We start from the raw sequence: 288,358 nt of genomic DNA on the forward strand, positions 1-288,358 counted from the left end.
CTGGTCACTTAGATATGCTAAATAGCTATGGCCATGCTCTAGGCCAGGGGGATGGAAAGGGACTTTCCCCCAAGATGTGACTGGGGACAGGTCCCCCGAGTTACAGCACCTGCGTGGGAGCTCGGAGAAAATTTGCTCCATGACATGGGGTCACACCTGCCCAGACCCACGATGGCGACCAGAAAAGCTGGAAAAGACAGCAGATTGAGGGCAAGTGTGCTTGAGTGTAGGAGGAGTCAGAAATAGGGCTGAAGAGGAAGATTGGCACGGGGATTTAAACCCAGACACGGCAGCCATTGAAGGGAGAACCACGCGGCTTTGGCAGGGTGGGGACTCTCCCTTCCCACAGCTTTGTAGGGAGGGGAGAAGCATGCAGTTTTGGCTGAATGGGGACTCCCATGGCCCTGGGAGAAAGGACCACGTGCCTTTGCCAGAGTGGGGACCCCCGCAGCTTTAGAAGGGGGAACCACCACCTGGTTTTAGCAGAGATACCAGCAACACAGCTGAGGGTGCCAGGAACCCAGGGAGGTCTCCCAGTCGAGATGGAGTACTAACTGGGAATAACCAGAGGACTGCCTGAGCCATGGACTTCTATTTCCTTTCCTGATATACGGTACTCTGGACTGGGCAAAGGGGGAAGGAAGGAAAGACTGTGTCTGTTTGTGGGTGCTTTAAGGGACTTTAGGATTTTTGATAAAGACATTAGGTCACTACTTTAAGTTTGTATAGCATTAAATAAACATTTCCTTTCCTTTTCACAAATCTCTGGCATTGAGAGACGTCTTTCCTCTGGTGGTGGACATAATGGACCTGGGGGCTTCTTTTAATAATAGTATATCATCTCAGGCCCCCCTTATTTGTTCTGTAACAAAAACTAAATTAAAAAAATAATCCATGAGGGAATTGGGGTGGGAGACTAAAGAGATGACCATAAATAGATAATACTTGAACCAATGTGATGAATACATAGGGGTCAATGCTATTATTTTCACATATACCAAATTTCTCCATAGTAAAAGTTTTTTTAATTGTTAAAGCTTAGATTATTAATATAAACACTGCATAACACATTGAATTTACATTAAGGGCAAGAAATGGCCCATTTTTAAAAAAAACTGCAGATCTAATTCTCTCCAACCTTCCTCTAGTTAAAATGTTGAAAAATTCAAGCTTCTGTGAGTTTGTACCAGAATCATTGGAGCTTGATGTCAACTGAAAACAGAAGATAGATCTCAAGTCTTCAGCCTTTGAGACAGACATTTCACTCACTGGTCAACTTGTGGACTCCATCGCCTGAGGACCTGTGGCTCAGCCTCCTACGATCTCAGCTTTTCATGCTTTCCATGACACTTCAGCTCTACAGAGGTTGTGTCACCTGGTGGGACCTAATTAAGTATAGACTTGCAGAATCTGCTTCTAAATCTTTCTGCTTCCTCAGCTTCAGGACTCAGTTTCTCACCTTGGCTGCACCCTTTATTAGTTTACTTGGGCTGCCATAACAAAAAGCCACAGACTGAGTGACTTAAACAACAGAAATTTTATCACAGGTCAGGGCACATTTTGGAGGCTGGAAGTCTATGATCAAGGTGTCAGCACATTTGGTTTCTCCTGAGGCCTCTCCCTTTAGCCTGCAAACAGACATCTTCTCCTTGTGTCTTCCCTCACATAGCCTTTTTTCCATGTGTGGGCACTCCTGGTGTCTCTTTGTAGAAGGAGTCCTATTGGATTAGGGCCTCTCCCTTATGACCTCATTTAACTTAATTACCTCCATCTTCAAATGCAGCCAGAGAAAGACAAATACTATATGATTTCATGTATATGTGGAATCTAATGAACAAACTGAACAAACAAAATAAGAGAGAGACCCATAGATAGAGAATAGGATGACAGCTATGGTGGGGGAGGATAGGGGGTGGAAGGATTGAACAAAAAGGAAAAAAGACTCATGAACAGGGGTAACAGTGTGGGGGAAAAGGGGGGTGTAAGGGGACTAAATGGTAATAGAAAACCTTACAATACAAAAAGAAACAATCTTTATAAAACAGTAAGCTCTCAAAGTGTGGTCCCAGACTAGCAGCGTCAGCACCACCTGGACATTTGTGAGAAATACAAATACTCTGGTCCTACCTCAGACCACTTGAGTCAAAAACTCAGAGGTTTAAGACTCAGAAATCTGTTGCAACAATACCTCTTGATAATCTGATGCTTGCTCGAGGCGTGGAACCACTACTCTAGATGATTTAAGTGTCCACAGCTGGAAGGGGTCTCTCTCTCCCCCAAGCCCATGCTGCACTGTCCTCTGTGCCTCAGGGTTCTCCACACTCTGTGGGGAGGCTGCCATGTCCTTTCAATCCCGTATAATAAATTTCCTCTTGGAATCTGACATACAATTATATCCTCTTCCTTTACTCTTTACAATAATCTCAGCATGCAATACAGTGGCTCATGCAAAGTATAACACTTTACAAATATTTATTGAATGAATGAATTATTTAGTGTGTAAACCTATAACACATTTATTTTGATGCAGATGTTTCATGTTCACTTTTATGTAGGTAAAAATCAGCTCTCAGATAGCTGAACTTGAGTATCTGATGTTGGGGGAATATTTTCTAAGAGTTTGGTCCAATGTGGTAAGCCCAGGACAATCACTCTCTTTGTTATACCCAATTCACAAAAATGATGGCTTCAACATAAACAATGTGGTAGAAACACCTGTGCCCAGTTCTCTAGAAGGATCTCAGAGCATTACATGGATAAATTAAAACAAGGGAGCTGTAGCTCTACACAAGGGAAATTATGACCTAGTTATCCTCAATTTCCATGACAGTACAGAGGAATTCAAGAATATAAACTCTCAAAGTCCATGATGAGGTTACTGTATTTCACCATGTACAATATGCACCCACATTTTTGTGTGCATTATACATGGATTACTATACCCATGGTATGTATCTTTATACCCATGTATAATGCACATCCTTATTTTTCCCTCAAACACTTGGGCAAAAAAAGTGTACATTGTACACAGCAAAATATGGTATATATGAATATGCTATAGGTGCAGAGAATTACAACTACCATTACATTTCTGTTTCTACCTCATGGGCCCAACTCTTTCATTTATTACACAATGGCAGGACCCATGACTGGACATAAAGGTAGATACGAGTTTTCTTCACAACTGTGAGAAATCTCTGACAACTTCCATTTCTCAGAATGAAGCCCTCATTGCTCCTGTCATATGACTCATACGTTCCTGACTGAACCTTACTCCTTGGCAGTGGACAGGCATTTGTCTAAAACACTGACCTTCCTCAGGGAAAGCAACTATCTGGCTGCACAGATTTTACCTACAGCTTATTACTTCTTGTGGAGTATGTGAAAAATCTAAGTAGGATCCCTCTTCCCTGTGCTCTTTAGGAAATGAAGGGAACACAAAGGCAGGGAGACTTGCAATGCTGGAGCATGTCATGTCATTCTCCCAGGGCAGAATGAGGTCTTACTATGCATCAGGCACTGCCAAATTGGTCCCTCAATATTTGCAAATTGTGTGTGATGCTTATATTTGACTGTCCCATAATTGTTTTAATAAAACCAGGAAATGAAAGCTTTGTAAATGAAAAAAAATCAATTTTCTAAAATCCAAGTTTTATGATGAAAATATGACTGAATGGAATGGATCAGATCTTCTCATTCATCCCTGTAGCTCCCCTCATCTCAGGTAACATTCCAGTGGAAATCTGTCTTTAAAAAATTAAAATGTTTTTCACTCATTTCACAGGATATATGCAGCTGTGTTCATAGCAGTATTATTTACAATTGCCAAGATATTGAAGCAGCCCAAGTGTCCATCAGTTGATGAGTGGATAAAAAAGTGGTGGTACATGCAGGGGTGGGAAAAAGTAGGTTTACAGTTGTTCATATGAAAAATAATATAACTAATAAATAATAATAATACAAAAATAAAACTTTTACATACTCACAACTGTAAACCTACTTTTGCCCACCCCATATATACCATGGTCATAAAAAGACTCAACTCAGCATTTTCAACAGCATGGATGGACCTAGAGGGTATTATGCTAAGTGAAATAAGTCAGACAGAGAAAGACAAACACATTTCACTTATATGTGGAATTTAAAAAGCAAAATAAATAAATAAAACAGACTCATAGATACAAAGAACAGACTGATGGCTGCCAGAGTGCAGGGGTATGGGGTACAGGGTGAAAATGAACTACAAATTTGTAGTCACAAAATAGTCCTGGGGTGTGAAGCACAACAACAGGAATATAGTCAACAGTATAATAATTATATATGGTGCCAGGTAGGTACTTGAAATATTGGGGGAACTGAAAGGTTTTCTTAGACTCCTCTGAGGAGTAAATGCTAATCAGCCACAAAGTTAGGCAGTATAGAGCTTTATTGGAGTTTGCTCCAATCAGGCGAGGTTTCCCAGTCTGATCCGTGGGGCTGAGAAAGTTGCGCAGAGCAGGGAAAATGGTGGGGTTTTATTTTGGGTTGGCTCTCCATGGGAGCTGGGGATTGGTCCCTTGTGAACAAAGCAGCAACATGTCATTGGTGGTTCTCTTTACATCCTGGTTTGACCTCACCATCTCTTCCAGGTTATAGTTCAGCCGCCATGATTAATTGTAGTCCAGCCACCATTTTGATTGTAGTCCAGCCACCATTTTGTCCTACCCTGCCCATCCTGACATTTCGCCCTCTTTGATAGGATAAAAGGTGCCTTGTTCAATCTGGCTACTTCCTACTGTCAGGGGATGTAGAGGGGAGGGGCTAGAGGTTGGCTGTTTCTGGTTCGTCAGGGAGGGGCAAGTAGGTTTGGGCCTCAATCCAACCTGAAAACGTGTCAACAAAAGTTAAAAGGTAGTGGAATTTTTGTGGTGAGGTATGTGGATGAAGTCAATTTGCCAGTCCTGGCCAGGGAGATGTCCTTTTATGTGGTGAGTTGGAAACTGGGGTTTAAGGTTTCCCTGGGTTGATGTTTTAGAGCAGACCGAGCATTTAGCATGTACCTGCTTGATGGACTGGAGAAGATTTGTGAAGGAGAAGAGGGGATCTAGGAACTTGAACAGAGCTTTGGGGCCAATGTGCAATGACTGGTGGATTTCTGAGAGGAGGGGAACAGCCTGTTGTTGGGAATGGCAATTTTTCCACTGAGGAAGATTTAAGCTCTGCTGTCAATGTGGCCACCCCAGGCATACAGGGAAGACTTTTCCTGAGGAGTACAGGAAGGAGGTACAGGGGTGGACAGGAAGAATATGAGGGAGGGAGAAGCTCCAGTGGTCAGTTTTCGTGCTGTGGCATTAGCCCAGGCATTGCCATAGGAGATGGGGTTTTGTGAGGTTTGATACTCCTTGCAGTGGACAACAGTTACTTCTGCAGGTAATTTTAAAGTTTGGAGGAGTTCAGAGATTAGAGATGCATTAATGATGGGAGAGCCTTTAGATGTGAGAAACCCACATTCCTTTCAGAGAGTACAGAGAGTAGAGTGGCTGTGAACAATGAGAAAGGCATATTTGGAGTCTGTGTAGATGGTTATTTGGTTGTTTTTTTGTCAGGTGAGAGCGATGAGTTTGGTTTTTTGTGAGGTGGTGCCTTCAGGCAGCAGTTGTGCTTCTAGGGTGGAAGCAAGGGTGGCCACCGCATAGGCCGCCCTCCACCTTCCGTCAGCCCCTACCACAGAACTGCCATCGACGAACAGAGTGAGGTCAGCATTCGGGAGTGGAATGTCAGACACCCTGTCTAGGGGCTGCTCAAGAAAGTCAAGAGCTTCGGGACAAGAGTGAATGGGTTCAGGATCGATGGTAGGCGCTGGTAAGAGGGTGACCGGGTTGAGCTGAGGGGAGAGGCGAAGGGATAAAGTAGTATTCTCTATTAACAGAAGGTGCAGCTCTTGGAGGTGTGAAGGGCTCAGTAGTGAGAGGGCCCAGTGTGAGAGCAGATCAGTAAGGTGGTGGGGCGAGAAAATGATTACCAGCTGGCAGAGATTCAGCTTGAGGGCTTCCTTGCCTAACTCTACAGCACTACCCAGGGCACGGAGACATGGCTGCCACCCCCGGAAGGTTGGATCCAGCTGCTTAGAGAGATAAGCAACCAGATGGTAGGAGGGGTCAACAGGAATAACTTAACTTTAATGATTGGGCTATATGATTAGCTAATTCATAGGCGGTATTAGGTGGAGAGTTAGCATAAGCAAAAAGGATTAAGGGGTAAAATAGAAAGCTACTTATCAGACTTAGGAGTAGTCCTGTGGAAGAGGAGCTTGGGGTCCTCTGACCATGCACCAGAGCAGGTGGTGTCATGCTGCTGTCTGAGTCGTCTTCTTTCTGAACAGGAACTTGAGGTCTTTTACTGGCTCACAGGTGTATGTGGAGTCTGGATTTCTCTGTTGGTCTGAGGAATGATCTGGATCAACAGGAGCAGGCTTTATCCTAGAAATATGAACCCAACTATTGATCTTTAATAGCTTCACAGCCATGGGGGTACTCAGGACAACCTGGTAGGGTCGCTTCCATTTGGGGTCAAGTTGATCTGCAGGGGATCCTTCTTTCCAGGTTTTAAGAAGTACCCAATCTCCTGGAGAGATAGTGGCCAGGGCTTCCCCTTTAGGAGAAGGCAAGACTTTATTCCCATATTCCTGCAATGCTTTCTGTACTTGTCCCAAGTTTATTATATGCTTCATAGCTTGATGGGTTGTGCTATCAAATATTAAATCCAGTGTTAAGAATGGCCTGCCATATAGCATTTCAAAAGGGCTGAGCCTAGTATTAGTCTTAGGGGAGCCCCTTATTCTCATGAGGGCTATAGGCAGTAATTTAACCCAGTTCTCAGAAGTTTCAGACTTTTGCTAATGTTCTTTTTAAGGTTTGGTTAACTCGTTCTACTTTCCCCAAGGACTGAGGTCTCCAAGAATGGAGGTAATATTTTATGCCTAGGGCCTCAGAGACTGATTGAGTGATCTTGGAGGTGAAGGAAGGCCCGTTATCACTCTTCGGGGAGCATGGGAGACCAAATCGGGGTATTATTTCCCTAAGGAGAGTTTTGGGTCCCTAAGGTCCCTAAGGCTACCTCTGTGGCCTTCTCCATCCTGGTAGGAGGCTTCTATCCATCCAGTGAAGGTGTCTATTAAAATTAGTAGATACTTGTATCCTTTACAGGGGGGCATCTTGGTAAAATCAATCTGCCAGTCCTCTCCTGGATATGTTCCCCTCCGCTGAACAGGTTCTAGCAGTGGGGGGAGGGATGGCCTTTTCTCAGGGTTATTGTAGGTGCATAGTGAACAGGATTGACAGATATTCTTTATGGTAGTCATTAGCCCTTCCCCTGTAAATAATTTATTAACTAATGCTGTAGTAGCATCTTTTCCTATGTGGAGTCATACAAGGCCTTTAAAACTTTCCATTGAGAGGCCTGGGGAAGGAGAAGTTTGTGGTCAATGTAAATGCAGGGTCCTTCCTAAATGCCCCCTTGCTCTATAGTCCATGATTTCTCCTCTGACATGTAATCAGGCTCTAGGTCAGCACTGTCTATGGAAGGGAACAATGCCAATTCTGTGATTGGCCTCTGAGCTGCTCTTCTAGCTTCTTGATATGCTCTTCTGTTTCCCGTGGTAATAGGGGACATTTCCTGGTGACCCCTGCAGTGTATTACTGCTACCTGTTTAGGGAGCCTAACTGTTTCCAGCAGATTTAGGATTTCTTGCTGGTGCTTAATGGGGGAATTTCTTGCAGTAAGGAGTCCCCTTTCTTTCCAGATGGCAGTATAAGTGTGTAGAACAAGGAAGGCATATTTGGTATAGATATTAATCTTTTTCCCTTGTTCTAGAACGAGAGCTCAGGTAAGAGCTATAATCTCTGCCTTTTGGGCTGAGGTTGAGGGTGGAAGAGGTTGTGCCTTAACAATGTCATGTAAACTAACCATTGCATATCCTTTTTGCTTCCCACTCTGTACAAAACTGCTCTCATCAGTGAACTACTCTTCATCAGGGTTATCTAAGGGCCTGTCTAATAAATCAGCCCTGCTGGAATAGGTGAGGTTAATAATGTCTGAGCAGTAATGAACTAAATCTGGAGATGATCCTATAGGCATTAAGGAAGCCGGATTTAAGGTATTACAAGTTTTTATAGTTATTTCAGGATTGTCTAGAAGGGCCTGATATCTGGTCAATCTATTTCCTGTTAACCAGAGATGCCCTTTCATTTCTAATGCAACTTGGACTTGATGTGGAGTTAGAACTTCTAACTTTTGTCCAAGGGTCAGCTTTGCAGCCTCCTCAGTTAATGTGGTTGTGGCTGCTACTGCTCTAAGACATGAAGGCCACCCCATTTCACCACTGTCCAGCTTTTTAGAGAAATATGCAACGGGTCGTGATTTATTTCCTAGTCGCTGGACTAGGACTGCCAATGCTATTCCCTGTTTCTCCGTTATGTATTAAGGAAAAAGGTTTGTTTAAGTCAGGGATGCCTACAGCTGGGGCCTCGACTAGAGCCTGCTTGAGTTTATTAAAAGCTCAATCTTGTTGCTTCTCCCATATAATGGGTTCAATGTCTGGACCCTTAGTAGACTCGTACAGAGGTTTTGCAATTAGCCCAAAATTTGGAATCCAAATCCTGCAGAACCCAGCCATTCCCAGGAAAGAGCGGAGCTGCCATTTGGTAGCAGGTGGTGTCAGCTTGGCAACTGCCTTTATTCTTTCTAGTGAGAGCTGCCTAGATCCTGGAGTTAAGATGTATCCTAAATAGTTTACTCTCTGCTTGGAAATTTGGGCCTTTTTCTTAGAGACTCGATATCCCCGGCCCCCAAGGAAGTTCAGAGTTAGGATAGTGTTGCGATCTGAGGCTTCCTTCAAGGGGCTACAGATTAAGATATCATCCACATATTGTAAGACTGCTGCTTCTTGCAGCTGTAAATCTCTTAGATCCTTCTCCAACACTCTGGCGAATAGATGGGGGCTGTCCTCTAAAACCTTGCGGTAGCACTGTCCAGGTATATACTGTTGATGGGCCATTGTTTTGGGGTCTGCCCACTCAAATGCAAACAGGTACTGGGAATCTGGGTGGACAGGGATACAAAAGAATGCATCTTTTAAGTCTAAGACTGTATACCATTGAGTATAGCCTGGTACCTGGGTGAGGATAGTATATGCATTGGCCACAAGGGGATGTAAAGGGATGACAGCCTCATTAATTAACCTTAAGTCTTGGACTAACCGGTACTCCCCTGTGGGCTTAAGAATGAGGAGGATGGGAGTACTGTAGAGGGATTGACAGGGTACCAGCTGCCTGTGTGTAATAAACTTCTCTATGATGAACTGCAGACCCTCTCAAGCTCTCGCTTGATGGGATATTGTTTCTTGTGGGGATAAACTACCCCAAGGCTTTAGGTGAATTTGGACTGATTGGGCAGTGCTGGCCCGGACAGGAATGCCAGAGTCCCAAACTAGGGGATCTACTTCTTATAAAATCTGCTCTGGGATATTATTTCCCTTCTTGTCTTCACAAGCTAGCATAATTATAAGGACCTTATCTGGGACCTCCTGAAACCTCAGAATAGTTCCTAGTCTGGCCAAGAGGTCTCGTCCTAGCAATGGCATAGGGCATTGTGGAATAATCAGAAAAGAATGCTTAAAAATTTGGCTTTCAAACTGACAAGTGATAGGGGGCATGTAAAAACAAGTCTTAGATTTTTCTTCAATCCCCATAATGCTTCTTGAGTTAGAAGAGAAAGGACCAGCGTATGAATTAAGGACATAGTAAGTGGCCCCAGCATCAACAAGAAAATTAATTTTCTTACCTGCCATGTCAAGAGTCACCCAGGGTTCTTGGTTGGAGATCGAGATGCTGGTGTAGGCTGGGGCCAACCGGCTCCCTGAGCACCCTCAGTCCTCAAGTGCTGTCATAGCCACAGATGACCCCTTTCTCACCCTGGGAATGGGGGCAGTCACCTTCCAGTGCCAGGGATCAAGGTTTGTTCCTTTGCACTTGGGACATCGCCCTGGGGATGGCTTAGCGCATTCTTTTGCCCAGTGTCCAGGGCATTTGCACTTAAAACACATTTGTTCCTTGTGCCCTCCACACCTTTGTGGCTTTCCCAGGTTACCTTGAGGTGGCTATAACCAATGTTGCCGCTAAGAGCTAATGCAATTAGCTTGGCCTGTCTCTCCTCTAAGTCTCAATTGATTAAGACTGAGAAGGCAACATCCATCAGTTGTGCCAAAGGGGTTTGGGGTCCCATTTGTAATTTCTGAAGTTTTTTACGAATATCAGGGGCTGACTGGGTTATAAAGTGCTGTCCTATTAATACCTGTCTCTCTGGAGACAATGGGTCTATATTATTGTATTTCTGAAAGGCCTCTACCAACCAGTCTGTTGTGGAAGAGTGCAGGGTTGTATTCCCTTCCTTGTGTTATTTCCTTAACCTTGTAATTCTGGCTTTTTGAAACAGGCCCTCATTCCAGCCAATAAGCACTGTATCCTGACAGATTTACTTCTGTTTCCTCCTGGTGTATTATAGTCCCAGTTGGGCTCATGATCTGGGACAGCCTCGGGTGCAGGCCTTGCATTACCGGGGTTCAGTATGCAATTGATCTGCATGTTTGCAGGCCCCTTACCAAATTAGTCACTTTTCTTTTGGAGAGCAACACTCCAAAAGAAACTAGGTAGTTAGAACTATGTAAAGGTCTCTCCAGGCCATATCAAAGGCAAGGGTTAAAATATGGAAGTTACTGATGAATTGCGAGGGATCCTCAGAAAAGTTCCCTAGCCTTTCCTTATACTGCTGCTGGTCAGTTATTGAGAAAGGCACGTGTACCCGAATGACACCTTCTGCTCCCACTACTTTTTGGAGGGGGCAAATACGGGAGTCTAGTAGGGGCTCTAGATTGAGGCGGGAGCGTGTGTATGAGCTGACCGGGGAAGAAAGGTTTTCAGAGGGAGGGGGAGAATCCGATTGAGAGGGGAGGGCCGGGGCTGGAGTGGCTGTTGGCAGGAGCAGATAAGGAGGGGGAGAAGGAGGGGAAGCAAGATCTTCAGGGGAATCAGAAGAGGAGGGAAGGTCTGGGGCAGTAGGCTTAGTAGGCCAGACAGGTTCAGGGTTTCCTTGGGCAAAGAGAACTTGGGCTGTGGAGCATTGAGTGCACAGATCTGGGTGGGAGTGCAAGGTCCAAAAGCCCTGAATGTAGGGGACCTCAGACCATTTGCCGGTCCGTCTGCAAAACATATTTAGGTCAGTAAGGGTAACAAAATCGAAAGTGCCTTCAGGAGGCCAGGTTTTGCAATTATTGAGCTGATGTAACAGCCAGGCCATAGTGGACAGAAAAATCAGCTGTTTTTGTTTGAGGCCAGGCACCCTAGAGGTGACTTAGGGTCTGGTTTGGACCCCTGGCCCCAAGGACGGAAGATCGGGTGACTGAGAATTGGCGTCCCGCAACTCAAGTCGCCAATCAAGTTGGACAGAAATGGAGTTTCCAATGAAACTCCAGTTCCATCAAGAACTGATGGAGTCTCCACCAGTTCTTGAATCCCGGAGGGAGAACGGTTTCTCCTGGAAGGGCTACCCCTGACGTAGTGCTACGATTTTCGGCAGGAGAGCAGACTCTCTGATGGACGGGAACCCAGAGTCAGAGTCCAGGGACCAGGAAGTTGAGGGATGGTGGCACTTACCCTGGTTCAGTGCTTGGACTGGTGGGGTAGCTGTGAGGCCTCCTTGGGGAGTAGGGAGAGGAGCGGTCTTCAGCAGACAGCAACTCCTCCCAGGTTTCGGCACCAAATGAAAGGTTTTCTTAGACTCCTCCGAGGAATAAATGCCAATCAGCCACAAAGTTAGGCAGTATAAAGCTTTTTATTGGAGTTTGCGTACCCGGGTGGTTTCCCGGTCCACATGGCGAGCAGGGAAAGTGGCAGGGTTTTATTTTGGGTTGGCTCTCCGTGGGATGTGGGTATTGGTCCCTTGTGAATGAAGAGGCAACATGTCATTGGTGGTTCTCTTCACACCTTGGTTTGACGTCAGCCAGCTCTTCTGGGTTATAGTTCAGCCACCATGATTAACTGTAGTCCAGATGCCATTTTGTTCTACCCCACCCGTCCTGCCCGGAACCACACTGCAAAATATCATTGTCTGACCACTATGCTGTACACCTGAAACTAGTACAAAATAATTTTGGAAAAATTAAAGTGCTTTGATTGCATGTTGAAATGATATTTTGTCATATATTGAGGTAGGTAAAATACATTTAAAATTAAAATATGTTGAGAGAGAGGAGAAGGAAGGGGGAAAGAGAGGGAGAGAAATATCAATGTCAGACAGGAACATCATTCAGCTGCCTCTTGCATGCGCCCCAGCCAGGGACCAGGCCCACAACCTAGGCATATGCCCTGACCAGGGATCGAGCTGGTGACCTCTCAATTTGGGGGAAAATGCCCAACCAACTGAGCCACAGCAAACAAGGCTATTTAAAAATTTCAAATGTGCACAATTAATTATGTTATATTTTATACTAGAGACCAACATAACAGGCTAACTTATTTTTCTGCACACTTTAAAAGTTTCTGCAGCTATCTCTGAATCACGCACATAAAAAATCCCAAAAATGTTTGACTTTATACACATTTTAGGTTCTCTTCTTGCAACTTTAACAGTTTAAAAATAGCAATCATACACCCATCAGCATCAAAATTATCTCCACATTAGAGGACTTAAAAGAATAATAAATTTGATACAGACACTGACTGCTATTATCCATTAACCCCAACAGTAAAGCAGTATCGGTATTGTTTGGTCTTCAAAGAACATTATAAATTTGGATGTAAAAGATACACCAATACCTTTTTTCTCTGCTTTCTATATTGACATTCCACTTCTTCAACAAGGCTGAAAACCTGGGACAGACTTGGGCCTGGGAACGTGCAATCATTTCTCTTTTGCTCTCTAGAGGACTAAATGTGGAAAGCCCTCCAGGACCAAATGGAACCACTTGGCCTGCTCTCAGATCCAGCAGAACCTGCCCATTTCCTATGGGGGGAGAGTCTGCAGGGTTCCGAACTTGGTGGCTGTGGAGTTCACTGGGGAGCCAGACACATTACTGGGAAAGGGGAATCAAATGTGTCCTGGAGAAAGTTCCCATCTCTGCCATTGCCTATCTCATTTCTGTTGCAGGTGGAGAAACTCTTAAGATTGTCACCTAAATACCTGTCTATTCACGTGAATATCCATTCACGTGTTCAAGGAATTCCAGAACCATTTGTACGTGCGCTCCAAAATATTCTAATGGCTCTTGAGCTGTTTACCAGCTTTGTATTTATCTAGTCCAAACACACCTCAAGGGACCTTCTCCACATCTGAACAAAGACAGCATCAAGGGCATAGATAGGGCCAGCCAAGTTGCCCATTTCAACCTCTTGCACAATTATGACTGTGCCTTTCCTAATGGAGACAGATTGTGTCTCCCTGTGGATTCAATCCACTGTTCCTGGCTCTACCACTTGGCATCTTGCCGAGCAACCCCTCCTTCATTTGCTATCTCTCCAAATACATTCAAGTGAACAAGTGAGTATTCTGAATCTTCTGTCCTGCAGACTGAGAGGACATGTATAAAAGCCCTTACTGTGTGCCTTGAGCACAGCAAACATGCAAAGTATTTGTCATCTTCACTGTTAAGAACCCCAAACTAGAATGAGTGATCCTTAACTTACATAATTCTGATTTTGTTACCTTTTTTAAAAACCAGTCTTTATGGGAACTAGTTCGGAGCCTTTCCCTGGAGGGTCTCTGTATCATGCCGAAATTGCAGTTGGTCTAGATCCCATGAGTAAATCCAGCCAAGTGCAACCTAATGAAGCAGGGGCATCATCTCTCTCACTTGAGTTTTATCCATACAGTCCAAACTTACATGAGCCTTTCTGGCTACCACATTGCTCTTTAGTTAGCTAAAGAGTATCAATCTTTTCTGTATGACCATAAATGAAGTTTCTGTTTTAACATCTAGAATACACTAATCACTGTTGTCAGTATAAATCAGGTTCTTCCACAGGACTGCAAAGAAAACATTCCAAGGACCCACACATGGGAGACTGTGGTGTGACAAGATTTATTCAGGTGGAAACAAGCTGCTCCTGTGGGTTTCTGATGTCCCATTTCCCTCTACCCCACCATGGAAAAAGTCCAGCCATGTTCTCAGCAAGATCAAAACAAAATCCAGCATCCAGAGTTTCTGCTTCATATTAAACTCAGTCCTTTGAGCCCATGCAGTCTTCTGCAGGCCCCCATAAGCTGCTAGACTCACATCGTTTCATGCTCTGAGGTGAGAGAATGCAAATACAGAAAGTGAGTGCATTACCAGGTACAGGAGGGAAAGACAGAGGGAAGGACAGAGGGAGGGAGGGAGGAGGGTGGGCGGGCTGCAGGGGAGAGAGATCACAAGCATGCTTCTTTGTTCTCCTGGGGTTGTATTAGTTTGGGTTTGGAACAAACCAGGTGCTTTTTCAAAAGAACCAATCAACTTCCCAAGCATTTGTGGCCTTTTGAAGGGCCCATCTCCCAACCAAGTTGGATTGATGGGCCTCTTTGGTCAAGCACCTCCCCCTGCACCATTTTCACTTCTACTGTGCATGTGGCTGCCTTCCCCCACCCTCACAATCTGATATCTGACAGGGGAAGGAAAGTGGGTTAATCTCCTTGATAGAGCAATGCTATAATCCCCTCGAGTGTGAAGCTGTAGCTTCCTGGTGAAGCAAACAGGCTTATGCTCCCCAGTTTATTAAGCTCAATGTTTAATTCCCTTTACTTACCTTTCTCATTAAGAATTAGCCAACTACCAACAGTAAAAGCACCATATTCAAAGGTGCCCCTTTAGATGACTCCCCTGCATTTCCTCTCAGGAACACCATACCTCAAGACTGTTGAGCACCTAGTGGTTGCTCAACTTGTTAGAGTGACCAAAATGAAACCAAGTTCCCAGAAATTTACTAGTGCCCACACTTAATGTGTGCTACAAAAGGTGGCCTTATAGGAGGCAGCACAAAGAAATGCCCTTGATGCCAGTAAAATACAGAGGTGCTGATATGGCCCTTTTGAAACCTCACAGCTGTAATTATTTACTTGCCCAGGATAAAAAAGAGATCTGGCTCAGCAGGACCAGCTTTCATGAGGATGAAGCACACTTAACTTAGAGGGACAACTTGAGTACCATGATCCAGGCCTTGAACACCAGGAAGAATGTCCACCATTCCCCAGCTTACCTTGGAAGCTTGTTCTCTGTGGGCCAGTGTCTTACAAACAAAAGCAGGTAAGCTTCCAGGACAGTCACCATTTCAGAACCTGACAACCCTGTATCTGACCTGTTATAAGCATTGTGTTTAGCACCTACATCTCTTGTGAGGAGGAGAATCATTGAGTCTCTAAGTCTAGAGCTCAAACTGAAAACAAATCTCAGTAGGAATCCATGTGTGGGGTTGCTTGTTCTGGTAAAAGGTTAACTCCACAGCTTTCACCTGAGGCTGGAACCCAGCTGTCAGTGAGGTGGTTAGTCCTAAAGCTGAAGGAAGGCCTCCAATACTAAGGGTAAGAACCAAGGGTGCCAACAGAAAGAAATGAAGTATGAATTCATGCTATCGCATGGATGAACCTCAAAAACACTATGTGAAACCAACACAGCCAGTCAAAAAGGATACATATTGTATGACTCCATTTATATGAAACTTCCAAAGAGGCAAATCTGTATTGAGAGAAGGCACATTAGTGGTTGCTTAAAGTTTCAATAGGTTAGGGAGGTGCAAAGGATGAGGATAACAGCAAAGGGGTGTGGGGTGTCTTCTTGGGGTAATAAAAAATGTTTACAAATTGATGTGACAAACTGAGGTGGCATCATATGCACAAGTCTGAATAGACTAAAGGCCACTAAAACTACTTTAAATAGATGGATTTTATAGTATGTGAACTATATCTCAATAAAACTGATAAAAGAAATTAAGTTAATGTTTAGTGTCATTTATTGTAAAAAAAAAAGTTGTCCAATACTGGTCTCTACGGTTTGTAGTTATGTCCAGCTTCCAAACTAATATAAGGAGCAGGATCGCCCTCCACACCCCTCAGCAAAAATTCTGTTGTGCATGCTGCCGAAGTTTTATGACTTAGACCCAAAGAGAAGAATTTTATATCATTTTGAGCTGGACCATGAAACTCAGATTTCCTACAACTAAGCAGATGAGGACACAGGACTTGAGGATCTAGAGGCTGTCAGTTAAAGACAGCAAGCCAAGTTGCAGCAGTGGCAGGGACCTATTGAGGACTAAGGCCTGTATGAGAGACAGTGGCTTCATGCCCAACAGAGAAAACAATTTCGCTGCATCCGAGAATATGGCACCAAAATATAGAGCTGGTGTCAGTTATGGTGGCTAACTCTGTCCTGGTTGCTTCCTTTAAGTGACCTCTCAGCCAATGCAGGGGAAAGTCCGAACAGTAGGAATGAACAGTGATCCCAAAGCAAGCACTCCACCAGCTACGACAAACATCAAGTAGCAAAGGAGAAACCTCACTCAGTTGATGGCCTAGATATTTACAATTTTATTTTCATCTCAGAGAAGTAACATGTTTCTAGGGTGAAGCACGAAGGAGCTAGTTTATGAATGTATTTTAGTGGATGATAACATACTACAGCTACCTCTTGGTAACCCTGGGCTTGGACAAAGTGCTGATCCTAAGGACGTGGCCCCAGATCTGCCCATGGGGATCATTCCTGCCAGACCAATGGGGGGATCGATGGGGTACAACCAAAGGGTTCAGCCAGTGACCTTGCACAGAAAGGAGCTCTGACTATGAGACCTGAGGTACTATGTATGTACCATTTTGAGAAAGGACTACTTTGTCCTATTAGTTACAGACAAAAATGCTAGTTTACTTTTCAATCCAATTCAGACTTACAAAAATAAAACCATATTTCTTCCTTAAGGACCCACTTTACTCCCTTTTGGCTTTAAAAACATGGCGATTGAGAACTCACTAACAATTTTATTCTAAGATCTATGAACAATTGTTTGCTACTTTCATTGCCCATGTCTGGTAATTCCTAGGGCAATTCCTGCTATGGGAGATGGCAGGACATGGGAGTCACCCACTGGAGCTGGGGTGGCTCTGGGGCAGGAGGTATGCATAAAATATGGATCCTTACAGGAAGGAAACATTCTGAAGGGTCAGAATATATTTGAAACTCATGCCACAGATAACATGTCATTTTTACTTTATTTAAGGAAAAGAAGGGGGAGGAACACAGTAATTTTCATAACACACAGAAGACAAATTAGCAATGAGAATAAAAGAAGGCTGTGCACTTGCCTCCAGTCTGCTTTGCAGTCTGGGATCAGTAATTCTAACGCAGTCTGTCGTTTGTATTACTGTTTAACAAATTTATAGTTGGCAGAATTAGGGATATGAATCACCGTAAGTGAACTACAACTAAGAGGAAAACCTAAATAACTCTTTAAAAAAGTCAATTAAAAATAAACCATAAATATGTGATGCACATTAGTGTAACAAAACCATTTTTGTAAACATTTTCCCCACCACAACATGGGCATGAGGAAAAAAGTAAAAACACTGCACTAAACACAGAGTTACTCTGATTTAAATACAGAAAGACATTAGTTATTAAAGCTTTGACTAAACCTAGAGACATATTTGTGTTTTGTTTTGAAGAGCACTGCAATAATGGTTTTTAATGTTCCATGTTTAATGCTATCGCCATAATACTGTTTCCTTTTGTAATTTTGCCATCCTAGCACTTGTGTGAAGTCATTATCTTTTTAAAGGAACAAAATCTTCCCTTCTCCAGAAGAATGAAATTTTAATAGCTCACAATCTTTCATGGAGAAACTTAATTGGGCACCTGCTTGAAGCTGTAGCAATGCAGTCTGGCTGACTAAGTGGTGAAGCCAAGAAGGTGACACCACAGCCAAGGAGGGCACACCCCAGGAACCTACCCCACAAGGATAAAGAGCCGGGCCGGCTGAGGACATGAGACCCACCAGTGAGGTCAACTCTCTTCCCCTCAAACACCAAGAGAGTGACAGGTGAGTGACTTGGGCAAGTAGAACAGGAACTATTCTGCCTTGAGCTAAGGCCCTATCACATCTCAGGGGGAACCTAGTTTTTGACAAGTTCTAAACACTTGGTAATTCCAATGAAACACCATCTCCATTACCTGCATGGCACCCCTTGTGTTATCAATACTGAGGTTCAAGTCTGTGGAAAATTAAGACTGTGATGCCTTTCTTTTTTTTTATCACTTCCATTTTGATATCAGAAGTTATTTTTTTAGTTATTTTTTCAAAGACACCTGCCCAACTTTCACCTCTCTCTAAAGCCATGGAAGGGGCCACAATGGACCCAGTCATCCAGTTCATCCTCCTCTTGGTACACACCTGCATTCATGGTGGCACACTGTATCTTACTTGAAAAGCCAAAATGGGCAGAAAATCACCAGCAATGATTTGCTTTTGAGTAAAGTCCTGTGATGATAGAATCTAGTCTATCTCAAAAGTCCCTTCCAAAAGTGAGATTAACTCTTCAATCTTCTTCTCTATGTTAACAACAAATTAGTTGAAAAGAACTAATTTTTTCTACTTTGGACATTAGCATTACTCCAAAGTCATACAAATGGACAAACCATTTCCATCACCTTGTCCTTCCAAAAGAAAGGAAGATTTTCTCAGGGTATCTTGCCTTTGTAGGTATGTACAACCAGCTGTTGTTGCTGCACTTGTGAGTGCATTTATCTTTTTCACTAGATTTTTGTAATTCAAAGAATAGCCTTTGGCAAGAATGCTGAGCCAGAAGAGAGAGTAACAGTGGTCAAAATGGGTGCCAAATAAGATGAGAATGTTGGGCAGAGCCTTGGCAAATAGGTGCAAATGATTTATATTTTGGGAAGGTAAATTCCCCATCTTCATGTTATAAAAGAAAATTAATCATAAAGAAAGATTATGCCTATGAAACACTAACCTTCTGTTTGTTGCACAGAGTTCAAAGCAGCCCTCATAAAGTCCTCCCACTCAGAACCCAACAGGAAAAAGGAAGATGGCAGAACCGTGATGCTGAGCTTTGTTCCTTTCCCAAGAGACTGCTACCCTCAGAGGAATTGAGTGATCATGGAGCCAAGAAACAAATTATCACCCGAGACATTTATTACAATGTCATGAACATATTCATGAAGTAAAGTTAGTTTAAAAAACAGAGAGAGAACAAGAGAACAAGTCAGAGAACAAGAAAACCCAGGGCTTCTGATATTACACCTACAGCAAAGGAAGATGACGTCTTACAAATAGGCAGTATTAACTACATTCTTAAAATAGTTTGAGTGCATTGCATTTTTAGAAAAGAGAAATACCCTCACCCCCCCTGGAAAGGTTCCTGCAAAATGAACAGTTTGTGTGACTATTCTGATATGACCACCTGGCTGCTACCAAACCCTGAACTGAGAACAATGTGGCCTCTTATATTGTAGGCTACAGTGGTCCACCAACCACTAAGATAAACATGTGAAAACGAAGCTTTCTGCTCTCTATACTTAGAAAGAAGATTGCATCAGTCAGCATGATGAAGCCTATGGCCATTTCCCATCTTCAGAGACAATTTTTTGTGTGCCTACTGAGACCTGTGACAAATAACAGTCAAACTTCAACCTGATAGTTTTGGTATTAAGATTAAATTAAACATTAATGTTTTCCTCCAAAACAAGTATAAACTAAACCACCTCTTAATGCATTAAAAACAATGAGGTAGGCAAAAAAAAATAAACATGTGATTGAAAAAAAATTTTTCCTTTGCAAGTGCAGACTGTGGTAAAACTGTTGTCGCACTTCTAGGTTTAAACAAAAATTAAACCTTAACTGAGTCAGTGCTAATACTGTCACACAACAAAGTTCTAGTCATTAGACAAATGCACATATCTTCTTTTTCCTTTTTTTTTTTTTGAAGAACCATCTGCACATGATTTAGGCAAAACCTGGTATACAGAAAAATGACTGAGTTTTTTTGATGAAGGCAAAAAGAAAATCTAAATAAAATGGGACACCCTTAACCCACCCCATCCCACCTCCCAAGCCCCATCCACAAAAATTATCCTAGTAACTGTCTTTCACATTTTATAAATATTAACTTCTTAAACGTGCCCCTTCTTCTTTGTCCACATATTGTCACATTACAAAAAAGAAATGTCAATTAAATACATTGTTAATGTTACTATATTAAATCTGCTCTTGTTTTAGCAAACTGCTCATCAAGAACACCACTCTATACCTCCTCGTGCCCACTTTCAACAAACCAATAGCATTTTCATGGTCTCCACCTTCAGACACCCAAATGACAGAGTCACTCAGAGACAAGGAATTCTGGAGCTGAAGGAAACGTGTTTGCTTTCTGGCCTGATGCTTGATCCAAAACACTGATAGCACCTGATGGTAGAATCTGAACAGCACCAGCTGCACTGCAGCCTTGATTTATTTTTGAGTAAAAAAAAATATTGGGGATAAACTGGTAGGAAGAATGGGAAGGAAAGGAGGAAACCCCATGTGCTGTGTCTGTGCACACAGCTGTCCTGGACTGCCCCGGTGCAGCTCTGAGCTCCAGTTGCAGGAATTCCAAGTTCTCAGGATCTGGAAGACTCTGGGGCCAGCAATCCTCACTGCCATGCTTCTACCAGCTCAGAAGAGAAGTCCTGCCCAATGTCATAAAATAAACCTGACTGCTGCCACCAGACCGAACAGAAGCAAAGAACACCTGCAAGAGCAAGAGAAAAAGTGGGGTTTACCATGAAAACACAACACTGCCTGAAGAAGCAATGCTTCCTGTGGTTCCCAGGCAGGTAACCCCAAGCCACCAACAACCTCTACATCTCCATATGCAGAAGCTGAAATCCAAAATGCTCTTTTCAAAAGAAAATCCGGGATGATGTCAATTTTTCATTCATAAGGAATGATTATCTGTAGCCAATTTTTATTACAACTAAAAAGGCTAACTGGTCAAGTAACTCCTTGTACATTGTCATATAGTGAGAACTTCAAAATAAAAAAATGTTCCTGTAATTGGGTTATTTCTTTTACTTCCATTGCAAATGCCTTCTAAAAGCTAAATGTGTTTAGAAAACTCAATGAGCAATAGAGAGAAATCCTTAGCAACCTAATTTTTCTCTTTTAAAAAATTAAGCTAAAATGTATTAGTTATTTTATTACTCTATAAAGTAGTTTTGAATCTTTTATTAACATATTGCTTCTTGGCCTTTTGGCTAAGATCAAGTGTAATATACTTTGAGGAATATGACATCATGAGTGATGAAATCATTTAAATACCAGAAGTTAAAAAAAAATATTATACTTATGGCCACATTAAATACACTTGGAAAATACAAGCCAAAAAAGCTGGTAAAATCTTGGATAAGGTCTGAAGTTGTATGGATTTTCAAAGTAAAAGATCTGGGAGTTATTATGTAGGGAAAAGAAATGTTACTCCATTAGTAAATGGCCTTCTGGATCACAGGAGAAAGTGGGTTAGTTGTCACTTGGCTTTTGTGTGAAGTATGCAAATGGGTGGACAGGAGGACCAGCTGCAAAGTGGAGATCTACTGCTTTCCTCTGTCATGTCAAAATTTTATGTTTAATATGAGAATTCAACTAACAGGCTAGTTGCTAAGACATTCACTATATTTTCACATGAAGCAAGAGGTGGAAATGCTCTTAAGAGGTAAGTTTCTAAGGTTGCAATTGGCTGCCTCAGGGAGTAAAGCATGCTTTTATCAGAAAGAACAGGAGAGAAATTGAGGCTTGGCAAAGACCAGCTTCCCTTCTAAAGTCCTTCCCAAAGCAGGCAGGGATGAGTCAACACCCTTGGCCATCTATGCTCCATTCCAAAGCTGGTTTTGGGAGGAAATCCCTACAGAGTGAGTAGGACAATGATTAAATAAGGATGTGGTCAGTTTTGAAGAACAAAGGTTTTTATACTGGGGCCTGGATGCCGTGGGATCTCAGCTACAAGACGTACTTGTGTTTCTGAATAAAATGATTTATACTCTAAGCATTTCGGACATGTAACTGAAATTATTGCACTACTTAAAAGACAGACTAACAAGTGTTATCTTTATGATATACATCAGGGGAGGGGCACCTTCTATCCTACCCAAATCTACATGGGTGGTTTCTTCTAATCACAAAAGAACCCCATCCACCTAAACCTGGCAGCTTTAACCTTCCGTACACCTAAGCCAAACATAGTCTAGACAGGTCACCTAATGGGGTTTTTAAAAGACACTATATGATAATTTCTACAAAGAGAATGTTTCTATTTCCTCATAGCAAATATATATATATATATATATATATATACACACACACACACATATATACCAGGTATAGAAAATACTCCCAAACCCCATAAATAGGTCTAAAAATCCACTACTAAAAAGTTCCTTGATGAAATTATTTCACAATCTATCAAAACCCTAAGGAGAAGCTTTACCCAACTCCATGAAAATACACCATTGCTAAAAGACAGTAGCAACTAAAAAAGAATCTGTAAGGACACCATTACCTTGTCATTGCGTTCACATAAGAATTTCAGTCTTTGAGCCCTTTTGTGCATAAACACACCATCCAGGTGACCAGTTTCCACCGACCGGATCTCTATGGCCTTTTCTCCCCAGCCCATTGTCTGATTGGATCGAATATATGCTTTTTGAGAGGCAAAAACACATATTGTGAAAGATAAGAAAAAGGCCATGAAAAGATGCTGCTTATATAATACACCCTCCCCACTAAATGTCTAGCATTTAAGAATATTTGTTTTAAGGAAATCTGCCTTTGTAAACTTTTGGTTTATCCTAGGAAACTGTAATTTGAATCAATGGTTGAATCTATTAATTTCTCTGAGGCATTTCTCACTTGTCTTGAGCACTGACCCAATGAGTTTACAGTTTACTGCTCGTATTTTCATCAAAGCAGTAATGAGGGAAGGCAGGAAGAAGAAATGATAACTAGACAGAGACTGACTTAACTGCAACAAAATCAAAATAGTTTGAGGATATAAACTTAAAGCCATGAAAATGTCAGCTATCCACTATCATTCCTGCACTTTTCTTCATGAATGCACCTCAGGATACAAGAGGTTGTGCTTCTGGTTGTGGCTCTGCCACTTGCAAAGTGCAAATCACATACCTTTCTCTGTCTTCCTTTACTTGCCACAATCAGGCAACAACATCTGTCCTACTTTCCCTGAATGCCGTAAGAATTAAATAAAGGATTATGAATGACAAGAGTTTTAAAAAGTGTTAAATAATTACTTGCATTTTGTTCTAAGATAGTTCCATGGTCTACAACCTAACTTTCCACCACCTATTATCAACTACTCTGTTGATAAATACATGCAATTTTAGAGAAAGCTCTCCTTTTACAAATGCTGCCTTCACCTCTGAGAAATACATACCTACAGATGTTGGCATCTCTCCCCACTGCAGAACCACATCCTTGGTGATTCTTCCATAGGTATTCACATAAACTCCTTCATCTTCATAGCATACGAGAAGCTCCATCCCATCTGTGTTAGGGAGGATGATGATTGCATGGGGTTTGATGTTACACTGGATCTAAAGAACAGGAACAAAGTACAGAGAAGCAGGTTTGTGGCTATTTCTATCCTGTAAAAGTGCTCAGCAAGATTGTCTTGGAGAATGTACTAGTTCGTATTCCTAGTGATAAACACAGCAGTTGGGTAAAATTTTGGAAAATCCATGCAATCTATATCACAAAGTCTACCTTTTACAGGTCATATACTCTGAGTTCACACTTTCTGAAGTTCTTGGAACATATTAAGATTGTGAGTTCCATTTAAGAAATTATGTTCCTCAAATCACTCCCAGCTCAGGGGTTTTCTGACCTACTAGCAAGTGCCCCAATCCATCCCATGTTAGTCAAAGCTAGAGCTAAGAGTTTTTCATGAAGGCTTCACAGAGCCAGAAGAGATGATTTCCACTTGTCTCAGAGCATGGAGCTATGAAAATGGCACGCCACTTAAATACTCACCCCTACACCAGGGGAAGTAAGGAATCCCTGCTTGAGTTAGTTCACTGAGCAGAGTACAGAAAAAGTCAAAACAAAATGAAGCCAGTCAACCAACCATAGAGTGTGGGTTCTTTCTTACGTGTGTTGGTAGATAAATGTCATAGACTGATCCTGAATCCACATCAACAGCATGAAACCCAGCACAGGATCCATAGATCACCTTCAACCTCTGGCCTTCCTCCACAGTGAGATCCACCAGTAATGGCTTATGTACCAATTCTCCAAATGACTATAAACAAGTACAAACAAATAACCAAGAGGGAGGCAGTAAGATAAAGTAGACCTGATTTGTAACAAGTCAAACTAGAGAAGCCAGGTCCAAGTTACAACCAAAGGTAAAAATACATCTTTAATTTATCATGCTTTTGTCTGTTAGCGAGAATTTAGAAAACATTTCTTCCAGAAGCTATGTTCCAAATTCTCCCAACCTAGCCCAAGAATTCTACCCTGTCACTTACTATTCTGTTGTACATCTTGGTGAGAAAAGCATGAAGTGAAATAATCAGGGTAGCTTTCTATAGCATACTACTCAAATGCAGAAAATGCACAGAAAGGAACTGTAGGAGTTGCATACCGAGACTTTTTTATCAGTATAGTTATCACAGAAACTATTTGACTTCTACTTGACATTATTAGTCTTCTACTTTCATTCTGACTAGAGTGTTATAGTGACAAAAGGCTATAACATACAAGGCCTGTATGGCCTTAGTTCTTCATTAATATCAGTACCTACAGCTCATAAGGCAGATTGGAATAAGGCGTTAAAAGCAACTAGTACAGTACCTGTAAAATATAGGATATACTAACAGATTTCAGAAGATAATTGTAATTTACTACCAATTATTTTCACTCAATATTATGTAGATTTATTTTTTAAGCAAATGTGACAATCCCATTTAGCCTGCTGAACTGGGAATCAGGCAATAAGCAATCTAAATATGTCAATTTTCCAAATAATTCAAGCTTATCCTGAATAAAATATATCAGAATTATTTTTAAAAGTAAGTAAATAGAACCATTTGGGATAAAAACATCTTTATTTCTTACCCTCCACTAAACAGTCCCAGAGACGATGCTCAAGGGTTTGTGCCTACTATTGGAAATGATGTTATTAAGTTACTTATAGTATCTAATGTCACATTAATGTCATTTTAACTAAAAATTTCATAATTTATATTTAGCACAAACTCTAAACTTATAAAAATATATTAAAAATACCCATGTAAAATAACTTAATATTTTCTACAATTTTTTCTTCAAACAAAAGTGGTATATTATACATATTTTAATTTCCTTTTCTACTGAAGTTGTAATACTATTCATTCCTTTTGTCATTCAGAATTTCTATACTTTAATTTTTAACTAGAACTCTTGAATGTATACCTTAAATTAATCAATTGAATTAATTTAAAGTTAATTTAATTAAATTTGATTAGTACTCTTGAATATATATATATACCTTAAAGCTCTCTATTGTTGGATACTTTTTTGTTATCTCAAGGTTTATACGTTCATACACATGACTTTATGGGGAAGGTCAAGGTCAGCTTTTTAAATGGAGATGGTGTTAGTTTGTCTTTTCCTCTGTTTACATATTGGCACATTGGTTAATGTCTGCACAACATTCAGCTCTCTCCATCTCACATTCTGAGGACTTGAAAGCTGATAGCTAGGCTATGACATTAGAAATGGCCTTTCTTATGAAAAGTTAAATATTCTATTAGTTGACAACTTTTAAATGATCAGTTTTTTTTTGTTTTTTTTTTGTTTTTTTTAAAGGTTTTATTTATTTTTAGAGAGGGAAGGGAGGGAGATAGAGAGAAACATCAATGTGCGGTTGCTGGGGGTTCTGGCCTGCAACCCAGGAATGTACCCTGGCTGGGAATAGAACCTGGGACACTTTGGTTCCCAGTCCGCGCTCAATCCACTGAGCTACGCCAGCCAGGTTAAATGATCAGTTTTAACTGTTCAGAGCTTTTAAAATTATTCCCTGGTCACAGTGTACATGGCCTATGCTACTTTTAAGTGCACTTGATGTTGTTACCTTAAAAGCCATAAATTTGTGATATGGCTTGGGTGCCCAGGCATACACTTCCACAGAATTCTTCAAAGCAATTACGAGAAATTTGATTCTTTCGTATTTTACTGAAAACAAACAAACAAACAAAGAAGCACAAGTCAGTATCAACATGGAACTCTAAATTCTTTTGGTTGTCTTTCATAACTTTTATAAAAATGACTTCTACTGATTCATCCAAACCAACAAGAGAAAAGTGTTGATCAAGATCAAGCTTCACAATTTCCCTTTCAAGTTCTTTAATGTGTAATACAGGCTATTCCCATGGTTCCTGATGTTGTCAGACTCAATTCCAATACTGAGTACTTTCCACTGAGTACTACCACTGAGTACTTTCACTAGTGTTCCTAATCTTACATTGTAAGTATTTAATTATCAAGGCAATGCCAGGCACACCATCCCAAAGTCTCAAGGGATCAGCATTACTTGAAAAGGATAATTATGAGACTCATCAGTCACGAAGTTCCTGAATCACACAAAGAGGTCAAATCACCCCCATGGCTTCTTCTGAGTCCTGCATGAGGCTTACAGACTGAGGAACATAGCAGTCTAAACCAAAATATTCATCAACTGAGTGTGAATTCTATCTATTTCTATGTATAAGAACAAGTATCACTTCAAGTCACTTCTTGAGCTATGGTAGTAATAATTACTAGGATCCTACCTAAAGTTCTATACCAAGAGAACAGTAGTAAAGAAAATCTTCTGCCCTGGCTGATATGGCTCAGTGGATTGAGTGCTGACCTGCAAACCAAAGGTTCATTGATTCAATTCCCAGTCAGGGCATATTCTTGGGTTGCAGGCCAGGTCCCCAGTAGGGGGTGCATAAGAGGCAACCACACAGTGATGTTTCTCTCCCTCTTTTTCTCCCTCCCTTCCCCTCTTTCTAAAACTAAATAAATACAATCTTTAAAAAATTAAAAAAGAAAATCTTCAACTTATACACATACACACATGTGCATATACACCCACACATACACATCACACAATGACTCAATGAGCACAAACATGCATGTTCACACCCCCACATACTGCAGTGCACCAACGCACACATGCACACTCCACAGTGTATGTACACTGACACATATGCGTGCGCAAACACACAAATTCCTCCTTTACCCAGCTGCTTTAGTTCTCTCACAGCTATGCAACTCTGCTTAAAAACAGACATGCTGAGGGGCCCTGAGCACACATGACTTACTGGTCTGATCAGACTCTCTAGTTTCTTTATAAATTATCTAATTTCACACTATGACTTGATTCTTCCTTTGTGTATGAGATGGCTTGTTAACTTGAAACCTCTCCTTGTTAAAGTCCATATATTATCACTTCCAAATAAATCATTGACATTAATATTAACACAGAAAAGATTATGAAAGGTTGTCCAAACTAGTGCTTTTATTAAATTAGAGATTTTATTTATTTACTTTCAGGCAGCAGTGAAGGGAGGGGGAAAGAGAGGGAGAGAAACATCAATGTGTGAGAGATACATCTATTGGCTGCTTCTCACAAGCCCCCAACTGAGGACCTGGGGACTCAGGCATGTGCCCTGACTGGGAATCAAACCAGGAACCTTTCAGTTTGAAGCTTGACACTCAATCCACTGAGCCACACCAGCCAGGGCAAAACTAATGCTATTATTTTAATAGAATTCTCTGTGACTTTAGAAAGGCTTTATACTTGTACCGTTAACATGGTAGTGACTAGTTACATGTGGGTATCAGGCCCTTGAAATGCACTTGTGCTAATGAGAAAATAAATTTTAAAGTTTATTTCATGTTAATTAATTTAGATATAAAAATAACAAATGAATGGTTATCTGCACTCATTATCTCCAGAAAATGCTTGGGATTCATTCTACAAGAATGAGAGGCCCGAGGGTTGCTGGGTTGTTGTTGTTTTTTTTAATTAAAAAAATAATTTTCCTGCCTCTAGCTCCCTCTGTAGGATAATCTATTCATAACATTTCAGCTGTTTATGAGCTTTTTCATTCAATTTAACCTTATTGGATTAGTTCTCTCTCAAAAATAAAAATGTTTCATACAAACACAACAAAGAAAATCCTAATCCTCAAATCTATACCAAGGAGACAGTATTACTTTTTGATATCACTCAGCATCATTCTAACAGTGGGGTAGCTCCTATAATCATTATTAACCAATGAACTGAGGGTTGTGGACAGATAACATAAACAATAAGATAATGTCAAGAGCTATAACATCCCTGGGAGCAGAGAACTACAGTATACACTTTCATAAACATAGAAAAAATTCATATAAGCAGAAATCAATGTCCAATAGTCTCCTTATGTTAATAAGTCTTAGGTACATATAGACCATTGGTTGATCATCTCAACTTCCCCTTTTCCTATTTAAAATGATACATTAGAATACATAACCTCTCCCATAAAACTTTAAGTTGACTAAGCTCCATTATTTCCTCTTTATTTCCAACATCTGTACTAATATTTTGATATTTTTTATACACACGCATCTTTTTGTTTTGTTCTTGTGAGATACGATTTCATGAGAACCACGGCATGCATGCTACAAAGAAGAAAACACAGTTTCCATGAGACACTGACTGGCCAGCTAGATTCACTTACTGGCTAAGAGTACAGTAGCTCTGCACAGTGCTCTTAATCCAAAACGACAGCGATAGCTCCTGGGACAAACTCTCATATGTCTATCAGACTGCCAAGGACTCAGGTCCTTAGTCCTCAGTCTTCTAAATGGAGTAAGCCTGAAGCACAAAGGAGAACTCCAAATAGAATTGCTTTCCTTTGGCAAGGCTTTCTTAAGGAGTTTATTTTGAACCACATCTTACACAGAAGAATGTGAACTGTCAAAGAAAAAAGGTGAAAAGAGCCTCTCAACAAGATAAGCTGCGTGGATGAGACAGACAGAGGACAAAGTGAGCAGCAGGAATAAACTGTGTTATATTTAAAGGTGCACCTAAGTCTAGATGAGTCTTTAGGATTATAAGGTGCCTCAGAAATATAATAGTAAATAATAGTAATGAGCTATATGTATCAGAAACAAGTTTATTATTAAAAGCTTCAAAGAACAGGTGAATTTTAAATGAAATAATAAAACCCTGGAAAAACAAAACCCTTATGACCCTCTTGGAACTCACCAACTTTATAGTGTACACATCCTTCCAAATCCCCAACGGTTGTCCACCCCTGCTTCTTCTCAACTTCTGGATCATTGTGAAGGATTTTATTTCTTAACCAGGACAAATAGTAGACCCGTAACTTATCCTTTTTGCCTAGCAAAACAAATAGAAATATTTTACCCATATATTCAAAAGTAATTATCATTGTCAACAACAATAGTAACCAAAAGAAACTTCAATAAATACCAACCCCCAAGGGAATCATTTTGTATCAATTTTATTAGAAACCCAATTCAAGCTATTCAGATGGACTTTTGAAACCCAAGAATTATTACAAGGTATATAGCCTGAGTTAAAAAAAAAGAGATTTTTAAAGAATTTTATTTATTTACGCATTTATGCATTTATGTATGTATGTATTTATTTATAGGCCGAGGGGGAGAGAGGGAGAGAAATATTTATTTACTTATTTATGTTTGTATATATTTATGTATTTATTTATTTATAGGCCGAGGGGAAGAGAGGGAGAGAAATATCAATGTGTAAGAGATACATGGATCAAGCCCTGGCTTGTGTGGCTCAGTGGATTGAGTGTGGACTACAAACCAAAGGGTCGCAGGCCAGGTCCCCAGTGGGGGGCATGTGAGAGGCAACCACACATTGATATTTCTCTCTCTCTCTCTCTGCCCCTCCGTTTCTCCCTCCCTTCCCCTCTCTAAAAATAAATAAATAAAATCTTAAAAAAAAAAAAAAAGAGATACATGGATCAGTTGGTTGCCTCTCCCATGCCCCCAACTGGGGACCTGGCCTGCAACCCAGGCATGTGCCCTGATTGGAAATTGAACTGGTGACCTTTTGGTTCGTAGGCCAGCACTCAATCCACTGAGCCACACCAGCCAGGGATAAAAGGAGAGATTTTAAAAGAACAAAGAACTCACACTTACATACACAAATAGTATCAATAAACCAAAGTAATAAATACCTTCACAACAATACAATCAATAGAGCCTGTAAGACGATTTCACATGTGTTATGTAATCTGATTCTCAAAACCTTCCAGGATAGCTGTTATTTACCATTTGACATCACAAGGGTTAAATAAATTACCCAAGAGAGACCTGCATCCAGCAAAAGGTGAACCGTAATTTGGAGGTGTGTGCAACTTACAGAGCTGACAAAGGACTCACAAACAGAATTTGTAAAGATCTCTTATAAATCAATAAGAAAATGACCCACAAGAAAAATTGGGCGAGCAACTAGGATAGGCAAAAGAAGTTATCTCATAGATACATAAAGAGGTACTTGCTCTCAATAGTCTTTCATGAATGCATGTTAAAACCATAATGAAATACAATTTCATATACCTCTCAGTGTCTAGAATTTAAAAAAAGCATTAATACAGAAAGCAGGAGACATGTGGAATATCTAGAAATTTCAGAAATTAGTGTCATAAACTGTTAGAATCACTTTGAAAAGGCTGGTATTATCCATTAAAGTAGGATATACAATATGTATATCCTGCTATGATGCTGTAATTTCTCTAATATACACATGTGTATATGATTCCCCCAAATACTTGGACAGGAATGCTCATAGCAGCATTGTTTGTAACAGCTCAAAACAGGAAACAACGTGAATGTCTATCAACAGCAGAATGAGTAAACAAATTGTGACGCAGTCATACATAAGAATAAAGAGGAACAAAATACAGCTATAAACAGCAACAAAAAAATGATGCTAAATAAAGAAGCCAGGCACATCAACAAGCTAAAGAAAAAAATCCTACTAATCATATGAATAGATGCAAAAAAAAAGCACCTGACAAAAACCCAACACTCATCTCATATCTCATGATAAAAAAAAAACCTCTCTAGGCAAACAGAAATAGAAGGAAACTGCCTCACTTTGATAAAGAACATCTACCAAAAACTTACAGCTAACATCATACCTAATGCTGAGAAACCAGATATTTTCCCCCTAAGATCAGGAAGCAAGGGAAGGATGTCCCCTCTCACCACTCCTATTAACATCACACTGAATGTCCTCTGTGACAAGAAAAGGAAAGAAAATAAAAGGTTTACAGACTGGGAAGAAAGAAATAAAACTACCTTTGTTTGCAGAAGGCATGACTGTCTAGGTAGAAAATGCTGAACAATTAGCAAAAAATTTCTGGAACTAACAGTGATTATGGCAAAGTTGCAAGGTCTACATTAATACACAAATCAACTGCTTTCAATAATTGGAAATTTGAAATGAAACAGTCTGAAAAGGCTATATGCTGTATAATTCCAACTATAACATTGTGGAAAAGGCAATATAGAGACAGTAAAAAATATCAGATGTTTCTAGGGGCTTTGAGGTCTGTTTGATACTGTAATGGTGGATAATTATACACTTGTCAGAACCCACAGAATGTACAACAGCAAGAGTGAACCCTAGTATACACTATGAACTTTAGTTAATAATTGATTCATCAATTTTAACATATGTACTAAAACCAATGCGAGATACAGGAGAAACTGGGGGTGGGTGGGGGCTAATATGCGAATTGTCTGTACTTTTTGCTTAATTTTTCTGTAAACCTAAAACTACTTTTAAAAAAGTAGCCAGACAGAAAAGAATACCTACCATTTTACCATTTATATGACTTGAGTTCAGTGGAAGTAAAACCAATCTAAGGTGTTGAAGTCAAGAGGACCATGCTTCCCCTCTGGGGAAAGGGGGAGCTATATGTGATTAGCAGGTAGCATGAGGGAGCTTCTGGGGTGCTTGGATTGTTTCTTCACCAAGTTGGGGTCACATGGGTGAATTCTAATTGTGACAATTCATTGAACTACAATGTGTGGACTTTCTCTACTACATCTTATAGTTCTTTTTAAGTTTTAAGAATTTGGGAAAATATTGAATGTAGAAAATATTTAATATGTTAAGTGAACAAAGACCACATAGTTTATACATAGGGTTTTATTCCCATATTGTGCGATACATTTATAGGAAAGAGAAAAAGATACAAGAAAATGTTAACAAGAGTTATCCCCAAGATAGGATAACATTTATTCTTCCTAGGTTTTTCTATTTTTGAAGCTTCCTACACATGACATATATTACTTTTATGACTGTGAAGCCATTAAAAGCTACTAAAGAATATAAAAAATTAGACCAAAAAATTATCAATGGTATCAGCAGACTGTTGATCCCCATGAATCATCTTGTTCACTGGATCACAAAATAAAGTTTAGGCCATTTTTAGTTGCAGAGTTATTTTTCTCCTATTTCAGAACCTACTCGCATTTTCAATGGTTGTTTCTCATGTCAGTTTGATGAATTTTTGTATTTCGACAAACACCTTTATTTACAACCAAAAACCCATTTGAAAACTAAGATAACAGCAAGAAATTTGTTATAAACAAATATAACAAGGTTGAGTTAATGGGTAACTAAATCAAAATCACTGCTGATTATTATAAGACCCATTTAAAGTCTGCTAATTTTGCATATTCTTGAATCACAGTACTAATACAAATTATTAGGAAATTATGATCTATGAAACATGGATATGTCTGGCTAAAGTTAAGTAAGTGACAAAGATATTTGGGGAGAATGTTTACAAAAAAGGGGGGAAGATAAACTAAAAGACAGCAGAAGATGAGTAAGTAAATATTAATACATCTACGCAAAGAAATACTAGGTAGCCATGTAAAATGGGTATAATGGAAGACTGTTTAATGACATTGGAAACTCTTCCAATGTCATTAAATGGTTTGACAATGTAAGTCATTAGGCTTACATGGTTTGGATCAATAATACCAGCTAATTTCAGGACAGTGGTTACCATGGGCAGGTGGAAGGGACAAGGTATGATAACTGTACAACAGTGTGTTTTAACATCTGCTAAAATCAGCTAGTTAGTACATGGGCTTTATATTTTCTTGCTATTATTCTCTAGATGTTTGAAACACTGCATAACCATTTTTATACAGAATTTTTTCCCTTTAAGTGGGTACTTTGAGTGTGCATGTGCTTAAAAGATTGAAACCCAAAAAATGAAAAGTTAATATATGTTCTTTTATTTTTTATTTCTCCTACTTGCTTTTCTACAGTAGTTCCTTTTTAAATAATGAATATTAATTATATAATTTATTCAAAAAGTGCTTTCTGAAAAGAAACTTAAATTAAGCATTAATTGATGTAAGAACATACATTACTTTACTGCCATGGCAAGGAATAGATTCTTTTGCATGAAAGAATACCAGGGGAGGAAGTGAACCCAAACCTACACATTAGATGAGCCAAATTAAACACAGCAACCAACAGAGGGTAGTGAATGGACCGCATGGGAGATGTCAATTACAAAGTGCGTGCTCCTGTGCCTTTCAAGACAGCTCTTAAGAGGAGCACCAGGTTAAGTTGCACACATGGGTCCATCTGAGTACATTTTCCTATCATATTACTGTGAAATCACCCTACAGTCGTATCTTATTTAGATATTACTTCAGAAAATTAGTTAACTGAATCTTAGTGCTCAGAAGTACTATGTTTTAAACAGTGCTATAATCATGTTTTACCTACCAGATATTGTCACCAAGACATTTAAGCCTTCAAGGACATCCATTGCTGAAATCGTCTTCTGTTGATCAGAGGATATACCTTTCCTTGGCCACTTCTGTCCAGCAGCATCAGGCCACTTTCGTACCCACTAACAAATTCACTCCTGTTTCAAGGACATAGAAAGGTGTAAACTTTACACTGTACTTGGCAGATAGGCTGGCTGTATGGAAAGGATAATACCACATACTTGGCAGAGTGGTTTCCTTAACTCACCCACAAAAGCAAAAGCTTTAGAACAGCAACAGGTTAAAGTAATAAAACTGCAACAAATCACCATAGAGAAGTAATGGTGAAATAATTTACTTAAACATAAAAGGATATAAAGATGAAAGTGAGCAAGCCTCATGCCCCTTACTTCCTTCACATTCCACCAGTTCCTGTGCTTCCTCAGTTGAGCTTACCATCTTGGTATGATAGATTCTGCATCCCAGTCACTACAGTAGACACCTGAACAAACCTTCACCTCATACTATGATCTCTGATGCTTCCTTTATCTGTCACTATTTTCACTGGAATGGCTATATATAGCCATTAAATGCTTAACAGTTCATGATTGATATGGCTTTAATCTTTCAGTTTAAGGTTTTCTTAAAGACCATTCTCCAACATCAAGAAACAAACAAATGCACTGTCCTCTGTCACTCAGTTTCTAAGGTATATTAACATACTGCAACCTCACCATGGGACCCACGCTGGCTTTCTGACTACGTGCTGAGTGTCTCTATACTCTCCCAAGCTGCATTTCTCTCCTTCCTCCTCACTTCCCCACAACTTCTCTCCTTAAATACTGACATTTCCTTTGCTATCTGTTGGAGGAGCACCTCAAAACTATGAACTCCTAACTAATTTATACTCCACCTTTCCTGCTTCCCAACTGCTATAAATTTCTACTGACACCAACATGTCAACCTTTACCATCTCTATCAACAGCACCATCCTCTCCCACAACCGCTTCCTCAAGCTGACCACCAAAATAAGAGAGATCTGATTCTTTTCTTTCCTCTGCTTATACCCTACTTCAGGCTTTGGTCCACCTTATAACAGAAACCTGATAGACAGAGATCTTAACTGAGGTTGCTGCAACACCCTCCCTTCCCCTTTTCTCATGATGTGCATTAAAAATCCTCTCTTCCTTGTACTACAAAAACTACATGCTCTCTATTAGAAGAGCGTACAAAAGCCTTGATCATTGGTACTAATTCCATAAACTAAGCACTGAGAAAAGAAATAAGGTATCTATGTTTGTACAAAGTAACTGCTCAATCAATATCAAGTAGATGGAAATGATACGGAACTATGTATTTCTTGAATCCCATGATCCATGTTTATTACATAGATGTACACATGTATGCAAGGGGACACCTCCCCCCAAAACAGGATTTATCTTTTGGAGGGCAGGCCCCTTGAAGCACAGGCACCCCCACCTAGGTGAGTGTTCTGGGAACCCATCTGTACCAGTGTACCATATGGAGTTGCTGTGAGAGGCTGCATTTGGCTTCAGTGAATTTTTTTTGAAGAGTCTTTTAACGCATTTGCTCATTTCATGATGGGTGAACTTATGAGTGCACCTGCCCACATTGTGCTGTGTTCAGCAGTTTTTGACTAAAAACAGCATGATCCCCCCTTACCCCACTCTCCCTATTCACCCAGTCTTGCCCTGAATGACTTTTTGTTTCCCCAGAAGAAAAAAGTTTTCAAAGGGAAATGTTTTGCTGATGTGGAAGAGGGGAAATAAAAACAGATGAAGCACTAAAAGGCATCAAAATCAATGAGTTCAGAAACTATTTTGAGCAATGGATAAAAGTCTCAATAGGTGTAACTGCATCAAATGGAGAGAGAGTACTTTGACAGTGACTGAAGTTTAAACATATGAGAATAAATACAAAATTTTTTACAAATAAATTCAGTTTTGGGGGTTCCCCATATATACCCTACTTCAAAAAACTTCAAATGAACAATTTTAAAGACAACATGAAAATACCCTTCAAAGCACTCTCCCAGCTGTATGCCTTTTCCTAAATGAGCAGGTGAAACCCCACCAAGCAATCCTAGTGAGGAAACTGGAAGAACCTTTTTAGTCCTGGGGAAAAGCAGGAACCTGAAATTTACATATGTCCATACTATCATTGCTATTTGAACTCAGATAGAACTTCAGCAACTAACAGAGTGCTAGGTATACATGGACGACAGCTAGAGATAGGAAGAGCCACTGCAGGCTCAAAACTAACACAAACCCCATCCCTGGAGCTCTCAAAAAAATGTAAAACATGTACAAAATCCTCATGATTTCTAGAGACAAACATCTACAATTTCTGGTAACAGTTGTGATCCATAAGAGCCCCATTAAAAATCTACTAGACATATACGCAGATTTTACCTAGCCCTTGTAGAAACAGTGTTACATTTTAAAAGAGCATCCTGCCCAACATATACCTTTGCCAAATCATAGGTGCCTTCTGTGTAGTACTATTTAATGAGACAGTTTGTTAGAGCGTGATGTACTACCAAATTTGAGGTACTAGGAAATTTGAGGGAAGCCTTTGGAATTTTTGGGAAAGGGAAAAACCTGACTATTCACTACCTATCTTGAGTGATCCTTAAAATTAAACAAAGCCCACAAAATACAACCATTGGTACACATAAGAAGAAAGGCTTGTATATGCATATGGCTTCTTCTATCAGTTATAATTAAGATTTAGAACGTACTATCTAAACCAATCCTGCCCAACAGAACTTTCTGCTGTGACGTCCAGTATGTTAGTCAATGACCACACATGTGGCTATTAGCACTTGAAAATGGGGTTAGTAGAATTGGGGAAAATAACTTCCTATTTTAATTTATTTAAATAGCTACATGAGGCTAGTGGCTACCTAACAGCCAGTGCAGCTATGGATGCTACTGTATTTTATTAATCAGATCACAACAATGGCTTTGAATTAGAGCTCATGGCTTAATACTTTTTCAGGCTTACAGCAAGCCATCATGTTTTTACAAAAAAAATTCTTTAACAGAAACACCATACATGGGAAGTCATGACTTAATGCTAAGAAAAATAAACTACTGTCTAACATAAAAAATGATTGTTATCAGGATAAGAAAAATAAATGCTATGTAATGCGCCACTCATTTTCATATAATTTTACTTCGAGGTTGGCCATTTTACCATATCAATGTAGAATTTATTTGGATCTTATTCTTAGTGTTTTCCCTTCACATACCTAGATGAGGTAATTATAAATTGCTTTAAAAATTACTTGCAATAGATAAAACAAAACATTAACTGACAGAGATGCCACCAGACAGAGAGTCTATTCAAAGGTTTTATTTCAAGCAGTATTTCAGAATTTTCCTGGTCAATCTTCAGTATCAAGTAGCCAAAAAGACCTACATCAAGAATCATGGTACTACCTATCCAAAACATGAGGTTTGTGAAATCTTTCTATTATTTGTGGTTTTTAAAAATAAACAGCATTCAAATGTCAATCACAATTTAACAATAAGGAAAAGTAAAGGAATAAAAAAGATAAAGCTAAAAAATCTTTTCATATATACAAAAATTACAGATATTTTGGCACACTCTACTTTCTAATTCTCCATTATGTATTTCTAAGAGCTGGACTGAGTGCTAGCAGTCAAAGGGATATAGGCAGTCACTGGAAAATGGAACCATGGAAATTATGGGCCTTTGGAAAAAATTAGGTTGCATGCTGCAGTAATTTTTTATAAACACAGTTTTTAAACCTTTTGACTGTTAGATATAATTAAACTTTTGCAACCTGTTCAAACATAAGCTGTACTAGGAACTGCGATTGTACAGTTCAGAGGAATCTGGTGCAGGTTGATGGAAAAAATGACTAAGAGCTATATAACATGTGATTTAAAATTTCCTTTAAATTTGATAAATTATGCTATTATAGGCAAAGCACTATAATTAACTGTGGACAATTCATTATAAATGTAAGAATGGAAACAATCACGTTCAAAATAATCCTGGCTGTGAATAGGAAAATTGCCTTATTAAAGAAATATAATGAACATGCAGCAAATTTACAAAACAAAAGTCAATTAGATAAGGTGATTTAAAAAGAATGCTTGCTATAAGCATTTTCCAGGAAGGTACAGAAAAAAACTGATAGACGTAACAATAGGCAGCAGAATGTAAAGGCACAGATTTTACCATTTCAAAATAACACAACAGAGTCCTCTGAATTTTCTCCTCTTGATGGCTATAGCTCTCACAGCACAAGCTTTAACTTTTCCAGATCTAAGTCTTTAAGAGGCTTATTTTTAATTTAATAGGTAACCAATAACAGCTATCACAAGCCATTTAGGGAAAGCCACTGCTGCTGTGCCCCAGCCAAGGAGCAACTTAAACACAATGACATAGAAATACATTTCAACTTTCAGTTACTTCCCAATCTCTTCTTTTAAGACAGTGATAAAATGAAAAGTTTCACTTCATTTTTAAAAGCATAGGCTCAAGCTACTCAGAGCCATTGAACAAGTTAATTAGGAAAAGAAGAATTTTAGTTTAAAACAAATCAGTTAATGGCACAAAAAATAGGGCCCAGCAATTTACAGGACACTCAAGGAATATACAAGTGTTAAGACTACTACCAGTACAAACATTCTGTACAAAAATTACATCAATTTCTGAAGAATTAACATATTTAATAGTATTTCTACACTGAATATAACCATTTTTTAATTTTTTAACATTTTATTGATTATGCTATTACAGCTGTCTCATTACCCTCCCTCCATCCCCCTACACCCTGCACACCCTCTCCCACCCACATTCCCCCCTCTAGTTCATGTCCATGTGTTATAAGTTCTTTAGCTTCTACATTTCCCATACTATTCTTGTCCTCCCCGTCTATTTTCTGCCTACCATCTATGCTACGCATTCTCTGTACCCTTTCCCCCTCTCTCCTCCTCCCACTCCCCTGTTGCTAACCCTCCATGTGTTCTCCATTTCTGTAATTCTGTTCCTGTTCTAGTTGTTTGCTCAGTTTGTTTTTGTTTTAGGTGTGGTTGTTAATAATTGTGAGTTTGCTGTCATTTTACTAGACATGTTTTTTATCTTTTTTCTTAGATAAATCCCTTTAACATTTCATAAAATCAGGGCTTGGTGATGATGAGCTCCTTTAACTTGACCTTATCTGAGAAGCACTTTATCTGCCCTTCCATTCTAAATGAAAGTTTTGGTGGATAGAGCAATCTGGATGTAGGGTCCTTGCCTTTCATGACTTGGAGTACTTCTTTCCAGCCCCTTCTTGCCTGAAAGGTCTCTCTTGAGAAATCAACTGACAGTCTGATGGGAACTCCTTTGTAGGTTACTGTTTCCTCATCTCTTGCTGCTTCTAGGATTCTGTCCTTCATTTTTACCTTGGCTAATGTAATGATGATGTGCCTTGGTGTGTTCCTCCTGGGGTCCAACTTCTTTGGGACTCTCTGAGCTTCTTGGACTTCCTGGAAGTCTATTTCTTTTGCCAGATTGGGGAAGTTCTCCTTTATTATTTGTTCAAATAACTTTCCCACTTGTTGTTCTTCCTCTTCTCCTTCTGGTACCCCTATAATTCAGATGTTGGATTGTTTCAGGATGTCCTGGAGGTTCCTAAAGCTGTTCTCATTTTTTTGAATTCTTATTTCTTCATTCTTTTCTGTTCGGTTGTTTCTTTCTTCCTTCTAGTCCACTCCATTCATGTGAGACCCAGCTTTCTTTCCATCACTATTGGTTCCCTGTGTATTTTTCTTCATTTCACTTATTGTAGCCTTTATTTGTTCATCTAATTTTCGACCAAAATCAACCAATTCTGTGAGTTTCTTGATAACCAGTGTTTTGAATTGTGCATCTGAGAGGTTGGCTATCTCTCAGTGGCTTAAAAAGATGGGTTCTGGGGCTTTCATTTGTTCTTCTGTTCAAGCCATCTCTCTCTCTCTCTTTTTTTTTTTTTTTTTTGGTCTGGTCACACCTGTTACGTATGAGGGGCAGAGCCTTAAGTATTCACCAGGGCGGGGCAACCCAGTTGCTAGGTTGTGACGCCACATGTGGGGATGGGGTCTGAGAAGGAACAACGGCGCTTGCTCTGCTCTCTGCTGATTTCAGTCCCTTGTGCTGCTTCTCCCAAGCAAACTGGACCTTTCTGGTGCTGATTCCCATGTGGGTGGGCTTGTGCACACTGTGGGTCTTTCCAACGATCTCTCCTGTGAGCTAGGTGTCTCTCCCTGCACCTCAACCCCCACAAGTGTTTTCATTCAGTGCCCCAAGGCTCTATTTCCCAGCGTTGGGATCCTGGGTTGCTCAAAGTGCCTTGCTTCACAACTGCCGCCTCACTGGGTCTGCCAGTTGCCACCCCTCGGCCAGGATCTGCCCACTGCAGATGCACAATTCACTGTGGTCTTACACACCCAGTCCCAAAGCTCTTTGTGCCGTGCGACCCCTCTGTGTCCAGCTTCCCGCTCCGCCCCTCCTACCGGTCTGGATGAACGTGTCTATTTTGTCCAGAAGTCAGGTTGTCTGACTTCCATACAGTTCAATTTTCTGTCAGTTCTGGTTGTTACTCTGTTACTAAATTGTTGCTGTTCCTATCTTGGTTGTGTGAGGAGGAACAGTGTGACTACCTATGCCTTCATCTTGGCTGGAAGTCCCCAATATAACCATTTTTGATGATATAAACACCCCCATGACAGGCTTTTGTATGAATAGAATGGCACTCAGCCCCCAGAAGGATCACAGCTCACACTCCCCGAGCAGCAGCAGCATGCCATGATGTGCTGTGCCGCTGTTTTCACATGATCCCAACTGTCCCCCAAATAGCTATTACTTCCTTTACCCAGAAGGTTAGTAAAGAAAAGTCCTTATTATCATTAGGGGATTTAAAATACTCAGTAGTACCAAGGACAAAAATCCAGAACTCAAGGAATAAAAGAGATCATAGGTATGTCTGCAACAGGTGGAGACAACTTTCCCAGACCCTTAGGAGCAAGGCCGAGCAGAGCTCACAGGTGGACAAGAGGGGCCAGTGGACAGATACAGTCCAGAAGCTGGACTAGGAGGAAAGTTTATCAAGTGTGTGGCCCTTCTTCAGCAACAGGACAAGGAACACCTTGAGGGTGAGGAGGTGGATGCTGGGACCCTGGGCCTTGATTGTTCTGGGTACAGTGAGAGGCTGCATGAGGAGGAGAGTTGGCTCAGTCCCTGTGGGGAATGTAGAGGCCACTGATGTTCCAGAAAATACATGTTGGGGAAAATGTGCTGGGGACTCAAAACAATGAACAAACTGTGTGTCTTCTATCCATTGTGTTTGCAATGCCAAGGGAATAAGAAACTTTTCCAAGGAGGACCTGGGTCCCTAACAAAAATAACAGATAAACAAAGTGCAGGACTGGAAGAAAAAGTCAGTCCAAAGCAGGATATCTGTGGAAGTGAAAGAGGGGACAGACCAGGGGGTTAGAGAAAAGTTAAGTTTTAGAAAATGAGATGTCAGAGTTCTGTGCATGGCCAGCTCTCCTGGTGTCTTAGGTTATGAAGATGCTTCACAAACACAAGTATTCAACAGGTAAAGTAGGTTCCACAGCCCTCTTTTGCAAAATGTGCCAGTGGCAGCCTGCTTTTAAAAAGCTTCGTTAAATGTCAGGCCCAAGGAACAAAGACCAAGAAAAAATATTAAATGGAAACATTTAAAGAAAAGCAATTCAACAAATTTATTTCATTCACCTTATAAATATGGATGAAATCAAATGTCTATTCTCATCTTTTTACTTTCCACCTTTACAAGAAATGGAGATGAGTCATTCTTTTTAACACCTGATGGCTGGAACGCATGCCAGCATGCACACATACCTTGCCTGACTGAACAGGAGGACCAGTGGTGGGAACCCAGAGTTCTGCCATTGTGCCTTTCAACAGCTCTTCAAAAATCTCCAAACTACCCAAAACAGTACTTCTCTAAAAGACCAGCCTACCATTCAGAACAAAAATAATAGGGCCAGAGTAGCGGTAAGATACCTACCCCATAAGGCAGCACACAGAATCTCAGAATTAAATCTCTTCTTGTATTTACGGATCTCTGGAGTGTCACTTTGCGGCCTAGTGTTGGTGGATTCACATTGACTACTGAGCCCTTCCGGGTGGGATCTTGCCTTATGGCTTCCGGTCTCATTCCATCACAGGAAAATCCCACTAAAACACAAGTACACTTGAAATTATTTTCTGTCCACACCAAGAATGTGCCTACCTCTCTCCTCACTACACTGAGGAAATATTCATGTGTCATAACTGAGTCTTTGTCCACAAAAAAAAACTTGTAGGCAATGAATATGGAAAAATGAAATCAACTATGCAGCTCATTGCAAATAAGGCAATGCAAGCGGGGTGGGTGCTTGTGTATCTGAGGTCTACACCTGCAACGGCCACCATGCCATGCCTAAGCCCAGGAGGGAGCAACACAAAGTAACTGAGTCCTGTTGTCAAGCTGCTTTCTTGTTGCTGCTTTACTTACCCACAGAAGTCACTGTTGTCCCACTAGATGGAGAGATCTGTAGTAATCTGGGGTCTATAAAAAGGTGTAAAGGAGGAGGAAGATTTGTGTTTCTGGAGTGTGCTACTAGCGGACTGAGTCTGCAATGTAAATTTCAATTTTATTAATACAATGACATTAAAAAGATAAACATTAAAACAGTTCAACCCACCCCTGTACTGTACTGTTTCCCAATACAAAGCCCTTCCCCTCCTGCATCACTCTCCATAACACTTTCGAGGGTGCTTCTGCACGTGTCCAACACTATCAACAATACACTGCTTACATCTCTTTTCAGGAATATTGCTCATCCAAGGTAGGAATGCTGTATCCTACCAATAAAACCTACAATCTTGCTCCTAGTTTTTTTAAACAAATAATGACAGCTCCTAAAGGAGGTTTGAAATGTCTTGATCTCAATTCATTAATTTCTGAATTTACTCTCCTATCCAAAAAAGTCCAATTAATCAATGCTGGAAACTTGGCAGTCCTTAATTTTTATATGGCTTATTATAAAGTTAGCCTCTTGCCAGAAAGCTACAGAAGCTTGGCTACCATCATTTTAGATGCATCATCATAAACTCGTATCAAACAGAGCTCAGTAGTGAATGGTGCAAGTGACAAATAAAGCCATGTCCCTTTGCTCTTTTAGGAGCACCAGAGTTTTGGTTAATAATGTAACTTAAGACAAAAAACCCACAAAGAAGTGAAACAAATTGTTAAGTGAAATGTAATGACAATTAAAAACAAACAAAACAGAAAAATTAACTTGCCAGTTTAGTGAGTTAAGGGTTATAGTAAATACTGTACATTAGAGCAAAATGGAACACAGTTGAAATATAATATAAGGAGGAGTGTGAGTACAGGTGGGATACATCACCTAGAGAAAACAGAATTTGTCTGCTCATATGCTTCCGTCCTATACCATTTCCCCTATGTGGGCAGCTCAAGTCACCATGACCCAGAGCCCATGCCTTCCTAGGCTCCCAGGGTCTCTGCCCCCCAGCTGACAAGAGCTGCCAGTTTACAGCTTCCTCCCTTTATCCCATGATCTGCAGCCAATCCAGCCCATGGCCACTCTGATGCTGGGCCTGCACTGGAAGCAGTGAACTTGTCCCTGATCCTTCAGGGGGAGAGGATTATTCTGGTTCTTTCTAACAAGGGGGACCAAAATAGAAGCAGGCAGACCAGCAGTTAAATGTTTACACTGACAAAACTAGCTGAAGCTACATGCCACTTTAACCTCCTTCAACTATTAGAACAAATGCATTTAAATCAAAGCTCCCATGAAATCAAATCACTTGTTTATTCAGTAACAGGTGTGCTCAAGGTGCACTCTGTCACTGCACTGGTAAGAAGGGGGTTGGGGGTGCATGACCCCATTACAAAGAGCAAAAATATCACCCAACTACCACTCAGACTAGCACCACAGCTGAGCCTTTGTATGAGCACACAGGGTTTCCCATTTACAATTTAACATTAAAAGCACATTTCAGACCTTCCTGTTTAACATCCTAAATGTCTAGGTTTCCTTGACAAACATTTGGCCTCTTCTTCACTCTGAGTGATTGTGTATTTCAAGGAAAAAAAATCCTTAAACAGGGTTGGTGAAAACAAACGAAGAGTAATTAATCCATAATACCCCCAAAACAAAAAAGAATACAGCCCTGTTTGAAGGAACTGTCTGCTCAGGATGACAAGTTTGCCCAAGTCTGCTTAACCAACTTTTGCTATATTTATTTATTAGATAAAAAAATATAAAAGGCAGATTCCCCAAATGACTCTAAGAGTTTCATGTAAATACAGAATGGATCTGAGAACACAGCAATCACTTTATTTAGACTTTTAAACAATAAACTGAGTACAGAAAGCCATGCAAGTACACTGATCTAGAGAGGAAACAGTGACCTGGCGCATTTGGAGGGAGACTGATCTAGGTTAAGGGATTTGTATGCAGATCTGAAACATGTTACTTGGGGGTGGGAGAAGGGTAGGTGATAGAAGAAAGTAGGTGGGGAAGGAAGGGGTAAGGGGTGTTGGAAAGGTCTCCTTTGCAACTAGCTACTAGCAGTGCTGGTCTAACCCTAGGAAAGCAGCCAGCTGTGGTGCAAGACATACCTCATTAGTAGTGAGCTTGTCCTGGGGTGTCTGTGGGGACATGGTGGGTGTCGGCTGGCTGGAAGATGGGGAGGAGGAGGTGGAGGAAGTGGAGGAGGAATGGCTTTGCTGTAAGAGATCTGGCAAGAGGTGAATGCGACCGGCAAAGCCATTGCTCTCATGATGGCTGGCACGCTTTGGTCAACTGTACTCTGTAGAAAAAACAGGCACACTTGTCTCGCTCAAGCACTGCTGAAATTGCCTATGACCCTACAGATAACTGACTTTGTTCAGGTGCTGTGTGACTTTGCAAACTGTTACATTATCAAGGAAAGACTGAAGGGAAATTAGCCTGAATTGCTCACATTTCCTTGCTGAATGCCTAAGTTGAGCCAACAGAAACTCAAAGTACCTCATCTGGTGGCAACAGGTTTCGAGCAGTAAGTGTTCAGTCTGGTTATCTGCCACACTAGCTGCTGTTCCCAAAATCACGAGTAGTGTTTTTTCTTTATAAATATTGCTGTCTGAAGCTCTAGAAGTGCCCTGTCGCTTCTTGGAATCCTGGTCTTTTCCATGTTCTTCCCACTTTCCATCCAAAGCATGAGACATTGCCATAGCATGAGACACATTCAGGGAAAAGTCCAAAATGCTGGGTAGGTGCCCTGTTCTATTTAAATGAGAAGCAGATCACTTTCCTTCAGCTAAGTTAAGAAATGAAGAGACAGTTGAAAAAATTAATAATCCAAATCGAGGGCATCAGGCGGTACACATTTAACAATCAACAGTAAGGAAACTAACATTTTGGAACACACAGAGTGACCTCCTTCTGACGGCTGAGGCTCGTCCACTCTGGTGGAGCCAGCCTGACTCTGCTCCATTGCAGCACTGCAGACGCGCAGAGCTGAAAGCTCTCTGTAGAACCACCGAGGCACTCTGCTACAGACTGGGCTCTGCCCCTGGCTCCACAAGCCTCCTGAAGAACACACCTGTGGCTTTTCTACTACCAGACACAGATGGTGAGACTCAGCATGGTGCTTGAATGAGGGCTGCCACAGAACATGCAGAGGAGCAGCAATGTGAAGTGGAAGACTGCTAGCACCTTCTTGGCATGCAGCACATACCTGCCTCCCTAGCCCAGACACTTTACCCTCTGGGTCTTGTTAACATGAAAACAGATGATGATGTAGAAACAGCATGAGTGAGTGAATGAGCAAGTGGGTTAATGACTACAAAAGCAGCTCAGACTCTAACAATGGTACAGAGACATGGGTACCTGGCGGACAATTAGTGTGCCCTCCTTGGATGGAGTCATGGCTGGTTCACTTCCACATCGTCATGGACAATCATGGTTTTCACAGATTCTGTTTCACCATTGCTCAAATTCACAGATGACCTATTGAGAAAAAAAATCCAGAGATGAAGGACCATAAATACCACTAGTTGAGTATATTCTGTTTATATACTTTTCACCTTCAAAAAGTCATTAAAAGAGATCACGCCACAGATAGAACATTTTTATAAGTAAAACAAATGCTTTAGGGCTTTCCCTTCAACAAGTAAGTTCCTGCCAGTACAGTTTGTTCTTTGAGGAAAAATTTTTTTTGAATGAATGCTTATGGTTAACTAAAGTAGTTAAACCAAACTGAAATTTCCCTTTTAACATATCCTTAAATTAAAAAGAAAAAATAAATATACATTGGGAAACTGGGGAGAAGCACTGAAACACACACACACACACACACACACACACACACACACACACAGAAGGGAGGAAACAGAAAGGCTGCCTGCTACTGAATCCATAACTACATGTTACATGTTCACAGAATCTTATGACAGATTTGGAAAAACTGGTTCCCACTGGAAACAAGACTCAGTGGGTATGTTCTCATCCTCTCTAAAATACACCAAGGACTGACGCTGCTCTGGTGTCCTCTGATCCAGACATGGGTTCCTTGGTCCCCTCCTGCTCTGCATCCTCCTCCTCCTCATCCGTTGTCCCTGACTCCTCACTGGATGAAGAGTAGTCTGTCACTTTGTGGGGTGTTCGCACATCTTCAACTGCTCGAAGCTCTTTAGCTAGTGCAGTCAAATCCTAATGCAGAGGACAGAAAAGAGAGTAAGGCCAGTGGGAGGGGTGGGGTGGTGGTGATGGTGGGTGGGGAGAACGAAAAAGAAAAAACAGCAAAGAATTAGAAGTTCTTCATTTTAACCACTAATAAAATGGCCACAACATCAATTTTGTAACACTGTTTTATAGAGCATTTACCAGTATCACGTGAAATGAGCACTTAAGCCTTTGATAGGAAAGACCAAAAATAGACAAAAACATAAAAAACAAAGTCAAAGATGCTATACAAAGTTCAAATCTCACACCAAAAAACCCCATAAGAACCTGCTTATGATAAGCTGATAGCATTTTTTTTCAATTATGAAATAAAATTCTAGATCAACAAATGTGTTCAGGCAGATCCTTGCAGCTTGTTATAGATACCTGCCTACATAACAATCTTCTTTTAGGGAGATTATCCATAAAGCAAGATTCTAGTTAAATGGCACTCATTTAAAGTATATATTTGGTGTTTTCAATTTTAGTTTTAAAAATTTCAAACCAACAGAAAAGTGCTGGAGTAAAGTGAGCAGCAGTATACCACTCATATCTTGCTTCACCAATTGTTAACAATTTGCCACATTGTTATCAACATTCATGACACTGAAGTGAGGAAATGGTAGGTGGGTGGGAGGTAGGTCAGGCACCCCTGTCCCTGCCTTAACCTAGGATCTTCAAATTACCAACCTGTAACAGTGCCAATGAATATGATGAGCACCAGAAAGGAAATCCATAGCAAAAGTTATTATTTAAAAAATGCTTCATTTCCCTTTATTATTCTATACTGAGATATTTTAAGACTCAGTCAATTATCCAAATATAATTTCCAAATGTGATTATTATTCATATTCTACATTTTCACATAGAAGTCTAAAGTGTATCTTTCTACTTGGGAATTTTATTTAAAAATAATGACTTTTGCCCTGGCTGTTGTGGCTCAGTTGGTTGGAGCATCATCCTATAAACTGAAAGGTCATGGGTTCGATTCCTGGTCAGGGCACATGCCTAGGTTGCAATGTTTGGTCCCTAATCAGGGCACATATGGGAGGCAACCAACTGATGTTTCTCTCACATTGATAATTCTTTCTCTCTGTCTCCCTTCCTTGCTCTCTAGAATCAATAAGTATATATCCTCAGGTGAGGATTAAAAAACATAATAACAATAATGATGTTTTACAAAGCAGGCTATGTAGCTATCTCCCCTCCTGCCTGTTTTTAGCAGTTCCAACAAAGTTTTCTTCTTCTCCCAATGAAGAACATGTTTTTTTTTTTTTCTTTGAGCTTGTCCCTCTGAAGTCGCAGTGATCAAATATTGGACCTTGAGCCTCGAGAATCATTTGATGACTACAGTTGTGGCTTTTTAAGTTTTTTTTTAAAGCTATACTTAACAAAAAATACATGTAGCAAAATTTGTGTGTTAAAAAATGAAGCAAAAATTTTGGGTTTTTTCATTCTAGAGAACAAGAAAAAGATAAGTCGAGGAAAGAAAAGCAATGTAGATGGAATACAAGCTAAGTTAGAGTGGTTCTCTGATGCTGAATTTCCAGAGAGGGGCTTACCACTTCGCCCTGTGGTGCAGCCACAGTCCATTGAGTCAGTGATGAGGAGCACACACACAGCCCACGGAAGCACAGGAGAAAGAAGGGAATACAGGGAGTACAGAAGTCAATTCAAGCAGGAAATCATAATTCCAACAGGCTTAAAACTCCACAGCGTGTGCAGAGACAGGTCAGTTCACACGCCAAGGATTAAAAGAGAAGTATGAGAAAGTCACAACTGCCATTCTAGGTACCAAAAAGCAGAGCTTAAGTAACAGGTGATTTTAAAAAGGTGATGGAAATTTTTTTTTTCTAAAAGCCAGTATTATAAATCCCTAAGAATGCATACACGTTAATGCAAAGAGATAAAAAGGCTTTTCTTTCTCTTGTATTTTTTTAATAACTAAGTTGGAAAGGGGGCAGAAATGTGAGTGAGATTTATGGCATTCATTATAATCCCTCAAATCTGTAAGGGAGCCCCACAGAATGGATTGTACCTCTCAATTACATAGTTTTAATAGAAAGATCTCACTCAAGCTTGAAAAAAGTAAAACTGATTTTGTGCAATTCTTACGGCAGGTTTGAGAGGTCTAAATACTTCTTTTCTGTCTTCAGGTTTTTTCACTGCATTTTCAAGGCGCTGAGATGGAGAGCCTTCAGATTTGGATGATGCTGTGAAGTTCAAAAGAAACAAGCAAGGTGGATATATACAAACATCCAGATGTGTACTACAAGGCAGACCCAGCCCATCTAGCCTTTGCTTCTCACTGCCTTGTCCCTCTGCCTACTTCTGCTAGCCCGACTCATGGCAGGGTTCTCACATGCAGACCTGGACTCCAAGGCTTCTGACTCCTTACTTAGACTCTATTAACACACTGGAGTTCATAAGACCTGGTTATGTGATTAATACTGTAGAGGGAAGTTTTCACTGATCTATTATTATGAGTGGGTTTAAATAACCAATATTGATGATAATACTGATGGAGACTACATTGAAAGAAGTAGTTTCAAATCTCAGCTCAGACTGTTAGCTATAATCACCTTGGATAGTTACTAATCTCATGAAGTTGCAGTTATTGTAATCTGTAAAATGGAGACACTATATATATTTCATGGGGTTATTATACGGATTAAATCATATAATACATGTAAAGTGCTCATAGTGCTAGTCATGTGTAAGGTCTCAAAAGTTAACTCTATTATTAAAACTGTGATGACTACTATTGTCATCAGCAATTTAGTACTCTAACATTGTCTTGTGATATACAGCTATTAAAAAACCAAAGGTCTGTTACATGATTAAAAGGAGTTATAATATACTAATCGTAGCTCAGTATTGTTCACAGGGAAGAGAAACAGAAAGTCACCCTACATCTCACTCGGAAGCGCTCTCCAGAGCCACTCTGAGACCCAGGCTGGGAGCCTGAGTTGCTGGACCCAGAGGAGCTACACTGCAGGCCTGGCACCAGCTTTTCCACTCTCTCCCCCAGCAACCTGGACTCAACACCACTGCTGAAAAAAAAAAAAAAAAGAGGAGACAGTAAGTAGAGCATCATCCTGAGATGCAGCAAGCACCAAATTAAAAATACAAACAGCATTCAACTCACCAAAAGTCATTACAACTATTCATGGGTTTTATCTCAGATATCCTAACAAACCAAAAATGCTAAATGATATTCTACCCATTAAGTAAACCCCAAATCTTCATCAGACATGAGAGGAAATACTATTGTTTGGTCTATAAGTGTTATTATATCTGACATAGTTATAAACTTAGTTTCTTATTATAAAAAAATCCACTTAACAAATTACAGTATAATAAAATTATATGTTTCCAGGCTTGGTTTTCTTTCTTGTCCAACTGACACTTATGCAGTCTCTTTACATAAGCTGTGTTAGAAATGTGACAGAGAGCAGGGGCTATGATCTGTCCCTGCCAGGGCTGGCCCCACAGGACAAGTTCACCAGGACAGAACTGATGCACAAACTCAGTCAAAGGAGAATCCCACAGTCTCCCCAGATCATTTAAGGACTAGGAAGTCTCTGCAGCTTCTGGACTACCATGCATCTAACTGCATCAAGTTATACTAAGGTGCCACAAAAAGAAAGCAAACTACAGAGGTTCAGTAATAATCAGGTACAAAACATTCACCAAGTGACCTTTTCTCCTTCTTCTAGCATGGTATGGATCAGTGGAACTTACTGAGATGATGAAAATGCTCTATAGCTGAGATGTATAATAAGGTAGCCACAAGCTACATGTGGCTACTGACCATTTGATATATGGCTGATGTCACCAAGAAAATAAAGTTTTGATCCTATTTAATTTTAACTAAATTAACTGCAAATGTAGCTGTATAATATAGTAGCCACTAGTCTCACGTGGCTAATAGCCACTGTACTGAACGCTCTAGCACTTAACACTAGTACTCAGCTAATTCACTAATTTACTGCAAAACTGTAAGTCAACCACTGACCTTTAGTAGCCTGTGTGTCATTTCTGTACTCCCAAGGCCTTAGGATTTCCTTCAGATAACAAGTTCCATAAGTTATCATTCTCTTAGAAACCCTGCCCCCTTTGCTGCTGCTTCTTCCACTTACTCTAACAGAGACAGATTTCATTTTAAAAGCTGCCTACACAATTGGATTCAGACTTTCTCTTCAAAAGAAATCAATTTGATGCTATTCAAGTTAATACATCTTATGGGAGTTTTCTTTTATTAACTGATAATCTCCTCTTTGCCCCAGAACTTCCCTGTTTATGGGCATTTTTATGAGGGAAAAAGATGACAAAAGACTGTAACTACTGTGCAGTAAACCTATTCCTTAAGCTTCCCTGTTTTTTTTTTTTTTTTTTTTACCTGGTGGAATTTCTTTGAGCTGCTTGGCTACTCTGCTGCCCACTGCCCTGCAGAGGGGAATCCCGCCGAGACAGAAACAGGGGAGCGAGACGTTGTTCTCACAGGGACCTTTGGGTAAAAAATACAGCAAGTAAGGTCTTGAAAATATGAGGAGAAAAAAGACTTCCGTACCAAAACATATTTTTACAGCAATCCTAATTATGTTAGCCTTACTATATCATGGTCCTACCCCCCATTCCTGATCATTCTTCACCCTCCACTTATATAACAGAAAGAGAAAACTTAGTCAAAGGATCAAAGTAGCCAGGACAAATAGCCCTTCAATGCTTCTGTAATATTAAATGATGTTTGGACTAAAGTCTGGCAGCAGGGGACACACAAGCATTTTGCTAAGATAATATGAGAATCAGGAAAATAAGCTCAAAGAAATTAAACAATGTGTACAAATGGATCAGTAGGAATCAAAGACTGGGAGGAAGCAAGAAAATATTCAGAGGAAGCAAATACCAAGTACAGGGAAAATAAACTAAATTGTGCTCTTGTGTTTAATTTCACCATTAAGTAATTACTAAAAAAATTAAAAGTAAAAATATTTTAAAAAGCAAAACAAAATAAAAACTTTCCCAATTTAAAAAGAAAAAATCTTTTTTGAAATTTTTGTTAATGTTTTTCCTTATGACATCTTTTCTGAAACAGTTAGATAATGGTTTATGCTGTAAAACAACTTTATAGCTTCTAATATAAACATATAAGACAACTGCTAAAAATGTATTTTGATTCTACTTATTCTAAAAGCATATTCTTTATAGACTTACTCTTAAATTATTTTGTTACCTAGTGTTTAAACATAGACTTAACAACAAACAATAGATAGCTAATTGTCACTGGGTGAATATAAAACTCTTAAGTGTAGAACATTCTCCCCACTGTAGAAGTTCCTTTGAAATTTCATTGCCCCTGAATTAGGTGAAGTCATTATACCCTTCATTGAAATAAATACTTTAAAAAATAACAAAAAGGAAAAAGAAGCACATATCTGTCTTTCTGCTCTTACCCTTGGAGGCACCTCGTCACTGTCTGATCTAGACCAAGCCTTTTGAGTGGGGTCAGGTACCTTCCGACTTAGAGTCAGAATTCCTGACTTAGCACCTCACTGCGGGAAGGTGGACATGGGTCCTGAGAGCGAAGATGGTGGTGTGCAAATTTGGGAGGAGAAGGGTCACTGAAAGGAATGGATCTCGAGACAGGGGAAACATTGTTCTTGAGAGATGCCAGGTGGGACCACTGTACCTTACAGAAAACAAAACATAAAACATTCAATGCGTTCTGCATAAAACGCTTTTTTTGGTCAATACCAAATCCAAAGCAAGGAACTGGAAATGCAAACTGGGTGCTACAGTAGCAGGTAAGCCAGGCAGCAAAACACTTTAAAGTGAAGAAGTGACCTGGGGAACACAATAGGTAGAAAAAGAACAAATGTACACTTAAAAGGAAAACTCTTTAATATCCAGACAAACATTAAGATAGCAGTAAACATGAAGATTTAAAAAAAAGGCTTATAGAAGCCATGCTACATGCATATCCATATCAAAGCAGAGAATGGATAGGGAAGAGGGAGAGAGATCAAAGGTGAACACTGCCATACATGCAGACCTATCTATCCACCTTCACAGTAAGATTTCAGACCACGTAACAGTAAAACAACACATTTAATGAGCAAAGACAGACCCATCATGTTTTAACAGACTATAAATACAGGGTCCGGCAGTAGTAACACCTGTTTGAGTGTGATTGGTAGGGTAATAATATGGTTGTAGTAAATTATAGCTTTAATTTAAACATTTCATGAAAAATGTCATATGGTATGCTTGAATGTGATATTGTTATGTTATAGAATTATATGCTTCTGACTTTGTAATAAAAGATTTTGTAATGAAAAGTAGTGTTGCTTGTGCCGGGCCCTGCAGAATAATTTAAAAACAGCCAACTTTTAAACACACTAACAATTTCCTTCCTTCCTTCCTTCCTTCCTTCCTTCCTCCTTCCTTCCTTCCTTCCTTCCTTCCTTCCTTTCCTTCCCTCCCTCCCTCCCTCCCCCCCCCCCTTCCCTCCCTCCCTCCCTCCCTCCTTCCTTCCTTCCTTCAGGCTTAAAACACTCAAACCCTAGATCTGCATACACCCTCATACTAGTTATGAAAAAAAAAAAAAAACAACTTTAATTTCTTGAGAAATATTCATTAGTATGATTCCCTAAATTGACCTCCTACTTGTTAACTGATTTTTTCTGGTTGCTTTCAAATTGAGAAAACAATCTCTGAAATAATCTGCATTTTCTTTAAATTATATTTTACTATTTTAAAATATGTTTAATATTGCAATTTACATTATTTTACCTTTACATCTATTATATCAATGCATTTAATGAAAACTGGAAATGCCAAATCACAATTGATTCAACCTTCCCAAAAGCAAGATTCAAAATTAGTTCCAGATTTATGAGTTCTAGGTGACAGTCACATAACTCTAGTTATCGGTATAATCCCAGATGCACGAAATGTTTTAAATTTGGGGGGGGTGGGGAGCATAAAACTGAAAGTATTATCTGTAACTAAAATTTTTAAAAACATCAGTTTTAGAATAGAGTCCTACCTAAAAACAGTTTCCCAAAAGAGAATGTTTTCAATAGGTGTATGTTTCAGCCAAAAGCAACTTTACATAAGAGGAAAAAGGAGACTATTTCCAGGCACTATATTAATTAAACATTAATATAAAAAGTAGTCTACATAATTCAGGAAATGCTAGTGGCCAAATAGATCAAGATTTTTTAATTATGGTAGGTTTTAACTTTCAGAATAAAAAATTTAATACTGGATTCTTCACAGGAATGTCATCAAGCCTATTCTACTAGTCCCTCCTCCCATCCCTCCTCCCTTCCCCTCCCCTTCCCTTCCTTTCCCTTTCTTCCCTATGCCCTTTTCTACTCTCCTTTGTTCCCTTTCTTTCTATCCCTTGCTCTTTGGAGTTACCACTGGCTTGTGGGACAGCTCTTCTGTGAATCAAGGAACTGCTGATCCCATGTAAATACCTCCTACCATCCAATATACCCCTTCCCCCACCCAACACACACCCACAATATCTCATGGTAAGGTCCTGGTTCTTTACTGTTTGAACTCCTCCATACTGGGTTTATTTACTGTAAAGCACATTCAAATCCTCATTTGAATTTGTTTTTCCAAATACCAAAGCTAATTCTATCACAAGGAAGTGAACTTTTGCCTCCCAACACATATAAACATCAGTAACAAGTAATCGTAGGCCTAAGAATTTGTTTCCAATATTCTGGGTTACATAGCTACACGGAGTAAAATGTCTAAAACTCAGTTGTTTTCAGTGAGAAAGTGGGAATCAGCGGAATCTAAGATCTCTGCCATGGGTACCCTTAGCTGCCTATTTTCCTCTCCAAACAAGAGAGGGTTCTCTTAACCTTAGCATTCTGCCCAGAGGTCCTCCCTCGCCTAGACAGGGCAGCAGCCTGTGGTGGATTTATGAGAGCTTGTGACCCTGACCCACTTCAGGGAAAGCCACACCTAACCCATTCCATTGTATTGTAACTTTTTTTAGGCCTCTGAACCTTTTGAGAATCCGATAAAAAACCTTTTTCCTAGGAAAAAAAATGCACATTTGGACAAACCAAAAACGTGTACTTGGAATTTCAGAGTCCTCATTGGCTCTCTGAAGCCCATGCATGGAACGTGCCAGACACCAAAGGTCACAGGTTAAGAAAAGGTCTGGTTCTTCCCTGGTGTACTTGTAACACAAGCTTTCTAAAAACTAAACTGAAAAAAAAAAAATCTTTATATTAGAATAAGAAGACACTTAGTCGTGAACATCTGATTTAGGGAAGGAAAGACATGAGACTAAGAGATCACTAAATCTAAATATTCTTAACAAATACAACAAAAATCTTAAAAAAAAAAATCCTTATTTTCCCTAGCAACTGAGGGCGTGTCCTCTTTAAGTTGGTCTAAACTTACTCCAGCTTATCTCTTCACTTTTTAAATGTGTTAACACACCAAAATGTGAATACTATGAGCAGGCCGGTAACTCAGTGAGTTATCACGTGCATCTCCTTGACCCACAGCTACTGGCTGTTGCTACCTGTGGCTCAGCTGGTCTCTGCAGGGCAGGATGCACAGACTCGGAGTTGCCATTGGAAAAAGACTCTGATCTGGAAGGCACTGGTGGCTCCAATACTCTGCCTGTCTGCTTAGACTGGGCTTCAGGGGAGCTGTGGTTAGTTTTCCTATATCTATCTTCCACCTGTGTCAGAGAATTAGAAGACATAACTCAATGTCAGTGGGGAAAAGCAGATAGCAAAGAAAGCCTGGATGTGGATGGACTGTAAAGAGAAGTTTTGTTTACTTCAACTACAGGAAAGAAAGGAGTAATTTAAAAATGGAGGAGGCAAATAAAGCAGAGCCAGGGTTTGATTCAGGATAAAGGAATACTTATGAGAATAAAAGTTAAAAGAGGCAGCCTTTAAATTCTCCTCCTGGCAAGAATTCTAGGGTTGTACATGAGGGTAATAAACTAGAAAAAAATAAAATTGTCATAACCAACTAAAAGAATGTTATCAGGAATCCAAAACACATTTCATTCCATCCAAAAAGGGCATTCCAGAACACTTGTTCCCAGAATCTAACTCTCTGTGAGGGCCAGAAAGAGTGGAAGGGTGCCACCTACAGGCTAGGATTCAATGTACCCTAGAGGCTGACCAAGCTAGCTCCCTAGCTTCCTAGGATTCCAGAATAGTGACTGCTTTGCCACATCCTTACTGGGAGGTTCTCCCAAATATGCCAATTTGGTAACAAATTGGGATCATTGAAAAGTCAGTAAATTGGACTATAAGCACACTTCGCTGTCATTGCAAGTATGGAAAAATAGTTAACCAGCCCACCATTCCCCTCATTTACATTTTAAAGAATAATTCTGCCATACAGTTTTCCCCCCTTTTATTTAGTTTAGTGCTCAATTCATCTGAGGATTGTTAATAAAGGCATTCTGGTCCTTCGTGGATAAAACACTTAACTAGATAAGAGAGTCCCCTCACTTCCCAGAACCTCAATTTCTCAGCTACAAAACCAAGTGGGTGGATCACCAGCTCAAGTCTATGCCCTCTTCTAGCATTATTATTATTACCCTGTTATTGAGAGGCAGGGAATCAACACAGGATCAATGTCTAAGCAACACAGGAAAGCAGGTACCTCTTGAGTTCTGTCAGCAGGCTCAAAGTGGGGCTTGGGCTCTGGAGCATGGTAGATTGGCTTGCTCCTTTCCTGCTGTGGTGGCAGCTGCTGTTGTGGGTGTGGCCTCCGGTGGTCATGCTGTAGAGACAGGAGATATGCTTGTTCTTGTTGCAACTGTCTCTGGAGCCTCTCTGCCTGCCGGTGCTCCTCCATCTCCCTCCATCGGCACTCCTTGGAGAGGGAGAGAACACTAAATCTATGGAAAATAGAAAGCTTGCCTCTTCTCTGATTCATTCTCAACCTTATTTTTAAAAGATCATGCTATTTTTTCCCCATGTTTTGTTAACAAAGCAAAATGGGTGGGATTTTAAGTAGCATATTACCTGTGGAAAAATCTGACAGCTTGTTGCTAACAATAATATCACTGGACAGAGTAAGAGAGAATTCAATTAAAAGTCAGTAGCAGTGGTTTCAAAAGGTATCTAGAGTAAACTAGGTAAAAACCCTATGGCAAGTGCTTTGAACCTTCAGCCCTTAGCATTCTTGTTTGTTCACTGAATGCCAACTTCTTTTCAAAACCTGTCTATCTACCAAATGAGAACAGTTAAGTTATTAGTGGAAAATAAATAAATAAATAAATAAATAAATAAATAAATGCCACCTGGAAATGTGACCCAAACATTAGGACCACAGAGGACGACTCCACTTGAGCCTGTCAGCCCACAGCACTAACCACAATGGTCTGGTGATGAACACAGCTCTGCCCAGCTCAGGGGAGGGGTGGACACATGAGCCCTGGCACTACAGAACAAGACAGATACGGGCGTTACCAGTAACATGGCCTGCTCCTGGAGCAGCTGCTGCTGAAGGAGTTCCAAGTGCCGCTGCTCCTCTTCTAGCTGTCGCCTGATATACTCCTGTCACACAGAAATTACCCAGCAATCAATTTATCCAAAAGGAAAGCATCAGGACTACTTGAAGGGAGCACCAAGAACCATCTGCCCCGTCGTCTTTACTAAGTGGGAATTCACTTAGTAATGAATCTCTAACAAAATCTATTGCTAAGGATTTTCCCAAGAACTTCAAACTGGCCACTAAGACCTGAAGAGTCTAATAAATAATGATATGCCCTCCAGTGGGATACACAAAGGTATCTGGAAGGTTTTCTTTTAGAACACAGCTGTTATACACAAATGCTGCATTTTAAAGGACTGTGATGTTTTCCTTAAGATGGCAGACCGCAGAAATCAGGAGTTTAATTTTAGGAAAGCAGAAGGTTCTCAATAAATGTCTGCATATTACTCATTATTTATAACAATCACAGGTTGCCAATTTTTCACACCAAATTTGTTTAATATTAAAATACAACAAACACAATTTGCATTTTCTCTGATGATACGGAAAGTACCTAGGATGACTACATTCTAGAAGCCACAGTCTGGGAACACGAGACTCAGGCAACTTTTCACAAATAAACAGGCCCAGGTCCTTCATGATGAGGGGGTGTGTGGGGGTATGGGGGTGTGGATGCATGTGTGTGTCTGTGGGAGAGAAAGGAAAGGGTAGAGGTGAATGGTTTCCAATGAGAAAAGAAAGATAAACAATGAAAACAGGTAAACACATCCAAAATATGCATATAAAGAGGAAAAATCCAAACTTGAAGCTGCATGTGTACTTAATGGACTTGGAAATCAAGACACCTTAGCCTGTGATGTCTGGCCAGCTCTCAACCTCCCATTTCCTCAGTTTTCTCATCTGAGAAACTAGTACCAAGAATATCCTCTCCCAATGCTCAATGTTTTTTGTGAGACTCAAATATGAGATAGATATAAAATAACTTCAAAAAGAACAAACATTTTACAGACAAAAGAAGTTTCCTTCCTTTTCAACAGGGAAGAAAGCTATGTACTGTAGAAGAAAAGTAGGCTAAGGGGTCTATGAGTGCAAATTTTATTCTTAAAGTCAGATTATTTCTTTATAGAGCTACTGCTAACAATGCACTGATGTCAAGCTACATCCTTTAAGATAAAAATAACCACACATTTGGGCTGAACACAAATTTTAGTTAACCAATTATTCTAATTGAGAGAATGATGGATAACAGAAATTGAGAATATAAATTTCCTTAGGTTTATCTTACAAAACAAATTCAGCTCCCCCCAGAAAAGAAAAAGCCAGTCCAGGGGAAACATATCCATAAGACCAGTGGCAAATGCACTGATTCCAATCTGGGCTCCATTTAAGCCTAACCCTCCATGATACATGCTATGCCAAGGACTGCCCAAGCATGGAATATGACCTTCCCCAGCAATGACTCCCAACTCATTTCTGCTTTGAACTCAACAGAATTAAACCATAAATTAAAGGATCAAATAGTACACTCATTTGTTTTCTACCTTCAAAACACAGGGAAAACTGAAAAATCTACATCTATCCAAATCACAAAGGTCCTAACCTATAGTCAATGAATACACAGAACACAATTACACATGTACACAAACAAGCATCTTATGCAGAAATGTTTCCCACAGCACTGTTAACATGGGAATAATTACTTTGCAACAAAATAAGAAAAGTAGAATAAAATCGATTTTTGATGCTTCTTTTTAAAGAAGAGGTGAAGAATACTTGCTATACACAAAAGCTAATGACTGCCATTAGAACAGCAAAGACTAAGTATTACTTTCATACCATCCTGTCACAATCAAATTGTGAGAATTAAATTGTGATTTAATGTTTAAAACGTGTAGTGCATGTTTTGTCTTCTTTGCAGTTCCCAAGTATAAATCAGAATGTGAAATAAAACAACCTAAAATACACCAGTTACCTGGTCCATGATGTCACTAAGGTAACAGATAAAGGATATCACTTAAATCCTAGGAGACACCAGTAATGCAGCAGGCAGACCCAAGTCTCAGAGAACCTGAGGCATATCATTAGTGTCAAGGATAATAACTGGATAACCAAATTTGGAAGTCAATATACCATTGTATTCAAGTACTTTAAGCATGAATCTCAAGTGTTATTTAAATTTGTCCCCATTTATATCTTTTTTCTTTATTCAAAACTCATAAAAAAGAGTGATTCATTCAAAGACATGAAAGGCAAGGATGGGATGCACACTGATAACGTGGAAAACAGACTACTCAGTCCATTTCTGTTTGCACAGGTGTTTCAGAAAACAAAGAAATTTCTAAAGACAACTATATCTGGCATTAATAAAATGCCATAAATATTACCAAAATCTGATCTTTCTTTGGTTAAACAAAACAATAATGTCATTACATTTGTTACATGCTACATATGTATATGCTGAATTATATGCAAATATATATTAATAATATCCAGTGGCTATTTCAAATATTGCTCATAAGAAATTTCTTACAGTCAGTTTTTAATTTCACTTTAAAAAGGTTAATTATCTCCAGATATATTAGGCTTGAAGCATTTTAGCTGAACAAGAGAAGGAATATTAAGAAATCTTTGAACCATCATACTATTCGTAGACCACTTTTCTGGTTTCAAGGTTTCTAAAGTGTAATAATTTATATATATATTTAAAAACAAGAGACTCAATTTACTGGTGCACTTCCAATTGTGTCCTGAATATGTGCATGTACATGTGTGTATACTTTTGCCCCAAATACCCCAATTCTACAAAGTAAGAAACCTCACAAACTCACTGTTGGAACATTCTTTGTGAACTAACCTGTTCTCTTTCAACTCTTCTCTTCTCTTCTTCTGCCCGTCTCCTATCATCTTCCTCTTTACGCCTTCTCTCCAGTTCCTCCAGACGTTTCTTCTCTTCTTGCTCTCTTCTTCGCTGCTCACGTTCCTGCTGCCTTCTAGCTTCACGCTCTCTCCTTTGTTGCTACATAAAGAAAGATGTAATAATCAGCAGGGACTTTCTGGCTATGGCTCTGAGGACAGTTTGCTGACCAGTTACAGCAAATTAGGGGGCATTCATGGACCCTGTCTCTACTGGCCAATTATCCCGCATTGCCTCTTGACCTATATATACCAGCTTCCACATAAGTACTGGTTAAAGGTGCTGTGTTTCTGTGAATCCTTATAAGGTTTGGTTTCATTTATATCAATTATTTCCCATTTTTCACTGTACTCCAGCAATTAGGTGACAGGGAATTCTTAATCCTTGAGCATCACTAACAGTTACCCAAGTCCCCAAGTCAAGGGAAAAACACAAAAGAGAATGAAGTAAAGGAAAATAGAAATAGGGCAAGTAAGTAAAGGAGAGAAATAATTAAAAAGGGGTATGGGGAAAGGCACACATCAGGAAAAGAGAAATTAATGTCAACCAGAATAAGAAATGTCATTATTACCACTAAGAATATATTATTAAATAACTGCTTTTGAGCAAATGTTTACTACATGTCTCACACTGTGGTAAGTATTCAATACTTGATATTCTTTATTCCATGTACTTTACCTAATATAATTCTCATAACAAATCTAAGAAGTAGGTATTTCATTCTTATTCTACAGATGAGAATAGGTTCAGAAAAGCTAAGGGACTTGCCCAGTGTCACAGGCTAGTAAGCACCCAGCTGGAAGGGTCACTCTGTCTCTAAAGTCTATCCTGTTAACCAGACATTCCATTACCAGGTGCAAAAGGCATCACTGACTTACCACACTGGCTCTGATAGCCTTTCCTACTCTAGGCTGTTCAAGTTACCCCACAGTATAGAGCAATGTGACACACTGGGCACTTAGCTGGCTGCTTGTCTCATCCGGGCCCAGATGTCTGTGAGTAAAGTCCTTCCTCAGTGCAAAGTATAAAATTAACAAGATCTTCCTGTGAATATGAAAAAAAATGCCAGCCTCCAGACAGGCACTGTCCATCAGAACTCTCTGGGATGATGAAAATCTTCTGTCTCAACATCATTCAATACAGTGGCCACTAACCACACGTTGTTACTAAGCACCTGAAATGTGACTAGTATGATTGAGGAAGTGAGTTTCTAATTTTATTTCATTAAAGTTAATTTAAATAATCATGTGGTCAGTGGCTACTATATTAGCCATTACATTTCTCAAGACACAAGAAACCAATTATTATTAACACAAACTTTAATGTGACACTGAGATTAAATATTTTTTAAAAAAAACAAGAAACTTTGGAGTAAAGCATTGGGAATACTAGACACAAATATTTAAAATGGGTATATAAAATAAAGCGTTTATCGTTGTCTTAAGTTTTCCTTCTGGGTTTTCCCCGATCCTGGACTATCATTCAATCTGAAGGTATACACACACACTCAAAAAGAATTTCCTGAAAAATGTACAGCATCTTACTTGTGAAATAACTGAATAGAAAAGATTACTTGACATCTGTTCTCTCTCAGTTGAGTAATACATCAGGATTATTCTCAATGAAGCTTGGAGAGACTTTTCAGCCCCACCTCCATCCTCATTTCATACATTCCATGTTTTGTGGTTTCCCCTAGCCTCTATTGTCTGCTCTTAGAATCCAAGGCACAAAACTCACCTGTTTCCCCTGGGTGGGGGTAACATCATGAGAAGAACCATGTTTCTAACATCAATAATGCCCTCATACAGTGCACTTGCTGCCTGCTGCTTGCTAGCTTAATACCTTTATGCTTTTTTCAATCTTAGAGAAAAGAGAAAAACGAGCTACTGGAGTATGTTCAAAACCCCATCCAGGAAGATAACTGTGAGCAACTGTCCATATGACATAAGACTCAAAAGCTGAGCTTTTTACACTGAGGTCACTTGTTCTGTGTTGTTTGCATGAGGCCAAAAGGGGACATGGCCTTAGCCCTGCATACTGCCCCATGCCCCTTAGGGAAAGAGGCTTTTCTTTTCTAAAACTAGCTACCAGAACATACAACAAACAAAAACACTTCCCCACCTCAGGGCTCCATGAAAAATGTAACAGAAACTTGAGGTCAGAAATCTGAGACTCACCCCCAAGCACTGGTACTGGAGCCTTTGTTCTTCAAAGCAAATTAAGCAAAGACCTTTAATTTTATACCTGTTGCTTTTTCTATACAGGAGCAAAAAAAAAGTTCTACCAGTACATCATATACAATAAATATACTGTAGCTGAGAACACAACCATTTTTCTAACACTGGCAATAAAAACCATTATAATTTGCCAATTGAGAAACATAGGTTTCTTTGCTTTAAATAGAAATTATTGAATTCTTTCAGATATTCCTGGCTAGCCAAATTTTTCAAAGGAAAACATCTTTTGGACTTTTTTTCTTTTAGTAAAAAGACATTAAAGATAACACAAAAAGCCTTTTGATAACCTGAAGCTGAAATGCAAAGAAGAATGTCTCTCACTCAATCAGTTTTAAAGCTCCCATCACATGAGTTCTTGAAGAGGTAAAAGTGGAAGCGTCTGGAAGCTTTAAGTCCTGAGGAGCAATGAGGGTAGCTTCATGCACACTACTATTTTTACTTGCTGCTTAAATTCTGAGGAACAATTATGGGGATGCTGGTGACAACCAGGACACTCTGAGGTTTATAAAAAAGAAATAAGTTGTTACCATACACTGGGGTTATCAAACACCTGAAGGTCGGGGAAGAAGGGTCCCATTTCTGGATGAAAGAAAAAGCCCACTGTCACAGGCAGAGAGCTTCCTTTATGGACATGGAAACAACTTCCTTCAGTCAGACAAAAGGAAAAACAGCAGAAAATGAAAACAAAAGAAAGGCAACTTGTGTCTATGCCCATAAACATTCTCCCTCAGCTTCACAGAATTCAAGTCCCAAACCAGTCAGAATAATGTGAACAGGTCAGAAGAGGCAAAGGATCTTAGATACTGAATGTTAAAGCTTTCAGATAACAAAGTAGTCAAGTTGGGCTAACAGGGTTCTCTGAGAAGTTTTAGTATGTATGCATCAGGGAGTTTTTTTGTTTTTTTTTTTTTAAGATTTTATTTACTTTTAGAGAGTGGGGGTAAGGGAAGGAGAAAGGAGAGAAACATCGATATGCAAGGGGATACATCTATCAGTTGCCTCATGTATGCCTCCAAATGGGGGTCCAGCCTGCAACCCAGGCACGTGCCCTGACCAGGAATTGAACCAGCAACCTTTCAGTTTGCAGGCCAGTACTCAATACACTGAGCCACACCAGCCAGGGCCACCATGTAGTTCTAAAGAGAGAGGTGATAGTACTCAAGGACTGGGGATTTTGATCCTGACTCAGCTGCCCTGGTAGAAGCCACTTACCCCCCATGAGCCTCAGTTTCCTGACTTGTCAAAAGGTGCAGTGGGAGTGGAAAAGAGGCAGTTTGTACTAGATATCATCATGGCATAGAGTCTGCAATAAAAATTTTTGGAAGACATCATCAATAGTTTGTGTCTAAACTGAGAAAAAATTTTTAAAAGATTTCATAAGCAATGAACTATAAGAGAATCATTCCTCTTGGAAATATCTGGACTCTATCCTCCTCTGCCTACACCCTGGGATATGTGCCCAGGTGTGGTGAGATCAAAAGTCAATAGGAGGAAAGTAAAAAACTGAGATGTTACATCTCTACATCAGCTGTCTCTAAAAGTGAGCAAAACTATCAATTGGAGGATAGGGGAAAAAAACAACAACCAACTTAGAACTTCTACTTATTTACGTTTGTAGCTCACCCTTTCAAGACAGTGATTTTTGCAGTGTTTTATAAGGTACATAGTGCAACAGTACGTAAATGCATATATCTCTGTCAGATATACATGCTCAATTTTTTTTACTGATCGGAGGCATGATGAAATCCTGAAGCCACTGTACTACCTTAGTCAATGTCACATGACCATAGACACACGTGAATAGCCCTAGAGATGTTTTGCTGCCATTTCCTTAGATGCTGTGCAGGCTACTAAAATTCTTTAATTTTTAGGAATGATATAGATATAAAGGTGCCACTAGGGTTCATGGTATCACACTTCCAGAAAGAAATGCCATGGGTTACATTTGCTTTTCCCTCTGTTATTTAAAAAACAAAAACCAATTTCTTTAATTTTAAAAGCAAACCCTGTCCCCATCTCTGTTGATGCCGGGGCTGTTATCAGAAGGAACCAGACAAGAGTCAAGGACATTACTGTGCTGAACTCTGGAAGAAATGACTGCTGCACAGCTGCCAGTCCAGCCCAGCACCCAGTTCAAACCAGCCTCGGCGGCATTCCAATCTCCTTGAGTCTCCATAGAAGAAAGGGAGAGGTTGTACAGGAAAGCAGAGAGCAGGAGTGAACAGGTATCAGGGCTGGCTTTCCGCATACCAGCTTTCTCAACTATAATTACTGCCACCCCTCGTCCACTGAGGGCAGGCATGATCCAGGCCAGCCCATTCCTAAGACCTACTTCTCACTTGCATCTTCTGCTTTCTATCCCTGAGCTGTCATCACCCAGAGTCTCAGGAAAAGACAGGACCTTGGTGTACATCCTCTGGCTTAGGCTCAAAGTGAAAGCACTCATTCTCAAACAAGATAGTAAGCTCCAAAATGGTAAAATGTGTAGAATCCATTTCCTTGGTTCTTTGGCTCTCTGCCTGGTGGGAAATCTTGACTTAGGAGGCAAATTTTATATGCTCTTACAAGTACCTTTTTTCATTTTATTCATGTTTTAAATTTTTAAATCAAAGTAAAAAGTACTTTAATAAGTCAAAAAGAATATAAAGCTTATGCAAAAAATAAGCAATCCCACTTCTCCTCACTCCCAATTGTTACTACCAAGGTATAACCACTTTCAATGCTTTTTGTTTTTCTCAGTATTTATATTCTTATATTTCAATAATAGGCTTATAGTTTTATCTTAAATTTTTTTCCCACTGTAGACACACCATCTATCAACTTCTCCCAAAGAATATCCATTGTACCATACCATCCCATGCTCCCAATCTAGTCATGTGACAATTTCTGATTAAATGAAAAACCATACTCAAGGCAGAGTCCATACACAAGTAACTTTCTTTTTAGTTTTTTTGAGGAGTTAACTGCCCTGTTTGTTTCTTTGCTTGTTTGACAGATTTTCTATGGGCCTATTATGAAATCATCTGTCAAGTCTCTTGCACTACCATAAACTCCTTTCAATATGGTCAAATAAATCAAGTATTTTTTTCTTTATTCTTAGAGATTAACCCTCTCACAGCCCTCCCCTATGCCCATGTGGACTGAATGCTCTCTAGGCACCCCACATTTGTCGAACTTCCTAGACATCCTTCTGGACTCTCTTGTATAGGATCCCATTTCTTACCTTCTCACCTTCTTTCTTACAGTATTTTTTGGACTAAAAGACACATTTCCCCCCCAAATCTGGGAGGAAAGGGGGGTGCATCTTAATCTGAATGTAGCTTACCTGGCTCACTGTGGCGGAGGAGTGGCAGCAGTGGAGCGGGATCACAGGTTATTAAGTATTTTACCACATTTTTTGCTTCAAAATTTTTTTCTATTTTCCTCCTCCAAACCTAGATGTGTCTTATGGTCTGGTGTGTCTTATAGACCTAAAAATGCGGTATTTGCTGGAACACATTCTCCAATATATTCTTGAGGAAAAATAGTGAGAAGGTAAAAAAAGACTTAAGGACTAGGCATGTTGCAAAATCTCCACTCTCACACTATACAGATAATTTTGGCTGAGGGAAATAATTTCCTCTCAAAAGTTTCAAAAGCACTGCTCAAGAGTTTCAAAAGCATTGCTCTGCCATTTTCTAGTTTCTGATATTGCACCTGGATAATATGAGACCATTCAGATTCTTGATACCTAGTCCAAGACCCATCCATATCCCTTGACCTGTTTGCCCTACTGCAGCTTTTAGACCTTCTTTTTAACTCTGATAGTCTAAACTTTCAAGCTAATTTATGTGCCTTTCTCTGGGCCTTTTTTCCTTCATCATGCTGAGTATTATTTAAGTTTTTTGATCCACAAATTCATATTTCTTAGTTCTGGAAACTTTTCTTGAATTATTTCAGTATGTTCTTCCTATAATAATATTCATTCTCTTTACTATCTAATAAGTGGTAAACCACCTGCATTGACTTGGTTTCACTTCTGTTTTCCATAAAATTACCTTTCTGCTGACTAATTTCTGAGAATTTTTAATTTATAACAAAAATTTCAAAAGTTATTATCTGGATATTCTTGTTTCATGAATATCACATCTTCCCTCTTCCCTTTCTAAGGATATTAAGATTCTATGTATGCATGCCTACGTGTGTGAGATAGGTTCTCTGATCCCTACGTTGTCTCTGCTTCCTCAAAGTTTCTTTTTCTATTTGTCCTGTGATCTTTCATGTTACAGGTTTTTTCCTTCTTTTTTTTTGTTTTTCAATTACAGTTGACTGCACTTCCTCCCCATTACTATCCCCTGCCCTACCCATCCACACCCCCACATTCAATCCTCACCGCATATAGTTGTATTTGTCCATTACACGTGTCCTTTACATGTTCCTTGACAAACCTTTTCCTTCTCTTTCCCGTTAACTCCCATTCCCCGCCTCTCTGGTTACTGTTAGTTTGTCTTTATTTCCATATCTGTGGTTCTATGTTGTTTGCTTGTTTGTTTGGTTTATTAGGTTCCACTTATAGGTGACATCATTTGGTATTTATCTTTCACTGCCAGGCTTATTTCACTTAGAATAATGCTTTCCAGTTTCATCCATGCTGACACCAAGGGTAGATATTTTTTTCTTTCTTTCTGCTGTGTCGAAAGAAATTGTATAAATATACTATGGTTTTCTGATCCACTTTGTTACTGGTGGATATTTAGGCTGCTTCCAGCACTGGGCTATTGCAAATTGTGCTGCTACGAACACTGGAGCGCACAGGTTTTTTTGAACTGGTATTTCAGGATTCTAAGGGTATAATCTGAGCAGTGCAACTGCCAGATCAAAAGGGGATTCTATTTTTAGTTCTTTTTCCAGGAAATTCCATACTGTTTTCCACAGTAGCTAAATCAGTCTTCATTCCCACTGTACTAGGGTTCCCTTTTCTCCACAACTTCACCAGCACTTCTAGTTTGTTTTGTTTATGATGGCCATTCAGACTGGTGATAAGTGGTATCTTGTTGTGGTTTTAATTTGCATCTCTCTGATGGTTAGTGATGCTGAGCATCCTTTGATATGTCTCTGGGCCCTCTGTATATCCTCTTTGGAGAAGTGCCTGTGCATGTTCTCTGCCCATTCTCTCTCTCTCTTTTTTTTGATCATGCTATTACAGTTGTCCCATTCCCCCCCTTATTCCCCTACAACCTGCATACCCCCTCTCCCCGTATTACCCCCCACATTAGTTCATGTCCATGGGTTGTACATGTAAGTTGTTTGGCTTCTACATTTCCCATACTACTCTTAATCATGCGCCCCGCCCCATTATCTAACTACAATTTATGCTACTTATTCCCTGTAACTTTTCCTCCATAATCCCCTTCCCTGCTGATTAACCTCCATGTGATCTCCATTTCTGTGATTCTGTTCCTGTTCTAATTGTTTGCTTTGTTTTTGTTTTTAGGTTCAGTTGTTGATATTTGTGAGTTTGTTGTCATTTTACTGTTCCTAGTTGTGAACTTTTTTCTTAAATAAGTCCCTTTAACATTTCATAGAATAAGGGCTTGCCGATGATGAACTCCTTTAACTTGACTTTATACAGGAAGCACTTTATATGCCCCTCCATTCTAAATGATAGCTTTGCTGGATAGAGTAATCTTGGATGTAGGTCCTTTGCCTCTCAAGACTTGGAATACTTCTTTCCAACCACTTCTTGCCTATAAGGTCTCTTTTGAGAAATCAGCTAATAGTCTTATGGGAACTCCTTTGTAGGTAACTGTCACCTTATCTCTTGCTGCTTCTAGGATTCTCTCTTTATGTTTCATCTTATGAAAAGTAATTATGGAGTGCCTTGGTGTGTGCTTCCTTGGATTCAAATTCTTTGGGACTCTCTGAGCTTCCTGGGTTTCCTGGAAGTTTACTTTCTTTGCCAGTTTGGGGAAGTTCTCCTTCGTAATCTTTTCCAATAAGCTTTCAATTTCTTGCTCTTCCTCTTCTCTTTCTGGCACCCCTATGAATCAGATGTTGGAATGTTTAAAGTTATCCTGGAGGTTCCCAAGTCTCTTCTCATTTTTTTGAATTCTTGTTTCTTCATTCTGTTCTGGTTGATTATTTCTTTCTTCCTTCTGGTCCAAACCACTGATTTGAGTCCCAGTTTCCGTCCCATCACTGTTGAGTCGCTGTACATTTCTCTTCATTTCATTTGTCATGGCCTTCACTTTTTCCTCTATTTTGTGACCATACTCAACTATTTCCGTAAGCACCACGATTACCAGTATATGGAACTGTGCATCTGATAGGTTGGCTATCTCTACATCACTTAATTGTATTTTTACTGGAGCTTTGATCTGTTCTTTCATTAAGGCCATTTTTTTTTTTTGTCTCGAAACATCTGTTCCTTTGCCCTTTTTTTAATTGGATTACTTGTCTTTCTAGAATGGAGTCCTGTGAGTTCTTTATATTTTGGAGATCAAACCCTTGTCCAAAGTACCACTGGCAAATATAGTTTCCCATATGCTTGGTTTTTTTTTTCATTTGTTAATGTTTTCTTTAGCCATGAAGCTTTTTATTTTGATGAAGTTCCATTTGCTTATTCTTCCCTTTATGTCCCTAGCTCTAGGGGACATATCAGTGAAGATATTGCTGTGTGGAATATCTAAAATTTTCTCACCTATGTTCTCCTCCAGGACTTTATGGTATCACAACTGATATTTAAGTCTCTTATCCACCTTGAATTTACTTTTGTGTATGGTGTACATTGGTGGTCGAGTTTCACTTTATTACATGTGGCTGTCCATCTCTCCCAAGACCATTTGTTGAAGAGGCTATTTTTGCTGCAGTTTATGCTTCTTCACCCTTTGTTGAATATTAATTAACCACAGAGTCTTGGGTTTATTTCTCAGCTCTCTATTCTATTCCATTGGTCCATGTGTCTGCCCTTATGCCACTACCAGGCTGTTTTAATTACAGTGGCCTTGCAATATAGTTTCATGTTAGGTACGATGATCCCTATGACTTTGTTCTTCTTTCTCAAAATTGCTGCACCTATCCGGGGTCATTTATGGTTCTATATAAATTTTTGAAATGTTTGTTCTGTATCTGTGAAATATGTCATTGGTACTTTAATAGGGATTGTGTTGAATCCATAAATTGCTTTAGGCAGAATGGACATTTTGATAATATATTACAATTCTTACAATCCATGAATATGGCATATGCTTCCATTTACTTGTGTCTTCCTTAATTTCTTTCTTCAGTGTTTGTAGTTTTCTGAGTACAGGTCTTTTACCTCCTTGGTTAGGTTTCTTCCTAGATACTTTATTTTTCTTGTAGCTATAGCAAATGGGATTTTCCCCCTGACTTCTGTTTCTGATATTTCATTGTTGGTGTACAAAAATGCCTTTGATTTCTGAATATTGACTTTGCATCCTGTTATTTTGACAAAATCACTTATTAGGTCGAGTAGTTTTTTGGTAGAGTCTATAGGGTTTTCTGTGTACACTATCCATCATCTGCAAACAATGACAGTTTTGCTCCCTCTTTTCAATTTGGATGCCTTTTATTTCTTTTTCTTGTCTCATCATCGTGGCTATAATTTCCAATGCTATGTTAAATAGAAGTGGTGAAAGCATACACCCTTATTTTGTTCCTGGTCTTAGTGGGAAAGCATTTAGTTCTGGCCCATTGAGTATGATGTTGGCTGTAGGTTTCTTGTATATAGCCTTTATCATGTTGAGGCATGCTCCCTGTACGCCCACCTTACTGTTTTTTATCATAAATAGGTGCTGTAATGTTATGAAATATTTTTTATGCACCTATTGATATGCTCATGTGACTTTTGTTTTTCCTTTTATGTGATGTATTATGTTTACTGATTTGCAAATATTGTACCATCCTAGCATCCCTGGGATGAATCCCACTTCATTGTGGTGTATGATCTTTTTAATGCATTGTTGGATGAGATCTGCCACTATATTGTTAAAGATTTTAGAGTCTATGTCCATCAGTAATACTGGCCTGTAGCTTTCTTTCTTTGTTATGTCTTTGTCTGTTACTTATTTATTTATTAATTAATTAAAAATTAGGATGATGCTGGTCTCATGTAAAGATTTTGGGAGTCTTCCCTCTCCTTGGATTTTTTTTGAATAGTCGGAGCAGTTTAGGGGTTAACTTTCCTTAAATGTTTCATAAAATTCTCCTGTAAAACTGTCTGGTCCAAGGCTTTGTGTGTTGGGAGTTTTTTGATTACTGCTTCAATTCTGCTGTTATTGATCTGATCATGCTTTCTGTTTCTTCTTCACTCAGTTTTGGAAGATTATATTTTTCTAGAAACTTGTCCATTTCACCTAGGTTTTCAAATTTCTTGGCAGATAGCTCTTCGCAGTAATTTCTGACAATCCTTCTTATTTCTGTATTATCATTTGTAATCTCTCCTCTTTCATTTCTAATTGTGTTTATTTGGGTCCTCTCTCTTTTTTTCTTGATGAGCCTGCTTAAAGGCTTGTTAATTTTATCTTTTCAAAGAAGCAGCTACTGGACTTATTGATAATTCAAATGTTCCTTTAGTCTCTATGTCATTTAGTTTTGCTCTGATTTGGATTATTTCCTTCCTTCTAATCCCTCTGGGCTTTGCTGGTTGTTCCTCCAGTTCCTGTACATGTAGGATTAGGTTGTTTATTTGAGTGTTTCTTTCTTTTTTTTTTTTCCAGGTAGGTCTGTATTGCTATGAACTTCTCTCTTAGAACTGCCCTGCTATGTCCCATAGGTTTTGGACTGTTGTATATTCATTTTCATTTGTTTCTGGAAACCTTTTGGTTTCCTCCTTGACCTTATTATCATTCCATTCATTGTTTAATAGCATGCTATTCAGTCTGCATGAGCTTGAATGTTTTTGAGTTTTTTCCTTGAGATTGGTTTTTATATTGAAGCCATTGTGGTCCAAGAAAATGTTTGATATGATTTCAATTTTCTTGAATTTGTTGAGGCTAGTGTTGTATCCTATCATGTGGTCTATGTTTGAAAATGTTCCATGTGCATTAAAAAGAATGTGTATTTTGCTTCATTGGGATGTAAGGTTCTATATACATATCAGTTAAGTCCTATTGATCTATGGCATTATTCAATGCTGCAATAATGCAGCATTGTTAATCCTTGTTAATATTTTGTTTGAAGGAGCTATCCATTTTTGACAGTGGGGTGTTAAAACTATACTATACTTGTGTTGCCACTATAATTGTGTTGCTGTCCATATCTTTCCTGAAGTCCCCCAAGGATTTCCTTATATGTTTGGGTGCTCCTATGTTGGGTGCATATATGTTTACAACATTTATGTGTTCTTGATGGACTCTGCCCAAGTATTATTAAGTGTCCTTCTGTCTCTTTTTTTTACCTTTATTTTGAAGTCTATTTTGTCTGATAAAAGTATTGCTACATTGGCTTTGTTTTCCTGTCCGTTTGTTTGGAATAATTTTTTCCAACCCTTCACTTTCAGCCTGTGTAGGTCTTTTGTTCTGAGGTGGGTCTCCTGTAAACAGCATATGTTTGCCTCATGTTTTCTTATCCATTCAGTTACCCTATGTCTTTTAATTGGATAATTTAATCCATTTACATTTAAGGTTACTATTGATAGGTAGCTGCTCATTTTCCCCCTTTTACCTGTGTGTCTCTCTCTCACTGTTTTTCTTCATCTTCTTAAAGCATTCTTTAGCATATTTTGCAATGCTGGCTTGGTGGAGGTGTATGCTTTCATCCTTCTTTTGTCTGGGAAATTCTTCATTTTGCTTTCCATTTTAAATGACAGCCTTACTGGGTAGAGTAGTCTTGGTTGCAGGCCTTTGTTTTTCATTACTTGGAATATTTCTTTGCTTTCCCTTCTGGCTCGTAGTGTTTCTTTGATAAATCAGCTGCTAGCCTTATCAGGGCTCCCTTGTATGGTAGTTACTGTTTCTCCCTTGATACCTTTAAGATTCTTTCTTTGTCTTTGAATTTTGCCATTTTAATTATGTGTCTTGAAGTGGGTCTCTGTGGCTTCATTTTGATTGCGGCCCTTTGTGCTTCCTGGACTTACATGACTTTTTCTCTCATCTAATTAGGAAAGTTTTCCATCATTACTTCTTCAAACAGGTTTTCTATCCCTTGCTCCTCTTCTTGTCTTTCTGGTACCCCTATTATATGGATATTATTACATTTCATGTTGTTCCCCAGGACCCTTAACTCTTCTTCTTTCAAGATTTCTTTCCTTTTCTTGCTCTCTCTCAGAGTTTTTTTCTACCTTGTCTTCTAGCTTTCTGATTCAATCCTCTGCTTCCTCTAGTCTGCTTTTGATTCCTTCTACTGTGTTCTTCAATTCTGAAATTGTATTCTTCATTTGTTTGGCACTTGATAGTTTCTATGTCCTTTTTCATGCTGACATAGTTTGCACTAAGTTTCTTGTAGCTTCCCAGTAGCTTTTGGTAATTCTCACCGAGCTCATTGAATTTTCTTATAACCACTGTTTTGAACTCAATATCTGACAGTTTATTTCCTTCTATTTCATTTAGCACTTTATCAGGGGATTCCTCCTTTTCTTTAGACTGGGGGTTGCTTCTTTGTCTTCCCATTTTTTGGGAAACTCTTCTTGTTTGCTTCTGCTTTGTAAATTGATCTGTTTTGACTCCCTGTCTTTGTAATGTGAACTTCTATGGTAGACCTGTGTGATTCAGTGGTGCAGTCTCCTGAACTTGATGCTTTTGGGATACACTTTATGCCATTTATGTTGGTTCTCTGGATATAATTGGGTTTTGATTATTGTAGGGTCATTCTTTCATGGGTCCTTCCCTCCAGCTGGTTGACTAATGGGTTACTCCACCCACCCTGTCTTGTATGCTGTCGGGCAGGTTACTGCTTTTTCTTTCTAGATCTGCCTCTGGTGATGTCAGATAGCGGTCCTGTCTGACCTTAGGCAGTTCAAAATTTCTACTGTCTGTGTCTGTCTCCTTCAGTTGTTATTGTAGTCACTCTGTACTCAGCAGTCAGACTTAGCCACCGTAGGTGGGGTAGAATCCTTTCTGGGCTTGGGGCTACTGTTTCCGCTCAGTATGCTGCTACTCAGAGGGGGGTGGTCTGCCTGAGCAAGATGGCTGTTGATGTATAGTGGATGACTTATCACCAAGATCCTGGCTGCTAGTCTCTCAGTTCTCCTGCCAAAGCTTCTGTCCCCATTATCTCAAGAGTCTCTAGTCCACTCTGCCTCCACCCCTTTGTTGGAGGCCAGGGTAAGTGGCTGCAAATAAAAATCTGTGCATTGGCCCTTCAAACAGCTCCTTGCGTCTCCAGCTGTCCACCTCTGGCAGAGAGCAACCCTGTTGCTTTTCACTCCTGGATGTTATCTGTGCCTTTTTGGGGGGCTCTGGTGCTCTATGCCGGGGGTCCCAGCTTAGGGATTAGACCCACACTTCTCAGGAGCATCCAACTGGCTGCTTAAGTTATCACTCTGGCGCTGCCACCTGTGGGTTAACAGCCAGCTCTCTCACATCACCCATGCACTCCCTACCAGATTGTGCTGAAGCTGATTTTTCTGCCTGTCTGAGGTTATAAAGGCTTCTCTCTCACTATTGTCTAGTTGTTTGTCCTGGGTGATTTCTCTATAACTTAGCTCTAATTCCAGATTGGTCCCAGGAGGAGGTTAGTGTGACCTGCATTTACTTCTCCACCACCTTCTGAAAATTTGATGGCAGGCTCATGTTAAAAGTTTTTCTCAATGTCCAGACATAAAAGACAGTAGAAAACAATGAAAGCTATAGATAACATTTGCTAACTATTAAGCTTTAGAGTAAGGTGGCTGTGAAGCAGCAGCACAATCATTTCAATGGAGCCTTATATCCCCCCTGCCTGGGATGAAGGGAGGGTGTAGGAAAAGATGTGTTTGTAATAAGCATGACTGCCAACACTATGGAAACTTGTTTGAGGAAGGGGAGCATGTTTGCAGCCACACACTTACTGCTCTTATTTTTAGCATTTCTCTGCATATGGTCAGCTGTGCCAGATTCTTCCATTTTCTGAACCTCTGTGTCACTTTTCCTAGGTATATATATCTGCTCCTGCTGAGTGGGGAGCACAGCAGCCTGGCTGTATGGGGTGGAGGTGTTTAACTGCCCCATAAATACATGCTGTGGGCCCCACTCGTCATGTCCCATTTTTTACTCTTCCAGGATTTGCAGTACTAGTGTTCTAGTTTTTCTCTTCCTAGTACTAACACAATTCAGTTTCCTTTCTTGTTCTCACTGTCCTTGTTATTTATACCATTTTTTTTACAGTCATTTCACTGTGATTTCTTTTTTTAAATATTTTTCCTCTGAATTTTTTTCCACTGGGATTTCCCAAAGTCAGTAGCTTCAAGTTGTTTGCGTTCAACTGTTGTCCAAAGCCAATAATTAAATTATGTAATTATTTAATTAAAATAATTAGAAGTTATTCTAATACATGCATATCATAAAATAACAGTAAGCATCTTACAAACAGGGATAGGCTATGTTGATGATCTCAACTGTTAAATAAAAGTCACTGAAAGGAAACTTAGTTTCCTGTGAAAATACCATCCTCTTGGAGAGAGAAATAGACAAAAAAACCAATAAACTCCTTGGGGTGAGATGAACATGTTTCACTCATCCTTTCCACCATGCAGTAAACATCACAATACTTTTTTGAATTATAAATCTATCCCTCACACTTAGCACCTGACATCCAAAATGAAAGCTGTGATTTTGTCTCCAACATGTAGCACTGGAGTAAAGTCTCTACATCTTACAAACACAACCAAATCATAAAGTCCTCTTTTCAAGATCACCTACATTTGCATAGGGCCCCGAAGTTTACATAACATACCCTTTATGCTTGGGAATATTCTATAGGGTCCTCTAAAGTACTTTAAGGTGGCTCTGGAACTCAAATTTGAGATCTCAAGACCAAAGGTCCATTTAAGAATGATCATCAATTTAAGAACAACCCTTTTCTTTTCAGAGATACATCTAGGACTACAAATGACTGGTTCATCTATTTAAGAAATAGTTACTAAGTACCACAGGTCCACATAGATGAATTAGACATAGCTGCTTCTCCAACAAGTCTTGTAAGTAGGAGAAATAACACACTTTTTAAAAATCCACAAGACAATATGGAAAGTGGTAAGTTTCTCAGGATGAGCCCACTAAACAAGTCCTGGTTGGGAGACCAATGGCGAAGGTGAAGAACAATGTAGTCTCTGACTCCTCCTCTACATGATGCTCTGGTATCTCAAACTGTAAACTGGACCAAGAACAAGAATTTAATCTACCAACCATAAAAACTGCTATAGCCAGAACAGGTCCTCAACTGCAGGGGCTGGGGGCATAATTAAAAGTTTAAAAAGGCCTTAGTAAGTATATCTTAGTAGATGATTATGGTAAAAGCAAGAAAACGGCCAAAAATAAAATATCAACTAAGTGACATCCTTATACTGGATTAACCTTATGCCTGTGATTTTATAAAACAAAACCCAGGAGAATCTAATGAACATATCTTTTTGGGTTTACCCTACTGAGAATGATAAATATGACATAAACATAATTCTGTGAAGCATCTGCAAAACGGTGTCATTATCTCCTTAAGCCATTCTTTCTTTGGAAACAAAATCAGACAAATTGAGAAACTGCATGATGCTGTGATTTTCAAATCTCTCACATTTATAAAAAGATCTCCTTATTACTTAAATCTTTCCAAGCATAACTGAGTAAATATGTACTTTTCCAACTATACTTTAACAATCTTTAAGTTCCCTTTCTAGTTTGGTATTTAAAAGCAATGTTTTTGCCTCATAAAGTTCTAAAAACTTTTCTAAATATGTCTACTGATAACAGGGAAACTATTTGCTTCTCCTCAAAGGCTCCCTTCTCCATCTTTAGGCAACAAATAACGTTTGCTGAATTAAACTAACTCTTATAAAATGTAACTGTAAATATAAACAAACACTAGACTTGGATATCAAAAGAACATTTATGAACTTACAGGGAGTTCTGAATGACAAAAGTGCTACACTCTGCACAATACCAAAGCTGCTGACTTGGCAGAACATGAGGCCTGGGCTAGAGGGGTACCTGTATGCCCACCACAGCAATTACTGCAGAGAGTATAGCTGGAAGTGGGCTAACATGTGCTCTTGATGTGACATACGAATGACTGGCCAAGCAAATGCCTTGTCGTAGACAAAGAGGGGTAAAGAAATGGTTCCTATTTCTTTAAAAGACATGGAAACAGTGCCAACATGAAAGAGTTTACCATACCTCTGAAGATCTCATATCCAAAAAATACACAACAAACACACGTCACAGTTTATTAATTCATTTCTTAGAAACTCCTGCTTCCCTAATGTTACAATTTAGCTTTAGTACTATACTCATTTCACACAATTTTTTTCTCTTGCTTTCATTTGTTTTTAATTTCTTCAATTTCCACCCACCTCTCTAAAATTTTTACCCCTTTGGAGTCTGCAGATAAGATAGAAATTAAATGTACTCTGGGTAGAAGAAAAAGCAAAGAAACTGCTAGGTCTTACACTAACATTTACCCCTCACTGGAGGAAAGCAAGTTCCCCCAAATCACAAATGGGCAATAGCAACTCTAGGGCAAAAAAATTTTTGAAAGGAAAAGATCAAAGAGACAAAATTATTCTTTTATAACTGCAGAAAAATACTGAGATAGGCAAGTCCTCAATGTCCCAGCAGCAGTGTTTATCAAAGAAAAGAAAGGAGCCCTGGCCGGGCAGCTTAGCTGGTTCAAGGGTTGTTCCAAACACCAAAAGGTTATACAGGTTCAGTTCCTGGTTGGGGCACATACAGGGGGCAACCAATTGATGTTTCTCTCTCTCTGTCTTTCTCTCTCTCTCCCCTCCTTCCTCCTCATCTGTCAAAAAACAATTAATAAACAGATCCTCAGGTGAGGATTAAAAAAGAAAAGAAAAAGAACAGAAAGGGAGAAACAGCAGCAGAATAAAAGAGATGACCTGCTTGGTGAGATTCTTGACTAGATTTAGCAGCAAAAATTCAAGTCCATAGAGTACATGCCAGGGTCATCTCCACAGAAGGGTAAGATGAGGAAAACATAGGGAATTGGGACCCCCTATTTTTTGGTTTATTTTTAAAGAAAACATAAGTTGTAATCTCAAAAAGAAAGCTTGATTTTTGACTCCCACCTATACTAAAAAGGTTGTTTATACACAGTTAAAAATAAATAAAAGGAATGCAATGCTGTTTTGATGGCACCATATCCTTTCTAAAAGCAGCACACCAAACCACAAACAAATGTATCTTGCTTTTACCAATAATTTGACAGTTTCCATGAGGTCAAAATGAAGAAGTATAGACTGGGAGACAGGAAACTTAAATATGTAACAGGTTCAAAACCATACTCAAAATGTGGAATGGATAAAAAGAGATGTGGTACATATATACCATGGAATACTACTCAGCCATAGGAAAAGATGAAGTAGTGCCATTTTTGACAACATGGATAGATCTTGAGAATGTTATGCTTAGCTAAATAGAAAAAGCTAAGAACCATATAATTTCACTCATATGTGGGATATAAAACTGAAACTCACAGAAACAGACAATAGCATGGTGGTTACCAGAGGGAATAGGGTGGGTGGTGGGGGTAGAAAAGGGTAAAGGGAACAAAATATGTAGTAACTGAAGATCATATGACTTTGGATGGTGGGCACATAATGGAATATACAGATCATGTATCCTAGAAATGTACACCTGAAACCTATATGATCCTATGAACCAATGTCATCCCAATAAATTTAATAAATAATAAGAAGAAAGCACTTTAACACAAAATAAAAGTACACTAATTAAGATAGTAATGTTGACTTAGATTACTGATTAAGTTTTCTCAAAGACAACATCTTGTCTAATATTTTTATTAAACTTAGACAAAGAATGAAAAAATATGCTAATCAAATAAGTGGATGTCATGGGAGTAGGGAGGAAAAGTTAACAGGTACCAGATCAAGATTTAATTTTAAAAAACAGCACAATACAATTAAATATTCTTGATTTTTTGCTCAAAAAAGAAAATAGGTGAGAATAGGAGGAAAAGCCAGCCTGTGAACCATTTTTATGGATAAAAAAATAGCTAGAGACAAAATTCTATATGATCCAAAGCTGTGAAGACGTATCTAAACATGAAAGGTAATATAGTAATATTAAAACTGGTGATGGAAGATGTTCATCACATGGGGTTCTGGATGTGGGTTCATATTCACTGAGAAACAGTGAGCATACTCAGAAGAGAGAGACTGGGGGCACAAACAGGTGAGGGAAAGGGAAGCGTCAGTATCAATTTGGCTGCATGAACTCAGCATCCCCCCATTTTCCTCCCTGAACCATCCAAAAGCAACAACAAAAAAATGGAAAACATAAACAAAAACTTCACTCAAAACTATCTGCAAGGACTTCCAAGATCTCCAGTTTACACAGCAGCCAAGGAGGAGGAAGTACAAAAAAACAAAGGGGAGAGATGCCAGCAGCAGCAAATGCCAAAAGAGCACTAAAGGAAAATGGGAGTATTTACTTACAGACAGATTTCTTAAAGAAGTCCTAACCCCCAGAGGGCCTCATTTTGTGGCAGTTTCAAAGAAACTGTATTGTGCTTCCTCACAACCTCAACTCAAAAAAGAACTCAACTGCTGGACCTTTTTTTTGTTTACCACTAACAGGTAGAAAGGTATCCCCTTTTAGTTTTAATTGTTATTTGTCTTATGAGTGAGGCTGACCATCCTCATCTATTTTGTTAATAACAAAAGAAATCCCTATTCCCCAAATAGCTCTGATTGAACCTTTAATGCCAACAAAGGGGCCACAAACCATTTATGGCTCAAATATTCCCAAATTACCCTCTAGGACCCACAGAGTACAGACAATGCTTAATTACCCAGGTTAATAAAAAGGAGCTAGATTATCAAGAATCCAAACCAGTGGATTACATTTATGCAAACATTCCATTTCAGAACCCAGGTCCCTTGTTCCTGATAGAGACATGCGGAAGGTGATTCTGAGTCTGAACTTTTACTGAGAAGCTGACATTAAAGGGCTAAATGACACAAATGGTAAGTACAAAATTTTCATTTCACACAAGCAATTTCACACTTAGCCTCTATTTAAATAGCTAATAAAAGAACACTGCTTTAAAACTTCGGCTCCTCTCCTTGAGCCTCTGAAATCCTCACTCCCTACTGTGTCCAGAGGCTACCTGATTGATACTCATCTCACCACCACTGGGCCTGAAAGCAGTTCCCATGGCCTGCCGTACAAATGAGCTCAAGCCAAGCTGCCTTGGCACTTCAAGTTATAAATCACTAAATAATCTATTTCATGTGGTGAAGGAAACTACATGTAGCCCAGGATTAGAAAGGGCAGTAAAAAATACTGCATGTTCTAGATAAACAACTAGTATAGAGCCTCAAAACTCAAGCACTTCTATAAGTCCAAATGGCCAACATCCAACTTGAATAAACCACTCCATTATCCTCACAGAACATTGAGAACAGTTTTAAAAGTAGTCCAAGAGTTTGCAAATAAACTGCAAAAATAATTATATAACTAGCAGTGTTGTTCCCCATTACAGAGGAAGGTTCTGTCCTCTGTTTTCTTCCATAGACTCTGGATGAAGATTCCGAGTCTCCTTGTTAAACAAGCCCTGGCTTTCTAGAGTAGAAGTGATCAAAAGTGTGGAATTCAGGTTATAAACACAGCAAACAAAATAAACTTTCCTCACAAGATGTACTCAAATAACTTGGGTAACAGCATGTGTTGTTATCATACTTATAGAATAAAGCCCTGTACTGATACTCTATCTATATATGTTTTGCATTTTTTTCTTGTGTGAAAGAGATGAAACAATTAGGTATGTAAATTAAATGGAAATAGAAACTATTATGAATGAGAAATTTAGAGCTGTGAAATGTATATAATAAAAGCAATTAGAAAAAGAAAATAAAAAACCTCTTTTGAGCCCTAAGTAAAACACAGGGAAATAATGTTCCTGTGAATTAAAAATGAAAAAGCTGTGGGTCACCACATCACCAATGTTAACAGCATTAATGAGTTAAATGAGCAGGCAGTATAAAACGTATTTCCCAAAGCAAGACATAACTAAGGCCACATTAACAACTAAAGTACAGAAATGCATTTGCATTATACCAAGTATAATTCTTTTCTTCACCCCTTATTCTTAAATGTACTTGAAGTCACAGCATTTGTAAAAATACCTAAAGTTAAGGCATTTGTACAGAAATGTTTTTCATGTGAAAAACTCAGGTTTTGGAACTTGAACCAAAAGGCCAAGAATGGAAAGCAATCAGGTCAAGCCTGAGCTAGCCAATTTAAACAATAATCAAAACAGCCTCCAGAACCAGTGTGATACTATCTTTGGGACCCTGTCACTCTCTGCCTCTATCACAGAATGATGCTGAGTAACTGTGGGGCAGGTCCCCGAAGTCTGTACAAGCAAGAAAACCTTTTCTACAACCTGAAGGAATGTGAAGGTCTGCCCCTCGGAAGCACAGGCTTTCCTTGAGAAGCTACTGAACAGCTTTGCCAGGAGTAAGGTAGTGCTTCCAGAGGTTACAGAGATACACCTGTGAATGTCTGGTTACCAATGTGACCAAAAGAAAAGAAAACCAACTCGGACATTTTCTATCTCTACCTCTTCTAGTCGCCGCCTCTGTTCTTTCTGCTGCTCAATCCGTTTCTGTCTCTCTGCCAGCAGCTGCCTTTTATATTCCTCCTGCTCACGGAGCTGCTGCTCCTGTAGGAGCTGTTGTCTCCGAAGAGCCTCAGTGCGTTCTTTATTCTCCTGCTGCAGTCTCAGGAAATCCCGCCGCAGAGTGGACTCACCAGGCACGTTGACAATGGAACTGTAGAAGGAAGCAGGGCTTTCAAGAGTGCAGACAACTTTCACCGCCTCAGTCACTGTCTCAATGACCTATTCCCACCCTGAGATTCAGCTAGTAAGTCCACAGCAATTACTACATGTGCAAGTCAATAATACACTTTATTACTTTTTATCCATTTCATAAACATCTGAAAACTCTGGCCTGGATGTTTGCTTGACAAGACATCTCTAGTTAGGATTCTCACATAACTCAAACACTAAAATTAAAAGTTGAAATCACCATCTTTCATATTCAGTCCCTCTCTGACGACCTTATTTCCCATCAGTAAAAGCAACATCATGTTCTGGGTCTGCCAAGAATGAAATATCAGAGTAACCTTCTGTACTTACCTTATCCTTCATTTTCTTCATCTTGGTACACCAAGTCATATCACATATTCTCTTCCACTTTCCCTATTTTCAGGGTCAGCAGCTAAGCCCAAGTGAGCCCCACAAATTAACCACTGATTAAACAGCATCATTCCTAGATGGTCCCCCTCCACTTCCAAAACACCCAGAGTAACATGGCAAATAAATCTCCTTACATGACCTCTTTCATTAGATCATGCTCCTATCCAAAAATAATTACATTGTTCATCAAATCAGTTCAAATTATTCTAAAAGTTTTACTTTCAAATGAATTCAAATCTTCTCTGTATAAAGAAAAAGATATTATGGATTTTTTTTCAATAAATTCTCTTATCTCTTGTTAGGGATGGCTTCAAGCTGCCATCTCTGCATTGGGTTCCCTCAGATCTTACATTCCTCCATCCTGTGTTCAGTTAGTTACATGTGGTAACAGCAATAACCAGGCAAGACCAATATTAAATTTTAAAATCCTCTATTTCCTGATTAGTTACAGTAAGGTTCATACTACCTTCACCCTTCTGCTTCTTTGTACATTGGGAAGCCAGACATAACAAAAACATGGCCTATAAAATAGCTCAGAAGAGAATACACCCTAATAAAGGGAATGCAATACTTGTCACCACACTTGTGGGAAGAACAAAACAAACAAATAAAAATGTTTTGGGAAAAACTGTAGTGTTTTCAGTGGTGTAGCCCTACTGGCCCATGAGTGGACAACAGTGTATGGAGGGTAGTTTCATGCACTATGAGACCTTTACCATCCATATCCCAGACTACTGAATACCAGCAGCAACTCCCCTCCCCTGGACCAAACACAGCCCACACATTTCCAAGTGACTGGGGGAAGGAAAGCAATGCAATCTTGGTAAAGAACCACTGGGTAAGGGGATCCAGAGTGAGAAAATGTTTACAGGAGGCTTTCAACAAATAGAGAAGAATGGAAGATATTAAGGTGCTTTCAAAGTACTTTAAGATTCGTCATACAACACAGAAATGAATCTTTTGAAATACTGGCATTCATAGTGTAGGAAGGTGAACAGTGGCTTTATCATTACCTTGGCTCTCCTTCCTGTTCAGGCACTTCCTCCTCCTCTTCTTCACTGCCACTGTACTCATATTCAGTTTCATCTATTAAAAAAAGATCAACGAGACAGTTCACAAATCATGACACATACACGTACAGGCAAGCATCTCTAAGAGGGTTAAGGCAGAAAATAAACAATATATTCTTTGTGAAAATAACAATGTGTATGGAGAACTTGGGGGGAAAAAGCAGCAAGACACAACTTTCCCACAGTAAGTGGTAGCAAGACCCTGGCTTATCCTTACTCACTTGCCAGTAAAGAACAGATTCTGCTGCATTCATAACAACCCCTCAGGGGATGTACTGCTGAGAGGGAGCAGGGCAGTCACAAGGGCTCCAGAGCCCTCCACACAGAAGAAAAATGGCCCAAAAGTGCTGGCAAGTTCAGAAATTCTAAATCCACTTTGATGCCAAAACTCGTAAGAAAGAGATTTAACTGCCCAAACTAAGGTAACTAAAAGATTTATTTTTACGATAGTATTTGAGGATCCACCTAAAGTACAGCAGAGAGAAAGTCTGCTGGGCTGATAAAAAGTAAAATATGAAGAAGATACCTGTAGCAGAAAAAAAAAACCAAAATCAGATAGTTCCATAAATTATAAAGGTGAAATCAGGGATAAACTGATGAAACAATACCACAAAAGGAGACAAAAGTGGTTCTCCTTAGACCAGGCTAAGCAAAAGTTTCAACATGAGTAACTTATTTTCACTTCAACAGGTTTTATGACATTTTCCCAAAAGCAATACTCTGTTTTATTGGACCCTCAGCTTAATATCAGTACCTGGCTTTCAGAGAGCCATTTTACTCCATGGAGCAATCAAAACTAGAAAGCTTGAAGAAATTTATAAAACAAAATCTCTTCACAAACAAGAAGTACATTTCTAACTTATTCCAGGGACCTAAGTTTAAAAGCAGTTCTTGGTAAGAAGCATGATCTGAGAAATTAAACTATGGTTCAGTTTATATTACATATAACTACTAGATGCATTACACACACACACACACACACACACACAAGTTCATCAGTCTATCTCTCCGATGCTAGACAGTCAAAAATATCTAATTTTAAGAACATAAAAACAGGCTAGCTTCCAAGGGAAATTCCCCTAAATAATCTTTGGAGTCTTTTCAATAGGTTCCCTGCTATGTTTAAAATTTTGTATAAGGAACCACTAATTATTGACAAGAAGTGAAGAATATTTGGAAGATGAATTAATGCAAAGAGAAAAAATAAGCCACTGTGACTTGAAGATAAGAAGTGAAGGTAAGGTACCCACTGTCCTATGTGCAAAATGTAGATGAGAAATATACAAGATACTCCAAGTACTTAAGTACTTGGATACACAAGATACTTAAGTACTCATTAGTGCCTGGAACAGCAAATGTTTTATGACTGTTGGCTATTATTAAGAAATTAATGGGAGCCCTGGCCAGTGTCACTCAGTCACTTAGACCGTCAGCTTGTGAACCAAAAAGTCATGGGTTCGATTCCCAGTCAGGACACATGCCTTAGTTGTGGTTAGGCTGGCGCGCATATGAAAGGCAACTTATCAGTGGTTTTCTCTCTCTTTTCCCCTGCCCCATTCCCCTTTCTCTAAAATAAAAAAAAACACGTCTTCAAGTGAGGATAAAGAGAAAATAATGGGAAAATGATCTAATATGCAAATAGCTCTTTCCATAAAAAGGTTATTTTGTTGCAAACTTCAGTTTACTTTGTTTCAACTGCATAGCTTAATTACAAGAGGTTAGTAACTTTTATGACTGAGTATATCGGTAAGCAAAAGAGTCATTGTGAACATCAAATGATGACTTAACTCTGAATACCCAAGTTGTGTAAGACTGAAATGGACATGTAAACAGGTCAGTAAAGGCCTCTGAAGAGTTGACAATTCAACTCTTTTATTGTGTTGAATTTGGCACTTTTTGGTTTCTTCTTTGGCTTTGAAATTTGAGTGTCAGAACAAATGAACAAGATGCCTGTTATCCTAATGTTATTCTGTAATGTTACTCTAAGAATTTGCAAAACAGAAAGGTCAAAGGTGAACTAGAGACCTCAGGGAAGGAACTTTTGTGAAGCAGGTGATAAAGCTTGATCAGTACCTTGTTGGACTGACAGAAACAGAGGGCACGCCAGGTAGGTGGACACGGAACATGGAAATATATCAAACAATGATATTGGGAATAGAAAGAAACCTCAATTAGCAAGCATAGGGGCATGTTCATGTTGTGCAGTAAAAGAAGAAAAGAAGTTAGGTCATCCATGTGGCCCAGGCCCAAGCACAGCACCAGCAGAAAAGGAAAGCAGTAAGGAACCCAGGAGTTCTGCAGCATGAAAGTAACAGGTGAACACAGTGTTGACAATGTTCACAAGCCAATGCTCAATAAACCGTGAGTGATGAATGCAGGTCACAACGTCCACAATGAACTAAAAAGTGCAGCAACAGAGATGTACTCCTGAGAGGGAACAACAAAAACAACCATTTCTGTTGACCAGACGCAGGGGCCTAAATGGTGTCTGCTTGGCAAAACACAGCACAGTACTGTGGATACTGCCTGGAGCCAGGCGGACACCAGGCCCACTGCTGATCTGCAAAGCAAAGACAAATTCCTCCAGCACTGGGTGAATGAACACAAACTCATGGTTGGAATAGGAGCAACCTATTCTAGTTGGCAAAAAATTAAAAATTTATACATATATACATATGCATTTTAAGATGAAATTATAAACAGGTTTAATACCTTTCTCTCCTCTCTTCTTTCTGGTCCGATCTATATGGTCCTTAAGCTGGATTCTAACTTGCCTTTCGTTTGGCTGATCCCTTATAAAAGGGTGTTTCAAAAGCTGTTCTGTGGAGGGCCGCTGCATGTAATTCTTCACCAGGCACCCTTCTATAAAACTAAAAAATTTCTTTGACCTATAAGAGGAAAGTAAAAAAGATCATCAAATTTCTATCCCAAAAGCAAAGCTTCAAAATATCAGTAACTTATAAGACTGAATCAAAGAAGAGCCTCAGGATCACTGTGAATGTACTGCAAATGCACACAGATGATGCAGAGGATATAAACAGGAAGGAGCTCAGGACATGGGGGACCAGGGGTATGACTTATACACAGTTTAAGAGTTATACTATATCAATGACAACAGGCCACAGAGTCATGAAGAAGTCTGATTTAAATTAATTAATGTTGTTTATTAATCATTTAATTGTAGGGGTAGAGGAGGCAAGAGGGTAAAGGTTAACTTTTTGCTAAAATGAAGGCAGACGGAGGAGAGATGTATGGAACCTGAAAGACAAGGACAACACAGAAAATAAGAGAAGGAGCCAAGTAAGTTACCAAGTGCTGGGGGTCTTCAACCTGTTAATAAGACATTTCAATCAGAGTCCCCAAATTGTTTTATTAGTTCTTTACGTTTAATGTACAGAGGTGGAAATAATAGTTTTGAAGGCAGTAATGTTGCTATCACCAAAGTTTATGGTTTATCAGACCAGCCACTGGACTTTTGCCCAGAGGTGCCTGGCTCATAAGGATCCCATCCCTAGTCTTGGCCCAGACAAGCTCACCCATCACATCTTCTGTGACCTGGCTCAGGCCTCATCTCTCCTGGTAAGCCTTTCCTGGCAACACTCCATCCCACATGCCCCAGATGAGAAGCCTTTCTTCTGGGACTATCTGCATTTAACACACTGTGAACTTAATGTTTCTGTCTCCCCGGCTGGTTTGAAACAGCACAGGTCAGAAACTGGTTCCTATTTTTCAATTTATCAGCTATGTCCAACACTGAGTATGGCACACCACAATAGGTATGTAATAAATTTTTGTTGAATGAATGAGTTATTCAGTCTTTAAAAATATGATTTCAAAGATTAGTTCAATTCTTTCCAATGACTTCACCGCTTTTAAGAATCACTTCTGTTGCCCTGTATTTCCATTCAAACTTACTATTTTTTTCAATTCAACAAATATTTATGGGTCAACAATTTACATTTGTTTATGCTGGTTCTTTAAGAAATACACACAGGAAATAAAGTGGAGGATATTTATGTACACACAATAGCAGATGTATCATCAAACTTACAGAAGAAGACAAAAAGGACTACTGCTACAGTGGGTTAAACATTAAGGAAAATAAGAATCTTTGGTATTCCAAAAATGGGAGAGAAAAGCTATCAATCCAGTTAAAGGAATGACATGAACAAAGGGAGAAAACTGTTAGGAATAATACATTGTATTATTCCATGCTAACATGGAAAGTAGACAAGAACAGAAAAATAGGTTGGGGTTAGTTCTAAGAAGAGCCCCCAAAGTCACTGAAGGAGGTTGTTACTTTATTCTGTGGTTAGTGAGGAACATGAGAGATGTAGTGTAATACTCTAACAGAGACTCCCAAACCCTACTGCCCACAAGGATCCTTTTGGGAGTTCATTAAAAACACAAATACCAGCCCTGGCTGGCACAGCTCAGTGGATTGAGCGCGGGCTACGAACCAAAGTGTCGCAGGTTCGATTCCCAGTCAGGGTACATGCCTGGGTTGCAGGCCATGACCCCCAGCAACCGTACATTGATGTTTCTCTCTCTCTCTATCTCCCTCCCTTCCCTCTCTAAAAATAAATAAAATCTTAAAAAAAAAAAAAAAACTATGTTACCTCATGACATTTAAAAACAAAACAAAACACAAATACCTTGGTCACTCCTCAGATTTAACAAAGCAGCAATTTTGAGGCTGGAGTCCTAAACTAAAAGATTCCAAAGGAATCCTCATGTACCATGTCTACAGATTAGCATTTGGAAATGGTTTATAATATATTCTTTAAAATCAACTATCACATTCTGCAGGAAGAGAGTACATTGATCATCTTGGAAGTCACTTCTCCAAAGACAGCAGAAGCTTACACATGGTAGACAGAAAGACAGCAATCATAAAGGAAGTAGGACTTTATGCTTCCAATCATCTTGCCCCTTTAGAAAACTTGGGTAAAATGAGAACAATGGATGAAAACACATCTAATCTAGTTTAGTTGGAGAAAGTTTGCATAAGGCCATAGGAAGAATGTGTTGCCATCTACATTTGTCTCTTAACATCACTGTATTATGCACATAGTGGATAATACCCAAACTGCAAGTAATGAGCAGAATCATCAGAGTGGGCCCACCTGACAAGACCTAGAAGCTGTGAGGCACCCTGAAGACAGAGCATCAACTTTCTTTAATTAAAGAGAAAAAAATGAAAAGTGAGTACTATTAGTTTTGCGAGAGCCAGATAAAGTGTTACCCCAGCCCCACAGCTTCCTCCTTGGTGATGTCCACTATATGCATTTGGTCTCCCTAGGGTTGGCCATCCATGGATTTCCAGTTATCAGGTTTTAATACAGGAGGCCATTGAGGCTAAAATCTTCACTATTGTACAGCCTTAAAAAAAAAAAAAAACCTCTCTAAAAACTGGCAACCTCAGTTTTGAGTTGAATGTGGTCAAAGAGAGTATAAAAAGAATGAGAAAAACAGTATCTACAAACAGGTAGGGAAAGGATGGTAGAACGTGTTCGGAGAAAGGACAGGGAGGGGTACAGAGCAGTAGGAAAGAAACAAGAATGAAAATATGTGTGGGGGGGAGTATATCCACAGATGGGAAAAGAAAGCTACAAAACATCAGAAGATCAGCAACCAAGAAGAAAAGGACAGTAACAGCTAAAAGACCACCTCCAGAATGAAAAGCTCAAACTCAAGATCTTCTGCTTATTTCAGGACTTCTGGCAAGATGGAGGAATAGGTGGACTCACCGTACCTCCTTGCACAACCAAGAATAGAACAACAATAATTTACAACAATGATTTGCAGTCATAATATCAGAACTGTCAGAGGATTTATCTAAATGGAAGTCGGACAGCCAAGAAGTTGAAGTAGACCCGTACATCCAGACTGGTAGGGGACAACAAGCCAAGCGGGCGCAGGGCGCAGGGCTGGCGCGGGTCGGTGGCGAGCGGAGGTCGGAAATTTGGCGCAAAATCGGCGCGACAGCCATTTGGGGAGCAAGAGCGCAGCGGTGATCCCTGAGTACAAACAGGTAGGGAACAAACAAGCAGCGGCTGGGGGAATCAGTGGAGCAGTGATTGTGGACCAGGGCAGAGCTTGCAGCCCAGAAGCCCAGGGAAGTGTCTGAGTCCAGGAGAATGGAACTGTCGCCATTGATCCCTCCTGTCCCCGCTCCCGCCCCTGCCCCCACATATAACGTCACAATCTAGCGACTGGGGTGCCCAGCCCCGGTGAACACCTAAGGCTCCGCCCCCCACCGTAACAAGAGCAACCAGACCGGAGAAAAAAAATAAATAAAATAATAGGAGGGACAGGGAAAGACATAAGACATGTTTCCAGCAGAACAGATCTCATGGACTCATCCAGGACTCATCCTTTTGAGTGACCAAGAAATAGCCAATCTATCAGATGCACAGTTCAAAACACTGGTGATCAGAAAGCTCATGGAATTGGTGGACTTTGGGCGCAATTTAGATGAAAGGATGCAGGTTACCATAAAAGAGATGCAGGAAGATATACGGAGGAGAGCCAATAGTGAAAGGAAGGAATCTGAGTTTCAAAACAATACAGTGGACCAGAAGGGGGATAGAATCAACCAAGCAGGAAAGCATGATGAAATAAGAATTCAAAAAATCAAAGAAAAGGTTAATAGCATACAGGACACCTTTAAACGTTCCAACATCCGAATTATAGGGGTACCAGAAGGGGAGGACCAACAAGTGGAAGAGTTATTTGAACAAAGAATAAAGGAGAACTTCCCCAAACTGGCAGAGGGAACAGTCTTCCAAGAAATCCAAGAAGCTCAGAGAGCCCCAAAGAAGTTGGACCCAAGAAGAAACACACCAAGGCACATCATAATTACAATAGCCAAGGCAAAAACGAAGGAGAAAATCCTAGAAGCAGCAAGAGATAAGGGGACAGTAACTTACAAAGGAGTTCCCATCAGACTGTCAGCTGATTTCTCCAAAGAGACCTTACAGGCATGAAGGGGCTGGAAAGAAATATTCCAAGTCATGAAAGACAAGGACCTCCATCCCAGATTGCTCTATCCAGCAAAGCTCTCATTTAGAATGGAAGGGCAGATAAAGTGCTTTTCAGATAAGGTCAAATTAAAGGAGTTCATCATCACCAAGCCCTTACTTTATGAAATGCTAAAGGGACTTATCTAAGAAAAGAAGATAAAGAAAAGACATGTATAGTAAAAGGACAGCAAACTCACAATTATTAACAACCACACCTAAAGCAAAACCAAAAGAAACTAAGTAAACAACTAGAACAGGAACAGAACCACAGAAATGGAAGGCACATGGAGGGCTAGCAGTAGGGGGTGGGGAGGAGGGGAGAGGGGGAAAAGGTATAGAGAATAAGTAGCATAGAATGGAGGTTGAAAATAGATAGGGGGAGGGCAAGAATAGTACAGGAAATGTAGAAGCTAAAGAACTCATAAGTATGACACATGGACATGAACTAAAGGCGGGGAACGTGGGTGGGAGAGGGGGTACAGGGTGGAGGGGAGTGAAAGGGGAAATGGGACAACTGTAATAGCATAATCAATAAAATATATTAAAAAAATAAAAAAAATAAAAAGTCAATAAACATATCCTTTGGTGAGGATAAAAAAAATAGTAAAAAAAAAAAAATTCTTCTGCTTATTTCAGAATCAGAGTTGAAAACCAAAAAGGAGACAACACTAATTGTAATAGTTTCAGAAAGAAAAAACACAAAATAAAACCCTCTACCAGTGGGTTTTGTAAGGTGTTTGTTAAGATATTGGTAGATTAATTAGCCCAGGAAAACAGGGAAAACAGAAAGGAGAGAGGGCCCACCAGCATGGGGAGCTTGAGTGCAAACAAGAACTGATAAAAAAGAGGTTGTAGTTCAAGAGGGAACAATCAGGCATAATTCTCAGACAAAAACAAAGCACTATCGTCCCACTTAATAATTTTAAAACTAAATCAAATCAGCGTTTTGTTTTGTTTTTTACACTGCTGTAAGTCTTAAAGCTTTCATCAGTGAAGGTCATTGTTGTCTCCCTCCACAAATATAAATTTTTGTTTGGCAGGTAAATGAGAACTTCAGGGAAAAGAAAGGTGGAAGCCCAAAGAGAGAGGACCATTCCTGTACTGTGTTCTTCTGGAATGAAAAAGAAACATCTAACTTCAATGTTTTGCAATAATAATAGTGAGTAACACCATTAAGTCCTATTTCACCTGAGGGACTGTAAGTCATAGCCTTGCTTTTTAATGTAAAAAAGTTTAGAAAAATTATTATATTTAAAATGTGTTGATATATTAAAATGGAACATTCTTCCTTAACCATATTATGGTGTTTCATTATGGCCACTTATCACTATTTTGTAATACGAAGAGGCTCTAGCAAGGAAAACAAAACAAAAAACCAATATACTTTCTAATTGGTGTTTTGGGGACACTGCCTTTATGTTCTTTGTAAATCAGAATGGCCAGAATTTTGTCTCAGAGTAAAACTAAAAATTACCACCACCCGCCCATCCCCCACACACAAAAAAAGAAAGAACAACAATACCAAAAAAACATTTGCCGCTTACCATTTTTTTGACTTCAGCCGGGGAGGAGGATTTCTGGGAATGAGAAACAGTGCTCTCATTGGATGCATGTCACAGAGAGCTGGGGAGAGGAGACGGTAGTGTCAGTATGGCACTTATTTACTCATTCTTGATATCTAGGGCTCACTCACATATCAAAGTCTCTGTCCTATCATGTTATTGATATGCTTTATGTTAAGCAAACCACACATCTAGTTATGAGCCTTAGGCAAACCCTGAATTCCTCATTCAAACAGCAAAATATAAGGAGGATCAGTACAATGACAAGAATGTACAATTTAAAACAGATACTGGAAAGTTTTGATGAATAAAAAGATGAATATTGACTCTAAGTGTTAGAAGAATCAACTGCTTAAGTTTCTAAACCATCTGGAAGATTACAATGAAAATGATTTTTCATTAACTGTGCTTATTGGAATACAGTAAGCACAGTTAAACCTTCCAGACACGCCAGGCCGACTATTCACTATTATAGCTATTATTACTATGAAACAGCAAAACTGTTAGAGTAAAATGGAATTGTTGAATTCCGTGCAATTACCGTTTATACTCCTATCACTTGACCAATAAAGGCATGTTAGGTACACAAGTACACAATACACAATGTGCATTTTCACATGTTTATTTACTTTCATGAAATCTTACAAAGCAGTTGAGAAATGGGAGTGTGTGTATACACACACACACACACACACACACACACACATAACACTATTCCCATTGTGAAAAACAAAACAAAACAAAATAAAACAAAGGATCAGGCAATACTACTTCTTTGTCTCAGTTCCTCAGAAGAAAGCATGAAAGAACATGTGGTATTCACAGCAGGTATCCATTTTTGTATTGTAAATTAATTCTTAACTGTTGGTAATTTTTTTCATTCATTCAACAAAAATTTATTCAGCAACAACTATGTACTAGAAAGTTACACATTCTTGATGTATACATTTTTATTAGGGGAACCAGCAGAAAATGCTATGTTTCTCTTACTCTCTGCAATTCTACCACATCCTTGATCAAAAATCAATTTTATGAAGTTGTTCTTGATTCAATCCAAAGCAGAAGCAAAACTGCATAGGAGTACAAAAAAAAGATCATTTTACTGATTAAAAGTTTTGCCTCTATTTGTAAAGTCAAAACAAAAGTAATCTTAAATTTGATGTGTTAAGACTGGTTTCATTGAATATTAAGTTCAAACTGTAAAAAGAAAAATTACTGTTTATTATGTGATGTCATCATAACTTCAGGTCACACATCTGAATACAACCTAAATAAAGGATAATGCAGCTTATCGACCTCAAGGAAATCTCCAAAAGGGTAATATATACCAGGAATTCCTTTTACATCCAAAGCTTCATTGTATTTGTGACTCCTTCATCTACATGTCCCACCAGGAATGGCTTTCTTTCATCCACGAATGAAGCCATTTTTTTAGAAGCCTTAAAGCCACACTTAAGTTACACATAACAATTGGCTATAAAGAACATTACTTACGGGGAGCACCTTCTGCCATCTCAATGGCTGTAATGCCACAAGACCAAAGGTCACTCTGCAAAAACAGAACAGTATGTTACGGTAGCATATTAGTTATGAGTCCACTAGCTTAACAATACTGGTTATTCACACAAATGATGAAAACACATACTTTGATGTATAAACTGAAAAGAGGTTTGCCAGGAAATTAAAAGCGCAAACACATTTGTAAGAATACCTTCCAAATGAATACTAAAATACAGATAACACTAACTTGTTAAATCACTCCTATCTATGAAAGAACTAGAGATGGTCCATGTGAAAGCTCTCTCTAGCTGCCCTCCATATGCTCTGCTGCTCAGTGTGTTTCTTCATTTCTTTACAAACATTCAATATTTAGACTCCTGGCCCTGATACACATTCATGCTTATGTGTTATGTCTAACATCTCAAACTTACTGAAGATGTTAAAAGTTTAAAAGGCTAGAAAGCACTCTTTATAACAGGTCCACAGCTGAATTAATAAAATCTACCACAGCTCACTACTGTAAGTTATGCTGCTACGTCTCTCTATACTCACTTCAAATTTAGTAAGGGGTAAGCAATAAGTAAAGTGCCTTTCTGTGCACAGAATCTTGTCTTATTTTTAAATTCTGAATTTTATCTGTATTATGACTCAAATATAAATTCCATGAGAACAAGAATTTTTGTCTGTTTTATTTACCTTTGCGTCCCTGAAATTGACTCACATGTGGTAAGCGATCAGTACATACTGGATGATGAATGAATAAATGATTATCAACCAATTTCTTAAAATCCAAACAAGTTTTTTTAAAAAGTAGATAATGGATGATTATTATCATTAGCATTCTTTTGTTTATATGCTACCCTAACACAAGAATCACTTAATGTAGTTCAGTTTAAGGGTTTTCTAAATAACCTATAGTTATTTAGAGTTCAAATGCATATGTTTGATTACAAGAATAAGGAGAGGCCAACAGATTTCTCTCTTGTTTTTACGGAGTTTTCTGTACTATAAGGGCACAAAGGAGTGGCTTACCACATCAACCCAGAGACCAATCTCAGCAGCAGCATCAGTGGCAGGACAAGCAGATGTTCTATGCTCCCTGGTGTTGTGCAACACGGACCACACATCTCCTCTGAGATAATGTTGCTAAATATAGTTCGGTATAACATCATTTTGTACTTTTAAAAATTATTTTAATTTACTTATGTATGAAATATTTTGAGTGTGTTAGAAAATGCAAATTTTAGAATGATAAACTAAAAAGTGATACAGAATGATAAACTAAAAAGTGAAAAGTCACAATGTCTTCTATTTTAAAATATTTCAGCTAATAAAAAATTAAAATTCCCCTGTACCACGGGCTTATATTGCATTTCATTAATTGGGTATTTATAATAAATACTGAGGTACACTGGAGAATGTTATAAACTCAATTTTGAATATTATTAACAGGTACATTAAGTACTCTGACTCATTAAATAAGGCCAGGGAACTTTAAAAAATATAGTTTGGGCTAACATATTCAACCTGAGTCTGATGATCAAACCTGGGCATTACATCAGGATCAAAAAAGTGCATTATTGATATATGTCCCTAGAGGTCACTCCAATAATTTAAATATACTTTTGTACCAAATCAAAGTTGTAAAGCTCTTTAACAATTTCAAGCCATTGCTATATATCTGACAATATTTTTAAAAACGTATCTGATTATAATATATTCTTCAAAATAAAAAGGACAGCAAACAGGGCAGAATCATTTAATATGCTCATGACAAAAAGTTCTATGAACAAAATGACTCAGACTGTCCTGAAAACAGTGTATTACTAAGTAAGGAGAAGACAGGTGATGATGCAGAACAGAAACAGAGGACAGCATCTAAATACTATGCTGACAAAGTTGCACCTGCAATAGGGTGGCCATGTCATCCTCACTGAGAAAGCAGGAAGGGATAAGGGGTGTAAAATTTGTAAGCACAGCCCCCATCCCCCAGGAATGGCAGGGATCCAGTGAAGGCCAAGCAAGCAGGTCCGTCTTACTCTGTAATCATAGGTGGCATCTGGATTCTCATCACAGGCGATGACCTCAGGAGCCATCCAGTAGGGGGTGCCTATGAATGTATTTCTCCTCCCAACGGTCCTGTCAAGCTGAGCACTCACACCAAAATCAACTAGAAGGAAGAGAAAGGAAAAGTGACACACAACTAACAAACAAGGAAAATATAAGAGCAAGAAAAGTGAGGAAGAGGTGTCTTCAGAGCAAAATGAAACAGCAATAATACTTCATGGACATGTAAATTCCTCAAGGTCCCAACAATGATAAGGAGCAACTTTCCAGAGTAAAGCCAAGATCCTCTACCAGTCTGGAAGCTGGGAGGCCTGGACCTGGTAACCTCCCTGAGCTTCCCCTACAGAGGTGTGACATCACTCGCAGGGGTAACTGATTCAACTTCTGTCTTTAGGTCATCATTAAAATACTACCTGGCCAACTCTCATGGTGAATGTTCCCTCTGAGGACAGAGACTTACAGGTCAGGTAGTCAGTGCAGTTACTACTACCTGGACAGCAATAGCAATCCACCACCCAGTGGTTACCGAGGGATTGTTACAGGCCTAGCACCAGGGGATGATGCAGGGCACACACACAGCTTGCTGGGTTGTTAGGAATATGAATCATTCAAATACCTCCTTTCTTAGCTTTGAGGAGATTTTCCAATTGGGCAGACTGTTCCTTCACAGATAACCAATCACTGCAGGCACTTTGCAAGAGAGCCATGATGAAGATCTTATTTTTAAAATACAACTATGGTGCCTACAATTTTTGAAAGGTGGACTAAATTCTTACAAGCATAAAGGTTTTTGTGATGCCTTAGTGGAAGAAAACAATGTTAATTCTGTTTGAAAATCTGACAGAACTATTTTATGAAAGTGGGATGAGAACAAGTTTAGATCCAGGTAAAGGAAAATGGAAATGTAAAAGAATCATTATAAAACTATCTCCAGGAAAACACTATGAGCTCCATCCATCCATTCATCCATCCACACATTCATTTCCTAAGCACCTACTACATTCAAGGCACTATGCTACGTGCTGGGTAAGAATACTCTGGCAAATAAATCAGTCCTGGTCACTGCATACCCAGAACCTATATTTTGGTAAAGGAGTCAGAAATATAAGTGAGCAAATAGCTTTATAATTATAAACTGTAATCATTATTATGAAGGAAACAAGAAGTGGGACCCAACATGAATGAGAGGATCAGGGAAGGCCTATGAAGATGAGGAAAAAAATTGGAGCTTCAAAACTGGGGAACAGTAAGAGAAAAGGCTTTGAGTCAGGTTCCAAGGAAGTTAAAAAGGTAGTGATTGAGGAAGAAGAGAGAAGTGAGGGTCATCACAAAATGAGGTCTGAAAATAGCTGGGGCCATGGCTTTTTAGGAGCCATGGTAAGAAATTTGGACTAGTCAAAGTAAAACAGAAAACCATTAATGATCTTTAAGCAGGAAAATGGTGTGATGTGATTTAGACACTAGTCTGTCTACTACATAGAGAACAGAGCACAGGTGAGAAGCATGAGAGATGGGAGATGGAGCCAGGCTAAGCAGTATGCCCAGTTCGCACTTGTTAAATAGAGCAGTAGAAAATGTGGGTGGTAGATTGAACTTTAAACTAAATGCAAACAGGGCAGGGACTACTGCTGGTCTGCATCAGGCACAAGTATGAGATCCTGTGGTACATCCATCACATACCAAGTTTCACCTCTGCATTCTCAGTCAGCAGTACATTCTGGCCCTTGATGTCCCGGTGAATCACATGATGGATGTGAAGATGTGCCAGTCCCTGAATAGGAAGACAGATCTGAACTTTAGTTCTTTACTGCTGTTAGGTAAATAACCAAGAATATACCCTTAATGACAAAGTGCATTGTGTAGACCAGAAAGTTTTGTGAACCACATTTAGAATATACGAATTCAATCTTAGTGCACTTCCAGGAAGACATCACCCATAACACTAAACAGAAAGAAAGAAGCACCCACCCTCCAACTCCAATGGGTCAGGTATCCCTGTGAGCAACATCACTACTTTCTAGCTACCCTTTGAAGACACACTATAGATTACCATCTGTACTTTTACTGCTATAACTTAATGCTATTTGTGTACATGGTGGTTCCTTTCCCATGCTACACCTCTTTCCATGGGTGACCCTGTGATATACTTGAACTAGCCACATCCCAGGCGAAAAGCAAAGGGTAATAATGAGGTTTAAAGTTTGGCCCTGAATACTGCCTGGTTATGCCAGCACACAGTGACAAACTGCTAACTGTCCATCAATCCCACCTCTATCCCAAGTATAAAATACTCTGGCAAAGGAGCTTTGTGTTCAAGAATGTATTTCCCAAAGAGAAAAACCCTACTGGGCCTATGGTGCTTTTTGATGACCTTGTATCTAGAAGGAAGTCCAAAAGTATGTCTCTTATGAAAGGTGGAGCAAGAAAACAACCACATTTTGCATCCTAGTAAGGTCTAAAAGATAAAAATGCACCATTCTCACAACTCATTTGTTTGTTCCATCTCTAGCTAGAAATCTAAAGCCCATGTTTGTTAAGATTACAAGCAACCTATTCACTCTAAAAAGATTCAATTAAAAAATGGCAGAGTAGACATGAGGTTTGATTTTCCTGTTTAATTCTTTGAGATTTATTGTTAGCAAGACTTTTTCTGGCTATGAGTTAAAGAACACATGTTTTTCTAGCACAGGGATTTCTAAATAACCCTTCACTAGTCCACTTGAGAAACAGAACAGAAGTATTTAATGGCTCTCTGTATTCTTCCACCACACAGGATATGCAGTGTTATACCACAACGTTCTGACTAGGGAAAAAGAGAACTAAAAATATATGGTATCTTAGTGCTATAGTTAGGAAGAGTCCCCCCTTTCAGCATGAAATAACTTTGAACAGTAAAAGAAGAGACTAAAAAGTATACAGCTTCCCTAATTCTTTTACATTTCCTACTTTTATTACTCCAGTTCATTTTTTGTTCTCCAGCTTTCACAAACCCCCTTCTTACACTTTTATAGGATTATTTTAGCAATGAACACAAGTACCCATGGGTTCCCAGACAAATGTGGCCTGGGTGCATTCCTGTTTCTTATAAGCAGTAAACATGAGAAATGCCTCTTTCCTTGTGCTGATGTGAAGGATGGGGGCTTCTGCACTGACACTGTACTCGGTGTGGCTAACGGGATCTCAACCAATATCAACCAGTCATGGCTGATCTAAAGAATGAAGATACTTTTGGTGGATGGAGTACCTAGGATGGATGGAACATGTGTGTTCAACTACTCTCACGTCAAAAGTCAAACAACGATCATTCTTTCTTAGGAGATGACAAGTCCAAACACACAGATATACCCATTCTAGACCAAAAGAATAAACTTTTCAAAACTAGGGAACAGTATTCCTGTATTTCACTCACAGACACAGAATAAGACGCAGTCAAAGGTTGTCCTTCAGTACTGGCTATGAAAGGCCATTAAGTGCCCATATTGTATAGAAAATACTGGTTTCTACCAAAATGCTGTTTGGACCATGAATGTGGAACTGAGTTGGAATAAATGTGCTGGCTCTGTCCGTAAACGTTTTGATCTCAAGAATTTCAGCAGGCCAGCCCAAAACAGCTTTTCTACATGCTCAAGACTCAGCCTTTTGAGGGATCTTAACACAGTAGCATCTGCATTTAACATCCACTAAGAAGTGAGAACATGTTTTACCACTAAAAACATTATCCCTGGCTACATCTTTGAGATGCCAGGTTACCTGCTGGGGATGGCTGCCCTCCTTTCCCATGCAAGCTCACCCCTTGCTCACAACATTGCCTTCTCTTTACCAAAACTGACTCTCAGTAATTCCTTCATGATAAATACATACCAGCTTTTGATACCCTGACTCTTTCAGAGGCTTTTTTTCAAGTTCATTTTAGATTTTTGTCATAGGAAAAACTCCTATTCTAGACGAAATGTAGACAAACATTTCACATGTTCAATGAGGTGGAAAACACTTGCTGCATATCAAAAAAGACATCCATTAAGCTACTATATTCATTGAATAGGGGTGTCAAACAACCTGGGCTGCTTTGTAATGTTGCCTGAGACTAATGGTGGTAAAACAGATAAATATACTTACTAAACAATGCTTGCCTATGCATATAAAAGCATGTAAACTGTCTATTTGAAATACATTTTCTGCCTCAGACATTTATACTAAAACCTAGTTCTCCACTTGAGAAATCCTACACTGGGATTACACATAGGAAAGGTACGTGTAAGTATGTGCATGTAACAGAGAATAATGACAACCAATATTAAGGATCAGGTGTGTAACCACGTCACATTAAATTACTCATATATACCAACTGACTTAATTTTCTCCCCTCATAGGCTTGGTACCTACACTGTACGGATGAAGAAAGTTAAGTCTGGAAAGTTGAGTGCCTTTGCCAGGTGTACAGCAGGTAAGCAGCACTGGCAAGACTCAGACCAAGGCCTGATGAACTCTAGGACCTACACTCTTAACCAGGGCTCCCTCCCTGCCTACCAGGCTAAGATATTTAGCTATTAATGTAACAAACACTGAACTCCACCACAGGAGTGTAGGGAAGGGTACTTACTTTCCCACTTTTAGAATCTGCTCCTGGTAAAAAGATAGAACCCTGATGTTTTAATAATGAAATCTGAATATGATTATAAATAGATGGTTCTCATACTTCATCCTCACAACCAGTTTTATTAAGGGAATTTCCTATTTTCAAGGGCTGTGTAAAATATCTAAGTAAAAAGAAATGAAAATATCTCCATGAGTTCTACATGGCATTGTTAAAACCTACAGTCCTCCATGAAACTTAAATTAAAAATTGGGGTAAATTTACCTACAAATAAAAAATAAAGTAACCTTTTTTGCTAGTGAGAGAAGCATAACAATTAGTTTCCAGTTTAACTCTACAGCCTTTATTTTTAAAATGTAGTGGTAAATGAAATCAAACCAAGTCATTTAAGTATGTAATATAGAGGTACATAAAGAGAAAATTGCTGGCTGACCAAAAAAGAGAGGCCGCTGGCAACTCACAGGCACTTTTCAAGTATGAAATACTAAGAACCTTCTGCCTATGCTGTCAGGATGGTTCTGCTATAAAAGGGATCATTCAGAAGCTGCAATAACCGTAGTTCAGAAACTTACTCTAAGACCATAAGCCAGCTTTCTAAGTGGCTGTAACTAGCATTAAACACTAAAATTTTTTCTCATAAATATTTCAAGAGATTTCTAACAGTTAATGCCAAAGTCCACAGGATGATTTTGAAAGCCAGCATTCAGCATCATTCATAGTGATTCATAAGCTTAGACACAGGATGCCCATAAAAGCAAGAGCAATCATTTCTCTTCTCCATTTTGATTTTCTTTTTAACACTTAAAGATGAATTCAGGGAAATACAGAAAAGAACTTTTTTTTTTGGTTAAGTCTACTTTCTTTAGATACTTGCCAGAATATTAGATTCTTTATGTCAAAATGACAATACAGTTTAAACTATCAAAGCCAGCCAGCAATACAGAGCCCTTGGTTCTCATAAAAAGAGCAACATGTACAGTTATAATTAATATACTAAAGAAAGTATTCTAAAGAAATACTTTGGACAAGGAAAATGAAAAAACACAAGAACCATGCCTTGTCCTTACCCTTAGGATCTCTCTGGAGATATAAGCTATCCAGTCTTCTTTGAGTGTGTTCCCTTTGGTGTTCTTCACAAGGTCTGTAATGGACCCAGCCCCACAGAACTCCATAACAAGCTATAAGGCAGAAAAGAGACACTTAACTTTCACATCCCAACAGTCAGGGAAGTATCAAGAAATTAGTACACACCCGAGACAAGTTAGAAAAGCACAGTTTAACTCCCTTTTGCCCTTCTTAAAGATCTGAGTGCATGATCACTTTGGAGGCATTCAGACTGTTCAGAGCATTTCAACATCAAAGTTATTAACTATGTAAATTCAGTCCAGGAGATTGAGAGCTTCTGAAGAGGATCTTAATGTTCCTTCTCTCTCTTTAGCATATGGGCATGGGAGGGCTATTTTGTTCTTAATCAATGCTCAGTTATCAAATATCTGAAACAACGACTCCCTAACATTGTTTCTCATTTGCCAAATTCAAACTATTATGATTCTCAAACTATTTTACACTGACTGGGTAGTACAAAAAAGAAGTAATACTTCTTACTTTTCAAGTAATACATAGTTTTTAAAACTACAGCATTTACTATATCTAAATGTTTGAACAGCATGGATACAAGTATATTTTTAGAATACCTAGAAAAAGCAATTGAATTGAACTAAAGTTTCTAAAGTTTTAACAATGGTGGGATTTGGACAATGGAAAAGAAAGTAACTGTTTCCCTTGTACTTTCTTAATTTTGCAAACTTTCTACAATGGTTTTTTTAAAAATTAGGGAAAGTATTAATCTATCTTCCTGCTTTCTAAGCCCAGGACCTTTAGCATAACTAATATGATAACCATATTTCTGACAGAATCTCAGTTTCATCATCTTAAATAAAAATGTGTTTTAATAACAGATAAGTCTGAATGTGTCCAGCCCAGAAATTTCCCTGAAATTTATTATTTTTAATTAACTATTATCACTAAACTTATTAAAAATTACTGACCTAAGTTTGTTTTCTTATAATTTATCTCTCACTTCCAAGTGATAAAAAAGATGTATTTGGTTGACTATCCACATTAATTAACTTCCATAAATAAAGTTTTAATTTTAGTTTGCATCTATTTTCAAGTTTTTAATCACTTGCTCTTTGGTTACATTCCTTTTAAAACATGCTGTTTTATTCGTGAAATATAAATTTAACTCTTTTCCAGACAAAGCAAAGTCAACATCAAATATTCAGTATAATGTCAATCAAAAAGGCAAAAAAGACACCAGCCCCTTTTTCTTTGCTTTTCTCTTTCTTCCTTCTGGAAGGTCCCTAATACCCATTTAATACAACCCAAGAGGAAACCCCTCAAAGGCTAAGGAAATGTGTGCCCACCCAGAGCTGGTCATCATGTCCTGGAGGGCTCTTCTTAATAAAAGCACCGTAATATGTTGCAATATTTCTATGATGAGAATATTTCTTCAGCATATTTATCTCCAGTTTGATTTCTTCCTCTTCATCCTTTAGAAAAAAATAAAAAATAAAATATGTGGCTTCTGAATGATGGGCATGATTTTACTGGAGTTTTCAGTCTCCCCAGCAAGGGAAAGACATCCATTCATTTTATCCTTGTGCCAAGAACTGGGTACTCTGAAATGTGATTACAAGCCATGCAAGAAACACATAAGGTGCAAAAGGTAAAGATGAGCACAGGAAGTGTGGAGCAGAGGGCATTTGGGGCCCCAGTTCTTGCACTATGTGAACCTTAGGCAATTTATTCCACTTCTTTGGACCTCAATTTGCTCATCTGTAAAAATGGGAGAAAAAAAGAGAACTGACTGCTACTATTTCAACTAATTACTAGACAGGCTATTTCTTTTCGAGAATGAACTTGTGAACATAAATCACCTGGCACACTTAAGGAGGAGAAGGTTCACCTCCTTAACAACCTCAAGCAACAGTTTCAATGTCTGGAAAAGCCGGGGCGGATTACTGAATATAGTCCAGCGCCGCAGAACCAGTGGACAGCAGGCTTAGTGAGGATCCACCACCCCAAAAAGAGAGCCAGGTGAGTCCATCAAGGTCTGGTAACAAAACACTAATCAGTGACAGTAGGCTGTTCTGGACTCAGCTCATCCCCAGCCTTTGCTTTATTAAAAAAGATAAGCAGGAGAAAATGCAGAGTTTGTGTGAGAAGATCAGAGGAAAAATGAAGAAAAGAGAGGATGACACAGCTTTGAAATATAAAAACAAGTCACCCTTATGACTGTCAGTCTTCACCTTTCTGTCATATACACTCCTGTGGGGAAGAAACCACACCAACAGGTTCATTCTGCCCTTTGTTGCAGACACATGACACAGAGAAAGGGTTCTGCTAAACCACCTGCAAAATCATGCTGAGAAAGACTTATAGGTAGCATAAGAATGAGGTGAAAGCAGAATTAAAGTGAGAACAAAGAAAGAAGTTGCAGAAAAAGAAAATCATCCTTGATTAGATAGGAAATAAAAAAATCTTTGTGAAAAACCTGATAACCAGATTCCCTTTATTGTTATGTATATTTTCAAAAGGAAATGATGACTGGTTCCCTAAAACTTCCTTATTTTTCTGCACTCACACACTCATTCACTTATTATTGATGTTCTTTGAAGACTCAGAAGTTTCTGAGCAGTCTAGATGCATGTGTGCGTTTGTATAAGGAAAGAAGATAATGCATGTGACAGTGCATGCTCACATATACACACACAGGGAAGAACACATTAACAGGAAGAAGGTGAAACACACACACACACACAGAAGAAACCTGTTACAGCCTAGCATCTCCTAGTGCTCTCTGACATTTGTGAGGCACTCACAAGCCTCACAGACCCAGTTTGGTTTATAAATACTGTTCTTAAGATAAAAGATGCAACATCATTAATCAGATATTAATAAAAAGACCAAATGAAAAAAATATCATTTAAAGTACAACTTCTAAATTGTACATTACTGAGTAGAAACCAAATATGTAACAAAACATGTAATCATCTTAAAACAGTGATCCATCTTCAAAATGGTGGCTTCCAGCTTGGTTCTAAACTAACACTTGGTTCCAAGTATAGAATATTACAGCATATTTTATGGGCATAGTTGTCATGTGGCTTTGGAGGTAATGAATGCAAATAAAAGAGTCATTTGGACAAGTATAGTCTATGTAACAGTCTGTGCAATAACTCTCAAACTCTGTATACCAAATGGATATTGTTTCACTTGTGATTTCAACATAGTCATGGTTTAAGTAAAAATGAAGAATGTGATACTGAAATAAGTAGGATAACTACCTTAATTCTAAACAAAACCAGTTTGTAGCCTGGCTAGTGTTACAGAATAACACAGTTCTATTGGGACATTTCTTCAATGGAACTTTATACTAAAACACAAAGTTTGACAATTTTTATTAACATAAGGAAAAAGGAAGCAGGCCCCAAATATTATTAGGAAGCCCAGTTCATCAAAAGCTTTATCCTATACTTTCCACACACTCATTCACATGCACAATGTATTTCATATACACAGTGTAGGTACACAGTGTAAACATACTCATTCACACAAATAGTGTCATTCAAACCATACTGTATGTGCATAATGTACACACACTCATTCACATGTATAGCTATATACATAGTATACAGTGACCACAACTTATTGGCACAGGCTACACGAAGTCTGTTCTCTTCAGAGTCAGCATAAGTAACTCCTGATGGTATCTCTTGGTTCCTGAGCAGCCCAAGACAACCGTTAAGAGGATTGTTAAGATTGATAGATTCCAGCCCTGGCTGGTGTAGCTCAGTGGATTGAGCGCAGGCTGCGAACCAAAGTGTTGCAGGTTTGATTCCCAGTCAGGGTACATGCCTGGGTTGCAGGCCATGACCCCTAGCAACCGGACATTGATGTTTCTCTCTCTCTTTCTCCCTCTCTTCCCTCTCTAAAAATAAATAAAATAAAATCTTAAGAAAAAACGACTGATAGATTCCTAGCAAAAACCAACACATGACTATGGCCATAAACATACTCATGTTGGGAAGGTGTGTGGTGTTATTCCTGAGAAAAAGTGCACAGTTAAACACATTGGGCCCTAAAAGGGCCCTTTCACTTCCTTCACAAAGGACTGCAAGTAGGTCATCAGAAAGTGAACTAATGATTCTTTTATTTTTATATAAATCAGTAAATGTAAAAGGACCTGGGGCAAAAGAACAATGTTGCATTAGAATAGGGATAAAAATAGTTTATACAGTTTTTGTGGTTAAGAGCAAACAATCACTTGTTGAGGTTATGAGCATTCTTTTTTAGCATTCTTTAATATATTTTATTGATTATGTTATTACAGTTGTCCCATTTTTCTCTCTCCATTATTCCCCTCCACCCTGTACCACCGCTCCTCCCAGCATTCCCCCACCTTAGTTCATGTCCATGGGTCACACATACAAGTTCTTTGGCTTCTACATTTCCTATACTATTCTTTTTTTTTTAAGATTTTATTTATTTATTATTTATTTTTTAGAGAGGGAGGGGAGGGAGAAAGACAGAGAGAGAGACATCAATGTGCGGTTGCTGGGGGTCATAGCCTGAAACCCAGGCATGTACCCTGACTGGGAATCAAACCTGAGACACTTTGGTTTGCAGCCCACGCTCAATCCACTGAGCTACGCCAGCCAGGTACATTTCCTATACTATTCTTAACTTACACATCTATTTTGTACCTACCATTTATACTTCTTATTCCCTGTACCTTCACCCTCATTCTCCCCCCGTCCCCCTCCCCACTGATAACCCTCCATAGGATCTCCATTTCTGTGATTCTGTTCCTGTTCTAGTGGTTTGCTTAGTTTTTCCTTTTGCTTTTGTGTTTTTTAGGTTCAGTTGTTGATAGTTGTGTTTTTGTCATTTTACTGTTCATAGTTTTGATTATGTCCTTTTCCTCAGATAAGTCCCCTTAACATTTCATAGAATAAAGGCTTGGTGATGATGAACTCCTTTAACTTGACCTTATCTGAGGAGCACTTTATCTGCCCTTCCATTCTAAATGAAAGCTTTGCTGGATGTAGGTCCTTGCCTTTCGTGACTTTCAATATTTCTTTCTAGCCCCTTCTTCCCTGCAAGGTTTCTTTTGAGAAATCAGCTGACAGTCTGATGGGCACTCCTTTGTAGGTAACTGTCTCCTTTTCTCTTGCTGCTTTTAAGATTCTCTCTTTATCTTTAATCTTGGGTAATGTAATTATGATGTGCCTTGGTGTGTGTTTATTGGGTCCAACTTCTTTGGGACTCTCTGAGCTTCTGGGATTTCCTGGAAGTCTATTTCTTTTGCCAGATTGGGGAATTTCTCTTTCATTATTTTTTCAAATAAGTTTTCAACTTGTTGCTCTTCCTCTTCTCCTTCTGGCACCCCTATGATTCAGATGTTGGAACATTTCAAGTTGTCCTGGAAGTTCCTAAGTTTCTCCTCATTTTTTCTGAATTCTTGTCTCTTCATTCTGTTCTGGTTGAACGTTTATCTCTTCCAAATTGTTAAATCATTTATTTCTGCTCCAAACTGTTAATTTGAGTACTGGTTTCCTTCCCGTCACTGTTGGTCCCCCTGTACATTTTCCTTTATTTCACTTTGCATGGCCTCCACTTTTTCCTCTATTTTGCAACCATTCTCAACCATATCTGTGAACATTCTGATTACCAGTGTTTTGAACTCTCAGTCTGATAGGCTGGCTGTCTCCACATCACTTAGTTCTATTTTTGGACTTTGATCTGTTCTTTCACATTTGGGCCATATTTTTTTGTCTTGACGTGCCTGTTACATAATAAGAGGCGGAGCCACAGGTGTTCTCCAGCATGGGGCAACTCACATTGCTGCACTGTAGGCGCTATATGTGGAGGAGGAGCCAGAGATGGAACAATGCATCTTGCTCAGCTCTCAGTAGCTTTCAGTCTTTTCCTCCACCGTGCAGAAGGAAACTGGGCCTTTCTGGTGCTGATTCCCAGGTGGGTGTGTTTGTGTACATTCTAGGACCCTGTGGATGAGCATTCTTATTGGACAGTACAGACTTTGCTCTATCGATCTATTGCTGACCCCACCTCTCTTCCTCCTCTTACTGGCTAAATTATTCCAAGGATCATTATTACCTATGACGCTCTGCCAGTAGGTTTCACTTCTCGACAGAAAGCAAATGCTACCTACATTTCTCCCATGAGACACTTCCTGAGTAACAATAAAGGATCGCAACATATTTTGATTAGTTTCGACAATTTTTTTTCCTTTTTTGTTTCAGAGTCCACAAAGTTAAAACTCTTACACATTTCATACAATTAAAAATTCTTATAGGCTTAAATTCAGCACTGTCCACTGGTGTGAAAAACACTTAATACACATACGGGCAAATACTGTCAGTATACTATCATTGTAACAGGGTGTAGCCAAGTTGGGGGGGGACCCCAAATAGGGAATTGGAATGGGGTCCAGAACTCAAAGGTGTTCAGGAAATATTAGGATGTCCTCACCACCCCCCCACCCCCTGCCACAGGTGTGGGTTGGGGGAAGGGAGAAATGGAGCAGGTCCATTGAGAGCTGTTTTGCATAGAAACAGCTTTGCAGCTAACCTCTGTTGTGGTCATTTAACATATCTATAACCTTTAACTGGTTGCACAGATATGTTAAATAACTGTAGACATGCTCTGAGCCAGGGGAATGGAAATAATTTCCCCACTAAGACATAACTGGGGGCAGGTCCCCCGAGTTACAGCACCTGTGTGGGAGCTTGGAGAAGATTGGCTCCATGACATGGGGCCAGGCCTGCCCAGACTCATGATGGCAGCCCAGTAAAGCTGGAAGGATATGGGAGTGCTGGCAAGTGTGGTCAATTGTGGGAGGAGTCGGAAATGGGGATGCAGAGGAAGACTGGCACAGGGATTTAAAACCAGATGTGGCAGCCATTGGAGAGAGAACCACACAGTTCTGACTGAGTGGAGACTCCCACAGCTATTGTGCACAGAGGACCACTCAACTGTGGCAATAGAAAGGAGAACCTCTCGGCTTTGCCAGAGTGGGAACCCCCACAGCTTTAGAAGGGGGAACCACCATCCGGCTTTAGCATAGATCCTGGCGACACAGCTGATGGTGCTGGGAAATGAGGGAGGCCTACCAGCCAAGACGAATTACTGGGAAGAACTGGAGGTTCCCTGAGCTACAGACTTCTATTTCTTTTCCTGAAATACGGCACCACAGACTGGGCAAAACGGGAGGAAGGAAGAACTGTGTGTGTTTGTGGGTGTTTTAAGGGGCTTTGGGATTTTGATGAAGACATTAGGTCACTATTTTAAGTGTGTATAGCATTAAATAAACATTTCCTTTCCTTTTCACAATCTCTGGCATTGAGAGACGTCTTTCCTCTGGCAGCAGACATAATGAACCTGGGGGTTTCCTTTCAGGTAATAGTATATTGCCTTTGGCCCCCCTTGGCCTCTTGTTGTTCTGTAACATCATAGCACAATAAATGTCCCTGAGTCTAATGGATAGACACAGTTACTTTGTGTAATTAAACCATGACCTATGAACATTACTTATCTTGCTTCTATGATGACTATTACACATCTTACAAAATAAGAAGGTATCTAGTTCCTCAGTGTCGTTTACTAATGAGTGCCCACCTTGGAGAGAAAGCATCAGAAATGCAGAATCTGCCAATGGCTTTAAGGCAACTACAACTGGAAACCTAATTATGACTAATGCTTATTAATAAACCAATCTCCTTCTGGGTTCAAACCTCCCTTTAACCATTAGTTAAAAACAAGTTTGGTGGTCTCAATCCAACACTTAAATACACACACCACCACCACCACAAACAAACTCCTCATGTAGCCTAAGAAGATACAACAGAAAACCAACTTGGAATAGGCTAGAACTGAAATTTTAAAACAATGAATTCCACATAAGAAAAGAAAGTGGAACTGGAAAAAAAGTGGAAAGTGGAAAAAAAGACATGACAGAAATTTATACATTCCACATATGCAGACCAAGTCCAAATGACTTTGCTCTTCATTCTCCTCCCTATGGAGGCAAAAATAAAAATAAAAGTAAAAATAAAAATAAAGAATTAAGGTAATTTGAAAGGCGAAGCAAGAAATTTTGGACAGACAGGTAAGGCTCCCTCCTGGTTTTATCCAGTGATGAGGCAGCTGCAAGGCCCAGTTAATGACCCCCTTAATGATGCAGCTGATGCCAATTAGCATTTTGGACTCCACCAGAGGAAGTAAACTCTCATAGAAAAAGTCTTTGTCTAAGGCTGGGAGATAACTAGCTGAGGAGTTTTCAGTTGCCCTCCTTGGCTGCCAGAGAATGGGGGAGGGAAGAACATCAGCAGAGTGGTAATTTTCAAAAGCAGCTATGTGTTTGTAAATGAGTCATACAACAAGGCCTGCCCACCCCACCATCTGAACATCCAGAAGGGCATATGTTTTTTTTTTTTAATGACTCTTTAAAATGTTGTTTCAACTTTTGTTACCTAAATCCTGTCTCCTTCCAGTGATGGCAGTAACTCTGTCAAGAAAGCCAGGCCAACTTCCGATAAGCTAAGTACAAGAATCTAAGAGGACTGGGCGATGTTCTGAGCTGATCTTTTTCCCCAGAACACCCCTCTACAGACCACTCATTAACAGCTGAACAAAAAAGAAAGGGTACTTCATTATGCTCTCTAGCTAGATGTACTGCTAATGTAATAGGCAAATATCTCTGGCAAATTTCACCACCAAAATATATAAATGAATACACATTTAGAATGAAAATACCAATTTTTAAAAAAGTTTACACGATGTTTTATTAGTTAACTACTGCCAAGCCCTTCTTTGTGTCACTATGAACTGGTAGAAAAATGAGAACAGACCACCTTTGAACTAGCATATCCCAGCTACATCTAAGATTATTATTCATTATCACAACACACTGAATTAATCAAAATTAAATTTTTTGACTCAAACAGACACATGAAAAGTTATACAACTTAGATTCAATGACAATTCAACCAAAGGTGAACAGAACTATGAAGGAAACATTTTAGAACAAAATTAAGGTTGCAGGACCTGGCCAAAGGAAGAATTAAAAACCCAAGAGAAAATTATAAAATTAACATAACTAAATTGAAAACCAGACATCCATGACATCCTGCTCAAGAAAAAAACACTATTTTGAACCTATTTCAGACAAAAAGACAAGGCACTCCAATTTTGCTGAATCAATAAACTTGGAATTTCAAAGCCCTCAACTTGGAAGTATATTTCCTAAGGTTATGCTACTATACATAGTGATTCCTCTTATGTATCTGGGCAAAATAAACTGAAAACCTTCTGAAAAAGATTCACCATTCTGGATGCCCTTAGGAACATTTGTGATTCATGGTGATTCATGGGAAGAGGTAAAAACATCAGCATTAACAGGAGTTTGGAAAAAGGTTCCTGCCTTCATGCCTGACTTTGAGGGGTTCAAGACTTCAGTGGAGGAAGTAACTTCAGATGTGGTGGAAAGAGCAAGAGAACTAGAATTAGAAGTAGACCCTGAAGATGTCACTGAATTGTTGCAATCTCACTATAAAACTTTAACAAATGAGGAATTGCTTTGTATGGATGAGCAAAAAATTGGTTTCTTGAGATGGAATCTACCCCTGGTGAAGATGCTGTGAATATTGTTGAAACAGCAACAAAGGACTTATATAAACTTATAAATTAACTTAAACATTATATAAACTTAGTTGATAAAGCAGCAGTAGGGTGTAAGAGAAGTGTTTCCAACTGTGACAGATGGTCTACCATGGGTAAAATGCTATCCAAATGTATCAAATGCTACAGAGAAATCATTCATTGAGTTCCATGTGGCAAACTTTATTGTTGTCTTCTTTTAAGAAATTGCCACAGCCACCTCACTCTTCAGCAACCACCACCATCAACATCAAGGCAAAACCTTCCACCAGCAAAAAGACGATGATGCACTAAAGGCTCATATGATGGTTAGCATTTTTTAGCAATAAAGTATTTTTAAATTAAGTATATACAGTGCCCTTTTAGACATAATGCTATTGCACATATAACAGACTACAGTATAGTGTAAGCATAACTTTTACCATATTTTGTCGTGTATAATGCATACCTTTTTTGCCAAAATTTATGAAGGAAAAATAATGATGTGCATTATACATGGGTAGTACTAATTCTGTATCTATAGAAATGTTTTTAATTCTTTTATTTATGCTTATATGTTAAAAGTATAATTCTACAAAGCAATAATGATATCTGTATGCAAAATAATACCCTAGAATATGATAATCAGTTTTTTTCTAAATATAAATAAATAAATAATTGGATTAAAAATTAAAACGAAAGATTTTCCCCCTGAAATTCTGGGCCAAAAACATAGGTATGCATTATACACGGCAAAATATGGTATATGCACTGGCAAAACAAAAAATAAATTAATAAAGCAAAATACATTTGCTTTATTGCAGTGGTTTGGAACAGAACCCACAGTGTCTCCAACAAGGTGTGTCTGTATCTGCTTTTGGGGACCCTAAAGTATGGCAACCATAGGCAGGACCTGAAACCTGAATCCTGATTGAAATGGAAAGCAAATCTACCAGGTAAGGTCCAATATGACCAAAATCAAATCCTCCACTGAAACACTTGATTATTGCTTGAAGGAAACCAGAATATGTCAATACAAAAATACAATCCTTTTTTGACATAAGGATTATTTTGAACTAAAAAACCCTGAAAAACAGCAAGTGAAAAAAAAAGGCACTCTGACCTCCCCTTGAAATACAACTTCCATTTGAAAAATGTCCCTCTACCAAATGGATACAAGTTATCCCCAGAGACAGTGAGTTGAGGTCAAGGGAATTCTGTACAAGCAAACCTTTGTAAAATAACTCTTATCTTCCTTTAGCCTCTCCATGTATTTCAGTTATTTTTCCACAATTTCCTCTCTCAGTTCACCAAGTATAAAAAAGCATTTGGGTTGGTTTTACCACTTCGATTTGTCATTATTCTTGTGAAGGTTTACATGCATGTATGAAATATACACGTTAATTAACCAACTTGTTTTTCTCTTGCTAGTATGTTTTTTGTTATAGGGACCCTGGTCAAAAACCAAAAGCATAGAAGCAAAAATATTTTCCTCCCCTATGTAATCAAACTTGTAATTATATAATGAGACCAAAAAGGGAGCAGTAATCCAAAAATGCTCAGAAATTGCACAACAGTATGTTCTTGACATCAACATTCCGCCATTCACAACACAAGTGTGCAAGTATATTTAGATACCTACACATTTTAATGAGTCTACCGAAAGAAAAAGGAATAAATGTTACCAAAGATTGTCTCGGGATTATAAATATTTTCTTCTTTAATATACCTAATAATATTCTTCAACTGACTTTTATTTTCCTAATTGGAGTTGTGGGAGGTAGAGTTAAGAGGCGGTAGCTCCATAAAGAATTCAATGGAGAGCCCTGATCTGTGTGGCTCTGTTGGTTAGGTGTTGTCCCACAAAGCGAAAGGTCATCCGCTGGGTTCCAAGTCAGGGCACATGCCTGGGTTGCAGGTTCAGCCCCCAGTCAGGATGCATACCAGATGCACCTGATTGATGTTTCTCTCTCAAATCAATCCCTCTTTCCCTCTCCTTCCATCCCTTTCTCTCTCTCTAAAAATAACATAACATAAAAAAATAAAGTAAAAAAAGTAAAAAAATAAAGCTAAATAAAAAATAAATAAAGCAAATTCTTAAAAAAATAAATCAATGGAGGGATTGAGCAAAGAAAAAAGAGAAAAAACTCATGCACACAGACAATAGTGCAGTGACTGCTGGGAAGAGTGGGGATGGTGGGAGGTGGAGGAGGGTATGGGGGAATAAGTGGTGATGGAAGGAAACCTGACTTGAGGTGGTAAACACACAATACAGTGTACAGATGATGTGTTGTGGAATTGTGCACCTGAAATCTGCATTAATTTTGCTAACTAGTGTTCCCTCCAATAAAAAGGGGAAAAAAGAGAACTGTAGATGAGTTTATTTCAGGCAACCTACATGGTCCACTGTCTCCCTGGACAAGGGTCCTCACACCACCACCTCCCTGCTATTCTAGAGTCACAGTCAATTTTCCTACTTGGGTCGGTTCCTCAAATGGTCAGTTAGTTATGCAGGTTGATGGCACCTTGAAGAACTAAAACCTTACTGGTTAATCTGCCTTCTGCTATGTCAATGACGTCAGGAAGCTCTGACCTTGGTGTTATAGTCATTTCTTGGTATTTACTACAATGGTATCAATCCAGACACATACATTCTTGAGATCAGAAATTTCCACACTTAAGTCTTTCCTGGAGCAAAGCAGAAGGTAAATGGGGCCCAGAATCACCCATCATACTGCCTTACCTTGCTGTCCTACCAGAGGATCTCTTAAAGAGACTCTTGCCTCAGTCCATTCACAACCTTCCCTAAGATGGGGGCAAACTCCATGAAGCTTCCCACAGTGCAAACAGGAAGAGAATATTGTGCCTGCTGAATAGTCTTGCTATAAAACCCTAAAAACAGGCCCAGGTAAGGAATGGCACAACAAGAGGCATAGCTCTGAAGAAGGTAGGGATGTCTTAGCAGTACATATTTCTGCATTTCTCTCTGGATACGTGTGTTCACATGTACAGAGCCCTGCTTACATATCATATATGGTGAATCAGATAAGGACTACACTCTGGAAAGGGTCTTTGATTAAAAAGAATGAAGGGAACTTCTATTCCTGGCCAAGAAGGAGTACAAAGGACGAGATTTACCCTCCTATTCAAGTAACTAAAGTTAGACAAAACGTATGAAATGAAAAAGTTTAAGGCACCGAACATTAGGCATTGAAGGTCAGTGACCTCTGAGACACAGGAAACATGAAGAAACCCTGTAACTGCCAGCTTACTGCCTAGAGAAAGATTCCAGATTGTAGCAAAGAGACAGGAAATCTAATCAGAGCCCAGAGGATTCTGAATTGAGGAGATGTAATTGAGAGGTTGCAAAGACCATGGCAGTTTGAGTTTGTAGGACAGAAGACCAAAGTGTGAGCGAGCTCTGTGATGCCCTGCACTATTCAGCAGAGCAATGGTCAACACATCTTCATTAGGAAACTACCTAAGGTCAAAGAAAGTACCCCCAAAGAATTGGGGGGTTGGGGCGCAGTACTTAGTGCTCACAAGGACAGGGAACAGTGCCTGCTACCACTACCCAAATGAAAAACTCATCATTCTTAGGAAGTTATATAGACCATTCAAGACACTGTTATTCAGCTGGTGGTCAAAATGAGTCCTACACTAAACACTCATTTAATACCAACAAACTAATCTTTAAAATGGATCAAACTGTTTCCAAATAACTAACTGCATCCCAGAGCAAAGCTGAAAAATATTATAAGAATATAAAATACCCAATAACCAATATGGTAAAAGTCACATGTCTAGCTTCCAATTAAAATTATCAGACATGCAAAAAGGCAGGAGCAAATATACATGGTGGAGAAGATCAACTTAAAAAAACACAAAACTAACACAGATGATACAAAATAAGCATCCAAAAACAATAAACCTATAACCATTATGCTTTCTGGGTACCTGCCCATGAAGAAATGGAAAGCTCAGTTTGTCTTATACGGTCCATTAAATCAGTGCATTTATAAAGCAACAACTTGGATTTACAGATATTTTAACTCCTCAATCTGGGTGGAAGAGTAAAACCCCCTCACATCATATAGATCATCTGTTCCCACTTTTCCACAACTAACAGCATTATCATCATAATTTTTTAAAAATGTATATTGTACACAGGAAAAACCCTGAACAAAATTAATGTTTGCAACCCAACTGCTTTTTGATAAGATCATTAAAACATTTTTATTAGTTTATGCCTGAATCAAACGTATAAAAATTATCAAAAAATGAAACAGTAATTGTTCCATGCACCATTCTTTTAGAAGTCCCAGGGGAGGAAGAGGGTGGTGATTGGGAGTGGAGGGTGTCTAAGAGCAGTATTTATATAGTTCACTGATTGTCCAATTCTTGAGGATAGCAGTGTCCAAGCAAAGATTTTTGGTACGTCTCCTAGTTTTAACTTAAACTTTCCCTCACTCTTCATGTCTTTTCCTCCCCCTTCATAAGCTAGCCTAATTCTTGCTGCTATTATCTGATATGTTTCATGATACAATGCAGTAGGTGAGTGAAAAAGAAGAAATCAAACAATGATCACTCAGAGAAAAGTAATTAAAATCCTCTCTGGGTTAACTATCTTTCAAGTGTGATGGTGTTAAACCAAAATCAATAGTAGCTCTGACCTGGCTCTTGCTGGATAACAGAAATTTGCTACAGCATGCCAATATGGGTAACAGAAAATAAGCCTTAACTTAAATGTGTGTACACTGCCATTTTGTTACAAATAATTATGTTCACTGTGGATAATTAGCACATTTGGAAAGGGATCCCCCCCTTTGTTCCGAAATAGCAGTTTCCACTCACTTATAATTGAGTTACTTCTAAGACATGCCTGAATAAGTCTCAGAAGATCCTCATGGAAACCACATGAAGAAACAACCATTCCCTTTGCTCTGAGTATTCAAAGATCATTTCCACAATAATGCTTCAAGAAGATATGGTCAAAAAGATGATGACTGAGTTCCATATATCTTCAAGTAAAAAACACAGAATCAAGACATTATAGTTCTTGACCTCCTCCACTGAGGAGATTTTAGGTAACCATATTCAGGTAAGAGCATTCATTTGACCGCACTGTACCACACTTCATCCATTCATCCTGTGGGGAAGGTAAGACTCAGTATCTATGTGAATACCATTCCAACACTTCTCATAGCTTCCTAAATCTCTGGGATCATTCCCCACTATGGGGGTGCAAAGGAAAGGTATAATTATTCTTTGCTTTATCAATAGCATTTGATACCATTCTGAACACAAAGCATTCCTGAAGCAACCTGTGAACTCAGACCACGTTAATGTCTAACATCACCTGCCTTGGGGCAGCAGATAGGTAGATGGACAATCCACAGTACATTTGCCAAGCTTTATAGACTCACTGCTGTGTGACGGACTAAGAAGGCCAAAAAAGGTTCCCAGCAGTCAAGTAAACCAACAGCCAGCCACCAAAACAGTCCACAACAGCATAACCTATTTTCTGCCTGCCTACTATACAGTGAGATTAGGTCTATTGCTAAAGATTGATTAGCAGTGTGAGTCCTTAACTATGTATGCTGTGACCTTCTCTTCATACAAGGACACAGTGATAAATTGTAGGTGCTCCTCTTGGGGAAAAAAATGTGAAAAGATGCCAAAAACCCAGATACCGAAAGACTGGAGAAAACAGACAATCAAATACCTTTAATATGTGATTCAACTACAAATGATAATTCACTGCTGAGAATGATATTAATAGCTATATTTTGAAAGTATAAGAAGTTACAACTACCTGGGGACACATTACTGATGCTGCCTCATTTTAGTATTTTCCTTCTTGAGACATATCCTGAACATAATACCATAATACCTATTTCTGCTGATTCTGAGAACTATTTCTAGTATATCAGGAAATAATTTTTCTTAATTATCAAAACTGGTTTTATTATCAATACAAGATAAATACCATGCTTGTTACTAGTGCAGTTTAAGGCCAACAATGGCCATACAGCCAACTGCTGAACAATCACCTAAGTGCTAAAGAAAGAAAAGACAGAAACATTAAACACAAAATTGCAATTATAAACATTTTAATAAAATGGAATGAGCTTTCTAAGAGAAGCAAATATGGAAGTCTAGTTCTCATGGACACCAAAAATATGTACTTTTGATCAAATATCACCTTACCTTTTGCACTGAAATCTTATTGTGTGAAGCCACCAGAGTCAATAGCTAAAATTTCAAGACCTTCTTTGGCCTTCTAGTAATTAGACAAATTATTTACAAACCGTGATTCAGTAACTCATGGATACTGGAATATGAGACAATCTTTTTCTCAAAAGCATTCCATTAAAAACTGTAAAACAACTTTGCAAGGCTGCACAAGGCTATAAACCACTGTGGTAATATACCACTGGATGCAGAGGAAGAAGGAATAATGGACCCTTTGTTAAGGCTTCAAGTCATCAATGTTATAGATGCATTCCTTAGAATACACTATGATTTACCCCAAAGGATCCTTTCCCATTAAATACCACCTGAGTACTTCAATTTTCAGAATAAAAAAAAAACATGAATTCACCACTGCATTTTAAAATAACTCACAAAATGCTGAGAAGTGTTATGCAGTAACAATGCAACAAGAAAAAATCCATTTTCAAAATGCAATTTTTTTTCTGAATGCTGGTTCTGTCCAAATACAAAATGACTGTAAAACATTTACACCCATACTCTCATATGGAATGGAAAATTCTCCATAGTATTTACTATCCACAGACTCCATTTCAAGATTTGGGTGACTTCAATTAAATTCTACTTAATATTTTAAAAGACTTCCAATATAATGTTAATATAGCAGGAAGTCTTTAAAACATTAAAATCTGTCTGCATCTAACCAAATGTTTATATGTCCCATATAAAAACGTTAGTAGCTGCATACTCAGTGTGAATGCCAACAACCTGAAATTTTAAAGAAACATTGGTTAAGACAAACCTAACTCCATCTGAGCAGGATACAATTGTCTGAATATTCTGAATATTCAGAAAAATTCATATTGCTTTTTTCTAATCCCAAGGGTATAAGAACTTCTTCTCAGAAGCCTAGACATTTTAGCATATTTTCTATTTCAACTTACAATGAAACTTTAATCCTGTATCTTCTAATTTCTCTAAATCAAAAATCTCACATTACTAATGCAAAGAATGCTATATGTAAGGCCACATCCTAATAAATTTATAATTTTTGGTTGAATAATTATTTAAAAATTAGTCTAAGGCTTCTTAGAGTCAAGTTGCTAAAAAAATATACCAGTGTTTAAACTGAAGATTAATGTAAAACAAAACAATACACACACACATACTTTAAAAACAGAAAAATAGAATGCTTTGCTACAAAAATCCCACTTAATGTATTTTAGCACAAAAATGTCCAATATGTACAATGGGGTAAGCATGCATTTAAGTACATACAACTGTGGGAAATATTTACAAACAGCTATGGGATACAAATAGACTTAATGGATTAAAATTTAAAAGGCAGATAGTATCTGTAAAACAACAAGAATTTCAATACTGTATTATTAGTAAAGAATCAAAACATTAGCCCTGGCTGGTGTAGCTCAGTGGATTGAGTGCGGGCTGGGAACCAAAGTGTCCCAGGTTCGATTCCCTGCCAGGGTACATCCCTGGGTTGCAGGCCATAACCCCCAGCAACCGCACATTGATGTCTGTCTCCCTCCCTCCCTCTCTCTCCCTCTCCCTCTCCCTCTCTCTCTCTCCCCCGCCCCCCTTCCCTCCCTGAAAATGGATGAATAAAATCTTAAAAAAAAAAAAAAGAATCAAAACATTAAACTTTCTCTTAACAAGCTAAACCTTAAAACACAAAACTGGAGCCATCTTATACGATACAGACAATGCAATGATTATTCAGGTAGTAAAACCCAAAATGTAGACAGCACTCCAACAGGATGTTTGTAGAAGAATCTCGTATAAAACAGTATGTGTTTAATTATTGATACATTTAAATACATAAGGGAAAATTTACCCTTCCAACAATTTTTCCCTTTCACTATAAAATGTTACACAACATTCATTAAAACCTCCATGTTTAGGAACTGACCTTAAAAAACTAGTAAAAAACAAAACAATGTTCTTCTCCACAGGAGAATTAAATAAAAATAGTATCTTAAGCTATAATATATAAGTTATTTGTGAACTGGAAACTGTAGTTAACTGCTTAAGAATAATATTCTAGGTAAAGGGGACATTAAATGGACTATGACCACTAGCCATTGCAACTTAGGCCAGATCTTGCTTATGAAAACTGACAAAATAAACACTTCCAAATTTACACTGGAATATCCTTCCCATAACATAAGTCCTTTAACTAAAGGTAGCACACTTCGATTCAAAGTGTTGCTTCAAGAAGCAATACCATTCAAGTGCTGTATCACTCACACGTAACTTTATTGGCTGAAAGGATTATGAATGTAATTTTAAAAGAGATACAGGATTATTGTTTAAAATGTGACTTTTATTGCATGCAGGAATAAGTGTTTTGTAGAAAATAAATATCTAATTTTAGAGTAGAAGGCAATAATGATATTGATGTAATTCAATTTAAACAGGCAAATGAGAACAAGTTTTCACAAATTTTGAAGACATGCATTCACACCCCACCTGATCCTTGCTTACTTCTTCTAGTAACCCTATCCAACTAGCAGCGAAGGAGCTCCACAGAAGATACTGAGAGCAAAGGAAAGGTATAGACTCTTTCTTATTATAATTATCAGAAAGATAGCTGATCAGCAAACTTTTTGTTAATAATCACTTTATATTGTGAGGGGCATCTACTACCTACACTTCACAAAACTGCAGTAAGTCATTTTGGCCTAAAAATAGCTCATTAAAGATCTTGTTCCTCCATCCATTTTTCCTCCCCCCATACACTCAGGCACGTGTGCACGCACTGTGAGAAGGGAAACTGCAGGCTGACTCACTGGAGGAGAGATCTGATACTGGTTTGGCAACAAGAGACACTCCCTGAAGAACAACACAGTCCTCCTTTCTGGAAACCACCATCTCCTTGCCTTCTGAAGGACTACAAAGCAAAATACATGGCCAGTTTGTGAGAAGCCTCCTAGGTCAGGTGGGCCACCTTGCAGTAGAGAGCAGAAAAAAGAACTACAAACCCTTGCATGCCTACCCTCAGGTCTGAGGGGCTAGATTTCTACAACAGAAGAAAAAAAGAACAAGGACAGTAAATCCCACCATCCTGAACACACATACATGCCAACATCCTCAAATGACACCTCCTCCTCCAAGAGGGAACTGATTACAGAGACCAAAAATGCAAACCATTTGGTTACATGTTCAGATAAATCATTTCTCCAGTGAAGACTCTGAAAGGTCATTCAACAAATCAAACTTATAAGCACAAAAAGATATTACTGTCTTGCAAACTGCCCAACTCATCCACGTCCACCTAGAAATACAAACCTCAACTTTACCACCTGCCATGATCCAAAAATGAAGGCGAGGAAGTTGCTATGTCACTTTTCTTGACAGCATTTTAACAAGAATCACGCCCTTGCATGTGCCTATCCATTGGCACAAACACATTCAATCAGCCGACTTCTTAACACACACTATCTATGTGGACACTGAGACAGGACGTGGATGTCAACAGCTAGTGAGAACTAGGAAAGCACAACCAGCTGCTCTGAGGCTGAGGAAAGACCTCCCAAGATGCACAGGGGTTAACCTTACAGACCAACTGCTAAGGGGGCTGGGAAAAGCCAGCACTGGAGAAATCCAGGCAGGAGGAATCACCATACATGCAGAATAAAGCAAAAACACCCACAGGCCAGCAAAATAATTTTGCATTCTCAGAGCCTAGGCTAAGTTATCAATAAAAACAAAATAAATCTGGAAGAGAAATCCAGAAAATCACCTCTTTTCTTGCCAGGCTCAGTATTAACTGGGAACCTCACAACTGAAACCATCAACAGTGCTCTCTCTCAGTGCATTAATGTTTGCACACATGTGTACATTCAATAGCTAGTCTTTCTATTGAATACTAAGGCTTGGGCTAAAAACTGCCACACAAGAGTACTGTAGTCTGTTTTCAGAATTAATTATCCTGACCAGTTTCTCTGACTAATCTAAGACACAGAGTGGGGGAAACAATGAGTTTAAAATGTAAGGTCCTCTAAGGCTTACAATCCTTACAAGGAAAACCTCAAAAGAAAGGAAAAGAAATTCATCTCAACTTAAGGGTCCAGAGTAAATAAAGGGTGAATTTGGTACTTGCTATTCAGAGCAAAGATCCCCTCAGTGGTTAATTTTAATTAAAGATAATGATGTCTTTACTGATTTGTGGGAAAGCCATAAAATCTTAGGTATAATATATAATAAATACTAGGAACCTTTGTGTTTTTAAATGGTATTTTGAACTTTTCAGATATTATAAAAACAAGCATCAATCCAGAATAGACTTCCACACAAGAGCCAATGCAAGAGCTAATGAGGTTAAATGACTGCATTTTATGTATATAAATTATAGTATGTATAAATTCACAATATGTAACATAAATATAATTAAGTTAATGCATACACATTAAATATCTATATAAAGAAAAAACACTCAAACCACCCCTCAAAAAATCTGCTGGAACTGCTAAGAGGTACATCTTAGATACAGCACTCCTTGTGAGATTTGAATCAAACCAATTTACTCTGTTTGGTCAAAGTCTTCACTTCTGCTATTGCTACCTATTATATCAAAATGGCCATTTCTTAAACTTAGAATGAAGAAAATTAGCACATATCCATAGGCACTGGACTAAATGATTTATAGTTACACAGTAAGATGATAATACTTTTAATGCACTGAAATCTTCAAGTCTGCACAAAAAACTATCTTGGGCTCTTGAATCATTTGTGTGCTTTATGTGCAGGAAGTATACTTGGTATTATTCCATTATGCACCAAATCACTTTCATACCATTACAGAAGAGAACTTCATTCTCATACCAGATGTTTTTGGTGTTTGTGCTGCCCGGCACACATGGAAACCCCATAGCTGTGGCCACCCATCACAGACATGATGTCACAGTCCAGCTTAGAGACAAGGTGGTAGCCACTTATCTTCTCTTCCACACAAATGAAGCAATAGATGCTAAAGATGATATATAAACAAATACTGGGACTAAATCACCTCAATTAAACAACTAATGGAAGACAGAAATCAAGTATCATTAGAAATACAGAAGCTATCAAACTGGTACCACATAATACATAAATTTGAAGCAGTCAGTCATCAGGCTTACAAAAAGTAAGTCATATACTGCTTCATTTCACTAATTTCAGTTTAATACTTAGATGAGTTAAGATAATAAAATAATGAAAAATACCTTGTCATTTAAGGAGCGCCTGTCAAGGAAAATACAATGATTAGGTAACTATTACATACAGATTAGTGCCCCCCTTTCAAGATCTTGTAGGTCAATTGGAAAACAAACATAAAAAAAGAGATAAATATAAAATGTGCTTCAAGTCACACAGTACTATGAAATTACTTACACTGGCTTGTTCTGCAGTAGTTTACAACCTAAGAGCCGCACTGTGCACAGAGTCTATGGACAGAAGAAGGGCCACTGTATGAAAAGTACATGGCACTCTTAACAAACTTAAAGGCAGAAGTGCATTGCAAGGTGGTGATTAAAAGAAAGCTAAATGAAGTATATGGCTGAGACTAGGCAAGGCTAAGGAATTCACCCTCCAAATTATTTAAGAGAACCTTCCTAGAATAAATACAAGGTTATTTTTAAACTAGTATAACCATGCAGATAAACACACATATTCACTGGTAGTGCTCTAAGTGATTAGGAGCAAAAGGAAATCACTTTTATCCACAAAAGACTTAAAGCACACCAAAAAGTCCACTACAATTACCCAGGGGTGGGGGCATTCTAAGGAAAATAAGTTTCCTAGATGAGTACATTCCTTTTAATACTAGAGCAAAGGCTACCTTATTACTTTAAAAGTAATTTTATATTCATATGCATATATACTCATAGATCTCTATATACAAAACTATACAAATATACATTAACATGTTAACAATAATTAAGTCAAGGTGACAAAATTATGAAATACTTTTTTCATCTTTTCTTTTCTCTATTTTTCTAAAATATCTCCCTTACCTAAATAAAAAATACTCTAGAAGTCATTTAAACTTTTTGTTCCAACTGCTTTATTAAGCTATAATTTTTACACCATAAAACTTAACACTGGAAGTTCACTAAAGTTTTCTTGGTGGAAGAAGAGAATAAATTTTAATTTTCTTACCATCCAGATAAACAGAACTAACCAGTGAAATTCCAAGGCCTGAAAGACCTTGAACTTTTAAACTAACGTGATTGGAGCAGTTAAGAAAACATTCACTATCTGTGATGACCTCTGCTTTACTTGAAGCAGCATCAGCTGTGACTGCATTAGAACCAATGGTGGGGTCCCTTGGGCAGGAGGAAGATGCAAAGCCCTAGCATCTGCAGGAAACCAGCAGTCCCTCCCTCTCCCCTAGTTCTCAGGCCACAATCCCACACGCTGACTCACACCACACAGCACTCATCCTCAGTTACTTCCAGCCCTACCCGGGAAGGAAGCAGAAACAGGCATCTGATCTCCATCCTTCTACTGGGGAAAAGAAAAACAGAGGTAAATAGCTGGGACTGGTGGTCACTGGCAAGGCAGTTGGCTTTTCCTAAAGAAAAGAATAACTCATTTTGTTGAACTTCAGTGTGAAGAAACATCTTGGATCACAAATGTTACCCATCCTCTTGTCTCTTTTGTCTCTGGACTATCCTAACACACACAGCCTGTGAACCATGGTATTATTTATTACAACACACTCACACAAACATAGCAAGGCATGGTATTGGTTCACTCAAACTATCATAAAGAAGTGCCATGTCAGGTTAGCTGAGAGGTAAGGGAAGGCAGTGAGAGGGCAGCTAGTACCGTGTGAGCTCTATCACTCTCTGTGTACCAGGTTACATGGAGAGTCAGGCAAACCAACGACCACAGATGCTGCTGCTTCACTCTGGAGTTCCAAATCTTAATACCTCCTGACTCAACAGTTTTCTCATCCCATCCCCTGTTGAACAAAAACATCTCTACAGTCATTTTCCGAAAAAAGTGTTTTCACCTTCTTTCTAAACAACTTAAGGAGAAACAAATAACCAGGGAGTCTTCAACCTCTAACACATACTAAACTACATATAATGTCCAAGATGCAAGGAGACAAGGGTAAATCTGTAAAGTGAATAATTAAAATAGAACCTTTGGGGCAGGATACAGTGACAGTATTATTTGGGCTTTGTCATGCCACGTTAGCATGCAGAGCTAAAATCTAAGGCAGCAATTTTCAACCTTTTTCATCTCATGGCACACATAAAGTAATTATTAAAATTTTGTGGACACCAAAATATGTATTTTTTGCTTATCTGAAAAAAATAGATATAATTTTGATTCATTCACACCAGACGGCTAACTATTATTGTGTTGGCTATTGTCATTTTTCTATTTCACTAAATGGTCAGGGAGTGCATGTTTTAAAAATTCTCATGACACACTGGTTGAGAATCACTGACCTGGGGGTAGGGTCTATCTGTGGTATAGCTAAGATACAAGGTACAACGGGGAGCAAAAGGAGGACTGTCTGCCTGTGCCTGCACATTCACCAATGGGCTGCCCTTCTACTTTGGGAGAAACTAGTTTCCCACACTGCTTCAGGGCCACCTGTGGCTTAATAGTGCACCCACAATAGTGCTAGAAACTCAACCAATCAACTAGCTGTCTCTCTAATCTTGTTTTACATCAAGCCCACTAAACTCAACCCTCTTTTCTATAGGATTAGTACAAAGTGACTAGAGATTTCTCACTTTCTTTCTCTTGGTATGATGCTGATGGTGGGGTGGGGGGTGAATTTTCTCCAATTAAACTATTAAAACTTTTATTCTAAAACCTCTTACACTATCATATACACTTAAGATTTTCACTGGACACTGACAAACTAATCAAAGAAGCAACTCCAGAAAGTTTATTATATGGTCAGTTTAGTTTAGGCTATGAATTTATACTCAGGTCTTATATAAAGATAATTTAAACTAGAAAGCAGTTATTGGAATGACATTTAGAAAAACATGGGTTTGGGGTGCTTTTCTTTCCAACTGTACTGATTCACCATTTATCATATTTCAAAGGGTATCGCATCATACAGAGTAAGGGTGAGAGGAGCAGGAGAGGTCTGAGACAGAACAGGTGAGAGGCCAGTCAAGTAGCACGGGAGACAACCATAAGAATCTGCACTTTTACTATGACCTAAGTTAGGAGCCGATAAAAGATCTGATGTTTGTTTCAAAAAATCACTAAGCTGCTATACAGAGAAAAAACTGGTGAACAAGCAGGAAGAAGATGTGGTAGGAGCTACTGAAGAAATCTGGGCAAGACATGATCGTAGTTGAAACCAGAGTGATAGAGGTTCTAATAGGAAGGGGTCAGATTCATGTGTGTGATATTTTCTTACACACTCGTAGGCTGTTATCATTTGTTATGCATTTCAAATATACAGAAGCAGACAAGATAGTGTATCAAACCTTCTTATACCTAAACCCAGATTTAACAGTTACTAATTTGTGACCTACTCCCTCCCACCGCCCACCACAGGCCAAGATTATTTTGACACAAACTGGATATTATTTGAAAGTAGCACCAATAGGATTTCCTAAAAGGCGAGATGAGTGATGTGACAGAAAGGAAGTAGTCACAGACGACTCCAAGGCTTTTTTTTGGCTGAGCAAAATGGAAGCTTGGAGTGGCCACCAAATGAGACAGGGCAAACCTAAATACAACACAGGTTTATGAGCAAAGAGTAGGAACTCACATGACACATGTTAGATTTGGGACACCAGACCTTCAGTCAGAGGTGATGACTGCAGAGCCAGAAGAGTCTGGTCTCAAGGCCTGAGACTGCTACCCCTAGAAAGGCCTGCTTGTAAGGCTGGCCCTTAGCTGAAACTGGGACCTAAATTTCAAGAGGGTTTCCACCACTCCCAGAACTGGTAAGTATGGCTTGCTGTTCCCTAGATTGTGTCAACAATGTGGTTTATGTTGAACACCTACTTTCTTCTTGGGAGTTTGAAATTCTTGGTATGTACTAGGCAAAGGGTGCTTATGTGACCAGCTCCAAATAAAAACTCTAGGCACTGAGTCTCCAACGGGCCTCTCTGATAGACATTTCATGTATGTCGTGACAACTCCTTGCTTGAGGAATAAAGCATGTCCTATGACTCCCACTGGGGCAGGACCTCTAGAAGTGCCCAGATTCCTTCAGTCTTCATCCCATCCGCCCTTTCCTTTGCTGCTCCTGTTTTGTGTTTTTCCATTGTACTATAAGTCACAGATGAAGTCCAGCTGTGCTGAGTCCAGTGAGTCCTCCTAGTGAATCCTCTGACCTGAGGATGATCCTGAACTTCTAATATGCATCCCATTTAATAAATTTGCTGGGAATGGAAGCAAGAAAGGAGGTGTCAAAATGAAAAACACAATTTTGCACTTTTACCTCAAATGATTTTTTAAATATTTTATTTATTTAGTTTTAGAGGGAAGGGAGGGGGGGAGAGAGAGAGAGAGAGAGAAACATCAATGTGCGGTTGCTGGGGGTTATGGCCTGCAACCCAGGCATGTACCCTGGCTGGGAATCGAACCTGGGACACTTTGGTTCCCAGCCCATGCTCAATCCACTGAGTTACACCAGCCAGGGCTTCAAATGATTTTTTATAAAATAAAGTTGGTGGGTAATGAGAATGGGAGTATTAAAAAAGTTGTCCATCTTTTTAAAACTACCAATTTATACAAAATACTGGGTGGTTTTTAAGTCAACTATTTACTTTACTCAGAAAAATGCCTTTCATTCATTAAATGGTGAAATTAAACTAAGAAAATGTGGAAGTTCTGTCTACCTGGAGAGTGCTCATTAACAATTACAAAGAACATCTTTTCACAGCCAGCTTTGTTTTTACTAAGAGATCAAGAACAGCTCCTTCTAGAGCATAATTAATCTTTCTATTCCACCCCAGATCTGAGAATATATGTATTAAAGAGAGTAAGTAGTCAGTAATTGTTTAAAGTGAATGAATTAGTGTAACTTCATGAACAGCATTTAAAAAAAAAAAAACCCTGCAAACTATGGTTCACATTTGCCCTTCCAGTCCCAATGAACCAAAGCTACATCTGATTACTCCTTTCTCATATTTTCAATACAAATAATACTTTTACTCTTTTTAATATTCAGAGCTACTGCACAAAGCAATAGAGGAAAATGTATGGTTATAAAGTAATAAAAATATACCACACACATTTTAAAAGAAGGTCTGTCTCTAATTTTATAAAAAAGATGTTATATATTTTTTGCCATGCTCAAAAACTTTTGGATATTCTCCTTTAAAACTGCCAGGACATTCTTTAGAAACAGCAACTATAAGCTCAGTACCACCCATGTGAAGGGGTCTATCATAGCCTGGAAGGGCTATGAGAACTCTAAAAGAACCACCTAAAGAATTTATAATCTAGTACAGAATAATGTAAGCATAAAATCAACCTGTAGAAGCTGTTTGCTAGGTAGTCATTCAACAGCACTAGAAGACAGCTCAGAGGGAAGGGGAAAAGCAGTTCTACCTGGAGGAGACAAAGAAGCCGATGTACCAGTCTGCGGGGATCCAGACACACGGAGGACGAGGGCCACTTGCACCTGGCAGAAACCATGAGAGCAGTGGCAAGGAAGACACGAGGGTATGTCAGAGTCTTTAGGAAAAGTAATGAGCTATTTTATTTTAATATCTTTAATGAGGAGAAGGGAACAAAGAAACCCTCACCATGTAAAAATTAATATGCTGTACACTGTGCATCCATCATATAACTTTAATTCTCACAAAAGTCTGCCAAGTAGAAATTATTATTCCATATTACAGATAAGGAAGCTGAAGCTTTATTAAATTTAAATCTAGGCTGTATTCTAATAAAGGATGTTAATTCTGTCTTGGGATAAAAGCCAGAACATTATTTAATGAGGCTGACATTCTATGAAGTTCAAAAACTATAAATTCACTTTGAAAAATACTTTTAGGTCTCAAGGAAAAAGGAATAAAAAGATGAATCTTTTTTTCAGTTCAGTGACAATTCTAAAAACAAAATCCAGAAATGTACTCATTCCTAACCACTAATCATTTTCTTAATTTTTCAATTTTTATTGTTGTTGAAGTACAGTTTTCTGCCTTTCCCTCCCACCCACTAATCATTTTTAAAGACTGTTTTAATTTCTTTCCGAGAGGGATGAAATTTAAGTGTAAAGAGCATGTGTTATTAATATTTATTTATGATTAGTGTATAACACCTGTAATTTGAAATTTTTTATTACAAAAAGTGAGAATGCTACAAAACATGATTATCTTCTAGAGTCCTCTATTACACCAATGTATTACTATCATTTGCCTGGACAATGAAATCAATAATGTATATATGTTATAAGTTCATCCACATGCCCACCAAGAATAGAACATCCTGTTCATCAAAGATCTGAAAATCTACAACTAACAGGGCACGTCAACATGTTAGTTGCCACTACGTTAAAATCTGATGACGGAACACCACTGCTATGCTCCTAAAATAAACTAAGAGATACCTTGGTCCAATGAAAAGAAGACTGAGGTGCTATTCTGGTGACAAGTTACAGAATTCTAGACAGGGCAATCACCATTCTGAACATCAACTATTGTTATTCATAAATAAAATGAAGACTTATCAACATGAAAAACAGAAAGCACCTGAGGTATACAGCTAACTTAGTCTAAACCTTCCTCTGCTTATTTACTTATTATATAAGAACGTAATAGGAGAATTTTCATATTTTGCAAATTCTCAGCTACATTCCTAAATTAGAATGAATCCAAAACAAAAATTCATTCTATCCAGCACATCATCACCAGCATATTTTATTTTTAAAACACTTCATCAGGTCCCTATTTGTTGAGCAGTTCAACCTTAATCCTAAGTTAACTTTATATTACTTTAGGGAAAGATGGGTAGGACTCAAAGGAAAGAGAAGCAACAGTATTAGGAAATCTTGTGTCTGAGTCCCAGCGTTTGTTCTTTCATCCAGATGGAGGAAAGGATGCTTTCTGCCTCAAAAGCTGATGTATGAATTAGAGCAAGTGCCTATGCCATGCTGGACCAAATCCTGAAAAAAATCACTAATTCACTTCATCCACTGTGTACTTTATAGTCAGATCTTCTTTACCACTTAATTCTAGTATCTAGTGATTTTTTTTAAAAGGAAAATATTAGAAATAATACAAAGCTTACTCCGGTTCATCTATAAAAGGTCGTGTATGTTCATCTTACTCTACTTATACAGGTGTTTTCAATGGAATTGCTATCTACTATCCAAGGGGGTGAAAGTGGTACTAGAAGATGAAGGAAAAAAACCTACCATTTTTATGTATAAAGCATAAAGATATATATACAGTACATGAATAGGTATATAGAGAGTTTAATGTTTTCATGGAGTGATTAGGAAAAGTATCTTAAAAGGTTTCTTATAGAAGTGATGATGAAAATAAGGTTAGGAAACACTGCTGTGTTCTATGAGGATGCACTGAAGCTATTAGTTCTTGACATAACTATCATACTTCCCAATTAAAATACACTAAAATTTAATCAATTTCTAACTCATTTTAAGAGCTTTTCTTCAAGGAATTGTACCAATATTAAAAATAAACAAAGATGTACCATGTGGGACATTGACTCCATCTACAGAAAGGCTAAGTAAGGAAGTAGAAATCAAAGATCAAGATCATTAAAATTTAGAAGTTATCTAAAGCAAGAAAATCTAGCATCCCACAAACTTGGCATATCAGTTTCTCTCAGTAGATAAGAAACAGCAGGTAGTTTGTTAAGGAATGTAGAAGGCAGAGGAAGATGTGGCAAGAAAGAATACTGGGGGAGGGACACACACTGGGTGCCACAGATGCACTGATGGCATCAACCATGCACAACCCTGTGCAAGTCTGTGGGACCCCCCCAAGAGCAAGAGAAAGCCTGCCACATTCAACAGGCCTCTGAGGAACAACAGAAGGTAACAATAGGTCGCAAGGTCCACCGAGATTCCTCCCTCCCTCCCTTCCTTTTGTTCTTATTTTAAGTCTAGACTAGAACGGCACATTCATTACATTGTGCTTCCCTCCAAATGAAAGGCAGTGAAATTGTTAAGCCTCAAAAGCCTTGCTTTGTCACTGGAGTAAGCTTATTTTGCTCCCTCTAGTGACAGCATGAACTACCCAAGAGCAAGAAATCTGTCTTCCTCCTCTGTGGATCCCACTCTGATGGTGCTCAAATAGGTGTCCACCAGAGGTGATACACACTGCTTAGCATTAGACCACTTCTGCTGTGGCCTTTACCACAGAATCTGGTGACAGTCTATATAAAGCAAGAGCATAGTGGGCATTTTGGATACCTTTGGCAACCCAATATGGAGTCACTGTCAACCATGGCAGTTATGTCAAGTGCTATGTCAAGAATGAAATAATGGCGTTTAACAGAAATGTCCTTAGAAGAGGCCCAGAATCCAAAACCACATGTCTGGATACTTGGATAAGGACTCCATCTGGACACAGATATGGGTGGGACCTCCACCCCTTGGGGGGCCATAAGAACTCAAGGGTGCCGACCAATCAATGTTCAAGCTTAGCTGCACCATGGGTCATGCCTGGGGCCCTGCTGGACTTCCACTCCACTGTACACATGTGGCCACTGCAGCCTCTTGGCTTGATACTGACTCGCACCTCTACACCTGCTTGATGCCATCAGTGACTGGTCCTTCATGCCAGAAGCTCACTTTGCTCACTCCTATCATGCAAGCTCCTCTCTCTGTGTTATCACCTGCATGTGATTCCACTGGATTATTGGGGTGGTCTCCCCTAATAAACCTGGCATTGTGGAAAGACACAAACATGTGATTGACTCCTTTTTGGCGGTGCTCCCTTGCTGACAACACAGGCAGAGGCTAGGTTTTTACTGGCTGTTCTAGGCAAGCCTGGATTTTTTATGTAGCTTTTATACTCCCACCTCTAGAAACACAGTGCAAGACAAAGGGTACCCAATAAAATCTGCTGGCTGGCTCCTGGTGTCCCAACAGAATTCAGGTGCCTGTCCTCCAAGGTGCACACCACAATTATCTATCACACACATTTTGGTCATAAGACTAAAAGAAAGTCAAGATCCATCCATCCTTTAAGGTCCAGATCAAACCAGCTTAGACACCGATGTTTGAAATTGTTGATAGTTTCAAAGACTCAATTAACTAAGAATCAAAGATCTGGGTTCGATCCCTGAACTCTAACTAGTAATGTACTCCTAAACATTAATATTCAGGAGCTGCCAGTGTGTCTGATCTAGAATTCCTGACTTGTAGATATGAGGGAGCAGTTTCTTACCATTAAAGTAAGGGTTTTCAAACTCAATGGAGGATTAGCACACCCTAGAGAGCCTGTTCCAACCCAGACTGCTGGGCTTCAACCCAGAATTTCCACTATAGGAGTCTGGGATGAAACCTGAGACTCTGCATTTCTAACAAGTTCTTGGGTGCTACCACTGGTCCATAGACAAGACTGTGAGAATCTGCTACTTTAACCCCATCCTATGCCCAAAGGCCTGCTGGAGAAAAGACTACTGCAGCAGCCAGAAGAGTAGCTTTGAGCAGCAGTTCCCCCACTCAGCAGTGATGAGCTACAACGAGACATCACCCCAGATAGCACCATCTCACCTCCGATTGACGTAAACACCAATATTAGGTTAGCTGCTGTTTTCTCTGCACCACCCCAGAAATGTCTCACCCTAATTTACCTGAAGAGATAACAAACACAAGTAAGAGCACTGCAACTACAGAGCAAGACATGGGTATAAGGTAAACTGTCACATAGATGATCTAGCCTAAGCTTATTTGTTTATCAAAATGCATGCTTTTTTTATAGTTTTGATTTGGGAACCATGTAAATGATTTATACATTCAAGAATTAAATCAGGAGAAAAAGCAAACCCTATAGTTGAATTAATACAGTAAATGAATTTAGCTACATACAAAACTAATAAACCTTACAGAGAAAAGAATTATTTCAAGTAACTTCTGAACACAGCACTCTGACTGTGCTTAATAGACATAACATAAAGACAATATGAACTTCAGAGAAATCTTAAACTTAAACTTCACTCCACTGTTAACTCTTACTGTTAAGTAGTAGTTATTAAAATTCTGAAATTGTTTATATTTATTTAAAGATAAAACAAATAAACGCATTTTACTTTATCATGAATCAAATTTTTTCAGTCTAGGAGGAAAAAGAAATATAAAATACATAAGATTTTAAAAATTGAGGAAAAACTCTTAATTTTTGAAATATATATTTCCATATTGTCTAATGAAAAGACCTAGATGTGGTAACACCTCAGCAGCAATGAGTACACTTAGCATTCAAACTTGGTTTCTAAATATATTTCCCATTAAAAGGAACTAAGGCACCTCAGAGGAAGTAATTCCACATTCTTGCAGATGAGCTTCAACTATATACTTGTGCCAGAAGACAAAAAGTAATGTCAAAACTAATGTCAAAGGGCTACAAGAAGCCAGTCTTAGGAGAGTGTCCATGGCCAAATTTGGCACCACTTGATTAAGTAATCATAATCATAGCAGCTTTAATTGATAGAAACATGTTGAATAAGTAAAACTGACCATGTCTTGAGCAGTATCTAGAAAAAGAGAAGATGAGAAGACAAGAAACGGTGGGAGTAAGAAAGGAAACTCTTCTTTATAGACTGATATGATATAGAAGACAGAATCTGAAAACCATCATTTCTCAATATTAACTCGGGTAAATGAATGTCAAAGGCATTAGTTCAAAAGTTGTGACTGAACAGAATACTCACTTGGTGTCATGGTATCAGCCTGGAGATTATTTACTAAGTACAAATCCAATATTCAACTTTACAGTGGAGATATCTAGCAGTCACCTCTCCAATTGAATTATCAAACTTGACTTCACCATTAGTGAGACAACCAGAATAAATATGCACCTAAAGTGATGTAATATGAAATATCTAATACCACCAATGAGATGTTCCTGCCCAAAAATATTTAATCTGAGTCTCTCAACCTAATTTCCAGGTTATAGGAAATACAGGCAGGAGGAACAAGCTGAAACACAACATAAGGGAACTATCAGACAAATCCAGAATATGGAATATTTTATGAAATAATTGGCTGGACTCTTCTAAAAGTCAATTTCTTAAAAAAAAAAAAGAAGGGGCAAAGAGGTGGGCACAGAAGATCTAAATTAAAATCAAGTTAATAGCTAAGATATGTAATGTATAAATCTTAATTGGACTGTGACTTTAAAAATGGTTACAAAAACAACCATAACATAACTGAGGATAGATGAATAAACATTAGATGAACTCTGGAATTATTCTCTTAGGCGGTGTTATGATTATATAGAAGACTGTCTTTATTTTAAGAGAAGCATGTTCAAGTATTTCTAAGTGAAGGCCTATGGTGGTGCCACAATATACATACAAAACATTAATGACTGTTGAATCTAAGCAAAGGGTAGAAAGTATTAATTATTTCAACAGTTCTGTAATTAAGAACATTTTCATAACAAAAAGTTTGGGGGAAATTATTAAAATGAAAACATAAAATTTAATTCTCAGAGACAAACCTTATTCAAAGAGTGTACGGACCTCAAGTTCAGAATTACTCATCTAGCTAATTCATCTTTTTCCCTTCCAGAGTGTTACCTCAAAAATAACAGGAGACCCTAAAACTTCAAGAAATAAACTATCAGTCCCTGATGTGTACCAGTAATAACACAAGTTGACATTAAGACACGAGGATTGAAATGAAGGAATTACCAAGATTCAAACAACCAATTCAAGTATCCCACAAAATGCAGTACATACAAATGAATGCACTCTCAAGCTGGGAAAACCTTGTGGTTGGATGAATGCCAATTTCCAGTGGCCTGCTTCCAGGCAGGCACAGAGCAATGGTGCAGCCTCATTTGTTATAAATCCTTAAGCTTGTAAAACCAATCATTTGTCTTATTTTGTTTTGTGCATGAACTTTAATTATGATATTGTACTATAGTTATACTGCTAGGGAAAACTGGGTACAGGGCACATGGGACCTCCCTATATACTTTTCTGCAAATTCCTGTTACTCTATAATTATTTCAAAAATAAAACAACATATTATAGCTCACATAACCTGGTCTTTTCCAGTTTGAATATATCATTAACCTACTCTTTAAACCCTTCCCACAATCAATCAGATAAATGACATGCTTTCTTTAAAAAGAGTCCTTTGAGATCCTAAAGATAATCAATTCTTAAAATGATTAAAATCTGAGAAGAAATAGAAAAGAGATTTTTACATCTCTTCCAGACCCCTTAGTTTCCTATACAGTCCCTACCACCTCACCCCAGGTGAAATGTGAATTCTCCACTATAATAGGCTTCCAGGTCATGTGAGTGAGTAAAGCAGGTGCGGTGGACTCAGCAGAGGCCCTAGTGCACACCAGTTCAGGACTGCCAGAGCTGACAGCTGAAAGGACAGCAGCCACACGCTTCCCTTCCCACATGCTTTTTCTCTGGCCTTCTGAGCCTGAGCAGTTATGAGTAGACTGGTAGGTGCCTCTTGATTTCACCTCAGGAACAGGCTCAAGAATCAGAACAAGTCTGTGATTTTTATCAAAATAAGCATTCATATATTTTTGCTTCTGAGACAAAACTGAGAAGTCAAAAACCATGCAGAATCCTGGTCTCATCAAGAGAACCCTCTCCAACAGTACCTTCTGCTGGAGTGGAAACTGGAAATACCAGTTGCAAATTCTCTCTCATGCGGGCTTGCTCCCAGGTCCTACCCAGGCCAATGCCTACACCTTTACAACAGCTTCTGAGAGGCCCTGGATATGGGAACATTGGCAAAGTCTTTGGCCAGTCAACCAAGCAATGTGTTTCCTGGGGTGCTGGCTGCATGTCCTCTGTGCACACTGTACCCTATGCTCTAGCACAGAGGTCACTGCACAGAAAAGCACACAGTAAATGTTACTGAGAAGCCAAGGTGGTAAGGAGTTGATTGAGTTTGCATTTGTTCTGAATACTCACCATCTGGTTTTCATTTCATCTGAATACATGGGTTTTGCATAATTATTTTTAAAGGAGCCCTGAAAATGCATTTTTCCAACATTGCCTGATTTTTCAGGCAAGGAAATACCTTTTGTATACAACTCTATAAAAGTAGAATACAAAAGCATGTGTTACACACAGCTGTCCATGCATTTTATAGCTGTGCTCGAGTTGAGTGAAAGGAAATACATGAAAGCACCAATAATGGGTATTGTAAGGTGGTAAAAGTGTAAGAATTTAGCTTTTTAAAAATGCTTTCTTATGTTTTACACTTGTGAAAAAAGTGATCATTTATTACACTTACAATCAGAGCCAGGTTTAGAAGAAAAGGCCCTCTACAGAGAAGACAAGCCCCATTTAGAGTTCACTTGAGATGGGAAAAGGAACATGGCCAGGCTAGTACAGCAGCAAAGTCAGCCAGGGGAGCATGGGCTGAAGTGACGAGAGAAACTCAACTCTCAGGACTTCCAATGCTTCATAAAATTCCAGAAAATTACCGTTACAATGGCACCCATACATCCGCCAGTAACCAGTCAGGAAGTGTGCTCACAGATGACAAAGAACACGGGTTCCAGCACTGAATTCCCCATTCAGAACCAGCAACATGCACAACAGGAGCTTGGTAGGAAGGAGCCACTGATCATTCCATTCACAGAGAGCATTTCATAAATGACTCAACTTCTGTGTTTAAATCACAGTAACTTAGAACTTGCTGCTCTTTCACCACTCTTTAAAATAATCTTAAAAATATTTAAATGGAAAGCACCCAATTCCCCACTGAGTTGTACACTATAACACAACACAATAGTCCATAGTAGTTTTTTTTATTATTATTTATTGATTTTTAGAGAGAGAGAAAGCAAGGGAGGGAGGGGGGAGAAAGAGAGAGAGACAAAGAGAGAGAAACACTGATTTGTTGTTCCACTTAATTTATACATTCATTGGTTGATCCTTGAATGTGCCCTGACCTGGGATCGAACGTGCAACCATGACATACTGGAACTATGTTGTAACCAACTAAGTAAGGTACCCGGCCACAGCCCATTTAAGACTATGTTACAAGAATCTTCTGCCAGTCAACCAAGCGATGTTACTTTTTCATTATAAAGTCTCCATATCCTCTTTGGCAGAGAAAAGAGAGTAGTCACCTTATAAAATGTCACACCATTAAATACCTGTATAAAGCTCTACCTGTGTTGTCCTGTGGTCCAGAGGCAACAATATTTTCTAACTTGTACTAGGAAATATGCATACTGGAGCTGAGCACATTATTAGAGACCAAGGGGAGAACAAGGCAGTGGAGGAGACCTCTCTAAATTATTCAACTATACATATGAGATTAACTCAGCCATTACCTTCCATGACAAACCCCAGATTTGGGGAGATTATGGTTTAATTTAAAGATATCCCAAATACCCAAAGTTGCTGGTTAACTCTTCTCTAGAATATGTTATATAAGATAGTAAACCTTATTCATAATTAAGCAAATTAGAAGCAATCATGAGTGTAAAGTAAAATTTATGATGAAAATACAGTTGACCCTTGAACAACATGGGAGTTAGGAGCATCAACCACTGAAAATCACTTATAACTCTGACTCCCCAAATCTTAACTACTAATTGCTTATTGTTGACCAGAAGCCTTACCAATAACAAAGAGTTGATTAACATATATTTTGTATATTATATGTACTATACACTGTATTCTTACAATTAAGCTACAGAAAAGATTAAGAAAATACTTTTACAATATTTATTGAAAAAATCTGCATATTAAGTGAAACTGCATAGTTCCAAACCCACATTGTTCACTTGTTAACTGTAATTTAAAATAGGATGGATTTAGTGCACTATAATTTATGGCTATTTATTAAAAATGAAAACCAGACACATATACACATGCACACACAAAGGAAAATAGATACTGTATTTTACCATGTATAATGCTTTTTGCCCGAATTTTTGAGGGAAAAATATGATGCACATTATACATCAGTACAAGATTATATACCATGGGTATAATGATCCTGTGTATAATGCACACAAAAATGTGGATGCACATTATATATGGCAAAATATGGTACTTCTTGTCTGAGTTAATTTCTCCTCTCTCCCAAAAGCTACATAGGAAATCCTCATGTGACCATTTTTTGCTACTAAATTTTGCCAATAATCCGCTCAGCATTCTTGCAGATGTTTCTGTTCTCAAACTTCTGGGAACTTGGCTGGATCTGTTTTCTTTCTCCATGTTAAAAATAAAAAGAAATGGTCCAAATGTGGTCTAATCCCTAGAGAAACTTTTCCCTACCCCACAACCCTCAACCTCCCTATTTATGTGACCTCCATGATCCTTTTCCAAATCTCTTCTTTTCCAGGAGAGATGATGTTTCCAATTATGGTCCATTATGTTGCCAAGGATGACATCACTCAGATGTGGTGTTTTGTTTGTTTTGTTTTTTTTTAAGAGAAAATGCTACTGATTGTTACTTACTTAGGGACCATCTGCAACAATTTAAGTCAATTATTGTGCTGGACCTTATGAACCATGTCACAGGAGGGCAATTTGTTCAAGATTGGTTCTCCAAACAGAGCTATACCCTTACCTGGGACTAGAGGGAAATGGGGAGGTCAGGCAGGTGTCCTTGTCTTTATCTAATAATTTCTTAATTTTTAAAAAAGATTTTATTTATTTTATTTTTAGAGAGAGGGGAAAGGAAGAAGAAAGAGAGGAAGAGAAACATAAATGTGTGGTTGCCTCTTGCATGTGCCCTACTGGGGACCTGGCCTGAAATCTAGGCATGTTCCGTTAGCATATGCCCTGACTGGGAATTGAACCAGCAACCCTTTGGTTCACAGACCAGTGCTCAATCTACTGAACTACACCAGCCAGGGTTGATTCTTTAAATACATTTGTTATCCCATTTTACCTCAGTAACGTCCATGACTTTGATGGCTGCCAGCTGGCCTGTTTTAACATGTCGACCCTGAAAAAGAGAAAAGAAAGATAACTGGCACCACTGTTTTGCACAATCACTAGAACAGAATGGTTGAAGCTTCAATAATTTCTTCTGTATTGCCCCCTCCCCTCAAATTATGATGCAATAGCCTGTGCTTTTCAACAGAACAAGATGGTTGGTAATACCAATGAACTACACTTGATAAACAAAACATTTAGAACAAATGAGTTTTGATAAATTTCCCCTTTCTTTCCAGGGTTGAATTTACCTATCATTACCTCTCAACCCAAGCAACTTAAAGGTTTTCTTCTACACCTCATGTTGAACATTCTTTCTTTCCTAATATTCCACATGAAGGAAATGACAACCCCCCCCGCCCCCCACACAAAGCACCTCTAGTTGTCTGCTGTCAAAATGATTAATAGTCATTTTTCCCTAGCAGGGTTCCCAATACCCATTACTTGATTTTACAAGAATTATACTGAGAGTCTTTTTTGAAGCCTCCCTATAGTTCCAACATAGAAAGTTTGGAAAATAACTACCCAGAATAAAGGAATGTACAAAAAGATTGTGCAGGGGGGAGGGAGGGGAGAAAGAGAGACGGGGGAGTAAGAGAGGGAGAGATGATGAAGGGTGGGTATGCAAGTTAAGGTTTTTTAACAGCTATATTTTAATTCCTGACCTAGAACCTAAAAATTTGTTATTCACATATATCACTAGATATTTCAAATTTGATGTCCTTCTCCCCTCACTAGATGTGACTTATTGGATCTAATTACTGTCAGTCTGGCTCCTTTCCATCCACTCTTTATCATGAAGGCTCTGCTAGTCACTTCCCAGCTGAGTTGTTAACAAAGAGCTACCCAGATATCCTGAGCACTATTTATTTAAGGACTATGAAAAATGGTCCTTCTGCAACAAATGTAAAACAGAAATAACTCCTCCATGTTTTCCCTGAGCCTGTTTCTATTGTAGTCCCATAGTAGAACATTATGAACTTTAGAATTTAAAACCTAAGGAACAAAGGAACAGCCTTCCCTTTTTCTCTGGGAAGTTTGCACAGGAACTCAAGTTCTAAAACTCAGGTTCCAACTCAGTCCAAAAAACAACCCTGTGAAAATGACACTCTATTAAAATTACATTTCTAGCCCTGACTGGTATGGCTCACTGGGTTGGGTGTTGTTCCACAAACTGAAAATCACCAGTTTGATTCCCAGTCAGGGCACATGCCTGGATTGTGGGCCAGGTCCCCGATTCAGTTCAGGGTGTGAAAGAGGTAACTGATCAATGTTTCTCTCGCACATTGATGTTCCCCTCCCTCCCTCCCTTTAAAAAATTAACATGGTCTGGCTGCTGTGGCTCAGTGGATTGAGTACCAGCCTGCAAACCAAAGGGTCACTGGTTCAATTCCCAGTCAAGGCACATGCCTGGGCTGTAGGCCAGATCCCCAATAAGGGGCATGCAAGAGGCAACCACACATTGATGTTTCTCTCCCTCTCTTTCTCTCTCCCTTGTCCTCTCTCTAAAAATAAATAAAATCTTTAAAAAAATTAACAAATAAAATGTTTAAAAAAGAAAATGAAGTCTCCATTACATGTGGCCATGATGGGATGGAGTCCAGCAATGGCCCAACAGTTTGGAAGCAGGATATGTGTTCCTGTGCAACAGGAACCCAGGACAAACACAATCCACAGGCCAGGCACCTCATTCCAGATTTCACCTACCTGTAGACATTGCCAACCCCACCCTCCCCATGAGCTACTTTTCTAAGTCACCGCAGTGCTACCACGTGATTGTGGGTACCATCTGTAGTTCAGGCCATCTGGAAGTCCTGCCTCTGAGGCAGGCAGGGAGAAGGGGCATGGTCCATGTAGCAGGGAACTCTGCCTTCTTGCCCTTCCAGCCATTACTCTACAGGTGTGCTTTCCCAGTCAGCCTAGCCTCAACAGCCCAGAAGTGACACCTCACCTGCCACTTCAGAGTACCCCATCATCACACCCTGTCTACCATCCCCACGTAGCCTGGGAGAATAGTCTGGCATTCACAGTTGGTTCACCCATGGTCCTGAAAGAAAATGCTGTCCTGTCTATATACTGCACTAATAATAAGGAAGCCATTTGACATCCACAGACACTATATCTCAAAGGCCTGCACAGTGAAGTCCAATTCTGTGCCAGAAAGGTCATAATTTATAAAGGTTATATGTGTTCCCATATCTTTTACTACCTGTCTATCCAAAATTGCTCATTTAAAATGTCTACCTATTCCCAGCCAGGGTACATTCCTGGGTTGCAGGCCATAACTCCCAGCAACCGCACATTGATATCTCTCTCTCTCTCTCTCTCTCTCTCTCTCTCTCTCTCTCCCCCCGCATCCCTCCCTCCCTTCTCTCCCTAAAAATAAATAAATAAAAATCTTAAAAAAAAAAATAAAATGTCTACCTATATATGTTATAGGCTCTGTAACCTCAGCCTTTTTTTGGGGGGGGGGGGGGGGACTTTGTAACTACAGCAGTATCCTATGCATCACTACAAAGAACACTAAGCTTTATTTTGTGTCCTGGGCATGGGCTGGACCCTGCAGCTGCAGGGCAGGAGTCCAGAGCACAGGTTAGCCAGACTGAGTCTGCCCCCCATCTCCTCCACACAGAGCCTGAGACCAGGGCACAGTACAGCTCAGTTTACCTCTGGCTTCTTCCTGTCAAAGAGGGAAGGAAGAGTGGTGCCCACTTCACAGGTTTATTGTTGAGAACAGTGAGCTCATGGCACATGATCAAATCCAACCCTGGTAATAAATTATGACTGAACCTTGTTTTTCTCAACTGATGACAGAAATGAATTTATTAGCACAGTATCAAGCAACTCCCATAAGTACCTAAAACTGGCACTGCAATCATGAAACCAAATCATGATCTCCTTGAATCCAAGAAGTATAGAACTTAAGGAGAGAATACTGAGTAATCTCCCAGTACCTTCCATGTAAGAAACACAAAGACGATGTCCTTAGCACCCAGTCAGCCCTCAAATATGCAAACATGTACCTGTTACTCTTCGTGCAGTGGGCACTACCCATCTGTCCAAACTTACAGACTCATAGAATGTACACTAAGAGGCCCTGGCCAGGTAGCTCATTCATTAAGTGCGTCATCCCAATTCACCAAGGTTGCAGATTCAATATCCACACATACAGGGCACATACAACAATGAACCAATGAATGCATAAATATGTGGAACAACAAGCTGATGTTTTTCCCCCTCTCTCTCCTCCTCCCTTTGTCTCTCTCTCTCTCCCTCTCTATAAAATCAATAATTAAAAAAAAATTTAAGAAAAGAATATACACCAACAGTGAACCCTAATGTAAACTACAGACTTTGAGTGACGATGATGTAGCAATGCATGTTCATCAATGTCAACAAAGGTACCACTCTGGTAGCAGATTATATATATATATATATATATATATACATACATACATATATATATATATATATACACATGGAAATGGGGATATATGGGAAATCTCTGTACTTTCTTCTCAATTTTGCTGTGAAACCTAAAACTGGTCTAAAAACTAAAGCTTTTTAAATATTTTTAAAATTCCAACCCACTTCCTCTTATATTTCCTTATTTTTAAGAGCAAATAAGAACCTACATAACCATGTCATAAATGGTATGAGCTCAGCAGTCAATCCACTGACCACTCTAAGGTTCTCTACACTTAACTCACCCCAAAACAAAGACTGGCTTCACTGGTTCTGCACTGCAAACCCCCAAAAGAAAGGCCCCACTTGTGAGTGTTCTTTTCCAGGAAACACCTGCAAAAAATCCAAAATCAGCCAAAGGAGAAGGCATATTACCTGGACACCACTTCATGAGATGTCTGAGACAAGGAACCACATAATTAACTTGGGAGACAGATCAGAGAACTTCAAAAGACATTTCAGTCTTCTAAACACCTCCTTACAACAGAGCAGGCATTGTAACATGACCCCAAGGAAACATACTTTTCAAGTGCTGTTTTCATTATACATACTCCTCCAGAGCCCAAAACAAGTGTGAGAGGTGAGCAGGCTTGTATTTTTGCACATTTTATCCTTGGAACTACTATTTCTTATTATAATTAGCATCTGTTTATTTACCTCTTCCTGCCTTGTATCATCAGGGCTATGGATGAGAGGACAGAGAGCACACAGGAATATATAAGTGTGATGAGATCTGCCAAGACTTGCAATTTAATGAAAAGACTGTTTTTATTCCCTGAAGTTTAAAATTAAAGGCTTCAACATAGAATTAGCCTTTCTTAGGTCAGAGCTACCTTATCTAGAACACTCCATTTAAGGAGAATAGCAGAGAATGTGTACACTTAAGTTCTACCAAGAACGGAACAGTCAAAATGGCATGGTAAGACTTCAAGTGCCCACCCCTCAATAAGTGAGTCATTCTGCAGAGCAGACTTAGCAGACAGTTGAAAGTGAAATAATTTGTGTACCACATCATTTTACTTTAAGAAACCAATCTGGATGGAAATCTTTCTCAACCCTAAAATCCTGAGTATAGTAAAGATGCTTTTCTTACTGGCTCAGGGAAATCATTATGAATATCAATTACTATCCTGTCCTTGCAATTTAAGTGACTGCCTTGAGGAACATTACATCAGGCAGTAATAGTCTGAGTCCTACAAAAAAAAGAGCCCAGTCTTCTGGGTCCTGCATACTTGTCCTGTCATTTTCAGGACAGAACAGATGGGGGAGGGAAGAGGCGGGACAGGCCAGACAGCAAGTTAAGTTCCAGTTAGGTGAGCTATCACTCTTGTAAAAAGTAAGTTGAGGTTTACAAGTAGAGACAACATGGATGAACATAAATGATGTGGTTATGCACGGGAAGAAATACTGCCATGAAAGTTCATGAGAACTGTAGTTCCTTCAGAGGGGGTGGAGCAGGCAGGGGATTTGGATGAGCAGCGGGTCAAGTGGGAAGAGAAGATAGTTGCCTTTTAAAGATACCTGGTGAAGCTGCATGATAAAAAAAACTGTGCCCCTTCCAAAGCAGGCAGTAGCCTGAGGTGTGCACAATTGTGAGCCAGTGTCTGGAAGACAGTACCCAGTGTGAGGAACTGCATTTTAAAAGGACGAGTGGAAAATTAAAAAGTACCAACAATAAAGGGCCCTGAAAATACCACAAAGGACAAAAATTAGTATATCCATTTTCACATTCATAGTAAAAGAAAAAGCACTGGCAAGTCTTCATGCCAAAGCATCTATAACAATGGAGATTTCAGATTCTATCACTAACATTTAATAAACATTTGCAACTGCTTTCTCCTCTACCTACTTGAAAAACCCTACTGACTTCAGATTCAGCAATTTTAGTTTAAAATAACAGCAGAACATTAAGTAGCATGAAAAACTCCAAGTCCCTTCTATAGTCAAGTATGTGTATTAAAGTCATTTTTTTTTTACCTTAGCCACTGTGTTGATAAAGCTTACTACACTCAACAGCTAAGCAATTAGCCAAACTGGTAATGGCAGATCTGGAATTCAATCACATGACTGTCAAGATACATTAAAATACTATACTCCTCAAGGTCATTTAATTCAGCATTGGACAAAAGTTAAGTGACTGATGGAGATACAACTGATAAAATATACATTCCTAAATTAAAAAAATCTTTTAAAAAATACACATTCCCTACTTAAGAGCTCTCACACAGCAAGACCTGCACATAAAGCACATGCTACTTCACATTTGTTCACTGTCTGAAGCTACTAAAAATAGTGAATTTATCTTCCTCTATTTTTCTGTATTATCAATTTTTTATGATTAAAAATAAGAAACTATATCTTTATTAGTTCATTTCACATGTTAAAATGATTAAATATTTACTAGAATATAATTCTCAATCTGAATTCTCTGACATTCCCTTAGAAACATGTAGAATGATCACAAGTCCCTACTCCAAAGCAAAGAATCCTGTCTTTTTTTTTAACATATATATAGTTTTAGCTTTTGAGTTTCTCAAATGAGAAAGTAAGAAAAAAATCAGGGAAGGGAGCTGGGCCTCATGACTGACCCACTGGGGAACCCAATGTTATAGCACAACATAACCAAAAAGGGCTAAATGACACTGACTGCTGTGAAGCTGGAGACACACAGCCCTGCCTCCACAGGACTCTAGGGGGCATCATATAGAAAACAATGAATTTTAATAAAAAGCTTCATTAACCATTTAACGTGAACAAAAGATGGAACAGAATTCTGTAGGTTCCCATTTCCCTTCTCCCATCACTAATCCCCTCAGCCCCAAGAAGTTTCCCTATGTGTCTCCCCTGTGACTGCATAGTACACTCAATTTTTAGAATTATACCTATGGTGTAATTTCAATATTAAAATATCACTTCAAGCATCACTAAGGCACTCAAATTGAATTCTTCTCCTTGGCTCAGAGGAAAAAAGTTGAAAGTTTCAGACACAAATCAAAAGGCAAAAGATTAAGCAATGCAAGGGATTCTGGTTCCATTCTGATCCACCCACAGTCAACTTTTACTCATCACCAACCCAACCTTCAATTAAGGTTTTCAAATTGTTCCTTACTTTTTCACAGTATTTCAGGAAGCTGACTCTAAAATAATACTGCCCTTGAACATGGATATACTCAGAATCTACATAAAGTCAAACTATAAGCAGCTTTGTGTCTCCCTAAACCTAACTGCTGCTGAGTCCTCAGCACTAGCATGGGTTCGAGGCATAATTCCTCCTCGGAATGTGGTCTCTGAGGGCAATCCTCAATTAACACTGTTAAGAAATTCTGTGACTTTAAGCAAAACGACATATAACAAAACAAGTTTTAGCACAGGCTAATTGATATAAACAAGAGTTAATAGATGTTCCTAGAACATCACATTAATGTTATAACAAAACAATGATATTCAAGGAAATGCTGTGTTTTCCTTCTAGTTCCCAAAGTCTATATACGACTCTGCATTTGCCTGTGTTAAATGTTCACAAGCAAGATATTTCATTCATTACTCATAATTCCTCTACTCCTCCTAAACCAACAAGAAGGAGTAAAGGTGAAAACTAACCTTTAGTTTCCCTTTGAGATCCCACCTGATAGTATCTATCACAGAATAATGCATCCATACCTCTAACTCAAGTTTTCAAAGTCATAGCATCTTCATGCAAACTCACACCAAGTTCAACAAAATTTAATTTGGTTAAATGAAAATAAATCACTGGTGTCTTAAGAGATATTTCCACAGAAAATATTATGAGGTCTAGTCTCAGCATTTGAAAACAAAAAAATTCTCAAAGCATCTTTTGTTAAAAACAATGATCTATTACAAAGGACCGTATTATTAAAACAGATGATGTTTCCTCTACGTTATACACCATTTCTTTCTGAGCTGGGCACGTCCATTCTAGCTTTCTAAGAATAAGAATCATAATCAAAGACTGTAAAGAAGTAAATAAAGTAAGGAACAGGTTTATAACTTTACCAGGCTTCAGTAAACCCAGTGGGTCATAGATTCACTGTTCTGCCCACTCCTAGCAGAAGGTCACGTAAAGACCACATACATAAATAAGTGACCAGTCAAAGTGGAGTGGGGGCCACATGAAGCTTCTCTCTATTTTTCTCCTCTCCCTTCCTCCTCCTTCCTAATAATAAATCTCCCCTCCACCCAATAAAGGAGAGGATAATAAAGACACACCCACTGTGTGTTCATTATTTCAACAAGTATTTTTAATAGACATTTATTTATTTTTCTGTCTGGCACATATAAGTATACAAGTACTTTAACACATAATACAGGAAGTTCTTGCAACAACCTCATAAAGAAAAGCATACCCACTTTATAGAAAGGAAATGGTAGTTCCATGAGTTTAGAAAACTAGCTCAAGGTCACACAGCTAGTAAGAAAGAGAGAGATGGAATTCTCACTAAGGGATCAGCAGATTTCCTCATAGGCCACAGCAATTTAATGTTAAGGTCTGCATTCCAGAATCTGCTCACATCCCACTCAGTAATTGATAGCAGCAGTTGGGTGGAAGTGAGGACATAAAAGCTGATGAGAAACAAGCATCTGGTCATCAGGGTTGCTAGATCCCTTCATACAAGTATACCCACTTTCCTGCCTAAACCCTAGGGCACAGGGATGCTGCCAGTGGGCTGCTTTATGAAAGCCCTCTCCTCTCTACTCTTCCTAACCCTACCTCTACTTTTTAGTCAACCTGACTGGTTCCAGAGCCTCAGGTGTTGAAACCAAGGTACCCTGAGAAATCTGGGAGTTGCCAAGTAATCACCCCAAAATGCTGTTGCTACCCCCACAGATACTACTATCCAGGGCCCACCCTGCAGAACTCCTGAGAATGTTATTAGGGTCTAGGCAAAGTCTGAGGCTATCAGTATGAAAGGGCAAGACTCAGAAAATGATGCAAGGGAGAGAGAACTAAGATTTCATAACTGCCTAGGGAATCAGAAGCCAATATGGAATAAAGGAACTTGAGCTCTCACAAATCTGTGCAATTGCCTAATTAACTGTAGCTTTTAAGATCCTTAACTGAGAATGGGAGGAGAAATGCCCAGCACCAATCTTTCTTCCCAGGGATATAAACCTCTGCTTTGTGGCTTAGCCCAAATCCACCTGTTCCCTTTCCTCAATCCCCTGATGAGACAACATCTGAAAATGGACCTGCTGCTCCAGGAAGCTACTCTTCAGCCTATAGCCACAGGCATTCAGAATTACACTACGGAACTAGCTAAAAAGACAGCAGTAAATGGAAACTCTTCAAGCCACAAATGCACCAAAATTTGCCTTCTTAAGATAAATTCAGGATATTAAAAGTGAAAAAAAATGGTGTTTATATGAGTAAATTGCTCACTCTTCCACTAAGCAGGTTTATGACCTTCAATGAGTCACTTAACTTCTCAAGACCTTGGCTACCTCACTATAAAATGTCCTGGCTCTGAGGTCTGCCCCTAAAGCCAGCATTTTGATTTACCAGGTACTGATATAAAAGGGACAAAGGTATAAGTCTGTGCCCTTATTTGAAGAGGGGTACACAAGCAATAAACAAGTGAATACATTTGCTTTTGTTAGAAATACTTTCTGACTTTTTTTTTTTATAGCTACAGGGAAAACCTGGCAGAAAAGGCAGTGCTGGGAAGGGGAGGTTGCTATTTTATACTAGGTGGTCAGAGAGGCCTCTCTGATACCCTGTCATTTGGACAGAGAGCAAGGGAGGTGATGAATGGTTTGCCTTGCAGGACCTTGTGAGCCTGAATTAACCTGCACAGAAATATTCACAGGCACTGCAGGGCAGGCTGCATGCCCCCACCACCTTGGCCAGGGCATTATCTTCTGAGGCTTGTAGGCAACAAGGTGGTTCTAGGAAAGCTGCAGCAATGGTGACATGCTCCGCTCCCTCAGGTCAGCAGCAAACAGTGTCCCAAGGATGTCCCTCTGTAGTGTACCTCTGAAAAAAGGACCTCGCAGCACACATCACATTAGGAACTGTTCTCTGGACCAGCCAAGCCAGTGCCAACACTGACTTATTTCCTTGTGCAAAGTAAAAACTTGGGTTATAGAGAGGACTGCAGAAGCAAAACCAGAGGCACTGGTTAAAAATGTCTCCAGATTTCTCCATTTATCATCTGACTACACAGCTTCTCTTCATCAGAGCTCATCCTCAATGATGAGTTCTGAGGTCTTTACTGGCAGAGCCCAGCTGGGATTGTCTAACCAAGCACTGAAAACAATCTCCTTTTTTTCTATAAGGACAATAGTCAGAGAGAAAACAAATAGTTTTCATTGAAAAATAAATCCCTAAATATATGGTGCATATCACTGAGTATTATTTTTTGATGTGTAGCTACCTGGGCTGTGAGGTTACAAAATTCAAAGACTGACTAGCTAACAAGAGCCTATGACTAGAGCCATACTGAAAATAGCCTCTGCACTTTGTCTTGTTATGGTTGCACTTCTACCATGTCAGGCTACCCTGGCATCTCACTAAGGCAATTCTTGCAGTTCTATGGCCAGAAACCACTCTCTAAATTGCTAATAAAAACCAAAGTTCCTTTCCCTGATAATTCACGGACTAAACAGGACATTGCATTTCCTATGGTGGAGAGAGAGAGAGTGTGTGTGTGTGTGTGTGTGTGTGTGTGTGGTGGGGGGAGGGGGAGGGTGGTTCTCTTTTTTAATGGAACATTCCAAAAAGTAGGAGGGTGCAAAATTTCTAAAACCCAGATTTTTAGTTTCTCTTGGAAAACAGATTTGTTAAAGCCAGGTCCGTAGGCCCGTAGGCCCAAGCTCTGTCTAGAGCTGACCTGAGCAGAGGCTGCCAGGGCTGGCAAAAACTCTTGAGTAATCCTTCCAATGGCCTCACCACTCAGAATGCTCACCTATGTGTGTGCTGGGGGAGACGGGGCAGGGGTCCTTGACCAGAGGTGGTGGCAGTGGCTCTTCATCCATAGCTGACAATCAGTGACCGGCAGAGATTTGTATTGTTGCTGGGTGTTTTGTTTGTTTTGCTGGTAGTTATATATGCTTGGGCCTCACCCATATCTATCAGATCAAAATTCCCAGGAATGAGGAATATTTTATAATCTCCCCTAAATAATTAAAAATAACTGCAATTATGGCCCCATGAGGAATAATGTCAGAAAGACTCTAGCATGTACCTCCAAAGCATTCCTAATAAAATATAAAAAGCTCTCTCCTAAAAACCAGAACTGTAGAGCATGTTTTAATTAGTCAATATTGCACCATAGCTAATAACTGCATGACTGTTATCTCCCAGACTTGTAAAATAGGCAGCTGTGGCCCTGTCAGCATGGGAAAAGCCCAAATAGCAGATGCCTCATATCCTTCCAACAAAAACACCAACTGATAAGCAGCTAAATAAGTGCCCTGACTTCTTCCCCCTTCTCTGGGGTGACCATGTTAATTTTTCACTTAAGGATGAATGAGGCACTAATAAGAGGTACACCAGGACAACAAGTATAAGACAGGGCTGCCCTCCACCATGCTTCAAAAATTTTTGTTTTAAGGAGGAAAAAAAACCCCAAAAATCACCTGCATAGCAAATCACTAATTATTAGGTTCTAAGTTAGAGGCAGGAAAAGTAACACGCCCAGCACCTGACCCAGTGCCTGCACACAGCAAGCACCCAGTAAGTGGTTTTTCAATGAATAATCAGGAGGCCAATGAAGACTGAATGGTGAGTGGTAGATGCTTGTGTGATGGATCAATTTAGTGATTTGTAAGTACAACCTTTACACACAATCTCAAATAGGAAGTACTGGCAAGTAGTACAGGTAGTAAACTTAGGCAGGGAGGGGGAGAAAGACATGTTTCACCCATTGACTCAGCAGTCCTAAGCCTGGTCCAAATAAGATTGCCAGGTAATTCTGAATATCACAAGCAGGAATAGCACAGGAGGAGGGGAGTCCCTGAGACACTGTGCTGGGAAAGAGAGCCTCTGTAACAATTTCACTAAGTAAGACAAAGAGCCTTTACCAGCTGAGAAAGAAAGCCTATGTAGTTGCACATTATTCCCAAGATTTAGAAGGGGAAGAAGGTACCTAACCCCAATAGTTGGTGCACTCAGATAAGCTGAGTGCCCACTTGTAACCTTGGCTCAAGTGTATAGAACTCACTAAACAACTTTATTTCCTCTATACATGGGGTGTTCAGACTATCCCAGCACCTGCCTATAGTTTTGTGCTCATATATGTTTCATAAATAAACTTGCTATCTCATTTCTACTATACGTGTTTGTCTCTTGCTTGAATTCATCTCTTACAAGCAAGGCAAGAACTGAGGAACAAGCTGGTGGACGGGGGCCCTCACTTGGGTCTCTCCCCAGTAACAGTACAACCTCCAAATCTCCCAGGTCCTCTCTCATCAGAGACTTCCTGACAAGTCCACCAGAGCAATCCTCTGCTTCAACAGAGCATCCAGAAATAAACTCGGTGAGATATAAATTTTTCACAGGAAATACAATCAAATGGGGGAGACGAAATATGACCCATGAGCTGACTCACTTCTTAAGTGCAAAACTCTCCCCAACACGCCCTTGAGGCAGACAGGTAGGACTCTTCCTTTTCCAGGTATGGATATAGGCCAGTTGCCCCCATGAAATTACCCTCCTAAGCTGTACTTGAAAACAACATACTGCCACTTAACAACAACATATAAGAAGCTTGAAAGCTACAGACTGATGGGGGAGTGCTGAAAAACAACTACAAAACCCATGAATGTCTACAAAGTAGTTCTGTGAACAATTCTCCAAGTCGACAACCAGGCCTAAGAACAGAGCCTTTATCCACTATGCAGCGGTAGTAAAGTGTGCAAGAATTACCGAAGTTCTGCTTTGCAAGTCCCTAGAGTTCGGGAGTAACAAATAAAGTGGACTTACTGCTACTGCCAGGTCATGCAACTACTGAGTGGTAGCACAGGGCTGCAGACTACAAGCCCTCAGTCACTTTGCTATTCTGGCTTTATATCCTCAGAAGACAGACAGAAAGGCTGCTATGAGGAACCCATCTAGCCACATATCAATTGTTGCTCAGATGTTCTGTTTCCACAAATGGCAGCTACTCAAATTCTGCATAACATTCCAGCCCAAACCAGAACAAACCAGCTGCAGGGACCTAGTAGAGCAGCAGACTCTTGCTTCCCTAATCCTCTCTTCTCCCAGTTCCAATTATTTTAAGCTGAGGGGAGGAGGTTTTATGAAGTCAGAGCCTCACAGCACTCCACTGGCCCCCAGTGAGACATGGGAAGGCTTTGTGCAGCCCATGTTTAGAGTTTCTTCACAGAAATTTAAAAATGAGGAAATTCCATTCACTGCCAGGCTTTTGTTAAAGTGCTCCTATCTGGATGGCAATGCCCTTAACAGTCTCCCCAGATGCATCTTTAGCTGTGTCACCTCCACAAGAGCTGATAACTTAGCAGACGTACAAAGTACTTCTGTACTCCAACCCCAATGGTAGTCAGAGCCTGGGCTAGACCAGGGTTCTAGTCAAAAGGAACTCCTTTGAAAACTCCTCAGGCATTCTAAATCCCAGGAATCCAAGTCACTGCAAGGAAAGCAACTGCCCAGAGGGAAATAGTGGCAGGGACATGCCCCACTGTACTACCTGTGCCAGTCTCCCTGTGCCAAGTTTGGGTTCATCACCACAGGAAGCCAGTAGATTCAGCATTGTATCAAGGTGTGGTGATTTGCCAGATTCCATATTCTGAGAGGATTTCTCTCCGACATTTAAAGTGAGGCAACATCTAGAAAAGTGGGACACATAACCCTGGTGCCAAATGACACCGCCTAAGTCATAACAATACCATTTACTGAATGCTTAACTAGAAGTCAATTCACTTTTCATATGCTTTCTAATCCTGATGACAACCCTGCTTGGCAGGGACTCCTGGCCCTATTTTTTCAGACCAGGAAACAGAATAACAGGGTTAATTAACTGGCCCAAATTCACAGACCTGAAAGTCATCCCAGGCCTTTACAATTACACAGTCTGTCCTTCTACCCCACGACTCTATAACTGGCACATTTCAGGGGCACATAAACAGAAGACACAGGCAGTGTTAGGTGTTCATCTAACACTCAAAAACGAAAGCAATGAATTCGGTGATCCTTTCCAACTAACAGAAACAAAATAAAGTGCAACGGGACTTCTGGCCAAGATGGAGGCATAAGTGGTCGCACTGTGCCTCCTTGTGCAACCAAAACTAAAAACAAGAATTTACAAACAAAAACCAACCAGAACAGAGAGAAATGAACCAAATGGAAGTCTGACTCCCATACATCCAGACCGGTAAGGAGGGGCGGAGACAGAGGCCTAAGGAGAGGGGTCGAGGGGTACCGGCAGGAAATATCAGTGGCTAGTAGACGCGGGAGTGCAGGGCGCAGACGGCAGCTGGCGGACCCCAGAAGCGTAGCAGCAGCTGAGGGACCAGTGGCAGACCCGGGGTGCCGGAAGCAATGAACAGACCCAGTGAGGCGCGCAAGGCAGCTGGCTGTCCGCAGCCACACATTCGTGTGCAGACAAACTAAGCGAAAATGGGCAGCGACACAGACCACGCAACCCAGGGACCTAGCACCCGGAAGCAAAGCCTACAGGCACCGACTGAAAACACCTGTGGAAGTTGAGGCCGGGAGATTCTCTCAGCCTCACAGGAGGCCTCCTTGGGGAACCCACAGAGTCCGAGAAAGTACACAAACCCACGCACCTGGGAGCCAGCACCAAAAGGGCCCAATTTGCTTGTGGGAAGCGGCAAAGGGGACCAAAGTCTTAGAGCAGAGCAGGCACCATTATTCCCTCTCAGACCCCACCCCCACATACAATGTCACAACCCAGCAACTGGGTTGCTCCACCCTGGTGAACACTTAAGGCTCCGCCCCTCTACGTAACAGGCAACGACCAGACCAAAGGAAAAATAAATAAATAAATAAATAAAATAAAATAATAAAATAAAATAATAAAATAAAAGGCTCAAACAGAGTTAAAAGCCCCAGAGCCAGTTTTTTTTTTAAGCAACCAAGAAATAGCCAACCTATCAGATACACAGTTCAAAGCACTAGTGATCAGGATGCTCACAGAATTGGTGGACTCTGGTCATAAATTAGATGAACAAATGCAGACTATAATAAGAGAAATGAAGGAAAATGCACAGGGAACCAGCAGTGATGGAAAGAAAACTGGGTTTCAAATCAATGGAAGGGACCAGAAGGAGGGAAGGAACAACCAAACAGAAAAGAATGAAGAAACAAGAATTCAAAAAAATGAGGAGAGGCTTAGGAACCTCCAGGACATCTTTAGACATTCCAACATCCGAATTATAGGGATACCAGAAGGGGAAGAGGAAAAACAACAGGTGGAAAAGTTATTTGAACAAAGAATAAAGGAGAACTTCCCCAATCTGGCAAGGAAAATAGACTTCCAGGAAGTCCAGAAAGCTCAGAGAGTCCCAAAGAGGCTGGACCCAAGGAGGAACATGCCAAGGCATATCATAATTACATTAGCCAAGGTAAAAATGTAGGAGAGAATTCTAGAAGCAGCAAGAGATAAGGGGACAGCTACCTACAAAGGAGTTCCCATCAGACTGTCAGCTGATTTCTCAAAAGAGACCTTGCAGGCAAGAAGGGGCTGGAAAGAAGTGTTCCAAGTCATGAAAGACAAGGACCTACATTCAAGATTGCTCTATCCAGCAAAGCTTTCATTTAGAATGGAAGGGCAGATAAAGTGCTTCTTAGATAAGGCCAAGTTAAAGGAGTTCATCATCACCAAGCCCTTATTATATGAAATGTTAAAGGGACTTATCTAAGAAAAAGAAGATAAAAAATATGAACAGTAAAAAAAAAAGACATCAAACTCAGTTAGTAACAACCATACCTAAAACAAAAGCAAACTAAGCAAACAAATAGAACAGGAGCGGAACCACAGAAATGGAGATTATATGGAGGGTTAGCAACAGGGAAGTGGGAGGAGGAGAGAGGGGGAAAAGATATAGAGAGAGAATAAGTAGCATGAACAATAGGTAGAAAATAGGGGGAGGGCAGGAATAGTGTGGGAAATGTAGAAGCTAAAGAACTTATGACACGTGGACATGAACTAAAGGGGGGGAATGTGGATGGGAGGGGGTGTGCAGGGTGGAGGGGAGTGAAGGGGGAAAATGGGACAATTGTAACAGCATAATCAATAAAATGTATTAAAAATAAAGAAATAAATAAATAAAGTGCCATATACAATTTGGCTGGTCAATCATCCCCTCCTCTTCCTTTCAATGGAAATAGGAACTAATAATAAAGATACCACTAACACCACCCCAAAAGGGCTGGCTGACACACTTCTGGGGGCTGTGCTTCAGTGGCTCCTATAAGGCCCCCAGGCAAATCTCCCCTAAGCAGGAGCTTAGCAGGAGCTAGCACACAAGAACCTTTGCCGCAACCGGTTGTGGTTTAAAAAGTTAAGTCATCTTGCTGTGAATGACCCTTAACTCTTTAAACCACAAAAGGTTGATGTAACTGTCCAAAAGTTGCATAACTGACTAAATCCACAGCAATCACCAAAATTCCTTAGTGTGTTGGCAATTTCTGTAATGAGTATTGCTTAGAACAGACAGGCAACCTTTTAGACTGGAGCTTGGACATGTTTTCACTGAGTATCCTGTAGTTGTATATTTGGATTGAAAAACTCACTGGATCCTTGCAAACAAAAATAAACAAAAATGTCTGGCAGCCAAAAGTGGTGCACACACTTGTTAAAATCTACATCATTGTTTCATAATCAGAGTTACATACATGTACCTTAAAATGCCAACTGATCTAATTTCTCAGACTCTAGGACCTCAACAGAAAAGACAGTATCTACACCATTTTGCTAGGTCCTCTAGGACATAAATGCACTTCCATTCTCCTTTAAGCAGCTCAATGAGAGTGTTTACATTCAAAATGGCCAACAGCACATTTCAAAAACCGTCTTATTTCAAACAAAAATTTTCTTTGGAAAGGTGTGTTATGGGGAGGGGGAAGACGCTGTAGAAAATTAATTAACTGTTTTAATCAAAGGCAAATTTGGGAAGGTTGTTAAGCTTAGCAAGAAAGTCAAATCATAGCTGTGCCACTGACAAGCTCTATACAATCTTGGGCAAATGGCAAAAACATCTGTAAACCTCAGGTTTAACATCTAAAAAATGAAAATAATCACAGTGCTTGCCTCACAACAATAATTTGAAATATTAAATGAGATAGTGTTGTATAAGCATGTTCCACTCCTGGAGCTAGTGACTCCTGGCATGCATACAACATGCAACAAATACTGGCTATTTTTATTTGCATTCTTCCCTCTGCACCAAGCACAGGTCTGGCATTATTGTATAGTCTGCTGCTGCCACCAATGCCATGACTTTGAAAGGCTGTCAGTGCTCCATGCAGGTGGAACCTGGCACCAGCAGAACTAGAACTACTCTTCCTGAAACGAATATGGTTTCCTAAGTTTACATGGGACATTGGCTGGCAGACATAGTGATCTGGCCATGACCAGTAAAACTCTTCGTACAGTTTGGTGGGATGAGCTTGAATTCCAACTCAACACTTTCAAGCTCATGACCACAGACAGGTAACTAACTTTACCTTGCTCAGTCTCCACTTTTCTCTTCAACAAAATGGGAATATTACATTAGCTAAACTAATCCTTGCATGTGAAAGCACTAGCACAGGGCCTGGCTCAGTGTACTGTAAAACACCATTGTTTCTTTCCCTCCTTTATTTTGTAACTTCCTAATGTTAATAGCCTTCTGGTATAAGGAAGATATGAGCTTGTCAACCTTGATGACCAGAAAATGGGCTGGGTGTTTTATTAGAAAATGTAAGTTGATATAAGGAGTGGCATTCTCTCCTGAGCCAAGAATAAACCAATGGGCAGCTGAACTGAGATAATGTCACCTTTCAGATAAGAACATGAATTACTGATGAACTAACTGTTCAAAAAGACAAGCTGGTGCACTGTGAACACAGCCTAAGAAATGTAAACTGGTGTGGCCATATGATTCCCACCCTATTTTATTTTCATTGACGTTCAAGTAATCTTTTATGCTCAGACCAGGTTTCCACTCCTGTGGGGGTAATTTCATTTATCCTTAGGCATGTCATAAAATTTTCAATTTCAATATAAAATTAATTTCAATCTACTTTACAACCCTGGAAGGGAAATTCAGAAGGAAAAACGAACAGGTAACTAAACACCATAAAGTTTGGAAAGTACCATTCTCTAACGAACCACCACATAACTCCCTTTCCAGACCCTGAGGTTATATATCCTATGTGGAGTGTGAGTGGACAATAAACTGTAGCGCACTGACAAGGAACAAAATAGTGCCACCTCCCCCTGTGCTGGCTCATTTGGGACCAAACTGAGGCAGAATCCAGTGTAAAAGGAAAGCAGCCCACATGTATGACACATACAGCCCACCAGTGTGACACACTGTCCATACCATAGTCAAGATCCATACGTGACTGTGTTAGAGGTTCAATAATTAAGTGTATCAAGAACAATTTATGTCCCAGGTTCGATTCCCAGCCAGGATACATTCCTGGGTTGCAGGCCAGAACCCCCAGCAACCGCACATTGAATCAATCTCTCTCTCTCTCTCTCTCTCTCTCTCTCTCTCTCTCTCTCTCTCTCTCTCTCTCTCTCTCTGTCTCCCCCTCCCTCCCTTCCCTCTCTAAAAATAATAAATAAAATCTTTAAAAAAAAAAAAGAACAATTTAAAGGGTGCTTTTTGAATCGGTTATAAATGTGCCCACCTCTCCTTTCCTCTCCACCCCTCATTGCCCAAATTTTACCCAATTCCCTCCTAGCCCATTTTGGAGGAGCTAAGTAAGAAAGAACATTAAAAAAAAAAAGACACTGGAAAAAGAAAAAAGATGACTCGCCTATTCCATTGACCATTTCTCCCATGTTCTACAAGTAGGAACATGAAAAAGAAAGGAAAGTGCTTTGAGAAATACTCATCACAGAAGTACCAAGCCAAGGAGCTGGTGTGTACTAAGAGAGGACAAGAGTCAGAACAAACACTTTGGATGGTGTCCTAACCACAGTCCTCTTAAGTCTGACAAATGGTATTATCCTGACAACCCCTCCAAGCTATGGGTTATTTCTCAGAAATATGCTTTGCACCTGTGCTATTTAAAGACCTAAAATTACACATGAACATAACCCAGATTGCTAGGCCCAGAACCAAGAGGTTACCACTGTGCTCTTGTGATGATGAGAACTACCATGACCAAAAACCCCAGGATGGTACAGAGGATGGCCAGATAGTGACACTCACATTCACACACTGATGCTGCTGACAAAGCTCTTCCCTGGTTCCACGCCCCGCGCCCCCCCACCCCCCGACCCCGTTCATCTTCAAAAGCACACAGCTCGGGTGTTTTCATCTCCACTGAAACTTAAGAGGTTGTCAAGGACCCAAAGACTCTTCAAATGAGAACCTGGCCTGCAAATGCCTAGCCCAGGGACCATGAAGGTCCCTCCAGCTGGTGGGGCCTTCCCACAGGCAACCAGCATGGTCCACCACCCATGCAGACACTTCCCAGATAGCTGTCTAAAGACTTATGACAAGAAAACCCTTTTACCCATGTGGATTTAGAGCTCTACAGATTGTAAACTTTTCACTCCAAAGCAAACTTCAACACAAGTACCTCAACTTTTATGACAACCAGACAATCTCTCTGACTAGAACTATCCTTGAAGACATGAATGTTTTTTCCCCAGGTTGTATGTACATCAAGCCTCAAATCAACCAAAAACATTTTTTTTTCTACAAAAAAAAAAATGTCCGTCACCTGAAAGCTAACTGGCCTGCCACTCAGGAAGAGGGGGTCCTTCAAAAGTGACCTGGATAGAAGTAACAAGACTGACTAGCACCGGCCAACCTGGAGAATCACAGCCACACCTGCATTATGACAATAGCTTACACAGCAAGTTCACACATACACATACCCCGGGCACCCAACCAGAATAGCACAGCACACACAGTCAACACCATCAGAGCTCCCAGTCTACTTCTAGTCAGCTCTATCTCCAGCTGCCTGTAGTCAGGTTCCAACTAAGGACAACTGACCTTTCTTTAAATAAAACCACTCTTGGTTTCAGCTTCGGCACTTCCTAACAGTCCCTCAGTCTACATGTCACATAATCACTGATCTAGGAGTTGTTCATTTCATGCCCACTTTCACTACCCTACTACCTGTTCCATTGATTTCCTTTGAGATAGCATAGTGCCTCACACTCTGTAGGTACCCAATAAGTATTTCCTAAATAATTTAAGGGACCTTAAGGAATCACCATTCTGGTCTTTTGCCTGAGCCCCACTCTGCAGGTGAGACATGTCACTCCAGGCATTAAACTATTTGTTTTCTGGATCACCAAGCTTAGACTAGGAAGCCATTGAGAATCTCTCTCTCATTCATTTCCACAAAATTAGTGGAAAGAGAAAGTGCATTTCCACAAAATTAGTATCTTTTTAAATATATTCCACTGAAAGTTTACAAACTTCTGAAGTTTTTCCTTTCTCAGGTGACTTCATGCTCTTCAACCTAGTAAGAATGTATGTATGCACAATTGTGGAACACTGAATTCTTCAAAGAAATGCTACTTCACAACTAAAAAGCTGTTATTAAAATCAGACTTTCCAACAACAACAACAACAACAACAACAACAACAACAACAAAACCCTAGAAAGGCAACTGCCCTCCCAGCAGCAGGCATCAGTGCCAGTCCACAGAGTTTCCCAGTCTGAGGACAGGGAGGGACTACAGAGGATGACATTATCTGGAACCTATTCCCTTTGAGATTATCTTGCTGACCCTGAACTTGTCTCTTCACTTTTTATTTCTAAAAGCCAATTTCTGTATTCCAAGTTCAGAGTTAAAAATGGTAAGTAGAAATTAAATGGACACATGAAAGCTCTTCAGTAAATTTGTTATCTGACAACAATTGACTGATTTCAATCCTAAAGCAGAACAGTGGGAACGTTTTTGTTCTTATGCTTGCTTGTTTTTTAAAAGAAATACCAGAAGCATTTGTTACTTCCATATACACAGTCAGACACATGATTTTTTAAGGTGTGTAAGTGGAAATCTATTTCAAGTACTCCCCTGCTTTGAACAGCTTCACTTACTGTACTCTAGATGTTTCTTCGAAAGCGAAAAAGCAAGATATGTTATTTATATCCAGTACTCACCAACTTTCTCTGGAAAACCCCATAAAATACTAAGATGCTGTGTTTTACACCAAAGACTCAGGTTGTGGCTGCTCCTTTGAAATATACACACGATCTAAAAACTTACATGCACTAAAAAAAATTAAAAGTCCTCTGCTTCTCCAAAAAAATAACTACCCTGAGCTGACAGTATGATTAATCACCACTCCTCCTTTCTCAAGTGCCTCCAAAGCATTTTCCACTAGAATCACACAATGAGGTGGCATGGGTGCAAGCAATTTACCTCCTTAGTATTTCCATCAAGCACAGCTAGTAATGAAGTGACATTTTGGGACTTTTTTGTTTGTTGGTTAGTATATTGCCTCAGACAACTTTCCTAATACTTTACCAAAGGCTTAGAAGGAAAAAAAATCCCTTGGAAGAAGGATTAGATAAGGCTGTTGGAATACAGCATCTAATCTTATGTACCATCTGAGCTGTTTAATTTGTGGTGACTTGCAGTGTATACTTTCTCTAATGAAAAAGTAGAAATATCTGTTCCTTTAAAAAAGTCTTTAATTATTCCATCCTTGCAATGCCTACCCCTGATATGGGGAACAGATACATCACTCTCACCTTCCCAAACCCAGTAGAAAGGTACACCAGTCTTTACCAAGAATGTGTACACAAAAGCAGCCCCAAGACAAGCCTTCAGGTTTCTCTCCTAGTCTCATCCTAAACTCTCAGTTAATTCTACCTAGGATGCCAACCTCAAAATGTGTTTGAGGGGGAAAGGAGGGGACATAAGGACATAATTTTTTTTATTTACCTAACATACTTGCTAATAACCCTGTAAACCTGGATTCCTCAATAATGCCTATGTTTCAGCAACATACTCCCTACACTGGAAATCTCAAGTTTCTATTAAAAAAATAGGGAAAGAAATAAATACAAGATGAAATGGATCTAAATATCAAACTACCTAAGTCAAGAAGGGAAAAAAACTTAAGGAAACAGGTCCGCATTTGCCCTAAATATTTTCCCCCAAAGTTCTGTAGTGTTCACAGACGTAAAATGTAATTTAGTTTTAATCTGAATTTAAATTTCCCTAAATAAATACTTCTAGTTAAAGGCATAGTTCAAAATTTACAAGATTCCCAAAACAGCATTTGTAGAGCAAGCTCTCATCCTGCAATTAGAAAAGTAATCCCACAAAATTAACGTTCCAGAAGACAGGATATAGATGTGATTCAGCCATGAGCAGTCAGCTCTCCTGAATAAAATACACATTACTGTAAGAGATCAACAAATCAAGCCACTTCTTAAACTTAGAAAATACGAAAATAAGTTTCTCACAAGTGCTCTAAAACAATGAAAACCACATTTATTCAGTTAAAGTATTAGCACATACGCTTTTATTTAAAAGGCATAAACAGGTCAAAAGACATGTCAAAAAAGAAATTTGGTATGAGAGTAGCTGACTAGCAGCAACCACATGGCAGACACACCAGGTAGGACCAATATAAGAATTCTAAAGAGCAGACCTATTTAGAAGAGAATGGGGGGTGGAAGAAGGGCAGGGGGAATAGGCAACAAGAGCAGGAAGAGGGATGTCATACGGTTTCTAGAGCTGTTTTCCAAGCTAAGAGCTCCAGAAATCAATCTAGTAGCTCACAATCAGAAAGGAAATTTTAACCACACTGTACCATATCCTCCTCAGCTGGGCTCTTAATGACTATGGATGTTGAGTGTTTGCACACACTCTGTGCTCATAATTAGAATGTCCTTCAGACCCAAAGCTCTAAAAAGACCCCCCAGAAATGAGTGAGTGTGAGAATGTTTGTGTGTGTGCATGAACTAGCATCTGTCTGGCAGTTCAATGTAGACATACCTATAATGAGACACACATACAACTAGAAAAAAAACAGAACTCATGGCCCAAAGACAGCTATCTATATAATACAGAACAATACAAATTCAGGATTCACAGTCACAATATGTGGTTTCTATTACTTTTTTTTAACCTCAGGTTAAACGATACTATCACTGTGTATGAGAAACTACCACAGAACAACACTCTGCTGAAATAGTATTATTTGGCATGAAAGAGGTATGAGTAGTATAATTGGGCAGACAGGATATCTTCACTCTTTCTTTTAGTATTTATCTGAATAAAACTATTTTATAATATAATCTTACTATAGACAAAATCTTTTGATACTTAATCTAGAACTACAAATCTTTAAAGGTTGCATGTGCTCTATTTCTCCTTTGAAAATAATGCAAATAAACCAAAGGAATGCACCTTCAAATACTTTTTCAACCAAACAACTCCAATGTCACTATTATATCTATGTTCAACTCTTGATGTCCCACTATTTATTTTTGGTGTCCCAGTATTTAAGTCTTCTAGGCTAACTACTCATCTGGAAAACAATATTAAAAAGGCAGTAGAGACAACAGTGGGGTGATTGAGGTGCAGAAGAGGTATAAGGGTAAGGGGATTAAATGGCGATGGAAAAAAAATACAGTAATTGTTTTAAAGAGTAGGTGAAGGGATTAGCCAAATAACATATATGAACAATTTAGGGAAACAGAATAATGTCCTGATAGCCAGAGGGATTGGGGGTAGAGTATCGGTGGAGGCAAGCAAAGAGGGATGGGGAAACAGGGACATCTGTAAAAGTGTCAACAAAAAAAATAATAAAAATAAAAAATAAAACATAGAAAACAGCCCTGACTGGTGTGGCTCAGTGGACTGAGGTGTGGCCTGCAAACCAAAGGGTTGCTGGTTCAATTCCCAGTCACGGCACATGCCTGGTTTCAGGCCAGGTCCCCAGTATGGGGGTGCAGAAGAGGCAACCACACATTGATGGCTCTCTCCCTCTCTTTCTCTTCCTTCTCCTCCTGCTAAAAATAAATAAAGTCTTTTAAAAAAATAAAAATAAAAGACTCCATTAAAAATAGAAAGCAAACAAAAAAGTTAGTATTGCACTATCAATAAAACGGAATTAAAATTTTCTGCCCCATTATAGATGACAAAAGAATCTGAAACTATTCTCACCATAAAAGTTATCAGATAAACTTCTGGTGCTTAAAGAATTGCTCTCTGGGAAACTGACTACTCAGAATTAACTCATTTCCTGCCTTTTTCAAATAACTGAGGTTTGAGAGGTTCAAAATCATATGCTAACTGCACAGAAATTTTCAGCTACCCAACTTTGTTCTTAGAAGAAGAAATCAGCAAACAGCAGATGGCCAGAAAATGCCACCTGCACCTGTGTCTTAAAGTGAGGCAAGAGCCAGCAGGTGGCTGTGAGGCAAGGCGAAGCCCACCTGGCCAAGACTCTGCCATAAGTGCACTGCCACCCATTTCTCCTGTATCCCAAGTCCAAGGACAAGGTTGCACACCAGCTCAAGTTTCCTCACCTCCTCACAGAAAGCAGGGGTACAGGAGAACACTCTGGTCTTGGTCAGAAGATAGCCTCTGCAAATCTGATGTCTACAATTCAGTAAGTAGAAAAAAAACTAAATTTCATTAATTAAAAGATCAAATTCTCTAAATCTACTCTGTCCAATTTCAGAAGACACGTCAAGACTTCTATGTTCTCTTGTTTATATATGCTAAGACAAATTCCACTGATAAATTTTAAACAGCTAGATTCCTCATAGTTCTTAGCAGAGTGGTAAAGAAAAAAAGTGCCAGAAACACCTTAGGAAAACAGGCAGTCCCTTTACCCTCTCTCATGGTTTTCTTCCTTCAAGTACTGTTTCTGAGAGTGGTTTACAAATGTGGAATGTTTTTATCCCTGGTAAAAACAGTTATCACATCTGGGTGGGAGAGTAGAGCAAAAATAAAGGGTAAAAGCATCTTGTCAGGAAAATGTGAGTCCCCATGAAGAGGATCAATATGCAATCCCAACACCTGGGCAGGGAATAGACAACACATTTACTGAGAAGGGTCACTGCTGCACAGAGCTGGATGGAGCCTTGAACACTTGATCCAGGAATGACCCAATCAATGCTACAAGTCACTCACTGAAACAAGGGCCACAACTCTCCTATAATCCCCTATAAAGAACTCTTTGTTTTGTTACTTTCCCCATTTTAAGAATATTACTGACCAAATGTGAACCCTAAGAAAGACTCTCAGATCAGTATGTATGTTTTAGAAGCATCAGACCTCACACCCCTAAAAATAAAGGCAGTCTCCTGCTTTATAGCTGTCCCCAAGAAACCTTAGCATTGGATTAATTCAGGTCATTCTCACAAATCCCTGAGACTCTTATAAATTTGAAGTTTACCCTTGCTCTAGTCTTACTAGCCCCATCAAGTAGAAACTTGAGGCCAAGTTAAGAACTGAATGCGAGCAACTTTCTCTTTTTAAGACTCTTAAGTAAAACCTCTTTTTAAAAAGGGAAGATGTACTAGGTTGGATGAAAGCCTCTCTTTTCACTTGAGATTTAAAATCTGCAGAGAAAAATGTGTGTGTTTCTTTAGGCTTCTAAATTATAATTTACATATTTGGGGGGTAAAGGTGGAAACTACTTTTTCACTGTCCCATTCATGGAGAGAGTGATAATGCATGTCTTCTTTCACCCATTTCAAAAAATACTATACTAATAATATATGTCTGTATGTCCTAAGCAGTCAGTGTGAGTCCCCTCTCTTTCACTTGCATAATCCTAAATACCCTACTACCAGTCAAAACCTTTACAATGAAACCGTGGTAGAAACAATGAGCAGGGCCTCTGAACCAGAGCCAGCTGATGAAAAGTAGGAGGGCAGGCATACAACAGGACACTATTTCCATGAAAATAAGATAGGGAGGGCAAAAGGAAGTGGGAAAGGAGTGCTAAATAGGGTTAGTTGTCACTCATTTTATTCAGGCCAAAAGCTCGCACTAAATTAAAGAGGCTTCATTATTTTTGGCACACACTTACACAACATAAACATCCTAACAGGGGTGAGAAGACTGAGAAACAGAAAAGCAAGGGGAGGGAGAGGGCAGGCAGCATGATTCAAAGCTAGAGATCAGGAAAGAAGCCATTCATTTTAAAGGCTTAAGGAAAACAGCAGCAGTCCAAAGAGGTCACTGAAGAGAATAGGCACTCCCAAATTACCTGCCAGGTTCCAGTCCACAGCCCCACTGCCTCAGGCTGTGGCCTCCACAGTCTGCTCAAAATAAACAAGAAGCTGGCAGTATCTGCCTGGGAGACCTCAAAACAAAATCCCAAGTGTGTGGAAGTTAGAGCTCAGATTCACTGCTGGGGGTTACCTTTCCTCCAGAGTCAGACTGAAAGGAACCCAAGAGTGTAGGACTTTGAAGGGTCCTTTACAACTGTTCTACTGCCCAGAAGGCAAGACTCACTGCAGCATGTGAGGCCCTGGAATCAATCACAGCAGTAACATTTTCTGAGTGTATAACCCTAAGACAAAAACTTAGCATGTTTTACTTTATTTAATACTGACAGCCCTATTAGTTACTTATCCAGAAAAATAACTTTCACCACAATGTCCCATAACTAGTATATGCTAGAACACAGCCAGCTGATCCCAAAGCCTACACTTTGAACCACGAGGCCAGCAGTTCTCAAAGTTTTTAGTCTCAGGATCTCTTTATAGTCATAAAAACTGAAAACTCCAAAAAGCTTTTGTTTAGGTGGGTAATGTCAGTATTTACCACATTAGAAATTAAAACTGGCTTCATTTGGTCGAAAAGATGCCGGCTTTGTTCCAGGGAGCGTGATTCTAGGCTTCTGTGCAGGGGAGAGAAACTCGACCCTTGGCGGAGGAACAGAGCAGGTGGCCTAGGTTACCAAAATATTTTTGAAAACAGGACATCAAAAATTATAGCGGACATTGAAAAACCTGACGGTAAGGAGACTGCTTCAGGACAACAGGGACCCAGGGATCAGTGCGGGGACCAGGGGTGTTGCAGTCCCCAGGCCTGCTGCTCCTGGGTCAGCCTCAGGGCACCCAGGAGAGTGGAGTCACTGCTCCCTCCCTGGACTGCTACTACGGGGGTTGAGCAACACCAGGGAGACCTTGTGGCTTGAAGGCACACAGAGGGAAGTTGGATTGGGAGACAATCACCCAGGGGCTGCGAGCACCCACCCATAGCCCTGGGAGAAGTGAGTGCCTCCAGCTGGCATGACCAAGGGCGGCCTGGACGTGCGCCCAAGCCCCCAGCCTGGTGGGAGCGTGGATCCGTGGAAAACCCAGACCTCGCAGCCCTGAACAAAGAAAGGGCGCCGGCATTCTCAGGTTTCTGGGGCCTGCAGTAGTGAACTGTGGAAACGCACGGCCCCTCGGGAATCCTGACTCTCGTGCTGTGAACCCGGAAGGGACGCAGTGCTTAGAGCGTTCCTAGAGCCCAAAACTGAAAAATTTGGTGGATGGGCACGCCTCTTTACGATCCCCAGAGATTGCACCGTGAAAAGTCACAGGTGCTTCCCAAAAACGTAGCGCCCCCACGGTGAAATTTGGGGGAAGGGCGCATCTCCTTGCGATCACCAGAGCTTGCATCCTGAAACCGAAAAAAAAAAAAAAAGCAGGAGCCCTGGGGGGCGGGGGCGGGCGGAGGCTGGGAGACTGCAGCAGTGAGCTCCGCAGAGCATGCTCTGGAGCGCCCAGGGTCCTGTAGAGGAAAGGCACAGTGGCTCCGGGGAGAGCGCCCTGCTGGCCCTGGGGATAGTACCTGAGAGACTTACTGAGATTTGACTGGGAAGAGTGATAAGCATTTCAAACGCCCCTCAGCCTGCTGGAGCCAGCAAAACCAAAAAAACTGATCTGGCCAGTTAGAAACCAACAAGAGGTTTTTTTGTTTTGTTTTGTTTTGTTTGGCTGTTGTTTGTTGATTGATTTTATCTTATGTTTTAAGTGACTTTTTATTGTTCAATTCTTCTTATTTTTATATCTCTCAATCCCTTATGTTTCTCTTCCATTCATCCTAGTATTATTCCTTCCACTCCAAATTTATCTCTCCTGCACTCCATCTTCTGTTTTTCCCTTTTTTTTGAGCTTGCAACTTACTGCTAATTTGTATTATCTTTTTCTCACTTTTCTGAAATTTTTTATTTTAATAGTATTTTGGTATTCTTTTTCTTTCTGCATAATCGTCTTTGCTTGGCTAATTATACGGTCATTTGATAGGTTCCCCTGTTATCTCAGTCACAGTGTGTTGATAATTTACTATCCTTCATCTGTGTTCCATTAGTACACCTCTCAAGGTTCTATAATCCTTATTCTTGTTATCTAGATCTCATAGATTCTGCCACAAGATTGTTGCTTTAATATTACTGTAAATAATACCTAGTTCATACAATTGTAAATACTACAACACCCCTCCCAGATCTCAGCCCACTTCACAATTTCCTGAACTGTATTACTGTGGGGGTTGTCTCTATTCTTTTACACACTACTCCTATTTACTAATCTTTATTCCAACCCTACCTCAGAATCAGACCTCCCACAGCCTCACAGCTTTCTAGATTCAACTAACAATCCTTTCGTCCCCAATAAGAGTCTTACCTTCTTTCCATCTTTTCTAAAACGTGGCTAGTGGGGTGGAGGATCATGGTTAACACTGTAAGTAGCCAAAGGATATCCCATTTCTTCTATACTGGCTGCTAATGTAAATATCATAGTATACCATCTTGCTGTCTTAAACCATTTTGCCTTACTCCCCCAACTGATCACAAAAAAAGAGTAGGGGGAAGTTGTGAACACCAGGATACACAAGGGAGACAGCACCACTGAATCTCACAGGTATTCTACCACAGAAGTTCACATCATAATCACGGGGAACCAGAACAGATCAATTCAAGAAACACAGGCTAACAAGAAGAATCGCACATACACTGAGAAAACAAAGAAACAATCCTCAAATGAAGGGAAAAGAGGAATCCTCGGAAAAAATGCTAAACCAAGGAGAGGCAAATCAACTATCAGATATTGAGTTCAAAACAATGATTATCAGGAAGCTCAATGAGTTCACAATGAGCTACCAGAAACTAGAGGGAAGCTACAACGATCTCACTGCACACTATATAAACATGAAAAAGGAAATAGAAACTCTCAACAAGGGCCAATAGGAAACGAAGAATGCCATTTCTGAACTGAGGAACACAGTAGAAGGAATGAAAAGCAGGATCGATGAAGCAGATCGGATTAGCGAGCTACAGGACAAAGTAAAAAACACAACCCAGAAAGAGCAAGAAAAGGAAAAGAGGCTCAGAAAGAATGAAGAAGGATGAAGAGAAATACAAGACAATATGAAACGTAATAATATCCATATAATAGGGGTACCAGAAGGAGAAGAAGAGCAACGGAGAGAAAACCTATTTGAATAAGTAATGATGGAAAATTTCCCTAATCTGATGAGAGAAAAAGTCACACAAATACAGGAAACACAGACAGTCACAATCAAGAGGAACCCAAAGAGGCCCACCTCAAGACACATCATAATTAAAATGGCAAAATTTCAAGACAAAGAGAGAATCTTAAAGGCAGCAAGGAGAAAACAGGAAGTAACACACAAGGGAGCCCCAATAAGGCTAACAGCTGACTTCTCAATGGAAACATTCCAAGCCAGAAGAGAATAATGAGAAATATTCCAAGTAATGAGAACCAGAGGTCTGCAACCAAGGCTACTTTACCCAGCAAGGCTCTCAATCAACATAGAAGGCCAAAAAAGAACCTTCCCAGAAAAAAGAAGTCTAAAAGAATACACCTCCACCAAACCAGCTCTGCAAGAGATTCTAAAGGGACTGCTTTAAGGAAAGGAAGGAAAAGAGAGAGAGAAAGGGGGGGGGGGCACACACACATACATAAAAGACAATAAATAAGTACCTATCAATAATAACCTTAAACGTAAATGGATTAAATGCTCTAATCAAAAGACATAGTATAGCTGAATGGATAAGAAAAAATGACCCACACATATGCTGCCTACAAGAGACCCACCTCAGAATAAAAGACCTGCACAGGCTGAAAGTGAAGGGCTGGAAACAAATCTTCCAAGCAAACGGACAGGAAAAAGAAGCTGGGGTAGCAATACTCCTATTAGACAAAATAGACTTCCAAAAAAGGTCCATAAAGAGAGACCCAGAAGGTCACTTCATAATACTCAAGGGAAGAATCCACCAAGAAGACATAAATATTGTAAATATATATGCACCCAACATAGGAGCACCCAAATACATAAAGAAAATCTTAGAGGACTTCAAGAAAGATATGGACAGCAACACAATTATAGTGGGGGATTTTAACACCCCACTATCAAAAATGTACAGATCTTCCAAACAAAATATCAACAAACATATTGTGGCATTCAACAATACCTTAGATGAAATGGGTTTTACTGATATATACAGAGCCCTCCATCCCAAAAAAGCTAAATACACATTCCTTTCAAATGTACACGGAACATTTTCAAAGACTGACCATATGATAGGATGCAAAACAAGCCTCAAAAATTTCAACAAAATTGAAATTACACCAAGCATTTTCTCGGATCACAACAGACTGAAGCTAGAAACCAACCCCAAGGAAAAAAATCCAAAACACTCAAAATCAGGGAGATTAAATAGCATGCTATTAAACAATGAATGGGTCAAGAATGATATTAGGGAAGACCTAATATCATTAGGTCTTCTAAAGGTTTGGAAAACCTTTTTCCAAAAGGTTTCTGGAAAAAAATGAAAACAAACTCACAACAACCCAAAACTTATGCGACACAGCCAAAGCAGTCCTGAGAGGGAAGTTCATAGTGATACAGGCCCACCTAAAAAAGTTAGAAACATTCCAAACAAACACCTAACCATACCTCTACAAGAACTCAAGGAACAACAACAAAGACAGCCCAGAGCAAGCAGAAGGAAGGAAATAACCAAGATCAGAGCAGAATTAAATAACATAGAGACTAAAAGCACAATTCTAAGGATCAATGAATCCAAGAGCTGGTTCTTTGAAAAGATGAACAAAATCAACAAGCCTTTAAGCAGACTCATCAAGAAAAAAAGAGAGAAGACCCAAATAAACACAATCAGAAATGAAAGAGGAGAGATTACAACAGATACCACAGAAATACAAAGGATTGTAACAAATTACTACGAAGAACTGCATGCCAAGAAATTTGAAAACCTAGATGAAATGGATAACTTTCTAGAAAAATATATTCTTCCAAAACTCAATGAAAAAGCAGAAAGCCTGAACAAACCAGTAACAGAAAAAGAAATTGAAGCAGTAATCAAAAAACTCCCAACACACAAAAGCCCGGGACCAGATGGTTTCACAGGAGAATTCTACAAAGCATTTAAGGAAGAGCTAACCCCTATCCTTCACAGATTATTCCAAAAAATCCAAAAAGATGGGAGACTCCCAAACTCTTTTTATGAAGCCAGCATCATCCTAATCCCAAAAACAGATAAAGACACAACAAAGAAAGAAAACTTCAGACCAATATCACTGATGCACATTGACGCTAAAATCCTCCACAAAGTACTGGCAAACCGCATCCAACAATACATTAAAAAGATCATACACCATGACCAAGTGGGATTCATTCCAGGGATGCAAGGATGGTACAATATTCGCAAATCAGTAAATGTAATGCATCACATAAACAAAAGCAAAGACAAAAACCACATGATCATATCAATAGATGCAGAAAAAGCATTTGATAAGGTACAGCACCCATTCATGATAAAAACACTCGGCAAAGTAGGAATACAGGGAGCATTCCTCAACATAATAAAGGCCATGTATGAGAGACCTACAGCCAACATCATACTCAATGGGCAAAAATTAAAATCTTTTCCACTAAGATCAGGAACAAGACAAGGCTGTCCAATTTCACCACTTCTATTCAATATAGTACTGGAAGTTTTCGCCACAACGATCAGACAAGAAAAAGAAATAAAAGGCATCCAAATCAGAAAGGAGGAAACAAAACTGTCACTGTTTGCAGATGACATGATAGTGTACATAGAATATCCTATAGACTCCACCAAAAAACTGCTTGACCAAATGAATGAATTTGGCAAAACAGCGGGATACAAACTCAGTATCCAGAAATCAAAGGCATTTCTATAACCAACAATGAAACAGCAGAAGCAGAAATCAAGAAAAAAAAATCCCATTTGAAATATCAAAAAGAAAAATAAAATATCTAGGAATAATCCTAACCAGAGGGATAAAAGACCTGTATTTAGAAAACTACATAACGCTCAGGAAAGAAATCAAGGAAGACACAAACAAATGGAAACACATACCGTGTTCATGGATTGGAAGAATTAATATCATCCAAATGTCCATACTACCCAAACCAATTTACACATTCAATGCAATTCCTATTAAAGTACCAATGGCTTATTTCACAGACATAGAACAAACACTTCAAAAATTTATATGGAATCATAAACAACCCTGAATAGCTGCTGCAATTTTGAGAGAGAAGAGTAAAGTAGGAGGGATCACAATACCTGACACTAAACTATACTACAAGGCCACTGTAATCAAAACAGCCTGGTACTGGCATAAAAACAGGCACATGGACCAATGGAACAAAACAGAGAGCCCAGAAATAAACCCAAGTCTCTACGGCCAATTAATATTTGACAAAGGAGGCAGCAACATAAAATGTAGTAAAAATAGCCTCTTCAACAAATGGTGTTGGGGAAACTGGACAGCTACATGCAAAAAAATGAAACTTGAGCACAAACTTACACCTTATACAAAAATAAATTCAAGGTGCATAAAAGACTTTAAAACATGACACCATTAAAGTCCTAGAGGAGAACGTAGGCAGGAAAATCTCAGATATTTCACAAAGAAACTTTTTTACTGACATGTCCCCTACATCAAGGGACATAAAGGAAAGAATAAACAAATGGGACCTCATCAAAATTAAAAGCTCCTACATGGCTAAAGAAAATAGTATCAAAATAAAAAGAGAACCAACTGTATGGGAAAGATATTTGTGACTGATACCTGAGACAAGGGTTTAATCTCCAAAATATATAAAGAACTTACACGACTACACTCTAAGAAGACAAGGAACCCAATTTAAAAATGGGCAAAGGGACTTGAACAGACACTTCTCCAAGGAGGACATACAGAGGATCCAGAGACACATGAAATGATGTTCAATATCGCTAGCTACCAGAGAGATGCAAATTAAAACCACAATGAGATACCTCTTCACACCAGTCAGAAAGGCCATCATAAACAAAGCAACAAACAACAAGTGTTGGAGAGGTTGTGGAGAAAGGGGTACCCCAGTGCACTGTTGGTGGGACTGCAGACTGGTCCAACCACTATGGAAAGCAGTATGGAATTTCCTCAGAAAACTAAAAATGGATCTGCCTTTTGACCCAGCAATTCCACTTCTGGGACTATATCCTAAGAACACTAAAACACCAATCCAAAAGAACCTATGCAACCCAATGTTCATAGCAGCACAATTTACAATAGCTAGGTGCTGGAAGCAACCTAGATGCCCATCAGTAAATGAATGGATCAAAAAACTATGGTACATTTACACAATGGAATTCTATGCAGCAGAAAGAAAGAAGGAGTTCCTACCCTTTGCAACAGCTTGCATGGAGCTGGAAAGCATTATGCTAAGCAAAATAAGCCAGGCAGTGAAAGACAAATACCATATGATCTCACCTTTAACAGGAACTTAAACAACAAAACAAAGAAACAAGCAAAATATAACCAAAGACACTGAAATAGAGGACAGGCTGACAGTGACCACAGGGGAGAGAAGAGGGAATTTCAGGGGAAATGGGAAGGGTTTACAGGAACAAATTTAAAGGACACATGAACAAAAACTAGGGGGAAGGTGGTAATGGGAACGAAGTGGGGAGGGTTGGGTGGGTGGGCTGGATTAGGAGTAAAAGAAAGAAAACTGTACTTGAACAATGATTAAAATTTAAAAAAGAAATTAAAACTGAATAATTAAAGGGGGAGAGGAGGGAAAGAAACAAAACTCCTCTGATCTAATTTAGAGAATGAGCAAGGAATCCCTCATTAACAGTCTGTGATATGCTCACAGGAGAGAAAAAAATCTATCAACCTCCACACTTTCAAACATAAAATGAAGAAGTTAATAATAAAATGGTGTTAAGAGTCGTCAAGCATCACAATGTTGGATTGAGTCTCATATCGTTCTTTTTTAAAAATTCTTTATGGTTTTAGGTGAGAGAAATAACCTCTACAGGTTATAGTCCCATCATCTATAGCTTTGGGAATAACAACTAATAGGTGTATTTTCAGGGCAGAAGACTCAGTAGGGTGTCTGGCATATAAACATTCAAATGCTGACAGTAATCTCTGCTAGTATTATTAGCTATGCAGAAGGAGAGAAAGACTAAGTAGAGAATTTTCCACTTCCACAAAATGTAGCAAAGTTTTCTAAAGACATGTTTCCTTCCCTTACTCTAGAAATAAGGTTCTTTTCAAAATGAGTAAGGGAACAGCTTTGCTTATGCTGACATTGCAAGCCAAGACTAAAAACTATCTTCAAATATTTATTTTCCCAGTACAATGTTTACATTTCTTTCTGTATTCACAACAGCCTTGAAAAGAACAGTTACTGCAGACACTAAAGTCAAAAAGCACAGCTCTGAGTTTTGATTCTGCTGGAAAAAAGGAAATAATCTTCACTGTGTGGTGCTACAATTTATATAATGAATTAGAGTCACAAGACAATCAAGTAAGTTTTAGATTATGATGGTTAGGGGAAAATCAGTGAAGGTGATACAAATCACCCTCGAAGCCAAAGACATAGGCAGACTGTCTACTGAAGGCTCACTGCTATTTTCCATCCTCCCAGGATACTCAATGTCCCTCCAGGGGCCTCTAGTCCACAGACCCACAGGCTGCAACAACATGTTAAGGTCCCTCCACCTTTTCCCCTAGGTGTAAAATAATGAGTGGTCTTCCCTACAGCACAGGAAAGGCCAAAGTCTCAGACATAAGTAAGAAAAGAGGGAAGAAGGGTAACTGCCCTGCTAACATTTATAGGTTAAGAGGCAGAAGCCACTGTGTGGGCACCAAGGCTTGTTCCCCCAATACAGAACTGCAACAGTTGACCTCTCAAATAGTGATGGCCAAACAAGGAACTGATTAACAACTCTAACCTATCTGAATGAATTCTGAATTCATTTCTGGAGTTTAAGTTAGAGATTAACTGGAAATTTTATCTGCCATTATTTAAAGAAAACAAGTTTTCAGAATCACATTTATCTTAACCTTTTTTAGTGAACAGAGTTTATGAAAAGTAAGTGTATATAATAAGCCCTAGTTCAATTAGGCATAGAGTACTCCGACTGAGAAAGTAGCTGGCAACCTCCAGGGAACTTAAATTATAACCACAAAGAACCCAACACACAGTATACCAGCTATTATGGAGTTAACTTCTGCTTTAATATTTCTTAAGCTACACTGAATTATTATAAAGATAATATAGTGAAAAGAACTCTTTAGAGTCAAATGATATTCCAGCAAAAAATATTTTAGGGCTTTTATCAATGAAGAAGGTAACTGCTTTCATTTATATCCTATATATAAAATGCCTTCATGAATGTGTTTTCCTTTTGGGTCATCCAAGTTGTAAACAGAAGGCAAAGAACTTGTACTTTCCCCCACTAAGAGAACTTAAAACTATGGGGAACAGGTTCTAGGGGATGACCCATTGTGCTCATGTACAGCAGGAGTTTATGCCACATGGAAATCTATATCCCTTACTGATATTTTTATATTTTTAAAAAACACTACCATCCTCATTTAATGTCTGTCTATTTAGTGAACATCAACTGTGTGAAGGAGGACAGTACTGTGTGGATATCAGTGTATCTGAGCAGCCAGCTGCAGAGATATTGTGGAACCTTGTCATGGGATTGTCAGAATGGCTTCACCTCTGACCCTGCTTACCAGGCCCTGTACCATCACTTAAAAAAATAAAAAACCCAGATCCTCTCTTAATCTAGTGATTAAGTGTCTCCAGGAATTATGGAAGACAACCATGATTAAAAGGACAATAAGCGAATGCCCTACCAGAGTTACCAAAGAATATGATGGCCAGCAGCAATCATACTTAATATGTGTCACTTTATGAACATGACCTTATTTAATCCTGACAAAGATTATCTCTTGACCAAACTCTAGCCAGGCTTCTCCAAGCCCTCTTCTCAACTAGGCCTTAAACTTGGCCTATAAAGGCTTGAACTCACACAGAGTTTCTATAACAGTTCAAGGTTGCATCCCTAGGGTGACCATACGCTCTGTTAAAGCGCCTGCCTAAGAAAACCCAAGCTGGCAAAAGGAGTAATTGTGTGACTGTTCCAGCCAATGCCTGAAGACAGAGCCTATCTCCCAGTCTCTGTGGGAGGTAGGAGCCTAACTTCAGTTAGTGCTAGTGAGCAAACCCAGATGGAGTTCACATGACCCAATCAATACCCACTTCCCCACTCTACAGAGGTCCAGTTCATCCCCTCCCTACTCCTCATTCTCCCTTTAAAACACCCAGTTGCCCCTACAAATTGAGGTTGAGTCCAGTTCACGTTGGACTTTTCCCACTTTGTTCATCTTTGACAGTCTTCACCACCACCTCATAAATAGGCACTACCGGGATTACCTTAATCTAGAGCTGAAAAAGTGAGTTCCTAAATTCAGCCTTTACCCCAGGGTTCTGCCTATTTGATGGCAGGCCAGGCAAACAGTGATCTCCTCACTCCTAAACACTTCCTTTAAACTACATGGCCCCCCTTGGAGGACCCAGAAAGCAAAGCAGAGGGACAAGGGACAAGAGGGGAGGGAGGTCATTAGATGCTAAACAAAAAACAGGGCACTCCCAAATCTGTGAGAATGGTAAGAGGATAAGACAGGTTCAAGATGTCTAGGACAAGAAATCACTGAACCAAAATGCATTCTGCAGATTATCCCATTTCTTTCTCTCCACAAAGCCCCAAGCACTGAATCACCTCCCAAAGCCAACAACTATCAATTTTGTTCAACTGAAACTGATTTCAATTGCTCTGTATAAAAAGACATCCTACTGCTCTTTTTGTTAATGGACATGTAAGTCACTCCTAGTACTGATGGAGGGAATTTCTTTCTCAATATACTTTACCTACCATGCTTTTTTTTCTACCTTGGGTTGGCCACTGTGTTCATTAAAAGTCTAAGTCAGTTTCTTGTCATTTCTTTTGTTCACTGGATTAAGAGAGGATCTGGGTTTATGTAGATACTTTTTGGTGTTTGAAGTTTCCCAGTGTATTTTAGTGATTTCAGAGAAGTAAAAAAGAGCCGCTCCAATTTTGTTTGGGGGTGAGGCAAAGGGGGCACTGTCACTTTTAAGCTGACCTTCCTTGGTGATGAGAAGGCAGTAGAAGCCCAGTCCAGAGTGAGCTTTGAGTGAAACCCTGGTTCTGGGGCAGCCCTGACACCTCCTAGCTATGCAATGCTGCCCTGTGAGGTAACCTCTCTGATTTTCATAATAACTCCAAAAGCTGACAAAGAGCACGAGATCACCAATATTAATTCATGCCACTTCTTTCTGTTTCCATCCATTTCTAGCAAACTTAAAAAGTACAGAGGTTAAAGGAGACAGGAATCTAAAATGAAGGAGCAAGAAGGGAAGAGAGAGTAGAGAGAAAAGGCATAATTTGAGCCTGAATCATAGTGAATAACCAGAAAATGACAGCTTTTTTCCTTTTCAAACTTAATTTCACCTGAGTCACCTATTCCAGACATAGGCTCTGGACCTTGAGCAAGTCAAAAGGAGTGGCAGAGAAAGGAAAAGTAACACCCACAATCTTTAAAGTGTACATTCATCAGCATGTTGAATAAAACACTAAGCAGCCCTACCTCCAGACTACTCTAAACCTGTCTGTTTTCCAGTTATCACTAATGGACATTTCCCAACCTCATACTCAGACCCATCAAAGAGACAATTAGTAATAGGGACAAAAACTCACATTAGGTAAGGCCTAAGTGACTTAATTAATTCGGAGGAATAATGCATACTTCTAAATCTGAACCCATGTAACCAATGCAATTTAATCCAATAATTAAAAAGAGGGCACAGCCCTCATTACCCAAATTGAGAGAGAGGGAGCAGCTTATATTACTGCTGTAGTTAATCAACAGCTCTGGTCCAATTTTCGCATCTCCCAGAAACCATACCCCACTCACAATGTCTGACCCACAAACACACACCCACCCCAACTGAAAGAAAATGCACTAGAGGTCAAAATGGCAGCTCTTCCAGGTGACAAATAATTTCACAAGATTATACTTTATCAGAAGCTTTAGCATCTGTGTTTCATGGATTTGTCATAGTGACTAAGTTTTCATAATCAAAACTCCAAATTGCACAATAGCCCGTATTCCTGTGTGTGGACAGCTCATGATAACACTGTGAGCACCTCACACCGGCCTCAACAGTAAAAATGAGTTGTCAAAGAGAGAAAGGAAGGAAATGTGGAAGGGAGAGAGAGAAAAGAAGAGAGGCAGAGAAGGATTAATTTCTTTGATACTAAGCTTTCATTGTGTTTATTTTAATTAACTATCTTTCCAAAGTGTTCTTTCAGTCAAAGTGTTCATTCTCTTTAGTAAGTGCACACCCACCATGCGCCAAGTCCAAGTCCAGTAAGTGTTGTGAGCACAGGCTCTGCAGGTCTCACAGAGCAACATCAGAATAGCAGAGATCAACAATCACTACAGCAAAATGTGAAGAGTGTCACCAAGTTAGAATAGGGCACAGGGAACACACTGCAAAGGAGTTTATCTTGTGTAGGACTGTCAGAAAAAATATTGAATGTAACTTCTCTGAATAATTGAGGGTGAGCAACAGAACAAGTTTTTACAATGCACTAGAGCTAAATTTAAAACACATAAAGACCAGTTATGTATCAGGTATAATGATAAGCAAGGGAACAGGCAGTGGACATCCTTCTCCAGCACTAATCCAAGATTATACAGATAATTGTAAAAATGCAACTGTGCCACATGCTATAACAGCAAGAGACAGTGCTCAGAGTGCCTATATTTGTGACCAGGATCCAGCAGGGGACATCAGGGAAAGACTGGAAAAGTCTTCTGTGCCTGACACGCAAGAACAAGACAAGAAGCAGAGGCAAGCAAATGGCCAGTGCAATGGCAGTATGAAGATGGACCAAGACAGGGGCTGGACGAGCCAGGCTTATATTAAAGAGTTTGGCCTTCATCCTATGGGCACTGGATAACTACTGAAGAAGGGTAGCACTGATCGAGTTGTTTAGAACAGATTCCTATAAGCTAAACTGTAGGGAACAGATCAGATGCAGAGAGGCCAGTTAGGATGAAGGCTCTGTCGGGAGCTGTGTGAAAACAATTTTGAAGGAATGCTAACCTCAGCAGAAGCAGCTCTAGAATTTTCAGCTTTGAAAGTATTTCATATCAACTTGTTTTAATGGAATAAAACACCTGTAAATAAACTTCTGGGGAGTGTAACAGAGAATACCATTAGTAAAAAGAAGGTTGGAAAAGTGGATTTCTCCCCTGCAGAGAAAGTATCACTCATCCTGACAGCAATTCAGCAACCATTCAAAGCTGTCCTGAGATTTCAGTGTCACTATTACAATGACCTGTCACCCAGAATTCACCCATCATATTCATACAACTCTCAAGTTTATACACTTCTCGCTAAAGTAGTGTCCCCTTATCCATAGGAGATCCGTTCCAAAAACCCAGTGGATGCCTGAAACTGAGGATTAGCACCAAACCCTATATATAATACATTTTTCCCTGCACATACATACTTGGGATAAATTTTAATTTATAAATTAAGTACAGTAAGAGATTAACAATAACTAATAACACAATGAAACAATAATAATGATATACAGTCGATCCTTGAACATCATGGTCCAAACCACATGGGTCCATTCATACATGGATGTCTCTGACAAATACATGAGTACAGTTGGCCTTCTGTGATCTGCAAGTTTCACATCCACAGATTCAACCAACCACAGATCGAAAACAGTATTTTCAGTCCATGGCTGGGAATCTGTGGCTGTGGAAGACTGAGTGTATGCACTGTTGTAAACCACTTGGACTGGAGCATCCAAGGATTTTGGTATTCCACACAGGGAGAGAAGGTGCCTGGAAGCACTCCCCAAGGCATACTGAGAGATAACTAGAGTTAAGTTTTGGGGGAGTCAAAAGTTACATGAAGAATTTTGCCTGTGTGGGGGTTGGGGGAGGGTCAATGCCCCTAACCTAAGGGTAAACTACTGTGATAAGTTATGTGAATGTGGTCACTCTTCTCAGGGGATCTCTTACTGAAGAAGTCCTTATATATGATGCTTTCTGGTATAACACATTTTCTGTTCATGTTTTCCACCCACAAATTTAATGCTTTTCCATCATTTAACTAAGCACTTACACCACACACTGAGCTATAATCTTTGCAGTTTGAGGTGTGACAACAAAACTAGCATAAATTTCTTTTTCCTTGTTCACTAATCTTACTGTAGATCTTAGCAACTTCAGCATATGATTTTTTTTTCTTATTGAGAACTTTTATCTTTTCCCTCAAGGAAGCGATTTATGGCTTCTCTTTGGCATATCCAAATTGCCAGTAGCATCACTACTCTTGAGCTTTAGAGCCATTATTTACTAAAATGGGGTGTCATGAACACAAGCCCTGAGATACTAGACAGCTGATCTAATAACCAAGATGACTACTAAGTGACTAAGGGCAGGTAATGTATACAGTGTGGACATGCTAGACAAAGGGTGATTCTTGTCCTGGGTAGAACAGAGTGGGAGGGTGTGGGATTTCATCACACTACTCAGAACAGTGCCAACATTTAAAACTCATGTATTGTTTATTTCTGGAATTTGCCATTTAGTATTTTTTAGGCCAAAGTTGACCATAGGTAAGTGGGGACTACTGTACCTCCGTTTCTACTTCATTTCTGACTCCTACTCCAACAGCACCCAAACTGGTCTTGTTGCCTTCAACCAAACTGTGCTCCATGCCACCATCCCAGTGCTTTTGGAGGTCTTTCCAATACAAACTGTCTCTTTCTCCCATTTCAAACCCTTCGTCTCGCACTTTCCGGATAAATGTGCACTCCTTGGCTTGGAGCACAGGGTCTCCTGTGGGCCAGCTAGCCCGTTTGCCTTTTTGTACTGGACCCCAACAAATGACTGAGAAGAGTAATTTGGGATATTCTGGGAAGGGTGGTAAAACCCCCACCTATAGATTTTTCATTTGATCTCAGCAGAAAACCCTAGTATAAAAATAAAGTAGGTGGTTTATAGTTTGGTGCCCTCACTGGGCTGTTCAACAAGGCTTCTGCACACACACTGTTAAAGAAATAAAGACTTTTGCCCTCTGACAATGTCCACCTGTCTGGTGCAGAAATAAAGACACACAAGGCTAGATTTGGCAAAAATAATAGTCTGGAAGTTTGCCATGGATGACCCCATTCATCCCTGTGAGATTGCTCTCCCCATTTCTACTACCTCTTTCTGCCCTAGAAACTTCCTGGTTTCTGGTCTAATCCCTCCTTGCCATCTTAACAGGGATTTCATTTATATAGCAACTGTACAGTCACTACACTGTACATTTGCTACATTTGCATGTTAAGCCTTTTGCCTTACATAAAGAAAAAACAAAGGGCTTTGGTGCTAGTCAAAGAAATGTTAAGTTCTGGCTAGTGAGAGGGGAGATGGTGTAATTTTAGTCTGGTGTCTTCTCTTTGTCTTTGCAACACCCTGACCACAAACACTGGTCAAAACATATACTAACTGAGCCTAGCCCCTTCTGACTGCCATTCCCTTTTCTCCAGGTCCACAGATGCTGAACTCATCTCACCTACAACACTCTGTTCAAACAGTCTTGCATCTGAAGAACTCAAAGTCCATTTTCTCAGGGCCTTCTGTCTTCCATAACCATCCCAGGCTTTAGCTCCAGTCAGACCACAGTGCAGTGACCATGCTGTTCCTTAGACAGCATGACCAGTGAAAAGACCCAGAATCTCTTTCTCTGAGAAGCAACAATGGAAGGCAGATGGGTAAGAAGTGCTGGTCGCACAGAGTCATAGCAGCCCACCCTGTGTATGAGGCCAACAGAGTTTGAGAAGGGAGGCCAGTTCTCAGAGAGCAACTCACAGGTCCTTGAGTTTACCAGTGTGTGCATGGGTGAATGAGTAATAATCACTGTCCATCTGGCAAACTAATCATGGCTGAACTGGTAAACAATTATAGATACAAAAAAAAAGAAAATGGAAAAATACATAAATTTGGGTTTGCTATGTAATAAGGCTAATCACAATCTTTTAGGTAAACTACCGGATATTAGTACTGAATTACCAATCAGCATAATAGCCATCATAGAAATACGTAATAATGCACCTCAGATTTACCTTGCAGTTTTTTTATAGTTTTTTTTTTAATACAACAGTAAACTTTATACATGTAACAATCAATTGCTATAATGTAAAAGAAAAAAAGGGGGTGGGGGCGGACACACCATTTTACTAGGTCATTGTTTTCTTTGTATTTCCATAATTGATTTTTGTACAGATTATCAGACAAAATTTCAAAATTTTAAATTTCACTATTATTAAAGAAATTATAGTATGATTCCCTGTATAATGGATAATGAATCTGCTAACTCATGGCATCTCTTTTCTATCAACAGTCTCAATAATAATAGAAGGAATATTTTAAAGAAATTCTTACCAGATACTCTTGGGGGCAAGCTCAGTTAAATTCACTAACTGCCATCACATGCCAGATCTGTCCTTTAGTCCTCCAGCCCTCAGGGGTCAGTGGGTCAGTATTACCGTTCCATGGCTGCAGTTCACAGAACAAAGTTTCCAGGAGGTGATGCACTTTTTCAAGGTCACACTGCCAGTATGTGAAAGAACTGGGACTCAGAAACAGACTGAAAATCTGTCTGCTTTTTCTATAGTCACTCATCCAAAAAGCATAGGCACCCGGGAGTTGTGCACCCTGAGGAGGACACAAGGTGCTGGTCACCTGCCATGGGCTGGTGCTGTAGAAAGCCATTTGCCCACAGGACCCTTCATTTTCAAAGAAAAGCCTGATGGGTGTTTTTCAGGTAAGAAAAATTAAATTTCGAAGTGGGAATACATAACTTGTCCAAGGTTTCCAAACTAGTAACTGGAAATAAGAATATTTAAATCTGTCTGGCTCCAAAATTCCTGTTCTTCCTACTGCCCCATGCACTGTTGGTACGTTTTGTCCTCTGACATATTAAAGTGAGAGCCACAGGGGGCTGACAGGCAAATTGCCTATACCTCCTGGACTCCTCTCTTCTTCCTCAACATCACAGCATCTGCTGCTGCTCCTGCATCAACTGCCATACCAGTGCCCACTACCTGATTTCAAAAAGACCCAGATCTAATTCTAAGCTTGACACCATGAAGGATGTTTAACCTCTTTGGGCCCATGAAGCTGTGGGTCTTGTACAAGCCTTATATACAATGGTTTCCTGACACTCCTTTCATCACTCCGCTGAAAAGCCAGACTTTTCCAGACTATCACCAGCAACTTCCTTCCTCAGTTGGAGGTCAGGTACAACCTCCACGTCTGGGCTCCGCAGCTTTTGTGCTCCTGTAAACACTGAGACCCCGAGGCCAGGGCTGGGGCATCCTGGAAGCCTGCTAGTCACAAAGGCTGGCTTTTAAATGAGTGGGATATTTCACAAGCATCCCATCAGTTCTAATCCACCGTACCAAAAGTCACCCAGAAAGGTTCTCTGGGATGCTGTGATGGTGACTCAGAGGTCAAATGACACGAGGCCCTCAACCAAGAAGATGGTTGCTAAATCCTAAACATAGTAATTAGGACAACAGCTCCAAGATCGAACTTTCATCTTTCCAAGTCCACCAGCATGTAAATGTGGTTGAGAGGGGAGGAGGGAGAAAACTAACAGCTGACTAAAATCACACTACAAACCCAGGAAGTTGAGGCCTCACTTTCCTTTCTGTCAACACAGCCAGAGAAGAGGAAAATGTGGCTGAGCAGGGGCTGGGAAGGGAGAGACAAAGGAAAAAACACCCCTGAAGTTTGTAACATCCCATCTTCTGAGTAGCAAAACTTTAACCATTATCTCAAAATGGTAAAACCTCTATTTCTGAGATGGTTCCTTCCATTTCTGCTTCAGTCGCAAGCCACTCAGTACCACTTTGATTATATTACTGGGGAATAATCAGTTCTCAAAAGAATAAAATCAACATGAAATAAGTAAGTTCTGGAAAGTTTATGAAGGAAAGTTTATGAAGGAAAGTTATGTGACTTACTTCAGACCTAGGACCATAGTCAGTGACACACCAGGTACCTTTTGTGGGCTTTCTGAGCCCCTTTCAGTTCCCACTGAGTTAAAAATTAACAACAAATTATATTCAAATCTATACCTCTTCCTTTAATGCTGGCCTTACTGTGTATGTTACCATAGAAATTGCAGAACCAGCTTCCCCTCCCCAATTCTGAAAAAAATAATTCAAAATTAAGAGGCAAATTCACTTTATTGGTAAGTCCACAGAAGATTATGGGGCTTTTAATAATTTCCCTTGTCATTTTTGGAGAAAGGGAAGAAAGCTAAAATTCACTAACAAGAATCAAAACTTATTTCATTTAAAAGGAATCTTGAGTGAATAAGAAACAGGAGCAGGGTACAACATCAGGTTCATGTTCAAATCCTTTCCTTTTCCTCTAGCCTCCACACAGTATATCATTTGTAAAAGAGATAATTTTTGGGCTCCTTGCTTTATAATTTTAAAATACTGTCCCATTCAAATCAATGTAAATGTACTCTGACATATTTCTGAAGTAAAGTCATTCAATATGAATTAAACTTTAAAAAGTTATGGTATCCTTAAGGAAAAAAAAAGTACCTTTGATCACACTAAAACCATTTCAATTTGTTCTACTGGAACAAGCCCTCAGAGACATGGCCCAGTGCTCATGGACATGCATCCCACCAAAACCCTGGAGGCAGTGATCTGCTGTCCGTGATACATAAGAGTGACCCCCAGGGACAACAGGGAATGCATGAGCCAGCAGACCAGCTCCTTTCTCCACCTAACCTTCTTAAACAAGGGCTTCTCTGCAGTGGTACCAACCTGCCTTAAGTTTTAACTTCTCTTCTTTGCTATAACCAACACACAGTCTGAAAAACCGTCCCCACTGCCATCAAAAAGGGGGAAATGGAACAAGAAGGGTGGGCTCTTCAGTCAGGAAGAGATGGCCTACTAGCCAAGTTTACACTCCCCTTTACCCCACACTCAAAACTGTATCATAACAAAAGTTCTCACAATCAGAGGAAAACAGAAAAAGTAAACTATGAATATAATCCCCAAACAAACCACTTACCAAACTGTTCTCTGATATCACAATGAGTGAAATCTACAAAATGCCATGCAGACATTCCAAATGATAAGGCAAAAATATGAAAAAAAGTTTTAGATATAAAGTACATTAAGAAAGCAGAGACTAAACCAAATAAGCCTTTCCTTTTTCTGATCTTGGTCCACAAACACATTATAAAGATGAGTCCCTGGTCCCACTCCACTCCCAGGCTCCCTGAGAAGACTGCTGTCTCCTGCAGGTACACCCACAAAGACCCATGAAGCTGTGGGAGGAGGAGTAAGGGCAGGTCCCAGTCAGTTGTCTTCTACATGCCATGTAAGGCTGTGCTGGGGCTACAGGAAATGCCTTTAACACTGATCAAGATAACCCTCACGCTGGGGAACATTTTGAGTACCAAAAGAATGTAAGGCAGCAGGACATAGGAGGTGTGACAGGATTTCATGGCAGGGACACGCTATTGAAGGCAGCACTGGGTCTTCAGTGGGGTGAAGAGCAGCTAAACAAAGGTGAAAGGAACTGTCCTGATAGGTATGGTCACAGATGAAGCCCTAGACCAAAGCAGAATAGAACAGGATGAGAATCACAGTGCAGAGAACAATGGACAATGTGGCTGGATTTCACTTGAAAAGAAATGTCTATACAATTTAATGTTTATTTAAAAATTCCTCACTTTTGTTAAAAAAAAAAAGTGGCATCTCCCAGTTCATTGGCTTTCAAACTATCTTGACTGCAACCTGTAACTAAAAATACATTTAAAACCACCACCCAATGCACACATAACACACATTTTAATCAAAATAAGGGTTTCTAAAACTTCCACAAAATACTCACCTTGGGCGTATGTGATACACTCTATATTCTACTTGGTTAAAAAAAAGATGGCAGTCTTGAGCAGCAACACTGGCTCTATTCCCACCAATGAACTACACCCCACAGAAGGAGAAACACAGTCCTCCTCTGTCATTTTATGAAAAACAGATAAAAATTGAGGAAAAGAGATTGTAAACCTAATACTAAATAGAAGTTATTTTTTCTGAATACAATGTCTTCCACAATGTCAAGCAGACTTTTTCAAAGAAGATCCTGAAGAAAAAAAGAATAGGGGAAAAGGGACACAAACTCACAATCAACAAATTATTTTCCAAGACGTAACTCTTTGAGTTATGTACTTCTGCTTTTATCTGTTGCTTCTTCGTGAATTCCTGAACATTTGTGTAATGCTCAAGTTTTCTTCATGTCACAAACTGATTTATTTCTTAATTTTGCCAGACTTCCAAATATAAATCAGTTTATTTCACATACTACAAAAAATAGAAATATCTAGAGCAGTGGTCTCCAAACATGGCTGATTAATATTAACTGCTGGATTTGGTATTAAAACATTAAGCCTGGGCCTCATCCCAGATTAGTCAGTCAATGCAACTCCAGAAAAGGCTGAATTTTTTTAAATGTCCCAGGTGTGATGGTGATGTTCTGTACTTTGATAGAGGGTTTTGGGTTAAAGCAGAGTTTGTGATATCTTCTACAAACTCAAAATTCATTAAGACTTGTGCATTTCATTACATGTTCATTTTTGCTTGAAAAAAACACAAACAAACCTGTAAATAAACACTGCACCCATTTAAGGATACATAGGCTGAAATGTTTCAGGGTAAAAGGTACTAATTTCAGCAACTTATTTTGAAAAGCCTTTAAAAATAGGTACACACAGGTAATCTTGTTTTATTGTACTTTGTAGATACTGCATTTTTTACAAATTGAAGTCAAGATCATCCACCAGGAAAGAAACTGCAATTCACTGAAGGCTTGGGTGACAGCATTTCTTAACAATAAAGTATTTTTAATTAAGGCATGTTCATTGTTTCTATAGATACAATATTATGCACGCTTACAAATTACAGGATAGTGTAAAGACAACTTTTATATTCACTGGGAAACCAAATAATTCCTGTGATTCACTTTACTGTGGTGTTCTGGAACTGCACCCACATTATCTCTAAGGATATCTGTACTGTATGATTCCAATGATGAAATTTGGTAGTCAGGGGAGGAAGGGGAATGGAGGGATGAACAGGTGGAGCACAGAGGATTTTCAGGGCAGTGAAACTACTCTGTATGATATTATAATAGTGGATACATGTCATTGTACATTTGTCCAAATCCACAGCAAATGCAAAGAGTGAACCCTAATGTAAACTGTGGACTTTGGGTAGTGATGATGTGTCAATGTAGTTTTTTCCATCAGTTATAACAAAAGTACCACTCTAGTTAAGGATGTTGATAATAAGTGAGGCTATGCATGGGAGGGGGGTGGGCGGTGGTTATATGTGAAATTTTCTGTAACTTACTTTAATTTTTTAAAGAATTTATTTATTTATTTTTAGAGAGACAGGAAGGGAGGAAAAAAGAGAAGGAGAGAAACATCAATGTACGAGAGATACATCAAATGGTTGCCTCTCACACACCCCTAAGTGGGGACCTGGCCCATAACCCAGGTATGTGCCCTGAGCTGGGAATCGAACCAGCGATCTTTCAATTCACAGGTCTGCACTCAATCTACTCAGCCACACCAGCCAGGGCTCTGTACCTTATTTTTAATCTATCTACAAACCTAAACTACTCTAAAAAAATTAAGCCTTTAAAAAATAGGATGGACTGATGAATGGACATGTGTATAATTATGTGAGAAAGCAATTATAATAAAATAATTATAAAACCTAGGAGGTAGATGTATGTGGATATTCATTTTATACTTTAACTTTTCTGTTGGTTTAAAAGTTTTCATAATGACATTTTGGAAGGAAAGCTCCCCAGGCAATTATAATGCAAAGATGTTACCTCAAAGTATGGTCCCCAGAGCGGCAGCTTCCACAGCACCCAGTGACTTGTTAGAAAAGCAGATTCTCAGTCCCAGGCCTACTAAATCAGAACCTGTGAGGTGGAGCCCAGCAAACCATCTAAAAAGCACCCCAAGGGAGAGGAACCATGGATGGAGACCTTGGTAGCATACTACAGAGAAATATGCCATGCAGTCTGGATCAAAACCCCAATGATATTCCAGACTAGGACATTAGGAGATGATTTGGACTATAAACTTAGGCTCACCAACTCTCCCATTTCCTGAGTTATTTCATGAGAACAAGTTGAACTTGACCATCTCCCAGGTCTTTGCTCCACACATTTCCTACATTGAGTCCTCAATGTGCACCTACCTCACTTAGTCTCATTACTGCCTTTCTGTTTTACAATTTTTAATGCAGAACTAACAGCCAAATCAACAAACAAGTGTCTCTCCTATTTCTCTTTCATTTTATATTCACCTGTACTTACAGGAAAAAAAAGTACAGTCCAAAACACAGACCATTTATATAATAAGTTATATCCAACAAAATAGTTTTTATTTCAGACAAAATTGGCCTTATCTTTATGGAGTCCTGTAGTTACAATCTAAGATAACTTCACTAACTATAAGTTCTTTATACTTCAAATATTTTGAGATAATGTTATTTGTTGAAATAATATTTTGTATAAACTCTCACAGGACCTTTAAAATACACTCCAGTCAGCTTCATGGAAATAAATTCTTTTCTTTTTTAAAATACCAGTTACAGGAATAAATGCTACATGTTCTAGCCATTTGTGTTTCTTTAGTTCATCTGTAGGCTATTCAAACATACACAAGAAAATTATGAGAGGGCAGAACTAAATTCCTCTTCTCTCTCATATAAAGCAATCATGCCAAACAAATACCAAGAATATTATGCTCTTTCCTATGTAGTTTAAGGAATCTGTTCTATAATCCTATCCATTAAAGCCCTCTAACTCCAAAATAAGGTTATTTATGTTCTAAGTAAAACGTGAAGTCTTAATGATGGCATATGGAAAGTGTCACTTAGGCTCTAACTATAGAATGGAAAACTGAACAAAAGACTTTCTGCTACCAACCACTGAAGGCCCACATTAATGCCAAGATGATTAACTGATACTTAACTAAAGCTAATGAATTGCAACAATAAAATCAAAACTAAAATACTACAGAGGAATGGCTATTACTGGTATTTCTCTGTGGCAGAGCATATATACAGACCACATAACTTGTGACAGAATGTGATGGTAACATCAGGTTTTAAACCCCACACAGATTCAAAAGCAGTTTTCCTGATAATTCCTCTAAAATTCTCAAGTTACCAGAAATATACATGCCCAAAGACCCCTTTATAATTCTAAATCCTCACTCAAAGACAATAAAGCAGTTTCAAAACTCTTAAAGTTGCAACACTCTAGCATATAAACCAATCTGATTGGTTTATCTTGGTAGTTAAAATGCAAGAGATGAAATGGCTAAATGAGTTATCCCAATTCAGTGTTCAAGTTAATTCTAGCATCTACATCCACACCTGAGGAAGTTATAAAGCTAAATATGACAGGCCAAGGATTTCATACATGGGTCAGTGGACCTTCAATGGACTCATCAAGACACTTAGCTTTTATCCAGGCTTCAACCAACAGGAACATGAGGTGGCCACAAAGAAATAGGCTATAAGACTAAAAGAGATGAAATCTACAATATGAACTAGTAAGTTCCACAGAACGCTTAATGACATATGTGAACACCACATGGCCACAGGTGCCCTGGCTCCTCCCCATATCACCAACCGCAAATGCAACCCACCAGGTTTTCCTTTCACATGCAACAGTATTGAGAGGATGATTTTGGTATAGGTGCACTGTATGAGAAAATGTCTTTCTTCATGTTATCTTGCAGACTAGTGGCCAAAATGATGCTGAACAGTTTTGTCATCATCATTACATTGTTAACACACCCAGCAGCTCCAGTGTGCTTGCACAGAAGTGCAGGCTCAGTGGTTTTGTTTATCCAAATAAGTATCAGATGAGATGAGCATGGTGCATATCTTACCATTTACCTTTTGTGACTACAGACTAAACAAAATAGGCAAAAGGAAATGGTTTCAAAAAGTAAAACATTTTTAGCTTACCTTTTTAGTTTGGAAAACGTAAAACACACCACAAAAATAGATGTGTAGGTCTGTGCATCCATCACCAGCTTTAACAATGATCAACATATGGCCTATTTTTTTCCATCTTTACTACTCACCTCCCTCCTAGCACTAGACTATTTTGAAGTAAATCCCAGACACATATCATTTCATAAGCAAATACTTCACTATTTACAAGAAGCAAATGCTTCTGAAACTAGTCTATCCCAAAGCTGGCTGTGCAATCACTTGAAGAACTTTTAAAAAAATAGCAACTGAGGTCTAGATAGCATACTGGGATCAGTTTGTTTTGTCTCTCAGGGTAAATGTCTCACAGCTGGGAGAATCAGTCCTTAAATCCTATCTAGAGGCAGGGGTGTCCAACCTGCAGCCCATGGGCCACATGAAGCCCAGGATGGCTATAAATGTGGCCCAACACAAAACTGTAAATTTACTTAAAACATTATGAGATTTTTTTGTGATTACATGTCACAATGTATTTAATGTGTGACCCAAGACAACTCTTCTTCTTTCAGTGTGGCAGAAATGCCAAAAGGTTGGACACTCCTGATTCCATATCCAAAGCTGACTTTGGTTTCATTCACTCCAAAGAGAGAATCATCTGAGGAATGCAGATTATGACAAAAATACCAAACCAAGAAACCAATTTAAACCCAAAACACTGTCTGGGACATCCTGTGAATGGAACCTGGTACCCTGTAAGTTTCCATCATTTTTTAATGAATCCCTATACTAGAGGTCTCAAAAGGGCTGCCTTTTGGAAGTACTTTAAATTTTATTTATTTTTTAAAGATTTGATTTATTTATGTTTAGACAGAGGGGAAGGAGAGGAGGAAGAGAGGGTAAGGAACATTGATGTGAGAGAGAAACATCAATTGACTACCTCCTATATGCACCCAGACCCCACAACCCAGAACGTGCCCTGACCAGGAACTGAACTGACGACCTTTCACTTTGTGGGAAGACACCCAAGGAACTGAGCTGAACTGGTCAGGGCAGAACTCAAACTTTTAGAGATAAACAGGCCCACATTGACTCATTCTTTCCTCTTCTAGAAAAGGAATCTGAGGCCCAAAGAATGATCAGCTCAAGGTAACTGGTCCTACCACCATAGCAGTGAAGGAAATCCCTCCTGATCCCTTCAGGCTCTGTCACTCATGTCCTCACAGTTCTGCCAGTTTTTCTCCCAGTATCCAAAGCCTGGCAAGCCAGTAAGTACTATAACTGCACAGTAGTAGGATAGCACAAACACCAGGTCCATTCCTATGTACCACCATTTTTTAAAAATTTCTTTTTATTTACTTATTTTTTAGAGAGGGAAGGGGGGAGAGAGAGAGGGAGAGGGAGAGGGAGGGAGGGAGGGAGAGAGAGAGACATCAATGTGCAGTTGCTGGGGGTCATGGCTTGCAACCCACACATGTACCCTGTCTGGGAATCAAACCTGCGACACTTTGGTTCGTAGCCCATGCTCAATCCACTGAGCTACGCCAGCCAGGTTGTACTACCATTTTTAAACAGACTATTATCAACTTGGAACACATCCACAGGTATCATGCCAAACACAGAGAGAGTGTCAAAGCTAAGAACACTGAAGGACTGAAGAGGCACAGCAGTCTAAAGCTAAGAAGCCTCAGGGAAACATGAATGAGGTCTTTCTTACCTGGCTAGTCACCACTCACAAGGGCAGAAGTTGCAGGGAAGACAATGTCAGTTGACATTCTAACTGGGAGTACTGTGAATAAGGATGACCATGAGCTCCCATCCACATGAGTTTGCAAGGGATAGGACAAAAAACTGGCCTGAGGTGCTGTTCTGTGGAAGGGCTTTCTGAATGTGGGCAGGAGGAAGCACAGACTAATGAACCTATAAGCTCCTTCTCCAATTCCATGATCAAAGGCTCACTTAACCCCATCAGACCAATTTATGGTTTCTTTTCAATTTTGTTGAGAGAACAATACAGGCTAGCAACAAAGAACTTAAAAATAAGTAGTAAATGATTTAAACCTACAAAAAGATCATTTTAAAGTTTCTTAATGTGAAACCTACAACCTCTATTCACCAGGTTTCCAGCTCTGGGTCTCAGCTATAGAAGGCATATAAGCTACACAAGGGCCGAAGCTTTCTTAAGTCTAACATTACAGAACAAAAACAGTGATTCTAAGAGTTTTCCAGAGGTTGTGCAAAAACACATTATAATCTGCTTTATCCTCCTCTGTGCTTATTCAAAGCCTATTTTTCTTGCCTTTACTATATACAACTAAATGTCTTCAGCAATGCTCTCCTACATTTACTGTATTTACAAGAAAACATCACTAGTGTACTGATGATACAAAATGTTTGTACAGTGTTATATAAAAAAATTAGGAGAAATATCCTCAGAAAAGATGCTGAATACTCCTGCTATATACAGTGTCTGATAAACATAAGACCAACTCAACTATGCGTGATTCAGCAGGACAGGAGATCATGAGTAAGGAATAGGAAATTCTGAAACCCTGTTAGTCCTTAGTCTCAATAGATTCTTCCTCTAAAAACAGTCTAGGTACCCCTTAGATAATATCCTCTAACCAAGTTACACATAAAGTCGTACCTATGAGAAATCTTTTACAAACTGTGAATATTAACAACTCCCCAAAGGAAGAACGTTTAACACAATACCTAGTTGAAAACTTTAAAACAGTCAGAAAATTATTAGTAATTCATAACCTTTCCATTCAGGGGATGATGGTAAAAAGACAAGAAAAAAGCAAACTGATTTACTTTCGCTCAAATGTAGAACTAGTTAAGGAGCAAATTTCCACAATCAACTGACTCTGTTCCCCAAACCTGAGTTATTATAAATCTAGGTAAAAGGAGCAAAAGGAGAGAAAAAGATGCAAAGGATTTCCAAATTCAACACCCAGCAGAGTCACGGGCAGAAACTGACCAACAACAGCAGACAAAGGGTGCTGACCTAGCTCAGCAGTTCAAAAGCTCGAACACATCAGAATAACCAGGGGAGCTTTTCAAAACTTACGGCTCAGGTGGCACAGTTACCAACTTTTTTTAAGCTCCCCAGCTGACTGCGCTGTGCAAGCAAGGCCAGGACTCACCAGTTTAGGGTGAAATTTAAAAGCTTTTCAACGTGATCCAAGGAGCACAAAAGGTAAGTACATCTCCCTATGACTTCTCTCTCTCCCTCTTGCTGTAAACTGTGGTCAGGAGCTTCCAGGCTACAAGAAGGTCTCAATGAGGATCTTGAGTTACCCAGTGCAGCAGGAATTAGAGAATGAAACATGGTAGAGAAGTTGCTATCAATGGAGGCGGATCTATTGTCTTGATGACTTACTGGTTTTTGAAGGAAGAGGAGCAGACAAGAAAGGGGCTCTGTCTGCTAGGCATTGGCTGGGAAAAGGTTTACCCCAGCTCTCTGAAAACTCTTGTATTCTATATGAACCTCAACAACACACACACACACACACACACACACAAAAAGCAATACACCACCCCTATTCTTAACACACTACTCAAAATATCCCACATGCAGACTATCTCCTGGGCCTTTTCTTCTGGGTCCAATCAGCTGTCCCTCTAAGTTCACAAAGTCTAGGCAACCTCCTCTCTGGAAATGGCTTTTTACACTAGTCTAGAGGAAAACAAGGCATGTCTCCAAAGTCATTACGAGTGGATTTGGGATTCTCAAGGCTGCTTTTGGGGATTACCTTTATATCAAATGTCTCCCATGAAGAGTTCACAATTTCTGGGTTTTATTCTTCAATTAACCTCAGAGCCTACTGACACATTCTACAATGGAAATTAAATTTCTAAAGCCTATTTATAAAATGGGAATGTGATTTCTGCACTATTTAGACAACAGAGATCTGAATTCATGCCAGTAAAGCACCTATGGCACAGTGCTAAAGGCAATAGCTAGAGCAGAGTTTTTAAAGGACAAGTTTTAAATGTGGTTTTTATTAATGTGATGCAGAGAAAACTCAAGTATTAAAAATGTTATTCTCTTAAGACCAGCCTGATGCAATAAACTATAAAATATGATAACAAGTCTGCCAAAACCAGAAATACAGCAATAATTCCACTTGCTTTCCAAATTAAAACTTGAGAGGCAAATCTAGTTATTATTCCATATTAAGAAAACAGTTACAAAAGTTTAGCTTAAATATGTGAACATTCAGACAATATAATCTAAAAATCAAAGGAAAACGATAAAAAGAAGTATATTTATTACAGTGCCTGAACATAATAAGCACTCAGTAAAAGTGTACCTCTTTTTAAATGAGTAAGATGAGAGAAAGCCAGGTCAACAAGTCAGTTTAGGCAAAATGTAAAAGTCCATTTGGCCTACATATCTACTACCATATTTTTCGGACCATAAGACACATCTAGGTTTTAGAGGAGGAAAATAGGAAAAAAACTTTGAAGCAAAAAGTGTGGTAAAATATTTAATAGCATAAATAATATTTTACTAATTTAAATGTAAACAGAACTCAAACAGCAGCACTAACAACCATTATTCCTCCCAAATTGGGGGGGGGGGGTCGGGAAGGTGCATATTATATTCCAAAAAATTGGTATTTAAGATATTTACCACTCTACTATATAGCTGGTAAATATCTTAAGCCATTCGGACCTTCTACTTCTCTGGGTCCTTGAAGGTTCTTCTAGGCAAAATGAGGGAGGATAAACTAGAGGCTCTCTGAATTCTTCCCCAAACTATCACTGTACAACTCCAGGACTTCAACATAAAAACCACAGATCTTATCCCCTATCCCCACCAAAAGACATACAGTTAAAGTATAACTGTGACATTTATATCTCTACCCAGACAGATTTTCTTCCTTGCTTCTTTCTCAACAGTACTTTAAATTTTCAAGCTCTTCCTACATACATCCATTGGTCTCCTTTTTGGAACTTCCTTATTCTCACAATCAGGCTTTTGACTTTTCTGTTTCAACAATGACACTTTCTATTGCCTGTTTTCCTAGAGACAGCGTGTAATCAAGAACTAAAAGGGCATGTCTCCAAGTCTTTCCCAAGTTATCCACTTGATTATATTTATACCTGCCCAGTTTTTCTTTCACTCTGAACGGTGTGAAAAACCTGCCACTGTTTGGTCTGCAGCACCACAATGATGTCATCTATTTTCACTATAAACTCACCCACATGGCTCAGGCCTCAGACTCACTGTGACTGCCTCACCCAGAAACCTTTATTCATTCACACTCTGAAACACCTTTGTGCCCAGAAATGCACTACAAACTGAAATGGAATAGGAGAATCATAATCAGTTTCTTTTTCTGACTTTTGTTGCGTCACTGAATCACCAAAGAGGGTGAGAGGGTAGCACTTCACTGGCCTGCCTTCAGTCCAGACAGAAAGGAAAAAGCACTAATGGTGCTGTGACCTTACTCCTGCCCAGGCCAGAGTCCCTCAGTACTCACCATAACCTAATGGGTCGGGTTGCATGATCTAACAATCATCCCTGCATAAACATTCCTCAATTCTCAGAGGATACCAAAGGAAAGTTATAGTTTATTCACAAAATCATCAACTTTGAATGTATAGATACACATTTGACACCACAAAGACATAATCTTCACCAGAATAAGCCATCCTAACAACTGTGTTCCAATGAAATGTCTAAATAAGTTGCTAACCACCACTTCCTGTCCTAAACCTCTTTGCCCACCTAGGTTCTTTAGTATTCAATGTGTGAAACTGCTGTAGTTAGCAGCAGTTGGGACCTGATTAGAGATATAGAAAAGCCGCATCTCAGATCTGCTGAGTCAGAATCTGCATTTTGACAAGGTCCCCAGAGCTGATTCAACTGCAGATTAAAGTTTTAGAAGCACCAAACAAGGTACAGAAAAATTGGGGAGAAGAAAAGTTTAAGGGCTGGCAACTGACTTCTGTCTTCCTTTACCTCTCAACCCCACTACTTCCCTCTTCCCATTGTTACCCAGAGCCCCAAACCCTCCTGCCTTCTCTAGGCCTAGTCATATCTTGCCTATCAACTTAACCTGTCCATACCCTAGGAAACAGTATGGGCAAATGGTTAAGTACTAAACTGAGAAGTCAAAACTGAAAGGCCTTAAAATCTGTTTTCTCCACTACTTACTAGCTATGTGACTATAGGCAAATTACTTAACCTCTCTACGCACATGTAAAATAAGAATAAAAATGAAGAGCTATCTCACAGAGTCAGTACAAGATAGCTATTATTTTTTTAACACTTGGACAATGTGTCCCTTCTCTTTACTAATTCAAATAAAGCATGTTGGTTCCAAAACTACCACAAATCTATGCAGTGGTAGTGTCAGCATTTTTTTCTTTTATCTTCAACCCTCCATTTCCATCAATTTATGTAATCACATAACAAAGATTAATTCATCCTCACTGAGCTAAGCACATCTTGATTCTCTTCTAAACCTACCAAAATCACTGTGGAATACCCTCAACTCAAAACAAATGGCTTCTACAGTATACGTGGTGTACAGAAGACCCCTAGGTGCCAATCCACTGAAATTGAAAATCACCGAGTAATGGAGCCCATACCAATTTTCTTGTTAATGAGAGAAGCCCATGAATTTTTAAATAGCTCATTAATTCAAGAGTCTGTTCTTTCCCCTACACATAAAGAGATTTATCTATCATGTGAGAGCTTTAGGTTGCTTTATTCTGCCTAAGAACTGAAATTCACCTTCAAACTTCATCTAATGACACATAAATGACAGGTACAATCTGGTTAGTTTGCCTATCAATAGATCTCATTTCCCCTTCATAATCGACATTTCTGGGAAAGAAATAAACTTCAATTACTCTCCTAAACAACCAATGAGAAGCTTGCAAACTTAAAGCTGGGCATGCACGGCTTCCTCCGGCCTCAGCCCCACTCTCATTTCCTGTGGAGCTAAGAAAAGCAGGTCTGGTGTTGCCATACATGAATTGAGACATTTCAGCATCTAAAACCAAAGCAATTTATGACTTATTTCTCACTTTGCTATTATCATCCTATCCAAACAAATGGATGAAAAATCCTAACTTCTAGCTATAAAGCAGGACATGTGGTAACACACTGCAGTTAACAGTAGTAGACTTTTTTGTAAAATGAAGACATTAAAAAAGATCAGCATTATAGCTCTATCTCAACCCATCAAAATGGAATTTGCCAAAATATCTAAAACCTTTTTAATGTTCCTTAATGAAGAATGATAGGAGGAGAAAGAAAACTGAGGTAAGACAAAAATGACAGGGAGCTTTATAAAGTTTTCCAGTCTGCCTTGACTGACCAATGTGGTTCATCCCACAAACTGAAAGGTCACTAGTTCAATTCCCAGTTAAGGCACATGCCTAGGTTGCAGATTCAGTCTACAGGAGGGGCATGTATGACAGGCAGCCAATCGATGTTTTCCTCTTGCATTGATATTTCTCTCCCTTTTTTTCTTTCACCCTCCTCCTCTTCCTAAAATAAAAGTTTGCCAGCCCTTACACATGCAGCTCCCAGTGAACTGACAGGTAACTGCAGCTGCCAAGGGGTCTAGGAGAGACTAGTAGAAGATCACCATGCAGAGCCTGGTCCTCATTCAAACTGCTGACTCACAGAATCACGAGCAAATAAAATGACGATTGTTTTAAGTCATTCAGTTTTGGAGGTGGTGGTATGCAGCAAAGGCCAACTGAAAGGGGCAATTATCACTACCTGATGTATTATTTATTTATTGTTTTAAACACCACGAAAGCAAAGACTGTCTTTTTTGCCAATTCTGTATCTCCATCATCTAGAATAGAGTCTGTAGCATTTTTGTGTTGAATAAATATACCATATATCTGAATAGAAAAGACCATTATGTATTGCTTAGTTTTAAAAAAATAAAATTCTTAATTTATTAGATTATATCGCATTAGTACTTTAGAGCACAAAGTTTATTTTCTGTGCCTTCATTGTCTTTATGGTGTTGGTATGAACTGAATTGTGTTTAACTTCCCCCAAATTTATATCAAAGGCCTAACCTCTACATATCTCAGAATGTGACAGTATCTGGAGACAGGACCTTTAAAAAGTTAATTGGGTTACAACTAGGTTAAGTTAACAGGTGTCCTTCTAAAAGGAGATCTGGACACACACAGAAACTCTAGGGACGCACACACAGAGAAGAAAGACCCTGTGAAGGCACAGCAAGACAACAGCTGTCTGCAAGCTGACAAGAGAGGCCTCAGAAGAAACTAAACCCACTTGCACTGGGTTTAGTTTCTAAACCTACTCAAACATCTTCATCTTGGACTTCTAGCCACTGGAACTATGAGAGAATTAATTGCTGTTGTGTAAGCACCCAGTGTGTAACATTCTGTTACGGCAGATCAAGCAAACTACTACAGGTATGGAGTTTACATACTTTTGTTCTTGTGGTATTTTATCATTACCACATTCTCTTAAAAATAAAAAAATATATTAAAAGATTCAAAGAAGAAATGTTATGACAAGTAATTTTTTTTAATTGATTTTTAACTAGTTCCTAGTTACTACGTCCTATCTCCTAGTTACTAAGAGGTAGGTTTTAGTCCCATTTCTGTGACTGATGAACTCTGATTTTGGAAGAGGTCTACAGCCTCTTCAGAACAAATCTTAGGCCCATTCTTTTACCAAAGTTTGAATCAGATAATCTTCCAGACCCCTTCCAACCCTAACATTGAAGTGAGCAAACATGGAAATAATTACCTAAATGTGAAAATGAAGTCTACAAATGATTTAAAAAAGAGTTTTAATTTCCGTTTTCATTCAGGGTTGACTGATATCACTATTAAACATCATAGGGAGGAAGCTTTCCCACAGCTTGTTTATGAAAGGAAGGACAGAAATTCTCACAGTGAGTTATCGGATGGCTACAGAGTACATTTCTTACACTCTTTGGGGAAGAGAGTTGTTTTCTTGCTGCTTTCTTCAAAGAACCTCACTTGAAATATAAGACAATATACGAGGTATATCTTAAGTATAAATATGTTGCACACAGATGACATAATCTTCTTGAAGTTCATTTCTCAACAAAGGTTTCTTCACAAGCAGAGGAAAAGCACTTTAGCAAAACCTTCCCTCCTTCCCTGTAATTTAGCAGTATCAAGAGGTTGCTAGGATAAAATCTGTGTTTCTGGGTAGTTCCTCATTTGCTAATATTTATAAACAAGTTCAATGAAAACTATATTTTGGGAATATGAGAATAATAAAGGTTAAACTAAACCTGACAAGATTTGACTCTTTAATGTTTATGTAGCACCATCGTATTTCTAATGCACCTTAAAATCACCACGATTTCTTAAAGCAGCACTCTGGACTGGATTTAGGATTTATTTGTATCGTATGAATGAAGCTCTTCAAAGATACTAAACATCTTGCTCTTATGTCAAGCCAGCTGAGTTTCCTTTTTTTTATTTTAAAGATTTTATTTATTTATTTTTAGAGAGAGAAGGGAGGGAGATAGAGAGAGAGAGAAACATCAATGTGCGGTTGCTGGGGGTTATAGCCTGCAACCCAGGCATGTACCGTGGCTGGGAATCGAACCTGCGACACTTTGGTTCCCAACCCACACTCAATCCACTGAGCTATGCCAGCCAGGGGCCAGCTGAGTTTCAAAGGCTGTGAGTAAAGTGGAGAGAGCTCCTTGGAGATTTATTATTTGCTGTGTAATCAGAGTAATAAGAGAATAGGAACTTTTTCATTTATCATCAAACTAGATGTTGCGTTAGAAAAGCACATTTTTCCTTAAGGTGAAATATTTCAAACGTGATGTAGATTTTGGTTTAACAAACACTGTTGATGAGTCAACCCTTGAAGTCCAAGGCAAATTATCTCTTTTCTTTTAAATTTAATCTTTATTGTATTTTTCCCCATTACCATTAGTACCCTTATACACCCCTCCCCCCCAGCAATCACCCACAATTGGCAAACTATTTCTTAGTGGTTCACGGCAAAGTCTTTAATCTTATCCCTCTATACTATTCTGATAATGATAGGTTTGTTATCCAGGTGTGTAATTTGTACATACTCTGGATCAGAATTTTTACAGTGAATTTTTTTTAAGAAATAAAAAACCAGGACTTCCTGCCAAGACGGAGGCATAGGTAGATACACTTTGTCTCCTTGCACAACTAAAAGAAGGACAACAACAAACTTAAAAACAAAAAATAACCAGAACTGCCAGAAAATCAAACTGTATAAAAGTCTTAAACAAAAAATAACCAGAACTTCCAGAAAATCAAACTGTATAAAAGTCTGACAACCAAGGAGTTGAAGAAACATTCTTCCAGACAGGTAGTCGGAGTGGAGATGGGCAGCCAGGGTGGAGAGAACTCGCACCTTATTTGAAAAAATAATAAAGGAGAACTTCCCGAAGCTGGCAAAGAAAATGGACTTCCAGGAAGCTCAGGAAGTCCCAAAGAAGTTGGACCCAAGGAAGCATGCACCAAGGCACATCACAATCATATTACCTAAGATTAAAGATAAGGAAAGAATCTTAAAAGCAGCAAGAAAAAAGGAGACAGTTACTTACAAAGGAGAGCCCATAAAACCATCAGCTTATTTCTCAAAAGAAACCTTGTAAACAAGAAGGGGCTGGAAAGAAGTATTCAAAGATATGAAAGGCAAGGACCTATATCCAAGATTACTCTATCCAGCAAAGCTAACATTTAGACTGCAAGGGCAGATAAAGTGCTTCCCAGATGAGGTCAAGTTAAAGAAGTTCATCATCAGCAAGACCTTATTCAATGAAACATTAAAGGGACTTATCAAAGAAAAAGAAGATGATCAAAAATATGAACAGTAAAATGACAATAAACTCACAACTATTAACAACTGAACCAAAAAAAAAAAAAGGAAAAACAAACTAAGCAAACAACTAGAACAGGAATGGAATCACAGAAATGGAGATCATATGGAGGGTTATCAGCAGGGAGGGAGAATGGAGGAAAAGGTACAGGGAATAAGAGGTATAAATAGTAGGTACAAAATAGGCAGGGAGAGGTTAAGAATAGTGTGGGAAATGGAGAAGCCAGAGAACTTGCCATGTATGACTCATGAACATGAACTAAGGTGGGGCATGCTGGTGGAAGGGGCACTGCAAGGTACAGAGGAATAAAGAGGAAAAAAAAGGGAAAATTATTAAAAAGTAAAAAAATAATCTAGGTAGAGTTACTTTGCATCTAGACAACTTCCAAATGGTTAGATCCATTTGCTTAGATCTTTTAATTTTTCCTCTTCTGTGTTATATAGTACTTAATTACAGGGCCACTAACATTCTGAAAGAATCAGTTATATTATCAAATTATTCTTTCATATATTTGCAGATGCAAGAGGTTTCAAAATATTTCTAGATGCTTCCTAACCAATAGGTATTTAGGGGGAGGGGAAAGTTACTCAGTATGTGATACGAACGTATGTATGAATAGATGAGTGCAAAATCGTAAATTTTTTTTGTTTTATTTATTTATTTTTAGAGAGAGGGGAAGGGAGAGAGGAAAATAAACATTAATGTGTGGATGCCACTCATGCACCTCCTACTGTAGACCTGGCCTGCGACCCAGGCATGTGCCCTGACTGGGAATCAAACTGCAGACCCTTTGGTTCATAGACCAGTGCTCAACCCACTGAGCCATACTGGCCAGGGTGCAAAAACAGTCAAGTTTTTAATCAAGACAGTAAAGTCCCAAGTCACAGAACTTCTGGCAATTAATTGCAAGAAGCAGATTCTTGAAAGTACTTCCTAGAGTCAGTCATTAGTAAAACTACAAGGGAAAAAAAACAGGTTCTTTTGGACATCAATCATGGAGGACTCACACTTTCCAATTTCAAAACTTCCTACAAAGCTACACTAATCAAGACAGTGTTGTACAGGCATAGGATAAACAAATGTCAAAGGAACAGAATTAAGAGTCCAGAAATTTAAAAAAAAAAACAGGTTCAGAAACCCTAACACTTAAGGTCAAGTGGTTTTCAATAAGTGTACCAAAACAACTGAATAGCAAAAGAACAGTTTTTTCAACAAATGGTGATGGAACAACTGGATATCCATAAGCAAATGAATTATGCTGCACCTCTACTTCCTATCACATAAAAAAATTAACTAACTCAAAATACGAGGTCTGTCCACAGAGGACCCAGCCATGTAATATGAAAAACAGAGACACTTCTTGAAGAAGATACAAGATACAAGAAACCCTGCACATAGGACAATGATGCCTCAGCCCCCTTCAAAGTAGGGACCTTGGTACCTCACACAGTTCTCCCAATCGCCATATGCTGCCCCATCATATTTTCATGAATCTCACAGACAGTCTGAAACCACTACCCTTTCAAACGTGATTTTAGTTTTTGGAAAAGCCAAAAACTAAAGCTTAGTTTCCACAGGGTGCCAAATCTGCACTGTATTGGGGCTGAGTTACCTGGGTGATTTGATGTTTCGCAAAACACTCTGCACAAGACACAATGCATGAGCAAGCACTTTGTTGCGATGAATCTACCAATTACCAGGTACCCATAGCTACGGCCTTCTGAATCATCCAAATAGTTTCCATGAAAGAATGTTTAAGCTTAATGCAAAATCTGATGCAGCTTCATTGCTCTATTCACTTAAGGCATTTTGAGTGCAATGGCCACAAAATACACAAGCTCGCTCAATGCATCTGCCACCCCCACTGACTAGTACAGCCAAGTCATTGGTCACACATGCACATTCCAGTCCACTCTCTTTAGATGTCAGGTCACACTGATGTCACGCAAACCATTGTCAATATAATGATATTATATCATTATAATATTGTACTTTTTTTTGTTGTACTTTTTCTGGACAGACCTCCTAAATCAAACAACTAAATGTAAGAGCTAAAACAATAAAACTTAAAAGAAGTTATAGGAGCAAATCTTCATGACCTTGGCTTAGGCAGTGTTTTCTTAGATGACACCAAAAGCACAAGCAAAAACAAAACAAAACATAAGCTAAAACGGACTTTATCAAAATTAAAATCTTTTGTGCCTTAAAGTGCACCATCAGGAAGTAAAAACTTGCCCTGGCTGGGTAGCTCAGATGTTTAGAGCATTGTCCCATATGCCAGGGTTGCTGTTTCAATCCCAGTCAAAGCACATACAATAAGCAGTAAATGAATGCACAAATAAGTGGAACAACAAATCAATGCTTTTTTTCCTTTCTCTAAATCAATCAATAAATATTTTTTAAGTGAAAAGTCAACCCAAAAATGGGAGGGAAAAAACGTGCAACTCATGCACCTGGTAAAGGATTTGTAATGCCTAAAAAGGACTTTGGAATACCTAAAGAAATCTTATGTCTCAAATTTTTTAAAATAACACAATTTAAAAATAGGCAAAGAATCTGAATGACCATTTTTCCAAAGAAAATAGATATTCAAATGTCCAACAGCATATGTAAAGATGCTCAACATCATTACTTATCAGAGGAATGCAAATCAAAAACTACTAAAGAAAGATACTACCAGGATGGCTACAATCAAAAACAGAAAATTATAAGTACTAGAAAGGATGTGGAGAAATTAAAACCTTCATAGACTGCTGATGAGAATGTAAAATGGTATAGTTGCTTTGGAAAACAGTCTAGCAGTTCCTCAAAAGGTTACACCTACAGTTACCAGGCAATTCCATTCCTAGACATATACCTAAGAGAAAGGAAAATATAGTCTAAACTAAAACCTGTACAGAAGTGTTCATAGCAGAATTATTTCTAATAGCCTAGAAGTAGAAACAACCCATATGCCCATCAACTGAATAATAAAATGTAATATAGCCACACAATGAAATATTACTGTGTAATAAAAAAATGAAGTACCAATACATACTACAACATGCATGAATTCTGCAAACATACCAGATAGAGTAAGCAGTCATAAAACACATACTGTTTAATTCCATTTATATGAAATGTCCAGAATCAGTAAACCTAGAGACAGAAAATACATTAGTAGTAGCCTAGGAACAGAGGAGAGGAAAGGGGAGAGGTGGTAACAGGATGACTAGGATATGGGATTTCCTTCTCAAAATGATAAATGTGTCCTAAAATGCAGCTATGATTGTGCAACTCTGTATATATCCTAAAAGCCATTGAATTACACACTTTAAATTGGTGAATAATGTGATATTTGAATTACATTGCAATAAAACATTTTAATGGCATGCTTGATATCCAAGGCTGTTCTCCTACTACTTCCCACTACTCCCGTCAAAAAGGGGGAGGGGTTGTCTTCACAATTTGTCTTGTTGCTGATTACTCATAATCAGTGAAGGGTGAACAGAGTGGACATACCACTGGACTTTTCCTGCTGTCCAAGATGGAGTCGACAGACTTAATTTACCTTTCCACTTGAAAACCAAAACAAACCCATACAAAATCTATGAAACAAAAGTTTTCAGGAAACTAGGCATGAAACATGAAACAATGAAGGTCATTTATCTCTGAAAGATATGAAACAAACTCGGTGAGCCATACAACTGCCTGGACTTACTCCCTTTACCAAGTTTGTGGCAGATTCCTTCAGCTGAGAAGGAAGTGAGGTTGAAGGTAGACCAAGGCAGCTAGAGTTCCAGGTGACAGTATCAGAAATAAGAGCTACACAAAAGAAGAAAGCACTGCAGAGGGACCCCAGTGCTTTCAGCCAAGTAATGACCAGCACATACAAGTAATGAAATTACCCAAGGCTGAATATTAAAAACTATTCAAAAAGATCAGAAGAAACAGTACAGGTACTCACATAGGAATAGGAATAGTGCCTGTTCCCACCAAACAAATGGAAAAACTTATAACTCATGGGGAATTGAGTCTAGTACTTAGAAAGATCTTACCTGGGTAGTGGGGCAAAATTAGCATTCAACTGACCCCTGGTCAAGAACTCCTTAGCAAAATCAAAAGAGCAAGACACAAAAGAATCAAATTATTTCCATGTAACTTAACTGCACTCCAGAACAAAGCTCAGGGACACTTACAGAAATAAAATAACACCCAGAACACAACAAGGTAAAATTCGGAATGTCTGGCATCCACCCAAAAATTACCAGACAGGAAAACACGAGCAATAATGAGAAGATCCATCAAAACCAAACCAATTCTGAAAGAGATATTGAAATTACACTCAAGGAATTAAAACAGCTATTATAACTATATTCCATACATTCAAAAAGTAGAAACCTAGGAAATACTGTAAAAGACAAATCTTCTAGAGATAAAAACAATATCTGAGATGTAAAATACACTAGATGGGCCCTGGCTGGGTGGTTCAGTTGGTTGGAGCATCATGCCATACACCAAAGGACTGCAGGTTCCATCCCTGTGTATGAGATGCAACCAGTCAATGGTTCTCTCTCACACTGATGTTTCTCTCTCTCTCCCTCTCTCTCTCCACCCTGCCTTGCTCTCTAAAATTAATGAAAGCATGTACTTGGGTGAGGATTAATAATAAAAAAAAATTTTAAACCAATACACTAAACAGGATTAATGGCAGAGTCAACACTAAAGAAGAAACTGGCCCAAATGAAGCCCAAAAGAAAAAAATTAAGGCTGTGAGACAACTTCAAGTGGCCTAATAAACATGTGATAGGAGGGAGTGCCCAAATATAAAAACAAGGAAGGGATATAAAGAAAAAAAACCTCAAGAAATAGTGACTAAAATTTTTCCAAATTTGATGAAACTTCTAAACCCGCAGATCCAAGCAGCTCACAAATCTAAAGCACAAGAAACATCAAGAAAAATACACCAGAACACATCACAGTTAAATTACTGAAAACCAAGAGTAAAGGGAAAATCTTAAAAACATCCAGAGAAAATAGCATGTACATATATACAAAGGAACAAAATAAGGACAGCAGATTTTCCAGTAGAAACAATTCAAGTGACAAGATAGTGCAATAACATCTCTAAAACACTGAAAGAAAAAACTAACAATATGCAATATTATACTCAGCAAAAATATCTCTCAAAAATGAAAGCACCAAAAAGCAAGTTTTCAGACATACAAAAGCTAAAAAAAATTCATCACCAGCAGTACTATATTACAAAATAATGATAAAATTAAGTCCTTCAGGCAGAAGGAAAATGATACCAGATAAAATATGGATCTATACAAGAAATGAAAAGCAACAGAAATGCAAACCACATAGGTACACATATTAGGTTTTTTCCTTACTGTTTGTATTTTTCAAAAAAATAGTTAACTGTTAAGCAATTAAATTTCCAGCATGGTAGCCTAGGTAAACACAGCTCACCTCCTTGCACAACCACATCAAAATTACAACTAAACTACAGAATGGCCATCATTCAGAAGCATTAGAAATCAAGATAAATGGAAGTCCTACAACTATGGAATTAAAGGAGAAATTACATCATGACTGGCAGGACAGGCAGAGACATGGAAGGGGCTGGTCCCACACCTACAGGTGGTGGATAAAAATCAGGAGGGAAACCTAAGGAGTGAGGGATCCCAGACCCACACCAGGGTCCCCAGACCAGGGTTCCAGTGCCCTGAAGAGAATTCACTGTAACTTCCAGCTGTAAAAACCAATGGGGATTGAGGCTATGGAAGAAAAAAACTCTGGACTCCCTGACAGTTCCTTTTAAAGGGCCTGCAGACTTATTCAGATTCACTCTCTCTGAACTCCAGCACAGGGACAGCAGATTGAAAGGCACCAGAGGCATACAGGAAGGAACTGAAGTGTCTGGCATCAGGGCAAGAGCCAGGGGACACCTTTCTCCCAGACAGAACTGTAGGCAGAGGCTACTGTACCTTTGCTGAACCTTACCCCCTCAGAGCCAGCAGGTGGGCGCCATATCTGAGACTCCATCAACCTGGTTCACACTGTTTGCCCCACTCTGGTGATTCCCTGAGGCCCTGCCCCACCCAACTCTTGGACCCACCCAAGTTGTTTCCAGTGGCTTTTTCATATGAACAGCTTGTCTTGGCCCATGCTTCATATTTTCTTAAATTATCTCAAACAACCAGCATCTGGCATCAGCAAGCCTCAAACCTCTCGCTAAGTTGCCCCAGGCCTGGCACTAGCAGCAGACTTGGTTTACAGCTTCACCTCTCCTGGGCACTTCCAAGCCCAATACAAGTAGCAGCCATCTGCAGATCACTTTGCAGCTTATGTTGTGAGACCCCTGATGGAACATAGGCTGTGACCAACTTTGGACATGCCAACAGCAATCAAGCCTGAACAAGAGGAGGTGTACACAGCCAATACAGTGGGAGCACCTCAAATACCCAAATTGAATAAAAGAGGAAGCTCTGCCTCTGGATGCTGCAGGACACCTACTACATTAGGTCATGCTACCAAGCCTGGGAGAGGTAGCAGCTCTACTTAATACATAGGAACAAACACAGGGAGGCTGCCAAAATGAAAAGACAAAGAAACATGACCCAAATAATAAAACAGAACAAAACTCCAGAAAAAGAACTAAATAAAATGAAGGCAAACAAGGTGCTAAATGCAGAGTTCAAAACACTGGTTATAAGGATGCTCAGTGAAGTTAGTGAGAACTTCAAGAGCATTAAAATAGGCATACAAGCTATAAAAAAAGAACCAGTCAAGTGAAGAATACAATGATTAAAATAAAGAACAATCTACAAGGAATCAACAGTAGAGTGGATGAAGCCTAGAATCAAAATCAAATCAGCAATTTAGAATAGAAGAAAGCCAAAAAATACCAAATCAGAATGGCAAAAAAAAAAGAACCCCCCCCCAAATGAGTATAGTGTAAGCAGCCTCTGGGACAACCTCAAGCATATCAATATTCACATCATAGGGGGACTGGAAGGAGACGTGAGAAAGAAAAAAAATGGAACCCCATTTGAAAAAATGATGCCAGAAAACTTCCTTAAATTGGTGAAGGAAATAGACATACAATCCAGGAAGTGCAAAAAGTCCCAATCAAGATGAATCCAAAGAAGCCTACCCCAAGACACCTCATAATTAAAATGCCAAAGGTTAAAGACAAAGAGAGAATATTAAAAGCAGCAAAAGAAAAGCAGCTAGTTACCAACAAGGTGGCCCCCATAAGACTGTCAGTAGACTTCTCGAAAGAAGCTTGCAGGCTAGAAGGAATTGGCAAGAAACATTCAAAGTCATGAAAAGTAAGAACCTACAATCAAGATTACTCTATCCAGCAAAGCTATCATTTAGAATTGAAGGACAGATAAAGAGCTTCCTAGACAAGAAAAAACTAAAGGACTTCATCAACGAACCAGCATTATATGAAATGTTAAAGGGTCTTTTTAAAGAAGATAAAAAATATGGAAAATAAAATGACAACAAATACTTATCTATCAACAACTGAATCTCAAAAAAACAAAAAATAAAAAACAAAATAAACAGGTAGAACAGAAACAGAATTACATATAGAGAGAACATTTTGATGGTTGCCAGATGGGAGAGGGGTTAGGGGCATGGGCAGAAAAGGTGAAAGGATTAAGAAGTACAAATCAGTAGTATCATAATTGTCATGGAGATGCAAAGTACAGTATAGGAAATAGAGTAGCTGAAAAGCACATATTCATGACCCCTGGACATGGACAACAGTGTGGGAATTGCCTGAGGGAATGGGGAAGAGGTTAGGTGGAGGAGGAAAATGGAAGTGGGGGGAATTGGACCAACTGTAATAGTATAATCAATAAAATATAACTTAAAAAATAGTTAACTGTTTAAACAAAAATAATACAAATATATTTTGAGATTTATGACATATAAAAGTAAAAGTTATAATAAAAATACTGCAAGGCCAGGTAAGAAGTGGAATTGATACTATTGTAATGTTCTTACACTGTACATGAAATACATGTCATTTACTGTGACAAGTTAAAAGTATGTACTAAAACCTTAAAGCAAACTATAAAATAGCTAATAGGCCAGAAAATGGGATCATAAAACACTCAATTAATTAATCCAAAGGAAAGCAGAAAAAGGGGAAAAGCAATGAGAAGAAAATCCTCAGCAGAAGGAGCCAAAGAAAAACGAAAAACAAAATAAAGGTAAAAAATGTCCTATATTTAGCACTTTAAATCACTTTTTTCATGTAATACATAAAAAGGAGAATATATATTTTCAACTAATTGAGTAGTAAACTAACTCAATCCTGGTGTTGATGACTGTCAGAGGCCTTGTTTCAACAAATAAAAAAGAATTTCACATCCTGAAGGCTAGCAAAAGCCTTTTTGCTAGCATTACTAGAGAAAGGTTAGAAATATTTCACTTGATATTGAATTTTTCAAAAAAGACCACAAAACTATTTTACTCAGTAGGCTTAGGAAAAGTATCTTTTGTCTATATAACCAAACGCACACATACAGTACCTAAAAAGAAATGGAAAACTTCACCTTTTAAGTTATTTCTTTTTTAAGTTGAACTCAGAAATTTATTAAAAACTATCTGAATATCACAAAGCTATACCACACTGTTGCCATTTTACAGAAGTCACTCCCAGCCCTAATGTTCAAGGAGAATAGCTCCTGGATAAAGTAGTCCCTATGTGACCTACTCTAGGCCATCCATTCACCAGATATTCCATATATCATTCCTAAGGTTGCACAAAGGGCACTCCAAGAAGTCTGATGAGCAATCCTTCTCCACAGTACTTCTCTGGGGATCGTTAGAGTACTAAATACTGTTAACTGATAAACTGTTTAACTGATGCAGGAGATTCAAAACAGCAATGAACACCAAAACAGCAGCAGATACAGGACACAAGACCTCCCAAAAGACAGATGATGATGGTTCAAGACAAACAGTAAGGGGTCAGCAATTACCATAACCAACAGAACACACCCTTCCTATCTCTATTCAAAGCTCTATAAATCAAGGTTATGAGTCATCAGCTCAAGGCTTGTTTTAACTGTAAGCTGACTATTCTTGCTCCTTACTCATCTATGCCTCCTGCACGGAATCTGAATTTAAATCATAAAGCTCCACTATGTATACCATACGTAGTTTAGCAGCTCTAGCTTAGTTATATACTCCCACAGGCCATGCTCTTCCTCACCTGCAGTATCATCCTCTTCAAACTGCTTGCTCTGTGTTCCACAAAGGCACAAGCTGACTGCTCTTCCAGTTCACTGCCAACACCGAGCAAACCACATATGGTGCCAAGCACATACCGTGTATGCATTAAGTATGTAATAAATGATTAAAAGGAATCTTGCCTAGCAGAGGAGACTCAAAATATTTACAGAGAAACAGAAACTAGATTCTAAGTCCTCAAATCACTAAAGAGGAAAGAGCTGGACATCTGTAAGTTTTTCCCTGGAAACTAATGGAACCAGGAGCTATAAGAATGGATGAAAGAAAATACAGAGTGGGCAAAAGTAGGTTTACAGCTGTGAGTACATGAGTTTATTCTTATATTAATATTTATTAATTATGTGTCCTAACTTGTGTGTACCACATACAGAGAGACAACAGAGATGCTCTAATACACCAACTTCAAACAGGAAAGCCCTAGAATTTAAGGTGTGCCCTAGCAGGTGAATGAATACACTCAGTAAATTGTATTACTTGAATGTATATCCTCAACCTCAGGCAATACTCACTAACTTGGGACCCCAATAAATTGTATGTCCTTTTGATGTACAGCCCTAATTTGGGTAATCAGTCTTGACTTGAGATCTCAAAACTAAACAACCATAAAACTACACAGCAATTATTCATAAAAAGGGCCACAGAAAAACTGATGGGCCAAAGGGCTCCGGTTGTCAGCAGTATTCTGTTATTGTCATAGCAGGTAAGAATGAAAACTCTAAGTACAAGAATTTTCAAAAAACTAAACTATTATTATATTTAATGAGACCTGATCTGATAGTAAGTCCCTAATAAAAGACATCGTAAAAGTACTTTAGAATAAAAGGTAAGAATAATATTCTGAAAGGTACACTTAAAGCAAATCCAATGCATAAGTGTACTCCCCCATATATCACAGAACAAATCATTTATTTAGCTTGGTACACATCCTTCTGACCAAAGAGAATACATTTTGTTTTGTTTTCATTTTAAATCCTGGTGAGTCAACAGCCTCTGTCTACAATAAAGGAAAACTCTAGTCTTTAGCATCATGTGGCAAATGGCTGAATATTAAACAATGGAGTCCCCCAAAAAAGCATCAGAAGGAAAAACTGGTTTGGCCTGGTTCCTGATACCAATGACCTCACTGACAGTAATGAGTTTGTCTTCACAGGGATAAGAAACTATCTTCACTTAAAGAAATAACAAACTCACAGTAACAACTAATAATGGGAATGGGGAAGATAAAGGCTTCAGGGAAGCACAGACACACAGCAGCATCACAAAACCTGAAGGCATGTGGTTATACTGCTAAGAAATGGGAAGACCCAGGCAGATCAATTTCCACTCTTTCTCCTACCATGTAGACTCCAAGGCATGTTCCCATTGAGCAGCTCTCCTATCCAAGCTGGGGATGCCAGGCCACAGCACCTGCTGAGTACATTATTCACAATAGCCAAAAACCCGGAACACCACCACCCACCAACTGGTGAATAGACAGTGATAGCTGTATATCCATCTCTAGAAAACTGTTGAGCAATAATAAAGAACAAGATACCACACTTAACAGTACAATGCAACTCAAAAAAAAAAAAAAACATGATGCAAGGTAAAATGTTCAAAAAAGGCAAATTTAGCCCTAACAGCTGTGACTCAGTTGGATGGGCACCATCCTGCAAATAGAAAGGTTGTGGGTTCAATTCCCAGTCAGGGCACATGCCTACATTGCCAGTTCAGTCCCTGGACAGGGCAACTAATCAATGTTTCTCTCTCACATGGATGTTTTTCTCCCTCTCTTTCTCCCTCTCATCGCCTCTCTCTAAAAATAAATAAACAAAATCTTTTTTTCAAGGACAAATTTATAAAGACAGGATTAGTGGTTGTCTGGAGATCTGGATTAGAGCACGTATAACTGTAAATTAGTATGAGGAGCTTGCTAAAGTGATGAAAGAGTTCTAACACTGATTTAGAGTGATGGCTGCACCACTCAGTAAAGTTGCTAAAAATCACTGAAATGTAAGCTTCAATGAATGAAATGTGAGTGAAATTCTTAATACATAAACTTTACCTCCATAAAGCTGTTCAAAAAACAAAAAAACAAAAACCCTGTTGAAGACATTTTCAAATTTCTTGAAGGCTTGTTCAGAGCAGCAGAAGCCTCATCATAGCACCGCTCTGCATCCTGCCTCACTCTCTCTGCCCCTCACCCCCATCTTCCTGGGCTTGCAACTCCCAAAGTATTTCAGCACAGAGGTCAAGCACTAAGGCACTACTTTACTCCTGGTTTTTGTTTTCTGTTGTTGCTGTGGGAAGTTACTGGTCTGGATGAAAAATAACAAATACCTGGGCAAAACCAGAACAGTTTAAAATCAAAGATACAACTTCTAGAAAGTTCTAGTTAACTTTCAGGTTGGTGAACTGATCACGGGAGTCATAGGGGTTAATTCCCATAAAAATAATTATAAGGTAAACAGAAGAATAAAGAAATAAAGGGAAGGAGATGACAGCAGAGATCATTTCTATCAAGTTTTGGCAACTAAAAAACTGGCTGGAGCAGTAATTCATTTAGTAAAAAGGAAACCTTACAACTTAAGTGCATACTAGGAAGAGTACCAAATGTGAGGCAATCTGCCCCACAGAACCCTGAGGTCTTCATTTGGAAGCAACTGACAGTAAGTGAAGTATCATAAAGCTAAAATCAGGAGAACTGATATTTAGTGATTAAACATCCCAGGTTCCCTGTCACTACCTTGTACAGTCTGGTGACTGTCCCACATCGTTCCATGCCCACAAGAACCAAGAGGTTTAGTCCCTGAAGAAATTGAAGGAGAAATGCTCCAGATGAGAGGACATGAGGCAAAGAGGTAGGACACAGAACTGAAAAGCTAACATATTAGAATGTAGGTTCTCAGGCTCCTTTCTCTGCCCTGAATTCCAGAACTCCAATAAATAGATGTAGAATCCCTAGGCAGGAAAAGCCTCTGAGTATTCTCAGAGAAACTGACCCCAAAGAAAAGACCTACAGATATTTCAAAGTGGGGTTCTCAATCTATGATAATGTACTGATCCCACCTGTCCTCTCTAGACTGAAGTACCATGCGCCAAAAACCTCCTGCTCTTGTACACTGAGCCTCCAACTCATTTCTAGTGCCTTACTTTTAAATATGTGCAGTCATAAATCTCCAGGGATTTCAGGAAAATCTTCAGCATTAAATACAAAGACCAAAATAAACAGGATAAATAAAGTATGGAAGAAATAGAGGGAAAATGCAAGAGCAGAAGAAAATCAAGGAAAAAAAAAAGAAAGTATAATGAATATACTCAGAGAGATGAGACACATCCACAAAAGAATAAATGCAGTTAAAAAATGAGTGTTGTTCTAAATTTAAAATATGACAAAGTTAAAAATTCAGTAAAAACATTGAAATGTAAAGTCAGAAATAACTTATAATAGCAAAGAGACAAAAATAACTATAATAACTAACAGTAGAGGAAAATACAGAAAAAAAAATAAAAGAAGTGATTAATAGGACTTCCAGGAAAGGAAAACAAAAAAGATGGAGGAGAAGACAAAAAAAATCTCTCAGAAGAAAAGGGCATCTCCAGATGTTAAAAAAATTAACCAAGTACTTAGAACAGTGAAGGACAATAAGAGACACTCATAAACTCTAATACCAAGAATAAAGAGAATATCCTAAAAGCTTGCCAAAAGAAGTTCAAAACAGGTCACACTCAAACAACAGAGCAATGTATTCAAAATTCCAAAGAAAAAGGTATTCAACCTAGAATGCTGTCCACCATATATAGTTAACATGCAAACCTCACATAAAGGAATAATAAAGATATTTTCAGCCATCCAAGAACATAAAACCTTTACAGCCCTTGCATCTTTCTTATAAGGCTACTGGAGCATGTGCTTCAGGAAGATAAGGTAGCAAACTGAAAAAGACAACTGTAGTATCCAGAAAGGATACTTGTATCCTTTCCAACTGGAAACAAGAGATGTTCCAGGTCAACAGCAGTGCACCACGTCTAGGGGGCAACCATACCTGGCCACCTATGAGATACCTCTAGGGAGAAAGAAAAAGTAAGTTATATGAAACACTAAAGCACCTGACATATTTAAGCATGTGGAAAAACTGTTGAAAAAAGCTTAACTTTGCCAGGGATTTGGCGTATTTTTAGGGTACTTGAGAGGAACGTAATAACAGGTGCACAAAAAACAAAGCTAATGAAAAAAAAAGTAAGGCAACATGATGGGGAAGGAGTGTTTTAAAAAGGAAATGTAATCATATTAGACCGTTTGACTCAGGTATTTACACAGTCATGAAAACACAATTATCATTTTAATCCAAAATTATGATAGACTTATTTAAGGGAGGAGGAGAGTATAAGAGCCAAATCTTCAGCTAACTATAGAACTACACTCATAACAACTATACCGTTAAAAGACGTCAGTAAGTATACAAAATTGATAAATCAAGAAATAGCCACATAGGCACATAATTTAGGAATATGGCAGTGAATTTCAGATATAGCACCTAAAAGCACAGAAAACAGATCCCTATTGGGAAATAGAGTAACTACTCCAGGTTCTGAACAAGTGAATTTGAGTATCAGTAGATTGTAACTATATGTACTCATAAGTTTGGTAAGTTTTCTAAGGCCCTGCTTATCATATAATGAAAATAAAGTTTTTGTTTCATAACATAGAAGTGGGTTTTTTCTTCTATTTGAATTTAATAGAATAATTTGTCAATATTTGGCCATACTTGAGATAGTTACAATCCTCCAGAGATCAAAGGCAAACCAAGCGTAAAGCTGTGAGCAGCATGTGCTTAGCCCCTACTTCTCCAGGCTGGGAGAAGAACTGCTTGAGGTGGACAGTGGTCCCCAATTCTCCAGCTTGCCAATGCAACAAACTACACGAGAGCCCACTGACAGCCCTAGCAGAATCAATCCTGCCAGTTCAGTACTTTTCCAAGTACTGTGTGGGGACTGGTACACAAGATAATTTCAGAAATTGAGAATAAATGTGTAAAAACTTTTATAACTTGCTGACAGGGTAATATTATGTTCTTTGATTCTAATAAAAAAGATTGAAACTGGCATTTTCTATGTCTACTTTTTCATTTCACTTTTTAGTTATTTGCACTGTGTATTTCAGCACAGAGAAGCCCTGTGGAGGCTGAAACACCCACTGAAATTGGAGCCAGCTGCACATGTGGTATCTGCTGTGCCTGAGTACATGTGTGCTATACTGCGGGTCTGGGGAAACCAGAAACCTTATAGGATGTAAGTTATGTTACATATGAGGCATTTTCGTCCAGTCTATCCCCCTGCTTCCTTCACCACACAGAACAGGGCCCAGCTCATGTAACAGCACAGTTGAGTACCATCAGTGGTTAATCATTTTGCATCTTGTCTCCCCAACTTAGTTCTAAGTTTCTCATAATGCTACACAGATGCCAGAGTGTTAAGAATCCTAATTTTAAAAACCTAGTAAGTCCTAAAACTTATCATTGTCCTTCCTTTTGAAATTCTAATAGCAGAAACTGCCTCCAAACTTGATGCCTCCTAACATATCACTTCTCTTCTGAATACTGCCAGCACACTATTACTGAACTAGCTTCATAACAGAATATCATATTCTGTCTGGTGAACAGTCATTAAACATTGTAAAACCTAAGATCATATGGCTGCTGCACTGGTCACTGGTAATATAACATCGCCCTGCCTTGTCCATTCCTTCCTAACCAGCCCTTCATATCTCTGAAAAATTTATCCTGATTCGATTCTTGCATTACCATTTTAGAAAAAAAACTGTCAACCAATTATCTAAAAATTAAACTAGTATTTGGCAAACTCTATCCCCTGAAAATCAAGTAATTGGTTCCAAATTAAATAGTAATTTACATCTTACAAAATCAAGTAACTGGTCCCAAGTTAAATAGTAAATATATCTTAACATTTTAACAATGGTAATTTCAACCAGTATTATAAGAAACCCATTTGAATTCATGAAAAATCTGTTTATAGTAAATATTCAAAGCAATTACTTCCAAGTACTTTATAGGATGACCTATACATGACCCACTAACTACAGATGTATCTACTTATAAGAGAAACAAAGTTTATAAAAGGAAGGTAGTAACCTAAAATTGTTTCAAACATTAAAATTTTCACAAATTCTCAGTAAGAAGTATTTGACTTGAGAATTTCCTATGAAGTCTTTCACTCTAATGGAGTCAACTAATTGTCAAGAAGTCTTCACTTTCGTACACTTCAATGCCCATGACACACCTGTACACCAAAAGGGGAGTGGGCCTTCCAGTGTATCTATCACATATCAGTGCTGCTTCTCTGCTCAATAGTTCTGCTTCAGTACCTGGACCACCTCCATCTGAAAGCATCATACCTGTGTAATTATATCAGTATTCTACTGTCACCTGCTGATATTTTTAAATGATTGCAATGCAGAAAAATGAAAGCACTGATACTAATGATAAGAAGCACAGTCATCACAAACTTAGTACAACTGAGATATGGAAAACATCTGATGCTCTAAGACTAGGCAATTCCTTGGCTCAAGCAGTTGTTCACAACCAGGTGACCAAGTATTTACTAATAAAGCAAAGAAAATAAAAGAACATGTATGAAATTCATATGTCAAAGCATCCATCTCTAAGTTAAAATCTACTTGGCTTATAATAATTTTAGTTTCCTGGGAATGAAACTTGTTACATGATTATTCCTTGGCTTAGCACACCTGTACAGAGATGCATTATTTCAAAAGTAGGATGTATTATTTCAAAAACACCTTTGTTCTTCCAAAATCAGTCCACAGAAATCTACAAATACACTGCAGCAAAAGTTCCCCCTAGATAATAATTTTGGATTGTCAGCATGTAGAAATATACATATATCTAATACTGGTTAAGGAAAAATGACAAAATACAAGTTTTCAGCTCTGCAAATGAACATTTATTTATCATGAAGTTTTAAGCAATAAGAAGTAAAAACACACCATCAGCAGGGCTTCACCTGGTGGTTAGATGTTCCTGATTTAGCTTAGTTCCAAAACAGTTTTTTGGAAGTTTGGGGTTGAAATTTCTTAAGAGCTACACAGCAACACATGTTCAGCAAGACTGGCTTCCTCCCCTGTTACCCAGGTCCAGAAACCTTCCAGCATGAAGGACCTCTATCTCAGAACAAGTCTGTACATGTCACTCAGAGCAAATCAACCCTCCTCCTAATGAAAACATCTACTTCTACAAAATTTGTTTTGCTCCACTGGGAAAAACATCTCCAGTTGAGAACATGAGATGCTACACTTATAAGATAACATTTAAACCTTTCACAATAGCTGAAGTGCTTGCTTGAAAACATTAGACAAGTTTAAAAGCTACACAACTGATAGGGCACTTCCTTGGTGAGCAATGAAAGTGATTTTGGCACTTTCACAAATCCCAACACTCCTTCTAATCCAGTGGGCAAGCAGTGCACCCATTTAAAGGGCCACACCAAAGCCTGTAAAGAATGAGTGAATTCTCCGCATTCAATGGAACCCAAGAATCCACCCAAACACTCTTGCTTTCTACCACCACTGCTACCACCCTTCACCTACTCTCTGCTGGACTGCTGTCCTAGGATCACTAACTTTCCTGTTTCTTCCCAAAACATCATTCAATCACATCTCCTATTCCCAGGGAGCCCCAACCCCAGCAAACTTTCTATGGCTCCTCAATGCTCAAAGAATGATTTCTGCTCTCAAATTGTGCGCAAATATCCTCTCTCTGAGATGTCCTGTGCTCCCTAAACCTCCCGCCAGTCCCAAAGGTCATCTTCAGCCCTTGTGCCACACACACAGAGTGTCAGGCAGGGTCAAGATGCTCAGTTTCTACTGGGAGTAGGCTCTGACTCCAGACACTACACCCACTGAGTTCTAAACTCCCAAACTTCCTCTCTCACTCTCTACAGACCTCTCTACAGCCTCTCTCACTTTCTACAGGCTTCCTTCTCCAGGTCCAGACATTTTGGAACACCAGCCACTAAATGCTCACAAAATAAAAAATAACAGTAGTTACCCCAAGAAAAAAAATAGTCTAATTATTAAAAATAATAAAATCCAATGTAACATAAAGGAACTATAATTTATTATCTCTGGTTTTTATTTCTCAAGGTATCACCTTTCCCCTTTGATGAAAGTAATTAAAATTCGCTACATTTACTCAGCATGCACAAGATCATCCTATAGACACTTTTATAAATATGTGGTATTATCAATAAAACCTTATAAACAGAAATTCATAATTTTAAGTTTTAATTTATATGAATGTTCTTTTCTATGAGCCCTCAAAAACCTAAGGCAAAAATAAATTTCCCTAAATAGAACATATCCTGTGTTTCAACTCCTTTTTAAAGACAAAGGCATACACTGTTCAACTATACCCAGACTATTTACTATTTTTTTCAGAGATAAATTATAAACTATCAAACTATTGTCCAGAAAAAGCCATTTTCACAAATATATCAAAACTCAAAAACTCCCTCTTCCTATTAATCCACTTCACATACAGTCTTTTCAAAATAAGCAACCACTATCTCTACAAATTAAAATTTCATAGAAAAAAATGAAATATTGGGACTGGGTTGTTCAGCTTACAGGTGTTTTATCTGAAATTGCTTTAAGGAAAAAAAGAAACTTCTTTATAAATAATTAGTCACAAATACTTTCCAAACTCTGGCACTATTCACATTGATGGTGCCAGAGTTTAGTAGCAATAAACACATGCCAGAGTGTTAACAATCTAATCCCAAAATCACCATCTGTAAATCATGCCAACGAAAGTCCTAAATAAAACTCCCATGCATAATAGGTGGTTCTAGAAATGACACATTTGAAGGGAGGAAGAAAACAGAGATGTTAACTTTTTCTGTATCTCCACCACTTAAGCTTCCCAGTTCATAAACAATAAAGAACTTCTTGTGATAGTAAGAAAACATATATGAAGCAATCATAAAAATGTTAACACTGAATATTTGATGCTAAGGAATTAATTTTTTTAAGTGTAAGAATAGCACAGTGATTATCTAATAAACAGAAAAGATACACACTTAAGTGTTTATGGGTGAAAAGGTTAAGATAATGGAAGGGAGGAAGACACCGATACCAGATTAGTAATGTGCTGGTTAGGGTTAAACTGAGTGAGTAATCTATTCTCTCCTTTTGCATGTTGAAATTTTCCAAAGCAACAAAATAGAACGGCTGGTGAATAAAATCTCAGGCACTATTTTGTTCATGATTATATGCCACTTTTGCATAGATTTCTTAATTCCTTCAGTCTGCATAATTTGAGAATTTCTCCTCATCTGTGCAAACTGTTGGAGTCAGAGAGCTGTGTCACTGCCAGTGTCCCAAATACTTCCCAAATGCAATGCTCAGCAAATCTATTTCAAAAGCTTAGGGAGAAAAGGGGATAGAACCAAAGAGGAAATGAGGAGCAGTAAAAACTTAACAATGAACCTGCTACCATAAACTACTCTCATGTCTTAAAACCAATTAATACATGTTAGGGTTTCATTCTTTCTTTTTCTTGCACTTTAAGAACAGACTGTTGGTTTCTGGTTTACTTCACTGTCCTGCACATCCATGCTGACCCCAGAAGATACAAACAATCCAACCACTGTGTAACCAGGTCAAAAACAATCTTTGGCTAACTCACTTGGAAGAGTACACTCACCACTTAAATCTGGCCAGAAAAACTGGGTTAGAAAAAACTGCTGCTTAAACAAACACCAGGGCTAGGGAGAGTGTCTTCAAGCCAGTTACCAGGCCACTCAATGAGTTGCAACACAATCTTTTTCAAAAATTTTCCAAAGGCTTCCAAATTCAGCTGAGCCCAGCAGCCTGATTTAACAGATTTTTTAAATTCAAGAATCTGACCTCAACAGTTAACAAAACAAAAGCTAATTCACATGGGATCACCTACAACTTCAGACCATAGACCAGTATATAGCCCAGGCCAGGGGAAGCTGGGGCTGGGGAGAGGCATTGCAAGTGATAGATAAAACCTCCTCATAAAGCAGAAGAGACACAACAGGATTCACACTTAACTCAGCCTAAGAATATGTCTACAGTCAGCTTCCAATTCCCCGCCCTCCATTTTTAATGAAACAATGACAATTCTTCATGGTGAACCACAATGCCCTGTTTCATAAGGTATTTTTTTCTATCCGGACCTTGTACCCACTCTAACAGCTAGAAAACACCCCCAGTGCAGATAACTTTTAGAAAATGTTTGGTAGTAAAAAACAAATCATGACATGGAAAATTTAACATTGTGTTGCAAATGTTCAAGGCCTGCACCTCCATTACCTACAGCTCTTCCATAACCTCTAGAATGTGCACTAAATAAAATGAACAGCACTGTTAGTCACATCAGGTGTCAGCTTCTCAGGATAAGACTCACAGTCTCCAGATGTATTAGTTCCATTTGGGGCTGGGTGAGGGGCAGGTGGAATGTTAGGAAAAGGGAGAAAAGCCTGAGCTAGCTGTGAAAGCTAGGCATCCTCTTCACTGCTCATTCTCCCTTGGTTCTGTTTCAATTACACACCTGTCAAACAGGTTATTCCTGGAATTCAGATTTTATAATCCTTACACTGCATTTCTTCCCGCTCCTGTTGCCCAAACACACACCCTCCTTTCTTTCCCAAAATATGTATCCATCAGTAGACTGTATGATAGAGTTATAAAGTGTCACAAACTCTGCACCTTGAGCTCTCAGCAAGCATTCAAAAGAGGAAACGATGACAATCTTCAAGAAGGCCAAGGCAGGAGTTAGGATGACCACAGACAAAGCCTGTTTATTCTTAATTTTAATTAACACACACACATTAAGAAGGCCAAATTTGGGAAGAACAAAAAAATAAAGGATGTCTTATAAAAAATGTCTTCCCATTTTATTATAGTGCATGCCTAAGAGTGTAGCTTATTTCCCTATCTCAAAGCCAGGAAATGAGGTCTTCTAAGGCCAGTCTGAATATAAGCTCTGTTTAAAAACAGAGGGCCTGCAAGAAGTCCCTTTCCCAACTTTAGCTAAGTGGTGTGGCCTGCGGTCAGCAGCGTGTTTACCACCAATCTTATCCCCGACAAGAAGTTTCAACATGCCACGGGAAACAAAGAAGGTAAGGTGCTCACACCAACCTTATAGACTTGTCCGTAGGTGCCATTTCCAACCACTTCCACGAGCTCAAAAATCCCAGCAGGGTCCTAGAGAAGGAGGGAATGGTTATCTTCTGAAAGCAGCACACACTTAATAAAGAGGGGCAGCTAGAGAGAAAGGGTGGCTACAATGAGGTGGGTTCCATCGGCACTTTTGCCCAAAACTGAGGGCGTGGGGCGGTGGCGCTGGGTAGCGCCCCAGCCCCGCACACGCGGACACAAGACAGACAATAGGGCCGCCGGGCTGGCAGCGGTGCCGGTGCCGGAGCGCCTAGGGCGCGGCCCTCGCTCCCCTCGCACCCGAGGCCGGCCTGGGGCGGCCACTCACCCGCAGGGAGGAGAGGTCGATGTCCACCAGACTTTTTGCAGGGGAGTCGTTCGCCATTTTCCCTTTTTGCCACCCAAAGCGAGTGTCAGGATGAAGGCAGCGATGGTTGGATGATCTGGTCACAGGCCGAGTGGCTGCGGGCGGAGCGTTCGCGGGGCGGCCCACAGCAGCCCTGCGTCGCCAGGCCTCAGCCTCGCGCGCGCCCGCGCCGCGCCTGCTCACCGCCTGGGAGCTGGGGGTGCCGCGCTGCCGACAGTGGAGCCGGCGCTCCGGAGGCCCTCAGACAAAGCTCCCCGGGCGGTGGGGGCGGAGCAGGGAGGAGGGCGGAGGAGAAGGGTGGCGCGGGAGGAGGGGACGCGGGACACGAAAAACATATTCCGCGGAGAGAGAAAACAACTCCCCCTTTCCTGCTTCGACAGGAAGGACGGGCGGAAACGCACTCCCACCGTAGCCCCGCCTGGAGGGCGCGGGGCGGCCGCCCGCGTGGCGTGAATGAACATCAGGGGTGCGGCCGAACAATGGCCGCCGGGCGCGCTCTCCCTAGTGGTTGGACACGCAGAACACAGCCTGGGTAGCCCCGCTGCTGTGCTGAGTACAAAAGACCGCCCTCACCTCTCACTAACTTAGCAAGGACCCAAACGCCAAGAAGCAGCGGACCCTTAACCAGGTCAGGGAAAAGCTGTGTGCGGCTGGACCTCTACTAAAGGGACGCGAAAGGGGTGTGCCCAAGTGGAGGAAGGTCCTCTCTCCTAACCCCCACTTATCCCCACCCCCTCCCACACCACCAGGTTCTCTACCCTCAAGACCCTCATTTCCCTGCATGGTTTTCTTGTCCTTTCTCTTCTTTTCCAGGCCAAACTTCTGATCCAGGTGTAGTTAGTGGATTCGCTGAGCATCCTTTGGCTGCGAGGTCCCAAAATTTCATGTGGAAACAGTTTCCAAAACAACTCCTCTAATTGCCTTGTGCTGTGTTTCCTCAGGTGAACAGTAAAACACTTGAGGTCATCAGTACTGACCCAAGTCCTGTGCCTACAGATCATTAAGGCTCAATAAACGGGCATTTTCCAGCAACTTAAATTGTCAGTGGTTAGACAATTTAATCCTATTAACCAAGAATTTTTTTTTTCCCATGAACCAATTTTAATCCTAGTGACCAATGATTTTTACTGGATGAAAACTACATGGCTCCCTATTACCTCACAACAGGTTCCAAACCTAAGTGCAGAGAATCACTAGGAGGGATTGTAAAAGCACATTGCTGACCCCACCTCCAGTTTCTGATTTAGCAGATCTGGGATAGGGCTAAGAAATTGCATTTCTATCAGGTCCTCAGAGGATGCTAACACTGGTATTACTGGGATCAAACTTTGAGACAGGAGCCTCACAGGATGTAAACCCAAGACCCTTCATAATTAGGCTTCACAAATGTCACCATCATCATCATCTATCAATTGTTGCTTTGCATACAGTAGTACTTCTGTAGGCTAGGACTGATGCTATCCTTATTTTAGAGATGAGGAAACCAGAGTGCTGAGAGATAAGGGATGTGCCTAAATTACTTAAAAGCACAGCCTGGGCGTGCAGCAGCTCAGCCTATTCCCAGAATAAAAGTCTCCGATTCAGCCAAGTTAGTCTTTTACCTACAGTATGGTTGGCAATCTCCTGCCTCCCAACAATTTGGTTTCCAAGATTTTCAACTACGAGAATCCTTTGTAAGGGTAAAATACATTCAAAGATAATATATCCTGGAATCGATTGGCTAGGAAAATTATAACAAGAATGTTACTATGAATTTAATAGTGGTTTAAATGATTCCTTAATCCATCAACAGCAATGGCATTATCTGTGACTGTTAATTAAATAATTTACTTAGAGAGCTAGACTAATGCACATGTGAACTTCCAGACCATATTACTAGTGATAGTATTTTGGTAGTGTATATGATTCTTGATAGGTAATGTGTATTGGGTCCAGACAATGTATTCTTTCATTTTTTTTACATTAACCCCAAAGAGTAGGTGCTCTTATTTTTCCCACTTTCCACATTTAGGAAACCAACAGATGTTAAGAAGTTAAAGTCTAAAGAAGTTAAGTGACTGGCTTAGTGTACATAGCTGAAACGGATGCATAAGCTCCAACCTCCACCTCACACCCAGGATCACAGCCTCAACTCAAAACTCATGCATTAAGGCCTGCTTCAGACCATTTCTGTCTTCTCTGCTTACCCAAATTCTCTCAATTACCTCAAGCTCAACTCAGAAATCATCTCTTTCTTCTATAAGCTTACTCTAACTCTGTCTCTTACGCTGCTATTTCCTGTATCATCCCTGTGACAATTATTTGCCACTTTCAATTCATTGTCTTTCAGTGCAAGACACTGGCTTAGCCATTTTCCATGATACAAGGAAGATTAAGACATCCTACCCTCAGAGTTTACAATCTTACAATGGGTATAATAATTTCATGAATAGCTACAGCTAATGGCCAAACATGGTAAATTCTGGCTACACAAAAAGAAGTCCAATGGAAAGTATTCTGGGTTTGGGAAAAAATGAACTGGATTTGAACCTAGTTCTATTACCATTTGTGCAACGTAGCACATGTTGCTTAACCTCTGAGCCTTTGCATCCTCTTCTATGCACTAGATGAAGATTAGAGGTAAGAAAAACAGCTAAAAGGCCATCTCCAGAGCCCTGACCTGTGTGGCTCAGTTGGTTGGGCATCCTCCTGTAAAGTGAAAGGTCACCAGTGTGATTCCCAGTCAGGGCACATACCTGGGTTGCAGTTTCATTCCTGTTCAGAGCACATATGAGAGGCAACTGATTGATGTTTCTCTGGCACATTGATATTCCTCTCCCTCCCTCCCTTCCTCTCTCTCTAAAAATAAAATCTTTTTAACAAAGAGGTCACCTCAAGAGCACAGGCAGAATAATCAGACTTGGTGACAGGAGATATGAGTTCTTGGGCCAGTAGACTCTCTTAAGACTTGGCTTAGGGCTTGGCTTCTATGCTTAGGAGCCTTTTTCACATCTGGAAGGATGCTGTCATGAACAGAGGAAAGGATGAGAGTTGCTGAGTGGTAGTGGAAAAGGGAGGTTTGATTTTGGACTCTGCACACATTTAGTTAACTTTTCACACAGAGGAAATGTACCCCATCCCAGCATGCCACTCTGCTTGAGTTCTAAGAGTATGTTCTCAATCAAAAGGCACACATTAGCTAGGTTGCCATGAAAATACCACAGAGTAGGTGGCTTAAATAACAGAAATTTATTTTCTCACAGTTCCAGAGGCTGGAAGTCCAAGATCAAGGTTCCACTTGATCTGGTTTCCAGTGAGAGATCTCTTTCTATCTTGGCGATGGCCATCTTCTTGCTATATCCTCACATGAGCTTTCCTGAGTGCTAGTACACACAGAGAAAAAAATTATCTGTATTGGATCAGGGCCCCACCCTTATGACCTTGTGAATTTGAATTTAGTTATTTCCTTACAGGCCACAGTTTCAAACACAGCTAAACTGAGGTTTAAGTTTTCAACATATGGGGGTTTAGGGTTTCAACATATAGGGGGACACAAACATTTAGTTCATAACAAGCCATGTGCAATACATGATGCCAGGAAGTAAACTTCAGTCATGATCCTTGTCCTCAAGTATCTGTTTGAGAACACAAAATAAAACTACCCCAAAATATATTCAAGATAGTAATTGGAAAATAAATACTAATTTGGCATTTTAGGTGGGAGGAAAAAATAACTTACTTGACCATAGAATGAGAAGCTGAAAGAATGAGGACACTGGCCACCTTGGGCCAGAACACTCAATTTAGAGAACCCTGAGAAATAAAGCTAGATGATTTTAGAAGGACCAGAAGATAACACTGAGGCATGGGCAATGTGGGGGTTAAAAACTGAACCCAGATTGTCAACTGAGTCAACCAAAAACAGCCTAGCCTCAGTTCTCAAGAGCTCTAATGGCAGGTGAGCGCTCAGCAGGCCAAGGGACATAAATATGCCTCTTTCAGGGTAAATCAGCTCACACCCATTCAAAGACGTTCCAGGGGCAGTGAGTTATACAAGAGGTCAAAATGGGCAAGATCACTGTATATATGCCCTAATTTTGTATTTATTGTTAAAATATTGATGGAACTTGATTTCAATCTCAGAATAGGGCAGGGCAAGCAGGCAGCAGAGCTATGAAACTGAGCCTGAATATATATTAAGGGCACAGGGTAATTAGAGGACTTAGGTTAACTGAAAATAAATGATGGAAGTAGTGGTGAGCAAGGGGAATTAGTCCAACCATAGGAAGCAATGGTGGGATGTGTACAGGAAAAGCTCAGAAAGGGAAAAGCATAGGCTTAAGGGTCAGAGATTTGAGTTCTTAATCTCTGATGGACAAGGTATTGAGCAAATGCTTACCCTGTCTGCCCCTCAGTTTCCTAATATGCAATATTAAGGAATTGGATGGAAGTAAATGACAAGTCCTGTAGGACCTTGGAGACACTGATTTATAAAACCCTGGTGTCAGCCCTATAATTGCTCAGACCTCTTCACCATAGTGAAAACAGGTTGCTAGGAGCAAGGGGAGTTAATAGAACATATGGAATGCTGTAGATTCAGCAGCAGAGTTTAGCCCTCTAAAGGCCATCTTTGAGCATGGGTAGACAGAATCAGACTCCATCCAACTAGTGTATCAGTTGAATTAAAAGGAAGCAAGTACTCTAGTAACTACACAACAGGATGGCTGGTGTGGAATACAGAAGCAAATCAAAGGGCAACAAAAGTGGACCAGAGGCAAGACAGACATCCTACCCCGGCTTGCCAATAGATGCTGTCACTTCTGTGATGAGGAAATTGTATTAGTTCAGGTCTTCTAATAGGAGATGCTGAGGCAAGGATTTGGTACAGGGAGTTTATCTTAAACAGTGACCTAGGAAGTGCAGTGGAGGGATAAGAAAGTAAAACATGAAATGGAGACAAGTCAATGAGTGTGTTGATGAGCAGGTTATCTCTGTGGGCAGCTGATCTGGTATGGACCTAACTAGCTAGAAAAGGGAGAAATGTAGATTTATCTTATTTTGTATGTACCTGTGTTCAAGATTTTTATAAACACTTAAAATAGTATTTTCAAAGCAGAAGAACTTGCTGTTTATAGGAGAACTGACTTGAAGTTTTCTATAAAAGAGAATTCCTGTCCCTTAACTTACCTTTTTGTAAATGTATATTTTATATATGAGAATTGCTTAAATCAAGTTTAGCTGTGAAGAGTCCTTAACCTTCAAAATCCTCTAGTGGCCTCAAAATGAGGTTAGAGATAGTCCTAACTTTAGAAATCAAGATGATAGCCACAGGAAGTAGTTGTGAGTAGTAGTTATAAGTGTATCTGGTTTTGATAGATGGTTGGGTGAAGGGAATCGACCTCTGCCAAGGGAAAGCCAAGGTAGGGTCTGCTAAGTGTAGAGATAACAAATTTTATTTATACTTGATCACATATTTGTATTCTAATCCTGTGCAGTACGTGACCTCATGAGGAGACCAGATCAGTGAACCTCTCTATGTCACAACCTGAAACTGGAATCATGAGTTTGCATATGATGCACTAGATCCCAATCAATGTGCATCAGAACACACCACTGAAGGAGAGCTCAATCACAATCAAGTTTATCACTTGAATATGAATGTACTACAGTGTTCCATTCCAATTGATTTGTAGTTCTCAGTAAATAATATTGATTCCCAGTTCTCAAAATCTTCTCAAATAAGTTCTATAATAAAAGATTAAGTGGTGACATACCAACAATAAAACTATGAAATGTAAATTCCATATTTATAAATTATAAAATTTGAGGCCTTTTCTGTTCTTCTGAATAAATATAATTATTATCTTTACCCTTATGTCCATTTCTATATTCTATACTTGATGGCCCAAATAATTTAGGAAAATATTCTCAGGACCATGTCAAGAGGCCAGCCATGACTGACATAATTCCTTGATTTGTCTTGATTCCTTTTTTTTTCTTGATGTCTAAAAGGTTTGTTTTTTTTTTACTTTTTAAAATTTTATTTTAATTGTTGTTGAAGTACAATTTTCTATCTTTTACTCCCATCTCAGCCCACCCTCCTAGCCCTCCACTTCTCCCTCCCATTTCCAACCGCCCCTAGTTTTTTATCCATGTGTCCTTTATACTTGTTCCTGTAAACCTTCCCCTTTTTCCCTGAAATTCCCTCTCCTCTCCCCTCTGAAAATTGTCAGCCTGTTTCTCTATTTCAGTGTCTTCGGTTATATTGTGCTTGTTTCTTTGTTTTGTTGTTTAGGTTCCTGTTAAAGGTGAGATCATATGGTATTTGTCTTCCACTGCCTGGCTTATTTTCCTTAGCATAATGCTTTCCAGTTGCATCCATGTTATTGCAAAGGGTAGGAGCTCCTTCTTTCTTTCTGCTGCATAGAATTCCATTGTGTAAATGTACCATCAGTTTTTGATCCATTCATTTACTGGTGGGCACCTTGGTTGCTTCCAACAATTGGCTACTATAAATTGTGCTGTTATGAACATTGGGGTGCATAGGTTCTTTTGTATTGGTGTTTCAGAGTTCTTAGGATATAATCCTAGCAGTGGAATTTCAGGGTCAAAAGGCAGACCATTTTTAGTTTTCTGAGGAGTTCCATACTGTTTTTCATAATGGTTTTACCAGTCTGCAATGCCACCAACAGTGCACTAGGGTCCCTTTTTCTCCACAACCTCTCCAACACTGTTGTTTGCTTTGTTTATGATGGCCATTCTGACTGGTGTAAGGGTGGTATCTCATTGTGGTTTTAATTTACATCTCTCTGATAGCTAGTGATATTGAGCATCTTTTCATGTGTCTCGGATCCTCTGTAGTCTTCCTTGGAGCAGTGTCTGTTCAAGTCCTTTGCCATTTTTAATTGGGTCCTTGTCTTCTTAGAGTGTAGTCATGTGAGTTCTTTATATATTTTGGAGATTAAACCTGTCTCAGGTATCAGTCACAAATATCTTTCCCATACAGTGGTTCTCTTTTTATGTTATATGCTGTTTTCTTTAGCCATGCAGAAGCTTTTATTTTGATGAGATCCCATTTGTTTATTCTTTTTTTTATGTCCCTGTTCTGGTGGACATATCAGTAAAAATGTTGCTGCGTGAACTATCTGAGATTTTCCTACCTATGTTCTCCTCTAGGACTTTAATGGTGTCATGGCTTATATTTAAATAGTTTTATCCACCTTGAATTTATTTTTGTGTATGATGTAAGTTGGTGCTTGAGTTTCATTTTTTCACGTAGCTGTCCAGTTCTCCAAATTGCCATTTGTTGAAGAGGCTGTTTTTACTCCATTTTATGTTGCTGCCCCCCTTGTCAAATATTAATTGACCATAGAGACTTGGGTTTGTTCCTGGGCTCTCTGTTCTATTCCATTGGTCCATGTGCCTGTTTTTATGCCAGTACCAAGGCTATTTTGATTACAGTGGCCTTGTATACAGTTTGACATCAGGTATTGTGATCCCTCCTACTTTGCCTTTCTTTCCTCAAATTGCAGCAGCTATTCAGGGGCGTTTATGGTTCCATATAATTTTTAAAAGTGTTGTTCTATGTCTGTTGAAATATATGCCATTGGTACTTTAATAGGAAGTGCATTGAATCTGTAAATTGCTTTGGGTAGTATGGACATTTTGACGATGTTAATTCTTGCAATCCATGAACACGATATACATTTCCATTTGTTTGTGTCTTCCTTAATTTCCTTCTTCAGTATTCTCTGTAGTTTTCTGCATACAGGTCTTTACATCCTTGGTTAGATTTATTCCTATGTATGTTATTTATTTAATTTTTTTGCTATATCGAATGGGATTTTTTTCTTGGATTTCTGCTTCTGCTGTTTCATTGTTGGTATACAAAAAATGCCTTGATTTCTGGATATATGACTTTGTATCCTGCTGTTTTGCCAAATTCACTTATTAGGTTGAGTAGTTTTTTGGTGGAGCCTATAGGATTTTTCTATGTACACTATTATGTCATCTGCCAAACAATGAAAGGTTTGTTTCCTCCTTTCCAATTTGGATGCCTTTTATTTCCTTTTCCTGTCTGATCACTAGGGTAACACTTCCAATACTATGTTGAATAGACGTGGTGAAAGAGGAGAACCTTGTCTTGTTCCTGATCTTAGTGGAAAATAGTTAGTTTTTGCCTATTGAATATGATGTTGATTGTAGGTCCCTCATATAGGGCCTTTATTATGTTGATGTATTCTCCCTCTATTCCCACTTTGCTGAGTGTTTTTCTCATAATGGGTGCTGTACCTTATCAAATACCTTTTCCACATTTATTGATATGACCATGTGATTTTTGTCTTTGCTTTTCTGTATGTGATGTATTACATTTACTGATTTGTGAATATTGTACCATCGTTGCATCCATGGGATGAATCCACTTGCTCATGGTGTATAATCTGTTTAATGTGTTGTTGGATGTGGTTGTGCCAATATTTTGTTGAGGGTTTTAGTGTCTATGTTCATCAGCGATATTGGGCTGAAGTTTTCTTTCTTTGTTGTGTCTTTAATCTGGTTTGGAATTAGGATGATGCTGGCTTCATAAAAAAGTTGGAGAGTCTTCCCTCTTCATGGATTTTTTAGAATAGCCTGTGGAGGATAGGGGTTAGCTGTTCCTTAATGCTTTGTACAATTGTCCCCTGATACTATCTGGGGATGGTATCAGGGTTTTTGTGTTTTGGGAGTTTTTTTATTACTCCTTCAATTTGTCTGCTGCTATTGATCTGTTCAGGTTTTCTGCTTCTTGTTCACTGAGTTTTGGAAGATTATATTTTTCTAGAAATTAGCCCATTTTACCTAGGTTTCAAATTTCTTGGCATACAGTTCTTCACAGTAATTTCTTACAATCCTTTGTATTTCTGTGGTGTCAGTTGTAATCTCTCCTCTTTCATTTCTGATTGTGTTTATTTGGATCCTTTCTCTTTTTTTCTTGATGAGACTGCTTAAAGGCTTGTCAATTGTGTTTATCCTTTCAAAGATTCACTGATCCTTAGAATTGTGCTTTTAGTCTCTATGTCATTTAGTTCTGCTCTGATCTTGGTTATTTCCTTCCTTCTACTTGCTCTCAGCTGTCTTACTTGTTATTCATTGAGTTCTTGTAGGCATAGGGTTAGGTTGTTTGTTTGCAATGTTTCTATCTTTTTTAGGTAGGCCTGTATTGCAATGAACTTCCCTCTCAGAACTGCCTTGGCTGTGTCCCATACATTTTGGGTTGTTGTGAGTTCATTTTCATTTGTTTCCAGAAACTTTTTGATTTGTTCCCTAATTTTATTCTTGACCCATTTATTATTTAATAGCGTGCTATTCAATCTCCATGATTTTGAGTGTTTCGGGTTTCATCCCTTGGGGTTGGTTTCTAGTTTGAGTCCCCTGTGGTCAGAGAAAATGCTTGCTATAGTTTCAATTTTCTTGAGTTTGTTGAGGGTTGCTTTGTGTCCTATCATGTGGTCTATATTTGAAAATGTTCCATGTGCATTTGAAAAGAATGTGTATTTAGCTTCTTTGGGAAGAAGGGCTCTATATATATCAGTTAAGTCCATTTCTTCTAGGGCATTGTTCAGTGCCACAATATCTTTGTTGATATTTTGTTTGAAAGTTCTGTCCATTTTTTACAATGGGGTGTTAAAATCCCCTACTATAATTGTGTTGGTGTTAAAATCCCCTACTATAATTATAGTGCTGTCAATATCTTTCTTGAAGTCTTCTAAGATTTTCTTTATGTATTTTGGTGCTGCTCTATTGGGTACATATATATTTACAATGTTTATGTCTTCTTAGTGGATGCTTCCATTGAGTATTATGAAGTGACCTTCTGGGTCTCTCTTTATGGCCCCTTTTTTGAAGTCTATTTTGTCTGATATGAGTATTGCTATCCTGGCTTTTTTTTTTTCCTGTCTGTTTGCTTGTAACATTTGTTTCCAGCCCTTCACTTTCAGCCTGTGTAGGTCTTTTGTTCTGAGATGTGTCTCTTGAAGGCAGCATATGTGTGGGTCATGCTTTCTTATCCATTCAGCTATTCTATGTCTTTTGACTGGAGCATTTAACCCATTTACATTTAAGGTTATTACTCATAGGTACTTATTCATCACCATTTACATACCTGTGTTCCTCTCTGTCTCTCTTTTCCTTTCTTTCCTTAAAGCAGTCCCTTTAGCATCTCTTGCAGAGCTGGTTTGGTGGAGGTGTATTCTTTTGGACTCCTTTTGTCTGGGAATCTCCTTATTTGGCCTTCTATCTTGATTGAGAGCCTTGCTGGGTAAAGTAGGCTTGGTTGCAGGCCTCTGCTTCTCATTACTTGGAATATTTCTTGCTATTCTCTTCTGGCTTAGAGTGTTTCCATTGAGAAGTCAGCTGCTAACCTTATTGGGTCTCCCTTGTGTGTTACTTTCTGTTTCTCCCTTGGTGCTTTTAAGATTCTCTCTTTGTCTTGGTATTTTGCCATTTTAATTATGATGTGTCTTGAGGTGGGCCTCTTTGGGTTCCTCTTGATTGGGACTCTCTGTGTTTCCTGGATTTGTGTGACTTTTTCTCTCATCATATTAGAGAAGTGTTCCATCATTACTTTTTCAACAGGTTTCTATCCCTTGCTCTTCTTCTTCTCCTCGTATCCCTATTATATGGATATTATTACATTTTTTATTGTCTTGCATTTCTCTTCATCCCTCTTCATTCTTTCTGAGCCTCTTTTCCTTTTCTTGCTCTTTCTGGGTGTTTTTTTCTACTTTGTCCTCTAGCTCGCTGATCTGATCTTCTGCCTCATGAATCCTGCTTTTCATTCTTTCTACTGTGTTCTTCAGTTCAGAAATTGTGTTCTTCATTTCCTCTTAGTCCTTGTTGATAGTTTCTACTTCCTTTTTCATGTTGATATAGTTTTCAGTGAGTTCATTGTACCTTCCCTGTAGTTTCTGGTAGCTCATTGTGAGCTCATTGAGCTTCCTGATAACCATTGCTTTCAACTCCATATCAGATAGTTGAGTTGCTTCTATTTCATTTAGCATTCTTCCTGAGGATTCCTCCTTTCCTGTCATTTGTGAATTGTTTCTTCTTCCCATTGTTTGTGAGACTCTTCTTGTTACCCTCAGCTTCTTAAATTGATCTGTTCTTAAATGGATCCCTGGGTTTATGGTGTGAACTCTGTGGTAGAATACCTGTGAGATTCAGTGGTGCAGTCTCCTTGATCTCCCAAGCTCACTGCTCTTGGGCTGTCATTTAAGTTGGCTCTGTGTTTGTCTTTGGTTTTGATTGTTGTTGGGTGTTTCTTTGGTGGGTCTTTCCCACCAGCTGGCTAACTGAGGGTCACTCTGTCCACCACCTCTTATATTTTGTTGTGCTGATGAGGAGAGGTTGTGTTGAAGCTGGTTCTTCTGTATATATAAGGTTGAGGATTCTCTCTTGATCTTGTTCAGTTGTTTATACTGGGTAGTTTCTCTACTGTTTAGTTGTATTTCCAGCTAGGTCCTGGATTGCGGTTTGTGTGGTTCCCACTCCCTCCTTCACCTTCTTCTGTTGTTATCTGTTGGTGGTTCCTTTGTTGTTGGGTTTCCTCTTCCAGTGGGTATCCTGGTGTTCACTGCTTCCACCTATGCTTTTTTTTGTGATCCATTGGAGCAGGAAGGCAAAATGGTTTAAGACAGCAAGAGACTATTCTACAATATTTACAGTAGCAGCCAGTAGAGAAGAGATAGGAGATCCTTTGGCTATGTATAGTGTTAACCATGATCTTCCACCCAACTAGCTTATTTTTAGAAAGGATGGAAAGAAGATAAGACTGTTGTAGGGGAGGGAAGGATTGTGAGTTGGATCTATAAAGCAGGGAGGTTGTGGGATGTCAGATTCTGAGGTAAGGTGAGAGTAAAGGATAGTAAATAGGTGTAGTGTGTGAGAAAATAGAGTTAACCATTACAATAATAGAGTTCAGGAAATTGTGAAGTGGGCTAAGATCTGGGAGGGGTGTTGTGAAGTATTTACAATTGCATGGAACAGCAATTATTTACAATAATATTAGAGCAACAATCATATGACAGAATCTATATGATCTAGATAACAAGAATAGGGAGTATAGAACCTTGAGTAGTGCGGTAATGGGACACAAGTGAAGTGAAGGACAGTAAATTAGCAATACACTATGAAAGAGATATCAGGGGAAACCTGTCAAGTGATACAATATAATCAGCCTAGCAAAGCAGACTGTACAGAAAGAAGAGGAACACAAAAATACTATTAAAATAAAAGATGTAGGAATAATAGAAAAAATAATAATACTACAAATATGCAATAACTTGCAGGTTCTCTGTAATAGCAGTGTGAAATTTGTCTCACTGTCACATCTGTTGTGATTCTACTTCTTTGTGTTCAACTCTGGTCTTTTCACAGTTCCAGATTTGGTGGGGTTTTTTTGTTTTGTTTTTGTTTTGGTCTCACTTGTAGGTATTTTAAAAAAAAGACAGATGAAGGAAGGAAGAAGAGATAAAATTGGAGGAAAGAGAGGACAAAGGAATAAAACAAGAAAGCAGGAAAGAGAGGAAAAGGAAATTGAAAGAGAAAAAATAATAAAAATTAAAAAATTAAAAATTGTTTTTAAAAAGTAGAATAAAAATAAAAATAAGTAGAATAAAAAAAGTAGAATAAAAATAAAAAGCCTCTGGGTTTCAAAGTGGTCTTGCTGGCTGCAGCAGGCTGAGGGGTGATTGGTATGGCTTTTCTTCCTTCCAGATCTGCACTCAGTCAGCCACACACTCACTGTTTGGGGAGCTATTGTGGTACCTCTCCCCTGCACCTTGGATGTGGGAACCAGGCCTTTTCCCAGGGTTACTGCTGTGGGCTGAAGTGTGGGGGTCGCTCCCATGTGTGCGTTCTCGGCCAGACTGCCTCACTCTTCCCTGTGCTATGGGGGTGCTCGAGGTCTTCCATACAAGCACAACCTGTCTCGCAACCTCAGGATCACTGCCTCAGGATCGCTGCCCAGCTAGGTGGCAGGGAGGCCAGGGCAATTACTATAGGAGAATTCCCCAAACAGTGTCTGTCTTTTCACTTTTTCTTTTTGAAAAATTCCTCCTACTCAAGCCTGTCGCTCCATATGTTACAGAAAAGACGACTCAGACGGCCTTGGAGTTTTCGAAGTGGGGTTTATTCATGCGTGCAGACCCAGAGGAGATAAATTCCAAAATCTGGGCACCGAGCTTAAGCTGGAGTTTGCTTATATTCTTGTTACAAGGCAAAAAAGTGCGGAGGGTGGGGGGACAACCGCTAAAAGCAAGCATACAGATGCAGAAAGCGAAGGTTAGTATATGACCTCAAGATAACTGCTTATCTGGAAAAAGCTGCTGTCTGGGAATGGCTGCTGGTCAGCCCCTACCTAAGAATGGCTACTGTTCAGCTATGTCCTGTCACAATCCCCCCTTTGATGCTATAAGGTGCTTTTATTCCTTTAGCATCACTATACACCTGGCTATGCAGCTGACGTCATGGGGAAGGTTGTAACTGCTGATACTGGTATTGGTACCACTGGAGGCGTAACACCTTGGCAGCTGCCTTCCAAGTCACCGTGGCCTCCAGGTGTTGGACCAAGGTTTGGAGGATGCAGGGCCCCAGAGTTATGCCTAGGAGAATTATGAGGATGGGCCCCAGAACAGGCAATATCCACCTTAGCCATGTCTGTGGATTGAATCCAAAATTCCAACCCTCTAGCTCTTGGGCCCGAATTCTAATGTTCTCCTTTAATTCTTTTACCTTTTTTGCTACTATACCAGACTGGTTGACAAAATAGCAACATTGTTCTCTTAAGAACATACATGTTCCACCTTTCTCTGCAGTAATGAGGTCTGAAGCTCTACGATTCTGAAGGGTTACCTCAGCCAAGGAGTTTATCTGCTGCTGCAGGTGGTCAGGGAATTGGCTACGTTATCCATATCTTTGCTCAGCTGAGCTGACAGCTTGTAGTAAGTGGATGCAGACAATCCCATTGCCCCGACTTCTGCCCCAACCCCCACTGCAAGACTTGCCCCTATGGCTATGGCAGCCCCTACTCCTCTCTTACGCCAGGAGGCTTCCTTTACTTTAGGTTGCACTAGTTTTATCATCTCATTAGGGGTCCTGATGCTGACGCTAGGGGCTAGGAAGACCTCAGTGCAGATCCCAGTCCAATTCTGGGGCGGGCACTTATAAGCTGCCTTCCCACAGAGAAGGAAGATTCCAGGTTCAGTACAAAGGCTAATGTTGTTGGGAATATTACATTGACCAGAGCAGAGCTGGGGGTTGAGCATTCCCACATCGTTCCTCAGCTCTGCGGTCCGATTTGCCGCCAAACAGGTTAACTTCATTCCTTTAGCATCTAGGAAGACAATGGTAACTACGGGTCCTTGGATCACGGTAGGACCTGTGTCTATAGGCTTACAAACCCTGTTCCAGCTCGGGGGTACCGTAACACCTAGAAAACCTTTTTCTTCTATAGGCAAACATACCCAGCATTCTTTTGTGGAGTTAGTAACATTCTGGTACACTGCATACATGGCATGGATCATGTACTGAACTTGGACTGCTGGGCTCATCCTCCGCTGGGCCTCCTGAAAGGCCGTGAGGTTAGCCCTTTTGTAGATGACTGCTTCTTGGGTCATCTTGTGGGAATGCTCGCTTGGCTGGGGTATTCATGTCTCTGACACTTTTGGGACTGGTATCCTACAGTTCCTTCCATTATTCTAGTCTGGTATAATTTCCCTCCCCAAGTACAGAGGAATTGGGGCTGTGGCCGAATGCAACCTGATGGCACGAAGGTGGAGGAGGTGAAAGCTACGGCTGGAAGGGGGTAGGTCATCACTCCACCGCTGAGCCTAATTCTGTGTGTGGGGCACTACATTTACAGACTGGGGTTGAGATAGACCCCACATTTGTCAAACAAAGCATACAATATATCCAATTACAGAGACTAAACAGAGATAAACTACTCCTAGGGCGATTCAGTCCCCGGGACTCCATTCTGCCGGGGCCACAGTCACTAGTCCAATTCCCAATACTCCTGTGAAGATGCCAATTATAGTCAGGAATCCTGCGGAGCAACAGTCCATCCCCCAGTGTCTTCTTCACTGGTTGGTGTCCTCAGGAGCCTCAGCATGGGTAGTCTGGGTGCAGGCTTGGTCTTCGGGTCCTCAGGATTTGCCACTGCTTTGGCCTGGCTATAGTGGATCCAAGGGGTGATTCCTGTAACTTTAAGGGCAGTCGGGGTAGTTAGTAACACTAAATGTGGCCCAGACCACACAGGTTGAAGTGGTTCTTTTTTTCAGTCCTTTACCCATACACAACATCCTGGTTTAAAGGAGTGCACTGGCCCCCCTTTGGGGTAGGGGTCCCTGGCCTAACCTAGCCCCGTTTATCTTCCCTAAAGTTTCCCCTAGCTTCTGGAGATATTTTGTCTGCCCTAATTCACCTTGCAACTGGAGTCCCCCCTTTCATATGCTGAGAACTGGGGGAAGTCTCCCAAAAACTAGTTCATATGGAGTATATCCTGAGGGGTTAGGGGAATTTCTAACCCTAAGCAAAGCTAGCGGTAGCAAGTCCATCCAGGGCAGTCTGGTTTCCTGGTGAAATTTAGCTAAGGTTTCCTTAAGAGTCTGGTTCATCCGCTCTACTTTCCTAGAGCTCTGGGGTCGATAGGTGGTGTGCAGCTTCCATGTGATATTCAGAAGTTTGGCTGTTTCTTGGATTACTTGTGAGATGAAGGCCGGCCTATTATCACTTCCAATGGTTAAAAGCAATCCATACCTTGGGATGATTTCCCTCAGTAGTGCTCCGGTGACTTCCTGGCTTTTCCCCGTCTTAGTGGGAAAAGCTGCAACCCATCCAGAACAGGTGCACACAATTACCAAGAGATTTTTAAGCCCTCAGCTCGGCTTGACTTCAGTGAAATCTATTTGTAGATCCTCAAAGGGTTGTCTGCCTGTGTGTTATATTCCCGGCCTCATCCCTGGGTGCCCGGCAGCATTATTCTGAGCAGATGTTATGCATTGTGCTGAGGTGGAAGCACAAAGTGCTGCCAGGTTGGGGAAATAAAAATACCTCTTCAGCAGATTTTCTAGGGAGGTCTTGCCCATGTGCGTGAGAGCATGGCACTGCCTTACTAGATTGCTAGCTTGTCCCTGTGGTATGTAAATTTTCCAGTCTGGCAGCCTCCATTCCCCTCCAGGGGTCTTTTTACACCAGGCCTGGTGTGCACTCTACTTCTCCAACAACATAATCCTCTGGGCTAACTTGAATGTCCAAGAGGGGGCCTAACAGCGGAGCAGTTATTTTTGCCTGATCTGCCCCAAGCGCTGCCGCCTTGGCAGCCCGGTCTACTTTCTGATTTCCCCAGGCAACTGTGGTATCAGGCTTAGAGTGGCCTTTGCAGTGCATGATGGCCACCTCGGTGGGTGCCCATACCACTTCTAGTAGCCGGAATATTTCTTGTTTATTCTTTATCTCTTTTCCTTCTGCTGTCAACAACCCTCGCTCTCAGGATATAGCACCATGAATATGGAGGGTGGCAAAGGCATATTTAGAGTCTGTGTAAATGTTGACTTTCCTACCTTGGCTCAACTCCAAAGCCCTTATTAGCCCCCATAGTTCGGCCCTCTGTGCTGACCATCCTGCTGGCAGTGCTTTGGCCTCTATTATCCCGCAGTTGTCCACGACCGTGTACACGGTGACTCTCCTGCCCCCAACCATATAGCTGCTCCCATCTGTGAAGTAGGTGACATCAGGTTGGGCCAGGGGCTGGTCCCGAAGGTCTGGTAGGCTGGCATGGACCTCTTCAGTTACTTCGAGACACTCATGGTCCGGCTCTCCAAGCTCTGCCTGTAAGTGGGTGGCTGGATTGACTCGTTTCACAGTCTTAACTTACACCTTCAGGTTCCCCTGGAGAATGCCTTGGTACTGAGTCAATCTTGGATTTGACAGCCACTTATGTCCCTGCCCGGCAAGGAGACTGTTCACTGCATGTGGTACATGAAGACTGATTTCTTGACCTAGAGTTAACTTGTCTGCCTCTTGCAAGAGAGTCACGGCAACAGTGACTGCCCTCAGACAAGGTGGCCAGCCAGCAGTGACATTGTCCAATTGCTTAGACAGATAAGCCACCGGGTGTTGCCATGGTCTGACAGGCTTGGTCAGGACCTAGGGCTGGGTCAGACAAGGGCTACCTTGTCTCTCTCGTGGGTATACAGACTAAATGGCCACCCCAGATCTGGCAGTCCTAGGGCAGGAACATCACTGAGGCACCCCTTGATATTTTGGAAGGCTTTTTCCTCATTTTCTCCCCATTCTAGGGGCTTGGTATCTGGACCCTTCAGGGCCTGGTAGAGGGGCTTGCCATGGTGGTAAATCCTGGCATCCATATCTGACAAAATCCGGCTGCCCCAAGAAATTCCCACAATTCCCATCAAGTGCAGGGAAGGAGGGAATCGGGCTATGATAGCCTTCCTCTCAGTGCTCAGGGCCCTCTTTCCCCATGAGATGAGGAACCCTAAGTATTTTACTTGTTTCTGGCAGATCTGTACCTTCTTCCAGGGCACCCGATACCCTAATTCAGCCAGGCGCTTCAGCAGTGTGCATGTTCCCTTCCAGCACTGTTCCAGGGATGGGGCTGCCAGAAGGAGATCGTCCACATACTGTAGAATCGTCAGGTCAGGCTCTCCTTCTGCGAAAGTCTTCAGGTCTCTTGCTAGGGCTTCCCCAACTAAAGCTGGGGAGTTCTTAAACCCCTGAGGCAGTCTAGTCCAGGTCAATTGAGTCTTGACTGCAGTGTGTGGGCCTTCTCACTCGAAAGCAAAAATGGGTTGACTGGAAGGGGCCACAGGAATGTAGAAAAAGGCATCCTTCAGATCAAGGCAGGTAAACCACGTTGCCGCTGCGGGGAGCTGGCTCAGGAGGGTGTATGGATTCCAGAAAACTGGGTGGAGGGTTACAGCTGCATCATTGACGGCCTGCAGATCCTCGATGGGTCGGTACCCGCTCCCATCCGGCTTCTTGACCGGCAGAAAAGGGGTATTCCACTGGGACTGACAGGGAACTAGTATTCCTTCCTGTAGGTGTCTGCAGATGTCCCCGGAAATCCTCAGATGAGCCTCTCGGGACAGGGGATACTGCTGCAGCTGGTGGGCTTTAGTCCCCGGCTTGAGTTCTATGACTACCGGGGTCTGGGTTTTAGCTCGTCCAGGCGGGTTGCCTTCAGCCCAGACCTTGGGGTATTCTTCGCGTAGCTGGGCCTTCAGTCTCGGTCCCGGTTCTATCTCACTTGGGTTCCCTGCATCCTTTGAGTGAAGCCGGTACTCTTCCTCCCTTGGGAGGACTACAGCCAGGATGCTCGGGGTCTGTACTTGCAGGTGGGCTTTCCTGGAAGGCTGGAAGATGACCTGCACTCCGAGCTTTGTGAGTAGATCTCGTCCCAACAACAGAACGGGGCACTCAGGTAGGTAGAGAAACTCGTGCCTGACGGTATGTCCCCCTAGCTCTACAGTGTGGGCTTGGCAAAATCTTTTATGGCTACTGGGGTGTCCGGTGGCCCCTATAATGGTGATTTCTTGCCCCAATGGTGGAGCCACCAGCGTCGTTACAACTGTGTTCTGCACTGGTATTGACCATGAATGGTAGGCTGTGGCCCCCACTTTCATTTTGACCATGGGCTCTCGGGGGCCTAGATTCAGAGAGCCTGGTCTTACTCAGTCTGAGTCCAGCCCAGCCAAGTGGAGGATAGAGGGAGCTGCTCCCTTTTCTTTTTGCTTGGGGAGTTTTTTCTTCCAATTTGGGCACTCCCTTTTCCAATGCCCTCTCTCCTTACAGTAAGTACACTGGTCTTGCTCTACTCTCCGGTACCCTACTCCCTCCCTTCTTCTTTCACCTTCTTTGTCCGGTGGAGGGTGCCCAAGGGCCGTAGCCAGAAGGGCTGCCTTCTTTTCCATTCTCTTGTGTGTCTCCCTCTGGGCAACTTCCTCCCTATTGTTGTAAACCTTTTTAGCAACCTCGACTAGCTGGCTTATATTCATCCCAGCAAAACCCTTAAGTTTCTGGAGTTTCATTCGGATGTCCAAGGCCGACTGTGACACGTAGGCCATATTGACCATTTGCTGGTTGTCAGGGCTCTCCGGATCAAAAGGAGTGTAGATGCGGTAGGCTTCATACAGCCGCTCAAGAAAATCGCCTGGACACTCATCCGGCCTTTGAGTAACGTTCGCCACCTTGGACATATTGGTGGGTCTCTGTGCCCCAGCATGGATTCCACTGAGTAATGCATCATGGTAATGGGCCAGGGCCACTTGTACTTCCTCTATGTTGTGGTCCCAGTCTGGCTGGGCTTCAGGGGCTACTAGTTGGGCCCACTGGATAGGGTCTAGGGTCCATCCCCACAGGGGCAGTTGCCTCCAGGTGACGGTTTGCCTCTTGTATAATGCATCAGCGCTCCTCCGTGTTGAACATAGTAAGTTGGAGCTGCTGACAATCATACCAAGTTGGGTGGTGAGTCTTCATGATAGACTCCATAAGGTCAACCAGAGCCTGCAGTTTTTCAGAATAGGAGGGAGTATGATGTTTCCGATTAAGGAGGTCAGTCATGGTAAATGGCTGATAATAAACCACAGTTTGACCTGGTTGCTTCGTGCCATCTGAGCCCATGTACAGCGGAGCCTGAGTCTCCCTGAGCGGTAGTTGCAGCCCCAGACGGATGCTCAATCAATTGGCGACTGGAGAGGCTGGGAAACACCCGGTTTTGCCTGAGGTACTGAGGGAGGCAGGGTGTCTAAGGCTTGAGAGGGTTCCCGTGCTCCCAGAGCGTACCATGGTGGAAGGGTCACTGGGACCACTTCCTCAGGATCTCCCTTAAAAATAGGAGGTCGGCGCACCTGGGTTACGAGTACTTGGGCTGGGGTTGTGCTTTGAGAGCCTTGGGTACAGCATGGCCGGCCTGCCGTTCATGGGTCTCCCGAGTTGCCAGATGCCTTGACTGAATGCTTTGCGCAGTCCTGGCATGTCCTGAGCTACTTCTTGCCAGCGGTCGATGTAAACAAACTGGTCGGGGTGATCTGGCCTGCCTATAACTATGAGATGGACCGCCTGTATGATGCCTAGATTCAGGGTGCCTTCAGTGGGCCAGCCTACCCCAAAAGTTGGCCACTCAGATGAACAAAGTCTCTAATTGACCCACATCCATGCTCACGTCCTGGCCCCTAAACCCATCAAAATTCTGTAACATACAGTCCAGAACTGTGGAAGAGCCCCCCGCCCCCCACCATGACTATTCTTCCCAATTGGCGCTGACAGACAAGGGAAAGGATTCTCGGGTCGCCCACCTGGCCTCTCCCCTCTCGGGGTACTTAGGTCCATAGTAGCTAAGGCTCCCCGTGTGGAATTCGGGTTAAACTCCCAGCCGTTATGCCATATGACAGACTGAGGAACCGCAGGTTAGGGCTCACTCACGCTCCGTAGGCTTCCACCCGTGGAGCAACAAACACAGTCTTGCACACAAATACACCGAGTTTATTACTTTCCCACCCACCCAGTCTGTGGGAACCCTGCCTGGGCCTTCCAGCCTGAGGGGTGATCAGTCCCTCCTTCCACCACAAAGGGTGGGCCTGGTCTCAAGCTCCTGGTCCCTGGGGCACTTACCAGATTGGCCCCTTCCCAGATTCCACTAGTTTGCACCCTGCCAGCCGGGGTCAAAGAGTGGCCCGGAGGCGGAGCCCACAGAGCCCAGGATGTTCAGGACCTGAAATCACCAGCGTGTGCGCCTCCTTATCACCGCTGGGCCCCACCAACCGCCCTTCGGCCGCCTTCACTGGAGGCAATCAGCCTGCTCGCGTGAGTCGTTTCCCGGTCAGGGAACCAAAATGTTACGGAAAAGACGACTCAGATGGCCTCGGAGTTTGCGAAGTGGGGTTTATTCACGCATGCGGACCCAAAGGAGCTAAATTCTAAATTCTGGGCACCGAGCTTAAACTGGAGTTTGCTTATGTTCTTGTAACAAGGCAAAAAGGGGGGGAGAGGACAACTGCTAAAAGCAAGCATACAGAAGCAGAAAGCAAAGGTTAGTATATGACCTTGAGATAACTGCTTATCTGGGAAAGGCTGCTGTCTGGGAATGGCTGCTGGTCAGCTCCTACCTAAGAATGGCTACTGTTCAGCTATGTCCTGTCTCACATACAGTGGCCTGGCCTCTCCTGAAGCCCAATTCTCCAGCCAGACTGGTGACTATGGGGGTCGGGGCCCATTGTACAACTCTCAACTCTGGCAGTGTCCATGGACTCCGAGGGTACTCACAGCCCCTGTGTGTTTGCTAGCAACTGGGTTTCTCCAGGTGCCGTTCAGACCTTGATTGGCTGGGGAGAGAGCAGTTGTCCCGGCTCTCTCCCAAGGACTCTGTGGCAAACCCGGCAGCCAGCGGGTCCCGGGCCGGGGGCTGCAGCCCCCCTGGACCCCGAGCTGGTCCCTGGGACCTTATTGTCCTGAAGCACTCTTCTTACCGTCTGGTTTTTCAGTGCCACTTCAATTTTTGGTCCCTTATTTTCATATCTGTTGAGGTATATTGGTTGTTTGCTCTTTTACTCCGTAGATCAGCTAGGATTTTTTCCCATGTGTAGGGGAAGTGGAATCTGCTCCCTCCTACCCCATTGCCATCTTTCTTCCGATTTGTCTTGATTCTTGACTACAGACTGCTCCTTGAGATTGGTTGGGAGTTGATGAGTAGGTAGGTATTGGGGGATGGAAAGAGCTGGAGAAAAAAGTGTGTTTGGAAACCCCTTTCCTGGAAATGTAACTCAGAGTCACAAAAACAAAGGACCACTTATTCTTACAGAATCACATCTTTTACTGCATTAGGACTTATCACTATTACCTGCCTTGCTTCTAAAAAGTGTATTCAGATTTAAAATAGTACTTGTGGAGAAATGCTGCACAAAAATATATGATCTTTAGAATCTCAGATTAGCTCTTTAGATATAAAGAGGAAAATGTGCAGAAGTGGGATCTCTCAAGGATCTGCACTGCCTGCCCAGCTCAAGGCTGTGAGTTCAGGATCTCTGAGAATCATGTAGGACTACTACTGTTTCATAAAGATGGTGGAACACTTACTAGTTTACAGATGGCTTTCCTGTCCTGTTTCCTCTGATCCTTATCACAGCTCTGGAATGGCACCACTCTATGACCATCAGCATTTTGCAGATGATGATGGTCACATTTAGGTGAGGTAAGTGATGTATGCAGTCACATCAGTCTATGCAGAGTAGCCCAGACCATATCTGGCTTGTCCTCTCCTGCATCAGCCTGCCTCTTCTCAAGAAAACAGCCTCTGTGTCAAAGATTCTGTCACTTGAGAAGTGAAAATGCATGGCATTGTATTAAGAAGCCATTGCACTTTCTCTACAAGGAATTATTGTGATTTTTCAATATGTGCTGAATTTCAGCCATGCAATTATAGGTGCTGTCTTAGATACAGATGGCCCTGAGCCTTTGGGCTTACAATCTTGATAAGTCAACGAGCCTGGCTAATAGGAGAAATGAGGGGAATATACTTAGTTAAAATGGGGTCTGAAAAGGTACACTTTAGGTAATTCCATTCTTGACAACTACTTAGAGCTCTGACCAACAGTGCAAAGACAATGTCCAGTTTAGTGGTTTGAATAAAGGTAAACAGGCTCAACCCAAAGTATGAATCTCTGTGTCATTTTTAAATGTTGAAACAAGAAAACTAAGGGCCATCGTGTTTGTGATGTGCACTAAAATGCACTAAAGATGAAGAAAATAAGGCCTTGGAGGGTATCCCCAGATTTACCTATTCATTTCAGATGTATTTAATATATTACATGTACATGGGCACACACATTATTAACACTTTATTAAATACTTCCTTCTCTTACACAGTATTATAAAGGAGAAAAATAGGAAGCATGAGACAGTTTTCAGTGAGTTGTCATTTCAGCTCTGCAGGGTCTTGGCTACTATTTGGATTTTGGTTCCTCTGCGCATCTAAAGTAACCATAATTGACACCCAGGAGAGGAGAATAGCACATTGAACACTGAAACTGACTCTGACAGGGGATAGGTAATAAAGTATGGCTAACACAGGGTCTTTTGTGTTCCCACATAAATGGCTCCAGGAAAAGCATGCAAACATAGTGATTTTATTGTAAATCTGTTATCATGACTTTTGTAATTCTAAACTGTGGTGGAATTCTGCTATTTTCCTTTATATTATATCATGTGGTACTACAGTGGTATGTTTAGTCATAATAATAGTAAACTTAACTAATAGTAGGTTAGCCATCATGGCTACACCTGATCTGGCTGGTGGGGTATACACAAATGTAAAAATCTATCATAGTGTACACTTTAATGTGTATCACTGTGTGTTATACCACAATTAAAAACAAATATTGCTTCATTAGACAGGAATCAACATGGTAAAGTAGAAGGAATTCCAAATTAGAAGATGGTAGATCAGAGATCTCTAATCTGAGCTCACCCAAGTAATTAAGTGAAAATGAAGGGAGTTAAAAACCCAAAAGTATCAGGACAGGTATGGAATCTGGCCGGGCTTTTAAGGTACTTGTACCCAATATAGGGGGATCTAATAATTGGGGGGAATATCAGAAATAACTAACCTGGGGTTTGCAAGATGGTGGTGGAGTAGGAGAATCTTTCTCTTATCTCCTCCCAGAACCAAAATGGAAGTAAAATTAAAGAAGGGAAAAGCCACACAAAATAAATAACCAAAGATTATCTGAAAAAGAGACTTTTAACCAAGGTCAGCCAAAAACCAACTAGGGACCAGTAGAAAGGGCGGGAAGGTAAAAGAAGATGGCCCCATTCCCACAGGCAGTGGGACAAGGTTACAGCATGGCTGTGGAGGCTTCCCCCTGAAAAGAGAGAAGCCTGGGCCCCAGACCAGGACCACAAGCATGGAGCAGTGCCAGTGCTGAAAGGGATTTCTGTGCCAGGATATACCTTGATACCATAACAGCCATCTTTCTTCTGAAGAGCAAGCACCTCTCAAGGGAAAAGCAATTATCCCACCCTGTGGGATTCTGCTCACCTCACCCTCTGATGTTCCACTTGCCCCTGCATGCACATTATTTTTGTTATTCCTTCTCTTTGTCACTTGTTCCAGTTTTCCTCTTTGCATTCATTACTTTTATTAGTTCTCCTTTTCTCCTCCCATAATCACTTATTTTTCCTTTGGTCTTTTATTATTATTTTTTTGTTCTTTCCCTTTCTCCATCTACTATTCTATTTCTCTTTCCAATTTCATTCTTCTTTGCTCTTTTGTCATTGCTTTTGATGTTGTTGTTGGGATGTTTTTTGCTTGTTGTGTGTGTGTGTGTGTGTGTGTGTGTAGTATTGCTTTGTTCTGTCAGCACCTGTATAACAGCTAACAAGATGTGGTGAAAGTTGAGCCTCTCAGTCAGCAAGCTAGAGAGGAGATCTTACCAATGAATAAGCCAGCAACAATCAGGGCCAAAATACTACAGAAGAGCCAACACAACCCACACAAAGAGCATTCCTATAGTATCCAGCTCAGGACACCAAGGAGACTGCACCATTGGGTACCACAAGACTCCTACCACATAAGGTCACCCCACAAAGACAGGGAGTCAAAGCAGATCTATATAATACATGGAAGCAAATAAAAAAGGCAGCTAAAATGGGGAGACAAAGAAACAATCTCCAACAAAAGAAAAGGAAGAATCCCCAGAAAAAGAGCTAAAGGAAATTGAGGCAAGCAAATTATCAGTCACAGACTTCAAAGTAATGGTTATAAGCATTCTCAAGGAACTTAGTGAGAACTACATCAGCATGAAAGAGAACATAGAAACTATGAATAAGAACCAGTTGGAAATGAAGAATGAAATATCTGAGATGAAGAATACACTGGAAGGAATTACAGGCAAGCTAGGTGAAGCAGAGAATTGAAAATAAGCATTTGAAAGACAAGGTGGAGAAAAAAACACCCAGTAAGAACAACAAAAGGAAAAAAACCTTAAAAAGAATAAGGATGGTTTAACAGAGCTGGGAACAGCATGAAACATACCGATATTTGCATCATAGCAATACCAGAAAAAGAAGAATGGGACCAAGAAATAGGAAACCTGTTTGAAGAGATGATAGCAGAAAACATCCCTAACCTAGTGAACTTTTCTTCAAAAAGTCACATGAGTTTAGTAAACACAGAGTCCCAGTCAAGGTGAACCCAAAGAGACCCACAGCAAGACACATCACAATTGAAATGGCAAAGTTTAAAGATAAATAAAAATTCTTAAAGGTAGCAAAGGAGAAACAGGGAATTACTTACAGCAGAACTCTGATAAGGCTGTTAGCTGATTTCTCAATAGAAACACTATAGGCCAGAAGGAATTGGCATGAAGTAGTCCAGGGAATGAAAAGCAAGGACTTAAAACCAAGACTACTCTGTCTAGGAAGACTTTCATTTAAAATGGAAGGTGAAAAAAAGAGCTTCCTATATTAAAAAAAAAAAGGTTAAAGGAGTACATTACCACTAAATAGGCTTTGCAACAAATGCTAAATGGACTGCTAGAAGGAGAAGGAAAAGGAGAAGGAGGGGAAGAAGAGGAAAGGGATGGGGAGGAGAAAAAGAGAGAGAGAGAGAAACACAAATCCAAAGGGAAAAATGGCAATGAATAACTACCCATCAATAATTTAATGTAAATAGATTAAGTGCTCCAATCAAAATACATAGTATAGCCTAGCCAAATGGATAAGAAAACATTACCCATATATTTTCTGTCTACAGCACCCTATCCCAGAACAATAGATTTACACAGGCTGAAAGTGAAGGGATGCAAAAAAATATTCTATGCAGATGGAAATAAAAAAAAAATAACTGGGGAAGCAATACTTACATCTGACAAAATAGACTTCAAAACAGGCAATAACAAAAAAGCGAAGAAGGTTACTACATAATACTAAGAGATCAATACAACAAGAGGATAAAACCCTTGTAAACATACATGCATCCAACACAGGACCACCTAAATATACAAAGAAATTCTTGGAAGACTTTAAAGAAGAGACCTAAAGCAGTACAGTCACTGTTGGAGACTGTAACATCCCACTGTCACCAATGGATAGATTCTCCAGACAAAACATCAACAACAAAACAGCTACCATAAATGACACGGTAGATCAAATGGATTTAATTGTCATTTGCAGAACATTTCATCCCAAAGCAACAGAATAGACATTCTTCTCAAGCGTACATGGATCATTCTCAAAGATAGACCACCTGGTAGGATACAAAATAAGACAACAAATTTAAGAAAACTGAAATCATATTAAGCATTTTCTCAGATTACAACGGCTTCAAACTAGAAATCAACCTCAATTTAAAAAAACTCTAAAATATTCAAGTACAAGGAGGCTAAATAGTATGTTATTAAATAATGAACAGGTCAACAATAAGATCATAGAAGAAATCAAGAAGTACCTGGAAACAAATGAAAATGAACACACAACATCCCAGAACCTGTGGAACATAGTGAAGGCAGTCCTGAGAGGGAGGTTCACAGCATTACAGGTTTACCTAAAGAAGGTAGAAAAATCTCAAACAACTTAATTCTATACCTAAAAACTAGAAAAACAACAAAAAATAATACCCAGGATGAGTAGAAGGAAGGAAACAATCAAATTCAGAGCAGAAATAAATGACATAGAGACAAAAACAAAATTCAAAAGGTCAAGGAGTATGGGAGCTGGTTCTTCCAAAACATAAAATTAATGAAACCTTAACCAGATCCATCAATAAAAATAGAGAGAAGGCCCAAATAAATAAAATCAGAAATGAGAGAGAAGTAACAACTGTTACCAAAGAAATACAAAGGATTATAGGAAAATATTGTGAACAACAATATGCCAAGAAGTTGACAACCTGGGCAAAATGGATAAATTTTTTTTAAGTTTTTTTATTGATGATGCTATTACAGTTTTCTCAATTTTCCCCTTTATGCCCTCTCCACCCTGCACCCTGCAACACTCCAGCATTCTCCCCGCTTAGTTCATGTCCATGGGTTGTAGATATAAGTTCTTTGAGTTCTCTGTTTCCTATACCATTTTTGACCTCTCCACATCTATTTAATGCCTACCAATTATGCCTCTTTTTCCCTGTACTTCCTGTCCCCTTTTCCTTCCTTCCCCATCCTCAATGAAAACCCTCCATGTGATGTCCATTTTTCTGATTCTATTCCTGTACTAGTTGTTTGCTTAGTTTATTTTTAATGGTTTTTCTTTCTCTTCTTTTCTTAGGTTCATTTGTTGAGAGTTATGAGTTTGTTGTCATTTTACAGTGCACATTTTTGATCTTCCTTTTCTTAGATAAGTCCCTTTAACATTTCATATAATAATGGCTTGGTGGTGATGAACTCCTTTAACTTGACCTTATTGGGGAAGCACTTTATCTGCCCTTCCATTCTAAATGATAGCTTTGCTGGATAGAGTAATCTTGGATGTGGGTCCTTGCCTTTCATGACTTCAAATACTTCTTTCCAGCCCCTTCTTGCCTGTAAGGTCTCTTTTGAGAAATCAGCTGATAGCCTTATCGGCACTTCTTTGTAGGTAACTCTTTTTTTTCCTCTTGCTGCTTTTAAGATTCTCTATTTGTCTTTAATCTTGGATAACTTAATGATGATGTTCCTTGGTGTGTCCCTCCTCGGGTCCAACTTCTTTGGGATTCTCTGAGCTTTCTGGACTTCCTGAAAGTCTGTTTCCTTTGTCAGACTGGGGAAGTTTTCCTTCATTATTTATTCAAATAAGTTTTTAGTTTCTTGCTACTGTTCTTCTTCTTATGGCACCCCTATAATTCAGATATTGGAACATTTCAGGTTGTCCCAGAGGTTTGTAAGCCTCTCTTCACTTTTTTGAATTCTTGTTTCCTCATTCTGTTTCAGTTGGACGTTTATTTCTTCCTTTTGTTCCAAATCATTGATTTGAGTCCTGGTTTCCTTCCTGTCACTGTTGGTTCCCTGAATATTTTGCTTTATTTCACTTTGGGTATCTTTCATTTGTTCTTTCATTTTTCGACCAAGCTCAATCGGTTCTGTGAGCATTTTGATTACCAGGGCTTTAAATTCTCCATCAGGTAGGTTGGCTATCTCCTCCTCACTTAGCTCTCTTTCTGAGATTTTGCTCTGTTCTTTCAATTTGGCTCTATTTCTTTGTTCCGGACCCCTGTTAAGTTGTAAGGGGGTGGGGCCTGAGGTATTCATTGGGGCAGGGCAACCCTCCTTGCTGTGTTGTGGAGCTGCTTGTAGGGGAGGGGCCAGAGAGGGAACAATGCAGCTCCCCCACTTGTCTCTAGCCCACTTTTCAACAAACTCTTGTGTGAAACTGGGAGTTTCTCCCACCAAGACAACCATGGTAGTCCACAGCAAGTTCTGAGTCTCAGTTTCCCCTTAAGTCAGCCCCTCCTGCACAGCCTGCCACCTTGCCACAGCCAGCCCCACCACCATGGTCCACAGCCTTACCTCAGGTTCTCTCCATCTGCCACCTTACCAGTCTAGTTGTTCTGTTTGACTGTTTCTTTAATTCCATGGTTGTTGGAGTTCCATGCAGTTTGGTTTTATGGCACCTCTGGTTGTTTATTGATTTTAGATCAGTTGTTATTCTCCTTTTGGTTGTGTGAGGATGCAAAGGGTTTCTACCTACACCTCCATCTTTGCCAGAACTCTGATAAATTTCTTAAAACATACAGTCTTCCAAAACTGAATCAGGAAGAAACAGAAAGCCTGAGTAGACAAATAACAACTAATACAATTGAAGCAGTAATAAAAAAAAAACTGCCAGCAAACAAAAGTCATGGACTGGATGACTTCACAGACAAATACTACCAACCATTCAAAGAAGAACTAACACCCAGCCTTCTCAAATTACTCCAATTATGTTAAGAAAAGGGAAGACTTCCATATTCTTTTTACAAGTGCAGTATTATCCTAATTGAAAAGCCAGGTAAAGGCACAAAAAAGAAAGAAAATTACAGGCCAATATTGCTGATGAACATAAATGCTAAAATCCTCAACAAAATATTAGCAAATCATATCCAGCAGTACATTAAAAAGATCAAGTGGAATTTATCCCAGGGTGCAAGGTTGACACATTAGCTGCAAATCAATAAATATGATACATTGCATAGACAAAATGAAAGACAAAAATCACATGATTATATTAATAGATGCAGAAAAAGCACTTGATAAAACCCAGTACCCATTTATGATAAAAACACTCAGCAAAGTGGAAGTAGAGGGAACATACCTCCAAATATAAAGGCCATATATGAAAAACCTACCAACAACATCATACTCAATGGGCAAAAGCTAAAAATGTTTCCTATAAGATCAGAAACGAGACAGGTGTGTCTGCTTTCACCACTCTTGTTCTACATAATACTAGCCATAGTGGTTAGACAAGAAGAAGAAATAAAAGGCACCCAAATTGGAAAAGATAAAGCAATACTGTCATTTTTTCACAGATGACATGATATTAGACATAGAAAACCCTATAGGCTCCACCACAAATCTGCTTGACCTAATAAATGAATTTGGCAAAGTAGTGAGATGCACAATCAATACTCAGAAATTGATGGCATTTCTATAAAACAATAATGAACTATCAGAAAGAGAAACTAAGAGAACAATCCCATTTACCTTTGCAACAACAACAAAGAAAAAGTAGCTAGGAATAAATTTAACCAAGGAGGTAAAAGACCTGTACTTGGAAAACTATAGGACACTGAAGAAAGAAATTGAGAAAGATACAAATAAGTAGAAGCATATACTATATTCTTTGATTAGAAAAATTTACATCATTAAAATATCCATACTACCCAAAGCAATCTATAGAATCAACACATTTCCTATTAATATACCAATGGCGTGTTTTATAGATCTAGAACAAACATCCCAAAATTTCATACGGAACAAAAAATTACCCCAAACAGCCTTAGCAGAAGAACAAAGTTAGAGGGATCACAATACCTGATCTCAAATTATCTTATAAGGCCACTGTAATCAAAACAGTATGGTACTTGCATAAGAACAGACACATAGATCAATGGAACAGAATAGACAGGCCAAAAATAAATCCACATCTTTTTGGTGAATTAATATTTGACGAAGTAGGCAAAACTCTACAGTGGAGAAAAGCCAACCTCTTCAATAAATGGTGTTGGGAGAATTGATACATGCAAAATAATGAAACTAGACCACCATCTAATACCATACAACAGAATAAACTCAAATTGAATGAAATACTTAAATATAAGTCATGACACCATAAAAATCCTAGGAGAAAACATAGGCAGTAAAATTTCAGATATCTTATGTAGCAATATTTTGGCAATATATCTCCTAGGGCAAGGGAAAGAAAGGAAAAAAACAAATGAGACTATATCAAATTATAACACTTCTGCACAGCTTATCAAACCATTATCACAATATTCTCTGTATGGGAGAATATATTTGTCAATGATCTATCAGACAAGGGTTTAATCTCCAAAATACATAAAGAACTTATACTACTCAACACCAACAAGATAAACTATCCAATCACAAAGTGGGCAAATGGCCTGAATAGATACCCTCTAAAGATGACATATAGATGGCCAACAGACATATGAAAAAATGCACATCACTAGCCATCAGGGAGATGCAAATTAAAACCACAATGGGATATCACCTCATACCTGTCAAAATGGCTATCTATCATTAATAATCAACAAAGAACACATGCTGGTGAAGATGTGGAGAAAAGCAAACCATAAGGCACTGTTGGTGGAAATGCAGACTGGCACAACCACTGTGGAAAACATGGAATTTCCTTGAAAATTAAAAATACAACTACCTTTGACCCAGTGATTCCACTACTGGGAATATATCCTAGGAATCTCAAAACAGCAATTCAATATAATATATGAACCCCTATGTTCATAGCAGTGCTACTTACAATAGCCGAAATCTGGAAATAGCCTAAATTCTGGTCAGTAGATGAGTGGGTCAAAAAAACTGTGGTACATTACAATGGAACACTATGCAGCAGTGAAAAAAAAAGAATTCTTACCTTTTGCAACAGCATGGAGAGAACTGGAGACTATTATGCTAAGTGAAATAAGCCAGTTGGTAAAAGACAAATACATTATGATTTCACTTATAATTGGAACCTGATGAACAAAATAAATTGATGAACAAAATAGAACAGACACATAGAAACGTGGAGCAGACAGCTGTGGGTGAGGGTGAGGGTAGGGGTTTGGCAGGGACTGTTTAAAATAATATAAAGTGATTAATCAAAAAAACATATGTGAATGACCCATGAACATGGACAATGGTGTGGGGATTAAAACTGAAGGAGTATGGGGTAGGCTGAGTGGATGGGGGCAAAAGGAAAATATGGGACAACTGTAATAGCATAAACAATAAAATATTTAAATTTAAAAATAATAAATAACTAACCTGTTTTATATGTATACCCCAGGGAATTGACACTGATAGATGGACCACTTCTGATGGATTAATTTCCAGGCACAAGTGTGCAGAATGGGATTATTTTTTTCCAGGAAAATTCCTATAGTGATAGATCCCTAAACAGGGAGTAAGACTTTTTAGAAACTTAAATTGTCTCTGTGCCATTTCTACAGGAAAGTCTGAAGTCATTAAACTAAAAGGGAGATCCTTCCTTTGCACACTTACCCACCATATTCTCCACCCTCCAAAGGTGCCCATTTATAATTACTCAACAGGTCACCCCCAACAAATGTCCAGGGAGCTGTGCTGAATTTTTGCTCAAAATTGTAATAGTAAGCATTATTATCTCTATCTACAAAGGACTAAGGAGGGGAACTAAATGACTATGAGCAGTTCATATGAGCAGAGCTGCTGGAGGACCCTATTGGTAGAAGGCAGGCCTATCTTTATGGAAAGGCAAAGTGGCAGTGTCTGAAAACTCTGAAATAAATACCTCTCCCTATGATATCTCGAAAGGGCCACAATTACCTATTTATCAATACTTATCTTACTGGGGCTGCTATAACCAAATACCATAGACTGGGTAGCTTATAAACAACAAAATTTATTTCTTACATTTCTGGGGATTGAAAATCAGATCAAGATGCCAACATAGTCAGGTTCTGTTGTGAGCCTCTTCTAAGTTGCAGACTGCTAACTTTTTGTATCCTCAGAGAAGTAAGAGCATAGAGTGCAGAAGCAAGCTCTCTCAAGCCTTTTCATGAGGACACTAACCCCATTTGTGAGAGCTTCCCCCTAATGACCCAATTCCTTTAAAAAACCCCACCTCCTAATACCAGCACTTGGTTAGCATTTCAACATACGAATTTGGGAAAGGCACAAACACTGAGTCCACAGTAAACCCTAGGAAGAGCATTGCTTTTCTTCATTCATCATTCTCAAAGTATACATATTACTAGTAGAGAAAATATACTGAATTTCTAATATTTTAATGCAAACTAATATCACAGATAATTTTCTATATAGGAGAAAGTAGACTACTAGACAACTCTGAACGTTCAAGTTAAGTGAATGGTAAGTTTGGAGCAGGAGAGAAAGTGAAAGGTCAAACTAAAAGAGAGAGTCAAACTAAAGGTCAAACTAAAAGAAATTAGAAAAAGTAGATAATTGTTTTGGCAAGGCATGATAATCTCCACTGGATGTGGACTCTGAGATCAATGATAAGAGTCCCTCAGTTAAGCCTATTAAGTGTGGCTGTGAAGAAGCAAGTTTCACACAAATGTACCCTTTTCTCCTTTCCTTACATACTCTGTTTTAGAGACAAGGGATGTGTTTTTAAAATAAAGTAGAAGGTACTGAATCAAGTGGGATAACTCGAGAACTGAAAATGTTTTATTCTTTTATCTGTTAAAGGAATAATGAAAACATAACGATAATACAAAAAAAAAAAAAAAAACAGAAAAAAAACATTTCCTTGGTCCAGAATTTTAGAAGTTGCTAAAAGACAAAGAGTGAATAGGACTTCATTAGTGGAAAAACAACAAAATGAAAAATTCTGTTTAAAATTTAAGACCACAAAAGCAATTCTAAAATTTCTCCACATTCAGCATAAATGACTACAAAGAATAATAGGCCTAGACTGTCAGGCAATTGCCAGAGCAATTAGTTAAATAACTGTATTTGGAGAACTCCTTTCCCTTCCCCTTCTTTTACTGCCTATATCCAATGGTGACAGCAGCATGTGTAGCCAGGTTAAAACCCTTTGAACTACTTTCAAACAAGAAATATTTATATATAAAAAAAGCACTGGCAGGTGGCTCAGTTGGTTGGAGCACTGTCCTGTACACCAAAATGTTGAGGGTTCAATCCCCAGGGAGGGTACATACCTAGGCTGCCAATTCCATCCCTGGTTCAGGCATATATGGGAGGTGATCAATCGAGGTTTCTCTCTCAAATAGATGTCTCTCTCTCTTCCTCCCCTCTCTCTCCCTAAAATCAACAAACATATCCTTGGATGAGGATTTAAAAAAAGAAGAAATATTCACTGTGTTGGGGTTAAAGAAAGATACAGGTTGACTCTGAATTTCTTCTGCACCTTTATAGGGACATTAGAGATCAGAAGAAAAAGGTAGAAAGAGTTGACTCAGTATTGACTCCCAAAGTACAAGAATATTTCTCCTAAGTGGGAAATTTGGCACCAATGGCCTGTAGAATTGTAATGGGACTCCAGAAGGGAGAGAGATCCAGAAGAAAAGCCTCCTACATGAACCTAATTCCAAATCTTGATTCTTCTCCATGATTAGAAGGAAAATGACTAATCAAAACATTCAATGACAACTGAAGAGGAATCTCAAATACAAACATGGAAATCTAAGATTAGCCTAGTATTTCTGGAAAAGCAATACTGAGAAGAGAAAGGTATCAAAGTCATTAAACTGAAAAAAAAAAAACACCTCTTAAGTAAATAGTCTTCATAGAGAAAAGGAAAAGATACTTTATAAGGGATAACATCAAAGAAATTTTAGCAGTTTTCATGTCCTTGAAGCAAGACGGTAAGACTACATTCACACATATCAATGGTCCTAATAAATGTAGGGGGTTAAAATTTATTTATTGAAGGACAAAGGCTCTAATGGATTGAAGAAAAATCTACATGCCATTACTAGTAAAAGAGTGATTAGTAAAGTAGTACAGACTTTGGATTTCCATGTTGGAAATCTTATACCTACTTACTAGGTATATGTAAAGTGAGCATAAAAATAGTATGTGTTATCTAATTCATAATGCTGTCATGAGTAATAAATGAGATAACATATGTATAATACTTGTACCTAATATATATGTAGTATATGTAAAGTATCTAGTAAACACTGCTCAATAAATAACTCTTATTACTACTATGAGAGACACCTGAAACCAAATGACATGTTTTAAGTTTAAAAATGAAGGAACAAGCAAATACTAATGAAATGAATAGGGAACATTGAGTTACATATAACACATTGAAGATGCTCCCACTCCCAGCCAACAACCTACTAAAGATACCAGTAAAGGGATTTTTTTTATACATAGTAATAGGCCCCATAATGACAAAGAGACATTTTGGGGTAAGGACAGCATTTAGACAACTAATTGGTAAATAATTTAAAAACAAAAATGGAAGCTAATGTCTGGTTGACAGCAGGGGAAATCCAGAAGTAGGCAGTTTGTGTCACAAACCTCCAGAAAGGCTTAGGAGAAGGATGTACCTCTCTGAGTGTGGAAGGTGGGATACATGTGAGCCTAAAATTGAGATTATTGATTGAAGTCCATATATGATATAGTTGAATCTCCAACTATTCCACAGAACACTAGAGAGAGAATGAGCTAGGATGACACTGGATTCAAGTTTTAGGTGAGGAATGAAGGACAATAGGGTTAAGGAAAGTGCTACATAGAATGAAGTATAAGACCCCTGGTCTCCTCCCTCCATATGGTTCCAAGAATGCAGGTAATCTGCACTGTAAGCCTCCAGCATTGGAGATGATCTCTCTCAGGAATCTGACTAGCCTAAGAGAAAAGACCCTCAAATATTGGTAGTTGGTATCCTCTGACTACAATGCCCAAACAAATCTCCTTATTTTGAACACATAGGAAACATGCCATACATACTCATAGAAAGCCTCCAAGAAGCCTTTAAGTGACCCACTTCTGACTATGAAAGATTTCTAAGGATTACCAGATATTTGAAGAAAATTTCCTCAAAAGCAGAAAACAAATTTGTGTAGGAGACCATTCTGCGTGGTGTGGGCCCAGCTCCTACTCAGAGATGCACAGGACCCACACTCACAGATAGGTTCTCTCATGGGGAATCAGGCCTGCAATGTACCTAGGCTGCTTTGAGTCTTGCTCTTGCTAATAAATTCCTTCACCCTGAATTGAGGACATTTACTGCAAAGTAACTTCCTAAAATCCATGCTAAACCTTCCAAGGATGAGTGTAACCAGTTCAACCACTTTTGCCTTTTCATTTGCAAATATCCCTCTTTTGTGATGTGATTAACAGCACTGGCCTCTTTGTTTTCTTATAAAAGGTAAACACCTAAATCAAACCTGTGCATAGTAAATGAGGACCCTCATGCAATGGGCAGAGAGATCCAAGGAAGGCCTGTCATGGCAGAAGCTGTGGCTTTTGCTCCCCTTGAGAGAAAATCCGTGCTGACCATGTTCCTCCACTGGACTTGGTAGTCCATCTGAGTGTCTCATTTCATCCATAATGATGTGGACACTGTGGGCCAATGTCTGCATCAAATTTGAGTGAGACAAAAACAGTGCAGAAGTACAAGAAACTTGGAAAGCAAAACAAAGTGTTCTTTTCAGAGACACAAAAGAAGATAATTGTATCTATCATATCTAAAAGAAGATACTGTATCAGAAAAAAGAGATCAGTAGACTATGAATGAAGGAACAATTCAAAAGTTGTATTGGGAATTAAAAATTCAACAGCACATATGAAAATTACATAAGAAAAGGTAAGAAAATACATTTGAGAAATTCTCCTAGGACGTGGGAGAAATAAAGATCACGAGTACGAAAGAGTTGAAAATGTACTAAAATTATAGGGAGCCAGTGTATCAATTTAACAGGCTCATTATCCAGAGAGATAACAAAGAAGAAATTATCAAGTCATCAATTGAAATGATCTCCCAGAAATAGAAGACACAAGCTTTAGATGGAAAGCACTAGCGAATGCCCAGTGCAGTGGGTGAAAAGAGATCTATACCATGGGAACTTTGTGAAATTGTAACCAGAAAAGACACCGGCATTCGGGTTGCCTGTCACTACCAAATCCAAAAGCAATGACAGCAATTGAATCTTTTATAGGCGCTTTATTCAGATGGCCAGTGATCCAAGAAGATGGCGAGTTCATACCCTAACAAACCATCTTCCCTTCTCTTTCCTGGCCAGATCTTTTATAAGGGGGGTGGGGGAGGACAAACAAGGTGCAGTGAGGGCTTTGAAATTCAGGGAGGATTAGGTGAGTGAAGCTGCAGCCTTCCTGTTCATGGCAGTTAGCTGTTCCCAAGAGGGAGGGGGGTCACACAAAAGGCCCGGATTCCTCCAACATGTCCCCAGGCGGTAATCTCTAGCCAGTGCCCAGGGAGGTCGGCTGCTTTTCTCAGGAGCCAGGATGGGCCTTATCTGTAGTTTCTGAAACAAAAGCTTAACATACACATTACTTGTCAGACTTACAGCTTTTTACCTTAAGCTAAAGTTTTCCAAGTCTTGAGTCCCATATCAAAATTTCAGAGTACTCAGGACAAAGGGAAGATCCTAAAAGCTCCCAGGAAACAAAACAGGCCACAAAGGAGTGGGAGCACACATCTGAACAGCAAGACTGGAAACTAGCAAACCTTCAAAATTCTGAAGGAAAACAATTTGCAACCTAGAATTCTCTATATATACCCAAACTATCATTCAAATGTAAACTATCATCAATACAGACAGCTTTAGACAGGTCACCTTTATGTACTTTGTACCAAGAAGCTTTGTTGCCTGGTCCACCAAAAAAAAAAAAAAAAGACATGATATTAAATAAGGAATAAACCCATGAGAACAGTCAAGGGAATGGCCAGGATGAGGGTACAGAGAAGTCCAAGGAGGATAACAATGGAGGAGGCCTTGAGATCAACCAAAGGCACAAGAAGATGGAGAGTACATTGTGTGATGTGGAAGAGAGATTTACACTTCTGGGGAAAGTCATACCTAAAGGCTATATAATCATAATACAATAAGTAACTTGGCTGTGAATCATATTTTCATAGACAGAATAATGAATATTGAATATTGGCATAGAACAAAAATTATAACTACAGTATTTTGGGGAAGTTGTGGGAATTGGGAATGTAGTAGAATCATGTAAGGAAGGAGCTACAAAATAATGTTGCACAATAGAAAATCAATAAAATCTAAAATTGAAAAATCAAGAGATAGCAGTGGGAAGCGATTATTGGGAAAAAAACAATGAAAAGAGTGGTAACTGGTTGTTTCTAGAGGGATAAAATCAGAGTGGGAGGTAAGAGGCAAGAAAGTAATTTTGATATGTCTTGTACAATTATTTTATTTTTAAAACCATATATCCATAAAATATTCATGCAGGTTAAAAATAATTAAAGACAGTAAGTATGGCAATATTAATATCAAATATATTGTCATGGACCTTAATAATATACCTTTAGTATATATGTGCAAATATGGAAAAATAAATTGACAATCAAAAATCTTAGTAGGACATCTGAACATATTTTTCTCAGATATTAAAAAATTAAAAAGATAATATAGATAAAAAATACTATATATATGTGGAAGATTTGAATAATTAGCTACTGAGTCATATACATATGTATATGTGCATATATGGACACCCATACATATATATTCACATACATTCTTTTCAGTTGACCTCAGAACACTCATAAAAGCTTTTACAAAATAGGCCACATAGAAAAATCTCAATGTAGCTCAAAAAGTACAAGTCATACACACAAGAAACACGATTTGCACATAAGGTTGTCAACATAAATGTTAAAACTTGTAGAGAATTTTTTATGAGTTTTTTGGAGCCAAACTGAAAATAATTAAAATCTCAACAGATTGAGAAAATGCTCCAGAAAATAGCAGTTTTACCATTTATCTTATACATCAGAGAAGTCAAAAGGGAAATGCATAAGGGGGTTATATGAAATTCATTGGCATTGGATTAGGGAAGCAGGAGAAAGCAAATTGGGGAAATCTCTGGGATTGCATAAAAAGTAAAACGAATGAACACATGCTTCTCTTATACTGGTGGGTATAGAATAGTTAAGAGCTAAGTGAAATAAGCCAGGTGGTCAAAGACAAATACCATATGATCTCACCTATAAGTGAAACCTAATGAACAAAACAAACAAGCAAGCAAGCAAAATATAACAACCAGATACACTGAAATAAAGAACTGACAGTAACCAGAGGGGAGGGGGATAATGTGGGAAAGAGGAAGAGTCACCAAGAAACTTTTATAAAAGACCAATGAACAAAGCTAAAGAGGGTTGGGATTGAGGGTGGAATGTGGTGATGGGTGGGGTGGGGGAGAGTGGTGGGACGAATATGGAGACAACTGTACTTGAACAACAATAAAAAAAACAATTAACAGAATACCAATGAGGGGAATTGTAGTCTCTGCTCTGGTGCAGTGAGGGGTATGAAAAAAAAATGGGGGGAAATTACCCTGACATTCCAAATGTATATTATCCTAGATGCAAAAAGACAATAGATAGGCTCAGTTAAAGGAAAGATTGACTTTTGTCAGGAAGGGTACTGTCCTAGGACATGACTACCTACCATAACTTGCTTTTAGTTAGAAAATGTTAGACCTATTTCATATGGTTACTTTAGGTCTCTAAGTTTGTAAGACCACCATGTAGGCCTCCCCTGAGCTTTTCAGGTTTACTCTGTGGCCTCTTTTTCATGCAAAAGACAATAAAATTAGAAATGGTCAAAGACAAAAAGGTAGCAAAAGGAAAAAAATCTATTTGATTTTGAATTTTAAAAATATTTAATCCCTAAAATAAAAAGAAAACTAACAAAAATTGTGAATTAATTTGAAATTAAGGAGAGAGGGGAGACTATATAACTAAAACAGAAAACTAAAAAGGACAGTAGCTCTTTAAACAAGAAGTGTATAAAGGTAATAAGAAGAATAAATTGAAAACAAGAAAACAAACCCCAGCATATTTATCAATGAAACCAAAAGCTATTTCTTGGTGGGGAAAAAAACCCCCCAAACAATAAAATATACAAATTTTGATAAGCCTGAACAACAAAAAAAGAAAAACATATAAATAAATAAAATTAAGGAAAGGGACAAAACTATAAATTAATACCAATAAATTTAAATATCAAAGGAAATGAAAGATATTCTAGGAAATATAAATTACCAAAAAATCTTCCTTAATACAAAAAGTACTTTAGGTTAATTTTTTTTTATTTTGATAAAATATCCATAACATAAAATATGTCATTTTAACATCTTTACAAGTACAATTCAATGGCATTTATTACATTCAATCTATTGTGCAACCATCACCACAATGTTTCCAAAATTTTTCCATCTTCCCAAACAAAAACTTTATAACCAATAAACAGTAACTTCCCATTTATGTCTTCTCCCAGTCCTTCTATTCATCTTTTGATGGACACTTAGGATGTTTGTACATTATGGCTATTATAAATAATCTTGGAATGAACATGGGAGACAAAGTTACTTTTATTTATTTTTATTATAAATTTTTAATTTAATTTTTTTCAATTATAATTTACATTTAATATGTTTTTGTTTCAGATGTACAGCATAATGGTTAGATAATCATGTACTGTACAAAGTATCTCCCTGATATTCCAGTACCCCCAAAATTACCATACATAGTTATTACACTAATTTTTATATCCCTGTAACTATTTTTTAAGTATGTTTTATTGATTATGCTATTACAATTGTCCCATTCTTTATTCTTCCCTTTATCCCTCTCCACCCAGTGCTCCCCTTCCTTCCAGCATTCCTCTCCCTTAGTTCATGTTCATGGGTCATACATATAAAGTCTTGGCTTCTCCATTTCCTATACTATTCTTAACCTCCCCTTGTCTATTTTGTACCTACCATTTATGCTTCTTATTCTGTGTGCCTTTTCTCCCATTCTCCCCTCCTTCTCCCCACTGATCTCCCTCTATGTGATCTCCATTTCTGTTATTCTGTTCCTGTTCTAGTTGTTTGCTTAGTTTGTTTTTGTTTTTTTTTTAGGCTCAGTTGTTGATAGTTGAGTGTTTGTTGTCATGTTACCATTATAGTTTTTATATTCTTTTTTCTTAGATAAGTTCCTTTAACATTTCATAGAACAAGGGCTGGCTGATGATGAACTCCTTTAAATTGATCTTATCTGGGAAGCACTTTATCTGCCCTTTCATTCTAAATGATAGCTTTGCTGGATAGAGTAATCTTGGATGTAGGTCTTGCCTTTCATATCTTTGAATGCTTCTTTCTAGCCCCTTCTTGCCTGCAAGGTTTCTTTACAGAAATAGTCTGATAGTCTCATAGGAACTCCTTTGTAGGTAACTCTCTTTTTACTCTTGCTCTTTTAAGAATCTCTCTTTATCTTCAATCTTGGGAAATTAATTATGGTGTGTCTTGGTGTGTTTCTCTTTTAGTCCAACTTGTTTGCAATTGTCTGAGCTTCCTGGACTTGTATGTTTATTTCCTTCATCAGATTGGGGGTTTTCTTTCATTAGTTTTGCAAATAAGTTTTCAGTTTCTTGCTGTTCCTCTTCTCCTCCTGGCACCCCTATAACTCAGATGTTGGGACATTTATATTTGTCCCGGAGGTTCCTAATCCTCTCATTTTTTAAAAAAAATTCTGGTTTCATCATTTTGTTCCAGTTGAAAGCTTATTTCTTCCTTTTGTTACAAATTGTTGATGTGAGTCCTGGTTTTTTTCAGGAAACTGTTGATTCCCCATATATTTTTCTTTATTTCACTTTGTATAGCTTCACTTCTTTCTTTATTTTGCAGCTGTACTCAATCATTTCTGTGAGCATCTGATTACCAGTGTTTTGAATTCTGCATCTGATAGGTTGGCTATCTCATTGCTTAGCTCTTAGTTCTTTTTCTGGAGTTTTGATGTGTTCTTTCATCTGGGCCATATTTCTTTGTCTCAGTGCACAGTTACATCTTAACGGACAACCTGCTTCACCATATGGTGGTGCTATATATGGGGGAGGGATCAGAGAGGGAACAGTGCTGCTTGATTGGCTCTCACCCTCCTTTCAAGAGACTGGCACTTTCTCTTGCTGCCACAACCATCATACAGTTTCATAGCCAGAGGCTCTGAGGCTTTATTTTCCCCATGCTGGAATCTTACGTTGCATGATCTGTCTCTCTCTACAGTTTTTCCTCCTGTTTTATATGCATGCAAATGTGGGACCACCCAGTCTGCCAGTTACCACCTTGTCACACGTCCTGTCCACCCCAGCTGCCCACTTCTACCCTTCCTACCAGTCTGTGTGAATGTTTCTTCTTTAACCCATTGGTTGTTGCACTTCCATACAGTTTGATTTCTGGCATTTCTGGTTGTTTCTGTCTTTGGTTGTGGGAGGAGGTGAAGCATATCTACCTACACCTCCATCTTGGCTGGAACTCCTCTGACTATTTGGTAACTACCAATCTATAATTATCAATCCTTCACCCTTTTCATTCAGTTCCCAAACCCTCCTCCAGTCTGGCAACCATCATTATGTTCTCTGCATCTAAGTCTGTTTCTGTTTTATTTGTTTATATTGTTCTTTAGATTCCTCGTATAGGCGAAGTCACGTGGTATTTGTCTTTCTCTGAATGACTTATTTCAATTAGCATAATACCCTCTAGGTCCATCCATGCTACTGCAAATTGTAATTTTTTTTTCTTTTTTATCCCTGTTTATTATTCATATGTTTAATCTTTTTTTCTTCTTCTTAAAAAAGACTCTTTAACATTTCTTGTAATACTGGTTTAGTGGTGATGAACCCCTTTAGCTTTTTCTTTTTAGGGAAGCTCATTATCTGTCCTTTGATTTTAAATGATACCCTTGATGGATAGAGTAGTCTTGGCTGTAGGTCATCACTTTTCATTACTTTGAATTTTCTGGCCTTCTGGCAATCCCTTCTGGCCTGCAAGGTTTCTGTTGAGAAGTCAGCTGACAGCCTTTTCTTTCTGTATTTTTAAAGATTTTAACTTATTTATTCTTAGAGAGAAGGGAAGGGAGGGAGAGAAACATTGATGTGTGAGAAAAACATTGATTAGTTGCCTCTCCCAATGCCCCCAAGCAAGGACCTGGCCCGAAACCCAGGCATGTGCCCTGACCAGAAACCAAACAAGCAACCTTTGATTTCTCAGGATTATGCCCAACCCACTGAGCCACATAAGTCAGGGCTCTTTCTTTTAAATTTTTTTTTCTTTATTTTTTATTATTGACAGTGTTACAGATATCCTCATCCCCCACTTTGCCCATCTCCACCCAGCCCCTGTTCACCTTCCCACTGGCCATCATCACTCTGTTATCTGTGTCTATAGGTTATGCATATTTGTTCTTTGGCTAATCCTTCCCCCTTCTTTCATTCAGTCTCCCTCCTTTCCCCTGCTCACTGACAGCTGTTAGTCTGTTCCACAAATCCATGGCTGTGTTTCTATTTTGTTTGTCAGTTTATTTTATTAATTGGATTCCACATATAAGTGAGACCATATGGTATGTATCTTTCTCTGACTGGCTTGTTTTATTTAGCATATTAATCTCCAGGTCCATCCATGCTGTCACAAAAGGTAAGAATTCCTTCTTTTTACTGCCACAGTATTACATTGTGTAAATGTACCACAGTTTTTTGATCCATTTCTTTACTGATGGGCACTTGGGCTATTTCCAGGTCTTGGCTATTACAGACAACACTGCTATGAACATAGGGTTGCGTATATTCTTTCTGATGAGTGTTTTGAGATTCCCAGAAGTAGGATCACTGGGTCAAAAGACAGTTCCATGTTTAATGTTTTGATAAAACTCAACAGTGTTTTCCACATTGACTGCACCAGTCTGCATTTCCATCAACAGTGCACTAGGGTTCCCTTTTCTCTACATTCTCACCAGCACTTGTTGTTTGATGATTTATTAATGGTAGACATTCTGGAAGGTGTGAGGTGATATTTCATTGTGGATTTAATTTGCATCTCTCTGATAATTAGAGGCATTGAGCATTTTTTCATATGTCTATTAGCCATCTATAAGTCCTCTTTGGAGAAATGTCTATTCAAGACCTTTGCCTAATTTTTAAAAGATTTTATTTATTTACTTTTAGACAGAGGGGAAGGGAAGGAGAAAGAGAGGGAGAGAAACATCAATGTGTAGTTTCCTTTCATGTGTCCCCTGCTGGGAATCTGGCTCACAAACCAGGCATGTGCCCTGACTGGGAATTGAACAGAAGCCCCTTGGCTGGTGCTTAGTCCACTGAGACACACCAGCCAGAGCCCTTTGCCCATTTTTAATTGGATCATTTGTCTTCCTGGTTAGTCATGTAAGTTCTTTATATATTTTGGAAATTAACCCTTTATCAGATATACCATTGGAAAAATATATTCTCCTATATAATGAGTTCCCTTTTCATTTTGTTGATGATTTCTTTTGCTGTGTAGAAACATTTTAGTTTGATCTAATCCCATTTTTTATTTTTTTCCTTTATTTCCCTTGCCTTGGAGACATATCAGCAAAAATAATGCCACCAGAGATGTCTGAAATTTTACTGTCTATGCTTCCTTCTAGGATTTTTATCATTTTGTGACTTAAATATTTTTTTTTATCCATTTTGAGTTTATCCTTGTGTATGATATAAGTTGGTGGTCTCCTTTCATGTTTTTGCACTTACCTGTCCAATTTTCCCAATACCATTTATTGGAGAGATGGTCTTTACTACATTTCATCCTCTTGCCTTCTTTGTCAAATGTTAATTGTCCATAGAGACATGGTTTTATTTCTGGGCTCTCTATTCTGTTCCATTGATCTATATACCTGTTTTTATGCCAATATCAGGCTGTTTTGATTACAATGGATTTGTGGTATAGTATGATATTAGATATCGTGGTACCTCCAACTTTGTTTTTCTTTCTCAAAATTGCTGAGGCTATTCAGGGCCCTTTTTTTAAAAAAAATATTTTATTTATTTATTTTTAGAGAGGGAAGGGAGGGAGAGAGAGAAACATCAATGTGCGGTTGCTGGGGGTCATGGCCTGCAACCCAGGTATGTACCCTGACTGGGAATCGAACCTGTGACACTTTGGTTCGCAGCTCGCACTCAATCCACTGAGCTATGCCAGCCAGGGCTATTCAGGGTCTTTTTAAAATTCCATACTAATTGTTGGAATTTTTTCAGGTCAAAGAAATATGTCATTGATATCTGAGTTGGAATTGTATTGAATCTATAGGTTGCTTTGGGTAGTATGGACATTTTGATGGTGTTAATTCTTCCAATCCATGAACACAGTATATGCTTACCTTTGTATCATTCTCATTTTTTTCTTCAATGTCTAATAGTTTTCCTAGGTCTTTTACCTGGTTGGTTAGGTAAATTTTATTCCTAGATATCTTATTTTTTTTGTTGCAATAGTAAATGTGATTGTTTTCCTCTTTTCTCTGATAGTTCATTATCGGTGTACAAAAGTGCCCCTGATTTCTGAATATTAATTTTGTATCCTTATACTTTGCCAAATTCATTTATTAGATCTAGTAGTGGTTGGGTGGAGTCTTTAGGTTTTCTACATATACTGTCATTTCATCTGCCAGGAAGAACAGTTCTACTTCCTTCTTTTCAATTCAGATGACTTTTTTTTTCTTCTTCTAGTCTGATTGCTAGTGTTAGGACTTCCAGGACTATGTTGAATAAGAGTGGTGAAAGCAGACATCCCTGTATTGTTCCTAATCTTAAGGGAAACACTTTTAGCTTTTGCCCATTGAGTATGATGTTGGCCATAGGATTTTCATATATGATCCTTATTATGCTGCTGTATGATCCCTCTATCCCCACTTTGCTGAGTGTTTTTATCATAAAACATTGCTGAATTTTATCAAAAGACTTTTCTGTATCTATTCATGTGATCATGTGATTCTTATCTTTCATTTTATTTTTGTTATGTACCACATTTACTGATTGGTGAATGTTGTACCAACCTTGCATTTCCCAAATAGATCCCACTTGACTATAGTGTATGATCTTTTTAATGTATTGCTGGATATATCTGCTAATACAGATATTGAACTACAATCTTCTTTTTTGTGGTATTTTTATCTGGTTTTGGAATTAGAATAATACTGTATCCATAAAAAGAACTTGGAAGTCTTCTTTCATTCTGAATTTTTTGAAATAGTTTGAGAAGGATAGATGTTAGTTTTTCTTTGAATGATTGGTAAAGTTCACCTGTGAAGCCATCCAGTACAGGACTTTTGTTTGCTTGGAGTTTTTTGATTACTGCTTTTGTTTCATTAGTTGAAATTCATCTATTCTGATTTTCCGGTACTTTCTCATTCAATTTTTGAAGATTGCATATTTCTGGGAGTTTGTCTATTTCTCCCAAGTTGTCCGATTTGTTAGCAGGTAGTTGTTCATAGTATTTTCTTACATTCCCTTGTAGTTCTGTGATGTCAGTTATTACTTATCCTCTTTCATTTCTTATTTTCTTTAGTTGGGTCCTCTATTTTTCTTGATGAGTCTGGTTAAAGGTTCATCAATCTTGTTTTTCTTCATAAAGAACCAGCTCTTAGTGTCCTTGATCTTTTGTATTTTTTTAGGGTCTATGTCATTAAATAGACATACTGTTTATGTCTATTTCTGCTTCGGTCTTTAATTATTTTCTTCTTTCCAATTACTCTGGGCTTTGTTTGTTGGTTTAATTTCTAGTTTTTCTTTTAGGTGTAGGGTTAGATTGTATGAGGTTTTCTTGCTTCTTGTGGTTGGTCTGTAATGCTATTAACTTCCCTTTTAGGATTGGTTTCACTGTGTTCCATAAATTTGGTGTTGTTATGTGTTCATTTTCACTTGTTTCCATGTAATTTTTAATTTCTTCTCTGATCTCTTGGGAGGTTATTTTGTTTAGTAACATGTTATTTAGCCCCCATGTGTTTGCATGTTTTTGAATTTTAAAATTGTAGTCAATTTTTATTTTTATGCCATTGTGATCTGAGAAGATGCTTGATATGGTTTCAAATTTCTTGAATTTGTTATTTTGTGTTCTTAGCCCTCAGTAACCTTCTTGAAGCAGTTCCTTGGTTGTAAGCTTTTTCATCAGTCAGTCTTCACTTGATCATTCAGGATAATTATTCCCCAATTTAGCTGAATTTCCAGTTTAGCTCTGGAAGGAGATGAATACAAGTTTCACTACTCTGCCTCCATCTTGAAAAAAACTCAGCTGAAAGTTTTATAGGAGCTCATATGTGGTTAAATAACTACTTTTCTTTTGCTGCTTTTAAGATTCTCTCTTTGTCTTTAACATTTGGCATTTTAATTATGATGTGTGTTACTGTGGATCTCTTTGAATTCATTTTGTTTGGGACTCTCTGTGCTTCATGGACATGTATGTTTATTCCCTTCATCACTCTAGGGAAGTTTTCATCATTATTTTTTCAAATACATTTTTAATTTCCTACCTTCTATTTTATTTTATTTTATTTTATTTTATTTTATTTTATTTTATTTTAACTGTTGTTCAAGTATAGTTTTTTGCCTTTTACCCTCATCCCAGCCCATCCTTCCAACCTCCCCCATCTCCTTCCCATTTCCAATGCCCCCCCCCCGCCAACAAGTTATTGTCCATGTGTCCTTTTACTTGTTCTTGCAAACCGTTCATTCTTTTCCCCTGAAATTTCCTCCCCTCTCCCTTGTGGTCACTGTCAGCTTGTTCTCTATTTCAGTGTCTTTGGTTATATTTTGTGTGTTTGTTTGTTTTGTTGATTAGGTTCCTGGTAAAGGTGAGATCCTATGGTATTTGTCTTCCACTGCCTAGCTTATTTTCTTTAGCATGATGCTTTCCAGTTCCATCCATGCTGTTGCAAAGGGTAGGAGCTCCTTCTTTCTTTCTGCTGCGTGAAGTTCCATTGTGTAATGTACCATAGTTTTTTGACTCATTCATTTACTGATGAGCACCTAGGCTGCTTCCAGCACTTGGCCATTATAAATTATGCTGCTATGAACATTGGGATGCATAGGTTCTTTTGTATTGGTGTTTCAGGGTTCTTAGGATATAGTGGAACTGCCGGGTCAAAAAGCAGATCCATTTTTAATTTTCTGAGAAAATTCCATACTCTTTTCCATAGTGGTTGTACCAGTCTGCAACCCCACCAATGGTGCACTAGGGTTCCCTTTTCTCCACAATCTCTCCAACACTTGTTGTTTGATGCTTTCTTTATGATGGCCATTCTGACTGGTGTGAAGTGGTATCTGACTGTGATTTTAATATGCACCTCTCTGATAGCACTACTGAGCATCTTTTCACCAAGTGTCTCTGGACCTTCTGTATGTCCTCCTTGGAGAAGGGTCTGTTCAAGTCCTTTGCTCGGTTGTTTGTCTTCTTAGACTGGAGCTATGTGAGTTCTTTATATATTTTAGAGATTAAACCCTTGTCTGAAATATCATTGACAAATAGATTTTCCAATAATGTTGGCTCTCTTTTTATTTTAATACTGTTTTCTTTAGCCATTCAAAAGCTTTTTATTTTGATGAAATCCCATTTGTTTATTTTCCTTTACATCCCTTGCACTAGAGGACATATTAGTGAAAATATTATTGCATGGAATGTCTGAGATTTTCCTGTCTATGTTCTCCTCTAGGATTTTATTGGTGTCATGACTTATATTTAAATCATTTATCCACCTTGCATTTATTTTTGTGTATGGTGTAGGTAGGTGCTTGAGTTTATTTATTTTTTTTTGCATGTAGCTGTTCAGCTCTCCCAACATCATTTGTTGAAGAGGCTATTTTTACTCCATTTTATGTTGCGGCCCCCTTTGTCGAATATTACTTGACCATAGAGAGTTGGGTTTGTTTCTGGGGTATCTTTTCTGTTCCATTGGTCTATGTGCCTGTTTTTATGCCAGTACCAGGCTGTTTTGATTACAGTGGCCTTGTAATACAATTTGGTATCAGGTATTGTGATCCCCCCTACTTTGCTCTTCTTTCTCAAAATTACAGCATCTATTTGGGGTCATCTGTGGTTCCATATAAATTTTTGAAGTGTTTTTTCCTTATCTGTGGAATATGCCATTGGTACTTCAATAGCTATTGCATTGAATCTGTAAATTGTTTTGGGTAGTAGGGACATTTTGATGATGTTAATACTTCTGAACCATGAGCATGGTTTATGTTTCCATTTGTTTGTGTCTTCCTTAATTTTTTTCTTCAGTGTTGTGTAGTTTTCTGAATATAGGTCTTTTACCTCCTTGGTTGGGTTTCTTCCTAGGTACTTAATTTTTCTTGTTGCTATATCAAATGGGATTTTTTTCTTGGTTTCTGCTTCTGCTGTTTCATTGTTGGTATACAAAAATGCCCTTGATTTCTGAATATTGATTTGTATCCCACTGTTTTGCCAAAATCATTTATTAGGTCAAGCAGTTTTTTGGTGGAATCTATAGGATTTTCTATTTACACTATCATTTCATCTCCAAACAGTGACAGTTTTGTTTCCTCCTTTCTGATTTGGATGCCTTTTATTTCCTTTCCTTGTCTGATCGCTGTGGCTAAAACTTCCAATACTATATTGAACAGAAGTGGTGAAAGAGGAGAACCTTGTCTTGTTCCTGATCTTAGTGGAATGATTTTAGTTTTTGCCCATTGAGTATGATGTTGGCTGTAAGTCTCTCATATACGGCCTTTATTATGTTGAAGAATGCTCCCTCTATTCCCACTTTGCTGAGTGTTTTTCTCACAAATGGGTGCTGTACCTTATCAAATGCTTTTCCCACATTTATTGATATGATCATGTGATTTTTGTCTTTTCTTTTGTTTATGTGATGTATTACATTTACTGATTTGTGAATATGGTACCATCCTCGCATCCCTGAGATGAAAGCCCACTTGGTCATGGTGTATGATCTCTTTAATGTATTGTTGGATGTGGTTTGCCAATATTTTGTTGAGGATTTTAGCATCTATGTTCATCAGTAATATTGGCCTGAAGCTTTCTTTCTTTGTTGTGCCTTTATATGGTTGTGGGATTAGGGTGATGCTGGCTTCATAAAAAGAGCTTGGGAGTCTTCCATCATTTTTGATTTTTTGTAATAGTATGTGAAGGACAGGGGTTAGTTCTTCCTTAAATGCTTTGTAGAATTCTCCTGTGAAAATGTTGGGTCCGTGGCTTTTGTATGGCAGGAGTTTTTTTATTACTCCTTCAATTTCATCTGCGGCCTTATAGGAAAGATTATATTTTTCCAGAAATTTGTCTATTTCACCTAGGTTTTCAAATTTCTTGGCATACAGTTAGTTCTTCAGAGTAATGTCTTACAGTCCTTTGTTTTTCTGTGGTATCAGTTGTAATCTCTCCTTGTACATTCCTGATTGTGTTTATTTGGGTCCTTTCTCTTTTTTTCTTGATGAGCCTGCTTAGAGTCTTGTCAATTTTGTTTATCTTTTCAAAGAACCGGTTCTTGGATCCATAGAATTGTGCTTTTAGTCTCTATGTCATTTAATTCTGCTCTGATCTTGGTTATTTCCTTCCTTCTACTTGCTCTGGGCTGTCTTTGTTGTTGTTTCTCGTGTTCTTGTAGGGGTAGGGTTAGGTTGTTTGTTTGAAATGTTTCTATTTTCTTTAGGTAGGCCTGTATTGCTATGAACTTCCCTCTCAGGACTGCTTTGGCTGTGTCCCATAAGTTTTGGGTTGTTGTACTTCATTTTTATTTGTTTCCAGAAAATTTTTGATTTGTTCCCTAATTCATTCTTGACCCATTCGTTGTTTAATAGCATGCTATTCAATCTCTATGCTTTTGAGTGTTTTTTTTTTTTTTTTCCATTGGGGTTGGTTTGTAGTTTCAGTTCCCTGTGGTCAGAGAAAATACTTGCTATAGTTTCAATTTTCTTGAATTTGTTGAGGTTGTTTTGTGTCCTATCATTGGTCTATATTTGAAAATGTTCCATGTGCATTTGAAAAGAATGTGTATTTTGCTTCTTGAGGATGACAGGCTCTCTATATATCAGTTTAGTTCATTTGATCTAGGACATTGTTCAATGCCACAATATCTTTGTTGATATTTTGTTTGGAAGATATATCCATTTTTTACAATGGGGTGTTAAAATCCCCTACTAGAATTGTGCTGCTGTCAATATGTTTCTTGAAGTACTCCAAGATTTTCCTTATGTATTTGGGTGATCCTATGTTGGGTGCATATATATTTATAATGTTTCTGTCTTGTTGGTGGATTCTTCCCTAGAGTATTATGAAGTGAACTTCTGGGTCTCTCTTATGGCCTTTTTTTAAGTTTATATTGTCTGATATGAGTATCACTACCCTGGCTTTTTTTTCCTGTTCATTGCTTGGAAAATTTGTCTCCAGCCCTTCACTTTCAGTCTGTGTAGGTCTTTTGTCCTTAGGTGGGTCTCGTATAGGCAGCATATGTGTGAGTCACGCTTTCTTATCCATTCATCTATTCTATGTCTTTTGATTGGAGCATTTAAGCCATTTATGGTTAAGGTTATTATTGATAGGTACTTATTCATTGCCATTTTTTATACCTTCTTCCTTTCTCTCTCTCTCTTTCTCCTCCCTCCCTCCCTCTCTCTCTCTTTTCCTTCCTTTCCTTAAAGCAGTCCCTTTATCATTTTTTGCAGAGCTAGTTTGGTGGAGGTGTATTCTTTTAGACATTTTTTTTTCTTGGAAGCTCCTTAATTGGCTTCTATCTTGATTGAGAGACTTGTTGGGTAAAGTAGCCTTGGTTGCAGACCTCTTGTTCTTATTTCTTGCAATATTTCTTGCTATTCTCTTCTGACTTGGAGCGTTTCCATTCAGAAGTCAGCTGTTAGCCTTATTGGGGCTCCCTTGTATGTTATTTCCTGTTTCTCCCTTGCTGTTTTTAAGATTGTCTTCTGTCTTGGAATTTTGCCATTTTAATTATGGTGTCTTGAAGTGGGCCTCTTTGGGTTCCTCTTGATTGGGTCTCTCTGTGTTTCCTGGATTTGTGTGGCCTTTCTCTCATCAAATTAGGGAAGTTTCACATCATTACTTTTTCAAACAGGTTTTCTATCCCTTGCTCTTCTTCTTCTCTTTCTGGTATCCCTATTATATGGATATTATGTTTCATATTGTCCTGCATTTCCCTTAATCCCTCTTCATTCTTTCTTTCTGAGCCTTTTTTCCTTTTCTTGCTCTTTCTGTTTGTTTTTTTTTTACCTTGTCCCCCTGCTCACTGATCTGCTCTGCCTCATTGAGCCTACTTTTGTTTCCTTCTACTATGTTCTTCAGTTCAGAAATTGTTTTCTTCATTTTCTCTCGGCCCTTATTGATAGTTTTTATTTCGTTTTTCATGTTGATATGGTTTACAGTGAGTTCATTGTAGTTTTTCTATAGTTTCTGGTCATTCTCTGTGAGCCCTTTGAGTCTTGACAACGATTGCTTTGAACTCCATATCTGATAGTTGAGTTGCCTGTATTTCATTTAGCATTTTTTCTGAGGCTTCCTCTCTTTTTTTCATTTGGGGATTGTTTCTTTGTCTTTCCATTGTTTATGAGACTCTTCTTGTTAGCCTATGCTTCTTAAATTGACCTGTTCTGACTCCCTGGGTTTATGGTGTGAACTTCTGTGGTAGAATACCTGTGAGATTCAACCGTGCAGTCTCTTTAATCTTCTGAGCTTACTGGTTGTCATTTATGGTGATTCTCTGTATGTCTTTGCATTTTGATTGTTGTTGGGTATTTCTTTCGTGGGTCCTTCCCTCCAGATGGTTAACTGAGGATCACTCCTTCCACCACGTCTTGTATTCTGTTGTTCAGGTTTGGACAGGTTGTGTTAAAAACTGATTCTTCTGTGTGTACAAAGTTTGAGGCTTCTCCCTCATTCTCGTTAAGTTGTTTGTTGTGCGTAGTTTCTCCAGCTTTCAGTTGTATTTCTAGATCAGTCCTGGATTGAGGTCTGTTGTTTTCCACTCCCTCCTTCACCTGCTTCTGTTGTTATCTGTTGGTGATTCCTTTGTTGAAAGGATTCCTCTTCCAGCAGGTGTACTGGTGTTCGCCGTTCCTGCCTTGCAAGTTCTCTGGAGTAGCAAAGTGAAATTAGTCTCACTGTCTTTGTTGTTGGGATTACTCCTGTTTGGGTCTAACTCTGGTCTTTTCTCCACTCCAGGTATTATTGCCTTACCTGTGGGAAATGAAGAGAAAAAAAGGGAAAGAAGGAAGGGAGAAGGAATAAAAAAAAGGGAAGGAAAGAAAGAAGGAAGGAAGGAAGGAAGGAAGGAAGAGAAAAAAGAGAGAAAAAAGAGAAGGAAAGGAAGGAGGAATTTAAAAGAAAAGAAGAAAGGGAGAAGGAATAAAAAAGGAAAGGAAGGAAGAAGAAATTTTTAAAAAAGAAGGAAAGAAGGACAGAAAGGAAGAAGGAATTAAAAAAAAAAGCCTTCTATTGGCTGTAAATGGGTGAGGCCAGTTCTGCTGCTGATCTTCCTGGCTGTGTCAGGCTGAGAAGGAATTGATTTTTCTTTTCTCCCTTCCTGAGCTGCATTCTTCGCTGTTGTCCAGTTTTCAGCCCTGTTCTTCAGTGCCCTTCTGCACCCAGCCTAGGCCTTTAGTCCACCAGTTGTGCTATCCTTGAGGTGCATCAATTAGGGGCCATTCACACACCATCTTCTTGCTTTTCCTTGTCTTAGATGCTAGGGACTCTCAGTGCCCCTTCAGGGTAGTTCAGCCCTGTACTGAGTCAAGTCTTTCTGGGGACTGCAGCTCCCCTCTATGGGGCTTTTCAGCCTTCCTCCTAGAGAGCCAGTTGGCTCTGCAGAGCTCTGGGCATAGGGGTCAGGTGGAAGGTGCTCTGTTCCTGGTGTCTCTGGTGTGAGCACCAACAGGCAGCTGCGGACCTGACCATGTGCTTTTGGTGTGGGTGCAGCCAGGGCACAGCCCTGCTGTGGACTGGGTGCATACTGTTCTGGTACTTCTGGAGTGAGTGTGGGTGGGCCCCACTGGAGGGACCAGGTGCGCACTGTCCCCTGGTTCTTCTGGAGTAAGTGCATATGGGCCTCCCTCATCTGTGAATTGGGTACGCACTGACCCAGGACTGCGGGGGTAGGGGCAGAGGAGGTGGGCGGCTGCGGCAGAGAATTCCCCAAATAGCCATGGAATGCCTCTTTTTCCTCTTTTTCTTTTTGAAAAACTCCTCCTATTCAAGCCCCCCAGTCCAAACAAGCACATGGCCTCTCATGCAGCACAACCTGACTCTCTCCCAAGAATCTTGCAGCAGACCCAGTGGGTGCTGGGTCTGGGGCTGCAGCTGCCCTGGTCCCCACGCTGGTTCCAGGGACCTTATTGTCCTTAAGCACTCTCCTTACTGTCTGATTTTTCAATGTCCTCTATAATTTTTGGTCTCCAATCTTCATATATTCTGGAATACCGTTGGCTATTTGCTCTGTTCCTCAGAAGATCAGCTAGGTATTTCACCCATGCGCTGGGGGAAGTGGACTTTGCTTCCACCTACCTCGTCTCCCTCTCCAAACACTCTAGGTTTTCCATTTCTTTCTCTCTTTTCTCTTTCCAGCACCTCCATGATGTAAATGTTGCCTGAAGTTGCCCCAAGGTTTCTTACACTGTCTTAATTATTTTGGATTTTTTTAAACTGTTCTCATTGGGTGTTTTCTGCTTCTTAATATTCCAAATTGGTAATTTGATTATCATTTTATCTACTCTACTGTTGATTCCCTGAAAATTATTCTTCATTTCAGTTAGTATACCCTTCATTTCTAACTGAATCTTATATTGACTCTATTCCTTTTTCTATGCTGTTAAAGTTCTTCCTAAATGCCTCAAGCATTCTTATAACCATTGTTTTGAACTCTGTATCTAGTAGTTTGCTTACCTCCATTTCATTTATTCTTTTTCTGGAGATTTTTCCTAATCTTTAATTTGGGACCTGTTTCTTTGTCTCCATATTTTGGTTTCTTCCCAGTGTTTGTTTCTATGTATTAGGCAGAGCTGCTATATTTCTTGGACTTGGTAGGGTTACCTTGCATAGCATATGTCCTATAAGGCCCAGTGGCACAGTCTCCCCAGTCACCCAAGTAGGGCATTCCAGATGTGCCTCCTGGTGGGCTGTGCGCACTATCCTATTATAGTTAAGCTTTGATTGCTGTTGGTATCACTGAGAGTGATTGACCCCTTGGCCAATTGACTGTGAAGACCAGCTGTGATACAGCAGAGGAGCCACTGTGCAGTAGCTGACCCTATAGAGCAAGACTTGCTTTATTGGGGCTTTGGTGTTCACAGGTTGTAATCTGATGTGGCCTGAAGTTGTCCATTGGGTGCACTGGTTCTGGGGCATCCCAGGACATGAAAGGTCAGCCACTGCCAGGCTGGAGCCACCTGGCATGAGCTACAGAGTAATCTGCAGTTGTCTGCTACTTGTGCTTAGCTTGTAAGTGCCCAGGAGAGGCCAAACTGTGAACCAAAGCAAGCTAATGCTAGTGCCAGGCCTGGGGCCACTTAGCAAGAGGTACCGGTATGCTGAGACCAGATGATTTTTGTTTGAGAAACTTTAGGAAAGCCTAAAGCTTAAGGTAAGAGAGGTCATTTGTATGGAAAAGCCACTAGAAACAACTTTGGTAGGCCTGCAAGTTGGGTGGAACAGGGGTTTCAGATTATCACCACAGTGGGGCAAACAGTAATAGCTAGGTTGATGGAATCTCAGATATTATGTCCTCCTGCCTGCTCTCTGGGGTGAGGGCTAGTGCTCAAAAAAGGAATAATGGCATCTGCCAGGGCTTCTCTTTGGTAGTGTCTTGGCTGTCTAGCTCTCACCTTGATGTCAGACAATTCAGTTCCTCCCCTATGTTCTTGATGACTTTTGAGCTGCTACCTCAGGGTGGGAGCTCAGAGTCAGTAAGTCCAAGTAAGTTTGTGTGTGCCCTTGAAGAGGAATGCCTGGGACTCCAGGCACCCTCTGCCTCACTCACCCACAGTCCACAAGCTGTTTTTTATAGTCAGAATTAGGAGTATTTCTCTTCTTGGCACTGGAACCCTGGACTGGGTGCCTGGTGTGGGGCTGGGACCTCTTGCCACTCAGGGGGACCTCCACAGCTGAAATATTCCTGTTGATTTTTTATCCACCACACATGGTTGTGGAACCAGCTTGCGCCCTGTCTCTTCCCTTGATGTAGCTTCTTCTTTGTATCCTTAGTTGTAGGATTCCTGTTCATCTAGACTTCAAATGGCTCTGAATGACAGTTGTTCTGTAGTTCAGCTATAATTTTGATGTGGTTGTGGGAGGTACAGAGAACCATGTTTACCTATGTCACCATCTTGACCAGAACACCCTATATGACTATTAAAGAGGTTGAAAAACATCCTTTCTGACGGCATGGATGGAACCGGAAAGCATTATGCTAAGGAAAATAAGCCAGGCAGTGAAAGACAAATACCATATGATCTCATCATTACCAGGAACCTAATCAACAAAACAAACAAACACACAAAATATAACCAAAGACACTGAAAGAGAGAACAGGCTGACAGTGACCTGAGGGGTGAGGGGAGAGAATTTCAGGGGAAAAGAGTGAACAGTTTGCAGGAACAAGTATAAAGAACACATGGACAATAACAAGGAGGGGGTTGGAAATGGGAGAGAGGTGGGGGAGGGCTGGGGTGATGAGCTGGGATGAAGGTAAAAGGCAGAAAACTATGCTTGAACAACAATTTAAAAAAGCCAAAGGAAATGTTCAATAACAAAAAAATTAAAAATAAGTATTATAGAAAAAAGAGGTTGAAAAACAGATAATCTCTATAGAATTGATCAGTGCAAGATTTATCTTTAAAAAATTATTTGTCTCAGATAGCTATATCAATGTTCTCACAGCCCTTTATCAGCATATAAAATTTCCAGAGGCTAGAAAAGGATTAAAAATTTCCCAAGTCATTCTATATGGCTAAAAAAACCAAAAAACCCTGAATGAACAAACTTCAGATAATAATAATAAACAAACTATAAAAGAATAGCACTTAAAATATAGATACAAAAATGCTAAATCAGACTACAGATAAAATATTAACAAATGAAATTTACAGTGTATGTAAAGGATAATTCTAATGTGATTGGTCAAACAGAGTTTATTACAGAAATATAAAGTTGGTTCAATATTAAGAAACCTGTTACTGAAATTCAACAGACAAAATTTAAGGAAGAAAAACAATGTAATAATTTCACATGTAAAATATTTTAGTTACATTTCAACATCTTTTTCTTAGAAAGTTAGAAAAAAATCCTTCAATAAATGTATACTTACTGCTAAAATAATAGATATGTTCCAATTAGAAAGTTAGGAAGACCAAGTATAGTAGCTATTACCATTGCAATTTGACAGCATGATGGATGTTCCAATGACTAACAAAAAAGGAAAAATCATCTTGGCTCATAGATGGTATGAAAGTCTGTCCAGAAAAATACCAGGGAATCAACAGAAAACTATAAAAATAGAAATAAATCTCAGTAAGAGAGCCATATGCAAAAATTTGAACTTTTCTATATACTAACATTAAGTAATTTAAAAATCCATGGGGAAAAAAATCTCTTTCACGTTAACAACAAATGCCTTAGAACTGACACAGTCAAGACAAGCATAAAACTTTCAAAAAGAAAAGAAAACCTAACTAAATATAATAGCAAACCTTGTTCTTAAATTGAGACAGAATGTTTTTAAGATGTCAAAGTTCTCACTAGTCTGAATTCAAAATAATTTCCCCAAAATTTCAAACTGGATATTTATATGAAACTCAAACTGATTCTAAAATGCATCAGGAATACAACAAGAACAAACAAAATATTGAACAATAAGGTCAATAACAGGGAAATTGCTCTATTTGATAGCAAAATAAACTGAAAAGCTATAGCACTTAAAATGAGATGATAGTCATGCAAGAATAGATAAATAGAAAAATCTCTGTTTATATTACATGTAGTATTTATTACATGATCAAAGTGGCATTTCAAATTAGTAGGGGGCTAGGGATGATCAGGTATTTGCTATCCATTGGGAAGAATAAATTTACGTCACTAACTCACATTATAGACACAAATAAATTTCAGATGAACTAAAAAAGTTTAAAGTAAAAATTTCTGAGCTTATTGAAATAGTGAAGAATATTTTTATCATCTGACTATGAGGATAGACTTCCTAGGCAATTTAAAAGACCAGAAAAAATGGATGATCTCAGTGAGAACTTAAAAGAGATGGTAAGCATTAAAAGGAAATAGAAACCATAAAAAAGAACCAGTCAGAAATGAAGGATACAATATCTGAAATAAACAATATACTAAAAGGAATCAACAGCAGATTAGATGATCCAGAGGACTGAATCACCTATTTGGAGGACAAGATAACAGAAAACATTCAAGCAGAGCAACAACAACAACAACAAGAATTTAAAAAATGAGCAAAGCCTAAGGGCCTCTGGGACAAATCAAGTGTAACAGCATTTATATCATGGGAATACCAGAAAGAGAAGTGAGAAACACACAAGTCCAAGAAGCACAGAGAGTCCCAAACAAAATGAACTCAAAGAGGCTCACACCAGGACACATCATAATTAAAATGGCAAAGGTGAAAGATTGAGAGAGAATCTTAAGTACAGTGAGAGAAGGTTAGTTACATACAAGGGAGCTCCCATAAAACTGTCAGCTGATTTCTCAACAGAATGGACTGACATGAAATATCCAAAGTGAGAAAAGCAAGGACCTACAACCAAGACTTTTCTATCCGGCAAGACTACCATTTAAAATGAAGGTGAAAGAAAGACCTTCCCAGACAAAAAAAAAATTCTAAAGAAGTTTATTACCATTTTAAGAAGTTAAATAAACTTCTTATTGACATTTTTTACAGTATTGCAAGAAACGTTAAAGGGCCTTCTTTAAGAAGAAGAAAAAAGAAATGAAGGAGAAAAAGAAACATATGTATGAAGAATAAAATGGCAATAAATAAGTACCTATTAATAAGAATTTTAAATGAAACAAATTAAATATTTCAATCAAAAGATATAGTATAGCCAAATAGATAAGGGAACATGACCCATATATGTGCTGTCTATAAGATACCCACCTCAGAACAAAAGATACATACAGACTGAAAGTAAATGGATGAAAAAGATTTTCCATGCAAATGTAAATGAAGAAAAAGCTGGGGTAGCCAAACTTATATCAGACAAAACAGATATCAAAAAACAAAGGCCATAATAAGAGACAAAGGATGTTACATAACACTAAAGGTAGGGGTCCCCAATCCCCAGGCTACGGACTGGTCCCGGTCTATGGCTTGTTAGGAACTAGGCCACCCAGCAGGAGGTGAGTGGTGGGAGAGTGAAGCTTTGCTTTCATTACTTCCTGCGCTCTACCTCCTGTCTTACCCCTTTCCCTCTAGTCCATGGAAAAATTGTCTTCCATGAAACTGGTCATTGGTGCCTAAAAAGTTGGGGACTGATGAGTAAAGGGATCAATCCAAAAAGGTGGTATAACCCTTGTAAACATATATGCACCCAACACAGAAACACTTAAAGATATAAAGTAAATCTTGGTGGACATAAAAGGAAAGATCATCAGTAATATAGTCATAGTAGGGGATTTTAATACCCCAATGACATTAAGGGATAGATCTTCCAGAGAAAAAATCAACAAGGCTACAGTGATCTTAAACAGCACATTGGGCCAGATGGATTTAAATGATATTTACAGAACATTTCATTTCAAAGCAGTATAACATACATTCTTTTCAAGTGTACATAAAAACATTCTCTAGAATAGACCACATGTTAGGACACAAAACAAGTATTAATAAATTCAAGAAGATTGAAGTCATATCAAGCATCTTCACAGACCACAATGGTATGAAACTAGAAATCAGTTACAAAAATTACTGAGAAACCCTCAAACACATAGAGGCTAAATAACATGTTACTAAACAATGAATGGATCAACAGTGAGATCTAGGAAGAAATCAGAAGTTACTTTGAGACAAATGAATATGAACACACAACAACCCCAAATTTATGGGACACTGTGAAAGCAGTCCTAAGAGGGAAGGTCAACATTATAGACTTAACTCAAGAAGCAAGAAAAATCTCAAACAACCTAACCATACACCTAAAAGAACTAGAAAAAGAACAACAAAGCCCAGACTAAGTAGAAGGAAGTAAATAAAGACTAAAGCAGAAATAAATGGCAATAGAGGCTAAAAAACCAAAATAATACAAAAGATCAATAGAGCTTATTCTTTGAAAAATAAACAAGATTGAAAAACTGTTAACCAGACTCTTCAAGAAAAATAAAGAGAGGACCTAAATAAATAAAATCAGAAATGAAAGAGGAGAAGTAACAACTCACCACAGGGTTGTAAGAAAATATTATGAACAACTATATGCTGAAAATAGATCAACCTTGATAAAATGAACAATTTCCTAGAAGTATACAATCTTGCAAAACTGAATGAGGGAGAATAATAAAATCTGAATAGATGAATTACAACTAACAAAATCAAAGCTGTAATAAAAAAAACTCCCAGCAAACAAAAGTGCTGTACAGGATGGCTTCACAGGCAAATTTTTCCATTCAAAGAACAACGAACACTTATCCACAAACTATTCTAGAAAATTTAACAGATTAGAAGATTCCAAGTTCATTTTATGAACCAGCATTATTCTAATTCTAAAACCAGATAAAGACATTACAAAAAAATTAATTATAGGCCAATATCTCTGATGAACATGGATGCTAAAATCCGCAACAAAATATTAGCAAACCTGCATCCAACAACACATTAAAAAGATTGTACACCATGATCAAGTGGGATTTATTCAGGGGATGCAAGGTTGGTACAATACCAACAAATCAATAATCATGATACACCACATAAATTAAGGATGAAAATCACATGATCATATTAATAGATGCAGATAAAGCATTAATAAAATTCAGCACTCCTTTATGATAAAAACTCATGACAAAGTGGGAACAGTGGGAACATACCTCAACTTAACATTCATTGGGCAAAAACTAAAGGCATTTCCCTTAAGATCAGAAACAAGACAGGGATGTCTGTTTTCACCATTCTTATTCAACATAGTACTGGATGTTCTAGCCACAGCAATCAGAGAAGAAATAAAAGATGTCCAAATTGGAAAGGAAGAAGTAAAACTGTCATTTGAAGGTGATATGATGCTATGTATAGGGAACCCTATAGGCTCCACCAAAAAAACTGGTAGAACTGATTAATGAATTAAGTAGCAGGATCCAAAACTAATATTCCAAAATCAGTGGCATTTTTGTACACCTATAATGAACTAGGAGAAAGACAAACTAAGAAAACAATCCCATTTTCTATTGCAACAACAACAAAAAAATAAGTACCTAGTAATAAATTTAACCAGGAAGGTAAAAAACCTATACTCAGAAAACTGGAAGATGATAAAGAAAGAAATTGAAGAAGCTACAAATAAGTGGCAGCATACACTGTGTTCATGGGTAGGAAGAATTAACATCACTTAAAATGTCCATACTATCCAAAGCAATCTATAGATTCAACACAATTACTATCAAAATGTCAATTGCATATTTTACAGAACTAGAACAAATAATGCAAAAACTTATATGGAACCAGAAATGACCCAAAATACTCTCAGTAATCCTGAGAAATAAGAATAAAGTTGGAGGTATCACAATACCTGACATCAAACTATACTGCAAGGTCATAGTAATCAAAAAAGCATAGTGCTGGCATATAAACAGGCATATATGAGGCAGGAAATAGAATAGGAAACCCTGAGACTCTGCAGCTGTCATCAATCAGCATCCTGATTGCCAAGAATCACCCTGTGACACCTGATAATAATTAGCATTGTGGTTCCCTTCTGGAGTGGGCAATCAAGGAGGATTGTGGGAAATAGCTTCTGTAGAAGCTTAAGTAAAAACCCTATAAAGCCTGTAACCATTCAATAGATGAGGACCATTCTCTGGTCAGAAATGGCCTGCTCCTGTATCTTGGGGTAACGAAACTGAGAGAACTAACAGTAAAGCTACTATCCTTTTGGTTCCTGGGAGAAATGAGGATTTTGTGAGGCAGAATGATTTTGACTTTGGACTCTGTAAGATATATGTTTACTTTAGAATTAAAAATTTTAGTGTATTTTCATTATGACTTCATTTCTGCACGTACTTCTTAATTGGTAAAATGAAATTCTTGACACTTTCTGTATAATTAAAGTTTCTATCTCTTTTTTTCTTTTTCTCATCTCCTGATGATCAGGTCAAGGGCTGGGAGTAGGGGAGGGATTAGCTACTAGGAGCAAAGAAAAAATTAACTTGGAAATTTTGAAATGATCCCTAACATACATAAATGTAGAACAACATACTTTCTGCCAAGTAGTTATTCACCTTGGTTTGCTATGTTAAAACTGTAAATACAACAGATCATGGCATTTCTCTTTTACTGGATTGGATTTTTCCTGTCTTTTGCCTGAGAACTGCAGCTGCAGGAAGATATGGGACATTTCAGGATTTGGTCTTTCTCTAATTAGGTGGATCCTTATTGTCAGGATTTCCATGTATTCTTGGATGTTTTTATAGTCAGTGTTGGCTCTGGTGGATGTTCCTGGTTTTAGGTTTTCTCCTGCTCCTCAGAGGATTTATCAGCTATGATGCTAGAAACTTTCTCTCACTTGCTTCACTTATCTTTCTGCGGTCCATTTGTTGTGGAAAATCCACCCACGCGTGGGGAGATAACAAAGCACAGACTTTATTATCCCGGGGGCCCAGAGGGGGTGGTTAACATCCCAATCCTCTGAGCACCGATCCTCACTCTCCCCGGGTTTAAATAGTCCCGGGCTTCCTACCTACGTGGGGAAGCAAGGTTACGGAAGCTGAATGCAGAAGTTAGGTCTAGCTACCTTATATGGGACACAAAGAGAAAACGCAGGAGGAATTTGCAGAAGTTACAGAGCACAGGAGCTTATCATGGGAGTCTGTGTATGACCTTGAGTAACTGGCTGTTGCTTTGGTTACGACTGGTCAGCTTCTACAGTCCTGTGTGAAATTTTGCAAGTGTTACAGTTACAGAGTATAAGAAACTTTGGAGTTTTGTTTTCCTGCCACATTCCCCCCTTTGATGCTATAAGGTGTTTTATCCCTTTTAGCATCACTAATACTTGGCTATGAGGCTGAGGTCCTTGGGAGGGTTACAACGGCTGATGCTGATGTTGGTACCACTGGAGGGCTAGCACAGTGGTGCCTGCCCTACAAGTCACTGTAGCCCTAGGTGTTGGACTAAGGTCCGGAGGATGCAGGGTCTTTTATGCCTGACACCTCCGGGTCTGGTACTTCATGGTCCTGGATGCTACTCCAGTCCGGTATACCCTCCCTCCCCGAGTGCAGAGGGATAGCTGGGACTGAACGCTACCCGATGGCATGTTAGTGGTGGAGCTGAAAGCTAACCCTGAGAGACAGTAAGTGACCATTTTACCGCTGAGCATAATCCTATGCCTGGGGGTATTACATTTGCAGGCGGGGGCTGAGACAAGGGCCGCATTTGTTAAGCGAAGCATACAATAAACCCAAATACAGAGATTAAACAGAGACAAACTATTTCTAGGGCGACCTGCTTTGTAGGAATTCCATTCCTCAGGGGCCACAGTTACTAGTCCAATTGTCAATGCTCCTGCTAAGGTGCCAATTAAAGTCGGGTACCCTGCAGAACAACAGTCTATTTCTTGGCGTCTTTTTTTACTTGTTGGCATCCTCCAGCATCTTAGCGTAGGTTTTTTTGGCACAGGCCCAGTCCTCGGGTCTTCGGGATCTGCTGTTGTCTTGGCCCAGCTGTAGTAGATCCAAGGGGTGACTCCTGCAGCAGTAAGTTTGTCCAGGGCAGTCCAGTTTTCTGGTCTGCATACTCGGCGACTTTTCTGCCCTTAACCATATAGCTGCTTTCATCCAGGTAGTGGGTGACATTAACATCAGGTTGGGCCAGGGGCTGGTTCTGGAGGTCTGGCCGGCTCGCATGGACCTCTTTAGTTACTCTAAGACAGTCATGGTCCAGCTCTCTAAGTTCTGCTGGTAAGTAGGTGGCTGGATTGACTTGTTTTATGGTCTTAACATGCACCCTTGGGTTTCCTTGGAGGATGCCCTGGTATTGAGTCAGTCTGGGGTTCGACAGCCACTTATGCCCCTTGCAAGAGGGTTATGGCAGCAGTGACTGCCCTCAGATGAGGTGGCCAGCTGGTAGCGCCAGCAGATGTCCAACTGCTTAGACAGGTGAGCCACTGGGTGTTGCCATGGTCCGACAGGCTGGGTCAGGACCCAAGGGCTACCTTGTCTCTCTTGTGGGTGTACAGATTAAAAGGCCGCCCCGGCTTTGACAGTCCAAGGGTGGGAACATTACTGAGGCACCCCTTAACATTTTGGAAGGCTTTTTCTTAATGTTCAGACCCTTTAAAGCCTGGTAGTAGGGTCGAGTTCCACAGCCGCAGGGTGCAGGCTGGCTCTTCCTCAGGAAAACGAGCATTTTCCTCAGAAATCAGACAAAGTTCTGGAGGGCATTGGCAACTCTGCCATTTTCTGTCCTCGCCCCTGATCACACCGTGAGTACTTCCGGCAAGCCTGGTTGCTGAGCTCTGCACCTGGTGACATTACCGGAGCCCCAAGGAAGCTTGCAGGCTACTGGGGCAGGGGAACCCGATAGAGCACCGTGAAGGGCCACGACAGAGGACTGCGCAGACGGCTTTTGGGGGGCACTTCAGCAGCATGTGCGTTCCCTTCTGGCACCATTCTAGGGATGGGCCGCCAGGGGGAGGTTGTCCATGTACTGCAGAATCATCAGGTCCATCCCCCCTTAGCGAGGGGTTTCCTGCTAGGGATTCCCCAAATAGGGTTGGGGAGTTCTTAAACCCCTGGGGCAGTCTAGTCCAGGTTAACTGAGTCTTGACCGCTGTGTGCAGATCTTTTTCATTCAAAGGCAAACATGGGCTGGCTGGAAGGTGCCACAGGAATGCAGGAGATGGCATCCTTCAGATTAAGGCAGGTAAACTACGTTGCTGTTGGGGGAAGCTGGCTTGGGAGGGTGCACGGGTTTGGGACCACTGAGTGGCGGCTGTCGGCTGCTTCGTAGACAGCCCACAGATCCTGGACAGGCCGGTACCCACTCCCGTCTGGCTGCTATCATGGGTCTGGGCAGGTGTGGCCTCATGTTATGGAGCCAATTTTTTTCAAGCTCCCACTCGGGGGACCTGCCTCCCAGTCACATCCTGGGCAGGGGAGTCTTTCTTTATCTCCCTGGCCCAGAGCATGGTCACAGCCATCCAGCATATCCAAGTGACCAGCCAAAGGCTATAGGCATGTTAAATGACCATGCCATGGGTCAACTGCAAAGCTGGTGCTGTACAAAACAGCCCCGCATATTTTGCTCTGTGTGTCCCTCCCCCAACTTACACCTGTGGGGAAGGGGTGAAGACATCCTAAAATTTCCTGGACACCCCGAGTTCTGGACCCCATCCCAAATGCCCATTTGGGGTTCCCCCCTTGGCTGCACCTTGTAACAATTTTTCATTTTAGATATATACCCAGTTTAAATTCTTTTAAAGGACAATGGACGAAGGTCTCATCTTCTTGTAACTGCTTCCGGCTGGAAATGGACGTTGTTTTACCTACCCATGGGTCTGGGGTGCCCTGAAAGTGGGTGCAGCATGGAGGGAGTCCTTCCTGTAAGGGGAAGGTCCTTACAGAATCCTGGTCAGTTGGCTATTACCAGGAAGTTGCAGGCTCGGTGTCCAAAGGCTGGCATTACTGGACCGTTGGTATCCTGGTTATATTCTGGGGGTGACAAATTTGGAAAGAGTTGGAAGGCACAATTAAATCATAACCATTAAATGACAAAGGCAGGGGCTTAGGCATGGCTTATCTGGAGGAAGGTGTACAAGACATGCTACACCTATCCAAAGCTTTTGTGGTCTATTATACTTTACTTAGGCTGAAGGGAATATATTATGATTTCCCTCCTTTCAGATATCTAAACCTTTCCTGTTCAAGCCACTAAGACAGAAAAAGAAAAATCAGTTTTAAAGTGAAGCCCACAGATTGCCCAAACTGCTTACTAACCCAACCACTTAGCTTAGCCAAACCATTGAGCTCCAAGGGACGATGATGGAAAATGGGCTCCTTAAGTGAGGTCTATATTGCAACCAATCAATCAGGCAATGAAGTCATAGGCATACATCCTATGAAAACAGAAGAACACACAGGTTAATTTACACAATAGTCCCAAACCAGTCTCTGTGCCTGTGAGACTGTCTTTGGGAAGGCATTCAGTTGCAAGTTCCTTTTTGCAATGACATTCAGCAATGGCAATTTGACAGGTCCTTCATACCTGTAAATAGTACATCTTGATGATCTTACAAAACCAGTTTTAACCTTCAAATGAAAACAAATTTTTAAGACAGCTGCGTTATTCAGATGTTTAATACTGAGCACAGTGATTTTCCTTGAACCATAATTTTACTCCTTAAGATCACCCTCACTGTTATTAAAGGGACTACTTTGAGTTCTGTTTTTTATTTTGACTTTTTGTTTGCATAAACACACCAAGAGCAGCCTGGATTACTTATGATTCTTGATTCTGCTTTGCTGGAACTCACACAGGGAACCTTCAGATTGACTTCTCAGTCTGCCCCTCAGGGCACAGAAGCAGAGCCACACATCTGCCATGTGGCTTCGCCTGTACCAGTTGTTTCACTCAGATCCTTGAGTTTTTCATTGTGCTTACAGGTTCCTTCTTGGCCATCTTTCATGAAAGCAACCTTCGTTCCTTCCCTGGAAAGACTGCCATGAACCGCACAACCAACCAAAGTACCAGGCTTTTCTCCTGGGCTTATGCTAGCTTCACAAGTCAATCCCAGTTCCTCAGGGCTTTCTAGTGATGACCAGAACCCATACATGCCTCCTTCAGATGTGACGTTCCAGTCAAAGTCTTGGTTAACAAAACCACTATTAACTACTGGTCTTATTGGTCTTATGCAAAGAAACCTTATGTTTTCACTTACTCCTTCAGAATTCCAAATTCTGGAAGGATCAGGTAGGGAGAAAAATACAAAGCCTGAAGGAAAAACTTTTCCCTTCTAATATTTACCAGGCTTCTTAAAACCTTTACTGCTACAGACTTATGCAACATTTACAACCCTTTTATTTTTCATATATTTTCTGATATCCACCAAGAGTGTATTTCCATGCCTTATACCTTTTATTATTAACTAACATTACATAATTCCAAAACTCTTACTTTTCCATTTATCTTTACAGTTTCCCACAGACCTTCTTCATATATATATATATATATATATATATATATATATATATATATATATAAATTATTTACTTTTCTACAGAGTGTGAAGTTTTAACCTTCCCTGGAATCCTTCACTTCCTTTTTAGAGCAGATGCAGAGCAAAACCCAAAACACAGAGTTTCCAGAACAGTACACAGGTAGGGGCATTCTCTCACACAGAGACATGCTCCTTCAGGCCCGGTCTTTTGGCAGAGACATGCTGCTTTGCCTCTGACTGAAGCACTTATCGGCCCCAAATGACCCTTCCTGGGTCCTGAGTGGCAAAGGCATCCTCCCCAACCGGTTGTAGGCAACCTTAAACAGATTTTAAGTACAGAGGGTTTTTGATCAGAAACAACACTGCTCTTTTCCCACAAAACCAGAAAACAAATAGTTGAGGTTTCCTTTACTCCAGGTTTAAAACTTTACATTCTTTATACATAATTTTACTCATTCAGATTTAACCATTATTCTTTTAATCCTGGTTCCTTTCCTACTCTGGGAAGGACAGCTGAAAGTCCCTGGCACTGCAGGCTACAGTTTTCTGAAGCTCAGACCCTGCAAACACCCTATAGGCCAGATGTTTTCCTTAACTTCAGTACATGTCCTTCAGAGCCATCCTTATCAGAACCAGTTATACAGAGAACCAGATGGATGCAGTCAGGAGAGAGCCCTTAGCCTGGCACCTTGCCCAGTTCCAAGATGGAGGGGCTCTCACGTGACCCATTATCCAAGATGACAACAACCATGCACCTCCACCCTGGGGGGGGGCACTCACATGGCTCATCCTCCATTTTATCCAAAATGGCGGTGCACCCACATACATGCAATATTGTACTGTGGCAGAAACCACCCCCCAACCCATGATGAATTCTCCTGACTAACGCAGACAAAGGAAAAAGGGGATCTTTCACACGCCCGCCGCAGGTGGGGGGCCTAATCAGACTCCATAAGCCAGGCCGGCCTGTAGAGTCACAAACACATTCACACACAGTCAGTCACCAGTTCTCCCTTGAGTAGGAGTCCGATGGTCTGGGTCTTGGCTCAGACTCCCAAATTTTCCGGTTAGGGGGTGATCAGTCTCCCTATGATACTTGAGTCCGGTCCCCGGGGCTCACCGATACCTGATTGGCGCCTCCGACAGTTTGTGGTTCGTCTCTCCCCTCTGCCTGGGTGTTAGAGAGGCCAGGGACGCGGCACAGGAGTCTCTGCCCTGGGAAGCCTGGAATCACCAGGGCACATGCTCCTCCCCTGCGGCAGGGCTCCCCCACTGACTCCCCCGGTTGCCTTCACCGGAGGCAAAATACCTGCTTGAATGAGGGATTTCCCAGCCAATGCACCAAAATGTTGTGGAAAATCCACCCACACGCGGGGAGATAACGAAGCACAAACTTTATTATCCAGGGGCCCAGAGGGGGTGGTTAACATCCCAATCCTCTGAGCACCGATCCTCACTCTCCCCGGGTTTAAATAGTCCCGGGCTTCCTACCTACGTGGCGAAGCAAGGTTACGGAAGCTGAATGCAGAAGTTAGGTCTAGCTACCCTATATGGGAGACAAAAAGAAAATGCAGGAGGAATTTGCAGAAGCTTGAGCACAGGAGCTTATCATGGGAGTCTGTGTATGACCTTGAGTAACTGGCTGTTGCATTGATTATGACTGGTCAGCTTCTACAGTCCTGTGTGAAATTTTGCAAGTGTTACAGTTACAGAGCATAAGAAACTTTGGAGTTTTCTTTTCCTGCCACACATTCAATTCTTTGTTTGTGACCTCTGAGAGCCTGGACCTTGCCTCCACCTGCAACATACAAATCAGAGATTTTCAACTCGTGTGCCATAGCAGGCACACTGGTGAACCATAATAGGCACACTGGTGTGCCACAAGAATTTTTAAAACATGCAATACCTGACAATTTAGTCAGGGGCACTGAACTCTTTTCCCTTAGATTGTCAAAGAAAAAAATGAACACCAGAACAATAGCTGTCTGGTGTAAATGAATCAAAATTATAACTATTGTTTTATCAGATTGGCAAAAATATGTTTTTTAGGTGTGCCACAGAATTTAAGTAGTTAACTTATCTCTGCCATGATACGAAAAAGCTTAAAAATTGCTGAACCAGATCAATGGAACAAAATAGAGAGCCTAGGAATAACTCATGCCTTTATGCTCAATTAATATTTGACAAAAGAAGCAAGAACATCTAATGGAGTAAACATAGTCTATTTAGTAATAGTAGTGTTGGGAAAATTGGACAGATATATGCCGAAAAATTAAACTAGATGACCCTCTTACATCATACAAAAAAATAAACTCAAATGGATTAAAGACTAAACTGTAAGTCTCAAAACCACAAAAATTCTAAAAGGAGCCCTGGCTGGTTTGCTCAGTGGATTGAGCACTGGGCTGTTAACCAAAGGGATGCTGGTTCGACTCCCAGTCTAGGGCACATGCCTAGGTTGCAGGCCAGGTCCCCAGTAGGTGGTACACA

At 39.5% G+C, this 288,358-nt stretch overlaps 1 protein-coding gene and 2 long non-coding RNA genes across 3 annotated transcripts; all 3 read right to left on the reverse strand.

Moving 5' to 3' along the window:
• Positions 1-19,177: 19,177 nt before the first annotated feature.
• On the reverse strand, positions 19,178-219,402 carry MAP4K4 (mitogen-activated protein kinase kinase kinase kinase 4). The gene is given in 39 exon segments (XM_036028361.1): positions 19,178-20,793; positions 22,597-22,736; positions 23,488-23,647; positions 24,202-24,351; positions 26,167-26,267; positions 29,335-29,469; positions 33,886-33,930; positions 33,933-34,024; positions 41,937-42,027; positions 42,030-42,110; positions 42,430-42,490; positions 42,492-42,548; positions 45,818-45,867; positions 45,870-45,937; positions 46,464-46,639; positions 48,214-48,222; positions 48,767-48,864; positions 49,565-49,701; positions 51,054-51,127; positions 51,129-51,161; positions 52,108-52,167; positions 52,169-52,189; positions 52,191-52,343; positions 55,212-55,373; positions 56,318-56,530; positions 57,130-57,216; positions 60,009-60,170; positions 81,035-81,245; positions 82,687-82,759; positions 85,456-85,631; positions 91,313-91,391; positions 92,825-92,879; positions 94,870-95,000; positions 96,578-96,668; positions 100,559-100,669; positions 101,918-102,043; positions 137,458-137,514; positions 218,889-218,954; positions 219,235-219,402. Coding segments are annotated over 39 exon segments (3,933 nt in total). The 5' UTR covers positions 219,292-219,402; the 3' UTR covers positions 19,178-20,709.
• On the reverse strand, positions 162,864-195,858 carry LOC118501172. The gene is made up of 3 exons (XR_004903779.1): positions 190,651-195,858; positions 178,551-178,554; positions 162,864-162,875 (listed from the first exon to the last, which is right to left on the reverse strand). It is a non-coding gene; the product is annotated as an uncharacterized LOC118501172 (long non-coding RNA).
• A 43,233-nt stretch (positions 219,403-262,635) lies between the features above and the next one.
• Positions 262,636-263,666, reverse strand: LOC118501524. Its single transcript, XR_004904146.1, has 2 exons — positions 263,632-263,666; positions 262,636-262,789 (listed from the first exon to the last, which is right to left on the reverse strand). It is a non-coding gene; the product is annotated as an uncharacterized LOC118501524 (long non-coding RNA).
• Between the last annotated feature and the right edge of the window lie 24,692 nt (positions 263,667-288,358).

This window comes from Phyllostomus discolor, chromosome 6 (genome assembly GCF_004126475.2).
Source record: "Phyllostomus discolor isolate MPI-MPIP mPhyDis1 chromosome 6, mPhyDis1.pri.v3, whole genome shotgun sequence".
NCBI classification, from domain to species: Eukaryota; Metazoa; Chordata; class Mammalia; order Chiroptera; family Phyllostomidae; genus Phyllostomus; species Phyllostomus discolor.